This window comes from Panulirus ornatus, chromosome 12 (assembly GCF_036320965.1).
Source record: "Panulirus ornatus isolate Po-2019 chromosome 12, ASM3632096v1, whole genome shotgun sequence".
In the NCBI taxonomy this organism is placed as follows: Eukaryota; Metazoa; Arthropoda; class Malacostraca; order Decapoda; family Palinuridae; genus Panulirus; species Panulirus ornatus.
The window spans coordinates 30,004,828-30,248,620 of record NC_092235.1 but is presented as its reverse complement, the minus strand read 5'-3'; the positions used below and the strand labels follow the sequence as shown (position 1 = coordinate 30,248,620).

Sequence of the window (243,793 nt, the reverse complement as noted above, 5' to 3'; positions counted from 1 at the left end):
CAATCAACAATTTTACCTTAATTTTCAACCCCAGGGCTCCCTTCTATCTGTTCCTTATATTGTCTATGGGTTTCCCACAGCACTAAGGTACTCAGCCATTTTTAATGGGCAGGGTCACAGATCAGAAAGTATATTTGAGTGATTGTGTCTATAAGAGGAGAGTATGACACAGTTGAGCAGTAAGCATTCAGTGACTTCATTGAGGTAGTATCACATATATGTAAGGGGAGTGTAGTTTCAAAGAGATGTATGTCTGGTGCAGTAGTGTTTAAGACTGGGTTGGAAGGATGGTTGTTTGGTTTTTTTGGGGCATTTTCGTGTGTGTGTTTTGCCATTTCTGTCCTTGCTGGGGAAAAGGCGACCTGTAACCATATGTTTCTGAAATGTGAGGCAGAGTTGTTTTTCACTTTGACTTGGGAGTCGATGGTAGGTTATTGAGTGGTTTAGATGAGATGGGACTAGTGTTCTTGCAAAGAATTGAGAGCCAAGCTTGTTGAGATGGAATTTTAATGGGAAAATCTTTGTTTAGTTGTGTAGGTGTTGAGTGCTTGGGGTTTCTAGGCAGCCATTGAATGCTGTGAGTGCTCTATTTTGTGTGGTTTGCAACTTTGTTCCATATATTTCTGAATGAGTGGGTGACCACGCAGATGAGGCATAGTTTAGGGTGATGCACTTGCTTTGCATGTAGAAGATACAAAGGGATTCTTCATCTTGACCAAATCTAGTTTGTTGTTGTTGTTGCTTTTTATTTTGATGTTTGTGATGGAAGTGAGTGTCATCTGTCTTGCTTAGAATAGGCATGAGTTTTGTTGTGTAGGAGTGATTGGCCATTCAAGGTGACACAAGGGTGCAAGTTAGATTCATGGCTGTGTAGGATTAGAAGGGTTACTGAGAACTTCTCTGGAGAAGCAAATGTTCTGTTCAAAACGAGCCAGTGCTACAGTTGTGCAATTTGGGTTTGCATGTTTGTTGCTGTTTGTATAGTCAGGTTGCTGTAATATGACAGTACGATCATCAGCAAATGAGAAGACCTCCACTCTGTGGTCTGCACAAAGAGATTAAAGACAGATGGAAAGAAAACTGTTTCTTGGGAATGCCATTGTAGAGCTTGAGGATTTTAAAGATGAAATTTTTTTGAGTGATTCCAACTTCAGTCATTTATTGACAGACCCCTCTGGGAGGGTGAACAGATTACTGGGTTGGCTGTGAGCCAATTCCTGTGTCCAAGATTTGAGCCTTAGTGGTTCTATGCAATATTCATAGTCAGCAGCACAAACCATTACACTATGGAAGCTCATATTTAACTATTTTGAACTTTCCACAAAGCCAAAGTATTTTTAATCTCCCACGTAAATGGACTTAACCTGAACTTAAAATAAACAATAGGGACTGGTGAGTGTGATGGACGGGGCAGAAGCCATTTAGTTATACTATCAAGTTTAGTTACATTAGCATTGCTCTGATCCTGAAGTGAATAGATGATCAATCGTTTACTGTTACTGTTCATGGATAAACATTATCCAAGGTAAAATCTTTCCATTTCCTAGGTAAGTAAAGAAAAAATATCCATACGATTTTTAATTCTATAATGGAAAAAGACAATTAACATGCTTATGAAGCAATACTGACAAGTCTTCCTTAAGAAAGCTGGCTTGGAAAATATACCAATCCATCCATGCATATTATCACCTGCCACAGCTGCCGTTATTGCACAAATAATCCCCAGTGGGTGCTACATTTAGAAAAAAAAGACTATATTTGTTCTTTCATTATATTCCATCATCATGGACAGGTAGAAGAATGAGTATATGGTAATGTAGGTAAGGGTGATAATCAGAAGACACTTAAAACACATGAATGAGAAAGTGCCGAGAGCAGCTCTCAGGAAGGCTAATTTCCTACGGAAGTGATGTGGCTCTGTGCCCTCCATTCACATTATGCTAAGGTATGTATTATATATTCTAGAAGAAAGTGGACACTTATGGGTGTCTAGTTGAGTGTGCAGCAGCATATGGGTTCTGTTGATGAGAGGAAGTGGGCCTGCTGCTGACAGTACTCCTCTCTCTTCCACTCAAGATACCACTGCTTGTGGAATTTTGATTGTAAGGCTCCTCAGGTAATGTTGCTGACACCTTACCCACCTTGTCCAGTAGCCGTGTCCTCAGGAATCCAACTTGTGTTTTGTCACCAATTCTGCTGCTTGCCGAAGCCCCAGTCAGACCATTCCTGGTGACCTCAGAAACTGGCTTTTTCTCTACTGTTTGATCTGATGATGATCGTCTCTCAGAATATGATGAAAGTACAACATTACTTCTAGATCTGGTGATGGGTCGCTGTGGAGGGCGACTGGTAGGTTGTTGCTGTTCAAATTGGGATATTCGGTCCTGGGCAGAGAAGAGCAGTAGACCAATCTTTTTCTTTTGATTGGATGAAGGAGGGAATTTGCTTTTCCTCTTGAGACTGTGACTGTTGTCCATATCATCGGTTTTTTTTATATCAATTGACGCAGGTTTCTTGAAATATTTTTTTCCTTCATCTGAGCAATGACTTAAGGTGTCTGTTGATTTCATCTTCATGAGCTTGGATGGTCTGGGCAGAGTATGACTCTTGATATCTTTCTCTTTGGTTTCATTTCTTAGATCAATTTCTTTCTTGTCATACTTCTTTGGTTCCTTAATCTTATCTAGGGATATAGGTGGTATGTCACCACTTCCCTGGAGAGGAAGTTGCAAGTCTGTGGTGAAAGACTCTTCTCTCAGTAACTGAGACAGTGGTGATCTTGGAGACGTAGATTGAACACAGCTACCATTAAATTTACCATCATCCATGTTTTGTATGAAAGTCTCTCTTTTACTTTGTACTGTGGTAGCTGTTTCTTTTACCAGTATTGTAGGAGCTTCAGATGAGGGAGATTTTGAGAGATTATTTTTGGATGGAGAGCGTTTAAGGGTTCCCCAAGGGGTCCGAATATGTAGGTTATCTGAAGATGGTTCTCTCGACAAGGGTTGAAATGGTGGCTGTGGCCGCCCTATTGCAGGAGATTTATCTCTCTCTCTCCCAACTGGCAGTGGAGACTTGTCCCGGGGCTTTGGAGACCTATCTCTGGATGGGGAGGGTGTTGGCCGGGGTGAGGAATCTCTGGATTCCCATTGGTTCACAAGATCAACTGTGCTGAGAGATGGTGTATATTTATTTTGTGTATTACCAATATCTAGAATCCAAGCCACTAGTTTGTTATTTGACACATAGGCTGGCTCTTTAGTTGCCTTGTCATCCTGTGCCTCTATGTTGCAATTTGAAGGAAGGTGTGTGATCTCTTTCTCTTGAGATACAGTTAATTCAGGGACACTCAGCTGCTTCCCACTTGGGCTCTTAACCAAAGTAGCAACTGGAACATCCAAGGAATTTTTATAGTCATGCAGATCAGTATTCTCACCTTGAGGTGCAACAATGAGATCAGGCCATGCTTGGGCCTGAGGCAGCATTCGGTCAGGACTGGCTAGACCACTGGCTTTACTCAACCGGTCCATCTGAACAGGGCTGAGTGGAACATCCCGAGAAGGTCGCCGGTGACCACTGCTGATAGGGGTTCCACTACGGGTGCCTCTGTCAGACTCCCTGGATGGAGGCCGTTCCTCATGTGATTGTTTGCAGTTCAGATGTGAGGAGCTCTCAGGTGTCATATCACGTGGACTCTGCTTTCCACCACAATAAGAATTGTCACCATCAACATCTTGCAAGGACCGTTGGCAGAGTGGTGTTCTTCCTTGATCTTCCCTTTCTAGGTTCTTGGCTTGAAGTGGTACATCTCTAGATGGCTGCTTCTTGAGCTGCTTTGTGGGTGTGGAGCTTCTGGAGCCACTAAAACTGGAACTCAAATCTTCACTTTGCCTTGACGTCGTGATACTGGGGATCTGGTCTTTGGCTAAACCCTCAACTCCCTGTTCTGCTTGAGATAAGGACTGCTTTCTCACTCTCAACATTACTCCTCCTAACTCCTCATTCTGGAGTGCAATGATTTCTGGTCTTTTAAGAGGTTCCATTGGTAAATGATCACTGTTATTTAAGCTATTTATCTTTTTGCTTTCTTGCCTATTATGTGAATCATTTATTTTTTGCAGTTCTCTGTTACTCTTTTGCATTTTACTACCTGTTCCAGTGACTTTCTCTTGATTGCCATTTCTTTGGTCATCTACTGCTGGACTGATTTTCAGATTATTTTTTACCTCTGACATTTCTATTTGTGTTAGATTTACCAATTTCTTGTATTCTTCATATGCTCTCCTGTGCTCAGCCATCTCAGTATCTTGTATTTCAAGCATCTTATCTTCACATTCTATTGATGCATTACTCATTTTCTCTTGTCCATTACTTCTCTTATTGGCAAAGTTGTGTTCCCCAAAGACAGTCTCTTTCTCTACGGTCTCTTCCATCCCTGTTCCACTTATTTTATCTTCCTTCTTCTGTTCTTTCATACTTTCAGCAGTAATGACCATTTTCTGATGTTCCTCTTCTCTTTCATTAGTGTCTTCGTACTTGTCGGTTGTTCTCCGTATTGTGTTGTTAGGTACCTGTCTGATATCCATTCCATGAGGTTTATTTGGTGCTTGACTTACTTCTTTCTCTTTTGGGTTTTTCTTCGTCTTCCAGTCATCAGAGTATGCCATTTGTGCCTCATTCACCATTCTCTTATACTCTTCATATGCTGCCTTGTGGTCACCCCTCAGTATCTCACTTATGATCTTCTCTGCCTCCTTTGGCTCTTCACATGCAACACGTCCTGATGCTTTTGCTGGCTTTTTCTCCTCATTTCTGTGCTTTTCTCTCAGTTCCTGTTTCTGGAGACTGGTCCTTTCCTCCTCATGATCTTTTGTTTGGATTGCACCTGAATTCTTCATTCTTATACATTCTTTAGATGCCTCTTTGTGCTTATCTGTCTTCTCCTCACTTAACATTTTTGGTATCTTGTTGACCTCTTTTTGTATTTCAGTCTTTTTGTTTTTATTTTCAGTGACCTTCTGCTCCATATTCTTTGAATTGAAAATTTCTTTTTCCTTTTTCTGTTCTCTTTTATATTTATTCACATCTATATTGACATATGTCACACTGTTTCTCTTATCTGTCACTTTGTTTATTTGTTCTAACTTGTCACTTAGCTTTATTGTTCCGTTGGATCCTTCATTCTTATCATCACCTCTGTCTTCACGTGCATAAGCCAATGTATGGTTGCTTTCTGCTATGCTTTCTTCCTTTCTTGGCTTGACTGTGTCCTCCAGTTGTAGCTGTGTGAGTTTAATTTCTAGTTGCTTAGCCACTTCATCTGGTGATGGGTGCTTGGTTAGGGGTTGTGCTGGTTCTCTTATAGCCATTTCCTGCTGTGATGAATGTTCCATTAAGGGCTGAGCTAGCTTTGTTGTAGACATCTGAAAATCCTCCTGGTTGATGATATCATTAGGTACTACCTCTTGTTTAGTTACTTTGTTAAGCTCACAAAGAGGAAACCCATCATCATCAAGAAATGAAAGGTCACCATGGTCTGATGGGGGTGCAACTGCCACAGATGTAAGGGAATCTCTGGAGTTGCAACCTCTTGTCCTCTCCAAGTCCTGGAGGTCCAGTGGAAATGAAGTGCCTATGAGATAAGGTGAGTTAGGGTGTAAATTCCACCTTTCCACAAACTCCTTCAGTTGTACCTTTGTCCGCTCCAGTTCCTCTTCTCTTTGCCTAGCATCATATTTTTCTTCTGATTCTTTTTTTCTGTTTTCAACTTGTTTCTCCAGCTCCTTTCTTTTAGCTTCAGCAAGTTTCAATTCATCTTCTGTCTTCTTATCTTTCTCTCTCTTTTGTTCTTCCTTAACAGTCCTGTCACCATTACTTGACTCATATGAATCCTCATCTGTGTCATCTTCTGAATCTTCAGACACAGATTCAGACTCAGACACTGAGCAGCTTCTTTGTAGACTCGAGATAGGTGGCCTTCTTAGCCAGTCATGTCGGAGACACTGAGCGGGCGTAAGGCGCAAACTGGAACACAAAGTTCCTAATAAGAACAGTATAAAACGCTGAAAACTGCCAACACTTAAACACACCAAACTACTTGAACACACACATTTGAACATAAAGCCAAATATAAGTATGCTAATCCATCCACAGTATAGAAAACTTGTATAGTCTCATTAAAGGGTCCCTGCATTGTCCTTGGAGAGCTAGATGAATGTGAAATGATGCATGCTGTGTGTAAATGCATATTAGTCACATGTGTCTTGTAACAACACTCCTCAGTAAATGTATCCTGAGGACACACAAGAGTCCTACATCAACACATAACGGTGGCATTGTTCCATCATCCTTATATCATATTGAATATATTTCTTAACTTTTTAATGGTTCATCGGTTGTCTCCCAAGACGGCCAGTAATTCATTAACAGGCTGTAAGCTTAGAGCTTGTAGTGTCCAGCAGTGAGCTTGTAATGTCCTGCAATAAGCTTACATACTGACTGTGTCCACTAGGATGGTTATCATCTGTTCACAAGTAAGCCAAAAGCATGATGTTGCCCACCAGTAGGCTAAAATGATGACTACAGACTTCTTGTAGGCTCGCATTGTGGCAGCAGTTCTCTAGTAAGCTCACATTGTGGCAGTTGTCCACCAGTAAGCTAACATGATGGCTACTGCCCACCAGTAAGCTAACATGATGGTTACTGTCCACCAAAAGCTAACATGATGGCTACTGCCCACCAGTAAGCTAAATTGTTGGCTGCTGTCCACCAGTAAGCTAACATGATGGCTACTTGCCACCAGTATCCTAACATGATGGCTACTGTCCACCAGTAGGCTAATGTGATGGCTACTGTCCACCAGTAGGCTAACAATGGCTACTGTACATCAGTAGGCTAACATGGTGGCTACCACTGTCCACCAGTAGGCTACATGATGGGTACTGTCCACCAGTAGGCTAACATGATGGCTACTGTCCACTAGTAAGCTAACATGATGGCTACTGTCCTCCAGTAGGCTAACATGATGGCTACTGTCCACCAGTAAGCTAACATGTTGGCAACTGTCCACCAGTAGGCCAACATGATGGCTACTGTCTACAAGTAGGCTACTGTCCACCAGTAGGCTACCATGATGGGTACTGTCCACCAGTATGCTAACATGATGGCTGCTGTCCACCAGTAGGCTAACATGATGCCTACTGTCCACAAGTAAGCTAACATGATGGCTACTGTCCACCAGTAAGCTAACATGGTGGCTACTGTCCACCAGTAGGCTAACATGGCGGCTACTGTCCACCAGTAGGCTAACATGGTGGCTACTGTCCACCAGTAGGCTAGCATGGTGACTACTGTCCACGAGCAGGCTAACATGATGACTACTCTCTAACAGTAGGCTAACATGGTGGCTACTGTCCACCAGTAGGCTAACATGATGGCTACTGTCCACCAGTAAGCTAACACGATGGGTACTGTCCACCAGTAGGCTAACATGATGGCTACTGTCCACCAGTAAGCTAACATGATGGCAACTGTCCACCAGTAAGCTAACACGATGGCAACTGTCCACTCTTCAGCCAACATGATGGCTACTGTCCACCACTAGAATAACATGATGGTTACTGTCCACCAGTAGGCTAACATGGTGGCTACTGTCCACCAGTAGGCTAACATGATGACTACTGTCCACGAATAGGCTAACATGATGGTTACTCTCCACCAGTAGACTAACATGATGGCTACTGTCCACCAGTAGGCTAACATGATTGCTACTGTCCACCAGTAAGCTAACATGATTGCTACTGTCCTCCAGTAAGCTAACATGATGGCTACTATCCACCAGTAGGCAACATGATGTCTACTGTCCACCACTAGAATAACATGATGGCTACTGTCCACCAGTAGGCTAACATGATGTCTACTGTCCACAAGTAGGCTGACATGATGGCTACTGTCTATCAGTAAGCTAACATGATGGCTACTGTCCACCAGTAAGCTAACATGATGGCTACTGTCCACCTTTATGCTAACATGATTGCTACTGTCCACCAGTAAGCTAACATGATGGCTACTGTCCACCAGTAGGCTAACATGATGGCTACTGTCCACCAGTAGGCTAACATGATGGCTACTGTCCACCATTATGCTAACATGATTGCTACTGTCCACCAGTAAGCTAAGATGATGGCTACTGTCCACCAGTAGGCTAACATGATGGCTACTGTCCACCAGTAGGCTAACATGATGGCTACTGTCCACCAGTAGGCTAACATGATGGCTACTGTCCGCCAGTAAGCTAACTTGATGGCTACTGTCCACCAGTAAGCTAACTTGATGGCTACTGTGCACCACTAGAATAATATGATTGCTACTGTCCACCAGTATGCTAACATGATGGCTACTGTCCACCAGTAGGCTAACAAGATGACTACTGCCCACCAATATGCTGACATGGTGGCTACTGTCCACCAGTAAGTTAACATGACTACTGTCTACCAGTATGCTAACATGATGGCTACTGTCCACCAGTAAGCTAACATGATGGCTACTGTCCACCAGTAAGTTAACATGACTACTGTCCACCAGTATGTTAACATGATGGCTACTGTCCACCAGTAAGCTAACATGATGGCTACTGTCCACCAGTATGCTACATGATGACTACTGTCCACCAGTACGCTAACATGATGGCTACTGTCCACCAGTATGCTAACATGATGGCTACTGTCCACCAGTACGCTAATATGATGGCTACTGTCCACCAGTATGCTAACATGATGGCTACTGTCCACCAGTATGCTACATGATGACTACTGTCCACCAGTATGCTAACATGATGGCTACTGTCCACCAGTAAGCTAACATGATGACTACTGTCCACCAGTATGCTAACATGATGGCTACTGTTCACCAGTATGCTAACATGATGGCTACTGTCCACTAGTACGCTACTATGATGGCTACTGTCCACCAGTGTGCTAACATGATGGCTACTGTCCACCAGTAAGCTAACATGATGACTACTGTCCACCAGTATGCTAACATGATGGCTACTGTCCACTAGTACGCTACTATGATGGCTACTGTCCACCAGTATGCTAAGATGATGGCTACTGTCCACCAGTAAGCTAACATGATGACTACTGTCCACCAGTATGCTAACATGATGGCTACTGTCCACTAGTACGCTACTATGATGGCTACTGTCCACCAGTATGCTAACATGATGGCTACTGTCCACTAGTACGCTACTATGATGGCTACTGTCCACCAGTATGCTAACATGATGGCTACTGTCCACAAGAAGCCACCACAGAAGGTTTGTGTTATCTATGGAAGGTCTGTGTTAACTATGGAACGTCTGTGTCACTTTTGGAAGATCTGTATTATACATGGAGGGTCTGTGTCGTCTATGGAAGGTTGTTGTCATGTATGGAGGGTCACTGTTATCCCTGGAAGGTCACTGTTATCTCTGGAATCTCTGTTTCATCTATGGAAGGTTTTTGTCATCTATGGACGGTCTTTGTTGTGTATGGAAGGTTTGTGGAAGGTCTGTCATCTATGGGAGGTTTGTATCATCTGTGGAAGGTTTGTGTCTTCTTTGGAAGGTCTGTGTCATCTCTGGAAGGTCTGTGTCATCTGAGAGGTTTCTTTCATGTATGGATAATCAGAGTCATCTATGGAGGGTTTGTGTCATCTATGGAAGGTCTGTCATCTATGGAAGGTTTGTGTCATCTGCGGAAGGTCTGTGTCATCTGTGAAAGGTTTGTCATCTATGGAAGGTCTGTCTTCTATGGAAGGTTTGTGTCATCTGCAGAAGGTTTGTGTCATTTATGGAAGGTTTGTGTCATCTATGGACGGTTTGTGTCGTCTTTGGAAGGTCTTTGTCATCTCTGGAAGCTCTGTGTCATCTGAGAGGTTTGTTTCATGTATGGATAGTCAGTGTCATATATGGATGGTTTGTGTCATCTATGGAAGGTCTGTGCCATCTATGGAAGGTTTGTGTCATCTATGGAAGGTTTGTGTTGTCTATAGAATGTTTGTGTCATTTATTTAAGGTCTGTATCATTTATGGAAGGTTTGTGTCATCAATGGAAGGTCTGTATCCTCTATGAAATGTTTGTGTCATCTATGGAGGGTTTGTGTCATCTATGGAAGGTCTGTGTCATCTGTGGAAGGTTTGTGTCATCTATGGAAGGTTTGTGTTGTCTATAGAATGTTTGTGTCATTTATTTAAGGTTTGTGTCATCTATGGAAAGTTTCTGTTTTCTATAGAAGGTTTGTGTCATCTATGGAAAGTTTCTGTTTTCTATAGAAGGTTTGTGTCATCTATGGAAAGTTTCTGCTTTCTATAGAAGGTTTGTGGCATCTATGGAAGGTCTGTATCCTCTATGGAAGTTTTGTGTCATCTGTGGAAGGTTTGTCTCATGTATGGAAGGTCTGTATCATCTATGGAAGGTTTGTGTCGTCTTTGGAAGATCTGTGTCGTCTCTTGAAGGTCTGTGTCATCAGAGAGGTTTCCTTCATGCATGGATAGTCAGTATCCTCTTTGGAAGGTTTGTGTCATCTATGGAAAGTTTGTCATCTATGGAAGGTCTGTGTCATCTGTGGAGGGTTTGTGTCATCTATGGAAGGTTTGTGTCATCTGTGGAAGGTCTGTGTCATCTGAGGTTTGTTTCATGTATGATAGTCAGTGTCATCTATGGAAGGTTTGTGTCATCTATGGAAGGTTTGTGTCATCTATGGAAGGTTTGTGTCATCTGAGGTTTGTTTCATGTATGATAGTCAGTGTCATCTTTGGAAGGTTTGTGTCATCTATGGAAGGTTTGTGTCATCTGTGGAAGGTCTGTGTCATCTGAGGTTTGTTTCATGTATGATAGTCAGTGTCATCTATGGAAGGTTTGTGTCATCTATGGAAGGTTTGTGTCATCTATGGAAGGTTTGTGTCATCTGAGGTTTGTTTCATGTATGATAGTCAGTGTCATCTATGGAAGGTTTGTGTCATCTATGGAAGGTTTGTGTCATCTGAGGTTTGTTTCATGTATGATAGTCAGTGTCATCTATGGAAGGTTTGTGTCATCTGTAGAAGGTTTTTGTCATCTCTTGAAGGTCTGTGTCATCTGAGAGGTTTGTTTTATATATGGAAGGTTTGTGTCATCTATGAAAGGTTTGTGTCGTTTTTGGAAGGTCTGTGTCATCTGAAAGGTTTGTTTCATATATGGATAGTCAGTGTCATCTATGGAAGGTTTGTGTCATCTATGGAAGGTCTGTGTCGTCTATGGAAAGTTTGTATCATCTATGGAAGGTCTGTGCCATCTATGGAAAGTTTGTGTCATCTATGGAAGGTTTGTGTCATCTATGGAAGGTTTCTGTTTTCTATAGAAGGTTTGTGTCATCTATAGAAGGTCGGTATCCTCAATGGAAGGTTTGTGTCATCTGTGGAAGGTTTGTGTCATCTATGGAAGGTCTGTATCATCTATGGAAGGTCTGCGTCATCTGTGGAAGCTTTGTGTCATCCATGGAAGGTCTTTGTCGTCTCTGGAAGGTTTGTGTCATCAGAGAGGTTTGCTTCATGTATGGATAGTCAGTATCCTCTTTGGAAGGTTTGTGTCATCCCTGGAAGGTTTGTGTCATCTATGGAAAGTTTGCGTCATCTATGGAAGGTCTGCGTCATCTGTGGAAGCTTTGTGTCATCTATGGAAGGTCTTTGTCATCTATGGAAGGTCTGTGTCATCTGAGAGGTTTGTTTCATGTATGGATTGTCAGTGTCATCTATGGAAGGTTTGTGTCATCTATGGAAGGTCTGTGTCATCTGAGAGGTTTGTTTCATGTATGGATTCAGTGTCATCTGTGGAAGGTTTGTGTCATCTATGGAAGGTCTGTGTCATCTGAGAGGTTTGTTTCATGTATGGATTGTCAGTGTCATCTATGGAAGGTCTTTGTCATCTATGGAAGGTCTGTGTCATCTGAAAGGTTTGTTTCATGTATGGATTGTAAGTGTCATCTATGGAAGGTTTGTGTCATCTGTAGAAGGTTTGTGTCATCTCTGTAAGGTCTGTGTCATCTGAGAGGTTTGTTTCATATATGGATAGTCATTGTAATCTATGGAAGGTTTGTGTCATCTGTAGAAGGTTTGTGTCATCTATGGAAGGTCTGTGTCATCTGAGAGGTTTGTTTCATATATGGATAGTCATTGTAATCTATGGAAGGTTTGTGTCATCTATAGAAGGTTTGTGTAGTCTGTGGAAGGTTTGTGTCATCTATGGAAGGTTTGTGTCATGTGTGGAAGGTTAGTGCTGTCTCATGTGGAAGGTTGTGCCGTCTCATGTGGAAGGTTGTATTGTCTCACATGGAAGGTTGTACCATCTCATATGGAAGGTTGTGCCGTCTCATGTGGAAGGTTGTACCGTCTCATGTGGAAGGTTGTACCGTCTCATGTGGAAGGTTGTGCCGTCTCATGTGGAAGGTTGTATTGTCTCACATGGAAGGTTGTACCGCTTCATGTAGCAGGTTTGTACAGTCTCATATGGAAGGTTGTGCCGTCTCATGTGGAAGGTTGTACCGTCTCATGTGGAAGGTTGTACCGTCTCATGTGGAAGGTTGTGCCGTCTCATGTGGAAGGTTGTATCGCCTCATATGGAAGGTTGTGCCGTCTCATGTGGAGGGTGTATCGTCTCATGTGGAAGGTTGTGCCGTCTCATGTGGAAGGTTGCGCCGTCTCATGTGGAAGGTTGTACCGTCTCATGTGGGAGGTTGTGCCGTTTCATGTGTAAGGTTGTACCGTCTCATGTGGAAGGTTGTATAATCTCATGTAGAAGGTTGTACCGTCTCATGTTTAAGGTTGTGCCGTTTCATGTGGAAGGTTGAACCGTCTCATGTGGAAAGTTGTACCGTCTTATGTGGAAGGTTGTACCTTTTTATGTGGGAGGTTGTGCCGTCTCATGTGGAAGGTTGTACCGCCTCATGTGGAAGGTTGTATCGTCTCATGTAGAAGGTTGTACCGTCTCATGTTTATGGTTGTACCGTCTCATGTGGAAGGCTGAACCGTCTCATGTGGAAGGTTGTACCGTCTCTTGGAAGGTTGCAGTGTCTCATGTGGAAGGTTGTACTGCCTCATGTAGCAGGTTTGTACCGTCTCATATAGAAGGTTCTATCGTCTCATGTGGAAGGTTGTACCGTCACATATTGGAGGTTGTACCGTCTCATGTGGAAGGTTGAACTGTCTCATGTTGGAGGTTGCACTGTCTCATGTGAAAGGTTATATCGTATCATGTGGAAGGTTGCACCACCTCATGTAGCAAGCTTGTACCGTCTCATGTGGAAGGTTATATCGTCTCATGTGGAAGGTTGTACCGTCTCATGTGGAAGGTTGTACCGTCTCATGTGGAAGGGTGTATCGTCTTATGTAGAAGGTTGTACCGTCTCATGTGGAAGGTTGTACCGTCTCATGTTGGAGGTTGTACCGTCTCACGTGGAAGGATGTACCGTCTCATGTTGGAGGTTGTGCAGTCTCATGTGGAAGGTTGTACCGTCTCATGTTGGAGGTTGTAACGTCTCATGTGGAAGGTTGTACCGTCTCATGCGGAAGGTTGTATCGTCTCATGTGGAAGGTTGTACCGTCTCAAGTGGAAAGTTGTACCGTCTCATGTTGGAGGTTGTACTGTCTCGTGGAAGATTGTACCGTCTCATGTTGGAGGTTGTACCGTCTCATGTGGAAGGTTGTATCGTCTCATGTGGAAGGTTGTACCGACTTATGTGGAAGGTTGTACCGTCTCATGTTGGAGGTTGTACCGTCTCATGTGGAAGGATATACCGTCTCATGTTGGAGGTTGTACTGTCTCATGTGTAAGGTTGTACCGTCTCGTGTGGAAGGTTGTACCGTCTCATGTGGAAGGATATACCGTCTCATGTTGGAGGTTGTACTGTCTCATGTGGAGGGTTGTACCGTCTCATGTTGGAGGTTGTACTGTCTCTCATGTGGAAGGTTGTAACGTCTTATGTGGAAGGTTGTATCGTCTCACGTGGAAGGTTGTACCGTCTCATGTGGAAGGTTGTATCGTCTTATGTGGAAGGTTGTTCCTTCTCGTGTTGGAAGGTTGTATCGTCTCATGTGGAAGGTTGTACCGTCTCATGTGGAGGTTGTACCGTCTCATGTGGAAGGTTGTACCGTCTCATGTTGGAGGTTGTACCGTCTCATGTGGAAGGTTGTACCGTCTCACGTGGAAGGTTGTACCGTCTCATGTGGAAGGTTGTACCGTCTCACGTGGAAGGTTGTACCGTCTCATGTGGAAGGTTGTACCGTCTCATGTGGAAGGTTGTATCGTCTCATGTGGAAGGTTGTATCGTCTCATGTAGAGAGTTGTACCGTCTCATGTGGAAGGTTGTACCGTCTCATGTGGAGGTTGTACCGTCTCATGTGGAAGGTTGTACCGTCTCATGTTGGAGGTTGTACGTCTCATGTGGAAGGTTGTACCGTCTCATGTTGGAGGTTGTACCGTCTCATGTGGAAGGTTGTACCGTCTCATGTTGGAGGTTGTACCGTCTCATGTGGAAGGATGTACCGTCTCATGTTGGAGGTTGTACTGTCTCATGTGGAAGGTTGTGCCGTCTCATGTTGGAGGTTGTAACGTCTCATGTGGAAGGTTGTACCGTCTCATGTTGGAGGTTGTACCGTCTCATGTGGAAGGATATACCGTCTCATGTTGGAGGTTGTATCGTCTCATGTGGAAGGTTGTACCGTCTCATGCTGGAGGTTGTAACGTCTCATGTGGAAGGTTGTACCGTCTCATGTTGGAGGTTGTAACGTCTCATGTGGAAGGTTGTACCGTCTCATGTTGGAGGTTGTATCGTCTCACGTGGAAGGTTGTACCGTCTCATGTTGGAGGTTGTATCGTCTCATGTGGAAGGTTGTACCGTCTCATGTTGGAGGTTGTAACGTCTCATGTGGAAGGTTGTACCGTCTCATGTTGGAGGTTGTATCGTCTCACGTGGAAGGTTGTACCGTCTCATGTGGAGGTTGTACTGTCTCATGCGGAAGGTTGTACCGTCTCATGCTGGAGGTTGTAACGTCCTCATTGTGAAGGTATGGTACCCGTCTCAATGTGGAGGTTGTAAACGTCTCATGTGGAAGGGTGTTACCGTCTCATGTTGGAGGTTGTATCTGTCTCACGTGGAAGGTTGTACCGTCTCATGTTGGAGTTGTATCGTCTCACGTGAAGGTTGTACCGTCTCATGTTGGAGGTTGTACCGTCTCAGTGTGAAGGGTGTACCGTCTCATGTAGGAGGGTTGTATCGCCTCACGTGGAAGGTTTACAGTCTCATGTTGGAGGTTGTATCGTCTCACGTGGAAGGTTGTACCGTCTCATGTGGAAGGTTTTAGTAGTCAGGACAGAGAGCTTGAGGACCCCATGGTTGACAGTATCTGAGGAAGGTATGCCTGTGTCAGGTGTGTGTGTGCGTGTGTGTGTGTGTGTACACATTGACCTCTCTCTCTCTCTCTCTCTCTCTCTCTCTCTCTCTCTCTCTCTCTCTCTCTCTCTCTCTCTCTCTCTCTTCTCTCTCTCTCACACTCTGCTCTCGAGCAGTAAATGCTCACTCCTGACAACCTGTAACAGATCACATAACTTGTAGTACCCACACCTGATAACCTGTAACAGATCACATAACTTGTAGTACCCACACCTGATAACCTGTAACAGATCACATAACTTGTAGTACCCACACCTGATAACCTGAAACATATCACATAACTTGTAGTACCCACACCTGACAACCTGTAACAGATCACATAACTTGTAGTACCCACACCTGACAACCTGTAACAGATCACATAACCTGTAGTACCCACACCTGACAACCTGTAACAGATCACATAACTTGTAGTACCCACACCTGATAACCTGTAACAGATCACATAACTTGTAGTACCCACACCTGACAACCTGTAACAGATCACATAACCTGTAGTACCCACACCTGACAACCTGTAACAGATCACATAACTTGTAGTACCCACACCTGATAACCTGTAACAGATCACATAACTTGTAGTACCCACACCTGACAACCTGTAACAGATCACATAACTTGTAGTACCCACACCTGATAACCTGTAACAGATCACATAACTTGTAGTACCCACACCTGACAACCTGTAACAGATCACATAACTTGTAGTACCCACACCTGACAACCTGTAACAGATCACATAACTTGTAGTACCCACACCTGATAACCTGTAACAGATCACATAACTTGTAGTACCCACACCTGATAACCTGTAACAGATCACATAACTTGTAGTACCCACACCTGATAACCTGTAACAGATCACATAACCTGTAGTACCCACACCTGACAACCTGTAACAGATCACATAACCTGTAGTACCCACACCTGACAACCTGTAACAGATCACATAACTTGTAGTACCCACACCTGACAACCTGTAACAGATCACATAACCTGTAGTACCCACACCTGATAACCTGTAACAGATCACATAACTTGTAGTACCCACACCTGATAACCTGTAACAGATCACATAACCTGTAGTACCCACACCTGATAACCTGTAACAGATCACATAACTTGTAGTACCCACACCTGATAACCTGTAACAGATCACATAACCTGTAGTACCCATAACTGACAACATGTAACAGATCACATAACTTGTAGTACCCATAACTGACAACATGTAACAGATCACATAACCTGTAGTACCCACACCTGACAACCTGTAACAGATCACATAACCTGTAGTACCCATAACTGACAACATGTAACAGATCACATAACTTGTAGTACCCATAACTGACAACATGTAACAGATCACATAACCTGTAGTACCCATAACTGACAACATGTAACAGATCACTTAACTTGTAGTACCCATAACTGACAACATGTAACAGATCACATAACCTGTAGTACCCACACCTGACAACCTGTAACAGATCACATAACTTGTAGTACCCACACCTGACAACCTGTAACAGATCACATAACCTGTAGTACCCATAACTGACAACATGTAACAGATCACATAACTTGTAGTACCCATAACTGACAACATGTAACAGATCACATAACCTGTAGTACCCATAACTGACAACATGTAACAGATCACATAACTTGTAGTACCCATAACTGACAACATGTAACAGATCACATAACCTGTAGTACCCATAACTGACAACATGTAACAGATCACATAACTTGTAGTGCCCATAACTGACAACATGTAACAGATCACATAACCTGTAGTACCCATAACTGACAACATGTAACAGATCACATAACTTGTAGTACCCATAACTGACATGTAACAGATCACATAACCTGTAGTACCCACACCTGACAACCTGTAACAGATCACATAACTTGTAGTACCCATAACTGACATGTAACAGATCACATAACCTGTAGTACCCATAACTGACAACATGTAACAGATCACATAACCTGTAGTACCCATAACTGACAACCTGTAACAGATCACATAACCTGTAGTACCCATAACTGACAACCTGTAACAGATCACATAACCTGTAGTACCCACACCTGACAACCTGTAACAGATCACATAACCTGTAGTACCCATAACTGACAACATGTAACAGATCACATAACTATAATTTTACTGTCGGAATAAGTCACTATAATTTGTCTTACTTGTTTATGTGTTAACATAGCGGATAAACATGCCTTGCACTTCATCAGTTCCCTGTACAACCAGTACTGGTTCCCTGTACCACCAGTAATGGTTCCCTTTACCAGTAGTACTGGTTCCCTTTACCACCAGTACTGGTTCCCAGTATCAAGAGTACAGGGTCCCTGTACCACCAGTATTGGTTCCCTGTACCACTAGTACTGGTTTCCTGTACCACCATTACTGGTTCCGTGTACCATCAGTACTGGTTCCCTGTACCACCAGTACTGGTTCCCTGTGCCACCAGTACTGGTTCCCTGTACCACCAGTATTGGTTCCCTGTACCATCAGTACTGGTTCCCTGTATCACCAGTACTGGTCCCCTGTACCACCAGTACTGGTTCCCTGCACCACCAGTACTGGTCCCTGTACCACCAGTATTGGTTCCCTGTACCACTAGTACTGGTTCCCTGTACTACTAGTACTGGTTCCCTGTACTACTAGTACTGTTTACCTGTACCACCAGCACTGGTTCCCTGTACCACCAGTACTGGTTCCCTGTACCACCAGTACTGGTTCCCTGTTCCACTATTACTGGTTCCCTGTACCACCAGTACTGGGTCAGTGTATCACCAGTACTGATTCCCTGTACCACCAGTACTGGTTACCTGTATTACCAGTACTGGTTCCCTGTATCACAAGTACTGTTTTCCTGTATCACCAGTATTGGTTCCCTGTACCATCAGTACTGGTTCCCTGTATCACCAGTACTAGTCCCCTGTACCACCAGTACTGGTTCCCTGCACCACCAGTACTGGTTCCCTGTACCAACAGTGCTGGTTCCCTGTACCACTAGTACTGGTTTCCTGTATTACCAGTACTGGTTCCCTGTATCAAAGTACTGGTTCCCTGTACCACCAGTACTGGTTTCCTGTATTACCAGTACTGGTTCCCTGTATCAAAGTACTGGTTCCCTGTACCACTAGTACTGGTTTCCTGTATTACCAGTACTGGTTCCCTGTATCAAAGTACTGGTTCCCTGTACCACCAGTACTGGTTCCCTGCATCACCAGTACTTGTTTCCTGTACCACTAGTTCTGGTTCCCTTTAGCACCAGTACTGGTTCCCTGTACCACCAGTACTGGTTCCCTGTACCAACAGTACTGGTTCCCTGTATTACCAGTACAGGTTCCCTGTATCACCAGTACGTGAAATATGGTTGCTGGTACAGTTGAGAATGATTTGTGTACTGTAAACTAACAATGAAGAGTAATGTGTTGTTATTGTGGAAGACAACAATACATTTGTACGTTTTCTGCTCACATCCTCTAAGCGTCAACACATTTTCTTTTATATTATCTATTTTTGCCTTTATCATATATCTTTTTCTGAGTATATATATATATATATATATATATATATATATATATATATATATATATATATATATATATATATATATATATATATATATATAGTTGAAATTGAGCCATTGTACCAATGTTGTGTGATGTCAGTTTTGATTGTGAACTTGCTCAGTCTTGTTATGTCTTATGGCTAATTGTTCATTCGTGGCCAGACAGAGAACACTGCAGGATTATTTTGTTCTATATATAACATGAAACATGACTAGAGATCTATCTCTTGTTAAGAAAGTTCTCAGAATTATACCGCTCATCCATGACTTAATGTTATTATCTGAAGGAGATAAGAGATATACCCACCTCTTATCCAGCACCAGTAACTTCTGAATGAAGTCTTTAGCTTGTAATGACACCTTCTCGAAGGCTGGGTCATCAAAATCATACTTGTTATGTGACACATTAGTCATGGTTTCTACGTAGTCATGACCCATGAATGGTGACAAACCTGACAACCTGTAACAGATCACATAACCTGTAGTACCCACACCTGACAACCTGTAACAGATCACATAACTTGTAGTACCCACACCTGACAACCTGTAACAGATCACATAACTTGTAGTACCCACACCTGATAACCTGTAACAGATCACATAACCTGTAGTACCTACACCTGACAACCTGTAACAGATCACATAACTTGTAGTACCCACACCTGATAACCTGTAACATCACATAACCTGTAGTACCCACACCTGACAACCTGTAACAGATCACATAACTTGTAGTACCCACACCTGACAACCTGTAACAGATTACATAACCTGTAGTACCCACACCTGACAACTTGTAAGAGATCACATAAACTGTAGTACCCACACCTGACAACCTGTAACAGATTACATAACCTGTAGTACCCACACCTGATAACCTGTAACATCACATAACTTGTAGTACCCACACCTGACAACCTGTAACAGATCACATAACTTGTAGTACCCACACCTGACAACCTGTAAGAGATCGCATAACTTGTAGTACCCACACCTGACAACCTTTAACAGATCACATAACTTGTAGTACCCTCACCTGACAACCTGTAACAGATCACATAACTTGTAGTACCCACACCTGACAACCTGTAAGAGATCACATAAACTGTAGTACCCACACCTGTGAGACGATGTAGCCTGTACTACATACAACTTGTAAGACAGTACATCATGTGTAAGAGTCCCAGCAGATAATGGCAGCCTGTAACATTGACAGCCTGGAGGATATCATGAGAGGTGGATCTCCAACAGTGGAAGATATCAGGAGAGGTGGATCTCCAACAGTGGAAGACAGCTGGAGAGGTGGATCTCCAACAGTGGAAGATATCATGAGAGGTGGATCTCCAACAGTGGAAGATATCAGGAAGGTGGATCTCCAACAGTGAAAGATAGCTGGAGAGGTGGATCTCCAACAGTGGAAGATATCAGGAGAGGTGGGTCTACAACAGTGGAAGATAGCAGGAGAGGTGGATCTCCAACAGTGGAAGATAGCAGGAGAGGTGGATCTCCAACAGTGGAAGATAGCAGGAGAGGTGGATCTCCAACAGTGGAGTAGAGGTGGAGAAAATCAGTTGTCATGATGAACACCAACTTACAGAACATAGCAGATAACTCCAACGCTCCACAGGTCAGTACCGAAGCTGATGGGCTCAAAGTTGACCACTTCCGGTGCCACAAACTCGGGTGTGCCAAACAAGACCTGAAGCTTCTTCCTGGGGTCGTACCGGCGGGCCAGGCCGAAGTCACAGATCTTGACCCGGTTTCCCTGCCGCGTCAGGCACAGGATGTTCTCAGGCTGGGGGGAGAGGCTGGGGTCAATCACATCCCGGCTACTGGCGGCCTCTCTGGCTACTAAGGTGTGGCTGTATGACTACTGGGGTGGTGCTAGGGTGGCTGTATGGCTACTGGGGTGGTGCTAGGGTGGCTGTATGGCTACTGGGGTGGTGCTAGGGTGGCTGTATGACTACTGGGGCGGTGCTAGGGTGGCTGTATGGCTACTGGGGCGGTGCTAGGGTGGCTGTATGGCTACTGGGGTGGTGCTAGGGTGGCTGTATGACTACTGGGGTGGTGCTAGGGTGGCTGTATGACTACTGGGGTGGTGCTAGGGTGACTGTATGGCTACTGGGGTGGTGCTAGGGTGGCTGTATGACTACTGGGGCGGTGCTAGGGTGGCTGTATGACTACTGGGGTGGTGCTAGGGTGGCTGTATGGCTACTGGGGTGGTGCTAGGGTGGCTGTATGACTACTGGGGTGGTGCTAGGGTGGCTGTATGGCTACTGGGGTGGTGCTAGGGTGGCTGTATGACTACTGGGGTGGTGCTAGGGTGGCTGTATGGCTACTGGGGTGGTGCTAGGGTGGCTGTATGGCTACTGGGGTGGTGCTAGGGTGGCTGTATGACTACTGGGGTGGTGCTAGGGTGGCTGTATGACTACTGGGGTGGTGCTAGGGTGGCTGTATGACTACTGGGGTGGTGCTAGGGTGGCTGTATGGCTACTGGGGTGGTGCTAGGGTGGCTGTATGACTACTGGGGTGGTGCTAGGGTGGCTGTATGGCTACTGGGGTGGTGCTAGGGTGACTGTATGGCTACTGGGGTGGTGCTAGGGTGGCTGTATGACTACTGGGGTGGTGCTAGGGTGGCTGTATGGCTACTGGGGTGGTGCTAGGGTGGCTGTATGACTACTGGGGCGGTGCTAGGGTGGCTGTATGACTACTGGGGCGGTGCTAGGGTGGCTGTATGACTACTGGGGTGGTGCTAGGGTGGCTGTATGACTACTGGGGTGGTGCTAGGGTGGCTGTATGACTACTGGGCGGTGCTAGGGTGGCTGTATGACTACTGGGGCTGGTGCTAGGGTGGCTGTATGACTACTGGGGTGGTGCTAGGGTGGCTGTATGACTACTGGGGTGGTGCTAGGGTTGCTGTATGACTACTGGGGTGGTGCTAGGGTGGCTGTATGACTACTGGGGCGGTGCTAGGGTGGCTGTATGACTACTGGGGTGGTGCTAGGGTGGCTGTATGACTACTGGGGTGGTGCTAGGGTGGCTGTATGACTACTGGGGCGGTGCTAGGGTGGCTGTATGACTACTGGGGCGGTGCTAGGGTGGCTGTATGACTACTGGGGCTGGTGCTAGGGTGGCTGTATGACTACTGGGGTGGTGCTAGGGTGGCTGTATGACTACTGGGGTGGTGCTAGGGTGGCTGTATGACTACTGGGTGGTGCTAGGGTGGCTGTATGACTACTGGGGTGGTGCTAGGGTGGCTGTATGACTACTGGGGCGGTGCTAGGGTGGCTGTATGACTACTGGGGTGGTGCTAGGGTGGCTGTATGACTACTGGGGTGGTGCTAGGGTGGCTGTATGACTACTGGGGCGGTGCTAGGGTGGCTGTATGACTACTGGGGCTGGTGCTAGGGTGGCTGTATGACTACTGGGGTGGTGCTAGGGTGGCTGTATGACTACTGGGGTGGTGCTAGGGTGGCTGTATGACTACTGGGGTGGTGCTAGGGTGGCTGTATGACTACTGGGGAGGTGCTAGGGTGGCTGTATGACTACTGGGGTGGTGCTAGGGTGCTGTATGACTACTGGGGTGGTGCTAGGGTGGCTGTATGACTACTGGGGAGGTGCTAGGGTGGCTGTATGACTACTGGGGTGGTGCTAGGGTGGCTGTATGACTACTGGGTGGTGCTAGGGTGGCTGTATGACTACTGGGGTGGTGCTAGGGTGGCTGTATGACTACTGGGGCGGTGCTAGGGTGGCTGTATGACTACGGGTGGTGCTAGGGTGGCTGTATGACTACTGGGGTGGTGCTAGGGTGGCTGTATGACTACTGGGGTGGTGCTAGGGTGGCTGTATGACTACTGGGGCGGTGCTAGGGTGGCTGTATGACTACTGGGGTGGTGCTAGGGTGGCTGTATGACTACTGGGGTGGTGCTAGGGTGGCTGTATGACTACTGGGGTGGTGCTAGGGTGGCTGTATGACTACTGGGGGGTGCTAGGGTGGCTGTATGACTACTGGGGTGGTGCTAGGGTGGCTGTATGACTACTGGGGTGGTGCTAGGGTGGCTGTATGACTACTGGGGGTGCTAGGGTGGCTGTATGACTACTGGGCGGTGCTAGGGTGGCTGTATGACTACTGTGGTGGTGCTAGGGTGGCTGTATGGCTACTGGGGTGGTGCTAGGGTGGCTGTATGACTACTGGGGTGGTGCTAGGGTGGCTGTATGACTACTGGGGTGGTGCTAGGGTGGCTGTATGACTACTGGGGTGGTGCTAGGGTGGCTGTATGACTACTGGGGTGGTGCTAGGGTGGCTGTATGACTACTGGAGTGGTGCTAGTGTGACTGTATGGCTACTGGCGTGGTGCTAGGGTGGCTGTATGACTACTGGGGCGGTGCTAGGGTGGCTGTCTGGCTACTGTGGCGTTGCTAGGGTGGCTGCATGACTACTGGGGCGGTGCTAGGGTGGCTGTATGACTACTGGGGTGGTGCAAGGGTGGCTGTATGACTACTGGGGTGGTGCTAGGGTGGTTGTATGACTACTGGGGTGGTGCTAGGGTGGCTGTATGACTACTGGGGCGGTGCTAGTGTGGCTGTATGACTACTGGGGTGGTGCTAGGGTGGTGTATGGCTACTGGGGCGGTGCTCGGGTGGCTGTATGACTACTGGGGCGGTGCTAGGGTGGCTGTATGACTACTGGCGTGGTGCTAGGGTGACTTTATGGCTACTGGGGTGGTGCTAGGTTGGCTGTATGGCTACTGGGGCGGTGCTAGAGTGGCTGTATGACTACTGGGGTGGTGCTAGGGTGGCTGTATGACTACTGTGGTGGTGCTAGGGGGGCTGTATGGCTACTGGGGCGGTGCTAGGGTGGCTGTATGGCAACTGGGATGGTGCTAGGGTGGCTGTATGACTACTGGGGTTGTGCTACGGTGGCTGTATGACTACTGTGGTGGTGCTAGGGGGGCTGTATGGCTACTGGGGCGGTGCTAGGGTGGCTGTATGGCAACTGGGATGGTGCTAGTGTGGCTGTATGACTACTGGGGTGGTGCTAGGGTGGCTGTATGGCTACTGTGGTGGTGCTAGGGTGGCTGTATGGCAACTGGGATGGTGCTAGGGTGGCTGTATGACTACTGGGGTGGTGCTAGGGTGGCTGTATGACTACTGTGGTGGTGCTAGGGTGGCTATATGGCTACTGGGGCGGTGCTAGGGTGGCTGTATGGCAACTGGGGTGTTGCTAGGGTGGCTGTATGACTACTGGGGTTGTGCTTGGGTGGCTGTATGACTACTGGGGTGGTGCTAGGGTGGCTGTATGGCTACTGTGGTGGTGCTAGGGTGGCTGTATGACTACTGGGGTTGTGCTAGGGTGGCTGTATGGCTACTGGGGCGGTGCTAGGGTGGCTGTATGACTACTGGGGCGGTGCTAGGGTGGCTGTATGACTACTGGGGTGGTGCTAGGGTGGCTGTATGGCTACTGGGGTTGTGCTAGGGTGGCTGTATTACTACTGGGGCGGTGCTAGGGTGGCTATATGGCTACTGGGGTGTTGCTAGGGTGGCTGTATGGCTACTGTGGTGGTGCTAGGGTGGCTGTATGACTACTGTGGTTGTGCTAGGGTGGCTGTATGGCTACTGTGGTTGTGCTAGGGTGGCTGTATGGCTACTGTGGTGGTGCTAGGGTGGCTGTATGGCTACTGGGGCGGTGCTAGGGTGGCTGTATGACTACTAGGGTGGTGCTAGGGTGGCTGTATGACTACTGGGGTGGTGCTAGGGTGGCTGTATGACTACTGTGGTGGTGCTAGGGTGGCTGTATGACTACTGGGGTTGTGCTAGGGTGGCTGTATGGCTACTGTGGTGGTGCTAGGGTGGCTGTATGGCTACTGGGGCGGTGCTAGGGTGGCTGTATGACTACTAGGGTGGTGGTAGTGTGGCTGTATGTCTATCGGAGTGGTGCTAGGGTGATTGTTTGTCTAGTGGGATGGTGCCTATGTGGGTGCTGAGGGTGAGAGGGTTGCTACACATACCTTCATGTCCAGATGTAATATGTTCTTGGAATGAATATATTCTACACCTTGACAGATCTGACGGACGAAGACAGTACACGCTTTCTCGGTCAACACAAAACTCTCGTCGATCACTCGTTCAAACAGCTCGCCTCCCTCCACACTGTGGACACAAGAGCTAAGCTTCAGACCGCGCCTTACCTGGTGGGAGAGACAGTGTTTACACCTGCCTTACCTGGTGGGAGAGACAGTGTTTACACCTGCCTTACCTGGTGGGAGAGACAGTGTTTACACCTGCCTTACCTGGTGGGAGAGACAGTGTTTACACCTGCCTTACCTGGTGGGAGAGACAGTGTTTACACCTGCCTTACCTGGTGGGAGAGACAGTGTTTACACCTGCCTTACTTGGTGGGAGAGACAGTGTTTACACCTGCCTTACCTGGTGGGAGAGACAGTGTTTACACCTGCCTTACCTGGTGGGAGAGACAGTGTTTACACCTGCCTTACCTGGTGGGAGAGACAGTGTATGGTTTTGTGCTTCATTTCATATTGTGGTATATAAGATGATCATTTAGAATGATGATATACTGGATTTATTATGAGATCCATCTTGTATACAAGTTCTTATTGAATAATAGAACCGTTATTTATGGTCACGTGTCTCCTGTTGATGACAATAAGGCCATCATATACACTACGAACCATCTCATTCCCAAGTGACCCTCACAAGTGAACCATCTCATTCCCAAGTGACACTCACAAGTGAACCATCTCATTCCCAAGTGACCCTCACAAGTGAACCATCTCATTCCCAAGTGACACTCACAAGTGAACCATCTCATTCCCAAGTGACACTCACAAGTGAACCATCTCATTCCCAAGTGACCCTCACAAGTGAACCATCTCATTCCCAAGTGACCCTCACAAGTGAACCATCTCATTCCCAAGTGACACTCACAAGTGAACCATCTCATTCCCAAGTGACACTCACAAGTGAACCATCTCATTCCCAAGTGACACTCACAAGTGAACCATCTCATTCCCCAATGTATACTAAGGAAGGCGTCTCTTCCCAGGCACATTTAGGTAAACCTTATATCTCCAGGTAAACTTGTTTAACGTCTCTCCGCCAAGTACAGTTTTTGAGATAATCCTTCTCACTCTACCAGGTACACTGAGGCAAACCTTTTGTCTCTGCCACATACACTTACTGAGGTAAACCATCTCTCCGCTAGGTACACTATGCGGTAAACCATGTCTCCGCCGGATACACTGTCTGAAGGTAACTACCTTACCGCCAGGCATGATCACTCTTTAAGGTAAACCGGCGTTTTACACTCTGAGGTAAACTATATCCTCATCAGGTACACTGCCTAAAGCAACCCCTATCTCCGCCTCTTACACTCTCTGATAAACCACTTCTTTCCGCCAGATACACTGTCTGAGGTAAACCACCTCTCCGTTACATACAATCTCAGGTAAACCACTTCTCTCGGCCACCTAAACGGTCTCAGGTAAGCCACTCATCTCATCCAAGTACATTATTTTGGGTAAACCACCTCTCTCAGCCAGGTACACTTGCTGAGATAAACTCAGGTAAACTACCCTTCTCCGATAAGTACACTCTCAAAGTAACCACCCCTTTTCCGGCAAGTGCACTAAGGTAAACCATTTCCCTCCTCCAAGAACATTGTTTGGGGAAAAAACGCCTTTCTGCAAGGTATACTACCTGCGATAAGTCATGTTCCTTCCAGATACACTGCATGAGGTATACCATCTCTCCCTGGTATAACGCCGGCGGTAAACCAGCTCACAGCCAGGGGTAAACCATCTCCATGAGGCACAATGCCTGAGGTAAACCATGAATCTTCAGGTACACTGCCTCAGTGTAAACTATTTCTCCGTCATGTATACATTCACGTGTTGCCGGCCTGTCTCACACGCTACACTGATAATTATACTTAAGGATATATTACCTGTATCTATCAGGAGGATATATTACCTGTATCTATCAGGAGGATATATTACCTGTATCTATCAGGAGGATATATTACCTGTATCTATCAGGAGGGTATATTAGCTGTATCTATCAGGAGGATATATTACCTGTATCTATCAGGAGGATATATTACCTGTATCTATCAGGAGGATATATTACCTGTATCTATCAGGAGGATATATTACCTGTATCTATCAGGAGGATATATTAGCTGTATCTATCAGGAGGATATATTACCTGTATCTATCAGGAGGGTATATTAGCTGTATCTATCAGGAGGATATATTACCTGTATCTATCAGGAGGATATATTAGCTGTATCTATCAGGAGGATATATTAGCTGTATCTATCAGGAGGATATATTAGCTGTATCTATCAGAAGGATATATTAGCTGTATCTATCAGGAGGATAAATTAGCTGTATCTATCAGGAGGATATATTAGCTGTATCTATCAGGAGGATAAATTAGCTGTATCTATCAGGAGGGTATATTACCTGTATCTATCAGGAGGATATATTAGCTGTATCTATCAGGAGGATATATTAGCTGTATCTATCAGGAGGGTATATTACCTGTATCTCTCAGGAGGATATATTAGCTGTATCTATCAGGAGGGTATATTACCTGTATCTATCAGGAGGATATATTAGCTGTATCTATCAGGAGGATATATTAGCTGTATCTATCAGGAGGATATATTAGCTGTATCTATCAGGAGGATATATTAGCTGTATCTATCAGGAGGATAAATTAGCTGTATCTATCAGGAGGGTATATTAGCTGTATCTATCAGGAGGGTATATTACCTGTATCTATCAGGAGGATATATTAGCTGTATCTATCAGGAGGATATATTAGCTGTATCTATCAGGAGGGTATATTAGCTGTATCTATCAAGAGGATATATTAGCTGTATCTATCAGGAGGATATATTAGCTGTATCTATCAGGAGGATATATTACCTGTATCTATCAGGAGGGTATATTACCTGTATCTATCAGGAGGATATATTAGCTGTATCTATCAGGAGGATATATTACCTGTATCTATCAGGAGGATATATTAGCTGTATCTATCAGGAGGATATATTACCTGTATCTATCAGGAGGATATATTAGCTGTATCTATCAGGAGGATATATTAGCTGTATCTATCAGGAGGATATATTAGCTGTATCTATCAGGAGGATATATTAGCTGTATCTATTAGGAGGATATATTACCTGTATCTATCAGGAGGATATATTACCTGTATCTATCAGGAAGATATATTACCTGTATCTATCAGGAGGATATATTAGCTGTATCTATCAGGAGGATAAATTAGCTGTATCTATCAGGAGGGTATATTACCTGTATCTATCAGGAGGATATATTACCTGTATCTATCAGGTGGATATATTAGCTGTATCTATCAGGATATATTAGCTGTATCTATCAGGAGGATATATTACCTGTATCTATCAGGAGGATATATTAGCTGTATCTATCAGGAGGATATATTAGCTGTATCTATCAGGAGGATAAATTAGCTGTATCTATCAGGAGGATATATTACCTGTATCTATCAGGAGGATTTATTAGCTGTATCTATCAGGAGGATAAATTAGCTGTATCTATCAGGAGGGTATATTACCTGTATCTTTTTTTTTTTTTTTTTTTTTTTTTTTTATACTTTGTCGCTGTCTCCCGCGTATTGCGAGGTAGCGCAAGGAAACAGACGAAAGAAATGGCCCAACCCCCCCCCCCATACACATGTACATACACACGTCCACACACACAAATATACATACCTACACAGCTTTCCATGGTTTACCCCGGACGCTTCACATGCCTTGATTCAATCCACTGACAGCACGTCAACCCCTGTATACCACATCGCTCCAATTCACTCTATTCCTTGCCCTCCTTTCACCCTCCTGCATGTTCAGGCCCCGATCACACAAAATCTTTTTCACTCCATCTTTCCACCTCCAATTTGGTCTCCCTCTTCTCCTCGTTCCCTCCACCTCCGACACATATATCCTCTTGGTCAATCTTTCCTCACTCATTCTCTCCATGTGCCCAAACCATTTTAAAACACTCTCTTCTGCTCTCTCAACCACGCTCTTTTTATTTCCACACCTCTCTCTCACCCTTACGTTACTTACTCGATCAAACCACCTCACACCACACATTGTCCTCAAACATCTCATTTCCAGCACATCCATCCTCCTGCGCACAACTCTATCCATAGCCCACGCCTCGCAACCATACAACATTGTTGGAACTACTATTCCTTCAAACATACCCATTTTTGCTTTCCGGGATAATGTTCTCGACTTCCACACATTTTTCAAGGCTCCCAAAATTTTCGCCCCCTCCCCCACCCTATGATCCACTTCCGCTTCCATGGTTCCATCCGCTGACAGATCCACTCCCAGATATCTAAAACACTTCACTTCCTCCAGTTTTTCACCATTCAAACTCACCTACCTGTATCTATCAGGAGGATATATTAGCTGTATCTATCAGGAGGATATATTAGCTGTATCTATCAGGAGGATATATTAGCTGTATCTATCAGGAGGATATATTAGCTGTATCTATCAGGAGGATATATTAGCTGTATCTATCAGGAGGATATATTACCTGTATCTATCAGGATATATTACCTGTATCTATCAGGAGGATATATTACCTGTATCTATCAGGAGGATATATTAGCTGTATCTATCAGGAGGATATATTACCTGTATCTATCAGGAGGATGTATTAGCTGTATCTATCAGGAGGTTATATTACCTGTATCTATCAGGAGGATATATTACCTGTATCTATCAGGAGGATATATTACCTGTATCTATCAGGAGATATATTAGCTGTATCTATCAGGAGGATATATTACCTGTATCTATCAGGAGGATATATTAGCTGTATCTATCAGGAGGATATATTAGCTGTATCTATCAGGAGGATATATAGCCTGTATCTATCAGGAGGATATATTACTGTAATCTATCAGGAGGATATATTAGCTGTATCTATCAGGATATATTAGCTGTATCTATCAGGAGGATATATTAGCTGTTATCTATCAGGAGGATAAATTAGCTGTATCTATCAGGAGGATATATTAGCTGTATCTATCAGGAGGATATATTACCTGAATCTATCAGGAGGATATATTAGCTGTATCTATCAGGAGGATATATTAGCTGTATCTATCAGGAGGAGTATATTACCTGTATCTATCAGGAGGATATATTAGCTGTAATCTATCAGGAGGGTATATTACCTGTATCTATCAGGAGGATATATTAGCTGTATCTATCAGGAGGATATATTAGCTGTATCTATCAGGAGGATATATTACCTGTATCTATCAGGAGGATATATTACCTGTATCTATCAGGAGGATATATTACCTGTATCTATCAGGAGGATATATTAGCTGTATCTATCAGGAGGATATATTACCTGTATCTATCAGGAGGATATATTAGCTGTATCTATCAGGAGGATATATTACCTGTATCTATCAGGAGGATATATTACCTGTATCTATCAGGAGGATATATTATCTGTATCTATCAGGAGGGTATATTACCTGTATCTATCAGGAGGATATATTAGCTGTATCTATCAGGAGGATATATTAGCTGTATCTATCAGGAGGATATATTAGCTGTATCTATTAGGAGGATAAATTAGCTGTATCTATCAGGAGGATATATTAGCTGTATCTATCAGGAGGATATATTAGCTGTATCTATCAGGAGGATAAATTAGCTGTATCTATCAGGAGGGTATATTACCTGTATCTATCAGGAGGATATATTAGCTGTATCTATCAGGAGAATATATTAGCTGTATCTATCAGGAGGATATATTAGCTGTATCTATCAGGAGGATATATTAGCTGTATCTATCAGGAGGATATATTAGCTGTATCTATCAGGAGGATATATTAGCTGTATCTATCAGGAGGATATATTAGCTGTATCTATCAGGAGGATATATTACCTGTATCTATCAGGAGGATATATTAGCTGTATCTATCAGGAGGATATATTAGCTGTATCTATCAGGAGGATATATTAGCTGTATCTATCAGGAGGATATATTAGCTGTATCTATCAGGAGGATATATTAGCTGTATCTATCAGGAGGATATATTAGCTGTATCTATCAGGAGGATATATTAGCTGTATCTATCAGGAGGATATATTAGCTGTATCTATCAGGAGGATATATTAGCTGTATCTATCAGGAGGATATATTAGCTGTATCTATCAGGAGGATATATTAGCTGTATCTATCAGGAGGATATATTAGCTGTATCTATCAGGAGGATATATTAGCTGTATCTATCAGGAGGATATATTAGCTGTATCTATCAGGAGGATAAATTAGCTGTATCTATCAGGAGGATATATTAGCTGTATCTATCAGGAGGATATATTACCTGTATCTATCAGGATATATTAGCTGTATCTATCAGGAGGATAAATTAGCTGTATCTATCAGGAGGGTATATTACCTGTATCTATCAGGAGGATATATTAGCTGTATCTATCAGGAGGGTATATTACCTGTATCTATCAGGAGGATATATTAGCTGTATCTATCAGGAGGATATATTAGCTGTATCTATCAGGAGGATATATTAGCTGTATCTATCAGGAGGATATATTACCTTTATCTATCAGGAGGATATATTACCTGTATCTATCAGGAGGATATATTAGCTGTATCTATCAGGAGGATAAATTAGCTGTATCTATCAGGAGGGTATATTACCTGTATCTATCAGGAGGATATATTAGCTGTATCTATCAGGAGGATATATTAGCTGTATCTATCAGGAGGGTATATTAGCTGTATCTATCAAGAGGATATATTAGCTGTATCTATCAGGAGGATATATTAGCTGTATCTATCAGGAGGATATATTAGCTGTATCTATCAGGAGGATATATTAGCTGTATCTATCAGGAGGATATATTACCTGTATCTATCAGGAGGATATATTACCTGTATCTATCAGGAGGATTTATTAGCTGTATCTATCAGGAGGGTATATTACCTGTATCTATCAGGATATATTACCTGTATCTATCAGGAGGATATATTACCTGTATCTATCAGGAGGGTATATTACCTGTATCTATCAGGAGGATATATTAGCTGTATCTATCAGGAGGATATATTACCTGTATCTATCAGGAGGATATATTACCTGTATCTATCAGGAGGGTATATTACCTGTATCTATCAGGAGGATATATTAGCTGTATCTATCAGGAGGATATATTAGCTGTATCTATCAGGAGGATATATTAGCTGTATCTATCAGGAGGATATATTAGCTGTATCTATCAGGAGAGTATAGTAAGTGTCAAGGTGTAATGAGAGAGATACTTACATCTCTAGCACGAGACACATTTCTTTGCTCATGTCATAAGCTTCATACAGCTGGATCAGACGAGGGTGTGTGTTGAGGGCCTTCATTATATCCACCTCCCGCTCTGCGTTTGCTCGATCTTGGTTCCTCTTGGTACTCACAATCTTGGCTGCAAACCTCTGGCCTGTTTGCTTCTCTTCCGCCAGGTACACTGTCCCAAACCTGCCCCTGTGGGTGGGTGAGGGAGCTCTTATCGCTGCTTGGGCTGCTCCCTACTGCCTTACCTTGCTTTAGGGCAGCAGCCCACACCATGTGTCCCCTCCCTCCCTCCCTCCCTCCCCGACCTGTAGGGCAGGGATGGGCCTAGGGCGGACCCTAGATCAGGGCAGGGGTAGTCATAGGGCCAGCCTAGGGTAGAGTAGGGGCTGTCATAGGGCTGGCCTGGGATAGGGTAGGGCTGTCAAAGGGCAAAAGAGGGTTGGGTAGGGGCAGGATAGGAGCTGTCATAGGACATGCGTGAGGTAGGGTAGGGGCTGTCATAGGCCTATCCTGGGGTAGGGTAGGCGCTGTCATAAGACTAGCCTGGAATAGGATAGGGTCTGTCATAGGGCTAGCCTGGGGTAGGGTAAGTGCTGTTATAGGGCTAGCCTGGGGTAGGGTAGGCGCTGTCACAAGACTAGCCTGGGGTAGGGTAAGTGCTGTTATAGGGCTAGCCTGGGGTAGGGTAGGGGGCTGTCACAAGACTAGCCTGGGGAAGGGTAAGTGCTGTTATAGGGCTATCCTGGGGTAGGGTAGGGGGCTGTCACAAGACTAGCCTGGGGAAGGGTAAGTGCTGTTATAGGGCTAGCCTGGGGTAGGGTAGGGGGCTGTCACAAGACTAGCCTGGGGAAGGGTAAGTGCTGTTATAGGGCTAGCCTGGGGTAGGGTAGGGGGCTGTCACAAGACTAGCCTGGGGAAGGGTAAGTGCTGTTATAGGGCTAGCCTGGGGTAGGGTAGGCGCTGTCACAAGACTAGCCTGGGGTAGGGTAGGGTCTGTCAGAAGGCTAGCCTGGGGTAGGGTAAGTGCTGTTATAGGGCTAGCCTGGGGTAGGGTAGGGGGCTGTCACAAGACTAGCCTGGGGAAGGGTAAGTGCTGTTTTAGGGCTAGCCTGGGGTAGGGTAGGGGCTGTCAGAAGGCTAGCCTAGGGTAGGGTAGGGTCTGTCAGAAGGCTAGCCTGGGGTAGGGTAGGGTCTGTCATAATGCTAGCCTGGGGTAGGGTAGGGTCTGTCAGAAGGCTAGCCTGGGGTAGGGTAGGGGCTGTCATAGTGCTAGCCTGGGGTAGGGTAGAGGCTGTCACAAGACTAGCCTGGGGTAGGGTAAGTGCTGTCATAGTGCTATCCTGGGGTAGGGTAGGGGGCTGTCACAAGACTAGCCTGGGGAAGGGTAAGTGCTGTTATAGGGCTAGCCTGGGGTAGGGTAGGGGGCTATCATAGTGCTAGCCTGGGGTAGGGTAGGGGCTGTCACAAGACTAGCCTGGGGTAGGGTAAGTGCTGTCATAGTGCTAGCCTGGGGTAGGGTAGGGGGCTGTCAGAAGGCTAGCCTGGGGTAGGGTAGGGTTTGTCAGAAGGCTTGCCTGGGGTAGGGTAGGGGGCTGTCATAGTGTTAGCCTGGGGTAGGGTAGGGGCTGTCACAAGACTAGCCTGGGGTAGGGTAAGTGCTGTTATAGGGCTAGCCTGGGGTAGGGTAGGCGCTGTCACAAGACTAGCCTGGGGTAGGGTAAGTGCTGTCATAGTGCTAACCTGGGGTAGGGTAGGGGGCTGTCACAAGACTAGCTTTGGGTAGGGTAGGGGCTGTCAGAAGGCTAGCCTGGGGTAGGGTAGGCGCTGTCACAAGACTAGCCTGGGGTAGGGTAAGTGCTGTCATAGTGCTAGCCTGGGGTAGGGTAGGGGCTGTCAGAAGGCTAGCCTGGGGTAGGGTAGGGGCTGTCAGAAGGCTAGCCTGGGGTAGGGTAGGGGCTGTCATAGTGCTAGCCTGGGGTAGGGTAGGGGCTGTCATAGTGCTAGCCTGGGGTAGGGTAGGGTCTGTCATAGTGCTAGCCTGGGGTAGGGTAAGTGCTGTCATAGTGCTAGCCTGGGGTAGGGTAGGGGCTGTCATAATGCTAGCCTGGGGTAGGGTAGGGTCTGTCAGAAGGCTAGCCTGGGGTAGGGTAAGTGCTGTCATAGTGCTAGCCTGGGGTAGGGTAGGGGCTGTCATAGTGCTAGCCTAGGGTAGGGTAGGGGCTGTCAGAAGGCTAGCCTGGGGTAGGGTAAGTGCTGTCATAGTGCTAGCCTGGGGTAGGGTAGGGTCTGTCAGAAGGCTAGCCTGGGGTAGGGTAGGGGCTGTCAGAAGGCTAGCCTGGGGTAGGGTAGGGGCTGTCATAGTGCTAGCCTGGGGTAGGGTAGGGGCTGTCAGAAGGCTAGCCTGGGGTAGGGTAGGGGCTGTCATAGTGCTAGCCTGGGGTAGGGTAGGGGCTGTCATAGTGCTAGCCTGGGGTAGGGTAGGGGCTGTCATAGTGCTAGCCTGGGGTAGGGTAGGGGCTGTCATAGTGCTAGCCTGGGGTAGGGTAGGGGCTGTCATAGTGCTAGCCTGGGGTAGGGTAGGGGGCTGTCAGAAGGCTAGCCTGGGGTAGGGTAGGGTTTGTCAGAAGGCTAGCCTGGGGTAGGGTAGGGGCTGTCATAGTGCTAGCCTGGGGTAGGGTAGGGGCTGTCATAGTGCTAGCCTGGGGTAGGGTAGGGGCTGTCATAGTGCTAGCCTGGGGTAGGGTAGGGGCTGTCATAGTGCTAGCCTGGGGTAGGGTAGGGGCTGTCATAGTGCTAGCCTGGGGTAGGGTAGGGTCTGTCATAGTGCTAGCCTGGGGTAGGGTAGGGGCTGTCATAGTGCTAGCCTGGGGTAGGGTAGGGGCTGTCATAGTGCTAGCCTGGGGTAGGGTAGGGGCTGTCATAGTGCTAGCCTGGGGTAGGGTAGGGGCTGTCATAGTGCTAGCCTGGGGTAGGGTAGGGGGCTGTCAGAAGGCTAGCCTGGGGTAGGGTAGGGTTTGTCAGAAGGCTAGCCTGGGGTAGGGTAGGGGCTGTCATAGTGCTATCCTGGGGTAGGGTAGGGGCTGTCATAGTGCTAGCCTGGGGTAGGGTAGGGGCTGTCATAGTGCTAGCCTGGGGTAGGGTAGGGGCTGTCATATTGCTAGCCTGGGGTAGGGTAGGGGGCTGTCAGAAGGCTAGCCTGGGGTAGGGTAGGGTTTGTCAGAAGGCTAGCCTGGGGTAGGGTAGGGTCTGTCATAGTGCTAGCCTGGGGTAGGGTAAGTGTTGTCATAGTGCTAGCCTGGGGTAGGGTAGGGGCTGTCATAGTGCTAGCCTGGGGTAGGGTAGGGGCTGTCATAGTGCTAGCCTGGGGTAGGGTAGGGGCTGTCATAGTGCTAGCCTGGGGTAGGGTAGGGTCTGTCATAGTGCTAGCCTGGGGTAGGATAAGTGTTGTCATAGTGCTAGCCTGGGGTAGGGTAGGGGCTGTCATAGTGCTAGCCTGGGGTAGGGTAGGGGCTGTCATAGTGCTAGCCTGGGGTAGGGTAGGGGAAGAGCAATATACAACACAAGACATTCTTGGTAGTGGAGTAGTGCCAGGCTCCGCCCCCGAGCCTGGCTTGAGGGGATAAATCTGCAATGGAATTCTTGGCTGGGCCACTTGGCTGGCCCCCGCCGGCTGGGCGGGCCACTTGGCTGGCCCTGGGGGATGAGGCGGGCCATTTGGCTAGCCCGTGGAATGCTAGTCAGTTTGTAAACACAACGTATAACCAGCTGGTTGGCAGATGGGTCCTGACCTGGCCTGTTCACCTACCCCATAGTGCAGGTGGATCCTGACCTGGCCTGTACACCTGCCTCATAGTGCAGGTGGGTCCTGACCTGGCCTGTACACCTGCCTCATAGTGCAGGTGGATCATGACCTGGCCTGTACACCTGCCCCATAGTGCAGGTGGGTCCTGACCTGGCCTGTTCACCTACCCCATAGTGCAGGTAGGTCCTGACCTGGCCTGTTCACCTACCCCATAGTGCAGGTGGATCCTGACCTGGCCTGTACACCTGCCTCATATTGCAGGTGGATCCTTACCTGGCCTGTACACCTGCCTCATAGTGCAGGTGGGTCCTGACCTGGCCTGTTCACCTACCCCATAGTGCAGGTGGGTCCTGACCTGGCCTGTTCACCTACCCCATAGTGCAGGTGGATCCTGACCTGGCCTGTACACCTGCCTCATAGTGCAGGTGGATCCTTACCTGGCCTGTACACCTGCCTCATAGTGCAGGTGGGTCCTGACCTGGCCTGTACACCTGCCTCATAGTGCAAGTGGATCCTGACCTGGCCTGTACACCTGCCTCATAGTGCAGGTGGGTCCTGACCTGGCCTGTTCACCTACCCCATAGTGCAGGTGGATCCTGACCTGGCCTGTACACCTGCCCCATAGTGCAGGTGGATCCTGACCTGGCCTGTACACCTGCCTCATAGTGCAGGTGGGTCCTGACCTGGCCTGTACACCTGCCTCATAGTGCAAGTGGATCCTGACCTGGCCTGTACACCTGCCTCATAATGCAGGTGGGTCCTGACCTGGCCTGTTCACCTACCCCATAGTGCAGGTGGGTCCTGACCTGGCCTGTTCACCTACCCCATAGTGCAGGTGGGTCCTGACCTGGCCTGTTCACCTACCCCATAGTGCAGGTGGATCCTGACCTGGCCTGTACACCTGCCTCATAGTGCAGGTGGATCCTGACCTGGCCTGTACACCTGCCCCATAGTGCAGGTGGGTCCTGACCTGGCCTGTTCACCTACCCCATAGTGCAGGTGGATCCTGACCTGGCCTGTTCACCTACCCCATAGTGCAGGTGGGTCCTGACCTGGCCTGTCACCTCCCATAGTGCAGGTGGATCCTGACCTGGCCTGTACACCTGCCTCATAGTGCAGGTGGATCCTGACCTGGCCTGTACACCTGCCCCATAGTGCAGGTGGATCCTTACCTGGCCTGTACACCTGCCCTATACTGCAGGTGGATCCTGACCTGGCCTGTACCGCCATTCAGGTGGATCCTACCGGCTGACACTTCCATAGTGCAGGTGGATCCTTACCTGGCCTGTTCACCTACCCCATAGTGCAGGTGGATTCTGACCTGGCCTGTACACCTGCCCCATAGTGCAGGTGGATCCTTACCTGGCCTGTACACCTGCCTCATAGTGCAGGTGAGTCCTGACCTGGCCTGTACACCTGACCCATAGTGCAAATGGGTCCTGACCTGGTCTGTACACGTTCCCCATAGTGTGGGTGGGTCCTGACCTGGCCTGTACACCTGCCCCATAGTACATGTGGATCCTGACTTGGCCTGTACACCTGCCCCATAGTGCAGATGGATCCTGACCTGGTCTGTACACCTGCCCCATAGTGCAGGTGGATCCTGACCAGGACTATACATCGGACCCATAGTGTGGGTGGGTCCTGACCTGGACTGTACACCTGACCTGTAGTGTAGGTGGGTCCTGACTTGGACTGTACACCTAACCTGTAGTGTAGGTGGGTCCTGACCTGGACTGCACACTTGACCTGTAGTGTAGGTGGGTCCTGACTTGGACTGTACACCTGACCTGTAGTGTAGGTAGGTCCTCAACTGGCCCGTACACCTGACCTGTTGTGTAGGTGGGTCCTGACCTGGACTGCACACTTGACCTGTAGTGTAGGTGGGCTCTGACATGGACTGTACACCTAACCTGTAGTGTAGGTGGGTCCTGACCTGGACTGTACACTTAACCTGTAGTGTAGTTGGGTCCTCAACTGGCCCGTACACCTGACCTGTTGTGTAGGTGGGTCCTGACCTGGACTGCACACCTGACCTGTAGTTTAATGGGTTCTGACCTTGACTGTACACCTGACCTGTAGTGTAGGTGGGTCCTGACCTGGACTGTACACCTAACCTGTAGTGTAGGTGGGTCCTGACCTGGACTTTACACCTAACCTGTAGTGTAGGTGGGTTCTGACCTTGACTGTACACCTGACCTCTAGTGTAGGTGGGTCCTGACCTGGACTGTACGCCTGACCCATAGTGTAAGTGGGTCCTGACCTGGACTGTACACCTAACCTGTAGTGTAGGTGGTTCCTGACCTGGACTGTATACCTGACCTGTAGTGTAGGTGGGTTCTGACCTGGACTGTACTCCTGACCCATAGTGTAGGTGGGTCTTGACCCATAGTGTGGGTGGGTCCTGACCTTGACTGTACGCCTGACCTGTAGTGTAGGTGGGTTCTGACCTGGACTGTACACCTGACCCATTATGTAGGTGGGTCTTGACCCGTAGTGTAGGTGGGTCTTGACCTGGACTGTAGAGTACATGATTGACAGATTATCTTTGAAGGTTGAAAGTCAAGTCAAGCTTGAGGTGACCAGTGACTTGGTGCAGGTGTTTCTTTTAGCAGCTTATCTTTTCCTAATACACTTACGTATTGAGCAAGATTATAACATACAACAGCAGAATTAGACTGATATGTTTCATAAGCTAGTTCATTTTATGCAAAGAAAGATAAAGACTACATGTCATATACGTTCACAAAAGCTCATTAACAAGCTGATCACAATTCTGTAAGTTTACTGATGTCAATAACGAACACTTCACTTCATGGATAGTTAACAATTACACTCCAGACTGTCATGATATCTGAAAAAGTTACATGACAAATGTAATTATATGCTATAGATATAGGTAGGGTGGAGGAATATGTAATATATGATGTATATTGTACGTAGGGTGGAGGAATATGTAATATATGATGTAGAATGTAGGTAGGGTGGAGGAATGAGTGATATATTATATGATGTATATTGTAGGTAGGGTGGAGGAATATGTAATATATTATATGATGTATAGTTTAGGTAGGGTGGAGGAATATGTAATATATTACATGATGTATAGTGGAGGTAGGGTGGAGGAATATGTAATAAATTATATGATGTATATTGTAGGTAGGGGTGGAGGAATATGTAATATATGATGCATAGTGTAGGTAGGATGGAGGAATATGTAATATATGATGTATAGTGTAGGTAGGGTGGAGGAATATGTAATATATTACATGATGTATAGTGGAGGTAGGGTGGAGGAATATGTAATATATTACATGATGTGTAGTGTAGGTAGGGTGGAGGAATATGTAATATATTATATGATGTATAGTGTAGGTAGGGTGGAGGAATATGTAATATATTACATGATGTGTAGTGTAGGTAGGGTGGAGGAATATGTAATATATTATATGATGTATAGTGTAGGTAGGGTGGAAGAATATGTAATATATTACATGATGTATAGTGGAGGTAGGGTGGAGGAATATGTAATATATTATATGATGTAAGTTGTAGGTAGGGGTGGAGGAATATGTAATATATGATGTATAGTGTAGGTAGGGTGGAGGAATATGCAATATATTATATGTTGTATATTGTAGGTAGGGTGAATGAACATGTAATATATTACATGATGTATAGTTTAGGTAGGGTGGAGGAATATGTAAAATATTATATGATGTACAGTGTAGGTAGGATGAAGGAATATGTAATATATGATGTACAGTGTAGGTAGGGTGGAGGAATATGTAATGTATTATATGATATATATTGTAGTTAGGGTGGAGGAATATGTAATATATTACATGATGTATAGTGTAGGTAGGGTGGAGGAATATGTAATATATTATATGATGTATAGTGTAGGTAGGGTGGAGGAATATGTGATATATTACATGATGTATAGTGTAGGTAGGGTGGAGGAATATGTAATATATTATATGATGTATATTGTAGGTAGGGTGGAGGAATATGTAATAAATTATATGATGTACAGTGTAGGTAGGAAGGAGGAATATATAGTATATTATGTACAGTGTAGGTAGGGTGGAGGAATATGTAATATATTTCATGATGTATAGTGTAGGTAGGGTGGAGGAATATGTAATGTATTATATGATATATATTGTAGGTAGGGTGGAGGAATATGTAATATATTACATGATGTATAGTGTAGGTAGGGTGGAGGAATATGTAATATATTATATGATGTATAGTGTAGGTAGGGTGGAGGGATATGTAATATATTATATGATGTATAGTGTAGGTAGGGTGGAGGAATATGTAATATATGATGTGTTGTGTAGGAAGGGTGGAGGAATATGTAGTATATTATATGATTTATATTGTAGGTAGGGTGGAGGAATATATAATGTATTATATGATGTTATCCCTAGGGATAGGGAAGAAAGAATATTTCCCACGTATTCCATGCGTATCGCAGAAGGCGACTAAAAGGGGAGGGAGCGGGGGGAGGAAATCCTCCCCTCTCGTTTTTAATTTTCCAAAAGGAGGAACAGAGAAGGGGGCCAAGTGAGGATTTCCCTCAAAGGCTCAGTCCTCTGTTCTTAACGCTACCTCACCAACATGGGAGATGGCGAATAGTATGAAAAAAAACTTATATGATGTATATTGTAGGTAGGGTGGAGGAATATGTAATACATTATGTATATTGTAGGTAGGGTGGAGGAATATGTAATATATTACCTGATGTATAGTGTAGGTAGGGTGGAGGAATATGTAATATATTATATGATGTATAGTGTAGGTAGGGTGGAGGAATATGTAATATATGATGTATAGTGTAGGAAGGGTGGAGGAATATGTAATATATTACATGATGTATAGTGTAAGTAGGGTGGAGGAATATGTAATATATTATATGATGTATGTTATAGGTAGGGTGGAGGAATATGTAATATATTGTATGATGTATAGTGTAGGTAGGGTGGAGGAATATGTAATATATTGTATGATGTATAGTGTAGGTAGGGTGGAGGAATATGTAACATATTATATGATGTATAGTGTAGGTAGGGTGGAGGAATATGTAATATATTATATGATGTATAGTGTAGGTAGGGTGGAGGAATATGTAATATATGATGTATAGTGTAGGAAGGGTGGAGGAATATGTAATATATTATATGATGTATAGTGTAGGTAGGGTGGAGGAATATGTAATATATTATATGATGTATAGTGTAGGTAGGGTGGAGGAATATGTAATATATTATATGATGTATAGTGTAGGTAGGGTGGAGGAATATGTAATATATGATGTATAGTGTAGGAAGGGTGGAGGAATAAGTAATATATTACATGATGTATAGTGTAAGTAGGGTGGAGGAATATGTAATATATTATATGATGTATAGTGTAGGTAGGGTGGAGGAATATGTAATATATGATGTATAGTGTAGGTAAAGTGGAGGAATATGTAATATATTATATGATGTATATTATAGGTAGGATGGAGGAATATGTAATATATTACATGATGTATAGTGTAAGTAGGGTGGAGGAATATGTAATATATGATGTATAGTGTAGGTAGGGTGGAGGAATATGTAATATATTACATGATGTGTAGTGTAGGTAGGGTGGAAGAATATGTAATATATTACATGATGTGTAGTGTAGGTAGGGTGGAGGAATATGTAATATATTATATGATGTATAGTGTAGGTAGGGTGGAGGAATATGTAATATATTATATGATGTATAGTGTAGGTAGGGTGGAGGAATATGTAATATATTACATGATGTGTAGTGTAGGTAGGGTGGAGGAATATGTAATATATGATGTATAGTATAGGTAGGGTGGAGGAATATGTAATATATTACATGATGTATAGTGTAGGTAGGGTGGAGGAATATGTAATATATGATGTATTGTGTAGGTAGGGTGGAGGAATATGTAATATATTATATGATATATAGTGTAGGTAGGGTGGAGGAATGTAATATATTATATGATATATAGTGTAGGTAGGGTGGAGGAGTATGTAATGTATTATATGATGTATAGTGTAGGTAGGGTGGAGGAATATGTAATATATTACATGATGTTTGGTGTAGGTATAGTGGAGGAATATGTAATATATTATATGATGTATAGTGTAGGTAGGGTGGAGGAATATGTAATATATTACATCATGTGTAGTGTAGGTAGGGTGGAGGAATATGTAATATATTACATCATGTGTAGTGTAGGTAGGGTGGAGGAATATGTAATATATTACATCATGTGTAGTGTAGGTAGGGTGGAGGAATATGTAATATATTGCATGATGTGTAGTGTAGGTAGGGTGGAGGAATATGTAATATATTACATGATGTATAGTGTAGGTAGGGTGGAGGAATATGTAATATATTATATGATGTATAGTGCTTGTAGGGTGGAGGAATATGTAATATATTATATGATGTATAGTGTAGGTAGGGTGGAGGAATATGTAATATATTACATGATGTATATTGTAGGTAGGGTGGAGGAATATGTAATATATTACATCATGTGTAGTGTAGGTAGGGTGGAGGAATATGTAATATATTACATGATGTATAGTGTAGGTAGGGTGGAGGAATATGTAATATATTACATGATGTGTAGTGTAGGTAGGGTGGAGGAATATGTAATATATTACATGATGTGTAGTGTAGGTAGGGTGGAGGAATATGTAATATATTATATGATGTATAGTGTAGGTAGGGTGGAGGAATATGTAATATATTACATGATGTGTAGTGTAGGTAGGGTGGAGAAATATGTAATATATTATATAATGTGGTTTCAGAAGTGGTTTCAGAAGTGGTAGAGGATGTGTGGATCAGGTGTTTGCTTTGAAGAATGTATGTGAGAAATACTTAGAAAAGCAAATGGATTTGTATGTAGCATTTATGGATCTGGAGAAGGCATATGATAGAGTTGATAGAGATGCTCTGTGGAAGGTATTAAGAATATATGGTGTGGGAGGAAAGTTGTTAGAAGCAGTGAAAAGTTTTTATCGAGGATGTAAGGCATGTGTACGTGTAGGAAGAGAGGAAAGTGATTGGTTCTCAGTGAATGTAGGTTTGCGGCAGGGGTGTGTGATGTCTCCATGGTTGTTTAATTTGTTTATGGATGGGGTTGTTTGGGAGGTAAATGCAAGAGTTTTGGAAAGAGGGGCAAGTATGAAGTCTGTTAGGGATGAGAGAGCTTGGGAAGTGAGTCAGTTGTTGTTCGCTGATGATACAGCGCTGGTGGCTGATTCATGTGAGAAACTGCAGAAGCTGGTGACTGAGTTTGGTAAAGTGTGTGGAAGAAGAAAGTTAAGAGTAAATGTGAATAAGAGCAAGGTTATTAGGTACAGTAGGGTTGAGGGTCAAGTCAATTGGGAGGTGAGTTTGAATGGAGAAAAACTGGAGGAAGTGAAGTGTTCTAGATATCTGGGAGTGGATCTGGCAGCGGATGGAACCATGGAAGCGGAAGTGGATCATAGGGTGGGGGAGGGGGCGAAAATTCTGGGGGCCTTGAAGAATGTGTGGAAGTCGAGAACATTATCTCGGAAAGCAAAAATGGGTATGTTTGAAGGAATAGTGGTTCCAACAATGTTGTATGGTTGCGAGGCGTGGGCTATGGATAGAGTTGTGCGCAGGAGGATGGATGTGCTGGAAATGAGATGTTTGAGGACAATGTGTGGTGTGAGGTGGTTTGATCGAGTGAGTAACGTAAGGGTAAGAGAGATGTGTGGAAATAAAAAGAGCTTGGTTGAGAGAGCAGAAGAGGGTGTTTTGAAGTGGTTTGGGCACATGGAGAGAATGAGTGAGGAAAGATTGACCAAGAGGATATATGTGTCGGAGGTGGAGGGAACGAGGAGAAGAGGGAGACCAAATTGGAGGTGGAAAGATGGAGTGAAAAAGATTTTGTGTGATCGGGGCCTGAACATGCAGGAAGGTGAAAGGAGGGCAAGGAATAGAGTGAATTGGAGCGATGTGGTATACCGGGGTTGACGTGCTCTCAGTGGATTGAATCAAGGCATGTGAAGCGTCTGGGGTAAACCATGGAAAGCTGTGTAGGTATGTATATTTGCGTGTGTGGACGTATGTATATACATGTGTATGGGGGGGGTTGGGCCATTTCTTTCGTCTGTTTCCTTGCGCTACCTCGCAAACGCGGGAGACAGCGACAAAGTATAAAAAAAAAAAAAAAAAAGATTATATAGTGTATAGTGTAGGTAGGGTGGAGGAATATGTAATATATTATATGATGTATAGTGAAGGTAGGGTGGAGGAATATGTAATATATGATGTATGTGTAGGTAGGGTGGAGGAATATGTAATATATTACATGATGTATAGTGTAGGTAGGGTGGAGGAGTATGTAATGTATTATATGTTGTATTGCATAGGTAGAGTGGAGGAGTATGTAATGTAGTATATGATGTATATTGTAGGTAGGGTGGAGAATTATGTAATATATGATGTATAGTGTAGGTAGGGTGGAAGAATATGTAATATATTATATATTATATATTATATATTTAGAGTGGGGTGTCTAATGTGTGTGGATGTAACCAAGATGTGAAAAAAGGAGAGATAGGTAGTATGTGTGAGGAAAGGAACCTGGATGTTTTGGCTCTGAGTGAAACGTAGCTCAAGGGTAAAGGGGAAGAGTGGTTTGGGAATGTCTTGGGGGTAAAGTCAGGGGTTAGTGAGATGACAAGAGCAAGGGAAGGAGTAGCAGTACTCCTGAAACAGGAGTTGTGGGAGTATGTGATAGAATGTAAGAAAGTAAATTCTCGATTAATATGGGTAAAACTGAAAGTTGATAAAGAGAGATGGGTGATTATTGGTGCATATGCACCTGGGCATGAGAAGAAAGATCATGAGAGGCAAGTGTTTTGGGAGCAGCTGAATGAGTGTGTTAGTGGTTTTGATGCACGAGACCGGGTTATAGTGATGGGTGATTTGAATGCAAAGGTGAGTAATGTGGCAGTTGAGGGAATAATTGGTATACATGGGGTGTTCAGTGTTGTAAATGGAAATGGTGAAGAGCTTGTAGATTTATGTGCTGAAAAAGGACTGGTGATTGGAATACCTGGTTTAAAAAGCGAGATATACATAAGTATACGTATGTAAGTAGGAGAGATGGCCAGAGAGCATTATTGGATTACATGTTAATTGACAGGCGTGCAAAAGAGAGACTTTTGGATGTTAATGTGCTTAGAGGTGCAACTGGAGGGATGTCTGATCATTATCTTGTGGAGGCTAAGGTGAAGATTTGTATGGGTTTTTAGAAAAGAAGAGTGAATGTTGGGGTGAAGAGGGTGGTGAGAGTAAGTGAGCTTGGGAAGGAGACTTGTGTGAGGAAGTACCAGGAGAGACTGAGTACAGAATGGAAAAAGGTGAGAACAATGGATGTAAGGGGAGTGGGGGAGGAATGGGATGTATTTAGGGAATCAGTGATGGATTGCGCAAAAGATGCTTGTGGTATGAGAAGAGTGGGAGGTGGGTTGATTAGAAAGGGTAGTGAGTGGTGGGATGAAGAAGTAAGATTATTAGTGAAAGAGAAGAGAGAGACATTTGGACGATTTTTGCAGGGAAAAAATGCAATTGAGTGGGAGATGTATAAAAGAAAGAGACATGAGGTCAAGAGAAAGGTGCAAGAGGTGAAAAAGAGGGCAAATGAGAGTTGGGGTGAGAGAGTATCATTAAATTTTAGGGAGAATAAAAAGATGTTTTGGAAGCAGGTAAATAAAGTGCGTAAGACAAGGGAGCAAATGGGAACTTCAGTGAAGAGCGCAAATGGGGAGGTGATAACAAGTAGTGGTGATGTGAGAAGGAGATGGAGTGAGTATTTTGAAGGTTTGTTGAATGTGTTTGATGATAGAGTGGCAGATATAGGGTGTTTTGGTCGAGGTGGTGTGCAAAGTGAGAGGGTTAGGGAAAATGATTTGGTAAACAGAGAAGAGGTAGTAAAAGCTTTGCGGAAGATGAAAGCCGGCAAGGCAGCAGGTTTGGATGGTATTGCAGTGGAATTTATTAAAAAAGGGGGTGACTGTATTGTTGACTGGTTGGTAAGGTTATTTAATGTATGTATGACTCACGGTGAGGTGCCTGAGGATTGGCGGAATGCGTGCATAGTGCCATTGTACAAAGGCAAAGGGGATAAGAGTGAGTGCTCAAATTACAGAGGTATAAGTTTGTTGAGTATTCCTGGTAAATTATATGGGAGGGTATTGATTGAGAGGGTGAAGGCATGTACAGAGCATCAGATTGGGGAAGAGCAGTGTGGTTTCAGAAGTGGTAGAGGATGTGTGGATCAGGTGTTTGCTTTGAAGAATGTATGTGAGAAATACTTAGAAAAGCAAATGGATTTGTATGTAGCATTTATGGATCTGGAGAAGGCAAATGATAGAGTTGATAGAGATGCTCTGTGGAAGGTATTAAGAATATATGGTGTGGGAGGCAAGTTGTTAGAAGCAGTGAAAAGTTTTTATTGAGGATGTAAGGCATGTGTACGTGTAGGAAGAGAGGAAAGTGATTGGTTCTCAGTGAATGTAAGTTTGCGGCAGGGGTGTGTGATGTCTCCATGGTTGTTTAATTTGTTTATGGATGGGGTTGTTAGGGAGGTGAATGCAAGAGTTTTGGAAAGAGGGGCAAGTATGAAGTCTGTTGTGGATGAGAGAGCTTGGAAAGTGAGTCAGTTGTTGTTCGCTGATGATACAGCGCTGGTGGCTGATTCATGTGAGAAACTGCAGAAGCTGGTGACTGAGTTTGGTAAAGTGTGTGAAAGAAGAAAGTTAAGAGTAAATGTGAATAAGAGCAAGGTTATTAGGTACAGTAGGGTTGAGGGTCAATTCAATTGGGAGGTAAGTTTGAATGGAGAAAAACTGGAGGAAGTAAAGTGTTTTAGATATCTGGGAGTGGATCTGGCAGCGGATGGAACCATGGAAGCGGAAGTGAATCATAGGGTGGGGGAGGGGGCGAAAATCCTGGGAGCCTTGAAGAATGTGTGGAAGTCGAGAACATTATCTCGGAAAGCAAAAATGGGTATGTTTGAAGGAATGGTGGTTCCAACAATGTTGTATGGTTGCGAGGCGTGGGCTATTGATAGAGTTGTGCGCAGGAGGGTGGATGTGCTGGAAATGAGATGTTTGAGGACAATGTGTGGTGTGAGGTGGTTTGATCGAGTAAGTAATGTAAGGGTAAGAGAGATGTGTGGAAATAAAAAGAGCGTGATTGAGAGAGCAGAAGAGGGTGTTTTGAAATGGTTTGGGCACATGGAGAGAATGAGTGAGGAAAGATTGACCAAGAGGATATATGTGTCGGAGGTGGAGGGAACGAGAAGTGGGAGACCAAATTGGAGGTGGAAAGATGGAGTGAAAAAGATTTTGTGTGATCGGGGCCTGAACATGCAGGAGGGTGAAAGGCGGGCAAGGAATAGAGTGAATTGGATCGATGTGGTATACCGGGATTGACGTGCTGTCAGTGGATTGAATCAGGGCATGTGAAGCGTCTGGGGTAAACCATGGAAAGTTGTGTGGGGCCTGGATGTGGAAAGGGAGCTGTGGTTTCGGGCATTATTGCGTGACAGCTGGAGACTGAGTGTGAACAAATGGGGCCTTTGTTGTCTTTTCCTAGTGTTACCTCGCACACATGAGGGGGGAGGGGGATGGTATTCCATGTGTGGCGAGGTGGCGATGGGAATGAATAGGGGCAGACAGTGTGAATTGTGTGCATGGGTATATATGTATGTGTCTGTGTGTGTATATATATGTGTACATTGAGATGTATAGGTATGTATATTTGCGTGTGTGTGTGTACATTTTGTATGGGGGTGGGTTGGGCCATTTCTTTCATCTGTTTCCTTGCGCTACCTCGCAAACGCAGGAGACAGCGACAAAGCAAAATAAATAAATGATAAATATAGTATATTGTAGGTAGGCTGGAGGAATATGTAATATATTGCATGATGTGTAGTGTAGGTATTAGTGAGTAGTGGTGGTATGAGTGTGAGTGCTGGTAGTGTGAGTACTGGTAGTGTGAATACCGGTAGTGTGAATACTGGTAGTGTGAGCACTGGTAGTGTGAATACTGGTAGTGTGAGTACTGGTAGTGTGAGTACTGGTAGTGTGAATACTGGTAGTGTGAGCACTGGTAGTGTGAATACTGGTAGTGTGAGTACTGGTAGTGTGAATACTGGTAGTGTGAGCACTGGTAGTGTGAGTACTGGTAGACTAACCGGCCGATCTCCTTCCTGAGGTGGAAGTAATTATGGATGTCTTCATCATCCTTCACATGAACTTCTCTTGGTGGGAAAGCTGGTGGTAACTCTGTTGAAGGAGAGTTGATAATTATTAATGATTTCTGCTACCACCACCACCACCACCATTATAATAAAGTGGCACTGATTGCAGCTACCACCACCACCACCACCATTATAATAAAGTGGCACTGATTGCAGCTACCACCACCACCACCACCATTATAATAAAGTGGCACTGATTGCAGCTACCACCACCACCACCACCATTATAATAAAGTGGCACTGATTGCAGCTACCACCACCACCACCACCATTATAATAAAGTGGCACTGATTGCAGCTACCACCACCACCACCACCATTATAATAAAGTGGCACTGATTGCAGCTACCACCACCACCACCACCATTATAATAAAGTGGCACTGATTGCAGCTACCACCACCACCACCACCATTATAAGTGGCAGTGATTGCAGCTACCACCACCACCACCACCATTATAAGTGGCAGTGATTGCAGCTACCACCACCACCACCACCATTATAAGTGGCAGTGATTGCAGCTACCACCACCACCACCACCATTATAAGTGCAGTGATTGCAGCTACCACCACCACCACCACCATTATAAGTGGCAGTGATTGCAGCTACCACCACCACCACCACCATTAATAAGTGGCATGATTGCAGCTACCACCACCACCACCACCATTATAATAAAGTGGCACTGATTGCAGCTACCACCACCACCACCACCATATAATAAAGTGGCACTGATTGCAGCTACCACCACCACCACCACCATTATAAGTGGCAGTGATTGCAGCTACCACCACCACCACCACCATTATAAGTGGCAGTGATTGCAGCTACCACCACCACCACCACCATTATAATAAAGTGGCACTGATTGCAGCTACCACCACCACCACCACCATTATAAGTGGCAGTGATTGCAGCTACCACCACCACCACCACCATTATAATAAAGTGGCACTGATTGCAGCTACCACCACCACCACCACCATTATAAGTGGCATGATTGCAGCTACCACCACCACCACCACCATTATAATAAGTGGCACTGATTGCAGCTACCACCACCACCACCACCATTATAAGTGGCAGTGATTGCAGCTACCACCACCACCACCACCATTATAAGTGGCAGTGATTGCAGCTACCACCACCACCACCACCATTATAAGTGGCAGTGATTGCAGCTACCACCACCACCACCACCATTATAATAAAGTGGCAGTGATTGCAGCTACCACCACCACCACCACCATTATAATAAAGTGGCACTGATTGCAGCTACCACCACCACCACCACCATTATAATAAAGTGGCAGTGATTGCAGCTACCACCACCACCACCACCATTATAATAAAGTGGCACTGATTGCAGCTACCACCACCACCACCACCATTATAATAAAGTGGCACTGATTGCAGCTACCACCACCACCACCACCATTATAAGTGGCAGTGATTGCAGCTACCACCACCACCACCACCATTATAAGTGGCAATGATTGCTGCTACCACCACCACCACCACCATTATAAGTGGCAGTGATTGCAGCTACCACCACCACCACCACCACCATTTTAAGTGGCAATGATTGCTGCTACCACCACCACCACCACCATTATAAGTGGCAGTGATTGCAGCTACCACCACCACCACCACCATTATAAGTGGCAGTGATTGCAGCTACCACCACCACCACCACCATTATAATAAAGTGGCACTGATTGCAGCTACCACCACCACCACCACCATTATAAGTGGCAGTGATTGCAGCTACCACCACCACCACCACCATTATAAGTGGCAGTGATTGCAGCTACCACCACCACCACCACCATTATAATAAAGTGGCAGTGATTGCAGCTACCACCACCACCACCACCATTATAAGTGGCAGTGATTGCAGCTACCACCACCACCACCACCATTATAAGTGGCAGTGATTGCAGCTACCACCACCACCACCACCATTATAAGTGGCAGTGATTGCAGCTACCACCACCACCACCACCATTATAATAAAGTGGCACTGATTGCAGCTACCACCACCACCACCACCATTATAAGTGGCAGTGATTGCAGCTACCACCACCACCACCACCATTATAAGTGGCAATGATTGCTGCTACCACCACCACCACCACCATTATAAGTGGCAGTGATTGCAGCTACCACCACCACCACCACCACCATTTTAAGTGGCAATGATTGCTGCTACCACCACCACCACCACCATTATAAGTGGCAGTGATTGCAGCTACCACCACCACCACCACCATTATAAGTGGCACTGATTGCAGCTACCACCACCACCACCACCATTATAAGTGGCAGTGATTGCAGCTACCACCACCACCACCACCAGTATAATAAAGTGGCACTGATTGCAGCTACCACCACCACCACCACCATTATAAGTGGCAGTGATTGCAGCTACCACCACCACCACCACCATTATAATAAAGTGGCAGTGATTGCAGCTACCACCACCACCACCACCATTATAATAAAGTGGCACTGATTGCAGCTACCACCACCACCACCACCATTATAAGTGGCAGTGATTGCAGCTACCACCACCACCACCACCATTATAAGTGGCAATGATTGCTGCTACCACCACCACCACCACCATTATAAGTGGCAGTGATTGCAGCTACCACCACCACCACCACCACCATTTTAAGTGGCAATGATTGCTGCTACCACCACCACCACCACCATTATAAGTGGCAGTGATTGCAGCTACCACCACCACCACCACCATTATAAGTGGCAGTGATTGCAGCTACCACCACCACCACCACCATTATAATAAAGTGGCACTGATTGCAGCTACCACCACCACCACCACCATTATAAGTGGCAGTGATTGCAGCTACCACCACCACCACCACCATTATAAGTGGCACTGATTGCAGCTACCACCACCACCACCACCATTATAATAAAGTGGCACTGATTGCAGCTACCACCACCACCACCACCATTATAAGTGGCAGTGATTGCAGCTACCACCACCACCACCACCATTATAAGTGCAGTGATTGCAGCTACCACCACCACCACCACCATTATAAGTGGCAGTGATTGCAGCTACCACCACCACCACCACCATTATAAGTGGCAGTGATTGCAGCTACCACCACCACCACCACCATTATAATAAAGTGGCACTGATTGCAGCTACCACCACCACCACCACCATTATAATAAAGTGGCACTGATTGCAGCTACCACCACCACCACCATTATAAGTGGCAGTGATTGCAGCTACCACCACCACCACCACCATTATAAGTGGCAGTGATTGCAGCTACCACCACCACCACCACCATTATAATAAAGTGGCACTGATTGCAGCTACCACCACCACCACCACCATTATAAGTGGCAGTGATTGCAGCTACCACCACCACCACCACCATTATAATAAAGTGGCACTGATTGCAGCTACCACCACCACCACCACCATTATAAGTGGCAGTGATTGCAGCTACCACCACCACCACCACCATTATAAGTGGCAGTGATTGCAGCTACCACCACCACCACCACCATTATAAGTGGCAGTGATTGCAGCTACCACCACCACCACCACCATTATAAGTGGCAGTGATTGCAGCTACCACCACCACCACCACCATTATAAGTGGCAGTCATTGCAACTACCACCACCACCACCACCATTATAAGTGGCAGTCATTGCAGCTACCACCACCACCACCACCATTATAAGTGGCAGTGATTGCAGCTACCACCACCACCACCACCACCATTATAATAAAGTGGCACTGATTGCAGCTACCACCACCACCACCACCATTTTAAGTGGCAATGATTGCTGCTACCACCACCACCACCACCATTATAAGTAGCAATAGTTGCAGCTGCTTGGTCATATAGGATCCATGTTTAGCTTTAACATCTCCAGATAGAGCAAGTAACAATACCAATTCCTCTCACTTCGTAGATGTAGCACCTCCAGGTAGACAGGAACCTCTATGTCTACATTAACCTCTCTAGATAGATAGGACAATGTGTATATCAAGAGACCCCTAGGACTCTGACTTAGAAAGGGGTAACACAAGGACTCTGACTTAGAAAGGGGTAACACAAGGACTCTGACTTAGAAAGGGGTAACACAAGGACTCTGACTTAGAAAGGGGTAACACAAGGACTCTGACTTAGAAAGGGGTAACACGAGGACTCTTGACTTAGAAAGGGGTAACACAAGGACTCTGACTTAGAAAGGGGTAACACAAGGACTCTGACTTAGAAAGGGGTAACACAAGGACTCTGACTTAGAAAGGGGTAAGATGAGGACTCTGAGTTAGTAAGGGGTAACACAAGGACTCTGAGTTAGAAAGGAGTAACATGAGGACTCTGACTTAGAAAGGGGTAACAAGAGGACTCTGAGTTAGAAAGGGATGACAAGAGGATTCTGAGTTAGAAAGCGGTAACATGAGGACTTTGAGTTAGAAAGGGGTAACGCGAGAACTCTGAGTTAGAAAGGGGTAACAAGAGGATTCTGAGTTAGAAAGCGGTAACACGAGGACTCTGAGTTAGAAAGGGGTAACACGAGGACTTTGAGTTAGTAAGGGGTGACACGAGGACTCTGAGTTAGAAAGGGGTAACAAGAGGATTCTGAGTTAGAAAGCGGTAACACGAGGACTCTGAGTTAGAAAGGGGTGACAAGAGGATTCTGAGTTAGAAAGGGGTGACAAGAGGATTCTGAGTTAGAGAGGGGCCTTGGGTAAAACAAGGACATGGAATTATACTTAGGAAAGTTTGAAGGTAATATGTTTGTGACATATGATCATATACTGTTATACAATATGAATAATTTATATAACTTATGTTGTATTTTTAAGAAAGACAGATACAAGTTACCTACCATACATACAACCAATGTTCTCAAGCATACACACAACCAATGTTCTCTAACACACACACAACCAATGTTCTCTAACATACACACAACCAATGTTCTCTAACATACACACTACCAATGTTCTCTAACACACACACAACCAATGTTCTCTAACATACACACAACCAATGTTCTCTAACATACACACTACCAATGTTCTCTAACATACACACAACCAATGTTCTCTAACATACACACAACCAATGTTCTCTAACATACACACAACCAATGTTCTCTAACATACACACAACCAATGTTCTCTAACATACACACTACCAATGTTCTCAAACATACACACAACCAATGTTCTCAAACATACACACAACCAGTGTTCTCTAACACACACACTACCAATGTTCTCAAACATACACACAACCAATGTTGTCTAACATACACACAACCAATGTTCTCAAACGTACACACAACCAATGTTGTCTAACATACACACAACCAATGTTGTCTAACATATACACAACCAATGTTCTCTAACACACACAACCACTGTTCTCTAACACACATGCAACCAGTGTTCTCTAATATACATACAAGTGTTCTCTAACATATATACAACCAGTGTTCTCTAACATTCATACAATCAATGTTATCTAACATGCATACAACCAGTGTTCTCTATCACATACATCCAGTGTTCTCTAACATACAACTATGTTCCTAGATACATACAACCAGTGTTCTCTATTATACATACAACCAATGTTCATAACATACTTGCAACAAATGTTTTATAACATACATAAAACCAATGTTCTCTGACCTACATACAACCAGTGTTTTCTGACATACATACAACCAGTGTTCTGTGACATACATACAACCAGTGTTCTCTGACATACATAGAACGAATGTTCTCTGACATACATACAGCCAATGTTCTCTGACACACATACAACCAGTGTTCTTGAACATACATACAACCATTCTTGAACATACATACAACCAATGTTCTCGAACATACAACCAGTGTTCTCTAACATACATACAACCATTCTCAAACATACATACAACCAGAGTTCTCAAACATACATACAAACGGTGTTCTCGAACATGCATACAAAAACTGTTCTCTAACATATAAACAATGGTCTCTAACATACATACAACCAATGTTCTCTATTATATATAAAGAGAGATATACACTTGTATACGTATGTAAGTAGGAGAGATGGCCAGAGAGCGTTATTGGATTACGTGTTAGTTGATAGGCATGTGAAAGAGAGACTTTGGGATGTTAATGTGCTGAGAGGTGCAACTGGAGGGATGTCTGATCATTATTTTGTGGAGGCGAAGGTCAAGATTTGTAGAGGTTTTCAGAAAAGAAGATAGAATGTTGGGGTGAAGAGAGTGGTGAGAGTAAGTGAGCTATGAAAGGAGACTTGTGTGAGGAAGTACCAGGAGAGATTGAACGTAGAATGGAAAATGGTGAGAGCAAATGACGTAAGGGGAGTGGGGGAGGAATGGGATGTATTTAGGGAAGCAGTGATGGCTTGCGCAAAAGATGCCTGTGGGATGAGGAAAGTGGGAGTTGGGCAGATCAGAAAGGGTAGTGAGTGGTGGGATGAATGAGTAAGATTGTTAGTGAAAGAGAAGAGAGAAGCATTTGGACAATTTTTGCAGGGAAATAATGAGTAAGATTGTTAGTGAAAGAGAAGAGAGAAGCATTTCAACAATTTTTGCAGGGAAATAATGCAAATGACTGTGAGTTGTTTAAAAGAAAGAGGCAGGAGGTCAAGAGAAAGGTGCAAGAAGTGAAAAAGAGGGCAAATGAGAGTTGGGGTGAGAGAGTATCATTTAATTTTAGGGAGCATAAAAAGATGTTTTGGAAGGTAGTAAATAAAGTGCGTAAGACAAGAGAACAAATGGGATCGGTGAAGGGAGCAAATGGGGAGGTAATAACTAGTGGTGAAGTGAGAGGGAGATGGAGTGAGTATTTTGTTGAATGTGGGTGTGCAAAGTGAGAGGGTTAGGGAGAACGATTTGGTAAACAGAGAAAAGGTAGTGAAAGCCTTACAGAAGATGAAAGCTGGCAAGGTGGCAGGTTTGGATGGTATTGCTGTGGAATTTATTAAAAAAGGGGGTGACTGTGTTGTTAACTGGTTGGTGAGGATATACAGTGTATGTTGGTTCATGGTGAAGAACCTGAGGATTGGCGGAATGCATGCATAGTGCCATTTTACATAGGCAAAGGGGATAAAGGTGAATGTTCAAACTACAGAGGTATAAGTTTGTTGAGTATTCCTGGGAAATTATATGGGAGGGTATTGATTGAGAGGGTGAAGGTATGTACAGAGCATCAGTTTGGGGAAGAGCAGTGTGGTTTCAGAAGTGGTAGAGGATGTGTGGATCAGGTGTTTGCTTTGAAGAATGTATGTGAGAAATACTTAGAAAAGCAAATGGATTTGTATATAGCATTTATGGATCTGGAGAAGGCATATGATAGAGTTGATAGAGATGCTCTGTGGAAGGTATTGAGAGTATATGGTGTAGGAGGCAAGTTGCTAGAAGCAGTGAAAAGTTTTTATCGAGGATGTAAGGCATGTGTACGTGTAGGAAGAGAGGAAAGTGATTGGTTCTCAGTGAATGTAGGTTTGCGGCAGGGGTGTGTGATGTCTCCATGGTTGTTTAATTTGTTTATGGATGGGGTTGTTAGGGAGGTGAATGCAAGGGTTTTGGAGAGAGAGGCAAGTATGCAGTCTGTTGTGGATGAGAGGGCTTGGGAAGGGAGTCAGTTGTTGTTTGCTGATGATACATCACTGGTGGCTGATTCATGTGAGAAACTGCAGAAGCTGGTGACTGGGTTTAGTAAAATGAGTGAAAGAGGAAAGCTGAGAGTAAATTTGAATAAGAGTGAGGTTATTAGGTTCAGTAGGGTTGAGGGACAAGTCAATTGGGAGGTAAGTTTGAATGGAGAAAAACTGGAGTAAGTGAAGTGTTTTAGATATCTGGGAGTGGATTTGGCAGCGGATGGAACCATGGAAGCGGAAGTGAGTCACAGGGTGGGGGAGGGGGCGAAGATTTTGGGAGCGTTGAAGAATGTGTGGAAGGCGAGAACGTTATCTTAGAAAGCAAAAACGGGTATGTTTGAAGGAATAGTGGTTCCAACAATGTTATATGGTTGCAAGGCATGGGCTATAGATAGGGTTGTGTGGAGGAGGGTGAATGTGCCAGAAATGAGATGTTTGAGGACAATATGTGGTGTGAGGTGGTTTGCTCAAGTCAGTAATGAAAGGGTAAGAGAGATGTGGTAATAACAAGAGTGTGGTTGAGAGAGCAGAAGAGGGTGTTTTGAAATGGTTTGGTCACATGGAGAGAATGAGTGAGGAAAGATTGACAACGAGGACTTATGTGTCAGAGGTGGAGGGAACGAGAAGTGGGAGATCAAATTAGATGTGGAAGGATTGAGTGAAAAAGATTTTGAGCGATTAGGGCCTGAACATATAGGAGGGTGAAAGGCATGCAAGGAAAAGAGTGAATTGGAACGATGTGGTATACTGGGGTCGACATGCTGTCAATGGATTGAATGAGGGCATGTGAAGCATCTGGGGTAAACCATGGAAAGTTTTGTGGGGCTTGGATATGGAAAGGGAGCTGTAGTTTCGGTGCATTATACATGACAGTTAGAGACTGAGTGTGAACGAATGTGGCCTTTGTCGTCTTTTCCTAACGCTACCTCGCGTGCACGCAGGGGGAGGGGGTGCCATTTCATGTGTGGCAGGGTGGTGGCGGGAATGGATGAAGGCAGCAAATATGAATATGTACATGTGTATATATGTATATGTCTGTATATATATATATATATATATATATATATATATATATATATATATATATATATATATATATATATATATATATATATGTATATGTTGAAATGTATAGGTATGTATATGTGCATGTGTGGAAGTTTATGTATATACATATACATGTGTAGGTGGGTGAGTTGGGCCATTCTTTCACCTGGCCCCCTGCTACATCTATCGTATAGCACAGCCACCTGACCCCTGCTACATCTGTCGTGTAGCACAGCCACCTGATTCCTGCTACATCTATAGTGTAGCACAGCCACCTGACCCCTGCTACATCTGTCATGTAGCACAGCCACCTGACCCCTGCTACATCTGTCGTGTAGCAGAGCCACCTGACCCCTGCTACATCTATCGTGTAGCACAGCCACCTGACCCCTCCTACATCTATCGTGTAGCACAGCCACCTGACCCCTGCTACATCTATCATGTAGCACAGCCACCTGACCCCTGCTACATGTGCCTACCGGACACCTGGCCCTGGTCTAACCTAGCCTCACACCTGACCCTGGTCTGCCCTAGCCTCACACCTGACCCTGGTCTGACCTAGCCTCACACCTGACCCTGGTTTGCCCTAGCCTCACACATGACCTTGGTCTGACCTAGCCTCACACATGACCCTGATCTGACCTAGCCTCACACATGACCCTGATCTGACCTAGTCTCACACATGACCCTGGTTTGCCCTAGCCTCACACATGACCCTGGTCTGACCTAGCCTCACACATGACCCTGATCTGACCTAGCCTCACACATGACCCTGGTCTGACCTAGCCTCACACATGACCCTGGTCTGACCTAGCCTCACACATGACCCTGGTCTGACCTAGCCTCACACCTGACTCAGGTCTGACCTAGCCTCACACATGACCCTGGTCTGACCTAGCCTCACACCTGACCCTGGTCTGCCCTAGCCTCATACATGACCTTGGTCTGACCTAGCCTCACACATGACCTTGGTCTGACCTAGCCTCACACAACCCTGGTCTGACCTAGCCTCACACATGACCCTGGTCTGACCTAGCCTCACACATGACCCTGGTCTGACCTAGCCTCACACATGACCCTGGTCTGACCTAGCCTCACACTTGGCCCTGGTCTGACCTAGCCTCACACATGACCCTGGTCTGACCTAGCCACACACATGACCTTGGTCTGACCTAGCCTCACACAACCCTGGTCTGACCTAGCCTCACACATGACCCTGGTCTGACCTAGCCTCACACATGACCTTGGTCTGACCTAGCCTCACACATGACCCTGGTCTGACCCAGCCTCACACCTGACCCTGGTCTGACCTAGCCTCACACATGACCTTGGTCTGACCTAGCCTCACACATGACCCTGGTATGACCTAGCCTCACACATGACCCTGGTCTGACCTAGCCTCACACATGACCTTGGTCTGACCTAGCCTCACACATGACCTTGGTCTGACCTAGCCTCACACTTGGCCCTGGTCTGACCTAGCCTCACACATGACCCTGGTCTGACCTAGCCTCACACATGACCCTGATCTGACCTAGCCTCACACATGACCCTGGTCTGACCTAGCCTCACACATGACCCTGGTCTGACCTAGCCTCACACATGACCCTGGTCTGACCTAGCCTCACACATGACCCAGGGCTGTTCTAGCCTCACACTTGACCCAGGTCTGACCTAGCCTCACACATGACCCTGGTCTGACCTAGCCTCACACAAACCTGGTCTGACCTAGCCTCACACATGACCCTGGTCTGACCTAGCCTCACACAAACCTGGTCTGACCTAGCCTCACACATGACCCTGGTCTGACCTAGCCTCACACATGACCTTGGTCTGACCTAGCCTCACACTTGGCCCTGGTCTGACCTAGCCTCTCACATGACCCTGGTCTGACCTAGCCTCACACACAACCCTGGTCTGACCTAGCCTCACACATGACCCTGGTCTGACCTAGCCACACACATGACCCTGGTCTGACCTAGCCTCACACATGACCTTGGGCTGACCTAGCCTCACACTTGGCCCTGGTCTGACCTAGCCTCACACATGACCCTGGTCTGACCTAGCTTCACACAACCCTGGTCTGACCTAGCCTCACACATGACCTTGGTCTGACCTAGCCTCACACCTGACCCAGGTCTGACCTAGCCTCACACATGACCCTGGTCTGACCTAGCCTCACACCTGACCCTGGTCTGACTTAGCCTCACACAACCCTGGTCTGACCTAGCCTCACACATGACCCTGGTCTGACCTAGCCTCACACCTGACCCTGGTCTAACCTAGCCTCACACCTGACCCTGGTCTGACCTAGCCTCACACAACCCTGGTCTGACCTAGCCTCACACATGACCTTGGTCTGACCTAGCCTCACACATGACCCAGGTCTGACCTAGCCTCACACCTGACCCAGGTCTGGCCTAGCCTCACCCAACCTTGGTCTGACCTAGCCTCACACATGACCCTGTTCTGACCTAGCCTCTCACATGACCCTGGTCTGACCTAGCCTCACACAACCCTGGTCTGACCTAGCCTCACACCTGACCCTGTCTGACCTAGCCTCACACACAACCAAAGTCTGACCTGGCCTCACATATGACCCTGGTCTGACCTAGCCTAACACATGACCCTGGTCTGACCTAGCCTCACACCTGACCCTGTCTGACCTAGCCTCACACATGACCTGGTCTGACCTAGCCTCTCACACAACCCGGTCTTGACCTAGCCTCACACATGACCCTGGTTCTGACCTAGCCTCACATAACATGACCCTGGTCTGACATAGCCTCACACATACCCTGGTCGACCTAGCCTCACACCTGACCCTGGTCGACCTAGCCTCACACATGACCCATGTCTGACCTAGCCTCACACACAACCCCTGGTCTGACCTAAGGCCTCAACACATAGAACCTTGGTCTGACATAAGCTCACACTGGCCCTTAGTCTGACTACCCCTCAAACAACTTGGCCTGGACTACCTATCCTCACACATGACCCTGGTCTGCACCTAGCTCAAACACAACCCGGTATGGACCTAGCCTCACACATGACCCTGGTCAGACCTAAGCCTCCAACATGACACCTGGTCTGACCTAGGCCTCACACATGACCCTCGCTGACCTAAGCCACACACATGACGCCTCGTCTGACCTAGCTCAACCTTGGCCCTGGTCTGACCTAGCCTCACACATGACCCTGGTCTGACCTAGCGCTCACACTTGGCCCTGGTCTGACCTAAAACTCACGACATGACCCTGGTCTTGACCTAGCCTCACACATGACCTGGTCTGACCTAAGCCTCACACAAGACCTGGTCTGACCTAGCCTCACACAACCCTGGTCTGACCTAGCGTCACACATGACCTTGGTCTGACCTAGCCTCACACCTGGCCCTGGTCTGACCTAGCCTCACACAACCCTGGTCTGACCTTGCCTCACACCTGACCCTGGTCTGACCTAGCCTCACACCTGACCCTGGTCTGACCTAGCCTCACACATGACCTTGGTCTGACCTAGCCTCACACCTGACCCTGGTCTTACCTAGCCTCACACAACCCTGGTCTGACCTAGCCTCACACCTGACCCTGGTCTGATCTAGCCTCACACAACCCTGGTCTGACCTAGCCTCACACATGACCCTGGTCTGACCTAGCCTCACACCTGACCCTGGTCTGACCTCGCCTCACACATGACCCTGGTCTGACCTAGCCTCACACTTGGCCCTGGTCTGACCTAGCCTCACACAACCCTGGTCTGACCTAGCCTCACACAACCCTGGTCTGACCTAGCCTCACACATGACCCTGGTCTGACCTAGCCTCACACCTGACCCTGGTCTGACCTCGCCTCACACATGACCCTGGTCTGACCTAGCCTCACACTTGGCCCTGGTCTGACCTAGCCTCACACAACCCTGGTCTGACCTAGCCTCACACAACCCTGGTCTGACCTAGCCTCACACATGACCCTGGTCTGACCTAGCCTCACACATGACCCTGGTCTGACCTCGCCTCACACATGACCCTGGTCTGACCTAGCCTCACACTTGGCCCTGGTCTGACTTAGCCTCACACAACCCTGGTCTGACCTAGCCTCACACATGACCCTGGTCTGACTTAGCCTCACACATGACCTTGGTCTGACCTAGCCTCACACATGACCCTGGTCTGACCTAGCCTCACACCTGACCCTGGTCTGACCTAGCCTCACACATGACCCTGGTCTGACCTAGCCTCACACATTGCCCAGGGCTGACCTAGCCTCACACATGACTTTGGTCTGACCTAGCCTCACACTTGGCCCTGGTCTGACCTAGCCTCACACATGACCCTGGTCTGACCTAGCCTCACACATGACCCTGGTCTGACCTAGCCTCACACATTGCCCAGGGCTGACCTAGCCTCACACATGACCCTGGTCTGACCTAGCCTCACACCTGACTCTGGTCTGACCTAGCCTCACACATGACCCTGGTCTGACCTAGCCTCACACATGGCCCAGGGCTGACCTAGCCTCACACATTGCCCAGGGCTGACCTAGCCTCACACATGACCTTACCTCCGTCCGGGTCTTCTTCGTCTACGTAGATCATCTGGAAGGAAAAACATTTATTGTTTTTGTGTAATTATTGATTATAAATCGACTTTAAATAATGTCTTACTAACTACTATAATAATGTCTTACTAACTACTATAATAATGTCTTACTAACTACTATAATAATGTCTTACTAACTACTATAATAATGTCTTACTAACTACTATAATAATGTCTTACTAACTACTATAATAATGTCTTACTAACTACTATAATAATGTCTTACTAACTACTATAATAATGTCTTACTAACTACTATAATAATGTCTTACTAACTACTATAATAATGTCTTACTAACTACTATAATAATGTCTTACTAACTACTATAATAATGTCTTACTAACTACTATAATAATGTCTTACTAACTACTATAATAATGTCTTACTAACTACTATACTTTACTTATATCTTGGTTACTACTATCTTACTTATATATTGATTACTACTACTACTACTACTTCTACTACTACTACTACTACCTTATACACACACACACACACACATATATATATATATATATATATATATATATATATATATATATATATATATATATATATATATATGTTAGAGAAATAATTTCTAAAGTGGATTATCATATTTGTATCAGTTGGGTTTCGATTTGCCAGGTACGTTGCTTCATCTTGATCCACATTCACAATGTCAGGACCTAATTCATCCACTTCTAATTCTTTTTCAAACATCTTTTGCAGGAGAACCTCAGCATTTTTTAGCCGTTTTGTTATATGAAATCTAATGTCGTTTTCACCCCTTTATAAATTATTTCTCTAACAAGATCTGGTAAATGACCAAAAAAGTTATATGTTGTAGTTGTCAAAACTATTATCTCAGTACATGCATTGTAGACTGACCTTGAATTACATAACCATATATATATATATATATATATATATATATATATATATATATATATATATATATATATATATATTTTTTTTTTTTTTTTTTTTGCTTTGTCGCTGTCTCCCACGTATGCGAGGTAGCGCAAGGAAACAGACGAAAGAAATGGCCCAACCCACCCCCATACACAATGTATACACACACACGTCCACACACGCAAATATACATACCTCCACAGCTTTCCATGGTTTACCCCAGACGCTTCACATGCCTTGATTCAATCCACTGACAGCACGTCAACCCCGGTATACCACATCGAACCAATTCACTCTATTCCTTGCCCTCCTTTCACTCTCCTGCATGTTCAGGCCCCGATCACACAAAATATTTTTCACTCCATCTTTCCACCTCCAATTTGGTCTCCCACTTCTCCTCGTTCCCTCCACCTCCGACACATATATCCTCTTGGTCAATCTTTCCTCACTCATTCTCTCCATGTGCCCAAACCATTTCAAAACACCCTCTTCTGCTCTCTCAACCACGCTCTTTTTATTTCCACACATCTCTCTTACCCTTACGTTACTTACTCGATCAAACCACCTCACACCACACATTGTCCTCAAACATCTCATTTCCAGCACATCCATCCTCCTGCGCACAACTCTATCCATAGCCCATGCCTTGCAACCATACAACATTGTTGGAACCACTATTCCTTCAAACATACCCATTTTTGCTTTCCGAGATAATGTTCTCGACTTCCACACATTCTTCATATATATATATATATATATATATATATATATATATATATATATATATATATATATATATATATATTATCCCTGGGGATAGGGGAGAAAGAATACTTCCCACGTATTCCCTGCGTGTCGTAGAAGGCGACTAAAAGGGGAGGGAGCGGGGGGCTGGAAATCCTCCCCTCTCGTTTTTTTTTTTTTTATTATTCCAAAATAAGGAACAGAGAAGGGGGCCAGGTGAGGATATTCCCTCAAAGGCCCAGTCCTTTGTTCTTAACGCTACCTCTCTAACGCGGGAAATGGCGAGTAGTTTCAAAGAAAGAAAGAAAATTACAGAGGTTTAAGTTTGTTGAGTATTCCTGGTAAATTATATGGGAGGGTATTGATTGAGAGGGTGAAGGCATGTACAGAGCATCAGATTGGGGAAGAGCAGTGTGGTTTCAGAAGTGGTAGAGGATGTGGATCAGGTGTTTGCTTTGAAGAATGTATGTGAGAAATACTTAGAAAAGCAAATGGATTTGTATGTAGCATTTATGGATCTGGAGAAGGCATATGATAGAGTTGATAGAGATGCTCTGTGGAAGGTATTAAGAATATATAGTGTTTGAGGCAAGTTGTTAGAAGCAGTGAAAAGTTTTTATCGAGGATGTAAGGCATGTGTACGTGTAGGAAGAGAGGAAAGTGATTGGTTCTCAGTGAATGTAGGTTTGCGGCAGGGGTGTGTGATGTCTCCATGGTTGTTTAATTTGTTTATGGATGGGGTTGTTAGGGAGGTGAATGCAAGAGTTTTGGAAAGAGGGGCAAGTATGAAGTCTGTTGGGGATGAGAGAGCTTGGGAAGTGGGTCAGTTGTTGTTCGCTGATGATACAGCGCTGGTGGCTGATTCATGTGAGAAACTGCAGAAGCTGGTGACTGAGTTTGGTAAAGTGTGTGAAAGAAGGAAGTTAAGAGTAAATGTGAATAAGAGCAAGGTTATTAGGTACAGTAGGGTTGAGGGTCAAGTCAATTGGGAGGTGAGTTTGAATGGAGAAAAACTGGAGGAAGTGAAGTGTTTTAGATATCTGGGAGTGGATCTGGCAGCGGATGGAACCATGGAAGCGGAAGTGGATCATAGGGTGGGGGAGGGGGCGAAAATTCTGGGAGCCTTGAAGAATGTGTGGAAGTCGAGAACATTATCTCGGAAAGCAAAAATGGGTATGTTTGAAGGAATAGTGGTTCCAACAATGTTGTATGGTTGCGAGGCGTGGGCTATGGATAGAGTTGTGCGCAGGAGGATGGATGTGCTGGAAATGAGATGTTTGAGGACAATGTGTGGTGTGAGGTGGTTTGATCGAGTAAGTAACGTAAGGGTAAGAGAGATGTGTGGAAATAAAAAGAGCGTGGTTGAGAGAGCAGAAGAGGGTGTTTTGAAATGGTTTGGGCACATGGAGAGAATGAGTGAGGAAAGATTGACCAAGAGGATATATGTGTCGGAGGTGGAGGGAACGAGGAGAAGAGGGAGACCAAATTGGAGGTGGAAAGATGGAGTGACAAAGATTTTGTGTGATCGGGGCCTGAACATGCAGGAGGGTGAAAGGAGGGCAAGGAATAGAGTGAATTGGAGCGATGTGGTATACCGGGGTTGACGTGCTGTCAGTGGATTGAATCAGGGCATGTGAAGCGTCTGGGGTAAACCATGGAAAGCTGTGTAGGTATGTATATTTGCGTGTGTGGACGTATGTATATACATGTGTATGGGGGTGGGTTGGGCCATTTCTTTCGTCTGTTTCCTTGCGCTACCTCGCAAACGCGGGAGACAGCGACAAAGCAAAAAAAAAAAAAAACATATATATATATATATATATATATATATATATATATATATATATATATATATATATATATATATATTATATTTTTATTTTTTATTATACTTTGTCGTTGTCTCCCGCGTTTGCGAGGTAGCGCAAGGAAACAGACGAAAGAAATGGCCCAACCCACCCCCCCCCCCATACACATGTATATACATACGTCCACACACGCAAATATACATACCTACACAGCTTTCCATGGTTTACCCCAGACGCTTCACATGCCTTGCTTCAATCCACTGACAGCACGTCAACCCCGGTATACCACATCGCTCCAATTCACTCTATTCCTTGCCCTCCTTTCACCCTCCTGCATGTTCAGGCCCCGATCACACAAAATCTTTTTCACTCCATCTTTCCACCTCCAATTTGGTCTCCCTCTTCTCCTTGTTCCCTCCACCTCCGACACATATATCCTCTTGGTCAATCTTTCCTCACTCATCCTCTCCATGTGCCCAAACCACTTCAAAACACCCTCTTCTGCTCTCTCAACCACGCTCTTTTTATTTCCACACATCTCTCTTACCCTTACGTTACTCACTCGATCAAACCACCTCACACCACACATTGTCCTCAAACATCTCATTTCCAGCACATCCACCCTCCTGCGCACAACTCTATCCATAGCCCACGCCTCGCAACCATACAACATTGTTGGAACCACTATTCCTTCAAACATACCCATTTTTGCTTTCCGAGATAATGTTCTCGACTTCCACACATTCTTCAAGGCCCCCAGGATTTTCGCCCCCTCCCCCACCCAATGATCCACTTCCGCTTCCATGGTTCCATCCGCTGCCAGATCCACTCCCAGATATCTAAAACACTTCACTTCCTCCAGTTTTTCTCCATTCAAACTCACCTCCCAATTGACTTGACCCTCAACCCTACTGTACCTAATAACCTTGCTCTTATTCACATTTACTCTTAATTTTCTTCTTCCACACACTTTTCCAAACTCAGTCACCAGCTTCTGCAGTTTCTCACATGAATCAGCCACCAGCGCTGTATCATCAGCGAACAACAACTGACTCACTTCCCAAGCTCTCTCATCCCCAACAGACTTCATACTTGCCCCTCTTTCCAATATATGTATATATTGGTTACTACTACTACTACTACTACTACTAGTACTACTGCTACCACTACTACTACTACTACTACTACCTTACACATGTATTGTTTACCACTACTACTACTACTACCTTACATATGTATTGTTTACTACTACTACCTTACATATGTATTGTTTACGACTACTACTACTACCTTATATATGTATTGTTTACGACTACTACTACTACTACCTTACATATGTATTGTTTACTACTACTACTACTACTACTACCTTACATATGTATTGTTTACGACTACTACTACTACTACCTTACATATGTATTGTTTACCACTACTACTACTACCTTACATATGTATTGTTTACCACTACTACTACTACCTTACATATGTATTGTTTACTACTACTACCTTACATATGTCTTGTTTACCACTACTACTACCTTACATGTGTATTGTTTACTACTACTGCTACCTTACATATGTATTGTTTACTACTACTACTACTACTACCTTACATATGTATTGTTTACGACTACTACTACTACCTTATATATGTATTGTTTACGACTACTACTACTACTACCTTACATATGTATTGTTTACTACTACTACTACTACTACCTTACATATGTATTGTTTACGACTACATCTACTACTACCTTACATATGTATTGTTTACGACAACTACTACTACTACCTTACATATGTATTGTTTACTACTACTACCTTACATATGTATTGTTTACTACTACTACTACCTTACATGTGTATTGTTTACTACTACTACTACTGCTACCTTACATATGTATTGTTTACTACTACTACTAATACTACCTTACATATGTATTGTTTACGACTACTACTACTACTACCTTACATATGTATTGTTTACTACTACTACTACTATCTTACATATGTATTGTTTCCGACTACAACTACTACTACCTTACATATGTATTGTTTACAACGACTACTACTACTACCACCTTACATATGTATTGTTTACGACTACTACTACTACCTTACATATGTATTGTTTACGACTACTACTACTACTACCTTACATATGTATTGTTTACTACTACTACTACTACTACTACTACCTTACAGATGTATTGTTTACGACTACTACTATTACTACCACCTTACATATGTATTGTTTACGACTACTACTCCTACCTTACATATGTATTGTTTACTACTACTACTACCTTACATATGTATTGTTTACTACTACTACCTTACATATGTATTGTTTACGACTACTACTACCTTACATATGTATTGTTTACTACTACTACCTTACATATGTATTGTTTACGACTACTACTACTACTACCTTACATATGTATTGTTTACGACTACCACTACTACCTTACATATGTATTGTTTACTACTACTACCTTACATATGTATTGTTTACGACTACTACTACTACCTTACATATGTATTGTTTACTACTACTACCTTACTTATGTATTGTTTACTACAACTACTTTACATATGTATTGTTTACGACTACTACTACTACCTTACATATGTATTATTTACGACTACTACTACTACCTTACATATGTATTTTTACTACTACTACTACTACCTTACATATGTATTGTTTACTACTACTACCTTACATATATATTGTTTACTACTACTACTACTACCTTACATATGTATTGTTTACTACTGCTACTACTGTACTACCTTACATATGTATTGTTTACTACTACTACCCTTACATATATATTGTTTACGACTACTACTACCTTACATTTGTATTGTGTACTACTTCTACCTTACATATGTATTGTTTACGACTACTACTACTACCTTACATATGTATTGTTTACTACTACTACCTTTCATATGTATTGCTTACTACTACTACCTTACATAGGTATTGTTTACGACTACTACTACTATTACCTTACATATGTATTGTTTATTACCACTACCTTACATATGTATTGTATACGACTACTACTACTACTACCACCTTACATATGTAATGTTTACGACTACTACTACTACTACCACCTTACATATGTATTGTTTACGACTGCTACTACTACCTTACATATGTATTGTTTACGACTACTACTACTACCTTACATATGTATTGTTTACTATCTACTACCCTTACATATGTATTGTTTACGACTACCTATACCTTCACTATATATGTAATTGTTTACTACTACTAGCCTTACATATGTATTGTTTACGGACTACTTACTACTACCTTACATATGTATTGTATACGACAACTACTACCCTACCTTACATATGTATTGTTTACTACTACTACTACCTTACATATGTATTGTTTACTACTACTACCTTACATAGGTATTGTTTTACTACTACTACCTTACATATGTATTGTTTACAAACAACTACTACGATCACCTTACATATGTATAGTTTACTACTAGCTACTACCTTACATATGGATTGTTTAGTACTAACACAACCTTACATACCTATTGTTTACTACTACTAATGTACTACTACCTTTTCATATGTAATGTTTACGACTACTCCTACTACTACCTTACATATATATTGTTTACTACTACTAACCTTACATATGTATTGTTTACGACTACTACTACTACTTCCTTACATATGTATTGTTTACTACTACTACCTTACATATGTTTTGTACTATACCTACCTTACATATGTATTGTTTCTACTACTACTACCTGTACAGTAGGTATTGTTTACGAGCTACTACTACTACCATTACATTATGTATTGTTACGGACTCCTACTACTACCTTACATATGTATTGTTCTACTAATACTACACCTTACATATGTTGTTTACGGACTAAACTACTACCTTACATATGTATTGTTTACGAGCTACTACATACTACCACTCTTACATATGTATTGTTTCTACTACTACTACCCTTACATATGTATCTGTTTACGTACATACTACCTTACATTACGTATTGTTACTACTACTACCTTACATATGTATTGTTTCACTACTACCTTACATATGTATGTTTAGCTACTACTACTCCTACCTATGTAATGTTTACGGACGACTACTACTACCCTACATATGTATTGTTACTACTACTACTACTACCTTTCATATGTATTGGGTACTACCACTACTACCTTACATATGTATTTTTACTACTACTACTACTACCTTACGTATGTATGTTTGCCACTACTACTACTACTACCTTACATATGTATTGTTTACTACTACTACTTAACATTTGTATTGTGTTACCACTACTACTACTACTACTACCTTACATATGGTATTGTTTACTACTACTACTACTAATACTACTACTAATTCTAATACTACTACTACCTTACATATGTATTGTTTACCTACGACTACTACCACTACCTTACTTATGATTGTTTACACTACTACTACTACCTTGTATATGTATTGTTTACTACTGCTACTACCTTACATATGTATTGTTTACGACTGCTACTACTACCTTACATATGTATTGTTTACTACTATTACTACCTTCATATGTATTGTTTACTACTGCTACTACTACTTCCTTCATATGTATTGTTTACTACTACTACTACTACTCTATACTACTACTATTACTACTACTACCTTACATATGTATTGTTTACTACTACTACCTTACATATGTATTGTTTACGACTACTACTACTACCTTACATATGTATTGTTTACGACTACTACTACTACCTTACATATGTATTGTTTACTACTACTACTACCTTACATATGTATTGTTTACTACTACTACTACCTTACATATGTATTGTTTACTACTACTACCTTACATATGTATTGTTTACTACTACTACCTTACATATGTATTGTTTACGACTACTACTACGACCTTACATATGTATTGTTTACTACTACTACTACCTTACATATGTATTGTTTACTACTACTACTACCTTACATATGTATTGTTTACGACTACTACTACCTTACATATGTATTGTTTACTACTACTACCTTACATATGTATTGTTTACGACTACTACTACTACCCTTACATATGTATTGTTTACGACTACTACTACTACTACCACCTTACATATGTATTGTTTACGACTGCTACTACTACCTTACATATGTATTGTTTACGACTACTACTACTACCTTACATATGTATTGTTTACTACTACTACCTTACATATGTATTGTTTACGACTACTACTACTTCCAACTTATATATGTATTGTTTACTACTACTGCCTTACATATGTATTGTTTACGACTACTACTACTACCTTACATATGTATTGTTTACGACAACTACTACTACCTTACATATGTATTGTTTACTACTCCTACCTTACATATGTATTGTTTTCTACTACTACCTTACATATGTATTGTTTACTACTACTACCTTACATATGTATTGTTTACAAATACTACTACCTTACATATATATTGTTTACTACTGCTACCTTACATATGTATTGTTTACGACTACTACTATTACTACTACCTTACATACATATTGTTTACTACTACCTTACATATGTATTGTTTACTACTACCTTACATATGTATTGTTTACGACTACTACTACTACTACCTTACATATATATTGTTTACTACTACTACTACCTTACATATGTATTGTTTACTACTACTACTACTTCCTTACATATGTATTGTTTACGACTACCACCTTACATGTGTATTGTTTACTACTACTACCTTACATGTGTATTGTTTATCACTACTACTACTACTACCTTACATATGTAATGTTTACTACTACTACCTTACATATGTATTGTTTACGACAACTACTACTACTACTACCTTACATATGTATTGTTTGCCACTACTACTACTACTACCTTACATATGTATTGTTTACTACTACTATCTTACATATGTATTGTTTACCACTACTACTACTACTACCTTACATATGTATTGTTTACTACTACTACTACTACCACCTTACATATGTATTGTTTACGACTACTACTACTACTACTACTACTACTACTACTTACATATGTATTGTTTACTACTACCTTACATATGTATTGTTTACGACAACTACTACTACTACTACCTTACATATGTATTGTTTACTACTACTACCTTACATATGTATTGTTTACGACTACTACTTCTACTACCTTGCATATGTATTGTTTACGACTACTACTACTACTACCTTGCATATATATTGGGTACTACCACTACTACCTTACATATGTATTTTTACTACTACTACTACTACCTTACGTATGTATTGTTTGCCACTACTACTACTACTACCTTACATATGTATTGTTTACTACTACTACCTTACATATGTATTGTTTACCACTACTACTACTACTACTACCTTACATATGTATTGTTTACTACTACTACTACTACTACTACTACTAATTCTAATACTACTACTACCTTACATATGTATTGTTTACTACGACTACTACCACTACCTTACTTATGTATTGTTTACTACTACTACTACTACCTTGTATATGTATTGTTTACTACTGCTACTACCTTACATATGTATTGTTTACGACTGCTACTACTACCTTACATATGTATTGTTTACTACTACTACTACCTTTCATATGTATTGTTTACTACTGCTACTACTACTTCCTTACATATGTATTGTTTACTACTACTACTACTACTACTACTACTACTACTACTATTACTACTATTACCTTACATATGTATTGTTTACGTCTACTACTACTACCTTACATATGTATTGTTTACGACTACTACTACTACCTTACATATGTACTGTTTACTACTACTACTACTACCTTTCATATGTATTGTTTACGACTACTACTACTACCTTACATATGTATTGTTTACGACTACTACTACTACTACCTTACATATGTATTGTTTACTACTACTACTACTACTACTACCTTACATATGTATTGTTTACGACTACTACTACTACTACCTTACATATGTATTGTTTACGACTACTACTACTACTACCTTGCATATATATTGGTTACTACTACTACCTTACATATGTATTGTTTACAACTACTACTGCTACCTTACATATGTATTGTTTACGACTACTACTACTACTACCTTACATATGTATTGTTTACAACTACTACTACTACCTTACATATGTATTGTTTACGACTACTACTACTACTACCTTACATATGTATTGTTTACGACTACTACTACTACTACCTTGCATATATATTGGTTACTACTACTACTACTACCTTACATATGTATTGTTTACGACTACTACTACTACTACCTTACATATGTATTGTTTACGACTACTACTACTACTACCTTGCATATATATTGGTTACTACTACTACCTTACATATGTATTGTTTACAACTACTACTACTACCTTACATATGTATTGTTTACGACTACTACTACTACTACCTTACATATGTATTGTTTACAACTACTACTACTACCTTACATATGTATTGTTTACGACTACTACTACTACTACCTTACATATGTATTGTTTACGACTACTACTACCTTGCATATATATTGGTTACTACTACTACTACTACCTTACATATGTATTGTTTACGACTACTACTACTACTACCTTGCATATATATTGGTTACTACTACTACTACTACTATTGCTGATAATAATGATAATGATAATAATTCTAATAATAATAATAATAATAATAATAATAATAATAATAATGATGATGATGACGATAATAATAATGGTAATAACAATAATGATAATGACAATAGTAATGATAATGATAATAATTTATTATTATCATTATTATTATTATTATTATTATTATTATTATTATTATTATTATCATTTTCATTATTATTATTATTATTATTATTATTATTATTATTATTATTATTATTATTAATAACATTATTATTTTTATTATTTATATTTATTTATTTTTTTTATTATACTTAGTCGCTGTCTCCCGCGTTAGCGAGGTAGCGCAAGGAAACAGACGAATGACCCAACCCACCCACATACACATGTATACACATACACGTCCACACATACATATACATACGAACACATCTCAACGTATACATATATATACACACGCACTATTCCTTCAAACATACCCATTTTTGCTTTCCAAGATTACGTTCTCGACTTCCACACATTTTTCAACGCTCCCAGAACTTTCGCCCCCTCCCCTACCCTAGGATTCACTTCCGCTTCCATAGTTTCATCCGCTGCCAAATCCACTCCCAGATATCTAAAACACTTCACTTACTCCAGTTTTTCTCCATTCAAACTTACCTCCCACTTGACTTGTCCCTCAACCCTACTGAACCAAATAACCTTGCTCTTATTCACATTTACTCTCAGCTTTTTTCTTTCACACACTTTACCAAACTCAGTCACCAGCTTCTGCAATTTCTCACCTGAATCAGCCACCAGCGCTGTATCATTAGCTGACTCACTTCCCAAGCTCTCTCATCCACAGCAGACAGCATACTTGCCCCTCTTTCAAAAACTCTTGCATTCACCTCCCTAACAACCCCATCCATAAACAAATTAAACAACCATGGAGACATCACACACCCCTGCCGCAAACCTACATTCACTGAGAACCAATCACTTTCCTCTCTTCCTACACGTACACATGCCTTACATCCTCGATAAAAACTTTTCACCGCTTCTAACAACTTGCCTCCCCCACCATATATTCTTAATACCTTCCACAGAGCATCTCTATCATATGCCTTCTCCAGATCCATAAATGCTACATACAAATCCATTTGCTTTTCTAAGTATTTCTCACATACATTCTTCAAAGCAAACACCTGATCCACACATCCTCTACCACTTCTGAAACCACACTGCTCTTCCCCAATCTGATGCTCTGTACATGCCTTCACCCTCTCAATCAATACCCTCCCATATAATTTACCAGGAATACTCAACAAACTTATACCTCTGTAATTTGAGCATTCACTCTTATCCCCTTTGCCTATGTACAATGGCACTATGCACGCATTCCGCCAATCCTCAGGCACCTCACCATGAGTCATACATACATTAAATAACCTCACCAACCAGTCAATAATACAGTCACCCCCTTTTTTGATAAATTCCACTGCAATACCATCCAAAGCTGCTGCCTTACCATCTTTCTTCTTCCGCAAAAAATTTTACTACCTCTTCTCTGTTTACCAAATCATTCTCCCTAACCCCGCTCACTTTGCACACCACTTCGACCAAAACACCCTATATCTGCCACTCTATCATCAAACTCATTCAACAAACCTTCAAAATACTCACTCCATCTCCTTCTCACATCACCACTACTTGTTATCACCTCCCCATTTGCGCCCTTCACTGAAGTTCCCATTTGTTCTCTTGTCTTACGCACTTTATTTACCTCCTTCCAAAATATTCTCCCTAAAATTTAATGATACTCTCTCACCCCAACTCTCATTTGCCCTCTTTTTCACCTCTTGCACCTTTCTCTTGACCTCCTGCCTCTTTCTTTTATACATCTCCCAGTCATTTGCATTATTTCCCTGCAAAAATCGTCCACATGCCTCTCTCTTCTCTTTCACTAATAATCTTACTTCTTCATCCCACCACTCACTACCCTTTCTAATCAACCCGCCTCCCACTCTTCTCATGCCACAAGCATCTTTTGCGCAATCCATCACTGCTTCCCTAAATACATCCCATTCCTCCCCAACTCCCCTTATGTCCTTTGTTCTCACCTTTTTCCATTCTGTACTCAGTCTCTCCTGGTACTTCCTCACACAAGTCTCCTTCCCAAGCTCACTTACTCTCACCACTCTCTTCACCCCAACATTCTCTCTTCTTTTCTGAAAACCCATACAAATCTTCACCTTAGCCTCCACAAGATAATGATCAGACATCCCTCCAGTTGCACCTCTCAGCACATTAACATCCAAAAGTCTCTCTTTCGCGCGCCTGTCAATTAACACGTAATCCAATAACGCTCTCTGGCCATCTCTCCTACTTACATACGTATACTTATGTATATCTCGCTTTTTAAACCAGGTATTCCCAATCACCAGTCCTTTTTCAGCACATAAATCTACAAGCTCTTCACCATTTCCATTTACAACACTGAACACCTCATGTTGTTTATTATTATTATTATTATTATTATTATTATTATTATTATTATTATTGTCATCATCATCATCATCATCATCATCATCATCATTATTATTATCATTATTATTATTATTATTATTATTATTACTATTATTATTATTGTTGTTGTTGTTGTTGTTGTTATTATTATTATCATATTGATGATAATGGTATGGTTCAGTAAGAAGGAACATTGTAAGCCTCAGTTCTTCTGTATTAATAGCAGAACAACACCAGCCTGTGATGGGCACTGCTGGCAGGGACGGTAGTAGCGGCAGTGATACCACTATCAACCGTGATGGCATTAGTGGCAGTGATGGTAATAGTGGCAGTGATGGCAGTAGTGACAGTGATGGTAGTAGTAGCAGTGATGGCAGTAGTAGCAGTGAGGGCAGTAGTGGCAATGATGACAGTAGTGGCAGTGATGGTATTAGTAACAGTGATGGCAGTAGTGGCAGTGTTTGCATTAGTAACAGAGGACAGTAGTTGCAATGATGGCAGTAATGGCATTAGTAGCAGTGATGACAGTAGTAGCAGTGATGGCATTAGTAGCAGTAATTGCAGTAGTGGCAGTGATGGTAGTAGTAGCAATGATGGCAGTAGTGGCAGTGATGGTAGTAGTAGCAGTGATGACAGTAGTAGCAGTGATGGCATTAGTAACTGATGGCAGGAGTGGCAGTAGTGACAGTGATGGCAGTAGTAGCAGTGATGGCAGTAGTGAGAGTGATGGCAGTAGTAGCAGTGTTGGCAGTAGTGGCAGTGATGGCAGTAGTGACAGTGATGGCAGTAATAGCAGTGTTGGCAGTGATGACATTTGTAGCAGTGATGGCAGTAGTAGAAGTGATGGCAGTAGTAGCAGTATTGGCACTATGGCATTAGTAGCAGTGATGGCAGTAGTAGCATTGATGGCATTGGTGGCAGTGATGACAGTAGTAGCAGTGATGGCATTTGTAGCAGTGTTGGCAGTACTGGCAGTGATGGCAGTAGTAGCAGTGATGGCATTAGTAGCATTGATGGCATTAGTAGCAGTGATGGCAGTAGTAGCAGTGATGGCAGTCGTGGCAGGAGGGGAAGATACAGATAAGGCAAGAAGGGTACAACATGGTCAGCCTCATCATGAGGTACAACATGGTCAGCCTCACCATGGAGGTACAACATGGTCAAGCCTCACCATGAGTTACAACATGGTCAGCCTCGACTGATGAGGTCCAACATAGGTCCGCCTCACTATGGGGGTCAACATGTCCAACCACACCATGGCGGAACAACACGGTCAGCCACACCATGGAGGGTACAACATGGTCAGCCACACCATGAGGTAACATGGTCAGCCTCACTATGGAGGTACAACATGGTCAGCCACACCATGGAGGTACAACATGGTCAGCCTCATCATGAAGGTACAACATGGTCAGCCACACCATGGAGGTACATGGTCAGCCTCACTATGGAGGTACAACATGGTCAGCCTCACCATGGAGGTACAACATGGTCAGCCTCATCATGAAGGTACAACATGGTCAGCCTCACCATGGAGGTACAACATGGTCAGCCTCACCATGGAGGTACAACATGGTCAGCCTCACTATGGAGGTACAACATGGTCAGCCTCACTATGGAGGTACAACATGGTCAACCACACCATGGAGGTACAACATGGTCAGCCACACCATGGAGGTACATGGTCAGCCTCACTATGGAGGTACAACATGGTCAGCCACACCATGGAGGTACAACATGGTCAGCCTTACCTTGGAGGTACAACATGGTCAGCCTCACCATGGAGGTACAACATGGTCAGCCTCATCATGAAGGTACAACATGGTCAGCCACACCATGGAGGTACAACATGGTCAGCCTCACCATGGAGGTACAACATGGTCAGCCTCATCATGAAGGTACAACATGGTCAGCCTCACCATGGAGGTACAACATGGTCAGCCTCACCATGGAGGTACAACATGGTCAGCCTCACCATGGAGGTACAACATGGTCAGCCACACCATGGAGGTACAACATGGTCAGCCTCATCATGAAGGTACAACAAAGTCAGCCTCACCATGAAGGTACAACATGGTCAGCCTCACCATGGAGGTACAACATGGTCAGCCTCACCATAGAGGTACAACATGGTCAGTCACACCATGGAGGTACAACATGGTCAGCCTCACCATGGAGGTACAACATGGTCAGCCTCACCATGGAGGTACAACATGGTCAGCCTCACCATGGAGGTACAACATGGTCAGCCTCACTATGGAGGTACAACATGGTCAGCCACACCATGGAGGTACAACATGGTCAGCCTCACCATGGAGGTACAACATGGTCAGCCTCACTATAGAGGTACAACATGGTCAGTCACACCATGGAGGTACAACATGGTCAGCCTGACCATGGAGGTACAACATGGTCAGCCTCTAACATACGGTAATTGTATTTTCCACAATATTTTCTCAGCCATAGCCATGTGGGATTCTCTTAAGTAATTAGAATTTCATTAATGCCAAACATCCTCCCGGTGTCATATATTATCATACATTCTGCCAGTCTCTTAAACTGTCATACATTCTCCCAGTATCATAAACTGTCATACATTCTCCCAGTATCATAAACTGTCATGCATTCTCCCAGTATCATAAACTGTCATACATTCTCCCAGCATCATAAACTATCATACATTCTCCCAGTATCGTAAACTGTCATACATTCTCCCAATATCATAAACTGTCATATATTCTCCCAGTATCATAAACTGTCATGCATTCTCCCAGTATCATAAACTGTCATACATTCTCCCAGCATCATAAACTATCATACATTCTCCCAGTATCGTAAACTGTCATACATTCTCCCAATATCATAAACTGTCATACATTCTCCCAGTATCATAAACTATCATACATTCTCCCAGTATCGTAAACTGTCATACATTCTCCCAATATCATAAACTGTCATACATTCTCCCAGTATCATAAACTATCATACATTCTCCCAATATCATAAACTGTCATACATTCTCCCAGTATCATAAACTATCATACATTCTCCCAGTATCATAAACTATCATACATTCTCCTAGTATCGTAAACTGTCATACATTCTCCCAGTATCATAAACTGTCATACATTCTCCCAGTATCATAAACTGTCATACATTCTCCCAGCATCATAAACTGTCATACATTCCCCCATTATCATAAACTGGCTTACATTCTCCCAGTATCATAAACTGTCATACATTCTCCCAGTATCATAAACTGTCGTACATTCTCCCAGCATCATAAATTGTCATACATTCCCCCATTATCATAAACTGGCTTACATTCTCCCAGTATCATAAACTATCATACATTCTCCCAGTATCATAAACTATCATACATTCTCCTAGTATCGTAAACTGTCATACATTCCCCCATTATCATAAACTGGCTTACATTCTCCCAGTATCATAAACTGTCATACATTCTCCCAGCATCATAAACTGTCATACATTCCCCCAGTATCATAAACTATCATACATTCTCCCAGTATCATAAACTATCATACATTCTCCTAGTATCGTAAACTGTCATACATTCCCCCATTATCATAAACTGGCTTACATTCTCCCAGCATCATAAACTGTCATACATTCCCCCATTATCATAAACTGGCTTACATTCTCCCAGTATCATAAACTGTCGTACATTCTCCCAGTATCATAAACTGTCAAACATTCTCCCAGCATCATAAACTGGCTTACATTCTCCCAGTAGCGTAAACTGTCATACATTCTCCCAGTATCATAAACTTTCATACATTCTCCCAGTATCAAACTGTCATGCATTCTCACAGTATCATAAACTGTCGTATATTCTCCCAGTATCATAAACTTTCATACATTCTCCCAGTGTCAAACTGTCATACTTTCTCCCAGTATCATAAACTGTCATGCATTCTCCCAGTATCATAAGCTGTCATACATTCTCCCGGTATCATAAACTGTCATACATTCTCCCAGTATCATAAACTGTCATACATTCTCCCAGTATCATAAACTGTCATGCATTCTCCCAGTATCATAAACTGTCATACATTCTCCCAGCATCATAAATTGTCATACATTCCCCCAGTATCATAAACTGGCTTACATTCTCCCAGTATCATAAACTCACATTCTCCCAGTATCATAAACTGTCATACATTCTCCCAGTATCATAAACTGTCATACATTCTCCCAGTATCATAAACTGTTATACATTCTCCCAGTATCATAAACTGTCATACATTCCCCAGTATCATAAACTGTCATACATTCTCCCAGTATCATAAACTGTCATGCATTCTCCCAGTATCATAAACTGTCATGCATTCTCCCAGTATCATAAACTGCCATACATTCTCCCAGTATCATAAACTGTCATACATTCTCCCAGTATCATAAACTGTCATACATTCTCCCAGTATCATAAACTGCCATACATTCTCCCAGTATCATAAACTGTCATACATTCTCCCAGTATCATAAACTGTTATACATTCTCCCAGCATCATAAACTGTCATACATTCCCCCAGTATCATAAACTGTCATACATTCTCCCAGTATCATAAACTGTTATACATTCTCCCAGCATCATAAACTGTCATACTTTCTCCCAGTATCATAAACTGTCATACATTCTCCCAGTATCATAAACTGTTATACATTCTCCCAGCATCATAAACTGTCATACATTCCCCCAGTATCATAAACTGGCTTACATTCTCCCAGTATCATAAACTCACATTCTCCCAGTATCATAAACTGCCATACATTCTCCCAGTATCATAAACTGTCATACATTCTCCCAGTATCATAAACTGTTATACATTCTCCCAGTATCATAAACTGTCGTACATTTTCCTAGTATCATAGTTTAACAACATTATCCACAATCTTAAAATGTCGAACAGTTTCATAGACTGCCAAACATTACCAGTGTTTTGAACTACCAAAAGTTATCAGTGTCATAAACTATCAAGTACCCATCCCACCCCGCCACGTGTCATAAACTGTCAAACATTTTCCAAGTGTCATAAACTGTCAATCATTCTTTTTGTATCATAAACTCAAACATTTTTCCAGTTATATAAACGTTCAATCACATCCACGTCTTATAAACAGTCATTTTTACAGTGTCATGTATTGTCAGTCAATCTCTCAGTGTCATAAACTGCCAGTCACTCTCCCGGTGTCATAACCTATCAATAATTCACCCAGTGTCATAAACCATCAAACATTTTCCCAGTGTCATTATCTATCAAACAGTTGCCCAGTATCATAAATTATCAGACATACTCCCACTTTCATAGAATGTCAAGCATTCTCTCAGCGTCATAAACCTGTTAAACATCCATCTCGTGTCACAGATTGTCAAACATTTTCCTAGTATCTTAAACTGTCAGTCATTCTCCCAGTGTCCTGTCAAACATTCACTGTGTCATAAACTATCATAAATCCTCCAGTGTCATATAATGAAATACTGTGTCATAAACTGTCAAACTTTCTCTCAGTGTCAAACTGTTATACTTTCCCTAGTGTCATAGTTTCTCCCAATGTATCACACGGTCAAACTACCCCAGTGCCAAAATTTCAAAAATTTCACCATTGTTATAAATTCAAAATTTTCCGTGTCACACACTATCAAAAGTTATCCCGTGTCATAAACTCAAATTTTCCCAGCTTATACTCTCAAACAACCTTCCAGTGTCATAAACTGTCTAAGATTTCCCCAGTGTTATAGACTAAGTCTCCCGATGCCATAACTCATTTTCTCAGTGAACTATAAACTGTCTAATATTCTCCTAGTGATCATAAACTGTGAATCATTCTCCTAGAGTATCATAAACTGTCTAACTTTCTCCTAGTGATCATAAATTGTCTAACATTATCCCAGTGTATCATAAACTGTCTAGCATATTCCTAGTGTACCATAAACTGTCTAACATTCCCCTAATTGTCATAAACTGTCCAACATTCTCCTAGTGATCATAAACTGTCTAACATTCTCCCAGTGTGTCATGCATCAACTAACATTTCTTGTGTCATAAAGTCAACATTGACACAGAGTGTTATAACTATTTCATATCCTTTGTCATAATATCTGACATTCACTCAGTGTCATACACAAACATTTTCAGTCTTATAAACTGTGATAGTATTATATGCTGCTTTACATTTTTCCGGTGTAATATATATCGTCTACCATTCTCTTAGTGTCATAAACTGCTTAACATTCTCTCGGTTTGGCATAAACCGTCTACCTTCCTTTTAGTGCCATAAACCGTCTACCTTCCTTTTAGTGCCATAAACCGTCTACCTTCCTTTTAGTGTCATAAACCGTCTACCTTCCTTTTAGTGCCATAAACCGTCTACCTTCCTTTTAGTGCCATAAACCGTCTACCTTCCTTTTAGTGCCATAAACCGTCTACCTTCCTTTTAGTGCCATAAACCGCTTGATATTCTTCTGCTGTGTCATAAATGCTTGTACCATTCTTCCAGTGCTATAAACTGTTTAACATTCTTCAGTGTCATAAAATCTCAGCCGCTTTCCAGTTTGCCACAAACTGCTCCACTTTCAGTGTGTCACATAATGTCTTATTCTCCCCAGTTTAACACCAACTCCCCTAGCGTGCTCCCAGTGTGTCGTAAACTGCCTGTGTGTCGGTTGTCAGTATTATAATTACATGTCTACCATGCAAACTACACCAGTCTCTACCACACGCACTACCTCTGTCTATATTACACACACACACACACCACTTCTGTCTCTACCACACACAGTACATCTGTCTATACCACACACACTACTTCTGTCTCTACCACACACAGTACATCTGTCTATACCACACACACCACTTCTGTCTCTACCACACACAGTACATCTGTCTATACCACACACACTACTTCTGTCTCTACCACACACAGTACATCTGTCTATACCACACACACTACTTCTGTCTCTACCACACACAGTACATCTGTCTATACCACACACACTACTTCTGTCTCTACCACACACAGTACATCTGTCTATACCACACACACTACTTCTGTCTCTACCACACACAGTACATCTGTCTATACCACACACACTACTTCTGTCTCTACCACACACAGTACATCTGTCTATACCACACACACTACTTCTGTCTCTACCACACACAGTACATCTGTCTATACCACACACACACACTACTTCTGTCTCTACCACACACAATACCTCTGTCTATACCACACACACACTACTTCTGTCTCTACCACACACAGTACATCTGTCTATACCACACACACACTACTTCTGTCTCTACCACACACAGTACATCTGTCTATACCACACACACACTACTTCTGTATCTACCACACACAGTACCTCTGTCTGTACCACACACACACTACTGCTTCTACCATACACAATACTTCTGTCCTTACCACACACACACACACACACACACACACACACACACACACACACACGCACACACACACACACACACACACACACACACACACACACACACACACACACACACACACAACCTCTGTCTCTACCACACACACACTACCTCTGTCTCTACCACACACATTACTTCTGTCTCTACCACACACAGTACCTCTGTCTATACCACACACACACTACTTCTGTCTCTACCACACACACTACTTCTGCCTCTACCACACAAACTACTTCTGTCTCTACCACACACACTTCCTCTGTTTATACCACACACACTACTTCTGTCTCTACCACACACAGTACCTCTGTCTATACCACACACACACTACTTCTGTCTCTACAACACACAATACTTTTGTCTCTACCGCACACAGTAACTCTGTCTATACCACACACAGACTACTTCTCTCTCTACCTCACACAATACTTCTGTCTCTACCCACACACTCCCACTATCTCTCTACTTCACACACTAAAACACTAACCGTCTCTCTACCACAAACATGACCTGAGTGAGTGGTGTGCTGCCACATTTGCCAGGCATGTCTTCCTGCAACACAGAAGATCTGGTGTTACTCATGTTGGATTACTGATGCTTTGTTGTGTTAGTGAGTGGAGAGTTAGTGATGCTTTGTTGTGTTAGTGAGTGGAGAGTTAGTGATGCTTTGTTGTGTTAGTGAGTGGAGAGTTAGTGATGCTTTGTTGTGTTAGTGAGTGGAGAGTTAGTGATGCTTTGTTGTGTTAGTGAGTGGAGAGTTAGTGATGCTTTGTTGTGTTAGTGATGCTTTGTTGTGTTAGTGAGTGGAGAGTTAGTGATGCTTTGTTGTGTTAGTGAGTGGAGAGTTAGTGATGCTTTGTTGTGTTAGTGATGCTTTGTTGTGTTAGTGAGTGGAGAGTTAGTGATGCTTTGTTGTGTTAGTGAGTGGAGAGTTAGTGATGCTTTGTTGTGTTAGTGAGTGGAGAGTTAGTGATGCTTTGTTGTGTTAGTGAGTGGGGAGTTAGTGATGCTTTGTTGTGTTAGTGATGCTTTGTTGTGTCAGTGAGTGGAGAGTTAGTGATGCTTTGTTGTGTTAGTGAGTGGAGAGTTAGTGATGCTTTGTTGTGTTAGTGAGTGGAGAGTTAGTGATGCTTTGTTGTGTTAGTGACTGGAGAGTTAGTGATGCTTTGTTGTGTTATGGTGAGATTGGTTGTGGTGGCATTTGTGTTGTGTGTGGTGCCTTGTTGTGTTATGTGTGGGTGGAGTGGTAGTAGATCTTGGTTGGGGTTGGATTGGAAGTAGATATGCTTGTGTTGGCATGTGGTGTAGACTGGTTTGTGGTGGTCATGTGGTGTAGATTGTGTGGTGGCTATGTGTAGATTGTGTGGTGGCATGTGGTTAGATCTGGTGTGGTGGCCATTTGGTGTAGATCTGGAGTGGTGGCATAGTGTGTAGATCTGGTGTGGTGCCATGTGGTGTAGATCTGGTTGTGTGGCCTTTATGGTGTAGATTGGTGTGGTGGCATTGGTAACCTGTTGTGGTGGCATGTGGTGTAGTATGGTGTGGTGGCATGTGGTGTAGATCTGGTGTGGTGGCCAATGGTGTAGATCTGGTGTGGTTTGGCCATTTGGTGGTAGATCTGGTGTGGTAGGCCGTGGTGTAGAGTCGGTGGTGTTAGCCTGTGGTGTAGATCAGGTGTGGTGGCCATGTGGTGTAGATCTGGTGTGGTGGCCATGTGGTGTAGATCTGGTGTGGTGGCCATTTGGTGTAGATCTGGTGTGGTGGCCATGTGGTGTAGATCTGGTGTGGTGGCCATGTGGTGTAGATCTGGTGTGGTGGCCATGTGGTGTAGATCTGGTGTGGTGGCCATATGGTGTAGATCTGGTGTGGTGGCCATGTGGTGTAGATCTGGTGTGGTGGCCATGTGGTGTAGATCTGGTGTGGTGGCCATGTGGTGTAGATCTGGTGTGGTGGCCATGTGGTGTAGATCTGGTGTGTTAGCCATGTGGTGTAGATGTGGTGTGTTGGCCATGTGGTGTAGATCTGGTGTGGTGGCCATGTGGTGTAGATCTGGTGTGGTGGCCATGTGGTGTAGATCTGGTGTGGCCATGTGATGTAGATCTGGTGTGGTGGCCATGTGGTGTAGATCTGGTGTGTTAGCCATGTGGTGTAGATCTGGTGTGGTGGCCATGTGGTGTAGATCTGGTGTGGTGGCCATGAGGTGTAAATCTGATGTGGTGGCCATGTGGTGTAGATCTGGTGTGGTGGCCATGTGGTGTAGATCTGGTGTGTTGGCCATGTGGTGTAGATCTGATGTGGCCATGTGATGTAGATCTGGTGTGTTAGCCATGTGTTGTAGATCTGGTGTGGTGGCCTTGTGATGTAGATCTGGTGTGGTGGCCATGTGATGTAGATCTGATGTGGCCATGTGATGTAGATCTGGTGTGTTAGCCATGTGTTGTAGATCTGGTGTGGTGGCCTTGTGATGTAGATCTGGTGTGGTGGCCATGTGGTGTAGATGTGGTGTGGTGGCCATGTGGTATAGATCTGGTGTGGTGGCCATGTGAGTAGATCTGGTGTGGTGGCCATGTGATGTAGATCTGAGTGGTGGCCATGTGATGTAGATCTGGTTGTGGTGGCCATGTGTTGTAGATCTGGTGTGGTGGCCATGTGATGTAGATCTGGTGTGTGCCATGTGGGTAATCTGGTGTGGTGGCCATGTGGTGTAGATCTGGTGTGGTGGCCATGTGGTGTAGATCTGGTGTGGTGGCCATGTGGTGTAGATCTGGTGTGGTGGCCATGTGGTGTAGATCTGGTGTGTGGCCATGTGGTGTAGATCTGGTGTGGTGGCCATGTGGTGTAGATCTGGTGTGGTGGCCATGTGGTGTAGATCTGGTGTGGTGGCCATGTGGTGTAGATCTGGTGTGGTGGCCATGTGGTGTAGATCTGGTGTGGTGGCCATGTGGTGTAGATCTGGTGTGGTGGCCATGTGGTGTAGATCTGGTGTGGTGGCCATGTGGTGTAGATCTGGTGTGGTGGCCATGTGGTGTAGATCTGGTGTGGTGGCCATGTGGTGTAGATCTGGTGTGGTGGCCATGTGGTGTAGATCTGGTGTGGTGGCCATGTGGTGTAGATCTGGTGTGGTGGCCATGTGGTGTAGATCTGGTGTGGTGGCCATGTGGTGTAGATCTGGTGTGGTGGCCATGTGGTGTAGATCTGGTGTGGTGGCCATGTGGTGTAGATCTGGTGTGGTGGCCATGTGGTGTAGATCTGGTGTGGTGGCCATGTGGTGTAGATCTGGTGTGGTGGCCATGTGGTGTAGATCTGGTGTGGTGGCCATGTGGTGTAGATCTGGTGTGGTGGCCATGTGGTGTAGATCTGGTGTGGTGGCCATGTGGTGTAGATCTGGTGTGGTGGCCATGTGGTGTAGATCTGGTGTGGTGGCCATGTGGTGTAGATCTGGTGTGGTGGCCATGTGGTGTAGATCTGGTGTGGTGGCCATGTGGTGTAGATCTGGTGTGGTGGCCATGTGGTGTAGATGTGGTGTGGTGGCCATGTGGTGTAGATCTGGTGTGGTGGCCATGTGATGTAGATCTGGTGTGGTGGCCATGTGATGTAGATCTGATGTGGCCATGTGATGTAGATCTGGTGTGTTAGCCATGTGGTGTAGATCTGGTGTGGTGGCCATGTGGTGTAGATCTGGTGTGGTGGCCATGTGGTGTAGATCTGGTGTGGTGGCCATGTGGTGTAGATCTGGTGTGGTGGCCATGTGGTGTAGATCTGGTGTGGTGGCCATGTGGTGTAGATCTGGTGTGGTGGCCATGTGGTGTAGATCTGGTGTGTTAGCCATGTGGTGTAGATCTGGTGTGGTGGCCATGTGGTGTAGATCTGGTGTGGTGGCCATGTGGTGTAGATCTGGTGTGGTGGCCATGTGGTGTAGATCTGGTGTGGTGCCATGTGGTGTAGATCTGGTGTGGTGGCCATGTGGTGTAGATCTGGTGTGGTGGCCATGTGGTGTAGATCTGGTGTGGCCATGTGGTGTAGATCTGGTGTGGTGGCCATGTGGTGTAGATCTGGTGTGGTGGCCATGTGGTGTAGATCTGGTGTGGTGGCCATGTGGTGTAGATCTGGTGTGGTGGCCATGTGGTGTAGATCTGGTGTGGGCCATGTGGTGTAGATCTGGTGTGGTGGCCATGTGGTGTAGATCTGGTGTGGTGGCCATGTGGTGTAGATCTGGTGTGTTAGCCATGTGGTGTAGATCTGGTGTGGTGGCCATGTGGTGTAGATCTGGTGTGGTGGCCATGTGGTGTAGATCTGGTGTGGTGGCCATGTGGTGTAGATCTGGTGTGGTGGCCATGTGGTGTAGATCTGGTGTGGTGGCCATGTGGTGTAGATCTGGTGTGGTGGCCATTTGGTGTAGATCTGGTGTGGTAGCCATGTGGTGTAGATCTGGTGTGGCTATGTGGTGTAGATCTGGTGTGGCCATGTGGTGTAGATCTGTTGTGGCCAGGTAGTGTAGCGCTGGTGTGACCATGTAGTGTAGAGCTGGTGTGACCATGTAGTGTAGAGCTGGCGTGACCATGTGTTGTAGAGCTCGTGTGGCCATGTAGTGTAGAGTTGATGTGACCATGTAGTGTAGAGCTGGTGTGACCATGTAGTGTAGAGCTGGTATGACCAGGTAGTGTAGATCTGATGTGACCATGTAGTGTAGAGCTGGTGTGACCATGTAGTGTAGAGCTGATGTGACCATGTAGTGTAGAGCTGGTGTGACCATATAGTGTAGAGCTGGTGTGACCATGTAGTGTAGAGCTGGTATGACCAGGTAGTGTAGAGCTGGTGTGGCCATGTAGTGTAGAGCTAGTGTGACCATGTAGTGTAGAGCTGATGTGGCCATGTAGTGTAGAGCTGGTGTGACCATGTGGTGTAGAGCTGGTGTGGCCATGTAGTGTAGAGCTGGTGTGACCATGTACTGTAGAGCTGGTGTGGCCATGTGGTGTAGAGCTGGTGTGACCATGTACTGTAGAGCTGGTGTAACCATGCACTGTACAGCTGGTGTGACCATGTAGTGTAGAGCTGGTGTGACCATGTAGTGTAGAGCTGTTGTGACCATGTAGTGTACAGCTAATATGACCATGTAGTGTAGAGCTGGTACGACCAGGTAGTGTAGAGCTGGTGTGACCGTGTAATGTAGAGCTGGTATGACCAGGTAGTGTAGAGCTGGTTTGGCCAGGTAGTGAAAATCTGGTATGACCATATAGTGTAGATCTGGTGTGGCTAGGTAGTGTAGAGCTGGTGTGGCCAAGTAGTGTAGAGCTGGTATGACCAGGTAGTGTAGAGCTGGTTTGACCATGTAGTGTAGAGCTGGTGTGACCAGGTAGTGTGGAGTTGGTGTGACCATGTAGTGTAGAGCTGGTATGGCCAGGTAGTGTAGAGCTGGTATGACCAGGTATTGTAGAGCTGATATGACCATGTAGTGTAGAGCTGGTGTGGCCACGTAGTGTAGAGCTGGTGTGGCCATGTAGTGTAGAGCTGGTATGACCATGTAGTATAGAGCTAATATGACCATGTAGTGTAGAGCTGGTGTGGCCAGGTAGTGTAGAGCTGGTATGACCATGTAGTGTAGAGCTGGTGTGAACAGGTATTGTAGAGCTGGTATGACCAGGTAGTGAAGATCTGGTATGACCAGGTAGTGTAGAGCTCGTGTGAACAGGTAGTGTAGAGCTGGTATGACCAGGTGGTGAAAATCTGGTATGACCATTTAGTGTAGAGCTGGTGTGACCATGTAGTGTAGAGCTGGTGTGACCATGTAGTGTAGAGCTGGTGTGGCCAGGTAGTGAAAATCTGGTATGACCATGTAGTGTAGAGCTGGTGTGACCATGTAGTGTAGAGCTGGTGTGACCATGTAGTGTAGAGCTGGTGTAACCATGTAGTGTAGAGCTGGTGTGACCATGTAGTGTAGAGCTGATGTGACCATGTAGTGTAGAGCTGGAATGACTAGGTAGTGTAGAGCTGGTGTGACCATGTAGTGTAGAGCTGACATGACCATGTAGTGTAGAGCTGGTGTGGTCAGGTAGTGTAGAGCTGGTGTGGCCATGTAGTGTAGAGCTGGTATGACCATGTAGTGTAGAGCTGGTGTGGCCAGGTAGTGTAGATCTGATATGACCATGTAGTATAGAGCTGGTGTGGCCAGGTAGTGTAGAGCTGGTGTTGCCATGTAGTGTAGAGCTGGTTTGACCATGTAGTGTAGAGCTGATATGACCATGTAGTGTAGAGCTGGTATGCCCATGTAGTGTAGAGCTGATATGACCATGTAGTGTAGAGCTGGTGTGGTCAGGTAGTGTAGAGCTGGTGTGGCCATGTAGTGTAGAGCTGGTATGACCAGGTAGTGTAGAGCTGGTATGACCAGGTAGTGTAGAGCTGGTGTGACCATGTAGTGTAGAGCTGGTATGACCATGTATTGTAGAGTTGGTGTGACCAAGTAATGTAGAGCTGGTATGACCATGTTGTGTAGAGCTGGTGTAGCCAGGTAGGTTAGAGCTGGTGTGAACAGGTAGTGTAGAGCTGGTATGACCAGTTAGTGAAGATCTGGTATGAACAGGTAGTGTAGAGCTGGTGTGGCCAGGTAGTGTAGAGCTGGTATGACCAGGTGGTGAAAATCTGGTATGACCATTTAGTGTAGAGCTGGTGTGGCCAGGTATTGAAAATCTGGTATGACCATGTAGTGTAGAGCTGGTGTGACCATGTAGTGTAGAGCTGGTGTGACCATATAGTGTAGAGCTGGTGTAACCATGTAGTGTAGAGCTGGTGTGACAATGTAGTGTAGAACTGGTGTGACCAGGTAGTGTAGAGCTGATATGACCATGTAGTGCAGAGCTGGTGTGACCATGTAGTGTAGAGCTGGTGTAACCATGTAGTGTAGAGCTGGTTTGACCATGTAGTGTAGAGCTGGTATGACCAGGTAGTGTCGAGCTGGTATGACCAAGTAGTGTAGAGCTAGTGTGGCCATGTAGCGTAGAGCTGGTGTGACCATGTAGTGTAGAGCTAGTGTGACCATGTAGTGTAGAGCTGATATGACCATGTAGTGTAGAGCTGGTGTGACCAGGTAGTGTAGAGCTGGTGTTGTCATGTAGTGTAGAGCTGGTGTGACCATGTAGTGTAGAGCTGATATGACCATGTAGTGTAGAGCTGGTATGATTATGTAGTTTAGAGCTGGTGTGACCATGTAGTGTAGAGCTGGTATGACCAAGTAGTGTAAAGCTGGTTTGGCCAGGTAGTGTAGAGCTGGTGTAGCCAGGTAATGTAAAGCAATACTATGCCGGTTAATCAACTATATGGCTAGGTGGTATAGCACCAGTATGGTCTGCTAGTATAGCAACACTATGGCTATGTGGTATAGCAACAGTAAGCTCAGGTGGTATAGCAACAGATGGTCAGGTGGTATAGCAACAGTATGGTCAGGTGGTATAGCCACACTATGGCAAAGTCGAATAGCACCAGTGTGGTCTGTTAGTATAGCAACAATATGGCTAGGTGGTATAGCAATTATGGCTAGGTGGTATAGCAACACTATGGCCAGGTGGTATAGCAACAGTATGGTCAGGTTGTATAGCAACAGTATGGTCAGGTGGTATAGCAACAGTATGGTCAGGCTTTATAGCCTTACTATGGCAAGGTCGATAGCACCAGTATGGCCAGGTGGTATAGCAACAATATGGTCATGTGGTATAGCAACAGTGTGGTCAGGTGGTACAGCAACAGTATGGTCAGGTGGTATAGCCACACTATGGCCAGGTGGTATAGCAACACTATGGCCAGGTGGCATAGTCAACACTATTGCCAGGTTATATAGCAATACTATGGCCAGGTGGTATAGCATATTATGGCCAGTTAATATAGCAAGTGTATGGTCAGGCGGTATAGCAATACTATTGCCAGGTGGTATAGCAACACTATGGCCAGGTGGTATAGCAACAGTATGGTCAGGTGATATAGCAACAGTATGGTCAGGTGCTTTAGCAACAGTATGGTCAGGTGGTATAGCAACAGTGGTGGTCAAAAGGTATAGCAACAGTATTTGTCATGTGGTATAATGTTGCCATTATAGCAAGTGTTCATACTGTAATGTTACTTAGGTAAGCTACGACCTTACATCAGTTTACAGACATTAGGCTACCTGGTAAAGCTAGGCCCAGAAATTATTAGTTTGCAGACATTAGGCTACTTGGCTAAGGTAGGCCTATACATTGGTTTACAGATATTAGGTTACTTGGCTGAGGTAGGGCCATAAATTAGTTTACATACATTAGGCTACTTGGCTAAGATAGGCCCAAACATTAGTTTACAGACATTAGGTTACTTGGCTAAGCTAGGTCTATACATTGGTTTACAGATATTAGGTTAATTGGCTAAGGTAGGCCCATAAATTAGTTTACAGACATTAGGCTACTTAGGTAGGCCCATGAATTAGTTTACAGACATTAGGCTACTTAGGTAGGCCCATGAATTAGTTTACAGACATTAGGCTACTTAAGTAGGCCCATGAATTAGTTTACAGACATTAGGCTACTTAGGTAGGCCCATGAATTAGTTTACAGACATTAGGCTACTTAGGTAGGCCCATGAATTAGTTTACAGATATTAGGCTACTTAGGGAGGCCCATGAATTAGTTTACAGACATTAGGCTACTTAGGTAGGCCCATGAATTAGTTTACAGACATTAGGCTACATGGCTAAGATAGGCCCAAACATTAGTTTACAGGCATTAGGTTACTTGGCTAAGGTAGGCCCATACATTGGTTTACAGATATTAGGTTACTTGGCTAAGGTAGGCCCATACATTGGTTTACAGATATTAGGTTACTTGGCTAAGGTAGGCCTATACATTGGTTTACAGACATTAGGCTACTTGGCTAAGATAGGCCCAAACATTAGTTTACAGGCATTAGGTTACTTGGCTAAGCTAGGCCTATACATTGGTTTACAGACATTACGCTACTTGGCTAAGGTAGGCCCATACAATGGTTTACAGACATTACGCTACTTGGCTAAGGTAGGCCCATACATTGGTTTGCAGACATTAGGCTACTTGGCTAAGGTAGGCCCATACAATGGTTTACAGACATTAGGCTGCTTGGCTAAGGTAGGCCCATACAATGTTTACAAACATTAGGCTACTTAGGTAGGCCCATATATTGGTTTACAGACATTAGGCTACTTGGCTAAGGTAGGCCCATACAAGGGTTTACAGACATTAGGCTACTTGGCTGAGGTAGGCCCATACAATGGTTTACAGACATTAGGCTACTTGGCTAAGGTAGGCCCATACAATGGTTTACAGACATTAGGCTACTTGGCTAAGGTAGGCCCATACATTGGTTTACAGACATTAGGCTACTTGGCTAAGGTAGGCCCATACATTGGTTTACAGACATTAGGCTACTTGGCTAAGGTAGGCCCATACATTGGTTTACAGACATAAAGGTATTTGGCTGTCACATTATCGTCTAATGAAATACCATAGTCACGAACCAGGTATCTTTTTTATCTTACCACCGTACATATAAACTCTACCTATCATTACCTTAATTATCTTACCACCGTACATATAAACTCTACCTATCATTACCTTAATTATCTTACCACCGTACATATAAACTCTACCTATCATTACCTTAATTATCTTACCACCGTACATATAAACTCTACCTATCATTACCTTAATTATCTTACCACCGTACATATAAACTCTACCTATCATTACCTTAATTATCTTACCACCGTACATATAAACTCTACCTATCATTACCTTAATTATCTTACCACCGTACATATAAACTCTACCTATCATTACCTTAATTATCTTACCACCGTACATATATACTCTACCTATCATTACCTTAATTATCTTACCACCGTACATATAAACTCTACCTATCATTACCTTAATTATCTTACCACCGTACATATAAACTCTACCTATCATTACCTTAATTATCTTACCACCGTACATATAAACTCTACCTATCATTACCTTAATTATCTTACCACCGTACATATAAACTCTACCTATCATTACCTTAATTATCTTACCACCGTACATATAAACTCTACCTATCATTACCTTAATTATCTTACCACCGTACATATATACTCTACCTATCATTACCTTAATTATCTTACCACCGTACATATAAACTCTACCTATCATTACCTTAATTATCTTACCACCGTACATATAAACTCTACCTATCATCATCATCATCATCTAAGTGTTGTCTATATCCAAACATTAGTCTCCCATAGATTGTAAATTACCATTATTATCATACCAGAACCACCTTGGCAGTGCTGTGGTACCACTCATCAGTATCACCCTACCACTTACAGGTACACCCAGAGGGAGGCTGTGGTATACAACATATATGGTACACCCAGAGGGAGGGTGTAGTGTGTAGCGTTATGAATTACACTTACCGTGGTCTGGCCAAGTCCTGATGATGTCACTTGAAGATGGTCAACCTGACTGCTGGCCAGGGGAGTGGCTGTGACCCCTGATGACCTGGGGGAGTAGCTGTGACCCCTGGTGGCCTGGGGGAGTAGCTGTGGCCCCTGGTGGCCTGGGGGAGTAGCTGTGACCCCTGATGACCTGGGGGAGAGTCTGTGACCCCTGGTGGCCTGGGGGAGTAGCTGTGGCCCCTGGTGGCCTGGGGGAGTGGCTGTGACCCCTGATGACCTGGGGGAGTAGCTGTGGCCCCTGGTGGCCTGGGGGAGAGTCTGTGACCCCTGGTGGCCTGGGGGAGTAGCTGTGGCCCCTGGTGGCCTGGGGGAGAGGCTGTGACCCCTGGTGGCCTGGGGGAGTAGCTGTGGCCCCTGGTGGCCTGGGGAGAGTCTGTGACCCCTGGTGGCCTGGGGGAGTAGCTGTGGCCCCTGGTGGCCTGGGGGAGAGTCTGTGACCCCTCGTGGCCTGGGGGAGTAGCTGTGGCCCCTGGTGGCCTGGGGAGAGTCTGTGACCCCTGGTGGCCTGGGGGAGTAGCTGTGGCCCCTGGTGGCCTGGGGGAGAGTCTGTGACCCCTGGTGGCCTGGGGGAGTAGCTGTGGCCCCTGGTGGCCTGGGGAGAGTCTGTGACCCCTGGTGGCCTGGGGGAGTAGCTGTGGCCCCTGGTGGCCTGGGGGAGAGGCTGTAACCCCTTGTGGCCTGGGGGAGTGCCTGTGACCCCTGGTGGCCTGGGGAGAGGCTGTAACCCCTTGTGGCCTGGGGGAGTGACTGTGACCCCTCGTGACCTGGGGAGTGACTGTGACCCTTGGTGATCTGGGGGAGTGACTGTGACCCCTCGTGGCCTGGGGGTGTACCTGTGACCCCTCGTGGCCTGAAGCTGGGGTGTACGCGTCTCAGCTGTCACAAGTCAAGGACCGTCACACGGCACTGTTACCCTCACCACAAGGCACTGTTACCCTCACCACAAGGCACTGTTACCCTCACCACAAGGCACTGTTACCCTCACCACAAGGCATTGTTGCCCTCACCACAAGGCACTGTTGTCCTCACCACAAGGCACTGTTACCCTCACCACAAGGCACTGTTACCCTCACCACAAGGCACTGTTACCCTCACCACAAGGCATTGTTGCCCTCACCACAAGGCACTGTTGCCTTCACCACAAGGCACTGTTGCCCTCACCACAAGGCACTGTAGCCCTCACCACAAGGCACTGTTGCCCTCACCACAAGGCACTGTTGCCCTCACCACAAGGCACTGTAGCCCTCACCACAAGGCACTGTTGCCCTCACCACAAGGCATTGTTGCCCTCACCACAAGGCACTGTTACCCTCACCACAAGGCACTGTTGCCCTCACCACAAGGCACTGTTGCCTTCACCACAAGGCACTGTTGCCCTCACCACAAGGCACTGTTGCCCTCACCACAAGGCAATGTTACCTTCACCACATGGCACTGTTGCCTTCACCACAAAGCACTGTTGCCTTCACCACAAGGCACTGTTACCCTCACCACAAGGCACTGTTACCCTCACCACAAGGCACTGTTACCCTCACCACAAGGCACTGTTACCCTCACCACAAGGCACGAAATCTGATTCCTGTTGTTCATTGCACCAAGCAGAGCAGTGCACCAGCAGTGGCATTGTATCACGGCCGACATGACACCAATGGCGAATGTGTTACACCCAGCTCTTCAATGCACCCAGATGTGCGTTACACCCAGCTCTTCACTGCACCCATATGTGCGTTACACCCAGCTCTTCACTGCACCCAGATGTGCGTTACACCCAGCTCTTCACTGCACCCAGATGTGCGTTACACCCAGCTCTTCAATGCACCCAGATGTGCGTTACACCCAGCTCTTCACTGTACCCAGGTGGATGTTACACTCAGCTCTTCACTGAACCCAGATGGGCATAACACCCAGCTCTTCACTGCACACGGATGAACGTTGCACCCAGCTCTTCACTGTGCCCAGATAACCGTTACGCCCAGCTCTTCAATGCTCCCAGGTGGTTGTTACAGCCAGCTCTTCACTGCACCCAGATGGGCGTTACACCCAGCTTTTCACTGCAGGCACCTGTGTGTGTGTGTGTGTGTGTTTGTGTGTGTGTCAGTCAGTGTAGTGAGACGGATGGTGGGGGAGGAAGATGGGTACTGGGGCGGTGGTAATGTTAGCAGCCAGCCCCGCCCGTCCTGGCTACAGAGCCTGCCAACTTCTGCCCAACCACAGTGCCTGCCAACATTACCCTCCCACATGCCTGCCTCCCTCACACCACCCCCATATATCTCCTCCCGCCACCCAAGTACACCTCCTCCCTCCACCCAGATACATCCTCTCCCTCCACCCTGCTTGTACTACTGAAACCCTGCCTGTGCTGTTGGAACCCTGCCTGTGCTGCTGGAGCCCTGCCTGTGCTGTTGGAACCCTGCCTGTGCTGCTGGAGCCCTGCCTGTGCTGTTGGAACCCTGCCTGTGCTGCTGGAGCCCTGCCTGTGCTGTTGGAACCCTGCCTGTGCTGCTGGAGCCCTCATTGTGCTGATGAAGCCCTGCCTGTGCTGCTGGAACCCTGCCTGTGCTGCTAGTGCCCTACCTGTACTGCTGGAGCCCTGTCTGTGTCGCTGGAGCCCTGTCTGTGTCGCTGGAGCCCTGCCTGTGCTGCTGGTGCCCTACCTGTGCTGCTGGAACCCTGCCTGTGCTGCTGGAACCCTGCCTGTGCTGCTGGTGCCCTGCCTGTACTGCTGGAGACCTGTCTGTGCTGCTGGAGCCCTGCCTGTGCTTCTGGTGCCCTATCTGTGCTGCTGGAACCCTGACTGTGCTGCTGGAGCCCTGACTATGCTGCCGGAGCATTGCCTGTGCAGCCAGTGCCCTGCCTGTGCTGCTGGAGCCCTGTCTGTGCCGTTGGAACCCTGCCTATGCTGCTGGAGCCCTCATTGTGCTGATGAAGCCCTGCCTGTGCTGCTGGAACCCTGCCTGTGCTGCTGGTGCCCTGTCTGAACTGCTGGAGCCCTGTCTGTGCTGCTGGTGCCCTGTCTGAACTGCTGGAGCCCTGACTGTGCTGCCGGAGCATTGCCTGTGCAGCTAGTGCCCTGTCTGTACTGCTGGAGCTCTGTCTGTGCTGCTGGAGCCCTGAGTGTGCTGCCGGAGCATTGCCTGTGCTGCTAGTGCCCTGTCTGTACTGCTGGAGCTCTGTCTGTGCTGCTGGAGCCCTGCCTGTGCTGCTGGAGCCCTGACTGTGCTGCCGGATCATTGCATGTCCAGCTAGTGCCCTGTCTGTACTGCTGGAGCCCTGTCTGTGCTGCTGGAGCTCTGATTGTGCTGCCGGAGCATTGCATGTGCAGCTGGTGCCCTGTCTGTACTGCTGGAGCCCTGTGCTGCTGGAACCCTGCCTGTGCTGCTGGTGCCCTACTTATGCTGCTGGAGCCCTGCCTGTGCTGCTGGTGCCCTACCTGTGCTGCTGGAACCCTGCCTGTGCTGCTGGAACCCTGCCTGTGCTGCTGGTGCCCTGCCTGTACTGCTGGAGACCTGTCTGTGTCGCTGGAGCCCTGCCTGTACTGCTGGTGCCCTATCTGTGCTGCTGGAACCCTGACTGTGCTGCTAGAGCCCTGACTGTGCTGCCGGAGCATTGCCTGTGCAGCAAGTGCCCTGCCTGTGCTGCTGGAGCCCTGTCTGTGCCGTTGGAACCCTGCCTGTGCTGCTGGAGCCCTCATTGTGCTGATGAAGCCCTGCCTGTGCTGCTGGAACCCTGCCTGTGCTGCAGGTGCCCTACTTGTGCTGCTGGAGCCCTGCCTGTGCTGCTGGAACCCTGCCTGTGCTGCTAGTGCCCTGCCTGTGCTGCTGGAACCCTGCCTGTGCTGCTGGAGCCCTGCCTGTGCTGCTGGTGCCCTACCTGTGCTGCTGGAGCCCTGCCTGTGCTGCTGGAACCCTGCATGTGCTGCTGGAACCATGCCCGTGCTGATGGAGCTTTGCCTATTTTGCTGGAACCCTGAATGTGTTGCTGGAGCCCTGTCTATGCTGCTGGAGCCCTGCCTGTGCTGCTGGAGTCCTACCTATGCTGCTGGAGGCCCTGCCTGTGCTGCTGGAACCCTGCCTGTGCTGCTGGAGCCCTGTCTGTGCTGCTGGAGCTCTGCCTGTGCTGCTGGAACCCTGCCTGTGCTGCTGGAACCCTGCATGTGCTGCTGGAACCCTGCATGTGCTGCTGGAGCATTGCCTATGTTGCTGGAGCCCTGCCTGTGCTGCTGGAGCCCTGCCGATGCTGCTGGAGCCCTGCTTGTGTGGCTTGAACCCTGCCTGTGCTGCTGGAGCATTGTCTATGTTGCTGGAACACTGCCTGTGCTGCTAGAGCCCTGCCTATGCTGCTGGAGCCCTGCCTATGCTGCCGAAGCCCTGTCTGTGCTGCTGGGGCCCTGCCTGTGCTGATGAAGCCCTGCCTGTGCTGCTGGAACCCTGCCTGTGCTGCAGGTGCCCTACTTGTGCTGCTGGAGCCCTGCCTGTGCTGCTGGAACCCTGCCTGTGCTGCTAGTGCCCTGCCTGTGCTGCTGGAACCCTGCATGTGCTGCTGGAGCATTGCCTATGTTGCTGGAGCCCTGCCTGTGCTGCTGGAGCCCTGCCGATGCTGCTGGAGCCCTGCTTGTGTGGCTTGAACGCTGCCTGTGCTGCTGGAGCATTGTCTATTTTGCTGGAACACTGCCTGTGCTGCTGGAGCCCTGCCTATGCTGCCGAAGCCCTGCCTGTGCTGCTGGGGCCCCGCCTGTGCTGCTGAAACCCTGCCTGTGCTGTTGGAACCCTGCCTGTGCTGCTGGAGCCCTGCCTGTGCTGCTGGTGCCCTGCCTATGTTGCTGGAGCCCTGCTTGTGCTGCTGGTGCCCTGCCTATGCTGCTGGAGCCCTGCCTATACTGCTGGAACCCTGCCTGTGCTGCTAGTGCCCTGCCTGTGCTGCTGGAATCCTGCCTGTGCTGCTGGAGCCCTGCCTGTGCTGCTGGTGCCCTACCTGTGCTGCTGGAGCCCTGCCTGTGCTGCTGGAACCCTGCATGTGCTGCTGGAACCATGCCCGTGCTGATGGAGCATTGCCTATTTTGCTGGAACCCTGAATGTGTTGCTGGAGTCCTGTCTATGCTGCTGGAGCCCTGCCTGTGCTGCTGGAGTCCTACCTATGCTGCTGGAGCCCTGCCTGTGCTGCTGGAACCCTGCCTGTGCTGCTGGAGCCCTGTCTGTGCTGCTGGAGCTCTGCCTGTGCTGCTGGAGCCCTGCCTGTGCTGCTGGAACCCTGCATGTGCTGCTGGAACCCTGCATGTGCTGCTGGAGCATTGCCTATGTTGCTGGAGCCCTGCCTGTGCTGCTGGAGCCCTGCCGATGCTGCTGGAGCCCTGCTTGTGTGGCTTGAACGCTGCCTGTGCTGCTGGAGCATTGTCTATTTTGCTGGAACACTGCCTGTGCTGCTGGAGCCCTGCCTATGCTGCCGAAGCCCTGCCTGTGCTGCTGGGGCCCCGCCTGTGCTGCTGAAACCCTGCCTGTGCTGTTGGAACCCTGCCTGTGCTGCTGGAGCCCTGCCTGTGCTGCTGGTGCCCTGCTTATGTTGCTGGAGCCCTGCTTGTGCTGCTGGTGCCCTGCCTATGCTGCTGGCGCCCTGCCTGTGCTGCTGCAGCCCTGCCTATACCGCTGGAGCCCTGCCTGTGCTGCTGGAGCCCTGCCTGTGCTGCTGGTGCCCTGCCTATGCTGCTGGAGCCCTGCCTGTGCTGCTGCAGCCCTGCCTATACCGCTGGAGCCCTGCCTTTGCTGCTAGAAACCTGCCTTTGCTATTGGAACCCTGCCTGTGCGGCTGGAACCCTGCCTGTGCTGATGGAACCCTGCCTGTGTGCCTGAGCCCTGCCTGTGCTGCTGGAGCCCTACCTGGGCTGCTGGAGCCCTACCAATGCTGCTGGAGCCCTGCCTGTCCTGTTGGAACCCGGCCTGAGCTGCTAGAACCCTACCTATGCTGCTAGAGCTCTGCCTATGCTACTGGAGCCTTGTCCGTCACTGTATGTCTTCCGGTGATTCACGCAGCGGTAGCGTCAGTGTGTTTATGGATCCCGGTGAGAACCGACCTGCTTCTGCTGGGTTGGTTTGCTGCAGTGGTTCAGCAGTGGTGACGTGTGGTGCAGCAGTGGTAATGTGTGGTGCAGCAGTGGTGACGTGTGGTGCAGCAGTGGTAATGTGTGGTGCAGCAGTGGTGACGTGTGGTGCAGCAGTGGTAATGTGTGGTGCAGCAGTGGTGACGTGTGGTGCAGCAGTGGTAATGTGTGGTGCAGCAGTGGTGACGTGTGGTGCAGCAGTGGTGACGTGTGGTGCAGGAGTGGTAATGTGTGGTGCAGCAGTGGTGACGTGTGGTGCAGCAGTGGTGACGTGTGGTGCAGCAGTGGTGACGTGTGGTGCAGCAGTGGTGACGTGTGGTGCAGCAGTGGTGACGTGTGGTGCAGCAGTGGTAATGTGTGGTGCAGCAGTGGTGACGTGTGGTGCAGGAGTGGTAATGTGTGGTGCAGCAGTGGTGACGTGTGGTGCAGGAGTGGTGACGTACGGTGCAGGAGTGGTAATGTGTGGTGCAGCAGTGGTGACGTGTAGTGCAGCAGTGGTGACGTGTGGTGCAGCAGTGGTAATGTGTGGTGCAGCAGTGGTAATGTGTGGTGCAGCAGTGGTAATGTGTGGTGCAGCAGTGGTGACGTGTGGTGCAGCAGTGGTAATGTGTGGTGCAGCAGTGGTGACGTGTGGTGCAGCAGTGGTGACGTGTGGTGCAGGATTTGTAGTGTGTGTTGCAGCAGTGGTGACGTGTGGTGCACCAGTAGTGACGTGTGGTGCAGGAGTGGTGATGTGTGGTGCAGCAGTGATGACGTGTGGTGCAGGAGTGGTGATGTGTGGTGCAGCAGTGATGACGTGTAGTGCAGCAGTGGTGACGTGTGGTGCACCAGTAGTGACGTGTGGTGCAGCAGTGGTAATGTGTGGTGCAGCAGTGGTGACGTGTGGTGCAGGATTTGTAGTGTGTGTTGTAGCAGTGGTGACGTGTGGTGCAGCAGTGGTGACGTGTGGTGCAGCAGTGGTGACGTGTGGTGCACCAGTAGTGACGTGTGGTGCAGCAGTGGTGATGTGTGGTGCAGCAGTGGTGACGTGTGGTGCAGCAGTGATGACGTGTAGTGCAGCAGTGGTGACGTGTGGTGCACCAGTAGTGACGTGTGGTGCAGGAGTGGTAATGTGTGGTGGAGCAGTGATGACGTGTAGTGCAGCAGTGGTGACGTGTGGTGCACCAGTAGTGGCGTGTGGTACAGGAGTGGTAATGTGTGGTGCAGCAGTGGTGACGTGTGGTGCAGCAGTGGTGACGTGTGGTGCAGCAGTGGTGACGTGTGGTGCAGCAGTGATGACGTGTAGTGCAGCAGTGGTGACGTGTGGTGCACCAGTAGTGGCGTGTGGTGCAGGAGTGGTAATGTGTGGTGCAGCAGTGGTGACGTGTGGTGCAGCAGTGGTGACGTGTGGTGCAGCAGTTGTGACGTGTGGTGCAGCAGCGGTGACGTGTGGTGCATCAGTGGTAATATGGGGTGCAACAGTGGTGACGTGTGGTGCAGGATTTGTAATGTGTGGTGCAGCAGTGGTAATGTGTGGTGCAGCAGTGGTAATGTGTGGTGCATCAGTGGTAATATGTGGTGCAACAGTGGTGACGTGTGGTGCAGGATTTGTAATGTGTGTTGTAGCAGTGGTGATGTGTGGTGCAGCAGTGGTGACGTGTAGTGCAACACTGGTGACGTGTGGTGCAGCAGTGGTGATGTGTGGTGCAGCAGTGATGACGTGTAGTGCAGCAGTGATGATGTGTGGTGCAGCAGTGATAAAATGTGGTGCAGCAGTGGTAAAGTGTGGTGCAGAAGTGGTAACGTGTGGTGTAGCAGTGACGTGTGGTGCACCAGTGTTAACTTGTGGTGAAGTAGTGGTGGTGTGGTGCACCAGTGGTGACGTGTGGTGTAACAGTGGTAACGTGTGGTGTAGCAGTGGTGACGTGTGGTGCACCAATGATAACATGTGGTGTAGCAGCAGTGAGGTGTGGTTTAGCTGTGGTAACGTGTGGTGTAGCACTGGTGACGTGTGGTGCACCAATGGTAACAAGGGGTGTAGCAGTGGTGACGTGTGATACCGTGTTATGCACAAGTGATGACGTATGGTGCAGAAGTGGTGACGTGTGGTGCAGCAGTGGTGACGTGTGGTGCACCAGTGATGAAGTGTGGTGCAGCAGTGGTGACGTGTGATGCAGCATTGGTAAAGTGTGGTGCAGCAGTGGTGACGTGTGGTGCACCAGTGATGAAGTGTGGTGCAGCAGTGGTGACGTGTGATGCAGCATTGGTAAAGTGTGGTGCAGCAGTGGTGACGTGTGGTGCACCAGTGATGAAGTGTGGTGCAGCAGTGGTGACGTGTGATGCAACATTGGTAAAGTGTGGTGCAGCAGTGGTGACGTGTGGTGCACCAGTGATGAAGTGTGGTGCAGCAGTGGTGACGTGTGATGCAGCATTGGTAAAGTGTGGTGCAGCAGTGGTGACGTGTGGTGCATCAGTGGTAATATGGGGTGCAACAGTGGTGACGTGTGGTGCAGGATTTGTAATGTGTGGTGCAGCAGTGGTAATGTGTGGTGCAGCAGTGGTAATGTGTGGTGCATCAGTGGTAATATGTGGTGCAACAGTGGTGACGTGTGGTGCAGGATTTGTAATGTGTGTTGTAGCAGTGGTGACGTGTGGTGCAGCAGTGGTGACGTGTAGTGCAACACTGGTGACGTGTGGTGCAGCAGTGGTGATGTGTGGTGCAGCAGTGATGACGTGTAGTGCAGCAGTGATGATGTGTGGTGCAGCAGTGATAAAATGTGGTGCAGCAGTGGTAAAGTGTGGTGCAGAAGTGGTAACGTGTGGTGTAGCAGTGACGTGTGGTGCACCAGTGTTAACTTGTGGTGAAGTAGTGGTGGTGTGGTGCACCAGTGGTGACGTGTGGTGTAACAGTGGTAACGTGTGGTGTAGCAGTGGTGACGTGTGGTGCACCAATGATAACATGTGGTGTAGCAGCAGTGAGGTGTGGTTTAGCTGTGGTAACGTGTGGTGTAGCACTGGTGACGTGTGGTGCACCAATGGTAACAAGGGGTGTAGCAGTGGTGACGTGTGATACCGTGTTATGCACAAGTGATGACGTATGGTGCAGAAGTGGTGACGTGTGGTGCAGCAGTGGTGACGTGTGGTGCACCAGTGATGAAGTGTGGTGCAGCAGTGGTGACGTGTGATGCAACATTGGTAAAGTGTGGTGCAGCAGTGGTGACGTGTGATGCAACATTGGTAAAGTGTGGTGCAGCAGTGGTGACGTGTGATGCAACATTGGTAAAGTGTGGTGCAGCAGTGGTGGGTGACGTGATGTAGTAGTGGTGGTGAGGAAGTATGAGAGAAAGTTTACTCATTATTGTAACATCTTCCACAGAGATGAGGTGTTGTGAGGTGAGCGTATGTTGGTGGTTCATGACCGGCGTGGTGACGACTGCTACCATTACCATCTGTTTGTAAGTTACCATCCACTACAGTATCTGCCTCATGTGTGGTACAGTACCTGTCTCATGGGGTGACCTGTACTGTGCCTCAGACTCCACCAGTAACTGGAGGTGACCTGTACTGTGCCTCAGGCTCCACCAGTAACTGGAGGTGACCTGGACTGTGCCTCAGACTCCACCAGTAACTGGAGGTGACCTGTACTGTGCCTCAGACTCCACCAGTAACTGGAGGTGACCTGTACTGTGCCTCAGGCTCCACCAGTAACTGGAGGTGACCTGGACTGTGCCTCAGACTCCACCAATAACTGGAGGTGACCTGGACTGTGCCTCAGACTCCACCAGTAACTGGAGGTAACCTGTACCGTGCCTCAGACTCCACCAGTAACTGGAGGTGACCTGGACTGTGCTTCAGACTCCACCAGTGACTGGAGGTGACCTGTACTATGCCTCAGACTCCACCAGTAACAGGAGGTGACCTGGACTGTGCCTCAGACTCTACCAGTAACAGGAGGTGACCTGGACTGTGCCTCAGACTCTACCAGTATCTGGAATTGACCTGGACTGTGCCTCAGACTCCACAAGGATCTGGAGGTGACGTGGACTGTGCCTCAGACTCCACCAGTAACTGGAGGTGACCTGGACTGTGCCTTAGACTCCACCAGTAACTGGAGGTGACCTGAACTGTGCTTTAGACTCCACCAGTAGATGGAGGTGACCTGGACTGTGCCTCAGACTCCACCAGTAAGTGGCGGTGACCTAGACTGTGCCTCAGACTCCACCAGTAACTGGAGGTGGCCTAGACTGTGCCTCAGACTCCACCAGGATCTGGGGGTGACCTGTACTATGCCTCAGACTCCACCAGTAACTGGAGGTGACCTGTACTATGCCTCAGACTCCACCAGTATCTGGAGGTGACGTGGACTGTGCCTCAGACTCCACCAGGATCTGGAGGTGACGTGGACTGTGCCTCAGACTCTACCAGTAAGTGGAGGTGACCTGTACTATGCCTCAGACTCCACCAGTAACTGGAGGTGACCTGGACTGTGCTTCAGACTCCACCAGTAACTGGAGGTGACTTAGACTGTGCCTCAGACTCCACCAGGATCTGGGGGTGACCTAGACTGTGCCTCAGACTCCACCAGTAACTGGAGGTGACCTGTACTATGCCTCAGACTCCACCAGTAAGTGGAGGTGACCTGGATTGTGCTTCAGACTCCACCAGTAACAGGAGGTGACCTGGACTGTGCCTCAGACTTCACCAGTAACTGGAGGTGACCTGGACTGTGCCTCAGACTACCAGTATCTGGAGGTGACCTGGACTGTGCCGCAGACTCCACCAGGATCTGGAGGTGACCTGGACTGTGCCTCAAACTCCCCCAGTAACTGGATGTGACCTGTACTGTGCCTCAGACTCTACCAGTATCTGGAGGTGACCTGGACTGTGCCTCAGACTCCACCAGTAACTGGAGGTGACCTGTACTATGCCTCAGACTCCACCAGTATCTGGAGGTGACCTGGACTGTGCCTCAGACTTCATCAGTAACTGGAGGTGATCTGGACTGTGCCTCAGACTCCACCAGTAACTGGAGGTGACCTGGACTGTGCCTCAGACTCCACCAGTAACTGGAGGTGACCTGGACTGTGCCTCAGACTCCACCAGTAACTGGAGGTGACCTGTACTATGCCTCAGACTCCACCAGTAACTGGAGGTGACCTGTACTATGCCTCAGACTCCACCAGTATCTGGAGGTGACCTGGACTGTGCCTCAGACTTCATCAGTAACTGGAGGTGATCTGGACTGTGCCTCAGACTCCACCAGTAACTGGAGGTGACCTGGACTGTGCCTCAGACTCCACCAGTAACTGGAGGTGACCTGGACTGTGCCTCAGACTCCACCAGTAACTGGAAGTGACCTGGACTGTGCCTCAGACTCCACCAGTAACTGGAAGTGACCTGGACTGTGTCTCAGACTCCACCAGTAACTGGAAGTGACCTGGACTGTGTCTCAGACTTCACCAGTGTTGTTCCACTATGTCGCACCTTATCCGAAGCCTAACTGTTACTGTGCCACAGTGTACATCAGTGTTGTACAGTATCACATGTATAACAAAGAGTGCTGTATTGTGCTGATGTGTAACTTGCTGTGCCACACTGTATCTCGACAGGTCAGAGCATGAGACACTTCTCTCTCTCTCTCTCTCTCTCTCTCTCTCTCTCTCTCTCTCTCTCTCTCTCTCTCTCTCTCTCTCTCTCTCTCTCTCTCTCTCTCTCTCTCTCTCTCTCGTCAGGCTCCAGCTCCTGCCTGGCTCGTACGTGGTCCTGCCTTGTGACCCGACCATCACCTCCAGACCCCAGCTCCCGTCTGGCCAGGTGGGGCATCACCAGCTGCTCCTCCTCAAGCCAGTGACATATACCCGCCAGCAACAGACACAGCAGGTAGAGGCAGCAGCAGAGGCAGTGACAGAGGCAGCAGCAGACACAGCAGGTAGAGGCAGCAGCAGAGGCAGTGACAGAGGCAGCAGCAGACACAGCAGGTAGAGGCAGCAGCAGAGGCAGTGACAGAGGCAGCAATAGACACAGCAGGTAGAGGCAGCAGCAGAGGCAGCGACAGAGGCAGCAGCAGAGACAGCAGGTAGAGGCACGCCCGTTTGGATAACAAGGTAAGCAACACACAGTAACAAGATAAGCAATACACACAGTAACAAGATACGCAAAACACATAGTAACAACAAGAGAAGAAACACACAGTAACAAGATAAGCAAAACATAGTAACAAGATAAGCAACACACAGTAACAAGATAAGCAAAACATAGTAACAAGATAAGCAACACACAGTAACAACAAGATAAGCAACACACAGTAACAACAAGATAAGCAACACGCAGTAACAACAAGATAAGCAACACACATAGTAACAACAAGAGAAGCAACACACACAGTAACAAGATAAGCAACACAGTAACAAGATAAGCAACAAACATGGTAACAACAAGATAAGCAATACACACAGTAACAAGATAAGCAAAACACATAGTAACAACAAGATAAGCAACACACAGTAACAAGATAAGTAACACACAGTAACAACAAGATAAGCAACACACATAGTAACAACAAAATAAGCAACACACAGTAACAACAAGATAGGCAACACACACACAGTAACAACAAGGTAAGCAACACACAGTAACAAGAAGATAAGCAATACACACAGTAACAAGGAGATAAGCAAAACACATAGTAACAACAAGATAAGCAACACACAGTAACAACAAGATAAGCAACACACAGTAACAACAAGATAAGCAACACACAATAACAACAAGATAAGCAACACACACAATAACAACAAGATAAGCAACACACAGTAACAACAAGATAAGCAACACACAGTAACAACAAGATAAGCAACACACATAGTAACAACAAGATAAGCAACACACACAGTAACAAGATAAGCAACACAGTAACAACAAGATAAGCAACACACAATAACAACAAGATAAGCAACACACACAGTAACAACAAGATAAGCAACACGCACAGTAATAACAAGATAAGCAACACAGTAGCAACAAGATAAGCAACACACACAATAACAAGATAAGCAACACACACAGTAACAACAAGATAAGCAACACACACAGTAACAAGATAAGCAACACAGTAACAACAAGATAAGCAACACACAGCAACAACAAGATAAGCAACACACACAGTAACAAGATAAGCAACACAGTAACAACAAGATAAGCAACACACAATAACAACAAGATAAGCAACACACACAGTAACAACAAGATAAGCAACACACACAGTAACAAGATAAGCAACACAGTAACAACAAGATAAGCAACACACACAGTAACAACAAGATAAGCAACACACACAGTAACAAGATAAGCAACACAGTAACAACAAGATAAGCAACACACACAATAACAACAAGATAAGCAACACACACAGTAACAACAAGATAAGCAACACACACAGTAACAAGATAAGCAACACAGTAACAACAAGATAAGCAACACAATAACAACAAGATAAGCAACACAGTAACAACAAGATAAGCAACACACACAATAACAACAAGATTAGCAACACACACAGTAACAACAAGATAAGCAACACACACAGTAACAAGATAAGCAACACAGTAACAACAAGATAAGCAACACAGTAACAACAAGATAAGCAACACACAATAACAACAAGATAAGCAACACACACAATAACAAGATAAGCAACACACACAATAACAACAAGATAAGCAACACACACAGTAACAAGATAAGCAACACAGTAACAACAAGATAAGCAACACACACAATAACAACAAGATAAGCAACACACACAATAACAACAAGATAAGCAACACACACAATAACAACAAGATAAGCAACACACAGTAATAACAAGATAAGCAATATACACAGTAACAACAAGATAAGCAAAAACACGTAGTAACAACAAGACAAACAACACACATAGTAACAAGATAAGCAACACACAGTAACAAGATAAGGAACACACAGTAACAAGATAAGCAAAACACAGTAACATCAAGGTAAGCAACACACAGTAACAACAAGATAAGCAACACACAGTAACAATATGATAAGCAACACACACAGTAACAAGATAAGCAACACACACAGTAACAACAAGACCAGCAATACATAGTAACAACAAGATAAGCAACACACAGTGACAAGATAAACAACAGACACATAGTAACAACAAGATAAGCAACACACACAGTAACAACAAGGTAAGCAAAAACACGGTAACAAGATAAGCAAAACACGGTAACAAGATAAGCAACACATACAGTAACAAGATAAGCAAAAACGCGGTAACAACAAGATAAGCAACATACACAGTAACAAGATAAGCAAAAACACGGTAACAACAAGATAAGCAACATACACAGTAACAACAAGATAAGCAACATACACGGTAACAAGATAAGCAACACAGTAACAACAAGATAAGCAACACACACACTAACAACAAAATAAACAAAAACACCGTAACAACAAGATAAGGAACACACAGTAACAATAAGATAAGCAATACACACAGTAACAAGATACGCAACACACACAGTAACAACAAGATAAGCAACACACACAGTAACAAGATAAGCAACACAAACAGTATCAAGATAAGCAACACACACAGTAACAACAAGATAAGCAACACACAGTAACAAAATAAGCAACACAAATAGTAATAAGATAAGCAACACAAACAGTAATAACAAGATAAGCAAGACACACAGTAATAACAATAGACAAGCAACACAAACAAGAACAAGATAAGCGACACACACAGTAATAACAATAGATAAGCAACACTAACAAGAAGATAAGAAACTCACACAGTAACAAGATAAGCAACACACGGTAACAAGATAAGCAAGACACACAGTAATAACAATAGATAAGCAACACAAACAGTAACAAGAAGATAAGCAACACACAGTAACAAGATAAGCAACACACACAGTAATAACAATAGATAAGCAACACACAGTAACAAGATAAGCAACACACACAGTAATAACAATAGATAAGCAACACAAACAAACGAGAAGATAAGCAACACAAACAGTAACAAGATAAGCAACACACAGTTGGGTGGGCCGGCTATAATGATGATGATAATGATGGATTGATAAATGGTTGTTGTTATCAAGGATGAGCCGTTTATAATGATGGATTGATAAATGGTTGTTGTTATCAAGTTGGCAGCCTTGTTTTCCTCTCATATTTTATTTATATTGTTCTTGAAATATATGTGGATCATAAAGTGGACCATTATTATATATGTGGATCATAAAGTGGACCATTATTATATGATATGTGGATCATAAAGTGGACCATTATTATATGATATGTGGATCATAAAGTGGACCATTATTATATATGTGGATCATAAAGTGGACTATTATATGATATGTGGATCATTAAAGTGGACCATTATCATATGATATGTGGATCATTAAAGTGAACCATTATTATATGATATGTGGATCATAAAGTGGACCATTATTATATGATATGTGGATCATTAAAGTGGACCATTATTATATGATATGTGGATCATTAAAGTGGTTCATTATTATATGATATGTGGGTCATTAAAGTGGTTCATTATTATATGATATGTGGATCATTAAAGTGGTTCATTATTATATGATATGTGGATCATTAAAGTGGACCATTATTATATGATATGTGGATCATAAAGTGGACCGTTATTATATGATATGTGGATCATAAAGTGGACCATTATTATATGATATGTGGATCATTAAAGTGGTTCATTATTATATGATATGTGGATCATTAAAGTGGTTCATTATTATATGATATGTGGGTCATTAAAGTGGTTCATTATTATATGGTATGTGGATCATTAAAATGGTTCATTATTATATGATATGTGGGTCATTAAAGTGGTTCATTATTATATGATATGTGGGTCATTAAAGTGGTTCATTATTATATGATATGTGGATCATTAAAGTGGTTCATTATTATATGATATGTGGATCATTAAAGTTGACCATTATTATATGATATGTGGATCATTAAAATGGTTCATTATTATATATGTGGGTCATTAAAGTGGTTCATTATTATATGATATGTGGATCATTAAAGTGGTTCATTATTATATGATATGTGGATCATTAAAGTGGTTCATTATTATATGATATGTGGATCATTAAAGTGGTTCATTATTATATGATATGTGGATCATTAAAGTGGTTCATTATTATATGATATGTGGGTCATTAAAGTGGACCATTATTATATGATATGTGGATCATTAAAGTGGTTCATTATTATATGATATGTGGATCATTAAAGTGGTTCATTATTATATGATATGTGGGTCATTAAAGTGGTTCATTATTATATGATATGTGGATCATTAAAGTGGTTCATTATTATATGATATGTGGATCATTAAAGTGGTTCATTATTATATGATATGTGGATCATTAAAGTGGTTCATTATTATATGATATGTGGATCATTAAAGTGGTTCATTATTATATGATATGTGGATCATTAAAGTGGTTCATTATTATATGGTATGTGGATCATTAAAATGGTTCATTATTATATGATATGTGGATCATTAAAGTGGTTCATTATTATATGATATGTGGATCATTAAAGTGGTTCATTATTATATGATATGTGGATCATTAAAGTGGTTCATTATTATATGATATGTGGATCATTAAAGTGGTTCATTATTATATGATATGTGGGTCATTAAAGTGGACCATTATTATATGATATGTGGATCATTAAAGTGGTTCATTATTATATGATATGTGGATCATTAAAGTGGTTCATTATTATATGATATGTGGATCATTAAAGTTGACCATTATTATATGATATGTGGATCATTAAAGTGGTTCATTATTATATGATATGTGGATCATTAAAGTGGTTCATTATTATATGATATGTGGATCATTAAAGTGGTTCATTATTATATGATATGTGGATCATTAAAGTTGACCATTAATATCTGATATTTTGTTTATGAGATGAAAAATGAATGAAGAAAGAAATAGGAAAATGGAAGAGATGGAAATGAATTATATAATATAGTTAACCTTGTATGGTAGGACGTTCGTCTCTTATATAAGATATTGAAAGTATTTTCTGTGTTAGACTGATGATATATGAGTTGATATATGATATTATATGAGAGATTATATAGATAATAATAACATGTTTATGTTGACGTTATCATGTAGGCCAAATAAGGAAACAATAATACAATATGATATTTTATGACCCTTATTGTATCATGGTTTTATCTCTCCATTAAATAATGTTCAGTTATAATAGTAATAATATATTAATGCCAATTATATGAAGATATTATAAGTCAGTTATAATGTAAGACAATCCTTCATGAAGGAGTTAGTCAGTAGCAGGGTTCGGCCAGCCAGCCAGCCACGGTCAGTGTGCGCCTCACCACATTGTTCAACATTACCTTGTCTTACAACAACAATCTGGTCTTAGTTGTCACTTGCTGTAGCAGTGATCTTGGCTGCATATATCAAGTGGGTGGTCTCCCATATTGTGGCAGAACGTAAACCTGACATTACATACTACCTCCACCACACTGGCCCCATCATGCCTCTTGCCAACTAGGTCCAGGCAAGGGCTTAAGCTCACTGCCTCTAGCCAGTAGGTTAAGCTCACTGCCTCTAGCCAGTGGGTTAAGCCCACTGCCTCTAGCCAGTAGGTTAAGCCCACTGCCTCTAGCCAGTAGGTTAAGCCCACTGCCTCTAGCCAGTAGGTTAAGCCCACTGCCTCTAGCCAGTAGGTTAAGCCCACTGCCTCTAGCCAGTAGGTTAAGCCCACTGCCTCTAGCCAGTAGGTTAAGCCCACTGCCTCTAGCCAGTAGGTTAAGCCCACTGCCTCTAGCCAGTAGGTTAAGCCCACTGCCTCTAGCCAGTAGGTTAAGCCCACTGCCTCTAGCCAGTAGGTTAAGTCCACTGCCTCTAGCCAGTAGGTTAAGCCCACTGCCTCTAGCCAGTGGGTTAAGCCCACTGCCTCTAGCCAGTAGGTTAAGCCCACTGCCTCTAGCCAGTAGGTTAAGCCCACTGCCTCTAGCCAGTAGGTTAAGCCCACTGCCTCTAGCCAGTAGGTTAAGCCCACTGCCTCTAGCCAGTAGGTTAAGCCCACTGGGTTAAGCCCAGTGGGTCCAAGGAGAGGGTTAAGCCCAGTGGGTCCAAGGAGAGGGTTAAGCCCAGTGGGTCCAGGGAGTGGGTTAACCCCTGTGGGTCCAAGGAGTGGGTTAACCCCAGTGGGTCTTTCTCAGTGGGTCAAGTGGGTTAAGGCCAGTGGGGTCCTAAAATATTCATTATAATGTTGGTAAGATTGCAGTTAGCGGAGACGTGTTGGCCTGGTTGATCTTGTATGTTGGCCTCACATGCTATCATTATTGATGCTGCTTTTCAAGAATGGTATAAGAATCTGGTATATTTTAATCTTATATTTTAAACTAATGTGGATTCTAAATCATTTAGTAATAAAGTCATGAACTAGAGGGGAAATGTGGTACTAGGTTATAAATAAGTAATGTAAGATATCAAAAAATATTGTACTGATACAGACGTGCATTGTGTTAATGATGAAGTTAAGTCTTTATTAGGACATGTACTTCACTTAACTGTGGCATGAATCGTATCCTTCGGAAGGTAATCAGTGATTTTAGATGTCTACTGAGATATAGAAATCTAACCATGTATGGCACAGATGTTAGGCATTAATTTTTTATCCATATATTGTCATAAACATGTGGAGTCATCCCGTATATTTGCAAAATGCACATTTGGTTGCATTCATGTTATGATGCATGGTGCCATTTAGTGGAATGCCTCAGTAAGAACGGAAATTAGCCATTTACTTTATAACAGTTTTATTTGGTTTGTGTAACAACTTATAAATTGAATAAAACTCTTTAGAGTCTAAACTAGCACCAGGTGATTTTTTTTTTTTTTTGTCATTCATCTGGAAGAAAGTCATTTCTTCACAAGATAATGTTGTTAGCACACCCTACGCATTGCTCCTGTTCATTAATTATTTTCTAGATTTGGACAATAGTGTTACAAATGCACTATGAATGCTCTCAGCTATTCATCTTGAATGCTTTCCCTATGTTTCAAAACTTTGCCCACTGTATCATTATTTATATTTGTTGAAATTGTAGTAGCTACACCTAAAGTCTCACACCCATTGTCAGCTCTACACATGTTAAGGAATCAGTTGTGACCAGTTTTGTTTGCTGCTTTCTTTGGAAAATGTGCTTCCATGTGTTGAAATTTTCATGATGGTGATTCAGAAAGAAGACATCCATGTTTTACGTGATAGATTTTCACAAAAGTGGCACCACTGGAATCCTTATAATGTAGATTAGGTACAGAAGGTAGTATTTCAGGTGTATCCTAGCTACTCCTTTGATAATGAATATGAAGTGTTCATAGGAGAAGACATCCATGTTTTACGTGATATATTTTCACAAAAGTGGCACCACTGGAATCCTTATAATGTAGATTGGGTACAGAAGGTAGTATTTCAGGTGTATCCCAGCTACTCCTTTGATAATGAATATGAAGTGTTCATAGGTTCTATTGATTGTTAGGTAAGTTGTCTTTGAAAATGTAGGAATCAAGTTTCTTTATAAAGGGATCTCTTCCTCACATGGTCTGATTCTAATATCTCAGTAGACATCTGAACTCACTGTTTACCACTTTGACCAAAGAACTGTCCGTTGTAACCGTACCTCTCATGGGTTAAATAATATCAAGAGAAATTATTTGAGTGAGAACTGATAATCCCAGTTTCTGAATTACTGTCTCTGTTTTTGTTTAGTCAACCAATTTCGTAGTCACTTCACCATTTAGGAACATTTCATCACTTTTTCACCTAATGACTTTCACTTTTCATTTTTCTGATATATTTCACTCCATTTCTTGTATAAAATTTAGTATGCTTTATCCTTGTTGCATGCATACGTTAGTATGCCTTATCCTTGTTGCACATATATGTTAGAGGTGAAGGTTTCAGCTTTTGCGTAAATTCATCAGTTTTAGACTGTTGCTACTTTCCACCAATCTATTGTGATCTTCAAAATTTGAGTAGTTTAGCATCCAGAATTTTTTTTAGGTTTATAGTTAATGCAGATAACTCAGCATTTATAGTTGTTTCATGTGCAACATTGAAAAAGGGTGTATCGTTTAAGACACTATTGAATGTATTATTTCATTTATTATACGTTGTCACTGTCTCTCACACCATCGAGGTAGCGCAAGGAAACAGACGAAAGAATGGTCCAACCCACCCACACACACATGTATATACATACATGTCCACAGGCACATATACATACCTATACATCTCAACGTATACATATATATACACACACAGACATATACATATATACACATGTACATAATTCATACTGTCTGCCCTTATTCTTTCCCGTCACCACCCCGCCTTACATGAAATGACAACCCCCTCTCCCCGCATGTGCGCAAGGTAGCACTAGGAAAAGACAGCAAAGGCCACATTTGTTCACGCTCAGTCTCTAGTTGTCATGTATGATGCACCGAAACCACAGCTCCCTTTCCACATCCAGGCCCCACAGAACTTTCCATGGTTTACCCCAGACGCTTCACATGCCCTGGTTCAATCCATTGACAGCATGTCGACCCCGGTATACCACATCATTCCAGTTCACTCTATTCCTTGCACTCCTTTCACCCTCCTGCATGTTCAGGCCCCAATCACTCAAAATCCTTTTCACTCCATCTTTCCACCTCCAATATGGTCTCCCACTTCTCCTCGTTCCCTCCACCTCTGACACATATATACTCTGTCAATCTTTCCTCACTCATTCTCTCCATGTGACCAAACCATTTCAAAACACTCTCTTCTGCTCTCACAACCACACTCTTTTTATTACCACACATCTCTCTTACCCTTTCATTACTTACTCGATCAAACCACCTCACACCACATATTGTCCTCAAACATCTCATTTCCAGCACATCCACCCTCCTCCACACAGCTCTATCTATAGCCCACGTCTTGCAACCATATAACATTGTTGGAACCACTATTCCTTCAAACACACCCATTTTTGCTTTCCGAGATAACGTTCTCGCCTTCCACACATTTTTCATTGCTCCCAGAACTTTCGCCCCCTATGACTCTATTGAATGTATAATCCCATTTATAGCTGGAGCTCCCATAATATATTTAGAGGGTGCTTTTTCTCAAAGATTTTCCCTTTTTCTCCACATAGATGTCAGCACTCCCACCAATGACAGAGCAGCAACAAGATACTGAGGCGAGTTGCCTAAACAATGGGCAGACAGAAGGAGCAACTGCAACCTTTGGAAGGACAGAAGAGAGTGAGATTCCCTTAGAAATTGATGTACAAGATCTCAACTTTGATTTGCAGTTAGTTCTGGATGGGTTCTCTCAGTGTAAGGGAGATGATGGACAGCTTTACTTGGATGGCTACCTGCGTGCCTACAGTGAACTTAACAAGTGAGTCTTGATGCAGCTTGTTTTACCCTAACATTGCAACTTGTCTACATGTACTCTCATGATCAAACTCTGTTTGCATCTTTTCTTTGTGACGTTCACATTTTGATGGCCCCTGGACACTAGGGTAACACAAAGTGATGGTTAGGGTGTTACTTTCTATATGGCAGGTGGCTCTTTAGTGATTTCCTCATGCCACATACCATTCTCACATTAGGCATTACTCAGTTTACTTCTAAACCCAACTATAGTTATCCATCTTTATTACTCTCTCTCTCTCTCTCTCTCTCTCTCTCTCTCTCTCTCTCTCTCTCTCTCTCTCTCTAGACATATATATATATATATATATATATATATATATATATATATATATATATGTTCGCTGATGATACAGCGCTCTGTCTGATTCATGTGAGAAACTGCAGAAGCTGGTGACTGAGTTTGGTAAAGTGTGTGAAAGAAGAAAGTTAAGAGTAAATGTGAATAAGAGCAAGGTTATTAGGTACAGTAGGGTTGAGGGTAAAGTCAATTGGGAGGTGAGTTTGAATGGAGAAAAACTGGAGGAAGTGAAGTGTTTTAGATATCTGGGAGTGGATCTGGCAGCGGATGGAACCATGGAAGCGGAAGTGGATCATAGGGTGGGGGAGGGGGCGAAAATTCTGGGAGCCTTGAGGAATGTGTGGAAGTCGAGAACATTATCTCAGAAAGCAAAAATGGGTATGTTTGAAGGAATAGTGTTTCCAACAATGTTGTATGGTTGCGAGGCGTGGGCTATGGATAGAGTTGTGCGCAGGAGGATGGATGTGCTGGAAATGAGATGTTTGAGGACAGTATGTGGTGTGAGGTGGTTTGATCGAGTAAGTAAGGTAAGGGTAAGAGAGATGTGTGGAAATAAAAAGAGCGTGGTTGAGAGAGCAGAAGAGGGTGTTTTGAAATGGTTCGGGCACATGGAGAGAATGAGTGAGGAAAGATTGACCAAGAGAATATATGTGTCGGAGGTGGAGGGAACGAGGAGAAGAGGGAGACCAAATTGGAGGTGGAAAGATGGAGTGAAAAAGATTTTGTGTGATCGGGGCCTGAACATGCAGGAGGGTGAAAGGAGGGCAAGGAATAGAGTGATTTGGAGCGATGTGGTATACCGGGGTTGACGTGCTGGCAGTGGATTGAATCAAGGCATGTGAAGCGTCTGTGGTAAACCATGGAAAGCTGTGTAGGTATGTATATTTGCGTGTGTGGACGTATGTATATACATGTGTATGGGGGTGGGTTGGGCCATTTCTTTCGTCTGTTTCCTTGCGCTACCTCGCAAACGCGGGAGACCGGCAAAAAAAAAATATATATATATATATATATATATATTTTTTTTTTTTTTATACTTTGTCGCTGTCTCCCGCGTTTGCGAGGTAGCGCAAGGAAACAGACGAAAGAAATGGCCCAACCCCCCCCCCCATACACATGTATATACATACGTCCACACACGCAAATATACATACCTACACAGCTTTCCATGGTTTACCCAGACGCTTCACATGCCTTGATTCAATCCACTGACAGCACATCAGCCCCGGTATACCACATCGCTCCAATTCACTCTATTCCTTGCCCTCCTTTCACCCTCCTGCATGTTCAGGCCCCGATCACACAAAATCTTTTTCACTCCATCTTTCCACCTCCAATTTGGTCTCCCTCTTCTCCTTGTTCCCTCCACCTCCGACACATATATCCTCTTGGTCAATCTTTCCTCACTCATCCTCTCCATGTGCCCAAACCACTTCAAAACACCCTCTTCTGCTCTCTCAACCACGCTCTTTTTATTTCCACACATCTCTCTTACCCTTACGTTACTCACTCGATCAAACCACCTCACACCACACATTGTCCTCAAACATCTCATTTCCAGCACATCCATCCTCCTGCGCACAACTCTATCCATAGCCCACGCCTCGCAACCATACAACATTGTTGGAACCACTATTCCTTCAAACATACCCATTTTTGCTTTCCGAGATAATGTTCTCGACTTCCACACATTCTTCAAGGCCCCCAGAATTTTCGCCCCCTCCCCCACCCTATGATCCACTTCCGCTTCCATGGTTCCATCCGCTGCCAGATCCACTCCCAGATATCTAAAACACTTCACTTCCTCCAGTTTTTCTCCATTCAAACTCACCTCCCAGTTGACTTGACCCTCAACCCTACTGTACCTAATAACCTTGCTCTTATTCACATTTACTCTTAACTTTCTTCTTCCACACACTTTACCAAACTCAGTCACCAGTTTCTGCAGTTTCTCACATGAATCAGCCACCAGCGCTGTATCATCAGCGAACAACAACTGACTCTCTTCCCAAGCTCTCTCATCCCCAACAGACTTCATACTTGCCCCTCTTTCCAAAACTCTTGCATTTACCTCCCTAACAACCCCATCCATAAACAAATTAAACAACCAATATATATATTTTGAGAGAGAGAGAGAGAGAGAGAGAGAGAGAGAGAGAGAGAGAGAGAGAGATTTGAATGCAAAGGTGAGTAAGTGGCAGTTGAGGGAATAATTGGTGTACATGAGGTGTTCAGTATTGTAAATGGAAATGGTGAAGAGCTTGTAGATTTGTGCGCTGAAAAAGGACTGGTGATTGGGAATACCTGGTTTAAAAAGAGGGATATACATAAGTATACATATGGAAGTAGGAGAGATGGCCAGAGAGGGTTATTGGATCACGTGTTAATTGATAGGTGCGCGAAAAAGAGACTTTTGCATGTTAATGTGCTGAGAGGTGCAACTGGACGGATGCCGGATCATTATCTTGTGGAGGCCAAGGTGAATATTGTAGAGATCTTCAGAAAAGAAGAGAGAATGGTGGGTGAAGAGAGTGGTGAGAGTAAGTGAGCTTGGGCAGGAGACTTGTGTGAGGAAGTAACAGGATAGACTAAGTACGGAATGGAAAAAGGTGAGAACACAGGAGGTAAGGGGAATGGGGGAGGAATGGGATGTATTTAGGGAAGCATTGATAGCTTGCGCGAAAGATGCTTGTGGCATGAGAAGCGTGGGAGGTGGGCAGATTAGAAAGGGCAGTGCGTGGTGGATGAAGAAGTGAGATTATTAGTGAAAGAGAAGAGAGAGGCATTTGGATGATTTTTGCCGAGAAATAATCCAAATGAGTGGGAGATGTATGAAAGAAAGAGGCAGGAGGTCAAGAGAAAGGTGCAAGAGGTGAAAAAGAGGGCAAATGAGAGTTGGGGTGAGAGAGTATCATTAGATTTTAGGGAGAATAAAAAGATGTTTTGGATGGAGGTAAATAGATTGCGTAAGTCAAGGGAACAAATGGGATCATCAGTGAAGGGGGCTAATGGGGAGGTGATAACTAGTAGTGGTGATGTGAGAAGGAGATAGAGTGAGTATTTTGAAGGTTTGTTGAATGTGTTTGGTGATAGAGTGGCAGATATAGGGTGTTTTGGTCAAGGTGGTGTGCAAAGCGAGAGGGTTAGGAAGAATGATTTGGTAAACAGAGAAGAGGCAGTGAAAGCTTTGCGGAAGATGAAAGCTGGCAAGGCAGCAAGTTTGAATGGTATTGCAGTTGAATTTATTAAAAAAAGGGGGTGACTGTATTGTTGACTGGTTGGTAAGGTTATTTAATACATGTATGACTCATGGTGAGATGCCTGAGGATTGGTGGAATGCTTGCATAGTGCCATTGTTCAAAGGCAAAAGGATAAAGGTGAGTGTTCAAATTACATGTATAGAGCATCAGATTAGGGAAGAGCAGTGTGGTTTCAGAAGTGGTAGAGGATGTGTGGATCAGGTGTTTGCTTTGAAGAATGTATGTGAGAAATACTTAGAAAAGCAAATAGATTTGTATGTAGCATTTATGGATTTGGAGAAGGCATATGATAGAGTTGATAGAGATGCTCTGTGAAAGGTATTAAGAATATATGGTGTGGGAGACAAGTTATTAGAAGCAGTGAAAAGTTTTTATTGAGGATGTAAGGCATGTGTACGAGTAGGAAGAGAGGAAAGTGATTGGTTGTACGTGAATGTCGGTTTGCGGCAGGGGTGCGTGATGTCTCCATGGTTGTTTGATTTGTTTATGGATGTGGTTGTTAGGGAGGTGAATGCAAAAGTTTTGGAGAGAGGGGCAAGTCTGCAGTCTGTTGTGGATGAGAGAGCTTGGGAAGTGAGTCAGTTGTTGTTCGCTGATGATACAGCACTGATGGCTGATTCATGTGAGAAACTGCTGAAGCTGGTGACTGAGTTTGGTAAAATGCCTCAAAGAAAAAGCTGAGAGTAAATGTGAATAAGAGCAAGGTTATTAGGTACAGTAGGGTTGAGGGACAAGTCAGTTGGGAGGTAAGTTTGAATGGAGAAAAACTGGAGGAAGTGAAGTGTTTTAGATATCTGGGAGTGGATTTGGCAGCGGATGGAACCATGGAAGCGGAAGTGAATCATAGGGTGCGTAAGGGGGTGAAAGTTCTGGGAGCATTGAAAAATGTGTGGAAGGTGAGAACATTATCTCGGAAAGCAAAAATGGGTATGTTTGAAGGAATAGTGGTTCCGACAATGTTATATGGTTGCGAGGCTTGGGCTATAGATAGAGTTGTGCGTAGGAGGGTGGATGTGCTGGAAATGAGATGTTTGAGGACAATATGTGGTGTGAGGTGGTTTGATCAAGTGATTAATGAAAGGGTAAGAGAGATGTGTGGTAATGAAAAGGGTGTGGTTGAGAGAGCAGAAGAGGGTGTTTTGAAATGGTTTTGTTCACATGGAGAGAATGAGTGAGGAAAGATTGACCAAGAGGATACATGTTCCAGAGGTGGAGGGAACGAGGAGAAGTAGGAGACCAATGGAGGTGGAAAGATGGAGTGAAAAAGATTTTGAGTAATCAGGGCCTGAACATGCACTAGAGTGAAAGGTGTGTAAGGAATAGAGTGAATTGGAACGATGTGGTATACCGGGGTCGACGTGCTGTCAATGGATTGAACCAGGGCATGTGAAGCGCTTAGGGTAAACCATGGAAAGTTTTGTGGGGCCTGGATATGGAAAGGGAGCTGTGGTTTCAGTGCATTATACATGACAGCTAGAAACTGAGTGTGAACGAATGTGGCCTTTGTTGTCTTTTCCTAGCGCTACCTTGTGCTCATGCGGGGGAAGGGGGTTGTCATTTCATGTATGGTGGGGTGGCGACGGAAATGAATAAGGGCAGACAGTATGAATTATGTACAGGTATATGTATATGTCTGTGTGTGTATATATATGTATACATTGAGATGTACAGGTATGTATATATGTGTGTGTGGATGTGTATGTATATACATGTGTATGTGGATGGGTTGGGCCATTCTTTTGTCTGTTTCCTTGCGCTACCTCGCTAACGCAGGAGACAGCGACAAAGTATAAAAAAAGATATACATAAATCCCATGGTTTTCTAGCTATAGGTTTGAACTGGAGCAGATTTTCCATCATGCAAGCTTATTGCAGAATATGCACTTTAGTTCTTCCCCTCATCCGAGCTTTAGTAGTTCTTCAGTCACTTTTTCATAGTTCTAATTTGAACTTCAGGTTTCCCATAACTCCTGCGTCATTACCACTTCCTCTTATTTCAGTATCCTCTAAAGCCTTTAAGTGTTCTCCAGTTTGAGTGATAATGGACTGTGATAACCCCTCTGTTTCACCATTGCCTCTACTTTCAACCTCCTCCTCCCTCTTCCATCATCAGAACAACTTGCATCCATGTATCTGTCGCTTCACTGAACACACCTTCACCATTGAAATAATTTTCATATCAGCTAAATGCAGCAGTTCTTCAGTTACTTCAGAATTAGATGTCATGACATGTACAGAAATGGCAAGTTGAGCAGTATTGCCAGAGTCCATAGATTCATCTGTACATATAGAATGAGGTCTATGTTCATTCATTGTGTCCAGTGTTTGTTTTCTCTTTGCTGTCTGCCATGTCATCAGTCCTTTGAGTGACTTTTTGCTTGAGAGACTGATATTAGAAAATAAGGTTTCCTTTCAGGACACAAAATTTGTGCTGCAATTACAAGATGCTCTTTTACAAACGTTCTGTCTGCATATGGCTTGTGTCATGTAGCAATTACAAGATGCTCTTTTACAAACGTTCTGTCTGCATATGGCTTGTGTCATGTAGCAATTAGTTTGTTCATTGTGTAACTTTATTTTGTACTGCCTTCAGAGTTAGTATTCACCTTGGTCATTAATTCTTTTTGTTGTCTTCATCAACAAAGCTGCTCTGTCTTTTCATGACTGTCTTTTAAGTTCATCTTATTTTCTGCATGTTTTGATGTATGGTATTTACAAGAGAAAGACAGACAATAAATATGACCGATTCTGAACATTTCAAGCATATTGGTCTACCTTTGAAACAAAACAAAAAAAAAGGATTTTTCAGTCCAATCATTTTTAAGCCTTCTGTGTTCATTATTAAGTTTTCTTTTCTTCATAATAGACTGTGCTACAGTATGTCTAGAAATCAATACCTATTATATTTATTTATTTATTTTATTTTGCTTTGTCGCTGTCTCCCGCGTTAGCGAGGTAGCGCAAGGAAACAGACGAAAGAAGGGCCCAACCCGCCCACATACACATGTATATACATACATGTCCACACACGCAAATATACATACCTATACATCTCAATGTACACATATATATACACACACAGACATATACCTATATACACATGTACATAATTCATACTGTCTGCCTTTATTTGTTCCCATCGCCACCTCGCCACACATGGAATAACAACCCCCTCCCCCCTCATGTGTGCGAGGTAGCGCTAGGAAAAGACACCAAAGGCCTCATTCGTTCACACTCAGTCTCTAGCTGTCATGTAATAATGCACCGAAACCACAGCTCCCTTTCCACATCCAGGCCCCACAGAACTTGCCATGGTTTACCCCAGACACTTCACATGCCGTGGTTCAATCCATTGACAGCACGTCGACCCCGGTATACCACATCGTTCCAATTCACTCTATTCCTTGCCCGCCTTTCACCCTCCTGCATGTTCAGGCCCCGATCACTCAAAATCTTTTTCACTCCATCTTTCCACCTCCAATTTGGTCTCCCACTTCTCCTCGTTCCCTCCACCTCTGACACATATATCCTCTTTGTCAATCTTTCCTCACTCATTCTCTCTATGTGACCAAACCATTTCAAAACACCCTCTTCTGCTCTCTCAACCACACTCTTTTTATTTCCACACATCTCTCTTACCCTTACATTACTTACTCGATCAAACCACCTCACACCACATATTGCCCTCAACATCTCATTTCCAGCGCATCCCTCCTCCTGCGCACAACTCTATCCATAGCCAATGCCTCGCAACCATACAACATTGTTGGAACCACTATTCCTTCAAACATACCCATTTTTGCTTTCCGAGATAATATTCTCGACTTCCAAACATTCTTCAAGGCTCCCAGAATTTTCACCCCCTCCCCCACCCTATGATTCACTTCCACTTCCATGGTTCCATCCGCTGCCAGATCCACTCCCAGATATCTAAAACACTTTACTTCCTCCAGTTTTTCTCCATTCAAACTTACCTCCCAATTGACTTGACCCTCAACCCTACTGTACCTAATAACCTTGCTCTTATTCACATTTACTCTTAACTTTCTTCTTTCACACACTTTACCAAACTCAGTCACCAGCTTCTGCAGTTTCTTACATGAATCAGCCACCAGTGCTGTATCATCAGCGAACAACAACTGACTCACTTCCCAAGCTCTCTCCACAACAGACTGCATACTTGCCCCTCTTTCCAAAACTCTTGCATTCACCTCCCTAACAACCCCATCCATAAACAAATTAAAGAACCATGGAGACATCACACACCCCTGCCGCAAACCTACATTCACTGAGAACCAATCACTTTCCTCTCTTCCTACATGTACACATGCCTTACATCCTCGATAAAAACTTTGAAGGTTTGTTGAATGTGTTTGATGATAGAGTGGCAGATATAGTGTGTTTTGGTCGAGGTGGTGTGCAAAGTGAGAGGGTTAGGGAAAATGATTTGGTAAATAGAAAAGAGGTAGTAAAAGCTTTACGGAAGATGAAAGCCGGCAAGGCAGCAGGTTTGGATGGTATTGCAGTGGAATTTATTAAAAAAGTGGGTGACTGTATTGTTGACTGGTTAGTAAGGTTATTTAATGTATGTATGATTCATGGTGAGGTGCCTGAGGATTGGCGGAATGCTTGCATAGTGCCATTGTACAAAGGGAAAGGGGATAAGAGTGAGTGCTCAAATTACAGAGGTATAAGTTTGTTGAGTATTCCTGGTAAATTATATGGGAGGGTATTGATTGAGAGGGTGAAGGCATGTACAGAGCATCAGATTGGGGAAGAGCAGTGTGGTTTCAGAAGTGGTAGAGGATGTGTGATCAGGTGTTTGCTTTGAAGAATGTATGTGAAAAATACTTAGAAAAACAAATGGATTTGTATTTAGCATTTATGAATCTGGCGAAGGCATATGATAGAGTTGATAGAGATGCTCTGTGGAAGGTTTTAAGAATATATGGTGTGGGAGGCAAGTTGTTAGAAGCATTGAAAAGTTTTTTATCAATACCATTGCCATGATATAAAGCCTCGAATAATATGTATGAATTGTAGCACACAACCACGTGGTTTCCCTTACGCTGGTAAGTGATGCATGATGGAGCAGCAGAATTGGGCCTGGTGGTGAATGCAGTCTGAATGCATACATAACATGGTAGGGAATGGTACTCCCTTGAACAGTGCAGTGCACTAAATATAGATTAGAGTTGATAGAGATGCTCTGTGGAAGGTATTAAGAATATATGGTGTGGGAGGCAAGTTGTTAGAAGCAGTGAAAAGTTTTTATCGAGGATGTAAGGCATGTGTACGTGTAGGAAGAGAGGAAAGTGATTGGTTCTCAGTGAATGTAGGTTTGCGGCAGGGGTGTGTGATGTCTCCATGGTTGTTTAATTTGTTTATGGATGGGGTTGTTAGGGAGGTAAATGCAAGAGTCTTGGAAAGAGGGGCAAGTATGAAGTCTGTTGGGGATGAGAGAGCTTGGGAAGTGAGTCAGTTGTTGTTCGCTGATGATACAGCGCTGGTGGCGGATTCATGTGAGAAACTGCAGAAGCTGGTGACGGAGTTTGGTAAAGTGTGTGGAAGAAGAAAGTTAAGAGTAAATGTGAATAAGAGCAAGGTTATTAGGTACAGTAGGGTTGAGGGTCAAGTCAATTGGGAGGTGAGTTTGAATGGTGAAAAACTGGAGGAAGTGAAGTGTTTTAGATATCTGGGAGTGGATCTGTCAGCGGATGGAACCATGGAAGCGGAAGTGGATCATAGGGTGGGGGAGGGGGCGAAAATTTTGGGAGCCTTGAAAAATGTGTGGAAGTCGAGAACATTATCCCGGAAAGCAAAAATGGGTATGTTTGAAGGAATAGTAGTTCCAACAATGTTGTATGGTTGCGAGGCGTGGGCTATGGATAGAGTTGTGCGCAGGAGGATGGATGTGCTGGAAATGAGATGTTTGAGGACAATGTGTGGTGTGAGATGGTTTGATCGAGTAAGTAACGTAAGGGTAAGAGAGATGTGTGGAAATAAAAAGAGCGTGGTTGAGAGAGCAGAAGAGGGTGTTTTAAAATGGTTTGGGCACATGGAGAGAATGAGTGAGGAAAGATTGACCAAGAGGATATATGTGTCGGAGGTGGAGGGAACGAGGAGAAGAGGGAGACCAAATTGGAGGTGGAAAGATGGAGTGAAAAAGATTTTGTGTGATCGGGGCCTGAACATGCAGGAGGGTGAAAGGAGGGCAAGGAATAGAGTGAATTGGAGCGATGTGGTATACAGGGGTTGACGTGCTGTCAGTGGATTGAATCAAGGCATGTGAAGCGTCCGGGGTAAACCATGGAAAGCTGTGTAGGTATGTATATTTGTGTGTGTGGACGTGTGTATGTACATGTGTATGGGGGGGGTTGGGCCATTTCTTTCGTCTGTTTCCTTCCGCTACCTCGCAAACGCGGGAGACAGCGACAAAGTATAAAAAAAAAAAAAAAAAAAAAAAAAAAAACAGTTTTTATTTGTAAAGCTTGAAGCAAAAGTAGAAATTGGTCTTTATTTTCTTTTTTCTTTTATTACATAAATGTACATCACTTTATAGATTAAATTTCCTTAAGGCCTACCTTATGTAGTAATAATGCCAAGCACTTATGGGCTGGATGAAATTGCTTGGTGGGCCAGCAATGGCCCATGGGCCATCATTTGCCCTCCTTTGTTCTTGTGAGTCAAACTGTCATTTGTTTCTGGTATTTTGAGTCACGCACAAGTGATTATCATAAGGTGCCACATTCCCTGTTTTCACAGGCAAAGATAACATGATGCTTTAAATGGGTCAACCACTAGGCAGGTAAGGGAACCAGATGTGCCAAATGGGTACCGTATGTCATTTACACACCATAGGAGACTTCTTGATGTTATGTTAAATTGCCATGTCACCGTGTGTTACAGTATGTCCAGGGCTAACCCCTTCTGCCTTGTAAGTCATTATGTTACCTTTGTAAGTTGGTTGGTGTTGAAGGATGAGCTTTAAGAAGTAGCAGTAAGATGCTTGTACACAGCACCCTTACGCAACCCCTGACTGTCAGATCCCCTTAGTTATTTTCATCTTCTTATGTCTTCCCCTATTGTGAATTAATATCATCTCCAAGTATTCTGTAAGACCATATGTTTTGTTCACTATTTAGCATATGTAAGACAGTTTTATAGATTTGATAGAGTAATTACAGTTTGTAGATTTTGTAAAAGTTGCATGTTCCGTTTAATTCCTTACTAAATATTTTGTGAGATCCAGCTGGTGTTTACCTTGTTGTAGTGTTTGATCCCTAGCCAACAGTTGTTACAAAGTTGGGGTCTTTCTAGGAGCTGATTTCCCCATTAACTAGAAATCAGAATGCAAAAGTTTGTAACCCATTGTAAACAATTGATGTGTCCCTCGCTGGACCCTTTAGTTGAAGGTATTTTAATGTTTTTAGAACTTTTTTTTTCATACTTGATGACTGTTTTCCATGTTAGCATGGTAGCACCAGGAATATGATAAAGGCTGCATTTGCTCACATTCATCTCAAGCTGTCATGTGTTATACACCGAAACCATGTCCCCATATCCACAACGAGGCCCTACATATCTTTCCATGGTTTCCCAAGGCCTCTTTAAGTACTCCGATTCATTCCTTTGACAGCAGGTTGACCCCTGTATAACACATTTTTTCATTTTACTCTGTCTCATGAAATCTTTCACCCTCCTGCATGTTCAGGCCCTGATCACTCAAAATCTTTTTCAGTTCATCCTGCCATCTCCAATTTGGCCTCTTCCTTATTGCCTCTACTCCTGACATCTGTGTATTCTTTGTCAGCCTCTCCTAACGTGTTCTCTCCATATGTCTCAACCACACTCTTTTTTTATTACCACACCTCTTTCTTATTACTTACTCCATCAAACCACTTCACACCTTATATTGTCCTCTTTCATTTCATTTGCAACACATCCACCCTCAACACCACATTTTCATCTATAGCCCATGCCTCGCATCCATGTAATATTGCTGGGACTACTATACCTTCAAGCATACCCATTTTTGCCCTCCCAGGTAACAAACTCTCTTTCCACACATTGTTCAATGCTCCCAGAATCTTTGCCCCTGATCACCCACCCATGACTCCCTTCTGCTTCCATGGTTCCATTTGCTGCCATGTCAGCTCCCAGGTATCTAAAGCATTTCACTTCCTCCAATATTTTTCCATTTAGACTCACACTTCAACTAACCTGTCTGTCTACCCTGCTAAACCTGATAACATTGCTTTTATTCACATTTGCTCTGAACTTCTTCCTTTTACACACACTTTTTTTGCACGCTATTAACCTCCTTCAGTAACATATTCTCCCTGAAGTTTTCTGATCTTGGTCACCCCAGCTCTAGTTTACCCTCCTTTTCAGCCCTTACACCTTCTTCATGACATACTTGTACTTTCTGTTATACATTTTCCAATCATTTGCACTCCTCTGTAAGTACTTCCCATATTCCTCTCTTTCTATTTCACCAACAATCTTTTCTTCTTTATCCCACCACTCACTACCCTTTCTAATTTGCTAACCTTCCATTCTCCACCCACTTCTGTAGCTTCATTTGCTCTCACCTTTGCCATTCTACTTTCAATCTCTCTTGATATTTCTTCACACAAGCTTCTTTTTAAAGCTCACTCTCTTCTCACCCATAGCATTTCCTCATTTCTAAAAATCTTTACAAATCTTCACCCAAGCCTTTATGAGGAAATAATCTAGCATCCTGCTGGCTGCTTTTTTTTTTTTGCATGCCTATCAATTAGTAAATAATCCAATACTGCCCATTGACCATCTCCCATACTCATTTATGTATACTTGTGTGTGTCCCTCTTTTTTAACTGGGCAAGTATGAAGTCTGTTGGGGATGAGAGAGCTTGGGAAGTGAGTCAGTTGTTGTTCGCTGATGATACAGCGCTGGTGGCGGATTCATGTGAGAAACTGCAGAAGCTGGTGACTGAGTTTGGTAAAGTGTGTGGAAGAAGAAAGTTAAGAGTAAATGTGAATAAGAGCAAGGTTATTAGGTACAGTAGGGTTGAGGGTCAAGTCAATTGGGAGGTGAGTTTGTATGGTGAAAAACTGGAGGAAGTGAAGTGTTTTAGATATCTGGGAGTGGATCTGTCAGCGGATGGAACCATGGAAGCGGAAGTGGATCATAGGGTGGGGGAGGGGGCGAAAATTTTGGGAGCCTTGAAAAATGTGTGGAAGTCGAGAACATTATCCCGGAAAGCAAAAATGGGTATGTTTGAAGGAATAGTAGTTCCAACAATGTTGTATGGTTGCGAGGCGTGGGCTATGGATAGAGTTGTGCGCAGGAGGATGGATGTGCTGGAAATGAGATGTTTGAGGATAATGTGTGGTGTGAGGTGGTTTGATCGAGTAAGTAACGTAAGGGTAAGAGAGATGTGTGGAAATAAAAAGAGCGTGGTTGAGAGAGCAGAAGAGGGTGTTTTAAAATGGTTTGGGCACATGGAGAGAATGAGTGAGGAAAGATTGACCAAGAGGATATATGTGTCGGAGGTGGAGGGAACGAGGAGAAGAGGGAGACCAAATTGGAGGTGGAAAGATGGAGTGAAAAAGATTTTGTGTGATCGGGGCCTGAACATGCAGGAGGGTGAAAGGAGGGCAAGGAATAGAGTGAATTGGAGCGATGTGGTATACAGGGGTTGACGTGCTGTCAGTGGATTGAATCAAGGCATGTGAAGCGTCCGGGGTAAACCATGGAAAGCTGTGTAGGTATGTGTGTATGTACATGTGTATGGGGGGGGGTTGGGCCATTTCTTTCGTCTGTTTCCTTGCGCTACCTCGCAAACGCGGGAGACAGCGACAAAGTATAAAAAAAAAAAAAAAAAAAAAAAAAAAAAAAAAAAAAAAAAAATTCTCAGTCACCAGTCTTTTTCCAGCACGCAACACCACAACTTGTACACCATTTCCATTCTCATTACTGAGTACCCCATACCCCCCAGTTATATCCCCTTACTCACCTTGCCATTTAAATCACCCATCATTTGTACTTGGTCTCTTACATCAAGACTACTGATATGCTCACTAAGCTGTGCCCAGAATTCTTGTCTTTCATGATCTCATGGCCATGTACATTATAATTAACACCTGTCTCTTACAAATCACTTTCATTTTTACCCACATCACTGAAACTCTTTTCCTTACACTCTTTTACACACTCCCACTACTTCTGCTTCAGCAGTAGTGCTAACTCTGTTAGCTTTAGCTCTTGCCCTTCCACCAACCCCTGACTTTACACCTGAGACATTTCCAAACCAGAGGCTTTGTTTCATTCAGAGCTAGAGCATCTGGGTTTCTTTCCTCAGACATACTACCTGTCTATTCTTCCTTCTCAGGTACATCCATAGATTTAGACACACTAGCCTGAGCCTTTGAGCCTTCAGACTTTATAAAGAAATATTTTTTGTCTTTTCAGTTAATATGAATATCAAGAAAAGTTTTAAAATAGGAGAAAAATCTGATGAATTGACCATATTAGTTGCTGTACAGGCATTTGATTTTGGGATGCTGCATGCACTTGGCTTATCACAAATTTGTTGACTTTTCCTGACATGTCCACCTTAGTCTCTTCTCTTTTACCACCAGCAGAGATCTTTCCCCAGTGCCAGCAGTTCAGTATCCACTTTATCATTACTGTATGTCTGTAAATAGTGCCCCAGTTAACACTTGTTAATGTGGAGCATAAAAAGATGCATATGCCAGGACTGTACCTTCCTCCTAGGTGTAATGTAGGTAACTGACATTCTTAAGATTTCTTGTATGCTAATGATGATTACTTGTGGTGTATAATATCTGTTAATGGTAGTTACTCGTGAGATAAAGTATCTGTCAGTGATAGTTACTTGTGATGTAAAATATACCAACACAGTGCCTCTTCCAATTTGAATTTTTAGGACATGGAGAAAAATGCAAACTCTTTGATACATTCATTTAGGAGCCTATTATGATTTTTTTTTTTTTTTGTGTGTGTGTGTGTGTGTGCAGTAATCTTGGCAACTGTAATTTTTTCTGTTCTCGTGAGAATTTCATTAGTTCATTTCATATCTGCTATTTCAATCCTTTGGCCCCAAAATTGATTTGCAGGTGCATTCCCAAGGGTTTTAAATTCTCCAGTGAAGTGTGAAAATAGTGACCTTTTTAACTACCTTATGATCAAGGCTAAAACCATAAAGTTTCTATGTACGGCATTGATATTTCTTGAAAATAACACTTGATAATAAGAAAGAAATAAATGGAGAAAAATGAAAAAAAGTAATTATTCTTTTATGCCAGAAAGATGGCATAAATTTCCTCAAGTGTTACAGATTTCTTGGTCCTCTCATTGATATTGAACTAATTGTAATGGTTGTGGAAGAAAATTATAAGTGCTGACTTAAAGGGACACTAAGCATTTACTTGTTGCCAGCTTATGAATTCTTGTCAAAATATTGTATATTACCATTATTATGTATTTTTTTCATACTTAATTACCATTTCTCATGTTAGTGAGGTAGCAACAGGAGCAGACAAACAATAGCCACATCCATTTTCTAGCTGAAGCCACAGCTCCTTCTCCATAACCACGCCCTACAGACCTTTCATGGTTTACCCCAGATGCCTCACTTACCCTGGGTCAGTCATGTTGAGTCCCAATCACTCAAAATATTTTCACTTCATCCTTCCATTTCCAGTTAGGTCTCCTCATTCTCCATGTTCCCTCCACTTCTGACACATATATCCTCTCTGTCAACCCTTTCTCACCCGTTCCTGTTCTCTCAACCACACTCTCTTTATTCCCACACTTCTCTCTTACGCTTTCATAACTTACTTAAACCACCTCACACTGCACATTGTCTTAAAACATTTAATTTCCAACATATCCATCCTCTTCAGCACAACCTTATCTATATCCCATGCCTGACGTCCTTATAATGTTGTTGGGATGACTATTCCTTCAAACATATATATTTTTGCCCTCCCAGATAATATTCTCTCACCACATTTTTCAGTACTGCCAGAACCCCCCCCTCACCCACCCTATGACTTACTTCCACTTCCATTATTCCATTCTCTGCCATGTCCACTCTCAGATATCTTAGTCACTTCACTTCATGCAGTTCTTCTCCATTCCAACTAACCTGTCCCTCAACCCTGTTAAACCCAATACCTTGCTTTTATTCACATTAACTCTCAACCTTCTCTTTTCATGCTCTTCCAAAAAGAGCCACTAACTTCTGCAGTTTCTCTCATCCCATGCAGACTCCACACTCGCCCCTCTCTCCAAGACTCTAGCGTTCAACATCCATAATGTCATCACACACCCCTGCCTTAGACCAACCTTCACTTGGAACTATTCACTCTCCTCTCTTACTTGTACACAATACTTACACCTTTGATAAAAACTTCTCTGCTTCTAGCAGCTTTCCTCCCACATCAAATATTCTTAAGACCTTCCACATAGCATCTCTATCAACCCTGTCATATGCCTACTCCAGATCCATAAATGCCACATACAAATCCATGTATCATGAATATTTCTCACACATTCTTTTAAACAAACACCTGATCCACACATCCTGTACCACTTTTTAAACCAACCTGTTCCTTCCCAGTCTGATGCTCTGTACATGGCTTTATGATCTTACTCAAAACCACTCTCCATGGGTCTCTCACTTCACTTACCACCCTGACCCAAACACCCAACATCTGCCACTCTATCATCACGCACATTTAACAGTCCTTCAAGATACTTGCTCCATCTACTTACATCATCACTACCTGTTAGGACTTCCTCTTTTGCCCCATTCACTGATGTTTCCATTTGTTCTCTAGTCTTTTGCACATTATGTACCTCCCTCCAGAACCTCCTCTCCTTAAAGTTTACTGATATTCGTGCACACCAACTCTCATTTGCCCCCTTTTTTCAATCCCTGCACCTTCCTCTTGACCTCCTGCTGCTTTTTCTTCTACATCTCCTAATCATTTGCAGTCCTCCCACTGTAAGTCCATCCACCAGCAACTTTGCTTCCTCATTCCACCTCTCACTACCCTTTCACATGCTACATTCATCTCTTGCACATGTCATCACTGCTTCCCTAAATATCTCCCACTTCTTACCTACTCCCCTGCTTCATTTACTCTCACCTTTACCATATACACTTAATCTCTCTCCTAGTATTTTTTCTCAAGTCTCTTTTTCAAGCTCACTTAGTGTCACCACTCTCTTATCTTCAACATGTTTCTGCTTTTTGAAAACCTCTACAGATCTTTGCTAATGTTTCTGCTTTTTTAAAAACCTCTACTGATCTTTACCATTGTTTCTGCTATTTTGAAACCCTCTACAAATTTTTACCCTCACCTCTGAAAGATGGTGATCAAACAACCACCTCCTTTCACTCTCAGTACATTACATGCAGAAGTCTCTATTTTACACACTTATCAATTTATATATGATCCAGTAATGTTGGCTGACCATCATTCCCGCTCTCATATGTATACTGTGTATATCCTCTTTTTTACACCAAGTATTCCCAGTCACTAGTCCTTTTTTTGGCACACAACTCCACAAGCTGTTCACCTTTTCCATTCATAACACTGAATATCCCATCGACCCAGTTGTACCCTCAACTGCCATATTACTTACCTTTGGACCAAAATAACCCATCATTAATAGTTGGTCTCTTACACCAAAACTACTGACACTCTCATTCAGCTGCTTCCAAAACATTTGCATGTCATGATTTTTCTTCTCATGGGCAAAAGCACTAATAATCACCCATCTCTCACCATCCATTTTCAGTTTTTCCCACATCAGTCAAGAATTTCCTTCATTACACTCTAGCACACACTCCCACAACTCCAGGCAGAGCATCCAGGTTTCCTTCCTCAAACATATTACCTATCTCTCTTCTCTTCTCATCTTCCTTACATCCACACATATTTAGACACTCCAGTGTGAGCCTTCGAGAAGGATGAGCTTCCCTGTTAGGATCCTTCTTCTGTTCCCTGTTTTAGAAATTGAAATAAAGGAAAGGGGCATTGTTCCAGCCCCCCCAAGTTGCTTCTACAACACACAGGGAGTACAGAGGTAGAATTCTTTCTCCCCAACCCCTGGGGTAGCAGATTTGAATGATAAACTGCAGAAGTTTGTAAGTGAGTTTGTAAGAGTGTCTGAAAGGAGGAAGTTGAGTTTAAGTTTGAATAAAAGGAAGGTTATTAGGCTTAGCAGGGTTTAGAGATACATTAGATGGAGAAAACTTGGAGGGAGTGAAGTGTTTTAGGTAGCTGGGAGTGGACATGGCAGTGAATGGACCCATAGAAGCGGAAGTGAACCAGAGGGTGGATGAGGGTATGAAGGTTTTAGGAGGGTTGAAGAATGTGGCAAGAGAGAACATTATCTGGCAGGACAAAATTGGGTATGATTGAAGGAATAGTAGTCCCAACAATATTATATGGGTGCAAGGCATGGGTTGTACATAAAGCTGTGTGGAGTATAGCAGATGTGGAAATAAAATGTTTGAGGACAATATGTTATATGAAGTGATTTGATCGAGTGAATAATGAAAGGGTGAGTGGTTTAGTAATAAAAAGTGCGTGGTTGAGAGAGCTGAAGAGGGTGTGCTGAAATGATTTGGTTATATGGAGAGAATGAGTGAGGAAAGTTTGACAGAAAGAAAATGAGTCAGAAGTGGAGGGTACAAGGAGAGTGGAGAGATGAAATTAGAGATGGAGGATGTGAAAAAGATTTTGAGCTATCACAGCCTGAACATGCAGGAGGGTGAAAGGCTCACAAGGGATAGAGTGAATTGGAGCAGTATGGTATACTGGAGCCAATGTTCTATCAGTGGACTAAACCAGGGCATGTGAAACATCTTGAATGAACTTTGGAATAGTCTTTGTGGCCAGATTGTCGATAGGGAGCTGTGATTTCAGTGCATTATGTGTGATATCTAGAAAATGAATGAGAGTGGATGTGGCCTTTTTTCATTTACATCTGACACTCCCCTCCTGATGTGGGGATAGGGGAGAAAGAATACTTCCCACATATTCCCTGTACATTGTAGAAGGTAACTAAAAGGGGAGGGAGCAGGGGGCTGGAAATCCTCCCCTCCCATTTTTAATTTTCCAAGAGGGAACAGAGAAGGGGGCCAAGTGAGGATATTCCCTCTAAGACTCGGTCCTCTGTTCTTAATGCTACCTCATTAACGTGGGAAATGACAAATATGTATGAAAAAAAGATGAATATATGTATTGTTTGTACGTATTTGCATTAGTGAGGCAGCATTAAGAACAGAGGACTGAACCTAAGAGTGAAAATCCTCTCTTGGCCCGATTCTCTGTTCCTTCCTTTGGAAAAGTCAAAACAGGAGGGGAGGATTTCCAGGCCCTCCACTCCCTCCCCATCTAGTCACCTTTTATGAAATACAGGGAATACATGGGAAGTATTATATTCTCCCCTATCTGTACGTGTGCGCGTGTATGTATATATATGTGTATGTGGATGGGTTGAGCCATTCTTTTGTCTGTTTCCTTGCGCCACCGCGCAAACGCGGGAGACAGCAACAAAGTATGACAGAATATATATATTTATATAATATTTTATTTTTCATTTATATTATACTTTGTCTCCCGCCTTAGCGAGGTAGCGCAAGGAAACAGACGAAAGAATGGCCCAACCCACCCACATACACATGTTTATACATGCACGTCCACACACGCAAATATACATACCTATACATCTCAACGTGTACATATATATATATACACACACAGACATATACATGTATACACATCAACATAATTCATGCGGTCTGCCCATATTCATTCCTGTTGCCACCCCGCCGCACATGAAATAACAACCCCCTCCCCCTGCATGTGTACGAGGTAGCGCTACGAAAAGACAACAATGGCCACATTCGTTCACACTCGGTCTCTAGCTGTCATGTATAATGCACCGAAACCACAGCTCCCATTCCTCATCCAGGCCTCACAAAACTTTCCATGGTTTACCCCAGACGCTTCACATGCCCTGGTTCAATCCATTGACAGCAAGTCGACCCCGGTATACCGCATCTTTTCAATTCACTCTATTCCTTGCACGCCTTTCACGCTGCTGCATATTCAGGCCCCAATCACTCAAAATCTTTTTCACTCCATCTTTCCACCTCCAATTTGGTCTCCCACTTCTCCTCATTGCCTCCACCTCTGACACATATATCCTCTTTGTCAGTCTTTCCTCACTCATTCTCTCCATGTGACCAAACCATTTCAAAACACCCTTTTCTGCTCTCTCAACCACACTCGTTTTATTACCACACATCTCTCTTTCCCTTTCATTACTTAATCGATCAAACCACCTCACACCACAAATTGTCCTCAAACATCTCATTTCCAGCACATCCACCCTCCTCTGCACAACTCTATGTATAGCCCATGCCTCGCAACCATATAACATTGTTGGAACCACTATTCCTTCAAACATACCCATTTTTGCTTTCCAAGAAAACATTCTCGACTTCCACACATTCTTCAACGTTCCGAGAACTTTCGCCCCCTCCCTCACCCTATGATTCACTTCCGCTTCCATGGTTCCATCCGCTGCCAAATCCACTCCCAGATATCTAAAACACTTCACTTCCTCCAGTTTTTGTCCATTCAAACTTACCTCCCAATTGACGTATCCCTCAACCCTACTGTGCCTAATAATCTTGCTCTTATTCACATTTACTCTCAGCTTTCTTCTTTTACACACTTTACCAAACTCAGTCACCAGCTTTTGCAGTTTCTCACCCGAATCAGCCACCAGCGCTGTATCATCAGCGAACAACAACTGACTCACTTCCCAAGCTCTCTCATCCACAACAGACTGCATACTTGCCCCTCTTTCCAAAACTTTTGCATTCACCTCCATAACAACCCCATCCATAAACATATTAAACAACCATGGAGACATCACACACCCCTGCCGCAAACCAACATTCACTGAGAACCAATCATTTTCCTCTCTTCCTACATGTACACATGCCTGACATCCTTGATAGAAACTTTTTACTGCATCCAACAACTTGTCTCCCACACCATATATTCTTAATACCTTTCACAAAGCATCTCTATCAACTCTATCATATGCCTTCTCCAGATCCATAAATGCTACATACAGATCCATTTGCTTTTCTAAGTATTTCTCACATACATTCTTCAAAGCAAACACCTGATCCACACATCCTGTACCACTTCTGAAACCACACTGCTCTTCCCCAATCTGATGCTATGTACATGCCTTCACCCTCTCAATCAATACCATCCCATATAATTTCCCAAGAGTACTCAACAAACTTATACCTCTGTAATTTGAGCACTCACTCTTATCCCCTTTGCCTTTGTACAGTGGCACTATGCAAGCATTCCGCCAATCCTCAGGCACCTCACCATGAGTCATACATACATTGAATAACCTTACCAACCAGTCCGCAATACAGTCACCATCTTTTTTAATAAATTCCACTTCAATACAATCCAAACCCGCTGCTTTGCCGGCTTTCATCTTCCGCAAAACTTTTACTACGTCTTCTCTGTTTACCAAATTATTCTCCCGAACCCTCTCACTTTGCATGCCCCCTCAACCAAAACACTCTATATCTGCCGTTCTATCATCAAACACATTCAACAAATCTTCAAAATACTCACTCCATCTCCTTCTCACATCACTACTACTTGTTTTCACCTCCCCATTATCCCCCTTCACTGATGTTCCCATTTGCTCCCTTGTCTTACACACTTTATTTACCTCCTTCCAAAACATCTTTTTATTCTCCTTAGAATTTTTTTATACACTCTCACCCCAACTCTCATTTGCCCGCTTTTTCATCTCTTGCCCCTTTCTCTTGACCTCCTGCCTCTCTTTTATACATCTTCGAGTCATTTGCATTATTTCCTTGCAAAAATCGTCCAAATGTCTCTCTCTTCTCTTTCACTGATAATCTTACTTCTTCATCCCACCACTCACTACCCTTTCTAATCTGCCCACCTCCCACGCCTCTCATGCCATAAGCATCTTTAGCGCAAGCCATCACTGCTTCCCTAAATACATCCCATCCTAAATACATCCTGGGGATAGGGGAGAAAGAATACTTCCTACGCATTCGTCACGTGTCGTAGAAGGCGACTAAAGGGGACGGGAGCGGGGGTGCTAGAAACCCTCCCCTCCTTGTATTTTAACTTTCTAAAAGGTGAAACAGAAGAAGGATTCACGCGGGGAGTGCTCATCCTCCTCGAAGGCTCAGATTGGGTTGTCTAAATGTGTGTGGATGTAACCAAGATGAGAAAAAAAGAGATAGGTAGTATGTTTGAGGAAAGGAACCTGGATGTTTTGGCTCTGAGTGAAACAAAGCTCTAGGGTAAAGGGGAAGAGTGGTTTGGGGATGTCTTGGGAGTAAAGTCAGGGGTTAGTGAAAGGACAAGAGCAAGGGAATGAGTGGCACTACTCCTGAAACAGGAGTGGTGGGAGTATGTGATAGAATGTAAGAAAGTAAACTCTAGATTGATATGGGTAAAACTGAAAGTGGATGAAGAGAGATGGGTAATTATTGGTGCATATGCACCTGGGCATGAGAAGAAAGATCATGGGAGGTAAGTGTTTTGGGAGCAGCTGAGTGAGTGTGTTAGTAGTTTTGATGCACGAGACCAGGTTATAGTGATGGGTGATTTGAATGCAAAGGTGAGTAATGTGGCAGTTTAGTGAATAATTGGTGTACATGGGGTGTTCATTGTTGTAAATGGAAATGGTGAAGAGCTTGTAGATTTATGTGTTGAAAAAGGACTGGTGATTGGGAATACCTGGTTTGAAAAGAGAGATATACATAAGTATACATATGTAAATAGGAGAGATGGCCAGAGAGCATTATTGGATTACGTGTTAATTGATAGGAGTGCGAAAGAGAGACTTTTGGATGTTAATGTGCTGAGAAGTGCAACTGGAGGGATATCTGATCATTATCTTGTGGAGGTGAAGGTGAAGATATGTAGAGGTTTTCAGAAAAGAAGAGAGAATGTTGGGGTGAAGAGAGTGGTGAGAGTAAGTGAGCTTGGGAAAGAGACTTGTGTGAGGAAGTACCAGGAGAGACTGAGTACAGAATGGAAAAAGGTGAGAACAAAGGAGGTAAGGGGAGGAATGGGATGTATTTAGGGAAGCAGTGGTGGCTTGTGCAAAAGATGCTTATGGCATGAGAAGCACGGGAGGTGGTCAGATTAGAAAGGGTAGTGAGAGGTGGGATGAAGAAGCAAGATTATTAGTGAAAGAGAAGAGAGAGGCATTTGGACGATTTTTGCAGGGAAATAATGCAAATGAGTGGGAGACGTATAAAAGAAAGAGGCAGAAGATCAAGAGAAAGGTGCAAGAGGTGAAAAAGTGGGCAAATGAGAGTTGGGGTGAGAGAGTATCATCAAATTTTAGGGAGAATAAAAAGATGTTTTGGAAGGAGGTAAATAAAGTGCATAAGACAAGGGAACAAATGGGAACATCAGTGAAGGGGGCTAATGGGGAGGTGATAACAAGTAGTGGTGATGTGAGAAGGAGAAATGAGTGAGTATTTTAAAGGCTTGTTGAATGTGTTTGATGATAGAGTAGAAGATATAGGGTGTTTTGGCTGAGGTGGTGTGCAAAGTGAGAGGGTTGGGGAGAATGATTTGGTAAACAGAGAAGAGGTAGTAAAAGGTTTGTGGAAGATGAAAGCCGGCAAGGCAGCAGGTTTGGATGGTATTGCAGTGGAATTTATTAAAAAAGGGGGTGACTGTATTGTTGACTGGTTAGTAAGATTATTCACTGTATGTATGACTCATGGTGAGGTGCCTGTGGATTGGCAGAATGCTTGCATAGTGCCATTGTACAAAGGCAAAGGGGATAAAAGTGAGTGCTCAAATTACAGAGGTATAAATTTGTTGAGTATTCCTGGGAAATTATATGGGAGGATATTGATTGAGAGGGTGAAGGCATGTACAGAGCATCAGACTGGGGAAGAGGAGTGTGGTTTCAGAAGTGGTACAGGATGTGTGGATCAGGTGTTTGCTTTGAAGAATGTGTGTGAGAAATACTTAAAAAAGCAAATGGATTTGTATGTAGTATTTATGGATCTGGAGAAGGCATATGATAGAGTTGACAGAGATGCTCTGTGGAAGGTATTAAGAATATACGGTGTGGGAGGGAAGTTGTTAGAAGCAGTGAAAAGTTTTTATCGAGGGTTTTTATCGAGGATGTAAGGCATGAGTACATGTAGGAAGAGAGGAAAGTGATTGGTTCACAGTGAATGTTGGTTTGCGGCAGGGGTGCGTGATGTCTCAATTGTTGGTTTGCAGCAGGGGTGCGTGATGTCTCCATGGTTGTTTAATTGGTTTATGGATGGGGTTGTTAGGGAGGTAAATGCAAGAGTTTTGGAAAGAGGGGCAAGTATGCTGTCTGTTGTGGATGAGAGAGCTTGGGAAGTGAGTCAGTTGTACTGCAGAAGCTGGTGACTGAGTTTGATATAGTGTGTAAAAGAAGAAAGTTGAGAGTAAATGTGAATAAGAGCAAGGTTTTAGGTACCGTAGGGTTGAGGGACAAGGCAATTGGGAGGTAAGTTTGAATGGAGAAAAACTGGAGGAAGTGAAGTGTTTTAGATATCTGGGAGTGGATTTGGCAGCAGATGAAACCATGGAAGCGGAAGTGAATCATATGGTGGGGGAGGGGGCGAAAGTTCTGGGAGTGTTGAAGAATGTGTGGAAATCGAGAACGTTATCGTAGGGTGGGGTAAGGGGCGAAAGTTCTGGGAGCATTATAAAATGTGTGGAAGTTGAGAACATTATCATGGAAAGCAAAAATGGGTATGTTTGAAGGAATAGTTGTTCCAACAATGTTATATGGTTTGATCAAGGTGAGTAATGAAAGGGTAAGAGATGTGTGGTAATAAAAAGAGTGTGGTTGAGAGAGCAGAAGAGGGTGTTTTGAAATGGTTTGGTCACTTGGAGAAAATGAGTGAGGAAAGATTGACAAAGAGGATATATGTGTCAGAGGTGGAGGGAACGAGGAGAAGTGGGAGACCAAATTGGAGGTGGAAAGATGGAGTGAAAAAGATTTTGAGTGATTGGGGCCTGAACATGCAGGAGGGTGAAAGGTGTGCAAGGAATAGAGTGAATTGGAACGATGTGGTATACCGAGGTCAATGTGCTGTTAGCAGATTGAATGAAGGTATGTGAAGCGTCTGGGAAGCATTTGAGGAAAGGAACCTGGATGCTTTGGCTCTGAGTGAAACGAAGCTCAAAGGTAAAGGGGAAGAGTGGTTTGGGAATGTCTTGGGAGTAAAGTCAGGGGTTGGTGAGAGGACAAGAGGAAAGGAAGGAGTAGCACTACTCCTGAAACAGGAGTTATAGGAATATGTGATAGAGTGTAAGAAAGTAAACACTAGATTGATATGCGTAAAACTGAAAGTGGACGGAGAGAGATGGGTGATTATTGGCACCTGTGCACCTGAGCATGAGAAGAAAGACCATGGGAGGTAAGTGTTTTGGGAGCAGCTGAGTGAGTGTGTTAGTAGTTTTGATGCACGAGACTGGGTTATAGTGATGGGTTAATTTGAATGCAAAGGTAAGTAATGTGGCAGTTGAGGGAATGATTGGTGTACCTGAGGTGTTCAGTGTTGTAAATGGAAATGGTGAAGAGCTTGTAGATTTGTGTGCTGAAAAAGGACTAGTGATTAGGAATACCTGGTATAAAAAGAGAGATATACATAAGTATACGTATGTAAGTAGGAGAGATGGCCAGAGAGCATTATTGAATTACGTGTTAATTGATAGGCATGTGAAAGAGAGACTTTTGGATGTTAATGTGCTGAGAGGTGCAACTTGAGGGATGTCTGATCATTATCTTGTGGAGGCGAAGGTGAAGATTTGTAGAGGTTTTCAGAAAAGAAGAATATTGGGGTGAAGAGAGTGGTGAGAGTAAGTAAGATTGGAAAGGAGACTTGTGTGAGGAAGTACCAGGAGAGACTGAGTGCAGAATGGAAAAAGGTGAGAGCAAAGGTCGTAAGAGGAGTGGGGGAGGAATGGGATGTATTTAGGGAGGCAATGATGGCTTGCGCAAAAGATGCTTATGGCATGAGAAACGTGGGAGGTGGGGAGATTAGAAAGGGTAGTGAGTGGTGGGATGAAGAAGTAAGATTATTAGTGAAAGAGAAGAGAGAGGTATTTGGATGATTTTTGCAGGGAAATAGTGCATATGACTGGGAGATGTATAAAAGAAAGAGGCAGGAGGTCAAGAGGAAAGTGCAAGAGGTGAAATAGGACAAATGAGAGTTGGGGTGAGAGAGTATCATTCCTGCCGCCACACACAAAATGGCGGCGGGGGCAGCGGTGGCGGCACACACACACACACACACCCCGGTGTGGGTACGATGTAATGCTAGGAAAAGACGACAAAGACCACATTTGTTCACACTCAGTCTCTAGCTGTCATGTATAATGCACCAAAACCACAGCTCCCTCTCCACATCCAGGCCCCACAAAACTTTCCATGGTTTACCCCAGACACTTCATATCCCCTGGTTCACTCCATTGACAGCACATTGATCCCGGTATACCACATTGTTCCATTTCCCTCTATTCCTTGCACACCTTTCACCCTCCTGCATGTTCAGGCCCTGATCATTCAAAATCTTTTTCACTCCATCTCTCCACCTCCAATTTGGTCTCTCACTTCTCCTCGTCCCCCCCACCTCTGACACATGTATCCTCTTTGTCAATCTTTCCTCACTCATTCTCTTCATGTGACCAAACCATTTCAATACACCCTCTTCTGTTCTCTCCACCACACTCTTTCTAATTACCACACATCTCTCTTACCCTTTCATTACTTACTCGATCAAACCACCTCATCACATATTGTCCTCAAACATCTCATTTCCAACACATCCACCCTCCTCCGCACAACCCTATCTATATATATTATTATTGTTATTATTATACTTAATCACTGTCTCCCGCATTAGTGAGGTAGTGCAAGGAAACAGACGAAGAATGGCTCAACCCACCCACATACATATGTTTATACATAAACACCCACACACACATATATACATACCTACACATTTTAGCATATACATACATATACATTCTGAGACATATATACATATATATGTGAATAAGAGCAAGGTTATTAGGTGCAGTAGGGTTGAGGGACAAGTCATTTAGGAGGTAAGTTTGAATGGAGAAAAACTGGAGGAAGTGAAGTGTTTTAGATATCTGGGAGTGGATTTGGCAGTGGATGGAACCATGGAAGCGGAAGTGAATCATAGGGTAGGGGAGGGGGCAAAAGTTCTGGGAGCGTTGAAGAATGTGTGGAAGTCAAGAACATTATCTCTGAAAGCAAAAATGGCTATGTTTGAAGGAATAGTGGTTCCAACAATGTTATATGGCTGCAAAGCGTGGGCTATAGATAGAGTTGTGCAGAGGAGGGTGGATTTGCTGGAAATGAGATGTTTGAGGACAATATGCGGTGTGAGGTGTTTTGATCAAGTTAGTAATAATGGGGTAAGAGAGATGTGTGGTAATAAAAAGAGTGTGGTTGAGAGAGCAGAAGAGGGTGTTTTGAAATGGTTTGGTCACATGGAGAGAATGAGTAAGGAAAGAATGACCAAGAGGTTATATGTGTCAGAGGTGGAGGGAACGAGGAGAAGTGGGAGACCAAATTGGAGGTGGAAAGATGGAGTGAAAAAATTTTGAGTGATCAGGGCCTGAACATGCAGGAGGGTGAAAGGTGTGCAAGGAATAAAGTGGATTGGAACGATGTGGTATACCAGGGTCGACGTGCTGTCAGTGGATTGAACCAGGGCATGTGAAGCGTCTGGGGTAAACAATGGAAAGTTCTTTAGGGCCTGGATGTGGAAAGGGAGCTGTGGTTTCGGTGCATTTTTAGATGACAGCTAGAGACTGAGTGTGAACGAATGTGGCCTTTGTTGTCTTTTCCTAGCGCTACCTTGCACAAATGAGGGGGGACGGGGTTGTTATTTTATGTGTGGCGAGGTGGTGATGGGAATGAATAAAGGCAGACAGTATGAATTATGTACATGTGTATATATGTATATGTCTGTGTGTGTATATGTAGGTATATGTTGAGATGTATAGGTATGTATATACACATGTATATACATGTGTATATGGGTGGGTTGGGCCATTCTTTCATCTGTTTCCCTGCAATACCTCGCTAATGCTGGAGAGAGCGACAAAGCAAAATGATAAATAAATAAATAAATAATACATATATACACATGTACATATTCATACTTGCTGTTAACAGCTTTGATGCACAAGACTGGGTTATAGTGATGGGTAACTTGAATGCAAAGGTGAGTAATGTGGCAGTTGAGGGTATAATTGATGTACATAGGGTGTTCAGTGTTGTAAATGGAAATGGTGAAGAGATTGTAGATTTGTGCACTGAAAAAGGACTGGTGATTGAGAATACCTGGTTTGAAAAGAGAGATATACATATGTATACGTATGTAAATAGGAGAGATGGCCAGAGAGCGTTATTGGATTACGTGTTAATTGATAGGTGCGCGAGAGAGACTTTTGGAAGTTTATTTGCTGAGAGGGGCAGCTAGAGGGATGTCTGATCATTATCTTTTGGAGGTGAAGATGAAGATTTGTAGAGGTTTTCAGAAAAGGAGAGTGGTGACAGTAAGTGAGCTTGGAAAGGAGACTTGTGGGAGGAAGCACTAGGAGAGATTGAGAGCAGAATGGCAAAAGATAAGAGCAAGTGACGTAAGGGGAGTGGGGGAGGAATGGGATGTATTTAGGGAAGCAGTGATGGCTTCCCCAAATGATGCTGTGGCATGAGAAAGGTGCGAGGTGGGCAGATTAGAAAGGGTAGTGAGTGGTGGGATGAAGAAGTAAGATTGTTAGTGAAAGAGAAGAGAGAGGCATTTGTACTATTTTTGCAGGGAAGTAGTGCCAGTGACTGGGAGATGTATAAAAGAAAGAGGCAGGAGGTCAAGAGAAAGGTGCAAGAGGTGAAAAAGAGGGCAAATGAGAGTTGGGGTGAGAGAGTATCATTAGATTTTAGGGAGAATAAAAAGATGTTTTGGAATTAGGTAAATAAAGTGCGTAAGACATATTTTCCATGTTATTTAGCTCTATTAATTACTTTTATTTTTCCACAGATTCTTGAAATTACTTGGGACAGTATTCAACTTTGTCTCCCATGACATCCAAAAAAAGGTGAGTTTGTGTTTGAGAGAGAGTACCCACCTACGTACAAGTACCTTTGATAAGATATGCTAATGTGAGAGAGTTAGCTCATGATTGTCATAGTGCAACTTCCTTGATAAGTAATGTTCCCCCTCTTCTACCACCTGCATTAGGTGATCATTTATATTGAATTCATTTGGGACTGATTTCAGTTTTTCTGTAGCACTTTCATGCATGTTCCTTATTTCTCCTTTTAGTATACTGAATAGATGTTTTAGCTTCCTGTTTTAGCTTCCTGACTGGGATTTCATATATTGTTTTATTTATATTTTCTGTTTCCCCTTTTTTTTTTTTTTTTTTTATACTTTGTCGCTGTCTCCCGCGTTTGCGAGGTAGCGCAAGGAAACAGACGAAAGAAATGGCCCAACCCCCCCCCCATACACATGTACATACACACATCCACACACGCAAATATACATACCTACACAGCTTTCCATGGTTTACCCCAGACGCTTCACATGCCTTGATTCAATCCACTGACAGCACGTCAACCCCTGTATACCACATCGCTCCAATTCACTCTATTCCTTGCCCTCCTTTCACCCTCCTGCATGTTCAGGCCCCGATCACACAAAATCTTTTTCACTCCATCTTTCCACCTCCAATTTGGTCTCCCTCTTCTCCTCGTTCCCTCCACCTCCGACACATATATCCTCTTGGTCAATCTTTCCTCACTCATTCTCTCCATGTGCCCAAACCATTTCAAAACACCCTCTTCTGCTCTCTCAACCACGCTCTTTTTATTTCCACACATCTCTCTTACCCTTACGTTACTTACTCGATCAAACCACCTCACACCACACATTGTCCTCAAACATCTCATTTCCAGCACATCCATCCTCCTGCGCACAACTCTATCCATAGCCCACGCCTCGCAACCATACAGCATTGTTGGAACCACTATTCCTTCAAACATACCCATTTTTGCTTTCCGAGATAATGTTCTCGACTTCCACACATTTTTCAAGGCTCCCAAAATTTTCGCCCCCTCCCCCACCCTATGATCCACTTCCGCTTCCATGGTTCCATCCGCTGACAGATCCACTCCCAGATATCTAAAACACTTCACTTCCTCCAGTTTTTCTCCATTCAAACTCACCTCCCAATTGACTTGACCCTCAACCCTACTGTACCTAATAACCTTGCTCTTATTCACATTTACTCTTAACTTTCTTCTTCCACACACTTTACCAAACTCAGTCACCAGCTTCTGCAGTTTCTCACATGAATCAGCCACCAGCGCTGTATCATCAGCGAACAACAACTGACTCACTTCCCAAGCTCTCTCATCCCCAACAGACTTCATACTTGCCCCTCTTTCCAGGACTCTTGCATTTACCTCCCTAACAACCCCATCCATAAACAAATTAAACAACCATGGAGACATCACACACCCCTGCCGCAAACCTACATTCACTGAGAACCAATCACTTTCCTCTCTTCCTACACGTACACATGCCTTACATCCTCGATAAAAACTTTTCACTGCTTCTAACAACTTGCCTCCCACACCATATATTCTTAATACCTTCCACAGAGCATCTCTATCAACTCTATCATATGCCTTCTCCAGATCCATAAATGCTACATACAAATCCATTTGCTTTTCTAAGTATTTCTCACATACATTCTTCAAAGCAAACACCTGATCCACACATCCTCTACCACTTCTGAAACCGCACTGCTCTTCCCCAATCTGATACAAGTAGGGGAGGGTTTCTAGCCCCCCGGTCCTGTCCCCTATAGTCGCCTTCTATGACACATGAGGAATGCAGGGGAATTATTCTTTCTCCCCTATCCCCAGGGATAAAGATAATGTATATATGTATATTTTTCTTACATTTTGCCGTTTCCCGTTTTAGCGAGATAGCATTAAGAACAGAGGACTGATTCTCAGAGAGAGTATCCTCACTTGCCTCCTTTTCTGTTGTGGATAGGGGAGAAAGAACACTGCCCACGTATTCCCTGCAAGTTGTAGAAGGCAATTAAAAGGAGCGGGAGTAGGTCTTCTACTTCCATTAGTATTGGAATGTGGACTTCTTTAAAGTAAGAAAACTTTGAGGAGACTTAACACATTCACTGTGGCTGGTTGGTTTCATGGCCTAATCACCTGTGTGGCAGAAATTAAAAAAATTAAAAGAAAGAAATAGTTAAGCATATTTAGTTATGAAAATGAATGGGGTAATCTCTCCTGATATCCTTGATAGCAACAGTGTAGGAAGCATGTGGATGTGGCTTCCATTACACCATCAACATGTGCATAATGTCAAGGTTACATAGCTTTCTCAGCACTGCCAAATGCATGCAATAGTAGCAGGGCATTTTGCTTTTACTCACAAGTTTCTTATGAAGATGTAGTGACAGCTATATATGGATAAATTTTTTTTTTTTTTTTTTTTTTTTTTTTTTTTTTGCTGTCTCCCGCGTTTGTGAGGTAGCGCAAGGAAACAGACGAAAGAAATGGCCCAACCCACCCCCATACACATGTATATACATACGTCCACACACGCAAATATACATACCTACACAGCTTTCCATGGTTTACCCCAGACGCTTCACATGCCTTGATTCAATCCACTGACAGCACGTCAACCCCGGTATACCACATCGCTCCAATTCACTCTATTCCTTGCCCTCCTTTCACCCTCCTGCATGTTCAGGCCCCGATCACACAAAATCTTTTTCACTCCATCTTTCCACCTCCAATTTGGTCTCCCTCTTCTCCTCGTTCCCTCCACCTCCGACAAATATATTCTCTTGGTCAATCTTTCCTCACTCATTCTCTCCATGTGCCCGAACCATTTCAAAACACCCTCTTCTGCTCTCTCAACCACGCTCTTTTTATTTCCACACATCTCTCTTACCCTTACGTTACTTACTCGATCAAACCACCTCACACCACACATTGTCCTCAAACATCTCATTTCCAGCACATCCATCCTCCTGCGCACAACTCTATCCATAGCCCACGCCTCGCAACCATACAACATTGTTGGAACCACTATTCCTTCAAACATACCCATTTTTGCTTTCCGAGATAATGTTCTCGACTTCCACACATTCTTCAAGGCTCCCAGAATTTTCGCCCCCTCCCCCACCCTATGATCCACTTCCGCTTCCATGGTTCCATCCACTGCCAGATCCACTCCCAGATATCTAAAACACTTCACTTCCTCCAGTTTTTCTCCATTCAAACTCACCTCCCAATTGACTTGACCCTCAACCCTACTGTACCTAATAACCTTGCTCTTATTCACATTTACTCTTAACTTTCTTCTTTCACACACTTTACCAAACTCAGTCACCAGCTTCTGCAGTTTCTCACATGAATCAGCCACCAGTGCTGTATCATCAGCGAACAACAACTGACTCACTTCCCAAGCTCTCTCATCCACAACAGACTTCATACTTGCCCCTCTTTCCAAAACTCTTGCATTCACCTCCCTAACAACCCCATCCATAAACAAATTAAACAACCATGGAGACATCACACACCCCTGCCGCAAACCTACATTCACTGAGAACCAATCACTTTCCTCTCTTCCTACACGTACACATGCCTTACATCCTCGATAAAAACTTTTCACTGCTTCTAACAACTTTCCTCCCACACCATATATTCTTAATACCTTCCACAGAGCATCTCTATCAACTCTGTCATATGCCTTCTCCAGATCCATAAATGCTACATACAAATCCATTTGCTTTTCTAAGTATTTCTCACATACATTCTTCAAAGCAAACACCTGATCCACACATCCTCTACCACTTCTGAAACCACACTGCTCTTCCCCAATCTGATGCTCTGTACATGCCTTCACCCTCTCAATCAATATCCTCCCATATAATTTACCAGGAATACTCAACAAACTTATACCTCTGTAATTTGAGCACTCACTCTTATCCCCTTTGCCTTTGTACAATGGCACTATGCACGCATTCCGCCAATCCTCAGGCACCTCACCATGAGTCATACATACATTAAATAACCTTACCAACCAGTCAACAATACAGTCACCCCCTTTTTTAATAAATTCCACTGCAATACCATCCAAACCTGCTGCCTTACCGGCTTTCATCTTCCGCCAAGCTTTTACTACCTCTTCTCTGTTTACCAAATCATTTTCCCTAACCCTCTCACTTTGCACACCACCTCGACCAAAACACCCTATATCTGCCACTCTATCATCATTACGTGTTAATTGACAGGCGCGCGAGAGAGACTTTTGGATGTTAATGTGCTGAGAGGTGCAACTGGAGGGATGTCTGATCATTATCTTGTGGAGGCTAAGGTGAAGATTTGTATGGGTTTTCAGAAAAGAAGAGTGAATGTTGGGGTGAAGAGGGTGGTGAGAGTAAGTGAGCTTGGGAAGGAGACTTGTGTGAGGAAGTACCAGGAGAGACTGAGTACAGAATGGAAAAAGGTGAGAACAATGGAAGTAAGGGGAGTGGGGGAGGAATGGGATGTATTTAGGGAATCAGTGATGGATTGCGCAAAAGATGCTTGTGGCATGAGAAGAGTGGGAGGTGGGTTGATTAGAAAGGGTAGTAAGTGGTGGGATGAAGAAGTAAGAGTATTAGTGAAAGAGAAGAGAGAGGCATTTGGACGATTTTTGCAGGGAAAAAATGCAATTGAGTGGGAGATGTATAAAAGAAAGAGACAGGAGGTCAAGAGAAAGGTGCAAGAGGTGAAAAAAAGGGCAAATGAGAGTTGGGGTGAGAGAGTATCATTAAATTTTAGGGAGAATAAAAAGATGTTCTGGAAGGAGGTAAATAAAGTGCGTAAGACAAGGGAGCAAATGGGAACTTCAGTGAAGGGCGCAAATGGGGAGGTGATAACAAGTAGTGGTGATGTGAGAAGGAGATGGAGTGAGTATTTTGAAGGATGAATGTTTTTACATAATATGAAAATATTCATGTTAAAGGTAATGCTCAAGATACTTATAGTTTAATAACTGTAGTCAAACACTGTTGCCAGACAACCTCTTCACAGCACTGACCTCTCATATATTCATGAATCTTGAAAAGACGTGATTTTCGTCTAGAATTTTGTGCATATATTTTTAAGAGCTTTGGATTTCCGCAACATATCACCACCCCACGCAAGTTGTTTATTGTCTACAAAGTGAATAGCTTAAAGTTGAAGAAAGCAGTCATAAGGCATTAGCTTTTAAAACACTTCATCTTGTATATATCATCCATTGTCCAGAATTCATTAGTTCTGTTTTTTTTTTTACAAGTGAAAATGGAGAAAACATTTCTCTGGAATATGGATAATATCTACTTGTTTTGTTCACAGTGTTTTCCTTTGTGTCTGTCAGTAAACTTAAAAGAATCAAGTTACTTTGAACAAGCAATTTCTCTATCTAAATTTTGGCATAAATGGCAGTCTGCCAGCCTCATATACAGCTACCTGCTCCATCCCTACCACACACATACCATGTTCACTTTGATGGTGATGTGTAGAAAATGTTCATCCTCAGTGTCTCCTCATTATACCTATCATCTTCACTATATGGACGTTCATCACCTCATATTGATCCACATAGTTGATCTGAGTTATATTCAGCCATAATATCAGCATGATTAGTGAGGTTATAATGACATGTTGGCAATCTAAAATTGCTGTACTATCCCTTCTGCCATGATTAAGCACATTAACTAATATACTTTGAAAAGAGTTACTGTATCTTAAGGCAACAATATGATTAGTGCCACTTAAGTCTTTTATCTCCAATATTTACCCACTATACTCCTGCTCAGGACTTTTGAATTCAGAAACCATATTTATGCCAGCCACAGTGAACCTGTATTTTTTTTCCGAGACACCACATGTGAACCCACTGCAGTGAAAGCGTTAACTCCAAATCATACAGCCTAACTAAATATTCTCCAACATGGAGAATCTCCCATGTCATATGCTTGTAAAGAAGCTTTGTGGTTAATGATAATATAAATCTGAGAAATTTTTCATCAATAGATTTTCCCTTACCCATCGAGGAGCATTTCCTATGTTCCCCTTTAAGGGGACAGAATTTCCCCACTTACCAAAAATTCCTTGGTTAAATTGGAAGAGGATGTTCAAACACAAATCCTGTTTTGAAAGAGATGGTCAGTGACAATACATGTTTGAATGAAAAAGAATAAGTTGTCTGTGAGGTATTTGCTAATGATGGTCATTAAGGATGATATTGGGAAAGCTGAAGTTTGCTGGTAATCCTTATGAGGAAGAAGAAATTTGGTGCTCAGGAAGCTCTGGTGACTGGGAGGAATTCAAGGGTAGAGTTTACTAGAACTAATGTGTGCACTCTTAGACACCACTGTGTATGCTTAATTTCATATATATTTTCATGTTTATTGAGTCATTTATAAAGGTGAGATTATTTCAGACATGTTTACAATCATTCCTTTTCATTTGGCATAGTACAAAAAACCACATACAAAATACTCAAGAGCTTTAGAGTAACTAGATGTAAAAATCTGAAATTATTACATAGCATTATTGCCTTAGAACTTCATATGCATTATCAGTGTATTCCAGAACATCACATGAATAGCTATATCAATCAACAGGTTACAACTCTTCAGTGTTATCGTAAAGGGGGTGCTGGAGATTATTATTATTCAATTCAGTCTATGATTGAGTATGAAAGAGAAAACAATCTTATGATGAGCAGTGACCAACAGTCTGGTTCCCGAACCTTGTTGCGGCTTCACCGAGGACTTGGTGAGTAACTATTATGACCTTGAGGGGTGTCCCTCCACTTGTGATTATTTTAGAGCTGGTATTTCACTGATCTTTTGAGGATATTCCCTTATATCTACTCTTGACTTTAGAATTTAACTTCATAGTTATATATCTCCAATAGGGCTAATAGGGCTTCTGCTGTTTCAAGGCTGGGCTACAGTTCCTTGCAGAGAAATGATGGACCCCTTTTGAATGAGAAGTTCCTAATTGAAATTATACTCCCTATAATCCATTGACAATGATACAAACTTGTCAAAGATACTTTTGTCTCAGCATAACAACACGCAGGTAGAAGTTGGTGACTGAGTTTAGAAAAGTGTGTGAAAAGAGAAAGTTGAGAGTAAATGTGAATAAGAGGAAGGATATTAGTTTCAGTTGGGTTCAGGGACAAGTTTATTGGGAGGTAAGTTTGAGTGGAGAAAAACTGGAGGAAGTGAAGTGTTTTAGGTATCTGGGAGTGGATTTAGTAGCGGAGGGAACCATGGAAGTGGAAGTGAGTCACAGGGTGGGGGTAAAGGTTCTGGAAGCGTTGAAGAATGTGTGGAAGGGGAGAACGTTATCTTGGAGAGCAAAACTGGGTATATTTGAAGGAATAGTGGTTCCAACAATGTTATATGGTTGCGAGGCATGGGCTATAGATAGGGTTGTGCGAAGGAGGGTGGATGTGTTAGAAATGAAATGTTTGAAGATAATATGTGGTGTGAGGTGGTTTGATCGGGTAAGTAATGAAAGGGACAGAGAGAAGTGTGGTAATAAAAAGAGTGTGGTTAAGAGAGCAGAAGAGGATGTGTTGAAGTGGTTTGGTCACATGGAGAGAATTTGTGAGGAAAGATTGACAAAGAGGATATATGTGTCAGAGGTAGAGGGAACAAGAAGTGGGAGACCAAATTGGAGGTGGAAGGATGGAGTGAAAAAGATTTTGAGTGATCGCGGCCTGAACATTCAGGAGGATGAAAGGCGTGCAAGGAATAGAGTTAATTGGAACGATGTGGTATACTGGGGTCGACATGCTGTCGATGGATTGAACCAGGGCATGTGAAGCGTCTGGGGTAAACCATGAAAAGTTTTATGGGGCCTGGATGTGGGAAGGGAGCTGTGGTTTTGGTGCATTATCCATGACAGCTAGAGACTGAGTGTGAACGAATGGGGCCTTTGTTGTCTTTTCCTAGCGCTACCTCGCACGCAAGCGGGGGGAGGGAGTTGTCGTTTCATGTGTGGCGGGATGGCGACGGGAATGAATGAAGGCAGCAAGTATGAATTATGTATATGTGTATATATGTATATGTCTGTGTATGTATATATATATATATGTGTATGTTGAAATTTATAGGTATGTATATGTGCGTGTGTGGACGTGTATGTATATGCATGTGTATGTGGGTGGCTTGGGCCATTCTTTCATGTTTCCATGCACTACCTCGCTAACGCAGGAGACAGCAACAAAGTATGACAATAAAAAGAATAATGAAAATATCTTTTTTCATGCTATTCGCCATTTCCTGCATTAGCGAGGTAGCGTTAAGAACAGAGGAATTAACCTTTAAGGGAATATCCTTACTTGGCCCCTTCTTTGTTCCTTTTGGAAAATTACAAAAGGGAGGGAAGGATTTCCGGCCCCCTGCTCCCTCCCCTTTTAGTCGCCTTCTATGACACACAGGGAATACGTGGGAAGTATTCTTTCTCCTCTATCCCCTGGGATATCTTTATCTTTTATCATACTTAATCACCGTCTCCCACGTTAGCAAGGTAGAGCAAGGAAACAGACGTAGCATTGCCCAACCCACCCACATACACATGTATATACATAAATGTCCACACACTCACATATACATAACTAAACATTTCAACATATACATACATACACATACACACACGTACATATATAAACAAGTACATTTTCATACTTGCTGCCTACTTCCATTCCCGTCGTCACCCTGCCACACATGAAATAGCATCCCCCCATGATAAGGTAGCGTTAGGAAAATACAAATAGGCCACATTCGTTGACACTCAGTTTCTAGCTGTCATGTGTAATGCACCGAAACCCTTTCCACATCCAGGCCCCACTCAACTTTTCATGGTTTGCCCCAGACCTTGCCAATGCGGGAAATGGGGAACATGTATGATATTTGCAGGGAAATAGTGCAAATGACTGGGAGATGTATAAAAGAAAGAGGAAAGAGGTCAAGAGAAAGGTGCCAGAGGTGAAAAAGAGGGCAAATGAGAGTTAAGGTGAGAGAGTATCATTAAATTTTAGGGAGAATAAAAAGATGTTTTGGAAGGAGCTAAATAAAGTGTAAGACAAGAGAACAAATGGGAACATCGGTGAAGGGGTCAAATGGGGAGGCAACAACAAGTAGTGGTGAAGTGAGATGGGATGAGTATTTTGAAGGTTTGTTGAATGCGCTTGATGATAGAGTGGCAGATATAGGGTGTTTTGGTCGAGGTGGTGTGCGAAGTGAGGGGCTCAGGGAGATTGATTTGGTAAACAGAGAAGAGGTAGTGAAAGCTTTGCGGAAGATTAAAGCTGGCAAGGCAGCGGGTTTGGATGGTATTGCTGTGGAATTTATTAAAAAAGGAGGTGACTGTTGTTGACTGGTTGGTGAGGATATTCATTATATGTATGGTTCATGGTGAAGCACATGAGGATTAGCAGAATGCATGCGTAGTGCCATTGTTGTTTGCCTATTATACACCTCTGATGGTTGATTCAGGTGAGAAACTGCCGAATATGGTGAGAGTTTGGGCAGGTTGTGAGAGGAGAAAGTTGAGAGTAAAGGTGAATAAGAGCAAGGTTATTAGGCTCGGTAGGGTCGAGAGACAAGTAAACTGAGATATAAGTTTGAGTGGAGAAAAATTGGAGGAAGTGAAGTGTTTTAGATATCTAGGAGTGGACTTAGCATCCAATGGATTCATGGAAGTGGAAGTGAGTCACAGGATGTGGGAGGGGGCGAAGGCCCTTGGAGTGATGAAGAATGTGTGGAAGGAAGGAACATTATCTTGTAGAGGAAAAATGAATATGTTTAAAGGAATAGTAGTTCCAACAATATTTTATTATTGTGAGGCATGGGCTGTAGATAGGGTTGTATGGAGGTGGGTGAATGTGTTGGAAATTAAATGTTTGAGGACAATATGTGGTGTGAGGTGGTTTGATCTAGTAAGTAATGAAAGGGTAAGAGAGATGTGAGGAAATAAAAGGAGTGTAGTTTAGAGAGCAGAAGAGGTGTGTTGAAATGGTTTGGTCATATGGAGAAAATGAGTGAGGAAAGATTGACAAAGAGGATATATGTGTAAGAGGTGGAGGGAACAAGGAGAATCGGGAGACCAAATTGGAGGTGGAAGAATGGAGAGAAAAAGATTTTGAGTGATTGGGGCCTGAGCATGCAGGAGTGTGAGAGGCGTGTAAGGAATAGATTGAAATTAAATGATGGTAAGGTCTGTGGGGCCTGGATGTGGAAAGGGAGCTTTGGTTTCGGTGCATTACACATGACAGTTAGAGAGTGAGCGTGAATGAATCTGGCCCTTTTTTTCTCTCTTTTCTTGGCGCTTCCTCACTGGAGGAGGAGGGTGGGGGATGCTCTATCATGTATGGCAGGGTGGCGACAGGAATGGATGAAGGCAGCAAGTATGAATATGTACATGTGTATATAGGTATATGTCTGTGTATTTATATGTATGTATATGTTGAAATGTATATTTATCTATATGTGTGTGTGGACATTTATATATATACATGTGTATGTGGGTGGGTTAGGCCATTCCTCATCTGTTTCCTTGTGCTACCTCGCTAACATGGGAAGCAGTGATTAACTATGATAAATAATGAATAATGAACAATTTGGTATACCAGGGTCGACATGCTGTCAATGGACTGAACCAGGGCATGTAAAATGTTTGGAGTAAACCTTGGAAAGGTCTGTGGGGCCTGGATGTGGATAGGGAGCTATGGTGTCACTGCATTACACATGACAGCTAGAGACTGACTGTGAACAAATGTGGCCTATTTTGTCTGGTTTTGTGGCACTACCTCTCTGGAGCAGGGGGTAGTGATTTTTGACAATTGATTAACTTTATCCATAATCACATATGTTAGCCTTATCTGCTTTATTTATATGTAGTTCATTCTTTTATTTTTTATTGTTATTAGCACTGATGAATATTTTTGGACTCCCTGGAGCTGTTTGTTTTGACAAACTGGTATACACTAAACCTTTACAAATGTTCACTTTATCGTCAGATGACTTACTGTACTTTTCCAAATTTATTTACTATACTTAGTCGCTGTCTCCTGCATTAGCGAGATAGTGCAAGGAAACAGATGAAAGAATGACCCAAGGTGAGATAGCGCAGGGAAACAGATGAAAGAATGACCCAACCCACCCATATACACATGCATATACATAAATGCCCACACACATACATATACATACATATATATATCAACATATACATACATATACATATGCATAAATGCCCACACACACACATATACATACATATATCAACATATACATACATATACATATGTGGACATATACATATATACACATGTTCATATTCATATTTGCTGCCTTCATCCATTTCCATCACCACCCTGCCACACATGAAAAAGCACCCCGTTCCCCCTGCACACGCATGAGGTAGCGCTAGGAAAAGACAATAAAGGCCTCATTTGTTCACACTTAGTCTCTAGCTGTCATGTGTAATGCACTGAAACCACAGCAGCCCGCTCCACATCCAGGCCCCACAAACTTTCCATGGTTTACCCCAGATGCTTCCATGCCCTGGTTCAGTCCATTGACAGCACATCAACCCCCATATACCACATCGTTCCAATTCACTCTCTTCCTTGCATGCCTTTCACCCTCCTGTATGTTCAGGCCCCAATCGCTCAAAATCTTTTTCACTCCATCCTTTCACCTCCAATTTGGTCTCCCATTTCTCTTTCCCTCCACCTCTGACACATATATCCTCTTTGTCAAGCTTTCCTCACTCATTCTCTCCATGTGACCAAACCATTTCAATACTCCCTCTTCTGCTCTCTCAACCACACACTTTTTATTACCACACATCTCTCTTACCCTCTCATTACTTACTCGATCAAACCACCTCACGCCACATGTTGTCCTCAAACATTTCATTTTCAACACATCCACCCTCCTCAGCACAACCTTATATATGCCTCACAACCATATAACATTGTTGGAACCATTATTCCAAATTACATAATGATATTGCAATATCAGCACAGTTAACTTCTTTTGGTATAAGTTGTTTTGTATGAATTAGTTTGCTCTTAGGAGTGATTAATGGCATCAGCTATCATATGCAAACAACAGTGTCATCAACTTTAGATTGGACATAGAATAGTGATGTTGTTTTCAGTCTCTAGTATTTTGGAATACATGAAATGGCTGAAGCCACTATGAAAATTTTCTCTTTCAGAGTTCATCACAGGTTTTCTCTCAGAAATCCACAAGGCATCAGAAGATAGTGGACTAGGTAGTGTGACCTCAGAGTTGTATGGTCGAACTCTGGCAAAATTTCACAACTGGATACTGGCAAAAACTGTAGGTGCTGTCCTTCTTATGATGCCGAATAAGAAAACTATTATTGATCGGGTAAGTGTTTGACAATTGTATGAAGGTACCAAAGGATTTTACCTGCCCTTGCATAGACTACCAGAAGTTATACATTATATCTATATAATTATTTTTCATACTTGTTTGCCTTTTCCTGCATTAGTGTGGTAGCATTAGAAACAAATGAAGAATTGGCTTCATTCTTCCACTCCTTGGTTTCCCCTAGCAGCCTCATTTACCCTATTTCAGTCCATTAACAGCGTCTCAGCCCCTTTATACCCCATTGTTCCAGTTCACTCTGTCCTGTCATTGCTGTACATTCTCCTGCATATTCAGGTCCTAGTCACTCAAAATCTTTTTAACTCCATCATTTCAATACCAGTATGGTCTCCCCCCTCTCCATGTCCCTTCCACTTCTGATACATATGCCTCTTTGTCAACCTCTCCTCTCATTCTCTCCATTTGTCCAGACTTTTTCAGTGCACCTTCAGATTTCTAATCCATTTTCTTTGTATTACCACACCTCTCTTACCCTATCATTTCTTACTTGATCAACCCATTTTTATCCCACTTTTTCTCCTCAAACATTTCATTTCCATCACTTTCACCCTCTCCTGTACATTCACATCTATATCCCATACCTTACATCCATACAATACCTTGAGGACTGCAATACCTTCAAACATGCCTGTCTTTGCCTTTAAAGATTTTGACTTTTCATTCCACACATTCCTTGATCCTCCCAGAACCCTTGGTCCCTTCACCTTATAATTCGCTTCAACACCCATGGTTCCATTTGCTGCTGTCTACTCCCAAGTGTCTAAAAACTCTTCCTTTCCTCCAAGTTTTCTGCATTCAAACTCACACTGCAACATACTTGTTTCTATCCACTGCTAAACTTACTAAGCTTGCTTTTATTCACATGTACTTTCAACTTCCTCCTTTCAGACATTAACTTCTGCAGTTTGTAACTTGAATCTGACTCTAGCGCTGTCATCATCAAATGATAACTGACTCACCTTCCACACACCCCACCATGAACAGACTGAGTACCTTCCCCTCTATTAAGACCTTTGCATTTACCTTCCTTATCACCCCAACTGTAAATTGATTATACAGATATAGTGTTTAAAATGAGTGGCTCAGCTTCTGACTGTTAAAGTCATTATAGTGTGACTGACATTTGATCCAACTTTTCACATATTGGAGTGCCCATTACTGTATGATGATTATTGATGGATAACTCCTTTTTATCACTTTCTGGTAACAGTTATAGGTTTGTCACTTTCTAGATAACCTATTGTATACCATATTAGTGAACTAAATTCTAATTGATAATACCATATTAGTGAACTATACCTTGATATGTAATACTGTATTAGTGAACTAGATCCTTATTGAGAATACCATATAAGTGAGCTAGATTTCATAATGGCCTGGCAGAAAAAAATTGATGTTGGGATATGTCTCTATATCTATCTATGTCTCTGAAGCCTATTCCCTGTAGGAACTCCCATCAAGGGGGTGGCCAGAGCAAAACATTCCCCACATATCTCTGTCCTTACATGCCTTCCACACATATATCATTCCACACATTCTACCCACATTTCGTCTTCCTCAAGTATTCTTCCAATCTCTCTTCCCATGTCACGGTTGGTCGTCCTCTCACACCAACCTCTTTAATCGTACTCTCATACACTCTCCTTGTAAACTCCGCATCTTGTATTCTTCCCACATGCCCAGACCACCTCAAGGTATTATATTTCACTCACTCTTCCACTCCTTTATGCTGTTCAATTTTTGGCCCCCCACTTAAGTAAGGATATTCTTGAATTGGAAGCAGTGCAGTGAAGAGCATCATAATTGATTCCCTCCATGCGTGTGTGACAAACCATAAGAGGAGAGACAATGAGAAGTAAACTTGTTATCCCTAAGCAAGAGGTGCCTCTGAGGCAAATTAATAGAATGTTTCAAGATACTTAAAGAATTCAACAACGTTGATATTGAGCATTTCTTTACATGAATGCCAGCATTACCAATGGGGAGAAATGGATTAAAACTTAGAGATCACCGAGTTACTCTCGAATATACTAAATTTTTTTTGCCAACAGCATTATTTATACATGGAATAAGCTCCCAGAAAATGCTGTTCAGAGCAACTCCCTTAATATCTTCAAAATTAGGTTTGATCATCACTTTTTACTCTCCAGTTTTGAATAATTCGCTTAATCATTCATCATAATGAAGTGGTATATCATGCTACCTTCTCAACCACTGATCTTTCCCTGGCCATGTTGTGGTGTCATACTAACATTGATTAACCCATGTCACCTGCTTTGAGGGAGTAATTAAGAATTACTGTATTATTCTTCAGCAATGGGAATAATTATAGGCATTGTAAGTCAAGAAGCTGGAGCTCAAGTTTATCTTTAGTATTGTCTGTGTAACAAAAGGTGAAGGGATGTATGTCATTGGTGATGGGATGCATAACATTCATGTTCATTCTACCTTAAGACTTTCATATAAAAATTTCCTTCTGGCTTATGAATCCTGCAAGGTATTTTTTGTACCAGTTTTGCAGAAAGTGTGTACTTGAGAGAGTAGAGGGTGGGATGAAAGCCTTTCCTTTCCTGTCCTTTCCTTCTGCTTACAAGGGAGCTTTCCCCCCATACCACATCACTTGGACCTTGGGTCTGTGTATCTTTGTAACATTCATTCCCTTTGCATTCCTTGTCGTACCATCTCTCATACATCCTTTCATCACTTTTTTTAATTCCATCTAGTTATATCACATGCTTTTCTCAAGTGCCTCATTTCCACAGCCTGGATTATTGACATATGTAACTCATCCTATGTCCAAGTTTCAGTTTCATGATTAAGGGTTGGGTGGGAGAATGAAAATATGTTTTGGAAGGAGGTAAATAAAGTGCATAAGACAAGAGAACAAATGGGAACATCGATGAGGGGGCAAATGGAGAGGTAATAACAAGTAGTGATGAAGTAAGAGGGAGATGGAGTGAGTATTTTGAAGGTTTGTTGAATGTGTTTGATGATGGAGTGGCAGATATAGGGTGTTTTGGTTGAGGTGGTGTACAAAGTGAGAATGTCAGGGAGAATGATTTGGTAAACAGAGGAGAGGTAGTGAAAGCTTTGCGGAAGATGAAAGCTGGCGAGGCAGCAGGTTTGGATGGTATTGCAGTGGATATTATTAAAAAAGGGGTGACTGTGTTGTTGACTGGTCGGTGAGGATATTTACTGTATGTATCCCTGTGGATAGGGGAGAAAGAATACTTCCCACGTATTCCTCACGTGTCATAGATGGTGACTAAGGGGATGGGAGCAGGGAGCTAGAAACCCTTCCCTCCTTGTATTTTATCTTTCTAAAAGGGGAAACAAGGAGTCACGCGGGGAATGCTCATCCTCCTCGAAGGCTTAGATTGGGGTGTCTAAATGTGTGTGGATGTAAACAAGATGAGAAAAATGGAGAGATAGGTAGTATGTTTGAGGGAAGGAACCTGGATGTTTTGGCTCTGAGTGAAACGGAGCTCAAGGGTAAAGGGAAAGAATGATTTGGGAATGTCTTGGGAGTAAAGTCAGGGGTTAGTGAAAGGACAAGAGCAAGGGAAGGAGTGGCACTACTCCTGAGACAGAAGTGGTGGGAGTATGTGATAGAGTGTAAGAAAGTAAACTCTAGATTGATATGGGTAAAACTGCAAGTGGATGGAGAGAGATGGGTAATTATTGGTGCATATGCACCTGGGCATGAGAAGAAAGATCATGAGAGGCAAGTGTTTTGGGAGCAGCTGAGTGAGTGTGTTAGTAGTTTTGATGCACGAGACTGGATTATAGTGATGGGTGATTTGAATGCAAAGGTCAGTAATGTGGCAGTTCAGGGAATAATTGGTGTACATGGGGTGTTCAGTGTTGTAAATGGAAATGGTGAAGAGCTTGTAGATTTATGTGCTGTAAAAGGACATGATTGGGAATACCAGGTTTAAAAAGAGAGATATACATAAGTATACATATGTGAGTAGGAAAGATGGCCAGAGAGCGTTATTGGATTACGTGTTAATTGATAGGTGCCCAAAAGAGAGACTTTTGGATGTAAATGTGCTGAGAGGTGCAACTGGAGGGATGTCTGATCATTATCTTGTGGAGGCAAAGGTGAAGATTTGTAGAGGTTTTCAGAAAAGAGAGAATGTTGGGGTGAAGAGAGTGGTGAGAGTAAGTAAGCTTGGAAAGGAGACTTGTGTGAGGAAGCACCAGGAGAGACTGAGTACAGAATGGAAAAAGGTGAGAACAAAGGACGTAAGGGGAGTGGGGGAGAAATGGGATGTATTTAGGGAAGCAGTGATGGCTTGCGCAAAAGATGCTTGTGGCATGAGAAGCATGGGAGGTGGGCAGATTAGAAAGGGTAGTGAGTGGTGGGATGAAGAAGTTAGATTATTAATGAAAGAGAAGAGATAGGCATTTGGATGATTTTTGCAGGGAAATAGTGCAAATGAGTGGGAGATGTATAAAAGAAAGAGGCAGGAGGTCAAGAGAAAGGTGCAAGAGATGAAAAAGAGGGCAAATGAGAGTTGGGGTGAGAGAGTATCATTAAATTTTAGGGAGAATAAAAAGGAGGGTGAAAGGAGGGCAAGGAATAGAGTGAATTGGATCAATGTGGTATACCGGGGTTGACGTGCTGTCAGTGGATTGAATCAGGGCATGTGAAGCGTCTGGGGTAAACCATGGAAAGCTGTGTAGGTATGTATATTTGCGTATGTGGACGTATGTATATACATGTGTATGGGGGTGGGTTGGGCCATTTCTTTCGTCTGTTTCCTTGCGCTACCTTGCAAACGCGGGAGACAGCGGCAAAAAAAAAAAGGAGGTAGATAAAGTGCGTAAGACAAGGGAACAAATGGGAACATCAGTGAAGGGGGCTAATGGGGAGGTGATAACAAGTAGTGGTGATGTGAGAAGGAGATGGAGTGAGTATTTTGAAAGTTTGTTGAATGTGTTTGATGATAGAGTGGCAGATATAGGGTGTTTTGGTCGAGGTGGTGTGCAAAGTGAGACGGTTAGGGAGAATGATTTACTAAACAGAGAAGAGGTAGTAAAAGCTTTGCCGAAGATGAAAGTCGGCAAGGCAGCAGGTTTGGATGGTATTGCAGTGGAATTTATTAGAAAAGGGGGTGACTGTATTGTTGACTGGTTGGTAAGGTTATTCAATGTACGTGTGACTCATGGTGAGGTGCCTGAGGATTGGCGGAATGCTTGCATAGTGCCATTGTACAAAGGCAAAGGGGATAAAAGTGAGTGCTCAAATTACAGTTGTATAAGTTTGTTGAGTATTCCTGGGAAATTATATGGGAGGGTATTGATTGAGAGGGTGAAGGCATGTACAGAGCATCAGATTGGGGAAGAGTGGTGTGGTTTCAGAAGTGGTAGAGGATGTGTGGATCAGGTGTTTGCTCTGAAGAATGTATGTGAGAAATACTTAGAAAAGCAAATGGATTTGTATGGAGCATTTATGGATCTGGAGAAGGCATATGACAGAGTTGATAGAGATGCTCTGTGGAAGGTATTAAGAATATATGGTGTGGGAGGCAAGTTGTTAGAAGCAGTGAAAAGTTTTTATCGAGGATGTAAGGCATGTGTACGTTTAGGAAGAGAGGAAAGTGATTGGTTCTCAGTGAATGTTGGTTTGTGGCAGGGGTGCGTGATGTCTCCATGGTTGTTTAATTTGTTTATGGATGGGGTTGTTAGGGAGGTGAAGGCAAAAGTTTTAGAAAGAGGGGCGAGTATGCTGTCTGATGTGGATGAGAGAGCTTGGGAAGAGAGTCAGTTGTTGTTCGCTGATGATACAACACTGATGGCTGATTTGGGTGAGAATCTGCAGAAGCTAGTGACTGAGTTTGGTAAAGTGTGTGAAAGAAGAAAGCTAAGAGTAAATGTGAATAAGAGCAAGGTTATTAGGTACAGTAGGGTTGAGGGACAAGTTGATTGGGAGGTAAGTTTGAATGGAGAGAAACTGGAGGAAGTGAAGTGTTTTAGATATCTGGAAGTGGATTTGGCAACGGATGGAACCATGGAAGCGGAAGTGAATCTTAGGGTGGGGGAGGGGGCGAAAGTTCTGGGAGCATTGAAGAATGTGTGGAAGTCGAGAACGTTATCTTGGAAAACAAAAATGGGTATATTTGAAGGAATAGTGGTTCCATCAATGATGTATGGTTGCGAGGCGTGGGCTATAGATAGAGTTGTGCGGAGGAGGGTGGATGTGCTGGAAATGAGATGTTTGAGGATGATATGTGGTGTGAGGTTTTTTGATCAAGTAAGTAATGAAAGGGTAAGAGAGATGTTTGGTAATAAAAAGAGTGTGGTTGAGAGAGCAGAAGAGGGTGTTTTGAAATGGTTTGGTCACATGTGAGAGAATGAGTGAGGAAAGATTGACAAAGAGGATGTATGTGTCGGAGGTGAAGGGAACGAGTAGAAGTGGGAGACCAAATTAGAGGTGGAAAGATGGAGTGAAAGAGGTTTTGAGTGATTGGGGCCTAAACATGCAGGAGGGTAAAAGGCGTGCAAGGAATAGAGTGAATTGGAACGATGTGGTATACCAGGGTTGACGTGCTGTCAGTGGATTGAACCACGGCATGTGAAGCGTCTTGGGTAAACCATGGAAAGTTTTGTTGGGCCTGGATGTGGAAAGGGAGCTGTGGTTTTAGTGCATTATACATGACAGCTAGAGACTGAGTGTGAACGAATGTGGCCTTTTATGTCTTTTCCTAGCGCTACCTCATGCACATGAGGGGGAGTGAGTTGTTATTTCATGTGTGGCTGGGTGGCGACTGGAATGGATAAGGGCAGACAGTATGAATTATGTACATGTGTATATATGTATGTGTCTGTGTGTATATACATGTATACATTGAGATGTATAAGTATGTATATGTGCGTGTGTGGACGTGTATGTATATATATGTGTATGTGGGTATGTTTGGCCATTCTTTCGTCTGTTTCCTTGCGCTACCTCTCTAACGCGGGAGACAGCTGCAAAGTGTAATAAGTAAATAAATTTATTTATAAATAAGTAAATAATATATATTATTCCGGGCGATAGGGGAGAAAGAATACCTCCCATGTTTTCCCTGCATGTCATAGATGGTGACTAAAAGGGAAGGGAGCAGGGGGCTGGAAATCCTTCCTTCTCCTTTTTTTTTTTTAATTTTCCAAAAGGGGAGCAGAGAAGGGGGCCGAGTGAGAATATTCCCCCAAAGGCTCAATCCTCTGTTCTTCGCGCTACCTCGCTAATGCGGGAAATGGCAAATAATATGAAAAGAAATATGTATATATATGCACATACATGTACATATACATACATATGCACATCAACTTTACACATATACATACATATACATGTAAACACGTATACATATTCATACTTGCTTGCCTTTATCCATTCCCGGTGCCACTCCACCCCATGGGAAACAGCAATCGCCACCCCCTGCATCATGAGGTAGCGCCAGGAAAACAGACAGGAAAGGCCACATTCGTTCACACTCTGTCACTAGCTGTTTTGTGTAATGCACCAAAACCACAGTTTCCTATTCACATCTAGGCTCCACAGACCTTTCCATCCAAATTATTTGTTAAAAAGCCACAGTGACATCACACAGCTGTGCCTTACACCCACATGTATTCTAAAATTTTTGCTGGCCTTCATCCTTTCTTATGCATGCATTTGCTCTTCTATAAAAGGCTTTCACATCATCCGTTTTTGTTCCTCTACCCCATATATCTGCAACACATCCCATAAATCATCCCACTCTGTTCTTTTATACACTCTCTCCAGGTCCATTAAAGCTTCATACACTTCTTATCTTTCACTTGATACTTTTCCACAATCATTCTCTTTGCAAGGTTCTGATCCACATATCCCCTGCCTTTCCTAAATTCTTGCTTCTCACTTATTCTGTATTCAGTTTCTTCCATTACTCTATCAATCAACATTCTTACGTACACTTATTCTGGGATACTTAACAGACTTATTTCCCTATGATTGCTGCACAGATCCTTAATGCTTCTTTCTTTGAGTAATGGAACAGTAACAGCTTTCGCCCAGTCCTCAGGCACAGCCTTTTGCTTCCATGCTAAATTACATACCAAGTGGATTCACTCATCACGCTTCATGCTTCAGCATTTCAGCTTTAATCCCATCCACTCCAGGTGCCTTTTCTACCTTCAACATCATTATCCCTTCTTGCCATAGGCTCCTGCACTTGTATCCTTTTCCTTCCATCCTCCTTACCCATACCTGTAACAACTGCTGTCTCGCCTCCACATTCAGTAGTTTTTGAAAATGCTCTTTCCATCTTCCTTTCACTTCCTCCTTTTGATTCACCAACTCCCCTTCTGTACTTCTCTTATTTACATTTCCACTCTTGCATCCTCCCCAATCCTTTTTCACCACCTTCCAGTATAGATTTCTTATTTTCCCAAAACTTTTCACTCAACTTCTTACAAAATCTTTGCTTTGCTCTATCAGCTTCATAATGTTCTGCTTACTCATCTGATATTCTTCCCTTCTCCTTTGCTGAACTTCAACTAGCACATTCTTTTCAGGCAATCTCCCACCTGCCTTTTTCTTCTCTTCCACAGCATTTGTAATCTCTCTCATCCACCATGCATTTTCACTTTAATATTTATATCACAACCTTGTATCCAACTACTGATACTACAGCCTTTAACAGTCGTTCTAAGCATTTTAGACACCCCATTCACATGACTGCATCCCTACATTTACAGCTTACTTATTTTTTAGATGCTATATGACAGTTTACACCATAAGTTGAGTGTACTAGAAGATAAAGGTAAGTAAAGGTAATTCATGAGTACAACAGTAGAAAAGGATCTGATATACACCTTATCTGTTAGCACAGAGTTGTGTGCCATTATTTTGATGAATAATATGATTTCTGAAGTTTGAGATTTTTCTTATCTCACCAACAGGTCATACTTGGAAGTAAACTGGTAAGTCTCTTTCATCTGGTTTAGGAGTAGATCACTTATGACTCATAACACAATATCTCATAATTTCTTGTTCATTAATTTTTTCTTTTGTTTTTCATATATGTACCTAATTGTTTAGTTATGCAATCCAGGATCCATTTCATGGGGCTCCTGCAACATCAAGATTGTGCTCCAATCCAGAGCAAAGCAACTAAATGAGGGATTCCTTTGAAGTAAAAGGTACCTTGATGAGGCTGTACTTCTTTTTGTTCATTAATAATGATACAACCTCACTGAAAATAAGTCTGCATTCTCGCTGTAACCACAAGGAGGCAGAGTCTGCTAACACTTTTGCAATGTAATTTTGATTATACGATTTAGGAATTATACTCACACACACAGGATTCTGTGTGAGAGAGGGAGGGACTTGGGAGTCATCTTTGTCTCTACCTGTCACCAGAGTCTTATATTAGGAGAATGGTTAGGTAGACAGAGTGTCTGGTAGCAAATATCAGAACAGCTTTCAGTTATTTGGATTAGGCAAAGATATAGTTGTCAAGCTATTCATATCCTGCATAAAGCCAGAACTAAGATATAATTCTCAGATTGGTTACCACACCTACAGGAGCACAAAGAGCTAATAGAGATGGTCCAAAGAAGGGCATCACTGTTGGGACCATGATTAAGAGAGCTTAATTATAGGGGAAAGGCTGGAGGCTTTGAGATACCCACCTTGGAGAAGATAAGTGTAAGGCGTGACCTTATCACAACCTTTTGATTTTTAAATGAGATCGACGGTGTGGACATTGAACAGTTCTTCGAGAAATAAGGGTAGAGAAACCAGAGGACATGAAATTAAATTAAGTGAAAAACTTGTTAAAAAGGATGCAAGAAAAAACTGTTTTAGTATAAGAGTGGTGAATGAACCAAACAGAGTGACTGAGGACATAGTTAATGCAAACAACATATATAAATTGAAGAGGTTTTATGTTGGGAAATGTTCAAGAGATAGGTCCTAATGAGTGTAAAACTCCTTCCTCATACTGTACAGTGTTAATTACAAAGGTCATCATGTACACACACACACACACACACACACACACACACACACACACACACACACACACACACACCACAAACATACACACAAGATGATCAGTAACGGTTATATTTGATTTGGAGTCATGGAACCTGGAGGTACTCAGACGGGGTAGCAACACAAAAATAAGATGAATTTCAATATATTATTCATCAAGCATCAAAGACTAAGGGAAGAGAGGGGGGGAAAGAAAGCAAAGAGTATAGTCAGAAGGCAAAAAATGGAAGATGCTAAATGAGGCAAGAGGGCAGACAAAGCAGCTGGTCCTGCAGAGAGGTAAGGAATATTAAGTTATGATAATGGGAGACTGAAAGTATTATATACAAAGGTTGATGGATTAGTAGTACTGTAGGTTCATGATGTAGCACAAGATGGGTATCAAAAGAGTTTTTGCATTACTGAATCATGCTATATCATGAGATCCTTATCCATGTAGATAAGGGGTTAAGGAACATGCCAAAGAAAATTCCAGATTTACTCAAAACATCCAAATGTTGGAAATAATTTATCAGATAACACTCAGAATATTATCAAAACAACGAATATATTGTACAACACGTACTGAAAATGTTAGGTATATATCTGCCAATTTGTCATACCCACAATTCTTTGGGACTCTTAGATAGGCTATGTAAGGTTTTGTACAGTAAACCCTTGATATAACTTTAATGCTGAAAGTCCGTTTAATCAAAAGTAACCTTATTGTTGTGCCACATATAAGTTCACATGCTTTCTTTAAACTCCTCTATCATTGTAAGGTTTAGTGTGTGGCACGATAGTTGGGCGGCAGGTTCCCGGCATCATGGGAACTCTCGCCAGGCAGTTTGAGGCAGGATTCAGACTGAGATAAAGGTGATGCCACCCCTCTCCTGTGAAAGGATACTTCTTTATAATAAAATGAGGAAGTACTACCTGGTTTCACTGCACCTCTTACATGGTGCAGTGAGTAGGATTCAAACTACATAGGAAAATCCCAAGTTATCACAAGGCTCCTCACCTCCAGGAGATGGGGCACACCCAAGGAAATCACTTCTGATGGGGCAATCAATCTAAACAGTGAGATGGAGGTTTTCTACATCCCTTTCCACATCCTGGCCCCAGAGACCTTTCCATGGTTTACTCCAGACGCTTCAATGTCCTAGTTCAATCCATTGAGAGCACGTCAACCTGGTATACCACATCGTTCCAATTCACTCTATTCCTTGCACACCTTTCACCCTCCTCTATGTTCAAGCCCCAATCGCTCAAAATCTTTTGCACTCCATCCTATCACCTCCAGTTTGGTCTCCTGCTTCTCCTTGTTCCTTCCACCTCTGACACATATATCCTCTTCATCAATTTTTCCTCACTCATTCTCTCCATGTGTCCAAACCATTTCAACACACCTTCTTCTGCTCTCTCAGTCACACTCCTTTTATTATCACACATCATATATATACATATCAACATATACACTCATATACATACACATACAAAGACATATACATATATACACATGTACATATTCAGACTTGCTTGGCTTCATCCATTCCTGTTGCTACCCTCCCCCACAGGATACAGCATCGTTACCCCTGCTTCAGTAGTGCCATGAAAACAGACAAAAAGTCCACATTCATTCACACCCGAGTCTCTAGCTGTATTTGAAATGCATCAAAACCATAGCTTCCTATCCATATCTAGGCTCCACAGACCTTTCCATGGTTTACTCCAGATCTTTCACATCCCTTGGTTTAGTCCACCGACAGCACGTCAAGCCCAGCGTACCACATCATTCAAATTCACTCTATTCCTTGCATGCCTCTCTCCCTCCTGTATGTTCAGGCCACGATCACTCAAAATCTTTTTCACTCCTTCCTTCCACCTCCAATTTGGTCTCCCGCTTTTCCTTTTTCCCTCCTCTTTGTCGGTCTTTCCTCATTCATTTTCTCCATATGTCCACCCCCATTTCAACACACTCTCCTGTGTTCTCTCAACCACTTTCTTTTTATTACCACAAATCTCTCTTACCCTTTCATTACTTACTCGATCAAACCACCTCACACCGCATATTGTCCTCAAACATTTCATTTTCAACGCATCCACCCTCGTATGTACAACCCTATCTATAGTCCATGCCTCGCAACCATATAACATTGTTGGAACAACTATTAGTTCAAACATACCCATTTTTCCTCTTTAAGATAATGCTTTCTCTTCCCACACATTCTACATCGCTCCCAGAACCTTTACCCCCCTCCCCCACCCTGTGACTCACTTCCACTTCCATGGTACCATTCTCTGCTAAGTCCATTCCCAGATATCTAAAACGCTTCACTTAATCCAATTTTTCTCCATTCAAACTTACATTCCATTTTACATGTCCCTCAACCCTACTGAACCTAATAACCTTGCTCTTATTCACATTTACTTTTAACTTTCTCTTTTCACACACTTTTCCAAACTTAGTTCCCAGCTTCTGCAGAGTCTCTCAAATCAGCCAACAGATCTTTATCATCGGCAAACAACAACTGACTCACTTTCCAGACCCTCTCATCCCCAACAGAATGCATACTTGCCCTGCTCTCCCAAACTCTTGCATTAACCTCCCCAACCACCCCATCCTTAAACAAATAATCATGGGGACATCACACACCCCTGCTGCAGACTAACCTTCACTGGTTTTAATCACTCTCCTCTCTTCGTACTTGTACACATGCCTTACATACTTGATAAGTACTTTTCACTTCTGGCAGCTTACCTCCCACACCATATTCTCTTAAGACCTTCCACAAAGCATCTCTATCAACCCTATCATATGCCTTCTCCAGATCCACAAATACCACATACGAATCCATCTGTTTTCTAAATATTTTTCACACACATTCTTCAAAGCAAACGCCTGATCTACACATCCTCTTCCACTTCTGAAACTATACTTATTTGCCGTTTCCTGTTTTAGCAAGGTAATATCAGGAACATATGTGCATGTTTGTTTTTTTATGTGTGTGTTTGTGTTTCTTCAGTCTCTTAATGCACAATCTCCCATTACCTCAGGCAGACTTTAGTATGGAAGTCTTTCATATGCAGAAAACCTTATTATCACATCACAGCACCCTAACATCACATTAACATCAAACATAGAGCACTACATTATGCAGTTGGGACAACTGCTCACCCAGAACAGAATGTGTGCATCTCTGCAGAAGTCTTTAATCATTCTTTTAACCCTAGACAGACATGAATCCAACTCATACTTTCTAATCACTTTGAATGGACAGTCTCTCCCACTGTACAAAACAACCATTCTAGGCATCATTACTACATACATATCACATTCACTAACCACACCAGTGACATAAACACAAAAGCAGCAAACAAACTAAATGCCCTCAGAACACTAACTGGCCTAAGATTTGAACTAGGAAAAGGATCCCCTAATATCTTATGCAAACAATTCATTCACTGCAATTTAAACTATGCCTCACCTGCCTGATCTTCCTCCCTCTCAAAAACAAATATAACAAAGCTGCAAACTCCACAAAATAGCATACTCAGAACAATCACTTGTTGCATAGCAATCACAAACACTCAACACCTATATGATGAAACAGCCATCATCCCAGTACAAACCCACTTAACATGCTTGACACCCACTTCTTTGGAACAAGACTACCACTCACACTCAAAGCGCTCTTTAACTATCCACCAACTCCCAAGTAGAAATGAAGGACTTACCCCCACCTCGCACTTCAGTACCCTCTTCTCACAGATTCCACCACCTAGAACAAACAAAACACTGACTAAACTCTTACTCATTGAAGTAACCCTGCAAGCACTGTTTACAAACAACTGACCTCCTGCCTCAGTTTTAAACTCCAACCCACCAGACATACACTTATCATGTCACACTCTTCCAGTTATGCTCTATACATCACCTATCAATAGTGCCCTATAAACAGTGTTTCAGCATATCATAAGACCATTCATGCCCACAATGGAATTAACATAAAAAAGACACCAAGCACTTACTGCACAATTACTTCGCACACTCTGCACATAGACATACATACAGCATCAGAATACTTTATGACCTGTGGTCCCAATTGATAAATGTGGCCATCTTCCTGAGTGTTGCAGGAGGCTCATAAGGATAGAGGGGACTCCTGGGATAGGAAGTAAGTATTGTAATTCCCTAGCATGGTTGGTGTGGTTGTATTATCTTCAATGGATGGTTTGGAGTACACTCTTATCGAGTACCTTAATACTTCCAAAGGATTCTTTCATTTTGCTGCTCTTGCATGGAGTACATCCTTGAAGCTGCAAGAGCCCCATAGAAAGGGTCATGAGGTTGTCCAATAATGATAATGATGATAATGAAATGATAATAGGCCGACCTACACCAGCTGCAGTACACATGGAAATGATGAACAGCTAGGTTAGCTGTCAGTTGACATCCTGTTTAGGACTAAAAGCTTGGCAGGCCAGAGTACATGATTCATAGTTACTGGTAATTAATTACCACCACCACACCTTATACATTGATAAATGATTACCACCACACCATATGAATTGATTATTAATTACCACCACCATATAAATTGATAATTGATTACCACCATACCATACAAATTGATGATTAATTACCACCACGCCATACAAATTTATGATTAATTACCACCACACCATATGAATTGATGATTAATTACCACTATACCATATATTTATTTAATTATTTTGCTTTGTCGCTGTCTCCCGCGTTTGCGAGGTAGCGCAAGGAAACAGATGAAAGAAATGGTACAACCCACCCCCATACACAATGTACACACACACACGCCCACACACGCAAATATTTTTCATACTATTGAAAAAAAAAGTAGGTACGCAAATATACGTACCTATACATCTCAATGTACACATATATATACACACACAGACACATACATATATACCCATGCACACAATTCACACTGTCTGCCCCTATTCATTCCCATCGCCACCTCGCCACACATGGAATACTATCCCCCTCCCCCCTCATGTGTGCGAGGTAGCACTAGGAAAAGACAACAAAGGCCCCTTTCGTTCACACTCAGTCTCCAGCTGTCACGCAATAATGCCCGAAACCACAGCTCCCTTTCCACATCCAGGCCCAACACAACTTTCCATGGTTTACCCCAGACGCTTCACATACCCTGATTCAATCCACTGACAGCACGTCAACCCCGGTATACCACATCGATCCAATTCACTCTATTCCTTGCCAGCCTTTCACCCTCCTGCATGTTCAGGCCCCGATCACACAAAATCTTTTTCACTCCATCTTTCCACCTCCAATTTGGTCTCCCACTTCTCCTCGTTCCCTCCACCTCTGACACATATATCCTCTTAGTCAATCTTTCCTCACTCATTCTCTCCATGTGCCCAAACCATTTCAAAACACCCTCTTCTGCTCTCTCAACCACACTCTTTTTATTTCCACACATCTCTCTTACCCTTACATTACTTACTCGATCAAACCACCTCACACCACACATTGTCCTCAAACATCTCATTTCCAGCACATCCACCCTCCTGCGCACAACTCTATCCATAGCCCACGCCTCGCAACCATACAACATTGTTGGAACCACTATTCCTTCAAACATACCCATTTTTGCTTTCGGAGATAATGTTCTCGACTTCCACACATTCTTCAAGGCTCCCAGGATTTTTGCCCCCTCCCCCACCCTATGATTCACTTCCGCTTCCATGGTTCCATCCGCTGCCAGATCCACTCCCAGATATCTAAAACACTTTACTTCCTCCAGTTTTTCTCCATTCAAACTTACCTCCCAATTGACTTGACCCTCAACCCTACTGTACCTAATAACCTTGCTCTTATTCACATTTACTCTTAACTTTCTTCTTTCACACACTTTACCAAACTCAGTCACCAGCTTCTGCAGTTTCTCACATGAATCAGCCACCAGCGCTGTATCATCAGCGAACAACAACTGACTCACTTCCCAAGCTCTCTCATCCACAACAGACTTCATACTTGCCCCTCTTTCCAAAACTCTTGCATTCACCTCCCTAACAACCCATCCATAAACAAATTAAACAACCATGGAGACATCACACACCCCTGCCGCAAACCTACATTCACTGAGAACCAATCACTTTCCTCTCTTCCTACACGTACACATGCCTTACATCCTCGATAAAAACTTTTCACTGCTTCTAACAACTTGCCTCCCACACCATATATTCTTAATACCTTCCACAGAGCATCTCTATCAACTCTATCATATGCCCTCTCCAGATCCATAAATGCTACATACAAATCCATTTGCTTTTCTAAGTATTTCTCACATACATTCTTCAAAGCAAACACCTGATCCACACATCCTCTACCACTTCTGAAACCACACTGCTCTTCCCCAATCTGATGCTCTGTACATATCTTCACCCTCTCAATCAATACCCTCCCATATAATTTACCAGGAATACTCAACAAACTTATACCTCTGAAATTTGAGCACTCACTCTTATCCCCTTTGCCTTTGTACAATGGCACTATGCACGCATTCCGCCAATCCTCAGGCACCTCACCATGAGTCATACATACATTAAATAACCTTACCAACCAGTCAACAATACAGTCACCCCCTTTTTTAATAAATTCCACTGCAATACCATCCAAACCATATAAGTACATAAATTGATAATTGATTACCATCACACCATATGAATTGATAATACACTATATTTATAGTATTGCTTTAGCCAGGAAAAGATAATTATTTTTTTACATTTCAGTTGAATCAACAACTTTGCTTTTCCTTTTTCCCAAAACAGTTTATTACAAATTTGTCACTCATGCACTAATATATATATATTTTTGAAAGAAATGGGGATGAACACATTTTTTTAATTTTTCAGTTTCATTAAAATTTTTAATGCTCAGCTGTTTAGTACAAGAATTTTACTCTTATTTATTGGCATTTTTTCCACAGGTTGCAGGTGGCAGCTCTGCAGTACGTGCTCATAATGAGGCCCTCATGCCGAAAGTGGTTGAAGTAATGACTTCCGTTTACAACTTGACTCAGAAACTGTATGAAGACTATGAACTTTTGGATTTGCCCTAAAGTAAAGAGGCTTTGAGAAGTTTAAAAACGATTGAAAGCAAGAGAGATTTAACATGTAACAATTAAATTTTATTCATGCATTCTTTACATATACAGGGATATAAAACATGCAGATTTGAGACTGATTCATTGATTAAAAAGAAAATAATGTTCAGTTTGGTATCTCAGTTTCTTCATTGCCATATCAAATGTGCACATTCCACATAGCCAAAATAAGTTCAAAAGAAACTGGAAACATTTATATATCTAGTGTATGTAAGTTTAAAGGTTTTCATAAGTAAGGTATGGTTGGAATTGTAGCTTAACATAGTTTGACATATCACATATTTCCATGACCATATAGGTATTGAGCTACATTAGCAATATCTTAAGTGTTAAAAGATCTTATTATTTTCTTGAAATAGTTTTATATCCTCATTTCCTTGATGGTATGGTATATGTGGTGAGGCTGCTTTGGATGCCCTTCAGGCAGGATTATCTGTTATTACATTTGCAGAGTGATCAGGACAGGAGCACATAATTATAGTGGGAAAAAATTAGAAATTTATAGCATTCAGGACCTCGCATTCTTAAGTGGCTGTTCACCTCACGGTTGGTTATGATATTGTTCTCTTGTTCTGGACCACAAAGCTTGCCATTGTTACCTGCATAATTAATCAAAATTCCTTTTCATCCCTCTCTATAGCAGCCATTTCTGTAGAGGACACAGTAGAATATGATGAATATTTGTAAAGACATTATCTCCCATGAAATATCACAGATAATATTAATTTATTCAAAGGTATTTTATGGCCAGACCATTGTTAGTGCCTACATTAGTAAAACAAGAGGTGACTCATTTTATACTTAATTAGTAATCCTTTTGTCCACTGCCACCTTTATTGTGTCATTATGTAACATTTAGGAAAACATTTGTTACATCCATACTATGAATATTGTCTATCTCCTTGTATATCTAATAATGCCCTTAATGATATAGTTTTTGGTTAATCTCAGTCTAACATGGCATGTACCCTTAAGTCTACCTTAGGAATGTCAGAAGACTGATAGCATTTCATGCACAAACACATCTTGAAGACAGTTTGGTAAAGAGGAACCATGTATGTAACTTGACATGCACCATCACATTTTCCTACGGAATGTCTCATAGTGGCACATGCTTACTGCTGTCATATTGCTTTTCTTCACTTACTCTTCCTGCAGTGTTTGTATGTATATACTCTATATTCTTATTTCTTTTCTTATAATGAGAATTTTTTCACTTGTAAGTATAGATTATAATTAGAATAGATATATGTATAATTGTTAATCAAAAGGTCTCAGCAGTTAAGAGGAAATTGATCAAGTACTACATCAGGCCCCCTGATCCAAAGGTGTTCTTCATATAGGCTGTAGGTCATGCCAGACTGTGGGTCATATCCAAACATTTCACTCATTCACACAGTTTTTCGCTACCTGGAGATGATGGTCCAACAACACAGACCAATGCCCATCAAGGTGCATTGCTCAAATAGGTGCCCCAATTACCTTAATTGACACCACCTCCATTGCATATCACTTCCATTCATAAAAGACAATGAAGAGCACTAGACATGCAACAACAACTCGGTTAGAAACTCCTTAAGCATCCTTACAAACCACCACACACCAAGCATGAACACTCAACAAACAACAGGACACTGCACACATTCCCACTCATCACAGACCAACCATATTACTGCCACAGAAACACATCAAACTTAACATGATACTGTTCAGCACCAGTAGCATCAAAATCAAACACCCAAAATACTTGGCTAAGTCTGAGAACACATCCGTATAACCCTCATCCAAGAAACCAGACCCGCATCCAGATCCCCCTTCCCATCTTTCTGTAACCACACAACCCTAAACAAGGCAGATGAGGAGGAGAACTCATAACACTCGTCCACTAAGCCATGCCATCTTTAACACCACTGACAATACAGAACAACTCACAGGCAGTGACACCCTTGAAATACATTCCTTAAGAATAGAACTTCACAGTACTAAATACAATATAATCAACACGAGCATACTTCCCTCCACCACAATGCCCATCAAGATATATTACCCAATTGCAAGACCAGCATGCTCATCACCTATCTATGTGGAGATATCATTGCTTACCATCCCACTTGGCTTAACATGTGCACCTATGACCCCAAGGTGAATTATTCATAAACTAAATGCATCCTATCAGTATCCTCACCTTACCCAACCAGACTCTGAACATTCCACCTCTAGCAGCCAACCTTGCCAGAACTTATGTTTTGCACACTAACACTAACATGAGAACCACATAGAGCATACGAGATGACCTGCTCTTTGGTCACTTGCCTGTCCTAAGTAACATTCCACCTGGTCCACCCAACCCACACAGCCACCAAAAAGATCACCACAAACTATAGAAAATCAGTCTAGCCAGCCTTCATTCAGTACATGGGATCCAAGCAGCAGAACTTCACTGTGTATTATTTTACTACCCAAAATCATACAGTCTCACACTACATCAGCATCACCCAAGTGAGAAAAAATGAACATAGAAATATAATCCATACTTCACACCACAAGTTGCAGATCTCATCCAGCAAAGAATCCAGCTTGGACAACATGCTGCCAGTAGAAATCACACAACAAATCCAGAGTCTAAGTAGCACCCTCACTTATTAATCACTAAAAGGCAGACTTCAAACCGGCACTTCATCCTCAGCACAATGAACCACAAGACCCATAGCAACCAGTTCTGGCAAATGTTGAAAAAGAAAAAAGATACACACCAACCCAGCCAACCATTCGTGAGGCACTTCTGACTTATTTGACAATATTGTTTCTCCTAAAGAACACACAAACATACTCATGAAGCAGTAATCAGAAATCAGTAATAAACCAACTTCGTCTGTAAACAGGAAGTTTATCAAAAACACAAAATCCATCCAGGAAGAACTGCACATCCATGCTTTACTCCCACTGATACAAGTGGTGCAATTAGAGCCTTAAAGATCTCTCCTGACAGCATATCAGGCTTTCATATGAAACACTTTGGCCCAGGTGCAATTCAGGCATGTACAGATAATTTCAGCCACTCCTGACTCCACAACATCTAGAATCTTGCCAACATCCTACCAATCTAAAACCTTCCAGACCATTCAATTCCCCCTTCCATGTACCGCCCTGTATCACTTCTGTCTTCAGTATCCAAAAACTTTGAAAAACTAATACAGAACAGATTTAAGCAAAATATCCCACTTCACCACACAACCACAACCCCATTCCACACAATATTGATGGCAATAGACTTCAAATCAACAAAGCATTTTACAGTTTCCCCCGCACATTCCCACACAAAAGATGAAAGATACATGACACCACCCTCCATAATGACAAAAAGGGATTTACCAGCTTTGTAGCCAGCTGTCATGCAAGAGTCACTTATAGTGGTTTCACCTTTGTAACTTTTAAGCTGTACAATTGAGTTCCCCAAGAGGCACTGAACTCTCCAGCCCTATTTGCTCTCCTCCTACATGACCCTCTGTTACCTCCAGCAAACCAGAATGTGAAAGTTCTCACACCTGCAGATGGCCTATTAATCATGTCAAAACACAGTGACACAAACAGATATGCACCACAACATTAGACAAATGGAACAATTGCTCACCCAGGACAGAATGTCAGCATCACAGAAGTTTTTAATTGCCCTATTAACCCCAGACAGCCATGAATCCAACCTGCACTGTCCAGTCACTTTGATTAGTCACTCCCACTCAGCCAAACACCACCATCCATTCTGGGCATCATATACAACACATCCACTACCCTTTGCACCAACATCAACAGAAAAGAAACTTACAAATTTAGTGCATCAGAATACTAACTTGTAACAGTTTTGGACATGTAAAAAAATCCCTAATTAACCTCTACAACAATTCATCTGTTCTAATGCAAAGTATTCCTCAGCTGCCTGGTCATCCACACTCAAAAGCAAACATAACAAAGCTGCAAGCCACATAGAATAGAGCATTTAGAGCAGTCACTGGCTGCCAAGCAACCACAGACATGCAACACCTTCCTACACAATGAAACAAAGACCCTCCTCATACAATCATATCTCATTATGCTTGGCTCTCATTTCTTTGCAACAGCAGTAGACCCCTCTCATCCAAATTACTCCATAACTAATCTCCCTCCCCCAAATACAATAAAAACTTCACAGTTCAGCCATCTATACTCACAGATCCATCCACTCCCCAACAGACACAAAGCTGACAAAACACATATGCTTTGAAATGACCTGACAAGCTCTGTATGGTTTCCCTTCCAAATATGCCTTAAATGCCATCCTACTAGATATGTATCCATCTGAAGTCACACATGAATTACTCTGGATGTCATTTGCATTTAGAATACCACAAACACTGATTCAACTTTTCTCTAGACCCTTCATGACAATGATGAATATACCACAATGAAGACCAAATACATGCTGTTCAATTGCCCTACAGTCATAGGTACACTCAGGTCTTTACACTTAATGATTCTTGGTCCCACTCATTGGGCGTGGCCACCTTCCTTAGTGCTATGGGAGCCCTATAGAAAATAGAAAGGATTTGTTGGGTAGAAAGTAAAATGTTTGTATTACTTATTTGTACAATATGAGGAAACAGATCAGTAATTTTGTGGCCTTATCTCCTGAACATTCCTTTCAAAACCTTTGTGAACTACCTGTTTCACTGTTTCATAGGTCACTTTATTCCAAGCGCCAGCCCCCCTAATTTTAAAAGAGTACTACATAACATCCTTGCTAACTAACTCTTTGCCTAGCTTTTTGGCATGGCCTCTGTTTACTGTGGTGCTTCATCTCATGAAGAAATATTCACTGTCAGTGTCATTCAGCTGATTTAGAAGCCTAAAGGCTATTATCAGGTTCCTTCTTCCTCACTTCACTTCCATGGCAGACAACTTTGTAACCCTCAGCCTCATTGTTGCTCTCTCCTCTGAAAGGATGTACCATCATAGTCACTCTTCGCTGTGCTCATTCAATCAGATCTTTGTGTTTTTTAATGTGCGGAGACCAAACTTGCGAGGCATTATCCAGTATTTGTATGATTTGTTTTGAATAATTTACCAGGAACAGAAAGTCTGCATCTCCACTAGTCTTCATTACTCTTTTAGCCCCAGACAGACAAATCCAGCTTACACTCTCCAGTCACCTTGAATGGAGTCACTCCCACTGAAAAATATAAAGAACTGTTGTATGCTTCATATATGGCAAACTCAAAACATTCACTCCCCCACATCAATACTATCAGCACAGAAACAAAACAAAGTGAATGCCCCTATTAGCACAAATTGGCACCAGATTTAGACAAGAAAAGAGTCCTTCAATATCCTGTTCTGATAGTGCATCCTTTACTCTCTAAACTGTGCCTTACCTTCCTGGTCTTCCATATCTCGAAACAAAATAGCACATTCAGAACAATTACCTGGGGCTTGGCAACCAAAAACACTCAACATCTGTACAAGGAAACAATGATCCTCCAAATTCCTAATCAAACCACTCTGAAATAAACCACCATCCCACAAGTAGAAATAAAAAGCTTCACACTATTTTCACACTTCAGTAACCTTTACTGAAAGATCTACAACCCCAACAAATATTACACTAACAAAACACCTCCACACTGAAATAACTTGAGAGGTACTGAATATCCTACTTCCAACTCTGTCCTAATCATGATCCTACCAGGACTTCACCCATCTCTATAACACAACAGACACTATTTCAGCATATCCCAAACCCTACCATAAAGAAGACATCGGGCAGTGACTATTAAATTGCTGTGCACTCTCTGCACGTAGATGTACACATAGTGTTAAAGCACTTGTTAACCTAAATTTCTAACCAATAAATGTGTCCAGCTTTCTGAATGCTGCAGGAGCCTCATAAAGATAAAGGGACTCCTGGGGCTACAGGTAAGTTTTAAGTAATGATTTACTGAACATGTACTTTCCCCTTCTCAACCTGTAGCAATCACACAAACATTTCTGTAATTTACCTCCCCTTAGGCAACAAAAACATTGAGGCTTTACTCTGCACTGTTCCATCCTCATTGCCATACACGTATTTGGATTCAATCTTATCATCCAATTTTCTGACTAACTTTGATTTTTGGTAATGTTCCCCAGTAGGTTGATGCAATGATCATCATTCTTTATTTGCCTCATGATAAGAAATGATTCCAGTCCATCACACTGGTCCTTTACATATGCCAGTAGTAGCATTGGGAAAGCACCCCGGCATGCCACTTCAAATTTAGCCATCTTTGAAGACCTCTCACTCCAAAAAAGTCTATCTTTTTCATGCTGCTGATTGTAGTGCTGCCTTGAAGGTGCAGAAACCCCTGGAGAAGGACTCCATAGCATTATATAAGCACTTCAGGATGGCAGTGGCAAATATACCAAATCTGAAAAAGTTGGATTCTAGCTGCAACAGGTTCTTTGAACATGTCTTGACCTAGGCTAAAGTGTTTTGGATGACATATTCATTAAAAAAACAAGGTCAAAAATCCTCTCAAGTAACCATAGGTGGAGTCATTTCACACAGCACACACAATGTGCATCCTCATCGGCACACCTGGCCTCACTTGATGGTGCAGTGATGAACTTGCTTGCCATGCCAGAAGAGCGAGCCAATGAGCATCAAGTTATGCTCTGACATAGTTTTTTTATTTTTTTTTTTTTTTATAAACCTGACACTTTTTTTGGCATAGACCTAAGACAACACTTTTTTATCTGTTTTTGCTTGTAATAAGGAATATTTTAAGTGACAATGAATTTTCCAGAGTATGACAGTCTTGATGAAGGGTGTGGACATGCTAGAAAGAGAAATTGTGATGCATCTTTGTTGAAAAAGACTTTCAGTCACATTGTTATGTTGGTGCCAGCTACATAAGTGTGGGTACGTGTAAAAGTGCACCTAAAAGGCAGATAGACCCTGCTTGTAAATGTGGATGCTTTGATAAAGTACATTACAGGCACATTAAGGACAATTTCAAGGAATTGTGGGCAGAGTGTATACCTTAGCAATTCTGTAGATGCTAGAGTGATGGAGCATCTGTACCTTAAAGTCAGAAGTCTCACAAATCTTGCACCATGTCATGCTTGGTTGTGTATGGTGTTACCACTTTCTGTGTCTGCAGTGATTTTTTTCTGCAGGATCCATTGTATAACTGGAAGACATGTGAGGACTGCCATGGCTAAGGTTTGTATCATGGGCATGGTGGAGGTACAAATGCTAATGTGAGGAAAATCAGTGCCAAGAGGTGATATTTGTTAATGAGCTCAGTAAAAGTATTCCAGCCATGTCAGGTCACCATTCCAAGGCATAAAGCCCCAGTAGAAAATACCTAGCAGCTAACTTCAATATTAATACCCTATACATTTTCTACTATTATTAGATTAGGGGAAACCATACTGATCACGATCCAGTATCCAGTAAATGTTATTGTAGGTATTTAGTAGCAAGTTTAACCCCAGTGTCTGACATATATAACCTTTGCAGTAAGACGAAGCATGATATACTCATGTTGTACTTTGAAGACAATGCACATATCAACCAACTCATGACAGAGAAAGCACTGCACATGACCCCTCCCAAGGTGGCACAGTTGACTCCTGGAGAATATAAGGGCAAAAATGATTGCACCCTCGCTGCCGCTACTATCAACCAGCAGCAGGTGCTACCCACCCCCAAGATCTTCTTTGGTGTTCATTAGCACAAGGGAAAGTTGTGATATAACAGCTTGGGCATCCACAACTTCAAGACAGGAAGGCCTTTGTTATACCTCTGGGATGAGGCAATAGCCATGAGGGGATCCAGTGAAATAACCAGGTGTCTCATCAACTACAGTGAAGCAAAAGTGCCTCCATAGGTGAAGTTTGTTATCTTCGGTGATAAATGTGTAGGACATGATATAAACCTAAATTTTGTCATCACCCTCCTCAGGTATATCCATGCCAGATTCTTCACCGACAATGACCACATCTTCGTGGTGCCAGGATACACTTACCTCCCCTATGACCAGGAACTTGGCTACATTGAGAAACACTTTTGTCTCCAGGAAGTCTAAAGTCATGACCTGTATGCCACCACATCCAGAACAGTAGGACAACACAACCCTCCATGGTAGTGAAGATTGACATGGATGAATTTTTTGATGTGAGTGTTCTGGAGAACCACATCACCAAAAGGCATAAGATTGGCATATGCTTTAGTGATGCATAAAAAGAAGATATATATATATATATATATATATATATATATATATATATATATATATATATATATATATATATAGCTGGTGACTGAGTTTGGTAAAGTGTGTGAAAGAAGAAAGTTAAGAGTAAATGTGAATAAGAGCAAGGTTATTAGGTACAGTAGGGTTGAGGGTCAAGTCAATTGGGAGGTGAGTTTGAATGGAGAAAAACTGGAGGAAGTGAAGTGTTTTAGATATCTGGGAGTGGATCTGGCAGCGGATGGAACCATGGAAGCGGAAGTGGATCATAGGGTGGGGGAGGGGGCGAAAATTCTGGGAGCCTTGAAGAATGTGTGGAAGTCGAGAACATTATCTCGGAGAGCAAAAATGGGTATGTTTGAAGGAATAGTGGTTCCAACAATGTTGTATGGTTGCGAGGCGTGGACTATGGATAGAGTTGTGCGCAGGAGGATGGATGTGCTGGAAATGAGATGTTTGAGGACGATGTGTGGTGTGAGGTGGTTTGATCGAGTAAGTAACGTAAGGGTAAGAGAGATGTGTGGAAATAAAAAGAGCGTGGTTGAGAGAGCAGAAGAGGGTGTTTTGAAATGGTTTGGTCACATGGAGAGAATGAGTGAGGAAAGATTGACCAAGAGGATATATGTGTCGGAGGTGGAGGGAACGAGGAGAAGAGGGAGACCAAATTGGAGGTGGAAAGATGGAGTGAAAAAGATTTTGTGTGATCGGGGCCTGAACATGCAGGAGGGTGAAAGGAGGGCAAGAAATAGAGTGAATTGGAGCGATGTGGTATACCGGGGTTGACGTGCTGTCAGTGGATTGAATCAAGGCATGTGAAGCGTCTGGGGTAAACCATGGAAAGCTGTGTAGGTATGTATATTTGCGTGTGTGGACGTGTGTATATACATGTGTATGGGGGGGGGGTTGGGCCATTTCTTTCGTCTGTTTCCTTGCGCTACCTCGCAAACGCGGGAGACAGCGACAAAGTATAATAAAAAAAAAAAATAATATATATATATATATATGTATTTGTTGTCTTTTCCTAGTGCTACCTCACACACATGAGGGGAGAGGGGGATGTTATTCCATGTGTGGCGAGGTGTCGATGGGAATGAATAAAGGCAGACAGTGTGAATTGTCTGCATGTGTATATATGTATGTGTCTGTGTGTGTATATATATGTGTACATTGAGATGTATGGGTATGTATATTTTTGTGTGTGGACGTGTATGTATATACAAACGTGGGAGACAGCGACAAAGCAAAATTATGATAATAATAATAATATATATATATATATATATATATATATTTATATATATATATATATTATATATATATATATATATATATTATGCTTTGTCACTGTCTCCTGCGTTAGCGAGGTAGTGCAAGTAAAACAGACAAAAGAATGGCCCAACCCACCCACATACACCTGCATATACATACACGTCCACACACACACATATACATACCTATACATGTCAACGTATACATATATATACACACACAAACTTATACATATATACACATGTACATGATTCATACTGTCTGCCCTTGTTCATTCCCGTCGCCACCCCGCAACTCATGAAATAAAAAAAAACCTGCATGTGTGCGGGATAGCGCTAGGAAAAGACAACAAAGGCCACATTTGCTCACACTTAAAACAGACGAAAGAAGTGGCCCAACCCACCCACATACACATGTATATACATACACGTCCACACACGCAAATATTCATACCTATACATCTCGATGTATATTGTTCTCAAACATCTCATTTCCAGCACATCCACCCTCCTGCACACAACTCTATCCATAGCCCACGTCTTGCAACCATATAACATTGTTGGAACCCCTATTCCTTCAAACATACCCATTTTTGCTTTCCGAGATAATGTTCTTGACTTCCACACATTCTTCAACGCTCCCAGAACTTTCGCTCCCTTCCCCACCCTATGATTCACTTCCACTTCCATGGTTCCATCCGCTGCCAAATCCACTCCCAGATATCTAAAACACTTCACTTCCTCCAGCTTTTCTCTATTCAAACTTACCTCCCAATTGACTTGTCCCTCAACCCTACTGTACCTAATAACCTTGCTCGTATTCACATTTACTCTCAGCTTTCTTCTTTCACACTATATATATATGGGAATGAATAAAGGTAGACAGTGTAAATTGTGTACATGTGTATATATGTATGTGTCTGTGTGTATATATATATATGTGTACATTGAGATGTATGGGTATATATATTGTGTGTGTGAACGTGTATGTATATACATGTGTAGAGGGGTGGGTTGGGCCATTTCTTTCATCTGTTTCCTTGTGCTACCTCGCAAATGCAGGAGACAGCGACAAAGCAAAATAAAAAATAAAATAATAATATATTTATATTTATTTTGCCCTGGTTCAATCCATTGACAGCAAGTTGACCCCGGTATACCACATCGTTCCAATTCACTCTATTCCTTGCACACCTTTCACCCTCCTGCATGTTCGGGCCCCGATCACTCAAAATCTTTTTTCACTCCATCTTTCCACCTCCAATTTGGTCTCCCACTTCTCGTTCCCTCCACCTCTGACACTTATATCCTCTTTGTCAATCTTTCTTCGCTCATTCTCTCCATGTGACCAAACCATTTCAAAACACCCTCTTCTGCTCTCTCAACCACACTCTTTTTATTACCACACATCTCTCTTACCCTTACATTACTTACTCAATCAAACCACCTCACACCACATATTTTCCTCAAACATCTCATTTCCAGCACATCCACCCTCCTCTGCACAACTCTATCCATAGCCCACGCCTCGCAACCATACAACATTGTTGGAACCACTATTCCTTCAAACATACCCATTTTTGCTTTCCGAGATAATGTTCTCGACTTCCACACATTCTTCAAGGCTCCCAGAATTTTCGCCCCCTCCCCCACCCTATGATTCATTTCCACTTCCATGGTTCCATCTGCTGCCAAATCCACTCCCAGATATCTAAAACACTTCACTTCCTCCAGTTTTTCTCCATTCAAACTTACCTCCCAATTAACTTGACCCTCAACCCTACTGTACCTAATAACCTTGCTGTTATTCACATTTACTCTCAACTCTCTTCTTTCATACACCTTACCAAACTCAGTCACCAGCTTCTGCAGTTTCTCACATGAATCAGCCACCAGTGCAGTATCATCAGCGAACAACAACTGACTCACTTCCCAAGCTCTCTCATCCACAACAGACTGCATACCAAAACTCTTGCATTCACCTCCCTAACAACCCCATCCATAAACAAATTAAACAACCATGGAGACATCACACACCCTTGCCGCAAACCTACATTCACTGAGAACCAATCACTTTCCTCTCTTCCTACACGTACACATGCCTTACATCCTTGATAAAAACTTTTCACTGCTTCTAACAACTTGCCTCCCACACCATATATTCTTAATACCTTCCACAGAGCATCTCTATCAACTCTATCATATGCCTTCTCCAGATCCATGAATGCTACATGCAAATCCATTTGCTTTTCTACGTATTTCTCACATACATTCTTGAAAGCAAACACCTGATCCACACATCCTCTACCACTTCTGAAACCGCACTGCTCTTCCCCAATCTGATGCTCTGTACATGCCTTCACCCTCTCAATCAATACCCTCCCATATAATTTCCCAGGAATACTCAACAAACTTATACCTCTGTAATTTGAGCCCTCACTCTTATCCCCTTTGCCTCACCCCTGCATGTGTGTGAGGTAGCGCTAGGAAAAGACAACAAAGGCCCCATTCGTTCACACTTAGTCTCTAGCTGTCATGTAATAATGCACCGAAACCACAGCTCCCTTTCAACATTCAGGCCCCACAGAACTTTCAGTGGTTTACCCCAGACGCTTCACATGCCCTGGTTCAATCCATTGACAGCATGTCGACCCCGGTATACCACATCATTCCAATTCACTCTATTCTTTGCACGCCTTTCACCCTCGTGCATGTTCAGGCCCGATCACTCAAAATCTTTTTCACTCCATCTTTCCACCTCCAATTTGGTCTCCCAGTTCTCCTCGTTCCTTCCACCTCTGATACATATATCCTCTTTGTCAAGGAGGATATATGTATCACTCATTCTCTCCCTGTGACCAAACCATTTCAAAACACCCTCTTCTGCTGTCTCCACCACACTCTTTTTATTACCACACATCTCTCTTATTCTTTCATTACTTACTCGATCAAACCACCTCACACCACATATTGTCCTCAAACATCTAATTTCCAGCACATCCATCCTCCTCCGCACAACTCTATGTATAGCCCACGCCTCGCAACCATATAACATTGTTGGAACCACTATTCCTTCAAACATACCCATTTTTGCTTTTCAAGATAACGTTCTCGATTTCCACACATTCTTCAACACTCCCAGAACTTTCGTCCCCTCCCCCACCATGTGATTCACTTCCGCTTCCATGGTTCCATTCACTGCCAAATTCACTCCCAGATATCTAAAACACTTCTCTTCCTCCAGTTTTTGTCCATTCAAACTTACCTCCCAATTGACTTGTCCCTCAACTGTACTGTACCTAATAACCTTGCTCTTATTTATATTTTCTCTCAGCCTTCTTCTTTCACACACTTTACCAAACTCAGTTACCAACTTCTGCAGTTTCTCACCCGAATCAGCCATCAGCGCTATATCATCAACGAACAACAACTGACTCACTTCCCAAGCTCTCTTATCCTGAACAGAGTGCATACTTGCCCCTCTTTCCAAAACTCTTGCATTCACCTCCCTAACAACTCCATCCATAAACAAATTAAACAACCATGGAGACCACGCACCCCTGCCACAAACCAACATTCACTGAGAATAATCACTTTCCTCTCTTCCTACATGTACACATGCCTCACATCATTGATAAAAACTTTTCACTGCTTCTAACATCTTGCCTCCCGCACCATATATTCTTAATACCTTCCACAGAGCATCTCTATCAACTCTATCATATGCCTTCTCCAGATCCATAAAAGCTACATACAAATCCATTTGCTTTTCTAAGTATTTCTCACATACATTCTTCAAAGCAAACACCTGATCCACACATCCTCTACCACTTCTGAAACCACACTGCTCTTCCCCAATCTGATGCTCTGTACATGCCTTCACCCTCTCAATCAATACCCTCCCATATAATTTCCCAGGAATACTCAACAAACTTATACCTCTGTAATTTGAGCACTCACTTTTATCCCCTGTACTGCTGTTATTATAGTAGTAATAATAATGATAATTGATGATAATCAGATTATTGAATTTAGGCAGCCATTTGCCTGAAAATACACAGTTGAGGTATTACAGAGAGGTCATAATAGTAACTATTAGAACTAATCATAAAGAGCCTGAAGTCATGGTAGGGCTGAATACTTCTGTGCTTTGGATATGCATGCGTGAGGGACACATGCTACCTCTAAGAAGTAGAGTCCAGTAACATCCATACATATGTACATGCATATCTCCATAAATACAGAAGCTAGTTAATGGAATGAAATCATTGAGGATACGGCTAATGCAGACAGCATACATGAATTCAAAATGTACAGTAATAGAGAATGTTCAAGAGATGGGGTCCCACAAGTGTAAAATTCCATACCTGTATAGTACAAATAGGTAATTATGAAAATATATGTGTGTATTTTCATATATGTAACCCACTCTTTTAATTACGGTTCCATGACCTACATTTAAATACTATTAACCCTATAGGACATGAGATTCTTGAAATATTTATATTTTTTTATGAAGATGTATTGGAGTGTCACAAAAGTTTGTTGTTAATTTTTGCTTCATATGGGTTGTATGTCAAGTTACTTGTGGACCCTTTAAGTTGTATAGAGCACTGCAAAAAGAATCTCATACATATTGGATTTAACATAGACATAAAAGTTATGCTTAAAACATGTCGTTAAGAAATCTGCTTTTCGTATTTACAGTGACACACATCAGCACTTTATTTAATACACACACAATGTAAAAACCAGGCACTCCTAAGACAAAAGCGAATGTAGGTAGGCTTTATTTGTAATAATGTCTTCATTGTCTGTCACTAGACTTTAAGGAATGTAATATAATGAACTAAGAAGTTACATGTGATATTTTTTGTATACATAGATTAGGGTGATGCAGTATGTTTGTGAGAGGAATGCCTCATAGGAGGAATCTGCTGAAATTTAGTAATAACTTCATGTATGAAGATTTTACATGACCTACCCTTGTTTTGAGTGGGAGAAGGCATATATGATACAGGTCAATAGTTCAAATGATTTTATGCAATAAATCATTGTTTGGAATCACTGTGTAATGGATGACTGCCTTAGGCTTTAAATGAATATTTGTAGATAGCTCCAACTTGGCTTCATGGTCATTTAACTGAATGTCTACAAATACACAGTGGAATTAAGAGTTTGTTTTGGATAGTAGTATGGCCAGATGAAGTCTTTGGGGGTTTACACCCTCTCAGGCCAGGCAGGGCCTGGCCCATTTGATTGGGTCATTGGTCAACCAAGCTGTTGGCTAAGACCAGTCTTCATCTTTAGTCTTTTAGTACTGAAGAATTGGTGGGCAATTTCTCTGTACTGCCCAGAGAATAAGAACTTATGTTTCCATACATGAGGAAGCAGTATTTATGTTCATGAACACTGGAACTTGGCTATACCTCACACATGCCTGAGGGACTCTGTGTCACGTATAGGCTGTCTACCATAACAAGGCTTATTGTCTGGATGTTCTTGCTTTAACATACTCTCCAACATTTCTCATTCATTTGATGCTTAAGCTCTGTGGACCAACACTTTCAGGAAATGTTCTGGTTTTATGCCAAAATTGATGAACTTTAGAAAAGAAATATAACATCTACACCAGTTGCATTGTCAAATTTTTGATAAATAAGTATGAAAACTACTAATGAGAAGAGCTACTAATTTTTGTAAGCATTAAGGAAATAAATACACTGGTAGGATGTGGATATCGTTTTTTTAACCTATATATTTTTATTGTTACATCAGGACTCAAATTGGATACATTGCAAGGGATAGCAGATATAATGCATATGTAGAACCTTTGTATAACCAAGAAAATATATACTCTTTGGACCAGTATTTGACATTTCTGAATGCCCCAGAGTTTCATACCTTTAGTGCACTAAAATAGTTTTATGTATAGTGTAATAGTAGTAGGTAGCAAGCAGACACAGATGAGGGAGTTACTACTGCCAAGGTATCAGGAGGTGAAGTGACAGCACTGCAGTGCCTGTCATATTTTTCTGCAGAGGCTCGTGCTGTTTTTTCTCTGCCTCATATACATATGAGTTGCAGGAATTTCATCCATAAACACAGTCATTCATTCAACCTTTCATGTAACCTGAGATTCACATGATTCTTTATGCTAAATTATAAGCATCTTTAATCCTTGTGGATTAGGGGAGTAAGATAGCTATCTACCAATTTCCTGTAACTTGTATAAGGCAAATGATAGGTGCAGGAGACCCTTCCCATGTACCATCACTGTCCATGAGAAGAAACAAGAAAAAGCTATGCTAAGGTATTTATTTATTTTTTTTTTTATACTTGCTCACCATTTCCTGCACTAGTGAGGTAGTGCCAGAGACAGATGAATGAAGGCCACATCAATTCGTATCAATTCTCTAGCTATTATGTGTAATGCATTGAAGTCACAGCTCTCTACCCTCAACCATGCCCCACAGACCTTTCCCTGGTTTACCCCAGCAGAAGCTTCACATGACCTGGTTCAGTCCACTGATAGCACACCCAACCCAGTATACTACATCATTCCAACCTGCTCAATCCCATACATGTCTTTCACCCTCTACATGTTCAGGCTCCGATTGCTCAAAATCTTTTTCACTCCATCCTTCCATCTCCAATTTGGTCTCCCCATTCTCCTGATTCCATCCTCTTCCAATTGTCAACAATTCTTCACTCACTCTCTCCATATGTCCAAACCATTTCAGCACACCCTCTTCCGCTCTCTCAACTTACACACTTTTTATTACCACACATCTCTCTTATCATTTCATTACATACTTGATCAAACCACCTTATGCCATGTACTCTTAAACATTTCATTTTCAACACCCACCTTCCTCTGTACAGCCTTATCTATAGCCCATGCCTTGCATCCATTAGATATTGTTGGGACGACTATTCCTTTAAATATATCCATATTTCCCTCCCCTAGATAACATTCTCTCCACATATTCTTCAGTGCTCCAAGAATGTTTTCCCCCTCCCCCACCATAGGCTCACTTACACTTCTTGGTTCCTTTTGCTAACATATCCACTCCCAGGTATCTAAAACACTTCACTTACTTCAATTTTTCTCATTTCAAGATCACACCCAAATTAACCTGTCCCTCAACCTTGTTAAACCTATTAACATTGCCTTTGTATACATTTACTCTCAACTTCTCCTTTCATACACTCTTCTAAACTCACAGTCACAAACTTCTGCAGTTTCTCACTGGAATCTGCCACCAGTGCTGTATTATCAGCAAACAACAAATGACTCACTACCCAGGCCCTCCCATTCTCCACAGATTACATACTTGCCCCTCTCTCCAAGACTCTTGCATTTGCCACCTCTGTCATCCCATCCATAAACAAACTGAATAATGATGGTGATATCACACACTCCTGCTGAAGACCAACCTCCAATTTGAATCCTTTACTCTCCTCTCTTCCTAGTCATATGCAAGCCTTATACCCCTTTAAAAAAAACTTCTCTGCTTCTAGAAGTTTTCCTCCAACACTGTATGTTCTTAAGACCTTTTACAAAACCTCTCATCAACCCTATCATATGCTTTCTCCAGATCCATAATGCCACATACAAATTCATCTTTTTTCTAGGTATTTCTCAATTTTAAAGCAAACACCTGATCCATACATCCTTAACCACTTCTGAAACCATACTGCTTGTTCCCAGTCTGTTGCTCTGTACATGCCTTCACCCTCTTAATTAGTACCCTCCCAAACAACTACCACGTATATTCAAGAAACTTATACTTCTGTAGTTGGAACACTCACCTTTATCCCCCTTGCCCAAATATATGGCACTATACATGCATTCCACCAGTCCTTAGGCACCCAACCATGATTCATACATACAATGAAAATCCTTACCAACCAATCATCACAATCACCCCTATCTTAAGAAATTCAACTGCAATACCATATACTCCAGCTTCCTTGCCACTTTTCATCTAATGCAAGGGTTTCACCACTTCTCTCTTCACTAGACAACTCTCCAGCCAGACCCCAAGCACTCAACATCTGCCACTGCATCATCGAACATGTTACAGTCCTTCAAAATACTCCTTACTTCATCACTACCTATTATCACTTCTCCTTTTGCCTCCTTCAACAATGTTCCCATTTGTTCTCTTGTATTTCACACAATATAACCTCCTTCCAAAATGTCTTATTCTCCCTAGATTTTACTTACCCTTGCTCACACCAATTTATATTTGCCCTCTTTTTCAATCCCTGCACCTTCCGCTTGACCTCCTGCTGCAGTCTCTTACCCACCTCACAATCATTTACACTCCTTCCCTCTAAGTACTGCCAAAATGCCTCTCTTTTCTCTTTCACTAGCATACTCACTCAACTGCTCCTAAAGTAGATGCCTCATGATCTTTCTTCTCATGGCCAGGTACATAAGCACTAATAATCACTCATCTCGTGCCATCCACTTTCGATTTTATCACACATTCCCACAACTCCTGCTTCAGGAGTAGTGCCACTCCTTCTATAGCTCTTGTCTTTTCACCAACCCCTGATTTTATTCCAAAGACATTTCCAAACTATACCCCTTTACCCTTGAGCTTTATTTCACTCAGAGCCAAAACAACAGGTTTCTTTTCTCACACATACAATCTGCTTCTCCTCTCCTCTCCTCTCATCTTGGTTTCATCCACACACGCATTTAGACACCCCACTCTGAGCCTTTGAGGAGGATGCGCACTCCCTGCCTGGCCCCTTCATTTGTTCCCTCTTTTAGAAATTGAAATACAGAATGGGGGAGGAAGTTTCCAACCTCCCGCTCCTACTCCCTTTTGTCATCTTCTACAAAATGAAATGAATAAGGAAGTAGAATTCTTTCTCCAATACCCCAAGGTAAACTATGGAAAGGTCTGTGGGGCCTGGATGTGGATAGGGAGCTGTGGTTTCAGTGCATTACATATGAAAGCTAGAGACTGAGTGTAAACAAATGTGGGCTTTTTTGTCTTTTCCTGACGCTACCTCCCTGAAGCATGGGGTAGCGATGCTGTTTCCTGTGGGGCAGGGTAGCACCAGGAATGGTTGAAGGCAAGCAAGTATGAATATGTACATGTGTGTATATGTATATGTAAGTGTATGTATATTTATATTTATTCATTACACTAAGTCGTCGTCTCACACGCCAGTGAGATAGCGCAAGGAAATAGATGAAAGAATGGCCCAACCCACCCACCCACACACATGCATGTACACAAACGCCCACATATGCACATATACATACCTATTCATTTCAATGTATACATACATATACATACACAGACATATACACATGCACATACCCACACTGGATGGAGTTGATAGGGTGGTGAATGCAAGAGTTTTGGAGAGAGGAGCAAGTATGTAGTCTGTTGTGGATGAGAGGGCTTGGGAGGTGAGTCAGTTGTTGTTCACTGATGATGCAGCGCTGGTGGCTGATTCGGGTGAGAAACCGCAGAAGCTGGTGACTGAGTTTGGTAAAGTGTGTGAAAGAAGAAAGCTGAGAATAAATGTGAATAACAGCAAGGTTATTAGGTTCAGTAGGGTAGAGGGACAAGTCAATTGGGAGGTAAGTTTGAATGGAGAAAAACTGGAGGAAGTGAAGTGTTTTAGTTATCTGGGAGTGGATTTGGCAGTGGATGGAACCATGGAAGTGGAAGTGAGTCACAGGGTGGGGGAGGGGGCGAAGGATCTGGGAGCGTTGAAGAATGTGTGGAAGTCAAGAACATTATCTTGAAAAGCAAAAATGGGTATGTTTGAAGGAATAGTGGTCCAACAATATTATATGGTTGTGAGGTATGGGCTATAGATAGGGTTGTGCGGAGGAGGGTGGATGTGTTGGAAATGAAATATTTGAGGATAATATGTGGTGTGAGGTGGTTTGATTGAGTAAGTAATGAAAGGGTAGGAGAGATGTGTGGTAATAAAAAGAGTGTGGTTGAGAGAGCAGAACAGGGTGTATTGAAATGGTTTGGTCACATGGAGAGAATGAGTGAGGAAAGATTGACAAAGAGGATATATGTGTCAGAGGTGGAGGGAACGAGGAGAAGTGGGAGACCAAATTGGAGGTGGAAGGATGGAGTGAAAAAGATTTTGAGTGATTGGGGCCTGAACATACAGGAGAGTGAAAAGCATCCAAGGAATAGAGTGAATTGGAATGATGTGGTATACTGGGGTCGAAGTGCTGCCAATGAATTGAACCAGGGCATGTGAAGCGTCTGGGATATATATATATATATATAGGGGGAGGGAGCGGGGGGCTGGAAATCCTCCCCTCTCGTTTTTTTTTTTTTCAATTTTCCAAAAGAAGGAACAGAGAATTGGGCCAGGTGAGGGTATTCCCTCAAAGGCCCAGTCCTCTGTTCTTAACGCTACCTCGCTAATGCGGGAAATGGCGAATAGTTTGAAAGAAAGAAAAAAAGATATATATTTATTTATTTTTATTTTGCTTTGTCGCTGTCTCCCGCGTTTGCGAGGTAGCGCAAGGAAACTGACGAAAGAAATGGCCCAACCCACCCCCATACACATGTATATACATACACGTCCCCACACGTAAATATACATACCCATACATCTCAATGCACACATATATATACACACACAGACATATACATATATACACATGCACACAATTCACACTGTCTGCCTTTATTCATTCCCATCGCCATCTCGCCACACATGGAACAACATCCCCCTCCCCCCTCATTTGTGCGAGGTAGCGCTAGGAAAAGACAACAAAGGCCCCATTCGTTCACACTCAGTCTCTAGCTGTCATGCAATAATGCCCGAAACCACAGCTCCCTTTCCACATCCAGGACCCACAGAACTTTCCATGGTTTACCCAAGACGCTTCACATGCCCTGATTCAATCCATTGACAGCACGTCGACCCCGGTATACCACATCGATCCAATTCACTCTATTCCTTGAAAGCCAGCAAGGCAGTGGGTTTGGATGGCATTGCAGTGGAATTTATTAAAAAAGGGAGTGAATGTATTGTTGACTGGTTGGTAAGGTTACGTGACTGTATTGTTGACTGGTTGGTAAGGTTACTTAATGTATGTATGTCTCATGGTGAGGTGCCTGAGGATTGGCAGAATGCTTGCATAGTGCCATTGTACAAAGGGGACAAAGATGAGTGCTCAAATTACAGAGGTATAAGTTTGTTGAGTATTCCTGGGAAATTATACGGGAGGGTATTGATTGAGGGTGAAGGCATGTACAGAGCATCAGACTGGGGAAGAGCAGTGTGGTTTCAGAAGTGGTAGAGGATGTGTGGATCAGGTGTTTGCTTTGAAGAATGTGTGTGAGAAATACTTAGAAAAGCAAATGGATTTGTATGTAGCATTTATGGATCTGGAGAAGGCATATGATAGAGTTGCTCTGTGGAAGGTATTAAGAATATATGGTGTGGGAGGCAAGTTGTTAGAAGCAGTGAAAAGTTTTTATCAAGGATGTAAGGCATGTGTCCGTGTAGGAAGAGAGGAAAGTGATTGGTTCTCAGTGAATGTAGGTTTGCGGCAGGGGTGTGTGATGTCTCCATGGTTGTTTAATTTGTTTATGGATGGGGTTGTTAGGGAGGTGAATGCAAGGGTTTTGGAAAGAGGGGCAAGTATGCAGTCTGCTGTGGATGAGAGAGCTTGGGTAGTGAGTCAGTTGTTGTTCGCTGATGATACAGCGCTGGTGGCTGATTCATGTGAGAAACTGCAGAAGCTGGTGACTGACTTTGTTTAAAGTGTGTGAAAGAAGAAAGCTGAGAGTAAATGTGAATAAGAGCAAGGTTATAGGTACAGTAGGGTTGAGGGTCAAGTCAATTGGGAGGTAAGTTTGAATGGAGAAAAACTGGAGGAAATGAAGTGTTTTAGATATCTGGGAGTGGATTTAGCAGCAGATGGAACCATGGAAGTGGAAGTGAATCATAGGGTAGGGGAGGGGGCGAAAATTCTGGGAGCCTTGAAGAATGTATGGAAGTCGAGAACATTATCTCAGAAAGCAAAAATGGGTATGTTTGAAGGAATGGTGGTTCCAACAATGTTGTATGGTTGCGAAGCATGGGCTATGGATAGAGTTGTGCGCAGGAGGGTGGATGTGCTGGAAATGAGATGTTTGAGGACAATATGTGGTGTGAGATGGTTTGATCGAGTAAGTAATGTAAGGGTAAGAGAGATGTGTGGTAATAAAAAGAGGGTGGTGGAGAGAGCAGAAGAGGGTGTTTTGAAATGGTTTGGTCACATGGAGAGAATGAGTGAGGAAAGATTGACCAAGAGGATATATGTGTCAGAGGTGGAGGGAACGAGGAGAAGTGGGAGACCAAATTGGAGGTGGAAAGATGGAGTGAAAAAGATTTTGAGTGATCGGGGCCTGAACATGCAGGAGGGTGAAAGGCGGGCAAGGAATAGAGTGAATTGGAACGATGTGGTATACTGGGGTCGATGTGCTGTCAATGGATTTAACCAGGGCATGTGAAGCGTCTGGGGTAAACCATGTAAAGTTCTGTGGGGCCTGGATGTGGAAAGGTAGGTGTGGTTTCGGTGCATTATTACATGACAGCTAGAGACTGAGTGTGAACGAATGGGGCCTTGTTGTCTTTTCTTAGCGCTACCTCGCACACATGAGGGGGGAGGGGGTTGTTATTTCATGTGTGGCAGGGTGGCGATGGGAATGAATAAAGGCAGACAGTATGAATTATGTACATGTGTATATATGTATATGTCTGTGTGTGTATATATATATGTATACGTTGAGATGTGTAGGTATGTATATTTGTGTGTGTGGATGTGTATGTATATACATGTGTATGTGGGTGGGTTGGGCCATTCTTTCATCTGTTTCCCTGTACTACCTCGCTAATGCGGGAGAGAGTGACAAAGCAAAAATATAAATATATATATATATATATATTTGTGTGATCGGGGCCTGAACATGCAGGAGGGTGAAAGGAGGGCAAGGAATAGAGTGAATTGGATCGATGTGGTATACTGGGGTTGACGTGCTGTCAGTGGATTGAATCAGGGCATGTGAAGCGTCTGGGGTAAACCATGGAAAGCTGTGTAGGTATGTATATTTGCGTGTGTGGACGTATGTATATACATGTGTATGGGGGTGGGTTGGGCCATTTCTTTCGTCTGTTTCCTTGCGCTACCTCGCAAACACGGGAGACAGTAACAAAGAAAAAAAAAAATATATATATATATATATATATATATATATATATATATATATATATATGTTGGGGATGAGAGAGCTTGGGAAGTGAGTCAGTTGTTGTTCGCTGATGATACAGCGCTGGTGGCTGATTCATGTGAGAAACTGCAGAAGCTGGTGACTGAGTTTGGTAAAGTGTGTGGAGAAGAAAGTTAAGTGTAAATGTGAATAAGAGCAAGGTTATTAGGTACAGTAGGGTTGAGGGTCAAGTCAATTGGGAGGTGAGTTTGAATGGAGAAAGACTGGAGGAAGTGAAGTGTTTTTAGATATCTGGGAGTGGATCTGGCAGCGGATGGAACCATGGAAGTGGAAGTGGATCATAGGGTGGGGGAGGGGGCGAAAATTCTGGGTGCCTTGAAGAATGTGTGGAAGTCGAGAATATTATCTCGGAAAGCAAAAATGGGTATGTTTGAAGGAATAGTGGTTCCAACAATGTTGTATGGTTGCGAGGCGTGGGCTATGGATAGAGTTGTGCGCAGGAGGATGGATGTGCTGGAAATGAGATGTTTGAGGACAATGTGTGGTGTGAGGTGGTTTGATCGAGTAAGTAACGTAAGGGTAAGAGAGATGTGTGGAAATAAAAAGAGCGTGGTTGAGAAAGCAGAAGAGGGTGTTTTGAAATGGTTTGGGCACATGGAGAGAATGAGTGAGGATAGATTGACCAAGAGGATATATGTGTCAGAGGTGGAGGGAACGAGGAGGAGAGGGAGACCAAATTGGAGGTGGAAAGATGGAGTGAAAAAGATTTTGTGTGATCGGGGCCTGAACATGCAGGAGGGTGAAAGGAGGGGAAGGAATAGAGTGAATTGGAGCGGTGTGGTATACCGGGGCTGACGTGCTGTCAGTGGATTGAATCAAGGCATGTGAAGCGTCTGGGGTAAACCATGGAAAGCTGTGTAGGTATGTATATTTGCGTGTGTGGACGTATGTATACACATGTGTATGGGGGTGGGTTGGGCCATTTCTTTCGTCTGTTTCCTTGCGCTACCTCGCAAACGCGGGAGACAGCAAAAAAAAAAAAGATATATATATATATATATATATATATATATATATATATATATATATATATATATATATATATATATATATATTATCCCTGGGGATAGGGGTGAAAGAATACTTCCCACGTATTCCTCGCGTGTCGTAGAAAGCAACTAGAGGGGACGGGAGCGGGGGGCCAGAAATCCTCCCCTCCTTGTATTAACTTTCTAAAATGGGAAACAGAAGAAGGAGTCACGCGGGGAGTGCTCATCCTCCTCGAAGGCTCAGAGTGGGGTGCCTAAATGTGTGTGGATGTAACCAAGATGTGAAAAAAGGAGAGATAGGTAGTATGTTTGAGGAAAGGAACCTGGATGTTTTGGCTCTGAGTGAAACGAAGCTCAAGGGTAAAGGGGAAGAGTGGTTTGGGAATGTCTGGGGAGTAAAGTCAGGGGTTAGTGAGAGGACAAGAGCAAGGGAAGGAGTAGCAATACTCCTGAAACAGGAGTTGTGGGAGTATGTGATAGAATGTAAGAAAGTAAATTCTCGATTAATATGGGTAAAACTGAAAGTTGATGGAGAGAGGTGGGTGATTATTGGTGCATATGCACCTGGGCATGAGAAGAAAGATCATGAAAGGCAAGTGTTTTGGGAGCAGCTGAATGAGTGTGTTAGTGGTTTTGATGCACAAGACCGGGTTATAGTGATAGGTGATTTGAATGCAAAGGTGAGTAATGTCGCAGTTGAGGGAATAATTGGTATACATGGGGTGTTCAGTGTTGTAAATGGAAATGGTGAATAGCTTGTAGATTTATGTGCTGAAAAAGGACTGATGATTGGGAATACCTGGTTTAAAAAACGAGATATACATAAGTATACTTATGTAAGTAGGAGAGATGGCCAGAGAGCGTTATTGGATTACGTGTTAATTGACAGGCGTGCGAAAGAGAGACTTTTGGATGTTAATGTGCTGAGAGGTGCAACTGGAGGGATGTCTGATCATTATCTTGTGGAGGCTAAGGTGAAGATTTGTATGGGTTTTCAGAAGAGTGAATGTTGGGGTGAAGAGGGTGGTGAGAGTAAGTGAGCTTGGGAAGGAGACCTGTGTGAGGAAGTACTAGGAGAGACTGAGTACAGAATGGAAAAAGGTGAGAACAATGGAAGTAAGGGGAGTGGGGGAGGAATGGGATGTATTTAGGGAATCAGTGATGGATTGCGCAAAAGATGCTTGTGGCATGAGAAGAGTGGGAGGTGGGTTGATTAGAAAGGGTAGTGAGTGGTGGGATGAAGAAGTAAGAGTATTAGTGAAAGAGAAGAGAGAGGCATTTGGATGATTTTTGCAGGGAAAAAATGCAATTGAGTGGGAGATGTATAAAAGAAAGAGACAGGAGGTCAAGAGAAAGGTGCAAGAGGTGAAAAAAAGGGCAAATGAGAGTTGGGGTGAGAGAGTATCATTAAATTTTAGGGAGAATAAAAAGATGTTCTGGAAGGAGGTAAATAAAGTGCGTAAGACAAGGGAGCAAATGGGAACTTCAGTGAAGGGCGCAAATGGGGAGGTGATAACAAGTAGTGGTGATGTGAGAAGGAGATGGAGTGAGTATTTTGAAGGTTTGTTGAATGTGTTTGATGATAGAGTGGCAGATATAGGGTGTTTTGGTCGAGGTGGTGTGCAAAGTGAGAGGGTTAGGGAAAATGATTTGGTAAACAGAGAAGAGGTAGTGAAAGCTTTGTGGAAGATGAAAGCCGGCAAGGCAGCAGGTTTGGATGGTATTGCAGTGGAATTTATTAGAAAAGGGGGTGACTGTATTGTTGACTGGTTGGTAAGGTTATTTAATGTATGTATGACTCATGGTGAGGTGCCTGAGGATTGGCGGAATGCGTGCATAGTGCCATTGTACAAAGGCAAAGGGGATAAGAGTGAGTGCTCAAATTACAGAGGTATAAGTTTGTTGAGTATTCCTGGTAAATTATATGGGAGGGTATTGATTGAGAGGGTGAAGGCATGTACAGAGCATCAGATTGGGGAAGAGCAGTGTGGTTTCAGAAGTGGTAGAGGATGTGTGGATCAGGTGTTTGCTTTGAAGAATGTATGTAAGAAATACTTAGAAAAGCAAATGGATTTGTATGTAGCATTTATGGATCTGGAGAAGGCATATGATAGAGTTGATAGAGATGCTCTGTGGAAGGTATTAAGAATATATGGTGTGGGAGGAAAGTTGTTAGAAGCAGTGAAAAGTTTTTATCGAGGATGTAAGGCATGTGTACGTGTAGGAAGAGAGGAAAGTGATTGGTTCTCAGTGAATGTAGGTTTGCGGCAGGGGTGTGTGATGTCTCCATGGTTGTTTAATTTGTTTATGGATGGGGTTGTTAGGGAGGTAAATGCAAGAGTTTTGGAAAGAGGGGCAAGTATGAAGTCTGTTGGGGATGAGAGAGCTTGGGAAGTGAGTCAGTTGTTGTTCGCTGATGATACAGCGCTGGTGGCTGATTCATGTGAGAAACTGCAGAAGCTGATGACTGAGTTTGGTAAAGTGTGTGGAAGAAGAAAGTTAAGAGTAAATGTGAATAAGAGCAAGGTTATTAGGTACAGTAGGGTTGAGGGTCAAGTCAATTGGGAGGTGAGTTTTGAATGGAGAAAAACTGGAGGAAGTGAAGTGTTTTAGATATCTGGGAGTGGATCTGGCAGCGGATGGAACCATGGAAGCGGAAGTGGATCATAGGGTGGGGGAGGGGGCGAAAATTCTGGGGGCCTTGAAGAATGTGTGGAAGTCGAGAACATTATCTCGGAAAGCAAAAATGGGTATGTTTGAAGGAATAGTGGTTCCAACAATGTTGTATGGTTGCGAGGCGTGGGCTATGGATAGAGTTGTGCGCAGGAAGATGGATGTGCTGGCAATGAGATGTTTGAGGACAATGTGTGGTGTGAGGTGGTTTGATCGAGTGAGTAACGTAAGGGTAAGAGAGATGTGTGGAAATAAAAAGAGCGTGGTTGAGAGAGCAGAAGAGGGTGTTTTGAAGTGGTTTGGGCACATGGAGAGAATGAGTGAGGAAAGATTGACCAAGAGGATATATGTGTCGGAGGTGGAGGGAACGAGGAGAAGAGGGAGACCAAATTGGAGGTGGAAAGATGGAGTGAAAAAGATTTTGTGTGATCGGGAACTGAACATGCAGGAGGGTGAAAGGAGGGCAAGGAATAGAGTGAATTGGAGCGATGTGGTATACCGGGGTTGACGTGCAGTCAGTGGATTGAATCAAGGCATGTGAAGCGTCTGGGGTAAACCATGGAAAGCTGTGTAGGTATGTATATTTGCGTGTGTGGACGTATGTATATACATGTGTATGGGGGTGGGTTGGGCCATTTCTTTCGTCTGTTTCCTTGCGCTACCTCGCAAACGCAGGAGACAGCGACAAAGTATAATAAAAAAAAATAAAAAAAAATATATATATATATATATATGTACATTTATATATATATATATATAAAAATATAGGGTGAAAGGCATGCAAGGAATAAAGTGAATTGGAATAATGAACTGGGGTCAACGTGCTGTCAATGGATTGAACCAGGGCATGTGAAGTGTCTGGGGTAAACCATGGAAAGTTTTGTGAGCCTGGATGTGGAGAGGGAGCTATGGTTTTGGTGCATTATACATGACAGCTAGAGACTGAGTTTGAATGAATTTGGCCTTTGTTGTCTTTTCCTAGCGCTACCTCACACGCGTGTGGGAGAGGGGGGTGTAACCAGTGTGCAAGTGAGGGATGGCTGACCAGTGTGCTGGAGAGGGTTGGCTGACCAGCATGCAAGAGTGGGATAGCTGACCAGTGTGCTAGTGAGGGATGGCTGACCAGTATGCAAGTGTGGGATGGCTGACCAGTATGTGAGAGAGGGATGGTTGTCCAGTGTGCAAGTGTGGGATGAGTGACCAGTATGCAAATGTGGGATTACTGACCAATGTTTAAGAGAGGAATGGCTGACCAGTGTGCAATGTTAAAGAAAGAGATGTCTGAGTAGTATGAACAAGAGTACAGACAAAGCAAAGTGAGCAAGAGGTATGGCTGAGCAGTATACGAGACGGATGACTGAGCAGTGTGTGCCGGTGGGGGAGATGATCGATTGAGTATTGTGAGTTAGAGGGACATCTCAACAGTGTGAACGAAAGGGACAGTTGAGCAGTGTGATCGAGATGATTGACTGACTGAGTAATGTGAACGAGAGGGACAGCTGAGCAGTATGAATGAGGTGATTGATTGAGTAGTGTAAACAAGAGGGACGGCTGAGTTGTGTGAACGAGATGATTGACTGAGTAATGTGAATGAGAGGAATGGCTGAGCAGTGTGAACGAGAGGGATGGCTGAATAGTGTGAGCAAGATGATCGACTGAGTAGTGTGAACTAGAGGGATGGGCAAGCAGTGTGAATGAGATGATTGATTGACTAGTGTGAACGAGAGGGACGCTGAACAGTGTGAACGAAGTGACTGACTGAGTAGTGTGAATGAGATCAACTGAGCAGTGTAAACGAGAGGGATGGCTGAGTAGTGTGAACGAGATGATCGAATGAGTAGTGCGAACGAGATGGATGGCTGAGCAGTATGAATGAAATGATCGACTGAGTAGTGTGAACGAGAGGGACGGCTGAGCATTGTGAACGAGATGATCAACTGAGTAGTGTGAAAGAGAGGGACAGCTGAGCAGTGTGAACTAGAGGGATGTTTAAGTATGTGAAAGAGATGATCAAATGAGTAATATAATGAGGGATGGCTGAATAGTGTGAACGAGATGAATGACTGTGTAATGTGAACAAGAGGGATGGCTAAGTAGTGTGAACGACATGATCAACTGTGTAGTGTGAACGAGAGGAATGGCTGGGCAATGTGAATGAGATCGACTGAATAATGTGAGTGAGGTGATTAACAGAGTAGTGTGAATGAGAGGAAAAGGCTGAGCAGTGTGAACGAGATAATCGACTGAGTAGCGTGAACAAGAGGGATGGCTGAGCAATGTGAATGAGATGATCAATTGAGTAGTGTGAATGAGGGACAGCTGAGCAATGTGATGTGATTATCGACTGAGTAGTGTGAACGAGAGGGACGGCAGAGCAGTGTGATGAGATGATTGACTGAGTAGTGTGAACGGTAGGGATGGCTGAGCAGTGTGATGAGATAATGGACTGAGTAGTGTGCATAAGAGGGATGGCTGAGCAATGTGATGAGATGATCAACTGAGTAGTGTGCACGAGAAGGATGGCTGAGCAGTGTGATGAGATGATTGACTGAGTAGTGTGCACGAGAGGGATGGCTGAGCAGTGTGATAAGATGATTGACTGAGTAGTGTGAACAAGAGGGATGGCTGAGCAGTTTGAATTTGAGGGACGGTTGAGCAGTTGAATGAGAGGGCCATCTGAGCAGTGTGATCAAGATGATCAGGTATGCAATTTGGACTAGAGGATCGAGCGTGTGGCGTGAACATAGTGAACTATTAAGCAGTGTGTACGAGAGGGACGACTGAACAGTGTGAACGAGAGGAATGGTTGTAATGAACGAGAGGAAAAGCTGTGTGATGTGACCTGAAGGAATGGGTGCCTAATATAAACGAAAGGGATGGCAATGTGAGCGTGAGGGAGGACTTATCATGTGAAGTAAAGTGCCGGATGACCAATGTGAGTGCGAGGGAGGACTTATCATGTGAAGTAAAGTGCTGGATGACCAATGTGAGCGTGAGGGAGGACTTATCATGTGAAGTAAAATGCCGGATGACCAATGTGAGCGTGAGGGAGGACTTATCATGTGAAGTAAAGTGCCGGATGACCAATGTGAGCGTGAGGGAGGACTTATCATGTGAAGTAAAGTGCCGGATGACCAATGTGAGCGTGAGGGAGGACTTATCATGTGAAGTAAAGTGCCGGATGACCAATGTGAGTGCGAGAGAGGACTTATCATGTGAAGTAAAGTGCCGGATGACCAATGTGAGCGTGAGGGAGGACTTATCATGTGAAGTAAAGTGCCGGATGACCAATGTGAGCGTGAGGGAGGACTTATCATGTGAAGTAAAGTGCCGGATGACCAATGTGAGCGTGAGGGAGGACTTATCATGTGAAGTAAAGTGCTGGATGACCAATGTGAGCGTGAGGGAGGACTTATCATGTGAAGTAAAGTGCTGGATGACCAATGTGAGCGTGAGGGAGGACTTATCATGTGATGTAAAGTGCCGGATGACCAACGTGAGCGCGAGAGAGGACTTATCATGTGAAGTAAAGTGCTGGATGACCAATGTGAGCGTGAGGGAGGACTTATCATGTGAAGTAAAGTGCTGGATGACCAATGTGAGCGTGAGGGAGGACTTATCATGTGAAGTAAAGTGCCGGATGACCAATGTGAGCGTGAGGGAGGACTTATCATGTGATGTAAAGTGCCGGATGACCAATGTGAGCGTGAGGGAGGACTTATCATGTGAAGTAAAGTGCCGGATGACCAATGTGAGCGTGAGGGAGGACTTATCATGTGATGTAAAGTGCCGGATGACCAACGTGAGCGTGAGAGAGGACTTATCATGTGAAGTAAAGTGCTGGATGACCAATGTGAGCGTGAGGGAGGACTTATCATGTGATGTAAAGTGCCGGATGACCAACGTGAGCGCGAGAGAGGACTTATCATGTGAAGTAAAGTGCTGGATGACCAATGTGAGCGTGAGGGAGGACTTATCATGTGAAGTAAAGTGCCGGATGACCAATGTGAGCGTGAGGGAGGACTTATCATGTGAAGTAAAGTGCCGGATGACCAATGTGAGCATGAGGGAGGACTTATCATGTGATGTAAAGTGCCGGATGACCAACGTGAGCGCGAGAGAGGACTTATCATGTGAAGTAAAGTGCCGGATGACCAACGTGAGCGCGAGAGAGGACTTATCATGTGAAGTAAAGTGCCGGATGACCAATGTGAGTGTGAGGGAGGACTTATCATGTGAAGTAAAGTGCCGGATGACCAACATGAGCGCGAGAGAAGACTTATCATGTGAAGTAAAGTGCCGGATGACCAATGTGAGCGTGAGGGAGGACTTATCATGTGAAGTAAAGTGCTGGATGACCAATGTGAGCGTGAGGGAGGACTTATCATGTGAAGTAAAGTGCTGGATGACCAACGTGAGCGCGAGAGAGGACTTATCATGTGAAGTAAAGTGCCGGATGACCAATGTGAGCGTGAGGGAGGACTTATCATGTGAAGTAAAGTGCCGGATGACCAATGTGAGCGTGAGGGAGGACTTATCATGTGAAGTAAAGTGCTGGATGACCAATGTGAGCGTGAGGGAGGACTTATCATGTGAAGTAAAGTGCCGGATGACCAACGTGAGCATGAGGGAGGACTTATCATGTGAAGTAAAGTGCCGGATGACCAACGTGAGCGTGAGGGAGGACTTATCATGTGAAGTAAAGTGCCGGATGACCAATGTGAGCGTGAGGGAGGACTTATCATGTGAAGTAAAGTGCCGGATGACCAATGTGAGCGTGAGGGAGGACTTATCATGTGATGTAAAGTGCCGGATGACCAATGTGAGCGTGAGGGAGGACTTATCATGTGAAGTAAAGTGCTGGATGACCAATGTGAGCGTGAGGGAGGACTTATCATGTGAAGTAAAGTGCCGGATGACCAATGTGAGCGTGAGGGAGGACTTATCATGTGAAGTAAAGTGCCGGATGACCAATGTGAGCGTGAGGGAGGACTTATCATGTGATGTAAAGTGCCGGATGACCAATGTGAGCGTGAGGGAGGACTTATCATGTGAAGTAAAGTGCTGGATGACCAATGTGAGCGTGAGGGAGGACTTATCATGTGAAGTAAAGTGCCGGATGACCAATGTGAGCGTGAGGGAGGACTTATCATGTGAAGTAAAGTGCTGGATGACCAATGTGAGCGTGAGGGAGGACTTATCATGTGAAGTAAAGTGCTGGATGACCAATGTGAGCGTGAGGGAGGACTTATCATGTGAAGTAAAGTGCTGGATGACCAATGTGAGCGTGAGGGAGGACTTATCATGTGAAGTAAAGTGCTGGATGACCAATGTGAGCGTGAGGGAGGACTTATCATGTGAAGTAAAGTGCTGGATGACCAATGTGAGCGTGAGGGAGGACTTATCATGTGAAGTAAAGTGCTGGATGACCAATGTGAGCGTGAGGGAGGACTTATCATGTGAAGTAAAGTGCTGGATGACCAATGTGAGCGTGAGGGATGGCTGTGTATGTTGATAATGGTGCACCAAAGGCTACATCATATGGACACATACACCAGACTGTGAATGTGGTCTGTATTAAGAGGATCATGGTAAGCGTCACAGTGGTTGTGACGCTCGAGGATTCGCCGTGACGTGTATTGTGCATCTATTGTAAAATGTATTTTTAACTGTATTTGTAAAGCTTCTGCTACAAATTAAGATGTGCCATCGCCTTCCTCGGATTTGGTGATCATACTGATCCCTTGTTTGGAGTCTTACCATATTATCCAAGTAAGGTCTTCGGATAATTTGTCTAAAACTTTGTCATCATTTATTTGTAGTGTATTCTTTTCTGGTATATATTATGCCGTAGCAATATAGTGTTAAGTTTCATTTTAATATTTAGATTTTTGGTTGTTGTTGGAGGAGGCTTGGATACGTGCAGCAGGAGGATCACGTCCTCCTACACTTGTTTCCATAGAGGCCGCGTTTGTTTATGCTGTGGTCGCCGTCATGGCTTCCTCGGCCATTATCTAGTTTGAGGCAAATCTGAGAGTGGTCAATCATCGAGACATGTGGGCTAACCAAGGCTGGGCATCAGGGGCCATGCCTAGCGCCCCTTCTGGCCAGGTAGGTGAGGCGGTAGGGTGGTCTGGCCCCTTTGGCCGGGCCAGGGGCGGCCTGGCCCACGCCGACCTCGTGTGTGTATCTCCTTGTTCGTGGATGCCGTTCCTCCAGCAGCAGCCTTCTTCTGGTTTAGCTCCACGTCTCTTCTTCCTCCCGACTGTCAGGTTTGAAAGTAGTTTCTTGGCATTTATTTCTGTGATAGTTATGTCGGCCATGGCGCGTGTCACCCAGGGAAGGTGCTGCTGCGTCGCCCCTCCTCCACTATGTACATATACAGGGAAATGCTCACATTGTTTTAATTTTTTTAATATAAAATGTGTTTATGCAATTAGATTATGTTTCATTTAATTTCTGAAGTAGGGCTACCAAGAAATGAACTGGAACATTAGTAATAAATGGAAGGTAGTAGTGGCAGTAGTATGTGGTGTAAAGGTGAGGTCATCATATAATATGTATTACTGATGATTTCCACTCATGACACACGACCAATGGTGTCATGTCAGTAGGTTTACAGGATTTATCCAGTGCTTAGGAGAATTGCAAGTAAAGCAACAGATTATAACCTTTACACTAGCAATGAGTGTGTCATAATTGTTTGTCATCAAGAATGAGAGTTCATGTTAAGGGCCACTTCAGAAATAACTTGGACGATTTGAAATTATCATAAAACAAAGAAATTCAAGCAAACTTAAGTGTGTTTGGTAAAATAATTCACTAGTATTATTCTAGTAAAACCAGTTGACTATCGAAACATGTTTAGTGTGTGCAGTTGATTGCTTTATTGTATGTATTATTATAACTTTTTGTCATAGTGTCAATCTAGGTGATGCAGAACCGTACACTCCATTTTGTAGCACCAAGTGCTGCACTTTATTTCAGTTTCTACAAAATCCACAAAAATATGCGAGGTTCATAAGTCAACTGGGTCTGTATTTCATTGATCTCTGCAGTCTTCTTGCATTTTGTTGTTGTTTATGAAGGTCTTATTTAGTAGATCGTCGATAGTAAAAATCCTTAGAAAAGTAATAAATAAGCAAAGATTTTTATTGAGACAAGTAATAAATAAGCAAAGATTTTTATTGGCCTAGAAAAATAATGAACTTAATATAAGCATACATTTTTATCAGCCTAGTGAGTAAGTGTTTTCATTACATGGGTATTTCAAGGACCCTCCTGATGATGCCACAGCATAGTTCCAATGGAAATCCAAGAGCACTGACACTTTGGTCACAAATGACAGCATTTACCCTCTCTTGATTACAGACACTTCAGCCTTCACTGATCAATAGTTTGGCCCCCACCAACTAACGATACTGCAACCCCCCCACCTACTGACATTTTGACTCCTACCAGCCAGCACTTTATCCTTTACTAACACTTTTGGCCTCTGCTCCTGCTACTTTTGCTTTACTATGTTCTATATTTCCTTGGACAGATAGTGTGCATAGTGCATATGTGATCATAGAATTAGTACTCACATTTGATTATTGTAAAGATTTTTTGTTTTATGGTTGCAACTTTTATGTTGACGGCTTGGCTCACCGGCAGAAGACAGAGGGTATGCATCAATGGAGTTACATCGAACTGGGGCAATGTAGCCATTGGTATTCATCAGGGATCAGTCTTGGCACCGCTCTTGTTTGTTTTATATATTAATGATTTGAATATGGTAATAACCAGCAACAAGTAAATTTGCTGATGATACAGAAATAGGGGCCATGATTGACTCGTAAAAATTCAACGAATTTGCAGAGGGACTTAGATTATCAAAATGGGCATGTACATGGAAAATGGAATTCAATATAGATAGATTTAGAACACTTAGTGTGGGTAAAGACATGAACACTAATTACAAACTGGACAATATTACTATTTGTAAAACAATGCGAAAGAGGTTCAGGAGTACTAGTGAGCAAGGATCTTATTCGTGGGAACAATGAATTAAAATGTGATAAGGCTGATATGATGTTAGGGTTCATTAATAGGACTGTTTACAATAAAAATCCTTGAGGATTATTGCAACTTTATCTTGTATTGTTGAGACCACATTTGGATTATGCAGTGTAGTTTTGGGCTCCATACTTTGCAGTTGATATAGATTGTTTAGAAAGTACAAAGGTGAATGACAAAAATGATCCCTGGAATTAGAAACCTCAATTATCAAGAAAGGTTAAAAATACTGAATTTGCTTTCAATTAAGAGGAGGAGGGCTAGAGGGGATATGATACAGTTTTTGAATGGTTGACAGGCATTAATAAAGGTGATTGAATAAAGTTCTTAGAATGGTGCCACTGGATAGGACATGAAATAATTAATTTTATTAGAAAAAATAGAATCAGGTCGGATATGGGTAAATATTGGTTTGGGAATAGGGTAGTAGATTTATGGAACAAGTTGTCAAGTGTGGTAATGAAAGCTAGGTCTTTAGGTAGCTTTAGACGAAGGTTGGATATGTTTGTGGGTTCAGGCAGTTGGTTGTAAGGTGAACAGACTTAGGACCTGCCTAGCATGTTCATATATTAATGACACTGCCAGTTGGCAGGCTTAAAGCCCAGTTGATTAACCAACCAATCTCCATTGCTATAACATGTATCATGGTGTTTTGATATGAATATATTTGTTTATCATTACTGATCTTGATTATTAATCTTGGTCAGTTATCATTATTATTTCTATGATTATTTTGTTAAGATGAGACAGTGATTGCTGGTATGATTTATTGAGTGTAATATTTATTAGAAAAATCTACAGATGAGACTGTGATTGATGGCTAGTATGATGATTTGTTGAGTGATATTATATACATTAAAAAAGATAATCTTCAGACACGTGAAATGATTGATGTTATTGACCCATTGATCTAGCCCACCTTTGTTATTGACATGGCTTTCATTGATTGTGATGGCATTTATTTTGATGATATAACATAGCACCTATATTCAGTATACACCAAAAACCTGTTTGTGTATAAAGAAGTGAAATGATTAAAACTCAAATTTAACTCGGTAATCTCAGCCCACCCCTATTATTGTTGCATAATGAATTGTGATGACTGACATTGTACAGAAAATGTGAATTATATGAATAGTTATATATTGTACTAATATATATGAACTTTATTCACAAGTCCTGTCAAGCACAAATCATCATTGAATATCACTCATGAGCAACATGTTTAGTATTTCACTTGTTTGCAAATTTTTTAGGACTTTTTTATTTGTATGGATTGAATATATCTCTAACAAGCTATCAGTTATCATATCTCTCTCTATTAGTGCATTTGATAATAAGGGTGAGCAAAGATTGACAATGACTGAGAAGTTTTTTGTGTGTCTATGTATGCGATGGCTACTGAAATAAAATAAATTGTTAGACTTCCTGCTAATCACTTGTCATTTCATAACTCAACATAACTACTTTATCAGTATTCGTAAGGGTAGGCTGAGATTGATGGTGACTCATTATTTAGTGTACAGTTTTGTGTGTGTGTATAATTGACTGTGAGGTCAGTCAGATCATCAAATAGGCTGTTATTCATTGTGTCATCTTTACTCGGCCATATTGATAATGAGATTGAGTTGAGATACACATAGGTCAAGATTGATATTTTTTTTTTTTTTTGTCGCTGTCTCCCGCGTTTGCGAGGTAGCGCAAGGAAGCAGACGAAAGAAATAGCCCAACCCACCCCCATACACATGTATATACATACGTCCACACACGCAAATATACATACCTACACAGCTTTCCATGGTTTACCCCAGACGCTTCACATGCCCTGATTCAATCCACTGATAACACGTCAACCCCGGTATACCACATCGATCCAATTCACTCTATTCCTTGCCCTCCTTTCACCCTCCTGCATGTTCAGGCCCCGATCACACAAAATCTTTTTCACTCCAACTTTCCACCTCCAATTTGGTCTCCCACTTCTCCTCGTTCCCTCCACCTCCGACACATATATCCTCTTGGTCAATCTTTCCTCACTCATTCTTTCCATGTGCCCAAACCATTTCAAAACACCCTCTTCTGCTCTCTCAACCACGCTCTTTTTATTTCCACACATCTCTCTTACCCTTACGTTACTTACTCGATCAAACCACCTCACACCACACATTGTCCTCAAACATCTCATTTCCAGCACATCCATCCTCCTGCGCACAGCTCTATCCATAGCCCACGCCTCGCAACCATACAACATTGTTGGAACCACTATTCCTTCAAACATACCCATTTTTGCTTTCCGAGATAATGTTCTCGACTTCCACACATTCTTCAAGGCTCCCAGGATTTTCGCCCCCTCCCCCACCCTATGATCCACTTCTGCTTCCATGGTTCCATCCGCCGCCAGATCCACTCCCAGATATCTAAAACACTTTACTTCCTCCAGTTTTTCTCCATTCAAACTTACCTCCCAATTGACTTGACCCTCACCCCTACTGTACCTAATTACCTTGCTCTTATTCACATTTACTCTTAACTTTCTTCTTTCACACACTTTACCAAACTCAGTCACCAGCTTCTGCAGTTTCTCACATGAATCAGCCACCAGTGCTGTATCATCAGTGAACAACAACTGACTCACTTCCCAAGCTCTCTCATCCCCAACAGACTTCATACTTGCCCCTCTTTCCAAAACTCTTGCATTCACCTCCTAACAACCCCATCCATAAACAAATTAAACAACCATGGAGACATCACACACCCCTGCCACAAACCTACATTCACTGAGAACCAATCACTTTCCTCTCTTCCTACACGTACACATGCCTTACATCCTCGATAAAAACTTTTCACTGCTTCTAACAACTTGCCTCCCACACCATATATTCTTAATACCTTCCACAGAGCATCTCTATCAACTCTATCATATGCCTTCTCCAGATCCATAAATGCTACATACAAATCCATTTGCTTTTCTAAGTATTTCTCACATACATTCTTCAAAGCAAACACCTGATCCACACATATTGAGATGATTATACTTCCACAACTTTATGTTTTTGTGTTTCTTAGTATGAGTTACAGTTGGAGATGAATAAGTAATTGAAAAAGCTATAATTTTTCTTATCATCAGTCACCATATTTATATTTTATATGTGTGGGCTATCCAAGATGGACATTGATCTGGATAATTTTATATGGATTTTTTTTCTAATGAAGTATTGACCAGAAATGGTGAAAAAAGTCATTGAATGGATTATCAATCATTCTCTCAGCTTCACTCTGTTACAGGCAGGTGAGATTGCTGGGTTCCTGTATTAGTCATGTCAGTTGTTGATTTAATATGAATAATTGTTATATTTTTTTTTCCTGTACATACTGAGGGTATGATGATTGTTTTATTGATAATGATGGTCCAAGATTAGGAATGAAAACAAGCATATAGATGTATGTAAGAGTACTGAGTAAATGGCAAAGTCATTTATGTATGAAGTAGCAATAGCAAGAGGCGGGGCTGAAGTGTCAGTATATAATGGGACAAAATGTTGGTAGGGTGCAGGTGTCTGTAAGAATTAGAGGTCAAAGTGACATTATAGGTGAACCACCAGATTAAAGAGATTAATGTTTATATTTAGCATTTTATTGCTTTTCTGTATGTATTTTTATCATCTCTAATCCATGAAAATGTAAAGAGGATTACAGGAGAATCTGGTTCTTCTTGAACATTGAAACCCATGAGATTTGCAGTACAATCAGTGAAAAACACCTGTATTACTGTTGTTGACCTGGTCAGTTAATGAATCCTCTTGGATTTTGGTGGAATAAGTCAGTGTCATGGAAAAGGCTAACATGCTATATCTAGATTTCCTTGGAAGGTATGGTGTTGCCCTAAGCAGTGAAACCAGAGAGGATTGCAGATATGGGAATCCCAGTCATCTAATGAACCCCCTTGGATATTTGGTTGAATTAGGTGATTTTCGTTGAGAAGGCTAAGAAACTATCTGTGGAATTCGGTGAGGAGTATGGCATCATCCTAAACAATGAAATCTAAGGGGATTGCAATGAGATCAGTGAAATCCACCTGTAATATCATACAAAATTCAGTTAACTAGTGAATCCTCATGGATTTCTGTAGATTTTGAGGTGGAGGCGAAAATGATGTTTAGCATTATGCTACTCGGCTGTAGACAGTGTCACTTCATTGGGATGGAGATTTTGAAACAAAATCATAAAATCATACAGAAAAGCAATAATCTGCTAATATTATATTATTTTCATTAGTTTCATTAGTTGGATTTCCTACAGTATTTCAGTGTTTTTCACTAATCCCACTGCAAACCTCTAGCTTTCTGTTATTTAGGAACAATGTAAGAAATGCACATCCATGAAATTATGATTAATGGAATGATATAAACTTGGGAATGTGATTTTGATTATTATGTTTTATGCTACGGTTGGAGATATTGCATGTTGAACCTCTTTACTCCCACAGCCAGTCTGGGCCCGGGCTGCTGGATTGGGTTGTTGGTTGACCAGGCTGTTGGAAGCTACAACCCTCAGGCTGAGGGCCCCTATATCGTATATACTGGTCTATAAGTCTACTTTGTATATAGGTCGACCCTTGATTTTTGGCCAAGAAATCTTTTAATTTATGATGTGCCACGTGTATAGGTCGACCCAAGTTTTTGAGGGTAATGGAACAACAAATTAGGGTAATAAAGCACCATATTTTATGACATATAAAACTCATTTTAGGAAATCCTCATTAAAAAAACACTCTGTGACCTGTAAACTGTGGGTCACTGAGCTTGAAACACTGAGTGTCAAAGGCAAATTGTTTACCATTTATTATTATGGCACTTTGCTCTGAAGTGTAGGTAGTTTCAGCAGAAATTTTGTATATGTCCATTCAGTTATGTATTCAAGTCAATTAAGAAAGAATATTATTGAAATACAATAGTGTTTAACTGAAAATCATTCAAAAAGTGATTATGGTAAAATTTTTTGAACAGAAGAAAGCAAAAGTCGATTGTTTTAGTCATGATTTTATTCCACTTTCCACTGTAATATGTACATCATTTCAGCAGTGATATCAATTTTCTGTGAATGTATTATATCAAGCACAGTATGAATGGAATATCATTGTAATATAACTGTATTTTAAGTGAAACCTGAGAAAAAATTAGGAAGTCTCTGGAACGTCAGAAGGTCAGGTAAAAGCCTTTTGTTTTCATCATGTATCTTATCCTATTTTACATTGAAATACATCATGTATCAGCAAAACTACCATTTGTTTACTGAGAAATTATTCATTCAGGCATAGTTAAGGTAAAATATACTTGTGAAGTAACAGTTTTTTAACTGAAAACAATTCAAAAATGTACCATTTAGCTGATATGGCAGAACCTTGGCCTTTGCATCAGTCCTTTCTAAACAGCCTTTGATATTACTGTACATTGAAATGGTGTTTATACTAATACCAGTATTGGTATTTGTGTGACTCGCGTGCCAAAAAAGACCAAACATGCTTGACCCATATACTTTTCGACATGGATTCAAGGAGAAACAAGTTCACAGCAAAGTTCAAGGTCTGAGTGATTGCACATAGAACAGACTGACAATTGTGCAGCAGCAAGGGAATTTAAGATGACTGACAACTGTGCAGCAGCAAGGGAATTTAAAATATCCGAAAAAAAATGTAAGAGACTGGAGAAAGCTCTCTCTAACATTTTTTTTTTTTTTGGATACAACTTGAGCATACACTGAAAAACGAATGTGCTTATAGAGGGAAGTGTAACAAGTGGCCACAGTTAGAAGTTGAAGTGGCAAAGTATATCAGTAAAAATTGACAGAATGGATATGGTGTTTCCTGAGGATCAAATCGAATCTTTGCCTTGAATTTAGCAAGGAAATTAGGCATCACAGATTTTAAGGCAAGCCATGGTGGGTGCACAAGATTTATGAAAAGAAGTTATTTTGTACCGAGATGGAGAACGAAAATATTACAGTCTTCTACAAGAACTTGACAAGGTTATTGAATTTCATAGGTTAAGTGTGAAATATAGAGAAAGGTTTTATATTACGAGTACTTTTTGTAGATCTGTGGGTATTATGATACAATGTGATATAATAAGTTAGCCTGAGCTAAGAACTTCGAGAGACTAGTGAAAGCATGTTGTAAGGAAAGTTTACCTACTGTAAGTTGCTGAGCTTCAGCTGAAGGCACTGCACAGCTTTTCATAATTGAATCGGTGCATATTTTATATTTTCATTGTTACTGGCAGTAACTGGTAAATATTTTTCATATCTAAAGCTAAAAGTTGCTCTTAGCCCTTCCCATCATGCACAGATTTCAACCTAACAGGACTATTACCCATGTATGGGACAACTCCCAGTTTTTTGTTTAAAATTTGTTCTTAAAAATTTGGACTATACACTTGTATATACAGTAGCCCCCACAGCCTGGCTGGTCTGGTACACTTTGTAGGCACCTGTTCAGTGCATTCATGATCTCTTCTGTATTGCATCCTATGCTGTGTTTAGTGGTAGCTGGCAAGGGGCGGAAGAGTCCTGGATGGTTAAGCTGTGTTTTGCTATAGTTCTTATTGCACTTTGGATTTCAGAGGTAGAATTTTACAGTCTTAACATGCTTGTGATGCCAGTAGGATGTTATTTTTGAATGTAAGTTGGGAACTACACTTAGGGTTTTCCAAGTATAGATGATACATGTATCAAGTCTTTACTCCAGGGAGTGAAGCCTTAGGGATATCAGCCATTTCCAGTATTATAGTTCCTTTACCACATTAATATTAACTGAGTAAAATTTTTGAGCACTTTATAATTCTGCAATTTCACATGCTTTGTAAGATGATGGTAGAACACAGTAGTGTTCATTTCATAAAAGAATTAATGCCCTGAATAGTATCATCATTGGTTTTTCTTCCTTAGTCTTGAAGGTTTGATTTCTTCATTTTCTTTATACAGGTAGAGTTGAAACTTGTCTTCATAAAGAAGCATTTTGTTCTCAGTTATCCAGTTAAAGATATGTTTATGTCTTTCTATAACCTTCCAGTATCTTCTTTTGGCGTGATTTTCTTATTCTTGTATCATCTGTAAAGGATGATATGAAACTGTGGCTCATGTTTGTGTTAGTGTCAGATATAGGAATGAGGAACAGGAGGGGTCTTTGTGGGACTGAGCCTTTTTCCTTGGAGGCACTGGTGATGGCATGGTTTACAAGTACATGTTGTGATCTGATATTTACAAAGTTGTGTATATCAATCTCTCAGTTGTTCTGGTTATTCCCATTTTTCACGTTGTATGTGGTATGACATGTTTGTTTAATGCTGTTGCAAAATGTTTGTAAATTACATCAGTATTTTTGTTGTTTTCCAGAGCTTCAGCAATCTAATTGCAGTAATCAAATAGTTGAGAGAGGCAAGATCTTCATTCCCAAAAACCATGTTCTGAGTTATAGAGACAGTTTACTTCTGTAAATTCACTTGGCTTGCCTCATAGGACTCCTTCCAAGATTTAAATGATGTGTGATGTTAATGCTGTCAGGCAATAGTTTTTAGGCTGCTCTGCTTTCACTTTTGTGTAATGGGGCAATGTGGTTCAGTTTTAGACTTTAGGGAATGATGCCAGAATTTGTACTTTTTCTCCAGAGAATATTTATTGCTCATTGTAAAGGTGTTTTGCATTGCTTTATGAAGACTGAGATCAATGAGTCCAGGCCTGAGGCTGAATGCATAGGCATGCTATTATTAACCCTCTTGTTATGTTGTGTTGAAGTGGTGATATCTGTAAAAAAAAAAATTTTACTCCCTGAATGCAGCATTGATATAGGCAAAACTATGGCTGAGATCGTTTTAAGATATATATGATGACTAGATAACAATATATAAGATGTAAAGGAGCTGTCATTATATAGGTTCTTTGTATTTTCCTGCATAGTTGGGAGTATTTTTAATGGTCTTTTTTTTCATTTTTATTTTACTGGCTAATCCTTCATTGTACATTATGGTAGTCACATTCTCAATACAAGTTATGAAATTCTGCTAAATAAGTTTTTTGAAAGATATTCACACACTGTATATAAGCAGTCATTCTGTTGAGGCATGCATGGCAACACATGCAGATTTGGCACTAGCCTAGAGATAAATCCTAGTTTTGTATTCAGTGGGAATGATTATTTATTTGGACATATCCAAACTGCTGTATGCAGACAAAGGGTTAAGGTAAATCTTAACCCGTTATGAAGTCAGATGAGGTTTTCATTGGTTTTTGTTTTGATTTTTGCTGGTATTTCACTTAGTTTTACCTCACATTGTATCTGATTTTACCTGTGTCACTTCTCATAGAAAAAAGTAATAATATAACAAATCATGCTCCCAGCTTTTAAACAGTTTTACTGAGTACAGTACAAAGATTGATGCGTATTGAATAACGTAAATGAAAGTTAGCATATCCAAATGAAAGCATAGTGAATCTAAGTGAAGCTGTTACCTGCATGAAACTGGCTTAAGTATGATGAGATGATATTTTATAGGATAATCATCAAAGGAATTTTTTACACCACCTTCCGCCAGATCACTGTCAGTTTAGTCATCCTAAGTAACAAACGCCTCTGAATACTACACAATATATATCATAATGAAACTAAACACACATCTAAAGAAGCATAAGAGATTTGGAACAAGGAAGGTTAATTTTTTTTTTTTTTTCTTTTTTTGCCACTGTCTCCCGCGTTTGCGAGGTAGCGCAAGGAAACAGACGAAAGAAATGGCCGAACCCACCCCCATACACATGTATATACATACGTCCACACACGCAAATATACATACCTACACAGCTTTCCATGGTTTACCCCAGACGCTTCACATGCCCTGATTCAATCCACTGACAGCACGTCAACCCCGGTATACCACATCGCTCCAATTCACTCTATTCCTTGCCCTCCTTTCACCCTCCTGCATGTTCAGGCCCCGATCACACAAAATCTTTTTCACTCCATCTTTCCACCTCCAATTTGGTCTCCCTCTTCTCCTCGTTCCCTCCACCTCCGACACATATATCCTCTTGGTCAATCTTTCCTCACTCATTCTCTCCATGTGCCCAAACCATTTCAAAACACCCTCTTCTGCTCTCTCAACCACGCTCTTTTTATTTCCACACATCTCTCTTACCCTTACGTTACTTACTCGATCAAACCACCTCACACCACACATTGTCCTCAAACATCTCATTTCCAGCACATCCATCCTCCTGCGCACCACTCTATCCATAGCCCACGCCTCGCAACCATACAACATTGTTGGAACCACTATTCCTTCAAACATACCCATTTTTGCTTTCCGAGATAATGTTCTCGACTTCCACACATTCTTCAAGGCTCCCAGAATTTTCGCCCCCTCCCCCATCCTATGATCCACTTCCACTTCCATGGTTCCATCCGCTGCCAGATCCACTCCCAGATATCTAAAACACTTTACTTCCTCCAGTTTTTCTCCATTCAAACTCACCTCCCAATTGACTTGACCCTCAACCCTACTGTACCTAATAACCTTGCTCTTATTCACATTTACTCTTAACTTTCTTCTTTCACACACTTTACCAAACTCAGTCACCAGCTTCTGCAGTTTCTCACATGAATCAGCCACCAGCGCTGTATCATCAGCGAACAACAACTGACTCACTTCCCAAGCTCTCTCATCCCCAACAGACTTCATACTTGCCCCTCTTTCCAAAACTCTTGCATTCAACTCCCTAACAACCCCATCCATAAACAAATTAAACAACCATGGAGACATCACACACCCCTGCCGCAAACCTACATTCACTGAGAACCAATCACTTTCCTCTCTTCCTACACGTACACATGCCTTACATCCTCGATAAAAACTTTTCACTGCTTCTAACAACTTGCCTCCCACACCATATATTCTTAATACCTTCCACAGAGCATCTGTATCAACTCTATCATATGCCTTCTCCAGATCCAGGTTTGGATGGTATTGCAGTGGAATTTATTAAAAAAGGGGGTGACTGTATTGTTGACTGGTTGGTAAGGTTATTTAATGTATGTATGACTCATGGTGAGGTGCCTGAGGATTGGCGGAATGCGTGCATAGTGCCATTGTACAAAGGCAAAGGGGATAAGAGTGAGTGCTCAAATTACAGAGGTATAAGTTTGTTGAGTATTCCTGGTAAATTATATGGGAGGGTATTGATTGAGAGGGTGAAGGCATGTACAGAGCATCAGATTGGGGAAGAGCAGTGTGGTTTCAGAAGTGGTAGAGGATGTGTGGATCAGGTATTGCTTTGAAGAATGTATGTGAGAAATACTTAGAAAAGCAAATGGATTTGTATGTAGCATTTATGGATCTGGAGAAGGCATATGATAGAGTTGATAGAGATGCTCTGTGGAAGGAAGGTTATATATGATTGAAATATATGCACACATATACATATGTACACATGTACGTAATTCATACTTTCTGCCCTTATTCATTCCCATCGCCACCCTGCCACACATGAAATGAACTACCCCCTCCCCCCGTATGTGTGCAAGGTAGCGCTAGGAAAAGACACCAAAGGCCACATTCGCTCACACTCAGTCTCTAGCTGTCATTTATAATGCACCGAAACCACAGCTCCCTTTCCACATCCAGGCCCCACAAAACTTTCCATGGTTTACCCCAGACAGTTCACATGCCCTGATTCAATCCATTGACAGCACGTTGACCCTAGTATACCACATCGTTCTAATTCACTCTATTCCTTGCACGCCTTTCACCCTCCTGCATGTTCAGGCCCCGATCACTCAAAATCTTTTTCGCCCCATCTTTCCATATTCATGAAAGGAATCACATCACCTTTTGCCTGATTACTGCCTAACCTAACTTCCAACTATTTTTTTGTATTTTACTTTGTCGCTGTCTCCTGTGTTAGCGAGGTAGTGCAGGAAACAGACAAAAGAATGGACGAACCCACCCACATACACATGTATATAAGCACCCACACACACACATATACATACCTATACATTTCAGTGTATACATACATATGCATTAAAAAAGGGGGTGACTGTATTGTTGACTGGTTGGTAAGGTTATTTAATGTATGTATGACTCAGGGTGAGGTGCCTGAGGATTGGCGTAATGCTTGCATAGTGCTATTGTACAAACGCAAAGGGGATAAAAGTGAGTGCTCAAATTACAGAGGTAATGTACAGAGCATCAGATTGGGGAAGAGCAGTGTGGTTTCAGAAGTGGTAGAGGATGTGTGGATCAGGTGTTTGCTTTGAAGAATGTATGTGAGAAATACTTAGAAAAGCAAATGGATTTGTATGTAGCATTTATGGATCTGGAGAAGGCATATGATAGAGTTGATAGAGATGCTCTGTGGAAGGTATTAAGAATATATGGTGTGGGAGGCAAGTTGTTAGAAGCAGTTAAAGGTTTTTATCGAGGATGTAAGGCATGTGTACGTGTAGGAAGAGAGGAAAGTGATTGGTTCTCAGTGAATGTAGGTTTGCGGCAGGGGTGTGTGATGTCTCCATGGTTGTTTAATTTGTTTATGGATGGGGTTGTTAGGGAGGTAAATGCAAGAGTCTTGGAAAGAGGGGCAAGTATGAAGTCTGTTGGGGATGAGAGAGCTTGGGAAGTGAGTCAGTTGTTGTTCGCTGATGATACAGCGCTGGTGGCGGATTCATGTGAGAAACTGCAGAAGCTGGTGACGGAGTTTGGTAAAGTGTGTGGAAGAAGAAAGTTAAGAGTAAATGTGAATAAGAGCAAGGTTATTAGGTACAGTAGGGTTGAGGGTCAAGTCAATTGGGAGGTGAGTTTGAATGGAGAAAAACTGGAGGAAGTGAAGTGTTTTAGATATCTGGGAGTGGATCTGTCAGTGGATGGAACCATGGAAGCGGAAGTGGATCATAGGGTGGGGGAGGGGGCGAAAATTTTGGGAGCCTTGAAAAATGTGTGGAAGTCGAGAACATTATCCCGGAAAGCAAAAATGGGTATGTTTGAAGGAATAGTGGTTCCAACAATGTTGTATGGTTGCGAGGCGTGGGCTATGGATAGAGTTGTTCGCAGGAGGATGGATGTGCTGGAAATGAGTTGTTTGAGGACAATGTGTGGTGTGAGGTGGTTTGATCGAGTAAGTAACGTAAGGGTAAGAGAGATGTGTGGAAATAAAAAGAGCGTGGTTGAGAGAGCAGAAGAGGGTGTTTTGAAATGGTTTGGGCACATGGAGAGAATGAGTGAGGAAAGATTGACCAAGAGGATATATGTGTCGGAGGTGGAGGGAACGAGGAGAAGAGGGAGACCAAATTGGAGGTGGAAAGATGGAGTGAAAAGGATTTTGTGTGATCGGGGCCTGAACATGCAGGAGGGTGAAAGGAGGGCAAGGAATAGAGTGAATTGGAGCGATGTGGTATACAGGGGTTGACGTGCTGTCAGTGGATTGAATCAAGGCATGTGAAGCGTCCGGGGTAAACCATGGAAAGCTGTGTAGGTATGTATATTTGCGTGTGTGGACGTGTGTATGTACATGTGTATGGGGGGGTTGGGCCATTTCTTTCGTCTGTTTCCTTGCGCTACCTCGCAAACGCGGGAGACAGCGACGATGTATAAAAAAAAAAAAAAAAGTTTATTGAGTATTCCTGGGAAATTATATGGAAGGGTATTGATTGAGAGGGTGAAGGCATGTACAGAGCATCAGATTTGGGAAGAGCAGTGTGGTTTCAGAAGTGGTAGAGGATGTGTGGATCAGGTGTTTGCTTTGAAGAATGTATGTGAGAAATACTTAGAAAAGCAAATGGATTTGTATTTAGCATTTATGGATCTGGAGAAGGCATATGATAGAGTTGATAGAGATGCTCTCTGGTATGTATTAAGAATGTATGTTGTGGGAGGCAAGTTGTTAGAAGCAGTGAAAAGTTTTTATCGAGGATGTAAGGCATGTGTACGTGTAGGAAGAGAGGAAAGTGATTGGTTCTCAGTGAATGTAGGTTTGCGGCAGGGGTGTGTGATGTCTCCATGGTTCTTTAATTTGTTTATGGATGGGGTTGTTAGGGAGCTGAATGCTAGAGTTTTGGAAAGAGGGGCAAGTATGCAGTCTGTTGTGGATGAGAGAGCTTGGGAAGTGAGTCAGTTGTTGTTCGCTGATGATACAGCGCTGGTGGCTGGTTCATGTGAGAAACTGCAGAAGCTGGTGACTGAGTTTGGTAAAGTGTGTGAAAGAAGAAAGCTGAGAGTAAATGTGAATAAGAGCAAGGTTATTAGGTACAGTAGGTTGAGGGACAAGTCAATTGGGAGGCAAGTTAGAATGGAGAAAAACTGGAGGAAGTGAAGTGTTTTAGATATCTGGGAGTGGATTTGGCAGCAGATGGAACCATGGAAGCAGAAGTGAATCATAGGGTAGGGGAGGGGGCAAAAGTTCTGGGAGCGTTGAAAAATATGTGGAAGCCGAGAGTGTTATCTTGGAAAGCAAAAATGGGTATATTTGAAGGAATAGTGGTTCCAACAATGTTATATGGTTGCGAGGCATGGGCTATAGATAGAGTTGTGCAGAGGAGGGTGGATGTGCTGGAAATGAGATGTTTGAGGATAATATGTGGTGTGAGGTGGTTTGATCGAGTAAATAATGAAAGGGTAAGAGAGATGTGTGGTGATAAAAAGGGTGTGGTTTAGAGAGCAGAAGAGGGTGTTTTGAAATGGTTTGGTCACATGGAGAGAATGAGTGAGAAAAGATTTTCCAAAGAGGATATATGTGTCAGAGGTGGAGGGAACGAGAAGTGGGAGACCAAATTGGAGGTGGAAGGATGGAGTTAAAAAGATTTTGAGTGATCGGGGTGTGAACATGCAGGAGGGTGAAAGGTGTGCAAGGAATAGAATGAATTGGAACGATGTGGTATACCAGGGTGGACGTGCTGTTAATGGATTGAACGAGGGCATGTGAAGAGTCTTGGGTAAACCATGGAAAGTTTTGTTGGGCCTGGATGTGGAGAGGGAGCTGTGGTTTTGGTGCATTATACATGACAGCTAGAGACTGAGTGTGAACGAATGTGGCCTTTGTTGTCTTTTCTTAGCGCTACCTCGTGCACATGCGGGGTGAGGGATTTGTCATTTCATGTGTGGCGGGGTGGTGATGGGAATGAATAAGGGCAGTCAGTATGAATTATGTACATGTGTATATATGTATATGTCTGTGAGTATATATCTATATATATATATATATATATATATATATATATATATATATATATATAAAGTCGAGAACATTATCTCGGAAAGCAAAAATGGGTATGTTTGAAGGAATAGTGGTTCCAACAATGTTGTATGGTTGCGAGGCGTGGGCTATGGATGGAGTTGTGCACAGGAGGATGGATGTGCTGGAAATGAGATGTTTGAGGACAATGTGTGGTGTGAGGTGGTTTGATCGAGTGAGTAACGTAAGGGTAAGAGAGATGTGTGGAAATAAAAAGAGCATGGTTGAGAGAGCAGAAGAGGGTGTTTTGAAGTGGTTTGGGCACATGGAGAGGATGAGTGAGGAAAGATTGACCAAGAGGATATATGTGTCGGAGGTGGAGGGAACAAGGAGAAGAGGGAGACCAAATTGGAGGTGGAAAGATGGAGTGAAAAAGATTTTGTGTGATTGGGGCCTGAACATGCAGGAGGGTGAAAGGAGGGCAAGGAATAGAGTGAATTGGAGCGATGTGGTATACCGGGGTTGACGTGCTGTCAGTGGATTGAAGCAGGGCATGTGAAGCGTCTGGGGTAAACCATGGAAAGCTGTGTAGGTATGTATATTTGCGTGTGTGGACGTATGTATATACATATGTATGGGGGGGGGTTGGGCCATTTCTTTCGTCTGTTTCCTTGCGCTACCTCGCAAACGCGGGAGACAGCGACAAAGTATAATAAATAAAATATATATATATATATATATATATATATATATATATATATATATATATATATATATATAAAATATATATATATATATATATATATATATATATATATATATATATATATATATATATATATATATATTATCCCTGGGGATAGGGGAGAAAGAATACTTCCCACGTATTCCCTGCGTGTCGTAGAAGGCGACTAAAAGGGGAGGGAGTGGGGGGCTGGAAATCCTCCCTTCTCGTTTTTTTTTAATTTTCCAAAAGAGGGAACAGAGAATTGGGCCAGGTGAGGGTATTCCCTGAAAGGCCCAGTCCTCTGTTCTTAACGCTACCTCGCTAATGCGGGAAATGGCGAATAGTTTGAAAGAAAAGAAATATATATATATATATATATATATATATTTTTTTTTTTTTTTTTATACTTTGTCGCTGTCTCCTGCGTTTGCGAGGTAGCGCAAGGAAACAGACGAAAGAAATGGCCCAACCCCCCCCCATACACATGTACATACACACGTCCACACACGCAAATATACATACCTACACAGCTTTCCATGGTTTACCCCAGACGCTTCACATGCCCCGACTCAATCCACTGACAGCACGTCAACCCCTGTATACCACATCGCTCCAATTCACTCTATTCCTTGCCCTCCTTTCACCCTCCTGCATGTTCAGGCCCCGATCATACAAAATCTTTTTCACTCCATCTTTCCACCTCCAATTTGGTCTCCCTCTTCTCCTCGTTCCCTCCACCTCCGACACATATATCCTCTTGGTCAATCTTTCCTCACTCATTCTCTCCATGTGCCCAAACCATTTCAAAACACCCTCTTCTGCTCTCTCAACCACGCTCTTTTTATTTCCACACATCTCTCTTACCCTTACGTTACTTACTCGATCAAACCACCTCACACCACACATTGTCCTCAAACATCTCATTTCCAGCACGTCCATCCTCCTGCGCACAACTCTATCCATAGCCCACGCCTCGCAACCATACAACATTGTTGGAACCACTATTCCTTCAAACATACCCATTTTTGCTTTCCGAGATAATGTTCTCGACTTCCACACATTTTTCAAGGCTCCCAAAATTTTCGCCCCCTCCCCCTACCCTATGATCCACTTCCGCTTCCATGGTTCCATCCGCTGACAGATCCACTCCCAGATATCTAAAACACTTCACTTCCTCCAGTTTTTCTCCATTCAAACTCACCTCCCAATTGACTTGACCCTCAACCCTACTGTACCTAATAACCTTGCTCTTATTCACATTTACTCTTAACTTTCTTCTTCCACACACTTTACCAAACTCAGTCACCAGCTTCTGCAGTTTCTCACATGAATCAGCCACCAGCGCTGTATCATCAGCGAACAACAACTGACTCACTTCCCAAGCTCTCTCATCCCCAACAGACTTCATACTTGCCCCTCTTTCCAGGACTCTTGCATTTACCTCCCTAACAACCCCATCCATAAACAAATTAAACAACCATGGAGACATCACACACCCCTGCCGCAAACCTACATTCACTGAGAACCAATCACTTTCCTCTCTTCCTACACGTACACATGCCTTACATCCTCGATAAAAACTTTTCACTGATTCTAACAACTTGCCTCCCACACCATATATTCTTAATACCTTCCACAGAGCATCTCTATCAACTCTATCATATGCCTTCTCCAGATCCATAAATGCTACATACAAATCCATTTGCTTTTCTAAGTATTTCTCACATACATTCTTCAAAGCAAACACCTGATCCACACATCCTCTACCACTTCTGAAACCGCACTGCTCTTCCCCAATCTGATGCTCTGTACATGCCTTCACCCTCTCAATCAATACCCTCCCATATAATTTACCAGGAATACTCAACAAACTTATACCTCTGTAATTTGAGCACTCACTCTTATCCCCTTTGCCTTTGTACAATGGCACTATGCACGCATTCCGCCAATCCTCAGGCACCTCACCATGAGTCATACATACATTAAATAACCTTACCAACCAGTCAACAATACAGTCACCCCCTTTTTTAATAAATTCCACTGCAATACCATCCAAACCTGCTGCCTTGCCGGCTTTCATCTTCCGCAAAGCTTTTACTACCTCTTCTCTGTTTACCAAATCATTTTCCCTAACCCTCTCACTTTGCACACCACCTCGACCAAAACACCCTATATCTGCCACTCTGTCGTCAGACACATTCAACAAACCTTCAAAATACTCATTCCATCTCCTTCTCACATCACCACTACTTGTTATCACCTCCCCATTTACGCCCTTCACTGAAGTTCCCATTTGCTCCCTTGTCTTACGCACCCTATTTACCTCCTTCCAGAACATCTTTTTATTCTCCCTAAAATTTACTGATAGTCTCTCACCCCAACTCTCATTTGCCCTTTTTTTCACCTCTTGCACCTTTCTCTTGACCTCCTGTCTCTTTCTTTTATACTTCTCCCACTCAATTGCATTTTTTCCCTGCAAAAATCGTCCAAATGCCTCTCTCTCTTCTCTTTCACTAATACTCTTACTTCTTCATCCCACCACTCACTACCCTTTCTAAACAGCCCACCTCCCACTCTTCTCATGCCACAAGCATCTTTTGCGCAATCCATCACTGATTCCCTAAATACATCCCATATATATATATATATGTGTGTGTGTGTGTATGTTGAGGTGTATAGGTATGTATGTGTGTGTGTGTGTGTGTGGACTTGTATGTATATACATGTGTATGTGGGTGTGTGAAGCCATTCTTTCATCTGTTTCGTTGTGCTACCTTGCTAACGCGGGAGACAGTGACAAAGTATAATAGATAAATATAAACATATTCATCCATGTTGCCTTCATCCGTTCCTGCCGCCACCCCACCACACATGAAATGGTACCCCCCTCCTCCCACATGCACGTGAGGTAGCGCTTGGAAAAGACAACAAAGGCCACATTCGCCCACACTCAGTCTCTAGCTGTCATGTGTAATGCACCGAAACCACAGCTCCCTTGCACATCCATCCCCACTGTATTGCTATATAATTTTTAATTATCATTATTTTTTATGAATTTTCTTCTCATTTCATGTACCTCATGATCAAGAATTTCCTTTATTGGAAGTTACCAGCCTTGATTCCAGCAGCATAATTAACCACGTAGGTGATTGGTATCTGTAACTCCAATTGCAATTGGAACTCATGAGGATTGCGGAAGAGTCTGTGAAATACATGTGTAACACTGGAGGGGACCCAGTTGACTGATAACATTGGCACTTATAATAAGCAACGGTTTATTGCATTTCCGTTTCTTTATTTATTTCATTTATTTATTATATTTAACTGCCGTCTCCCACGTTATGTTTATGCATTTGTTTTGTGATCTCTAACTCGAGTCGGTCTAAGCCATGCTTCTCAGTTTATGAGAAATGGGTATTTTTCAAGTACGGTAAACCCTCAATTTAACGAACCCCAATATAACAGATTTTAGATGTAACAGACAAATAATATTACAGTACATAAATTAATGAATGATATTTTGAAAAATAAAGAATATAGAAGACCTTAAAGGCTCTAACATGTGCATTACATATAGCACTTGTTTTTGGTTGCATGGTGTAGACTCTTGTTTTGGTCTCAGTCTGCCTCAAGCTTTTGTGTAGTCAGGTTGTGTACAGAATGTGTCTGTTATTTCAGAAGTGTGACTTTGTGTATTAAATAACTTTGCAATCCTTACAATTCAAAATGACATTAAGTGATTGTAAGAGGTGCAGTGAAAGCAGGTAGTCCATCCTCATTTTACTATAGAGAAGTATCCTTTCACAGGAGAAGGATGTCATCACCTGTCTCAGTCTGACTCCTGCCTCCAACTGCTAGGCATGCATTCTGATGTTGCTGGGCGGCTGCTACCCAACAATTGTACCACACACTAATCCCTACACCCCCATGTGAGATTTTGGTAATTAAATGTGACATTTTGTTAAAGCAAAAACAAAACTAAAAACAAGAAAACAAAAAGAGAAAAGAATGAAATAAAAATTCGACAAGACGTAAGGCAAATATACACACAAATCACTGTTCAGCTACAATACATTTCCTTTACATGCGAGCAGAACTAAAGTGACATAAATTAGTGTGTTCACTCTTCACAGGAGCCACAACAAACAAAATCTTGCAAGTGTGTTGGGCGGTGTCTCACATGGTGAGGGCACCGTTGCCTGAGGCTGGGTGTCGACACAACTAGGGGTGAAGCCGCTGCTGGTGGGTTCTCCCCTTGACCCATGGGTGTCATGGGGATTGGCAAAACCCAAAGAGGTAGGTGATGTCGGTTTGGCAAAGATAGGCAACCACTGCTGTCCAGCTTCACTGAGTATTGTCTGTGTGGCTCCACCACACCACACCCAACCTGTCCCTTATCTTCGAAGCGATGTCCTGCGTGCAGACAGCTGGGGCAGAGTAGTAGCGTCACCTGCTGGGCCGCCTTGCATGAGAGCATGGGACTCTGCTATGGCTTGCTCCTTGTTTCACAGCAGTTTTTCATTGCTGGTTTATTGGTTTATCAGATAATTTTGCCAGGGCACTGGGACACCATCTTGCAACTGTCTTCCTGCTGCCAGCTGTGAGGGTGACTCATCCCCTTTTTTTTGGGGGGGTGTTGGAGTTATTGGAGCATAGTGTGAGTCACTTTGCTGTTGTGCAAGCTACCTTCAACCCCTACGTTCCCCTCAACACCTATTTGGTTGCCTTTACTGCTGTTTCGGCAGTTCCATTGAACTGGGGTGAGATATAGGCTATGATTCTCCATTTTTTTTTTTTTTTTTTTTTTTTTTTTTTTTTGTAGAAAGCTTCCATCTCCTTGCTGTTTAGGTTGGTTCCCCTGTCCAAGGTGATTTTCTTGGGTGCACCCTGTCTCCTGAAGAAGGTGAGCAGCCTTGCAATATTTTGGATTTTCCTGCATAGATTTGAATCCTACTCACCGCCATGTAAGAGATGCAATGAAAGTAGGTAGCCTGTTCTCACTTTACTATAAAGAGATATCCTTTCACAAGAGAGGGGTGGCATAGCCTCTGTCTCAGTCTTACTCCTGCCTCCAGGTGCCTGGCGAGTGTTCCCATGCTGCCTGGTGCTTGCTGCTCAGCTATCATACCACACTCTAATCCCTACAGTGATAGAGGTTGTAAGAATGCATGTGAACTTAAATGTGGCACAGAAATAGGTTATATTCAATTTAACAGACTTTTGGCATTATCGGACACCCCTTTCCCCCCCATTAGGCTGTTAGATTGATGGTTTGCTGTATAGTGGAAATAATTTTCTTGTGAAGTATTGTCATATGGAAAAATAAAACAATGATACTTTTTATATTAGGCCTTAGCTTATCAAGGGAGAAATAACAAACTGCTAGTGGGTGCTTATTACAAAGATACTGCTAAGTGCTACACTGTTGTGTTAATGTATCTCGCTAGTTGGCCAGTTGTTCCTCTGACATTTGCTGCAGGTGCCTTCATAAGAATACTTTTGTATTATATATCAATACCTTTGCTTGACATGTCTCTGTTCCCACGTTAAGATGTGTATATAGCTTTGCTATGACATTTTTGTGATGTTTTCATTGGCTTTCATTGTTTAGGGAGACCTCAGACAACAGTGAGCTGGGAGGAGGTGATATAAAAGATTCCTCTTCTGACTGCTATATACAATATTGTTGAAATTTTTTGGACTGGTTCCGTACAAGTAACACCTTCATTTAAGTTCATTGTTCTTTCATGTGGGAAGTTTGATGGATTGAAATATTCCATTACAAGTACACCACCGATTTTCCAGCACTTTTGGTTCCAAAGCCTTGCTGGATTAACCATTTTGCCAGACGAACCATTGTCACGTAATAATGATTCTTCAAGACACTTCTGACCCACTAATTATACATCTCCCATGAGTCTAAAGTATAACATGGACTGCTAGAAATTTTAATTTAACAAATATTCAATGTTTGAGCATCGTAAGATGGTAAGTCTGTCCTTAGATTGTTTGAATCCTGTGGGGTCTTCGTCGTCTGTTCTTAGTGTTTTCCTAGGTGTACATTGCCAGAATAATGCAGTTTCATCTGCATTATACATATGTTCAGGACTGAGGTGCTCATCTCATCAGCTACGAGTTTCGTAAATTCATCCACATACTCGGCAGCTCCTTCGTGGTTTGCAGACCACTTCTGTGCACACTTTATTCATGGAAATTTCATGACGCTTCTTCAACCTTTGAAGCCATCCTTCACGCTCATGTTGTAATTTAAGTTCTTTATGGAACAGCTTAGCTTGGTCCATTATCATGCTACCTGACGAGTCCACTCCATCATTCCGATGCTGCCGAAACCATTCCATCATCACTTGATCATGCTCAGTATTCTTACCATCTTTCATAGTTTTTCTAATCGTCATTTGCTTCTTGGAATCGCTGTCTGCATAGAATTTCAATATTTTCTACCTTTGCTTCTTTATGTTATAAACAGTTGATGAACCAATACTGTAGATGTCACACAGCTTATGCACCGAAACACCACGGTCCATTTTTTCAAAAGTTCTATTTCATCTTGGATTGATATGGACTGGTGTTTACATTTGACACCACGATTGACACTCCTGTGTCATAGGAGCCATACTTAGGGTTAAATTTAAGCAAAATAACTAAGGATCTCACAGAATTGCGGTATCACCAACATTAAGTGCAGTGTAAAGAATGTAAATAAGCGGGCCCCACACACAATGCCATCTGTAGCTGCCCAGTAAACTAGTCTGGTGGCCGCGGTAATTTCATGTTCCCTCACATAATTTTGTCTGGACTAAAGGAGGTGCTGAACTATAAGTTGCCGGAAAATTGGTAGTATACCTGTAGTATGTTTTCCCAAAGCCATAAGTGGTGCCCCTATGCATACACTATTCCATGCATTCTTCCATTGTTTCTTTCCTCCCAGTATTCTTCCACACTGTTTCCTCCTGTCTCAGGTGCTCATCCTTTCACACCAACCCCTTTAATTGTATTATCATATACTCTCCTTGTAAATTCCCAGTCTTGCATTCTTTCCACATGCCCGAACCACCTCAATGTATTACATTGCATCCACTCTACCAATTGACAATTCATTCATTCCCTCTGCATACCTTTCCATAGCACGTCTCATACACCCCTTCATTCATTTCTTCATTTCATCCAGTTATACCACATTTCCACAGCCTGGATTCTTGACCTCCGTGACTTGTTCTATGTCCATGTTTCAGTTTCTTAGGTCAGGGTTGGGAGGGCTGTGCTGTCCTTTAATCCTTTCTTCACTTCTGTGCTTACATCTCTACCCATCATTATTTGTTAAGGAACCTAATGACTCATACCCTGTACTGCTCTCTCCCTTATTTCTCCTTCCAAATCACCAAATTTACTAAATATAGCCCCCAAATAGATTCTTTCATCACTTCCAGTCTTTCTCACCCCATATCAAAAACACTTTTTAGTACACTTTCTTCTTTCATTCTGTACATTTTTGCAAAACTCATACTTTCACTCTTTCCTTTCCAACCCCATTTCTTTACTTGCATTTACCTTCTATCGCCTATACCTAAACACATCATAAGATGCCCTCACAACCCTCTGCACACCTCTTCACTCTCAGCAAACAACACTGTATTATTTGCAGACAAACTTACCACTGGCCTCTTTACCTCTGCCATTCTCCATCACTGCACTCCCTTTTCCCTAGTTTTGCTTTCATCTCACAAGCCCTGCCTCACATCTACCTGTATGCCAATACTTTTGCTCAACTCTCCATCCACTCTTATGCATGCATGTTCTTCTTTATAGAAGGCATTCACACCCTCCAACAATTGTTCCCCTATCCTTAACACACCCCATAAAACATTCCACTTGAGTCTGTCATATACTTTCTCCAGATCAATAAAAGCTGCTTGCAACTTCAATCTTTCATTAAATACTGCTCCACAGCATCTTTACCACAAAATCTGATTCACACATCCCCTACCATTCCTAAATGCCCTTGCTACTCACTTATTCTGAGTTGTTACTTTCATCAATCTGTTGATCAACTTTCATACACTTTTCCTGGTATACTTAACAGACTCATTCTACTATAATTACTACATACAACCTTAGCACCTTTTCCTTTGAATATGGGGACAATTGTAGTCGTTTCCACGCTAAATTAATATTAGATGCATCCATTCTTTCAGAATTTCTTCATACTTCAGTATTTCAGCCATAATCCCATCCACTCCAGGTGCCTTTCCTACCTTCAGCCTCATTATTGCCCTTTTTCCCTACCCATTTTGCTATAGGCCCTAGCACGTGTATCCTCTTCCTTCTATCCTCTACACCCTTGGATGTGACAACTGCTGCCCCACCTACCCCCGCATTCATCATTTCTTTAAAATGCTCTTTCCATCCTCCTATCACTTCCTCCTTTTGATTGAGCAATTCACCTTCTTTAATTTTACCATTAACATTTCTACTCTTACATCCACCTCTTTCCTTTTTCACTTCCTTCCATTACAGTTTCTTATTTTCCATAAACTTTTCACTCAAAAGTGTGACAGTAAGATCAGAATGTCAGGTGAGTTACCATTGCACGTTTTAGTGTTTGTGTTACATACACTGACATATTGATAAATGTTTATGACTATATATCTATATCTCTTGACACCTGCTCCAACTGGAACTCTCTCAGTGGGTTGGCCATGGCAATAGAGTCTCCATAACTAATGAATCCCAGTGCCACTTCTTAGCCTTAAGTGCCTCAGCCTTATCGGCCAATGGAAGAGGGCAGCTCTAGCGAAGTGCATTGTTTGGTGAGGCTCCTACCTAATGTTCTCACTGACTCCTACTGCCTAATACTCCTACCTAAATGTTATGACTGGATTGTATTATAAATCTTTTATAAATAGTTCCATTCATTGCCGTAGTTTTGTAAAGGTTAGGCAGGCATTAGCAACACTGCTTCCACTTTGGTAGAAAACCTTTCCCACACAAACTGATGTCAGATCATCATTGTCAGGTAATTTTGGATCATCTGCCCGGTTTTCTGAATCCAGAAAAAAGCCACTAATTTTCCTTCTTTGGAATACTCGTGCAAATGTGCTGATACTGGCATGGCTGCAGGATGACTGACTGTGGAGGGAAATTGTTGCACTCTGTCACCACCCAGGCTAGGTGCACAGCCTTGATATTAAGACATGAAACTCTTTACATAAACATCATCTTGAGCCATTGCTTAGCATGTGTGAATATCGTGTAGAGGCATTAAGGGTAAGGAGTTAATCAGTTGTTTTTATATTTATTTATTATACTTAATCGCTGTTTCCTGCGTCAGTAAGGAAGCAGAAGAAAACAGACAAAGAATGGCCCAACCACCCACATACACGTATTTATTTTTTATTTATTTTGCTTTGTCGCTGTCTCCTGCATTTGCGAGGTAGCGCAAGGAAACAGACGAAAGAAATGGCCCAACCAACCCCCATACACATGTATATACATACACGTCCCCACACGCAAATATACATACCCATACATCTCAATGCACACATATATATACACACACAGATATATACATATATACACATGCACACAATTCACACTGTCTGCCTTTATTCATTCCCATCGCCACCTCGCCACACATGGAATAACATCCCCCTCCCCCCTCGTGTGCGAGGTAGCACTAGGAAAAGACAACAAAGGCCCCATTCGTTCACACTCAGTCTCTAGCTGTCATGCAATAATGCCCGAAACCACAGCTCCCCCTCCACATCCAGGCCCCACAGAACTTTCCATGGTTTACCCCAGACGCTTCACATGCCCGGATTCAATCCATTGACAGCACGTCGACCCCAGTATACCACATTGATCCAATTCACTCTATTCCTTGCCCGCCTTGCACCTTCCTGCATGTTCAGGCCCCAATCACTCAAAATCTTTTTCACTCCATCTTTCCACCTCTAACTTGGTCTCCCACTTCTCCTCGTTCCCTCCACCTCCGACACATATATCCTCTTGGTCAATCTTTCCTCACTCATTCTCTCCATGTGCCCAAACTATTTCAAAATACCCTCTTCTGCTCTCTCAACCACGCTCTTTTTATTTCCAAACATCTCTCTTACCCTTACATTACTTACTCGATCAAACCACCTCACACCACATATTGTCCTCAAACATCTCTTCCAGCACATCCACCCTCCTGTGCACAACTCTATCCATAGCCCACACCTCGCAACCATACAACATTGTTGGAACCACTATTCCTTCAAACATAGCCATTTTCGCTTTCGGAGATAATGTTCTTGACTTCCACACATTCTTCAAGGCTCCCAGGATTTTCGCCCCCTCCCCCACCCTATGATTCACTTCCGCTTCCATGGTTCCATCCGCTGCCAGATCCACTCCCAGATATCTAAAACACTTTACTTCCTCCAGTTTTTCTCCATTCAAACTTACCTCCCAATTGACTTGACCCTCAACCCTACTGTACTTAATACACATATGTATACATAAACACCCATACATGCACATATACATTTCAATGCATACATACATATACTTACACAGACATGTGCATATTCATACTTGCTTCCTTTATCCATTCCCGTCACCACCTCGCCACACATGAAGTAGCATCCCCCGCTCCCAGTGATGTAGTGCCATGAAAAGACAAAAAAGGCCACATTCATTCACACTCAGTCTCTAGCTGTAATGTGCAATGCACCAAACCCACAGCTCCCTTTCCACATCCAGGCCCCACAGACCTATCCATGGTTTACCCCAGACACTTCACATACCCTGGTTCAATCCATTGACAGCATGTTGACCCTGGTATACCACATCGCTCCAATTCACTCTGTTTCTTGCACGTCTCTCACCCTCCTGTATGTTCAGGCCCTGATTGCTCAAAATCTTCCACCTCCAATTTGGTCTCCTGCTTCTCCTTGTTTCCTCGACCTCTGACACATATATCCTCTTCGTCCGTCTTTCCTTCCTCATTCTCTCCATATGTCAACACCATTTCAACACACCCTCTTCTGTTCTCTCAGCCACACTCTTTATATTACCACACATCTCTCTTACCCTTTCATTACTTAATCGATCAAACCACTTCACACCAGATATTGTCCTCAAACATCTCATTTCCAACACATCCACCCTCCTCCACACTACCCTATCTATACCCCATGTCTCACAACCATATAACACTGATAGATCCACTATTCCTTCAAACATACCCATTTTTGCACTGAGATAATGTTCTTGCCTTCCACACATTCTTCATTACTCCCAGAACCTTCGTTCCCTCCCCCACCCTGTGACTCACTTCCACTTCCATGGTTCCATCTTCTGCTTAGTTCGCTCCCAGATACCTAAAACACTTCACTTCCTCCAGTTTTTCTCCATTCAAACTTGCCTCCCAATTAACTTGCCCCTCAGCCCTACTGAATCTAATAACCTTGCTTTTATTCACATTTACTCTCAACTTTCTTTCACATACTTTACCAAACTCAGTCACCAACTTCTGCACTTTCTCATCTGAATCAGCCACCAGCGCTGTATCATCAGCAAATGACAACTGACTCACTTCCCAAGCCTCCACAATAGACTCGCTTCCCAAGCCTCCACAACAGACTGCATACTTGCTCCTGTCTCCAAAGCTTTTGCATTCACCTCCCTAACCACCCCATCCATAAACAAATTAAACAGCCATGGAGACATCACACACCCCTGCTGCAAACCAACATTCAATGGGAACCAATCACTTTCCTCTCTTCCTACTCATACACATGCCTGACATCCTTGATAAAAACTTTTCACTGCTTCTAGTCACTGCTTCTAGCAACTTACCTCCCATACCATATACTCTTAAGACCTTACACAAAGCATCTCTATCAGCCCTATCATATGCCTTCTCCAGATCCATATATGCTACATACAAATCCATCTGTTTTTCTAAGTATTTTTCACATGCATTCTTCAAAGCAAACACCTTATTACACATCCTCTACCACTTCTGAAACCACACTGCTCCTCCCCATTCTGATGCTCTGTACATACCTTTACCCTCTCAGTCAATTGTTTTTACCTATTTATTTATATCTCCGATACCTGTTCCATCCTGGAACTCCCTCAGGAGGGTGGTCATGGCAGTAGAGTCTGCATAACTAGTGAACTCCAGTGCTGCTTCTTAGTCTTTCGTGCCTCACCCTTGACAGGCCACTGGCACGGGGCAAGTCTAGGGTAGTGTTTACAGAGGCTTGTTCCCAATTTTCCTACTGGTTGCCTCCACCTAATGATCCTGCCCAATGTTTCTACCTAATGCTCCTGCCTAAATGTCCCTATCCCTAATTCTATCTATTGCTTCTACCATTTTGTCAAATGGCAGGGCTAGCAGTGCTCACCACAGGAAAATCTAATTACGAAGAATGAGCTGTGTGTGTTAAGTGCTGTCAAGTGTTATGTAATGACAAGGAGAAATTGTATGTTTGTGACAGACTCCCAGTAATCCTCATGTATGTGGGGCAGAAGGAAAAAACAGCTTCTTGGGTCAGAGGAGTGCAACTTAACCACTGAAGTGCTGGCTCACTATGCAGCTGTCACTAACTCTCTTGTTACCCAAGCGGGTATTACCAGTAATGTACCTCCCTGGTCGTCATCTGCCTACTGCCTACTTGTTTTCTTTGTGTGTGTTGAAATTGAATGAAGCAGCAGACAAGTTGTCAGTCATTGTCTTACCAACACTGTGATAATCATATTAATTATAAGGATGGGCCAAGATTGATGACACATCTTCCTTCAGCTGTATTTGTTTCCAGCAGTGGTAGGTGGTAACACAGCAGTATTCCCCACAACTGAGTGCAAGGCACCATGATATTCTCATACATTTTGATTAACCTCAAAAGTAAGGTACATTTAGGTTGCTTGGGGACTTTTGGTGCATTTTTCATGGGTTCTTTGGATTTCTGTAATTGTTTCACTTAATTTTTCCCTGATCATGATAACCCCTCTCACTTTCACATTTATTATCATGAGATGTAATGCTCCCAATCGTGCCACCCCTGTCAAAATCACTTCCACTAAGTAAAGGGAGTCTATTCCTTCCACATCCATTTTCGTAATATCCCCTAAATTGGAATTCTGTTTGATGTAAAAGTTACCCTCTTGGGATGCACCTTTTTGGCAATTTGAATTGTATGCAAGAAGTTAGTTAGCCAGTATCCAGATGTCCCATTTGGGCATTGTCCATCTTGGCCGTCCCACATCTGTAGATACATCTCTCTGCAGGTTTATCAGCATTTACAGATGCATACATATCTTTGTTTTGAGAAATCTCACCACAGTTTCAGTGCCATTTTCTGGTTATGCTCAGGGAGGGAATGGTGCATACATAGGTGCCAAAAGCATCCACAGGACAATCGCTTTAAGTTATCCAACCAGCATGACAGGGAGCGAAATCTTCCACTTTTGTTGATGCTACTGCTTTTGCCAGTTTTTCTGACATATGACAAGAGAACAAATTGGAACATTGGTGAAGGGGCAGATGGGGAGGTAATAACAAGTAGTGATGAAGTGAGTAAATGGAGTGAGTATTTTGAAGGTTTGTTGAATGTGTTTGATGATAGAGCGGCAGATATAGGGTGTTTTTGTCGGGGTGGTGTGCGAGGTAAGAGGTTCAGGGAGAATGCCCTATCATATGCCTTCCCCAGATCCATAAAAGCTACATACAAATCCATCTGTTTTTCTAAGTATTTCTCGCACACATTCTTCAAAGCAAACACCTGATCTGCACATCGTCTACCACTTCCGAAACCACATCGCTCTACCCCAGTCAGATGCTTTGTACATACCTTCACCCTCTTAATCCGTAACCTCCCATACAGTTTCCCAGGAATACTCATCAAACTTATACCTCTGTAGTTTGAACACTCATCTTTATCCCCTTTTCCTTTGTACAGTGGCACTCATGCATGCATTCTGCCAATCCTTAGACACCACCATGATCCATACATACATTGAGTATCCTTACCAAACAGTGAACAACACAGTCACCCCCTTTTTCAATAAATTCCACTGCAGTACCATCCAAACCCACTGCCTTGCCTGTTTTCATCTTTCTTTCTTTCAGCTTTCACTACCTCTTCTCCCTTCACCAAATTATTCTCTCTGACCCTGTCACTTCATATACCACCCTGACCAAAACTACCTACATCTGCCACTCTATCATCAAACACATTTAACATACCTTCAAAATACTCACTCCATCTCCTCCTCACTCCATTGCCGTCTGTTTTCACTGCCCCACTTGCCCCCTTCACCGATGTTCCCATTTGTTCGCTTGTCTTGCACACATTATTTATCTCCTTCCAAATCATCTTTTTATGCTCCCTAAAATTAAATGATACTCTCTCACCCCAACTCTCATTTGCCCTTTTTTTCAACTCTTGCACCATTCTCTTGGCCTCTTGCTGCTTTCTTTTATACATCTCCCAGTCATTTGCACTACTTCCCTGCAGATATCGTCCAAATGCCTTTTTCTCTTCCACTCTCAATCTTACTTCTTCATGCCACCTCTCACTACCCTTTCTAATATGCCCACCTCTCACCTTTCTCATACCACATGCATCTTTTGCACAAGCCATCACTGCTTCCCTAAATATATCCCGCTCCTCACCCACTACCCTCATGTCATTTGTTCTCACCTTTTGCCATTCTACACTCAATCTGTCCTGATACTTCCTTACACAAGTCTCCTTTCCAAGCTCACTGTTACCACTCTCTACTCCCCAACATTCTCTCTTCTTTTCTGAAAGCCTCTACAAAACTTCACCTTCACCTTCACAAGATAGTGATCAGACATCCCTCCATCTACCCCTCTCAGCACATTAACATCCAGAAGTCTCTCTTTTACATGCCTATCAATTAACACGTAGTCCAATAATGCCTTTTGACCATCTCTCCAACTCGCATACGTATACTTGTGTATACCTCTCTTTTGAAACTAGGTGTTCCCAATCATCAGTCTTTAACATGGGAAAATAGAAAAACAAAAAAGATGAAATATGAACTAAAGAATCTTAGATAAAATTTTAAAAACTGCAGAATCATATTATAAAGCTGGTTAATAAAATATGAGATAATCATGATTCAAATTTAATAGGATAAAAGAATGCTGTACAGATATACAAATTCTACATGCCGTGCTGACATACACCCAACATGTGCATTTCGAGATCTGACTAGTTGGTCAGAACAAAACTCAAATGTGTATCAGGAGGGGATGTACTGATTTTCTTTGAAGTTTGAGATGACGACTTTGGTTATATGATTTGAAACTTTATTCACTTGTCAATTCTTCTGAAAATCATGTTACTTCTTCTTCTTGTTGACTAGCATGCATGCATGCAAAGATCTAAAAAAAATCTGTTAAGTAATTTATAAACGTAGATATTATGAATTGATTTTTTCCCCCTTTCGTGTAAGCTGATAAGGAGATAAGTGTCTGGGTGTACAGAATGCACTGGAGCATCTTGACTGTAACCATCTTTGTTTGAAAATCATGAAACTTGGATAGCAGGTAGAAGGCAGTATTTGATGATGAGATCGATACAAGTTCAGCCAGGATTTAAGGTAAGATGTAATTAATCATACAATTATACTTAATGCTGTCTGTCATTAGTGCACTTTCTATTTTATATAGGTGTGTTTTGTATCAAAGAACTGCATTATAAATGCTTATTATGTAAAATTGGGAACATTGGTTGCATTGTTTTCTCTCACTGAAAATGCAGAGCCAATTTCAATTGCCATTGGAAGGCTGAATTTATTTATTTTTTTATTTTGCTTTGTCGCTGTCTCCCACGTTTGCGAGGTAGCGCAAGGAAACAGACGAAAGAAATGGCCCAACCCACCCCCATACACATGTATATACATACACATCCACACACGCAAATATACATACCCATACATCTCGATGTACACATATATATTCACACACAGACACATACATATGTACACATGCAAACAATTCACACTGCCTTTATTCATTCCCATCGCCACCTCGCCACACATGGAATAACATCCCCCTCCCCCCTCATGTGTTCGAGGTAGCACTAGGAAAAGACAACAAAGGCCCCATTCGTTCACACTCAGTCTCTAGCTGTCATGTAATAATGCCCGAAACCACAGCTCCCTTTCCACATCTAGGTCCCACAGAACTTTCCATGGTTTACCCCAGACGCTTCACATGCCCTGATTCAATCCATTGACAGCACGTCTACCCCGGTATACCACATCGATCCAATTCACTCTATTCCTTGCCTGCCTTTCACCCTCCTGCATGTTCAGGCCCCGATCACTCAAAATCTTTTTCACTCCATTTTTCCACCTCCAATTTGGTCTCCCACTTCTCCTCGTTCCCTCCACCTCCTACACATATATCCGCTTGGTCAATCTTTCCTCACTCATTCTCTCCATGTGCCCAAACCATTTCAAAACACCTTCTTCTGCTCTCTCAACCACGCTCTTTTTATTTCCACACGTCTCTTACCCTTACATTACTTACTCGATCAAACCACCTCACACCACATATTGTCCTCAAACATCTCATTTCCAGCACATCCACCCTCCTGCGCACAACTCTATCCATAGCCCATGCCTCGCAATCATACAACATTGTTGGAACCACTATTCCTTCAAACACAGCCATTTTTGCTTTCGGAAATAATGTTCTCGACTTCCACACATTCTTCAAGGCTCCCAGGATTTTCGCCCCCTCCCCCACCCTATGATTCACTTCCGCTTCCATGGTTCCATCCGCTGCCAGATCCACTCCCAGATATCTAAAACACTTCACTTCCTCCAGTTTTTCTCCATTCAAACTTACCTCCCAATTGACTTGTCCCTCAACCCTACTGTACCTAATAACCTTGCTCTTATTCACATTTATTCTTAACTTTCTTCTTTCACACACTTTACCAAACTCAGTCACCTGCAGTTTCTCACATGAATCAGCCACCAGCGCTGTATCATCAGCGAACAACAACTGACTCACTTCCCAAGCTCTCTCATCCCCAACAGACTTCATACTTGCCCCTCTTTCCAAAACTCTTGCATTCACCTCCCTAACAACCCCATCCATAAACAAATTAAACACCCATGGAGACATCACAAACCCCTACCGCAAACCTACATTTACTGAGAACCAATCACTTTCCTCTCTTCCTACACGTACACATGCCTTACATCCTCGATAAAAACTTTTCACTGCTTCTAACAACTTGCCTCCCACACCATATATTCTTAATACCTTCCACAGAGCATCTCTATCAACTCTATCATTTGCCTTCTCCAGATCCATAAATGCTACATACAAATCCATTTGCTTTTCTAAGTATTTCTCACATACATTCTTGAAAGCAAACACCTGATCCACACATCCTCTACCACTTCTGAAACCACACTGCTCTTCCCCAATCTGATGCTCTATACATGCCTTCACCCTCTCAATCAATACCCTCCCATATAATTTACCAGGAATACTCAACAAACTTATACCTCTGTAATTTGAGCACTCACTCTTATCCCCTTTGCCTTTGTACAATGGCACTATGCACACATTCTGCCAATCCTCAGGCACCTCACCATGAATCATTTTTTTTTTTTTTTTTTTTTTTATACTTTGTCGCTGTCTCCCGCGTTTGCGAGGTAGCGCAAGGAAACAGACGAAAGAAATGGCCCAACCCCCCCCATACACATGTATATACATACGTCCACACACGCAAATATACATACCTACACAGCTTTCCATGGTTTACCCCAGACGCTTCACATGCCTTGATTCAATCCACTGACAGCACGTCAACCCCGGTATACCACATCGCTCCAATTCACTCTATTCCTTGCCCTCCTTTCACCCTCCTGCATGTTCAGGCCCCGATCACACAAAATCTTTTTCACTCCATCTTTCCACCTCCAATTTGGTCTCCCTCTTCTCCTTGCTCCCTCCACCTCCGACACATATATCCTCTTGGTCAATCTTTCCTCACTCATCCTCTCCATGTGCCCAAACCACTTCAAAACACCCTCTTCTGCTCTCTCAACCATGCTCTTTTTATTTCCACACATCTCTCTTACCCTTACGTTACTCACTCGATCAAACCACCTCACACCACACATTGTCCTCAAACATCTCATTTCCAGCACATCCATCCTCCTGCGCACAACTCTATCCATAGCCCACGCCTCGCAACCATACAACATTGTTGGAACCACTATTCCTTCAAACATACCCATTTTTGCTTTCCGAGATAATGTTCTCGACTTCCACACATTCTTCAAGGCCCCCAGAATTTTCGCCCCCTCCCCCACCCTATGATCCACTTCCGCTTCCATGGTTCCATCCGCTGCCAGATCCACTCCCAGATATCTAAAACACTTCACTTCCTCCAGTTTTTCTCCATTCAAACTCACCTCCCAATTGACTTGACCCTCAACCCTACTGTACCTAATAACCTTGCTCTTATTCACATTTACTCTTAACTTTCTTCTTCCACACACTTTACCAAACTCAGTCACCAGCTTCTGCAGTTTCTCACATGAATCAGCCACCAGCGCTGTATCATCAGCGAACAACAACTGACTCACTTCCCAAGCTCTCTCATCCCCAACAGACTTCATACTTGCCCCTCTTTCCAGACTCTTGCATTTACCTCCCTAACAACCCCATCCATAAACAAATTAAACAACCATGGAGACATCACACACCCCTGCCGCAAACCTACATTCACTGAGAACCAATCACTTTCCTCTCTTCCTACACGTACACATGCCTTACATCCTCGATAAAAACTTTTCACTGCTTCTAACAACTTGCCTCCCACACCATATATTCTTAATACCTTCCACAGAGCATCTCTATCAACTCTATCATATGCCTTCTCCAGATCCATAAATGCTACATACAAATCCATTTGCTTTTCTAAGTATTTCTCACATACATTCTTCAAAGCAAACACCTGATCCACACATCCTCTACCACTTCTGAAACCACATTGCTCTTCCCCAATCTGATGCTCTGTACATGCCTTCACCCTCTCAGTCAATACCCTCCCATATAATTTACCAGGAATACTCAACAAACTTATACCTCTGTAATTTGAGCACTCACTCTTATCCCCTTTGCCTTTGTACAATGGCACTATGCACGCATTCCGCCAATCCTCAGGCACCTCACCATGAGTTATACATACATTAAATAACCTTACCAACCAGTCAACAATACAGTCACCCCCTTTTTTAATAAATTCCACTGCAATACTATCCAAACCTGCTGCCTTGCCGGCTTTCATCTTCCGCAAAGCTTTCACTACCTCTTCTCTGTTTACCAAATCATTTTCCCTAACCCTCTCACTTTGCACACCACCTCGACCAAAACACCATGAATCATACATACATTAAATAACCTTACCAACCAGTCAACAATACAGGCTGAATTATGTTTGTAATTAATAGATATTGGCCATGTGTTCTACTGATGCATATTATATTTGTTTACTGTTGGTTTCCTGTTGGTTAAATATGATGACATTGGCTGTGTTGTACTGATAGATTTTATATTTGTTAGTTTCCATATTGGTTGAGTATGATGACATCTCAGATCTTTTCTTATTTTTTGTTGTCTCATGAACAATTATTTGTTTTATCTGGAAGTGAATGCCATATGCTGTCTGGCATTGGGACATGTTTGTACCAGTAGTTCCATATACTCTTTAGTATTGAATTGTATTTGACCCAACAGTTTTTTGATCTGTCATTTGATTATAAGGTAAAATGAAGTTTTAGAATAGATTGAAGAAGTGAGAGAAAGCTTTGTCTTGGATTTTTGTGCAAATTTTAAAAAAATGATTGTGCTTTATAGAAATGACTACTGTACATGAACAAAATTAGTTCATTGGAGTTCAAAATGCTAGCTGGGATTGCTGATATCAGGCTTGAAACTGTTGAATGTTTTGTTTAGTCATGGATGCTTGGTAGCCAGTAATCCAAAATTAGTTTATAGATTGGTAACATTTTTGTTGGTAAGTAGTTTGTGGGTATATTGGTATGTAGGTAACTGGTTTGTCCTATAGCATTTGCTTTGAAGACAGTCAATGGAGTGTATTTTATTAGAGTTTTTCCTTTGAATACCAGAAGCCTATTTTTTTGTAATGATTACTAGTGGCTTAATTTCTTAATAGGAAAATAAGCACAGAATTTAGAATTTTGCTTTTAATGAAGATGGGTATTGATAACATTATGCATTAGATAAGGAGGGTATTTATAACATTTTGCTGTAAGTATGGGTTTCTATAACTTACGCATTAGATAAAGGTATTTGTAACATTATGCATATGATAAGGGTGTTTATGAAATGCACTTAATGAATGTATTTATAACATCATGCATTTGATAAGGGTACTGATAACATTATGCATTTGATAAGGGTATTTATGATATTATGCATTTAATAAGGGTACTGATAACATTATGCATTTAATGAGGATATTTATGGATATCCCTGGGGATAGGGGAGAAAGAATACTTCCCACGTATTCCCTGCGTGTCGTAGA

At 43.0% G+C, this 243,793-nt stretch overlaps 3 protein-coding genes across 14 annotated transcripts in view; 2 read left to right on the top strand and 1 right to left on the bottom strand.

Annotated features, from left to right (window-relative positions):
* Positions 1–1,563: 1,563 nt before the first annotated feature.
* On the bottom strand, positions 1,564–95,794 carry LOC139751993 (uncharacterized). 3 transcript variants are annotated; one of them, XM_071667748.1, is made up of 9 exons: positions 93,573–95,794; positions 83,607–83,671; positions 61,912–61,945; positions 48,551–48,641; positions 32,463–32,669; positions 25,076–25,217; positions 20,663–20,862; positions 19,375–19,527; positions 1,564–6,024 (listed from the first exon to the last, which is right to left on the bottom strand). In XM_071667748.1, the coding sequence occupies exons 2-9, from the start codon at positions 83,652–83,654 to the stop codon at positions 1,980–1,982; spliced, it is 4,920 nt and encodes a 1,639-aa protein (XP_071523849.1). In that variant the 5' UTR covers positions 83,655–83,671; positions 93,573–95,794; the 3' UTR covers positions 1,564–1,979. The 3 variants fall into 3 exon arrangements, with proteins under 3 accessions (XP_071523849.1, XP_071523850.1, XP_071523851.1); XM_071667749.1 differs by lacking the exon at positions 83,607–83,671 and having other exon boundaries at positions 93,573–95,749; XM_071667750.1 differs by lacking the exons at positions 48,551–48,641; positions 83,607–83,671 and having other exon boundaries at positions 93,573–93,834.
* A 3,735-nt stretch (positions 95,795–99,529) lies between these two features.
* On the top strand, positions 99,530–177,539 carry LOC139751994 (ceramide-1-phosphate transfer protein-like). 6 transcript variants are annotated; one of them, XM_071667755.1, is made up of 9 exons: positions 99,530–99,666; positions 103,061–103,139; positions 105,417–105,788; positions 114,989–115,236; positions 144,038–144,095; positions 150,699–150,852; positions 156,319–156,494; positions 165,450–165,470; positions 173,520–177,539. In XM_071667755.1, exons 4-9 carry the CDS (start codon positions 114,989–114,991, stop codon positions 173,649–173,651), a joined length of 789 nt encoding a protein of 262 aa, XP_071523856.1. In that variant the 5' UTR covers positions 99,530–99,666; positions 103,061–103,139; positions 105,417–105,788; the 3' UTR covers positions 173,652–177,539. The 6 variants fall into 6 exon arrangements, with proteins under 6 accessions (XP_071523856.1, XP_071523855.1, XP_071523857.1 ...); XM_071667754.1 differs by lacking the exons at positions 99,530–99,666; positions 103,061–103,139; positions 105,417–105,788 and adding an exon at positions 111,077–111,131; XM_071667753.1 differs by lacking the exons at positions 99,530–99,666; positions 103,061–103,139; positions 105,417–105,788 and adding an exon at positions 112,033–112,053.
* Positions 177,540–206,094: 28,555 nt separating this feature from the next.
* Positions 206,095–243,793, top strand: part of LOC139751988 (uncharacterized) — a 381,942-nt gene continuing 344,243 nt past the window's right edge. For 4 of the 5 annotated variants that reach the window (XM_071667739.1, XM_071667742.1, XM_071667740.1 and 1 more), the window contains exon 1: positions 206,095–206,290. In XM_071667739.1, coding sequence (XP_071523840.1) covers positions 206,234–206,290 — 57 coding nt within the window. In that variant the 5' untranslated portion in view covers positions 206,095–206,233. The remainder of the gene's footprint in view (positions 206,291–243,793) is intronic. The other variant, XM_071667741.1, reaches the window with a different exon arrangement.

Coding starts and splice junctions, on each gene's coding strand:
- LOC139751993 (XM_071667748.1), bottom strand. CDS start 83,654: ATGTGGCAGCACACCACTCACTCAGGTCATGTTTGTGGTAGAGAGACG. Junction 61,946..83,606: donor ATGTTTGTGGTAGAGAGACG/GTTAGTGTTTTA, acceptor TTTTCCTTCCAG/ATGATCTACGTAGACGAAGA. Junction 25,218..32,462: donor ATGTGTCTCGTGCTAGAGAT/GTAAGTATCTCT, acceptor TTGTGTCCACAG/TGTGGAGGGAGGCGAGCTGT.
- LOC139751994 (XM_071667751.1), top strand. CDS start 112,099: ATGTTGGCCTCACATGCTATCATTATTGATGCTGCTTTTCAAGAATGG. Junction 115,237..144,037: donor GCCTACAGTGAACTTAACAA/GTGAGTCTTGAT, acceptor ATTTTTCCACAG/ATTCTTGAAATTACTTGGGA. Junction 144,096..150,698: donor CCCATGACATCCAAAAAAAG/GTGAGTTTGTGT, acceptor ATCAATCAACAG/GTTACAACTCTTCAGTGTTA.